Source organism: Symphalangus syndactylus, chromosome 23, assembly GCF_028878055.3.
Source record: "Symphalangus syndactylus isolate Jambi chromosome 23, NHGRI_mSymSyn1-v2.1_pri, whole genome shotgun sequence".
NCBI lineage: Eukaryota > Metazoa > Chordata > Mammalia > Primates > Hylobatidae > Symphalangus > Symphalangus syndactylus.
The window spans coordinates 57,216,833-57,426,741 of record NC_072445.2 but is presented as its reverse complement, the minus strand read 5'-3'; the positions used below and the strand labels follow the sequence as shown (position 1 = coordinate 57,426,741).

At 40.7% G+C, this 209,909-nt stretch overlaps 3 protein-coding genes, 2 long non-coding RNA genes, 1 other non-coding gene and 1 pseudogene across 28 annotated transcripts; 5 read left to right on the top strand and 2 right to left on the bottom strand.

The window, feature by feature from the left end:
- Positions 1 to 4,080: 4,080 nt before the first annotated feature.
- LOC129473216 (small ribosomal subunit protein eS4, X isoform-like) lies at positions 4,081 to 4,811 on the top strand (annotated as a pseudogene).
- A 53,311-nt stretch (positions 4,812 to 58,122) lies between these two features.
- Positions 58,123 to 60,182, bottom strand: LOC134735755 (uncharacterized). Its single transcript, XR_010119186.1, has 2 exons — positions 60,014 to 60,182; positions 58,123 to 58,585 (listed from the first exon to the last, which is right to left on the bottom strand). It is a non-coding gene; the product is annotated as an uncharacterized lncRNA (long non-coding RNA).
- Positions 60,183 to 60,287: 105 nt separating this feature from the next.
- Positions 60,288 to 100,132, top strand: SIRT5 (sirtuin 5). 22 transcript variants are annotated; one of them, XM_063632877.1, is made up of 11 exons: positions 60,679 to 60,706; positions 64,827 to 64,888; positions 65,501 to 65,660; positions 71,018 to 71,171; positions 75,273 to 75,406; positions 78,591 to 78,816; positions 83,199 to 83,286; positions 84,707 to 84,760; positions 86,804 to 86,927; positions 88,604 to 88,719; positions 99,624 to 100,132. In XM_063632877.1, the coding sequence occupies exons 4-11, from the start codon at positions 71,057 to 71,059 to the stop codon at positions 99,697 to 99,699; spliced, it is 933 nt and encodes a 310-aa protein (XP_063488947.1). In that variant the 5' UTR covers positions 60,679 to 60,706; positions 64,827 to 64,888; positions 65,501 to 65,660; positions 71,018 to 71,056; the 3' UTR covers positions 99,700 to 100,132. The 22 variants fall into 22 exon arrangements, with proteins under 22 accessions (XP_055119449.2, XP_063488945.1, XP_055119459.2 ...); XM_063632876.1 differs by having other exon boundaries at positions 60,689 to 60,799; XM_055263474.2 differs by lacking the exons at positions 60,679 to 60,706; positions 64,827 to 64,888 and adding an exon at positions 60,288 to 60,372.
- Positions 100,133 to 102,726: 2,594 nt separating this feature from the next.
- NOL7 (nucleolar protein 7) lies at positions 102,727 to 109,335 on the top strand. Its single transcript, XM_055263486.2, has 8 exons — positions 102,727 to 103,431; positions 103,519 to 103,579; positions 104,280 to 104,338; positions 105,583 to 105,614; positions 105,869 to 105,950; positions 107,653 to 107,774; positions 107,853 to 107,930; positions 108,207 to 109,335. Exons 1-8 carry the CDS (start codon positions 103,166 to 103,168, stop codon positions 108,278 to 108,280), a joined length of 774 nt encoding a protein of 257 aa, XP_055119461.1. The 5' UTR covers positions 102,727 to 103,165; the 3' UTR covers positions 108,281 to 109,335.
- LOC129473220 (uncharacterized) lies at positions 103,586 to 104,143 on the top strand. The gene is made up of 2 exons (XR_008654219.2): positions 103,586 to 103,707; positions 103,957 to 104,143. It is a non-coding gene; the product is annotated as an uncharacterized lncRNA (long non-coding RNA).
- RANBP9 (RAN binding protein 9) lies at positions 108,946 to 198,919 on the bottom strand. 2 transcript variants are annotated; one of them, XM_055263466.2, is made up of 14 exons: positions 198,016 to 198,919; positions 183,919 to 184,030; positions 147,374 to 147,426; positions 145,705 to 145,872; positions 141,277 to 141,299; positions 133,163 to 133,347; positions 131,120 to 131,232; positions 129,843 to 129,951; positions 128,199 to 128,389; positions 126,440 to 126,587; positions 123,081 to 123,202; positions 121,116 to 121,267; positions 113,088 to 113,199; positions 108,946 to 109,940 (listed from the first exon to the last, which is right to left on the bottom strand). In XM_055263466.2, exons 1-14 carry the CDS (start codon positions 198,581 to 198,583, stop codon positions 109,810 to 109,812), a joined length of 2,187 nt encoding a protein of 728 aa, XP_055119441.2. In that variant the 5' UTR covers positions 198,584 to 198,919; the 3' UTR covers positions 108,946 to 109,809. The 2 variants fall into 2 exon arrangements, with proteins under 2 accessions (XP_055119441.2, XP_055119442.2); XM_055263467.2 differs by lacking the exons at positions 108,946 to 109,940; positions 113,088 to 113,199; positions 123,081 to 123,202 and having other exon boundaries at positions 121,138 to 121,267; positions 198,016 to 198,720.
- On the top strand, positions 166,972 to 167,033 carry LOC129473861 (U7 small nuclear RNA). The gene has a single exon (XR_008654389.1). It is a non-coding gene; the product is annotated as a U7 small nuclear RNA (small nuclear RNA).
- Positions 198,920 to 209,909: the final 10,990 nt, after the last annotated feature.

Sequence of the window (209,909 nt, the reverse complement as noted above, 5' to 3'; positions counted from 1 at the left end):
ATTGGAACAAGGGCTACTGGTCAAATAATCCAGCTATGGTCGTTTTGATGCACCATTCTCCACTAGAGAATGTGTATGATTTAGAAATCATATCTGGTGCTAGAGTTGCTCGTTGCTGCTGAATTGTCATTGCTTCTAGGTCTGATGGAAAGTGCTGAGGATTGCAAATATCTTCCATCACCAATGAAACTGTAAATAGCTCTTTGAAACTTAGTAAATTGCTCAAAAACTTTTTTTTTTTTTTTTTTTTTTTTTGAGACGGAGTCTCGCCCTGTTGCCCAGGCTGGAGTGCAGTGGCACAATCTGGGCTCACTGCAAGCTCAGACATATGTCAGCATATGTCTGAACCCCAAATCAGAACACACGGCTTCACAAAGAAATTTAGCCTGATTTATGAGTGTCATTTGTGCATTTAACTGTCATTATCGGGCCTTTACTAACAAGTATAAATAATTAATATTTTGTTATATATTGAATAAACCACATTAGAAAGAGTAAAATAACATGAAAAACACAATGTTCAGCAAAATATATATTTAATATTTGTGCCATCATTTGTATCCAACATTTATCTGTCCAAGTTGATACTTTGATTTTTTCTTTTAGTACTTATTTTCTACCAGTGCTCAGTTTTCTCAATTACTATTTCTTTATTTCTTCTCTCTCTCTCTTTTTTTTTTTTTTAGATGGAGTTTCACTCTTGTTGCCCAGGTTGGAGTGCAATGGTGCAATCTTAGCTCACTGCAACCTCCACCTCCCGGGTTCAAGCAATTCTCTTGCCTCAGCCTCCTGAGTAGCTGGGATTACAGGCATGTGCCTCCACCCAGCTAATTTTGTATTTTTAGTAGAAAGGGGGTTTTTCCATGTTGGTCAGACTGGTCTCGAACTTCTGACCTCAGGTGATCCACCCACCTTGGCCTCCCAAAGTTCTGGGATTGCGGGTGTGAGCCACCATGCCTGGCCCTCTTCTCTTAGTAAAATGAAAAATCTCTTAAGAAGTCTTTGATTGGGTACTGTGGCTCACGCCTGTAATCCTAGCACTTTGGGAGGCAGAGGCAGAAGGATCACTTGAGTCCAGGAATTCGAGGCCAGCCTGGGCAACACATCGAGAGCCTATCTCTACAAAAAATAAAAAAATTAGCCAGGCGTGGTGGCACACTCCTGTATCCCAGCTACTTTGGGAGGCTGAGGCAGAAGGATCACTTGAGCTCCGGAGTTCAAGGCTGCAGTGTGCCATGATCACACCACTGCACTCAGCCTGAGCAACAGAGTAAGACCCTGAGTCAAAACAGAAAAGTTGGCTGGGCGCGGTGGCTCACACCTGTAATCTCAGCACTTTGGGAGGCCGAGATGGGCGGATCATGAGGTCAGGAAATTGAGACCATCCTGGCTAAGACGGTGAAACCCCATTTCCACTAAAAATACAAAAAATTAGCCGGGCGTGGTGGCAGGCGCCTGTAGTCCCAGCTACTTGGGAGGCTGAGGCAGGAGAATGGCGTGAATCTGGGAGGCGGAGCTTGCAGTGAGCCCAGATTGTGCCACTGCACTCCAGCCTGGGCAACAGGGCGAGACTCCGTCTCAAAAAAAAAAAAAAAAAAAAAAAGTTTTTGAGCAATTTACTAAGTTTCAAAGAGCTATTTACAGTTTCATTGGCGATGGAAGACATTTGCAATCCTCAGCACTGTCCATCAGACCTAGAAGCAATGACAATTCAGCAGCGACGAGCAACTCTAGCACCAGATATGATTTCTAAATACTACTTCTTACTAAAAAGACACCAGGAATCCTTGGAAAAACAACTGAGTCATGATCTGGAACAGGAGTTTTTCGATATAAAGCTAGAACGTCTTACTATGCCCCAAAGCAAAGGCACTGTGAAAGAATCCTGGGATGACAGCAAAAGAATGCAGAGGCTAACTTGAAGGGGTTCTCTCTGGCCATAGTTGGGTCAGTTTCGTGGAAAAAGATAATAGAGTGAAACACATCAAATATATAAAAATCCAATAGTTCACATAATGATAATTTAAAAACAAATCTGTGGTCACCTATGGAGATTGGAAGGGCACCACCTCCTGACAGGCTGATAAATAAAAGGAAAGGATCCTATTCTGCCTTTTTCTGTATAAACTGTATTTCAGTATAACGGAGTAGTTGATATGAGAAATTTCTTTTTTATAGAAGGATCACAGCTAAGAAAAAGAAATGACAGAACTAGAAAATTATCATTTTCAAGTCCTTATTGAATTAATGGATTCTGGCAATGAACTGCAATGGCTGCAAAAACCATTAGATGATAGGTTGATGAGGATCTTTATTATGGATGGATCAGGCTGAGAACACCTAGCACTAACCCATCAACTTAAACCTGTAAAGGTAGAAAAATCAGACATCATATTTTTCCTGATATGATACAATCAGAATGCATAACAAACCACCTTTAAGTCTTACCAAAATGAATCTAAATCAAACCAAGGTCTATCTATCTGTTCACAAGAAATACAGGGATAGAGAAACAAGTGACACCGGGAGAATACAACCTGTGAAATCTGGAATGTGGGAATTTCTATAGGACAAGTGGCCCAGTTTCTCTGATGAATGAATGGCATAAAAAGGACATGACAGTGGGGGAATGTAAGAGACTTAAGAAGCATATTGTATTGGTTTGGCTGCCATAATAAAATACAACAGACTGGGTGGCTTAAACAACAAAAATTTATTTCTCATAGTTCTGGAGACTAGAAGTCTGAGCTCAATGTGACAACAGGGTTGGGTTCAGGTGAGGGCTCTCTTTCTGGCTTATAGACGGTTGCCTTCTCATGTGTGCTCACATAGCCTTTCCTCAGCGCATGCTTGTGGACAGAGCAAGATCTCTCTCTCTCTCTTCCTCTTATAAGGCCACCAATCCTATGGGATTAAGACCCTTATGACCTCATTTTAAACTTAATTGTCTTCTAAAAGCCCTGTCTCCAAATATAGTCACGTTAGAGGTTAGGACTTCAACATAATGAATTTAGCATGGACACAATTCATTCCATAGCATGTATCAGCCATGTGCCATGTATGGACCTTGTTTGAATCCTGCTTGTAAGAAACCAACTGTAAAAAGACGTTTATAGGACAATCAGGGAAATTGTTGTTGTTGTTGTTGTTGTTTGAGATAGGCTCTCATCTGTTATCCAGGCTGGAGGGCAGTGGTGTAATCATGGCTCACAGCAGTCTCAAACTCCTGGGCTCAAGTGATCCTCCAACCTCAGCCTCTCAAGTTGCTGGAATTGTAGGTACACACCATCAGTCCTGACTAATTTCTTTCTTTTTTTTTTCTTTGTAGAGAGGGGTTCTCCATGTGTTGCCAAGGCTAGTCTAAAACTCTTGGGCTCAAGTGATTCTCCTGCCTTGGCCTCCCAAAGTGCTGGTATTACAGGTGTGAGCCACTACACCTAGCCTCATCAGGTAAATGGTAACATCACCTATTGGATACTGGATGATAGTAAGGAATCATTAATTTTTTGTAGATGTAACAAAGATGTTGTGGTTGCTTTCTTAAAATTCCTTATCTCTTAGGGATACATACAGAAGTATTTACCTTTGAAATTATATAAAGCCTGGGATTTGTTTTAAAATGACATATTAGGGGTAGGAGTAGAGGTTGGAAAGGAGATATAGATGAAACTAGATCATCCATCTATCAATAACTATTGAAGGCCAGGCACTGTGGCTTATGTCTGTAATCCTAGCACTTTGGGAGGCCAAGGTGGGAGGATCACTTGAGCCCAGGAGTTCTAGACCAGCCTGGTCAACAAAGTGATACCCAGTCTCTAAAAAATATATATATAAAAATTAGTTGGGCGTGGTGGCTCACACTTGTAGAAACAGCTACTTAGGAGGCTGAGCTGGGAGGATTGCTTGAGCCCTGGGAAGTCAAGGCTGCAGTGAGCTGTGATTGTACCACTGCACTCTAGCCTGGGCAACAGAATGAGAACCTGTCTCAAACAAAAAACAAAACAAAACAAAACAAAACAAAACAATGAATTTCTATATGCACTAGAAGACTGAGGCCATCTTTCCTTGCCTAACACAGCCATGGCTTATGGTCCCAGGAAGCATCTAAAGCGGGTAGCAGCTCCAAAGCATTGGATGCTGGATAAATTGACCAGTGTGTTTGCTCTTTGTCCATCCACCAGTCCCCACAAGTTGAGAGAGTGTCTCCCCCTCATCACTCACAGGAAATGAAGACTATTTGCATGCAGCAGTTCATTAAGATTGATGGCAAGTTCTGAACTGATAAAACCTACCCTGCTGGATTCATGGACGCCCTCAGCATTGACAAGACGGGAGAGAATTTTTGTCTGATCTATGACACCAAGGGTCGCTTTGCTGTACATTGTATTACACCTGAGGAAGCCGAGTACAAGTTGTGCAAATTGAGAAAAATCTTTGTGGGCACAAAAGGAATCCCTCATCTGGTGACTCATGTTGCTCACACCATCCGCTACCCTGATCCCTTCATCAAGGTGAATGATACCATTCATATGGATTTGGAGACTGGCAAGATTACTTGATTTCATCAAGTTACACTGGTAACCTGGGTATGGTGACTGAAGGTGCTAACCTGTGAAGAATTCGTGTGATCACCAACAGAGAGAGGCACCCTGGATCTTTTGACATGGTTCACGTGAAAGATGCCAATGGCCACAGCTTTGCCACTCGACTTTCCAATATTTTTGTTATTGGCAAGGGCAACAAACCATGGATTCTCTTCCCTGAGGAAAGGGTATCCACCTCACCATTGCTGAAGAGAGAGACAAAAGACTGGTGGCCAAACAGAGCACTAGGTGAAATGGTCCCTGCGTGACATGTCAGATCTTTGTACGTGATTAAAAATAATGTGGTATGATTAATAGAAAAAAAATTGAAATTGGGTTATGGGCACTTGGGGCTCTACTTCACTATTCTCTCTACATTTGTGTACATTTGAAATTTTTCATTATAATAAAAAATCTTTTTAATGCAAGAAGGAGTGGAAGGAAGAAATAAGAAGTATTTCGACCATACACGATGTGTAGCTCTTGTTAAATCCCGATTAAAACACACCAACTGATAAAAAAACTTTTTGAACAAATGTAACAAATTGACCATGATCTGTGTTAGATGATATTATAAGTTACTATTAATTTTGTTAGGTATAATTGTGCATGGGTCTTTTTTTTTTTTTTCCTGAGGCCTTGTCTGTTAGAGATACATATCAAAGCATTTATATATGCTGGGATTTGCTTTAAAATACTGGAAAAAAAAAAAAACACACCAAAACAAGGAGGGTAGATGAAACATGATTGGCAGAATGTTGATAATTGTTAAAATTGGTCAACAGATTGGTGGAGTTTCATTACATTATCATCTGAAATTTTCTATCATAAACCACTTAAAATAAACATTCATGAGACCATCGTGTTCCAACCCAACAATGACAGGAAGAATTCATACATCCTCTTCCAAGTATCCTTGGAAGATTAATGTTTTCATGATAAAAATTTTAAAGTACTTTTGTACAGCTCTGATTTGTAGCTTCCTTTTTCCTAGTCAGCAAGCAATTTCTCATTAGGATATGACTCAAGGACATACGGTTCATTGCAATGATCATCAAATCACATAGTGGGAAGAACACTGTAAAAAAAAAATTCCCTTCCTATGGCAGAGTGTGTCATTCACAGTTTTCTGCAACTGAAACCGTTTTGAGATTTGCCTTCCAAAGACCTTGACAGTGTACAACATTATCATATACATCCCGTAACAAAAAAAAAACTATATCGGGCCGGGCACGGTGGCTCATGCCTGTAATCCCAACACTTTGGGAGGCCGAGGAGGGTGGATCACCTGAGGTAGGAGGTCAGGAGTTCGAGACCAGTCTGACCAACATGGTGAAATCCCTTCTCTACTAAAAATACAAAAAAATTAGCCAGGCATGGTGGCACATGCCTGTAATCCCAACTACTTGGGAGGCTGAGGCAGGAGAATCACTTGAACCTGGGAGGCAGAGGTTGCAGTGAGCCAAGATTGTGCCATTGCACTCCAGCCTGGGCAATAAGAGTGAAACTCCATTTAAAAAAAAACAAAACAAACAAACAAAAATCTATCTATCTATCTATCTATCTATCAAACAACCAGAACCAAAGTTGTTATTTTGGATCTTTGATTTTTTTTTCCTTGAGAATAACGGGAGCCTTTTTATCTAATAATAAATGCACTCTTGAAGGTTGAAGCATTTTAATTATTTTTAATTATTTATTTTCATTATTTTAAGCATAGGCATTTTCAGGAATCTCATAGTCCATATTGAAATATGCAAGTGAAAAAATCATTTAAAAATTTCACCCCAGCCAGGGCTGGGTCAGAGAACACGTTGAAGTGGACAGAAAGAAAGAGTTGCTCATCTGTCTGGTGCCCCTGATAATTCATAGGTGGTGCCCAGTGGGCTTGAAAGATGGGACTAAGCAGAATTGTTTCTAAGTGGAAGTGGGAATCAGGGTGCGTGAATTTTTTGGTAGAGAACCACTGGGCTCCCTGATTTAACATTTCAGTCCGCTATTCCACTCCTCCCACTGCCTTCTGTTCTGAGAGGTGTGGGCTGAGCCCGGCGAGAGCCCAGGTCCCATGTCAACTCATCTGGGCTGCAGGAAAAGGCCGCCTGCGCTCTGGGCCCTCCAGACTTGACAGCCGTGACCCCGAGCTGGTGTTTGACAAACAGACCAGACAGATACCACACAGTGCCCTGCAGTGTCTCTGCCAAGTGACACAAAAAACCAAACCATTCTGGGAAGGAGGAGCAGGTCAGTCAGTCAGCTTCTAAAAATACCCAAATAGGAGCATAGAAACATCCCATCACCCCATGTCAATCAAGAGAAAGTCACAGAAGAATATGTTTGCCAGAAAAAAAAAAAAAAGGCAGCAAGAGCGGGCAGGAGAGCCCCGAGATGAAGAAAACTTGTATGAGGGTCATTTAAATGCTGGTAGGATGGCCTTTAGGAGGCAGCTGCTTGGAGAGTCTCATAAATGGCCTTTGGGTAGTGGTGGCATTTGCATCAGGCCACCAAGGCCCTGCTGCTAGCTGGCCAGGCTTAGGGAGGGCTGCGGGCTCTGAGCGTGCTATGGGCCTCAGGCCATGCTGTGAAAAGTCAGCAAGATCACAGAGGAGCTGAGCCGGCAGGATTTTCCAGAAATCACCCAGGGCAAGAAGACCAGAGCAAATTATATGTGGGTAGTTGGAGCCCAGAGTGAGAAACTGTAACAGCAACCTTTTTTCTGCACCTCTGTGCTAAAAACAGCTGGAGACGTGGACAAGGACCACTTTTGGGAGTGGGGAGCACGATCTATCTAAGCAGCATCCCATATACTGGCTCCTGTAGAGGGAGGCCCACTTAAGAGGAAATGCAAACACAAACATCCTGGGAGCAGCTTTAGGCGCCCATGCAGTCTAGTGTCGCACTCCCACGCTGGGCCCTTCAAATAAGCAGTGGTGGTCTCTGTAGCCCCTCAACTCGTCGTCCATTCCAGCCCAGCTGCACTGTCTCTATTCTCATGGCTGAATATTCTAGTTTAGCCTGAAGTTGCCTCCTTACATAGTTTATATTCAGCTTAGAGGTGTCTCCATACACAGTGAACTGTAACCCAATAGAGGTATAAACAGACTGTAAATTACTCTAGGAACAAGTAGTGGAGTCTCAGCCAATCACAACAAGCAGCCAGCTGTTCACACCGTGTGCAAATAAGGCAGAAGCCAGGTGGTAACCAATCTGGCTGTTTCAGTAGTCACTGTCCCTCTCATTTTTCTGTCCCTAAATCCTCTCCGACCACGTGGAATTGCCAGTTTCTCCAAACGTTTTCTGATTTCGGAGGCTGCCAGATTTGCAAATCACTCTTTGCTTAATTAAACTCCATTGAATTAACCTTGTCTAAAGTTTTTCTTTCTTTTTTTTTTTTTTTTTTTGAGACGGAGTCTTGCTCTGTTGCCCAGGCTGGAGTGCAGTGGCGCAATCTCTGCTCACTGCAACCTCCGCCTCCCGGGCTCAAGCGATTCTCCTGCCTCAGCCTCCCGAGTAGCTGGGATTACAGGTGCCCACCACCATGCCCGGCTAACATGGTGGCTCACGTCTGTAACCCCAACACTTTGGGAGGCCGAGGCAGGTGGATCATTTAAGGCCAGGAGTTCGAAACCAGCCTGGCCAACATGGCGCCAGTTTTAACATAGGTCTTCCCCTGCCTTATCCTTCCTTGTCACCTAGGTTTCTAGGCACACCTGCCTCCTAGCCAGGGAGTGCTGGCCTCAGGCTTCTGAGGAGCATCACACTTCCAGAAAGCTGAAAAGGAAATTATACCTCCCTGACACATGCTCACTCCTCCTCCATCCCCATTAGAAATTCCCTCCAAAATCACCACACTGCCTTTCTCTTCTCTTCCCCGATTAAACTACATTCCCCATAATGATTAGATGAGAAACAAACACCCATTTTTCCTTCAGAAAACCCTCCTAACTTACGAACCAGAGCAAAGACCCATGCAGGACAAAAAGGAATTTTCTACAATGTGTAGATCAGAGTATCTTCAATTTGTACTTCATATCTGTGCTTTAGAATTTACAAAGACCAGCCGGGCATGGTGGCTCACACCTGTAATTCCAGCACTCTGGGAGGCTGAGGTAGGCAGATCACTTGAGGACAGGGGTTCAACACCAGCCTGTCCAACATGGTGAAAGCCCGTCTCTACTAAAAGCATAAAAATTAGCCAGGCATGGTGGCGGATGCCTGTAATCCTAGCTACTCGGGAGGCTGAGGCAAGAGAATCACTTGAACCCAGTAAGCTGAGATCGTGCTACTGCACTCCAGCCTGGGCGCTGGAGTGAGACCCTGTCTCAAAACAAAACAAAACAAAACAAATATTTACAAAGAACTTTCCCACACATGATCACATTTTAGTCTGACAACCACTAAGTGAGACAAGTATTACTAATCCCATGTAGATGTTTAGGCTCGAAGAGTTTAAGAGTTTAAGCAATAGTTCCAAGGTCACCCAACTACTCAATGGCAGAGCTGGGATTCTAACCTTATCATATAATTCTGCGTAAAATCCTTCCTCCAATAAAATAAGAACTACCTGTTTTGAGCATTTACTATGTGCCATGCCCTATGCTATGTACTTTACACACTTAAATTTAGTTAACCCTCAGGAAAACCCTATAAGATAAGGTTGTGCTACTATGATGCCCATCTTAGGGATGAGGAAAACTGAGGCACAAGGAGGTTAAGCAATTGCTGAGGTAACGCAGCTATACCACTCTATCCTGTAGCTTCCTAAATTTTTGCTATTCCTACTTCACTGCAAACTGCAAACTCAGGCTAGGAAACAAAATAATAAGCACCCCAATAGAAAATTTGGAAAGTACAGAGTCAACAGTTAAGACCCGGGCAAGAGGGGCTCATTTGCAAGCTCAGACCTAAAACAGCAAGCTCCAGGTGTTAGCTACTAAATCCGTGTAAACAGGTGTCACCAACTTATTTTAAGCCTCAGTGAAAAGGTTAGTCACAGTATCAGCCACAGCCGGGCAGGAAACAGATGGCACACTCCAAATTGCTTAACTGAAAAAAAAAAAAAAAAAAAAATGTAATGAGGGGACTATTTATGGAAGTGCAGGCAGGATGAAAGGACTTTACCAGGGGTGGTGTGGCACCAGAGACAACAAACGCTGGGAGTGGTTACCCCCTCTAACTGCAGGGGCAAAGGGGCAGAATGTGGTACCGCAGCCCAGTGACCACCAGAGCTGGGAGAGGGACTGCTTCCCAGGAGCTGTGGGACAAAGCCACTGCCAGGGCGGCCTTCCTCCCTTCCATCCCTGCCAGGTGCCCCCATCAGCCAGGAATGCCCAGAAGCTATCAGGCAAAGAGCTTTGATGAAGCTGTCCCTAGAGATGCATCTCCTAGGCCACAGTCAGGGTGGAGAGAGGTGGAGAATGAATGGGGATGACCCCTCTCATCCTGACCCTGCCCACACAAGGGCTTTAGCCAAAGCCACATGGTGTTTGAGCACTAGTTGCTTCAGTACCAACATGCTCTGGCTCATGTTTTCTCTAAAAATGCAACTGTGGGCCAGGCGTGGTGGCTCACACCTCTAATCCCAGCACTTTGGGAGGCCGAGGTGGGTGGATCACCTGAGGTCAGGAGTACGAGACCAGCCTGACCAACATGTAGAAACACCGTCTCTACTAAAAATACAAAATTAGCCAGGCGTGGTGGCACATGCCTGTAATTCCAGCTACCCGGAAGGCTGAATCGCTTGAACCTGGGAGGCAGAGGTTGCGGTGAGCTGAGATCACACCATTGCACTCCAGCCTGGGCAACAAGAGCGAAACTCCGTCTCAAAAAAAAAAAAAAAAAATTGTGTTAAGCACACCAAACATTAAAAGGAGCACCAATATCTTTTCCCAGAGGCTGTGCCGTCTTCCCTTTCTTGTGGCATTCAACCAGTGACTGCAGGGCCTTACTGCCCGGCCTCATATATTAAACAGGACTTCCTTCTTGGTTCCTCCACCTTGATCAAGAATGGGTTGGTTCCTCAAAAAATAATCATAGGACTGCCATATTGAGAGGTGACAGCATGCTGGCAGTCCTCACAGCCCTTGCTCGCTCCCGGCGCCTCCTCTGCCTGGGCTCCCACTTTGGCGGCACTTGAGGAGCCCTTCAGCCCACCGCTGCACTATGGGAGCCCCTTTCTGCGCTGGCCAAGGCCAGAGCCAGCTCCCTCAGTTTGCAGGGAGGTGTGGAGGGAGAGGCGCAAGCGGGAACCAGGACTGCATACGGCGCTTGTGGGCCAGCTGGAGTTCCGGGTGGGCGTGCGCTTGGTGGGCCCCACACTCGGAGCAGCCAGCCGGCACTGCAGGCCCCGGGCAATGAGAGACTTAGCACCCGGGCCAGCGGCTGCGGAGGGTGTACTGGGTCCCCCAGCAGTGCCAGCCCACCGGCGCTGCGCTCGATTTCTTACCAGGCCTTAGCTCGCGGGGCAGGGCTCGGGACCTGCAGCCCGCCATGCCTGAGCCTCCCACCCCCTCCATGGGCTCCTATGTGGTCCGAACACCCCCTGCTCCACAACGCCCAGTCCCATCGACCACACAAGGGCTGAGGAGTGCGGACGCACGGTGCGGAACTGGCAGGCAGCTCCACCTGCAGCCCTGGTGCAGGATCCACTGGGTGAAGCCAGCTGGGCTCCTGAGTCTGGTGAAGATGTGGAGAACCTTTATGTCTAGCTCAGGGATTGTAAATACACCAATCAGCACTCTGTATCTAGCTCAAGGTTTGTAAACACACCAATCAGCACCCTGTGTCTAGCTCAAGGTTTGTGAATGCACCAATCCACACTCTGTATGTAGCTAATCTGGTAGGGACGTGGAGAACTTTTACGTCTAGCTCAGGGATTGTAAATACACCAATCGGCACTCTGTATCTAGCTCAAGGTTTGTAAACACATCAATCAGCACCCTGTGTCTGGCTCAGGGTTTGGGAATGCACCAATCCACACTCTGTATGTAGCTAATCTGGTAGGGACGTGGAGAACCTTTGTGTCTAGCTCAGGGATTATAAATGCACCGATCAGCACCTGTCAAAACAGACCACTGGGCTCTACCAATTAGCAGGATGTGGGTGGGGCCAGATAAGAGAATAAAAGCAGGCTGCCGGACCTAGCGGGCCAATCCGCCAGGGTCGTCTTCCAGTGTGAAAGCTTTGTTCTTTTGCTCTTTGCAATAAATGTTACTGCTCTCTGGGTCCACCCTGCTTTTATGAGCTGTAGCACTGACTTGTAAGGTTTGCAGTTTCACTTCTAAAGCCTGCAAGACCAGGAGACAACTGGGAGGAATGAAAAACTCCAAATGTACCACCTTAAGAGTTGTAACACTCACCGCGAAGGTCTGTAGCTTCATTCCTGAGCTAGTGAGACCACGAACCCACCAGAAGGAAAAAACTCCGAACATATCTGAACATCATAAGAAATAAACTACAGACACGCCGTCTTTAAGAACTGTAATACCGTGAGGGTCCGCAGCTTCATTCTTGAGGTCAGTGAGACCAAGAACCCACCAATTCTGGACACAATATGATCCAGCATTCCTACTTCTAGGTATATATCCACGAAAAGTGAAATCAGTGCATGGAAGAGATATCTGCACCTTTGTTCATTGCAGCGTTAGTCACACAGTAGCTAAGATATAGAAACAATCTAAGTGCCTATTCACAGGGGGATGGTTAAACAAAATGGGACACACATTTTATGCATATATATGTGTATATATTAGTATTCATAAAAGAAAATGTTTGTAACATAGATGAGAACATTATGCTAAATGAAACAAGGCAGACACAAAGACAAATACTGCATGATCTCACTTATATGTGGAATTTAAAAATGTCAAACTCAGTAGAATGGGGTTGGGGGGCTGGGAAGTGAGGGGAAATGGGGACGCGGTCAAAGGATACAAACCTGCAGTTGTAAGAGGAATCAGTTCTGAGGCTCTGGTGGTTATATTTAATAATCCTGTATTATATACTTGAAATTTGCTAAGAGCAAGTGGAGTGTTTTCATCACAAGGAACGAAACAGTAACTAAGGTGACATTTGTGTTTAATTTGATGCTAGTAGTCATTTTAGAATATGTATTTATGTCAAATTGTGTTGTATGCCTTTATATTTTTGTCAATATTTCAATAAAGCCAAGGGAAAAAAATCCGCTTCCCCAAAAGAAAGATGAGTCGAAGCAAGATCTGAGAGCTGTGTTTCTCTTCTGCATCTGTCTTTTTACTTTCAGCTTCTTTCACTTTTTAAAAAAAAAATGTAATTCAAGAGGAAGGCAGTAACACAGAACAAATCAATTTCCAGACTGGCTGTGCTTACACAGTCCTGGAGCAGACAGCGTCTAGTTGTCAACGTAGGCAGAGGTGACAACTGCACCAACACCTCTGATAGGGAGTTGTGTCTGCCTGCCAAGCATTTAGAGTGGGAAAGGAGGAAAGGAGAGGGCGGGAAACGCACGCACAGCTCAGGCTGTCACCATGGAAGGGGGAGAGGAAGGGCTTTCTCCTGATAATCAGGAAAACAGAGAGAGTAGAGGTAAGCAAGCTTGAAAACAAAAAGCAACTTCCAGGGCCCCAAGGCAATGGAGGGCCTGCTTGTGGCCAAACTGTGAGGCCCACAGCAACCTGGGGTGGCCCTCCCAGCCTGCTGGGCCATTTAGGAGACCGAGAAGCTCAGAAGTCCAAGTGACGACTGTAACGTTTGGGCAGGCGAGGGAGGGGGGCTGACTGGAAGAGGAATTTATATATATAGTTAGCAATAAAAATGGGTTTTATTTAACTTGAATGGGGTTGGGGGGGGGCTTTCCTGCTTCCTGTATCACCTGTCAGTCAGCTTCATCTCCCAAGGCACCTTTAACATCAAAATCCTGATACTGTTTGACAAGAACTGCTCTCAAGTGAAGAACGATTTCACGAAATGCCAAATCAGGCTGAGGCCCATATTTAAAGACTAGCGTGTCCCCAAAACACTGGATTATGAGAAAAGGTGGGATGAGTAATTGTAAATGGCCAAATCCTTGTTTCTTAGACTTGTCTTTGGGGTCCCACATGTTTTTCCTTACTCACTGTTTTCACAAAGCATCCATGGTAACAACCAGGGACTCAGTAGAGAGAGAAGTCAGAAAGATCACCATAAAAATGCCCAGTGGAGTCATAGGTCTGGGCCGTCCCACCTCTAATTTCCCTCTGCTATTGGCACACTCTTCAGCTTGGTTGCTCACTCAGGCCCCAAACCACGAAGTCATCTTGGACTCTTCCCTTTCCTCACCTATTCCGCATCCAAGTCATCAGATTTGTCTTAAAAGTCAAATAAAAAATATTTACAGCCGGGCGTGGTAGCTCACGCCTATAATCCCAGCACTTTGGGAGGCTGAGGCGGGCAGATCACCTGAGGTCTGGAGTACCGAGACCAGCCTGACCAACATGGTGAAATCCCGTCTCTACTAAAAATACAAAAATTAACAGGGTATGGTGGCACACGCCTGTAGTCCCAGCTACTAAGGAGGCTGAGGCAGGAGAATCGCTTGAACCCGGGAGGTGGAGGTTGCAGTGAGCCAAGAACATGCCACTGTACTCCAGCCTGGGTGACAGAGTGAGACTTCATCTCAAAAAAAAAAAAAAAAATTTAATGTGCAGCAAGAATCAAGACACTGGGGGATTGCAGCCGGGTGCAGTGGCTCACGCCTATAATCTCAGCACTTTGGGAGGCCGAGGTAGGCGGATCTCCTGAGGTCAGGAGTTCGAGACCAGCCTGGCCACCATGGTGAAACCCTGTCTCTATTACAAATACAAAAATTAGCCGGGCATGGTGGTACGCACCTGTAATCCCAGGTACTCAGGAGGCTGAGGCAAGAGAATCGCTTGAACCCAGGAGGCGGAGGTTGCAGTGAGCTGAGATTTCGCCATTGCTTTCCAGCCTAGGGGACAAGAGCGACACTTCGTCTCAAAAAAACAAAAAAAAAAAAGAGAGAAAGATACTGGGGGATTGCAGGCATGAGGGCCTCACCGTCAAAGAGTTTCCAATCTTATCAGGGGAGACAATAATAAGCACATAAATAAATAAAATTCACTCCAATTATACATAAGCCTGCTCTTATCTGTTAGGTAAAAGAAACTGGCTTAATTCTAGCTATGGAAAAGACTTACAAGGGGTTATGCGTAGTGGTTCAAAAATGTCATCAAGGACTGGAGTTCTTTCCACCTGTCTTGTTTTGCTGTACCCTAAGATTAGAAGCAAGATGGCTGCAGCAGCTCCAGGCATCCATTCAGGTATAACCACAGCCAGAGGGAGAAGAGGCCTTTTCTTCCTGTGGCTCCCCAAGGAGAGAGGGACTGTTCGCTAGAAGATCTCACAGACTTCTTTTCATGTCTCTTTAACTAGAATTGGGTCACTTGCGCATCCCAGAACCAAAAACTGGCAATGGGAATCGAATTAACTTTTGATCAAACAGGATGGAGTCTCTGCCCCAAGGAGGTATGTAGGAAGATGAAATCTGACGAGAATTAGGGTTCCTTTAAGGAGGAAGAAGAGGGAAACAAATTCTGGGTTGGCAGCCGACGGTATTGACAACACTAAGAGGGCATTTAAAAACCCAACAGTGTAATGAGACAGAGGGCTCAGGAAAGGCTGCCCTAGATCTTGTCCCCATTGCCACTGCCTGGGGCTATGGCAGGAGCGCCCTGACTGGTCTTCCAGCTACTAGCCTGCTCTCTCCTGCTCTCTCTCACCCCCTGCACCCATTTTCCACACCCTCCCATTGGATCTGCCTAAAATGCAAATCTCCTCACCTTATTTTCTTGCTTAAAATGCTCCTGTAGCGTTACTTCATGTGGAATAAAAAGGCAAACTTTTTAGCAAGAGATGATAATTTAGTACTTCCCACATGCACGGCACTATTCTAAGCACTGTCTACTGCGTTATTTAACTTACCTCTCAGAACAGCACTCCCATGGAAATGCTATTCTAGCCCCATTATACGAGAGGCAGTCGGGCACTGGGATGTTCAACTTGTCCGTATGTGAGTTTCCTGTTGCTGCTGTGACCCATTACCACAAACCTAGTGATTTATTTATGTATTATTATTATTTGTTTGTTTGTTTTTGAGACAGAGTCTCACTCTGTAGCCCAGGCTGGAGTGCAGTGGCACGATCCTGGCTTGCTGCAACCTCTGCCTCCCAGGTTCAGGCTATTCTCCTGCCTCAGCCTCTGGAGTGGCTGGGATTACAAGTGTGCACCACTACACCCAGCTAATTTTTGTATTTTTAATAGAGATGGGGTTTCGCCATGTTGGCCAAGCTGGTCTCGAATTCCTTGCCTCAAGTGATCTGTCACCTCAGCCTCCCGAAGTGCTGGGATTACAGGTGTGAGCCACCGCACCCGGCCCAAACCTAGTGCTTTAAAATAACACAAATTTGTTGTCTTGCTATTCTGGAGTCAGAAGTCCACAGTCAGTTTCCCTGAGCTAAAATGAAGGTGCCTGCAGGGCTGCATTCATTCTGGAGACTCTAGAGGCAAATCCATTTTCTTACCGCTCCCATCTTCTAGGGCTGCCTGCATTCTCACCACAAGGCTACAATCACTCGACCTATGAGTCCATCATCCATTTCCTCCTCTCTTTTCTGACTTTCTGCCTCCTTTTTTTAAGGGCCATTGTGATTACATTAGCCTCGCTCAGATAATCCAGGATAATCTTCCCTTCTCAAGATCCTTAACTTAATCACATCTGCAAAATCCCTTTGCTAGGTAAGGTAACATATTCACAAGATACAGAGATTAGGACGGCAGCATCTTTGGAGAGCCGTTATTCTGTCTTCCACTCCTCAGCTCATATGGCAAGAAAGGAGTGGAACCAAGCTTTGAACTCAGCTTCTGCAGGCTCTGCAGCTCCCAGAAGGAGCCATGGGAGTTGGCTTGCTGCACCCTCTCCCAACCTGGTTGTTTTGTCTTCCACCTGAAAAGCCTTTCTTGCATATCCCAGCCCCTCCCAGGGCTAATTCCCACTTGCCCTTAGGACTCAGCTCAAAGTGTGATCTCTTTTAGAAAGCCTGCCATGGTTATGCCTTCACCCTTCAGCTGGACTGTCTGTCTCTCCTCCAGGCTCCCAGGTCACCAGAGCTTCCTAACTTATAACATATCATATATCACTTATACCTAACTTCAAATGGGAATGGGCTTCCCACAGAGTGCCTAGAACTCAGGAAATCCTGGTTAGTTGGTGGGTTGGTGGGTTGGTTGGTTGGTTGAATGAATGAATGATTGAGCTGAGGGTAAGACATTTGAAAGGAGAGACATACGATAACAGCTAATAGACATTAGGGAAGGATTTTTTGGCAATAGTCTTTTGAAAACTGTTCTAGGGTGGAGGTAAACTTCAGGGTATAGAGTGACTTATACTTTCAGGAACCAAAAGGGATCCAGGTGGGGCCCCCAATAAGGAACCAGTAAGTGGACATCTCAGGCTGCTCTAGTTTTTCAATTCAATTACCAGGTGAGAAAGAAAGCGAGTTTCAGGGCAGGAGCTAGGTTTCAGAATAAAGAGTGAGTACCTGGTGGTGGTGTGTCTCTTGGGACAGGTGAGTGAAAGACCAGGCACGATTTCAGAACCCAGAAAGACAAGCCTTTAGCCACTCCCCACCTTGGGAACTTTCAATTCGTTAGAGCTTGAAGCCTACATTACATACACACACATACGCACACACACATGCATGCACACACATTGAAGCAAAAAAAAATTAAGTTCACTGCCACAATCATAGAACTAGTCAGTGGCAGAACCAGGCTGTGAACCCAAACTGGCTGAGTTCAGCTCTGTGTGCTTACCGTTGCCTGTCACTGCCTGTCACGCTGCCTGTCAAATACCAGTTGTATTCTGACCACACTGCCTGTGAAATACCAGTTGTGTTTTATTTTTTTATTTCAGATTCAGGAGGTACATGTGCTTGTTCATTACATGGGTATTACATGCATAGTGGTGGGAGTTGGGCTTCTAGTGTCTTCATCACCCACATATTGGACATTTTACCCAGTAGGTAATTTTTCAACCCAGCCTCCCATCCCGTTAGAGTCCCCAGAGTCTATTTTCTCCATCTTTATGTTCATGTGTATCACCAATTACGTTTTATTTTTAAAATAAAGCAATATCTGGGGATTTTGGAGCCCGATCTAGTGGACATAAAGCCCACAGAGAGAAATAAAGTCAAGGAGAAGACAGAGGAAGAAGGAGTGAGTACTCACTGCAAAGAACATGTCTCAAAACCAGAAGTCAGAAGGCCCAGGGTATCAGGCCAGTCCTTCATGCTCTAAGTGGATTTCCTTCTCAAACTCCGCAATGACCATTCAGTGAGTGTTAGAGTTTTGACCCGATGGAAAGGATTCTTTTATGTAAAAAACACTGGCCAGGAGCAGTGGCTCACGCCTGTAATCCCAGCATTCTGGGAGGCTGAGGTGGGCGGATCACCTGAGGTCAGGAGTTGAGACCAGCCCGGCCAACCCCGTCTCTACTAAAAATACAAAAACTTAGCCGGGAATGCTGGCAGGTGCCTGTAATCCCAGCTACTTGGGAGGCTGAGGCAGAAGAATTGCTTGAACACAGGAGGCGGAGGTTACAGTGAGCCGAAATCATGCCATTGCACTCCAGCCTGGGCAACAAGAGCAAGACTCTGTCTTAAGAAAAAATTACATTATAATTCTATCTTATTAGGTCCGGTAAACAAGAGGCAGGATGAGTTCTCACCCAAAAGAGCATATTTATGTCAACTCTGGAGTTCACCAAAGCATTGAATAAATCAATGCACCAATGCATTGAATAAATCGAAGCTTCCTAAAAGGCTCACCTAATATTCTGAATTATGTTTTTATCAAAATAAATATAAAACACTCCTGTGCTAGGAAAGTTAAAGTGCCGACATATATTGATACATACCAGGGCTCTCTTAAGCAAACCGAGTACACTTCTGTCGGATCATAGAGGGACTAGGGCTTTAATTCTTATTTTCCCCAAAGAGGTATTTCACCACAGGTGGAGAGTGGCAAAGGTGCAGGGGCCAGGAGAGGCCTTGGAGGAGCAGGGAGCAGTCCGACGTGGCTGGCATGGTTGGGTCTGGGCAGGAGAAGAGTCTGATGATCCAACGAGGCCATGCATGCCCAGATAAGGAGCTTGGACATCTCTCACAGGAAATCCGGAGCCCTTGAAGGTCAGGGCAATGCAAGGACCCTTGGCCCTTCCAGCTGCCAACAGTAGATGCAAAGCAGAGTCGTGGAATGATGAGAAAGTGCAGAGAAAGTGAGCTCAGTCTCCACTGCTCAGCTCTGAGAGGCAGGGTTTGTCACCTCACTTCTAGAGTCTCAGGTACCTGATGAAGTGCCATAAAGGCAGGGATGTCAATAAACTATTTAGCTGCCAGTGAAAAATAAGACATTCTCAAGCATGAAACATATAGTAATATGTACAGGTACATCATGTATGTGATACACACTAACCTTGCAGACTTACTTAAAACAATCATGAATCATGTTCTGTATTCTCCATTCCTTCATCTGATAATAGTAATTCTTGGTAATGAGAAAAATACCCAGGCAGGTAATCAATTTAATGGCTGTCAGTTGTGTTTTCAATTTTCACTAGACTATGCCTAGCCTATTTAAGGCACTTCAAAAATTAAATCTTTTCCTGAAAAAGTGAATTTTTAGTAAAGAACCAAATAAACTTTCAAATTGTATTATCTGAACATTATTGTTATGGTAGCTGGAATTCTTGATAAAAATTCCAGGAAACCTAGTTGTGAGGCGAAATGAATACTGCACATTGGGAAATAACCTGGATCACTGAGAATCACTCTGGACTTTAAAAAAAAAAAAAATCCTGATGATCCAGCACACTCCAGGCCATTTATATGCAAGCCAGTTGGCTCAGCATCTCTGGGGGAGGACCTGGGCATCAGTATTTATTTCCTAAAACTCCCAGGTGTCTTCAGTGAGCAGGTGGCAACCAAGCTGAATATAGAATCACCTGGAGATTTTTTACACTACTGACATCTGCCTGCACGCCCCAGCCCACCCCCTACCCCCGCCACCCCCGCTGCCCCCGCACACACCACACCAGAGATTCTGATCCAGTTGATCTGAACAGGGACCTGGCTTTTCGTTGTTTTTTTTTTTTTTTTTTTTTTTTTGTTTTTGTTTTTGTTTTTTTTGAGACAGGGTCTCGCTCTGTCGCCCCAGCTGGAGTACAGTGGCACAATCACAGCTCACTGCAGCCTTGACTTCCCTGGGTTCAGGCGATCCTCCCACCTCAGTCTCCTGAGGAGCTGGGACCACAGGCACGTACCACCACATCCGGCTAATTTTTGTATTTTTTATAGAGATGGAGTTCCATCATGTTGCCCAGGCTGGCCTTGATCTCCTGGGCTCAAGCGATCTGCTCGCCTTGGATGGGCATTGTTTAAGGTGCTGGCTGAGGAGTCTACTGTGCAGTCAGGGTTGAGGTTCTCTGGCCTAAAGCGACCTCTCTAATAAATCAGTCCAGGCCAATGAACCACCTCTGGATCTTGCCTTTCCCACATTCTCCAATCTTTTGGCAGCCAGCAATGACAGGGTGAGGTGAAACTACTTTTTCCCTCTCTAATTTGCAAGTGAATTAAACCCATCACCACCTTGAGCTGTTAACCATTTTTACCTTGATGCAAATTACCTGTGGGGCAGCAGCCCTTTGGGAATTTATCCCAGTTGATTGTTAGCTGGTATCAGAAATGTATCAACCCAATTCCTTCCTCTGAATCATTCCCTCCCTTCTTGGAATCCACAGAACTTTCTCATTGGCTCATATGCAGTTCACTTGTGGTATAGTTAGCTAAGGGTGCAGTGGGAGAGTGGCCTTGAGCAAACCAGGCATGTGGCAATCCCCAAAAGTGGTTGGTTGTAAGGATGAATGAAGGGAAAGATACCTTTGTGAGTGGAGGTGCAAGAATATGAAGTTTGCACCCTGTGCAGTAATAGGAATTGTGTATCAATCACTTGAGGCTTTAGAGAAGTTAAGTAGCTTGCCCAAGGCCACAAGGTAGATGACCACATCTGGATTCAAATCCAGGTATCTATGAATCCAGTGTTTGTTCATTTTTCTCTGAGTCGCATTGGCATCTTGTTGAAATAGGCCCTAAATCAGGTATTTGAAACCCCTGGGGCTAGAGTGGCTTGGAATTTAGAACATTTTGGATTTTAGAAGGGTAAATACATTAATATCTGTACTGCGAAACATATAAATATTTATCCCAAATGGGATTTAAAAAAAAATAAAAGCCTCCCATCAGCCTCCTGTCAATTCAGAACAGATTGTACCAGCAAGTTTGGGGGTTAAAGAGCTTTTTTTGGATTTGGGAAATGCAGATAAGGGACTGTGAACATGAGCATCAAAGAAAACAATTGCACATAGTGGCAAACATCTATTGGACGGTGAATGTTTGCCAGGCTTTCTGCAAAGCTCTGTACATGTGCGGCCCTCGCAACCAGCTTGCAAGGTAAGTGCTATTGATTACTATCCCTATTCTAAAAATCAGGAAACTGAGGCATGGATGGGCTAAATAACTTGTTCGAGGTCATATGACTAATAAATCCACTCATTTGTTCCATCTCCATTGAAGTTGAAAGCTTATAGTTGAAAATTTGTGTAAAATCATCCACTCTAGAGAAAACCTTTTTTTCTTATTGAATGATTAAAATGTATCCAGAATGACTGGCTGGCACTGCACTCTGATTTCAAAGTCTTTGCTTTACAGCTTAAATTTGCCTTCTCTTTTTATTGCCTGTCTTGTATTAACAGCAGCCAATTCACACAAAACAGCTGTAGGTTGTCTCCTTTGCACACTGATAAAAGTCTCAGGAGGTTTCAGGGGGAAACCTTGTGCAAAGTACTGGCTCCATCAAAATGAGATCCACTTCTAATAAAGCAGGATACAATGTGGATTTCTATTAAAACAGTATTATAAAATTAAAGTTAGATGATTGAGGAAGGCTTTTGCTTAGTAATGAGACTCCGTGGGGATGCAGAAGTTGGCCATAAACAGTGTGTTTTGTGGGGATGCAGAATTTGGCCATAAACAGTGTGTTTTGTCTTCTGCGTAACTCAGTTTCCTCTGCTCCGATAACCTGTACCTTCCCAAAGCAATCTAATAAAATTCACAGGAGTGGTTGCCTACTACTGTGCCAAACATTGTTTAGAATGCACTTTAAATACTCTCAAAGATTTAAAAGAAAAGCATCGATGTTCTAATAATTATTAAAACACATCCTCAGAATCCATATAACCATTCAAAAATCAAGGAGAACAATGTCCTTTGTTTAGTTAACCTTTCACCTTTTTTGCCTCATCAGAACTTAAAACTATTAGGCAAAACATATATAACCCTAGTGACATGCATTTATTTTGTGATTAACTGAATTTTTTATTATTTCAGAATAGTAGAATATTGTTGTTTTTTCACAAATATGTTATTTAAAGGTTTGTTGTTATCTTAAGAGTGATTTTATTAAGCCTGTGTAAAGAGAATGTCCAGATACTGAAATCCAATAGGAAGAAAGGTTTGTCTATAGGAATTCAGTGTAAAAGCAGCTTTGAACCAATTTATTCTTAAATAAATAAGTGTCCTTATGCTGGGTTGGCTTGCCCTACAACATGGGCTGCTTTCTTCTTCACAAAGCTCCCCCTGCTGTTTAATAAAGTCTAACTTTCCCCAATTCTTTCTGAACCTGAAGTGCTTCTAATGATCCTACGAAGTTATCTACTGATGCCTCACATTTTATTACCAAAGCTAGAGCATTTGGCCAAATTTTGCGAAACGTTGAGAACACAGTAATTCTTTAACAAATGCTTGTTGAATGAATTAGGATATTACTGTCAACCTCACACCATAAGCCCGGCAACCAAGACAGAAAGAGGTGATGTAGCTCTCAGCTTTCACCTACTGTCCATGTGACCTTGGGCAACTCACGGCACTTCGTTCATTTATTTATTTATTCAACATTTATTGATAGTTAATCTATACCAGGCACTATGCCAGGTGCTAGGGACACAATGGTGGGCAGATAGGTGTGCTTCCTACCCTCACAGACCTTCTGAATCAAGGGGCTCTCAAACCTCGGTGTGTGTCAGATTCACTCAGAGGCCTTGATAAAATATACATGGCTGGGCCCCACCTCCAGAGTATCTGATTCAGTGGGCTGGGGTGGGGTCTGAGAATTTGCATGTCTAACAAGTTCCCAAGTGAGGGTGATACTGCTGGTCTGTGGGCCACACTTTGAGAACCGCTGGCTTTAAGAGGAACAGTCACAATAGTATGATAAATGCTGCGATGAGTCCTGGGTGAAACAGGGGCACAGAGCAAAGGATTAATCTAGTCTATGGGGATAGAGAAAGTGCTCCCAGACACATGCATTTAATCAATCCTAAGACCTTAACATCTCAGGCGTTGGGATACAATAAACACTGATCCTTCCTTTTTACACTTTAACATCTCCAAGATCACAATGCATTTGATGAAATACTGTAACAACATTTAAGCAGAAAGGGTAATCAAGACAATGTGGTGCTGGCACACGGAGACATGTATAAATCAATGGAATAGAATAGAGTCCAGAAGTAAATCCATATACCCATAGTTAATTGATTTTTGACAAGGGTGCTGAGATCGTTCAATGGGAAAAGGGCAGTCTTTTCAACAAATGGTGTGGAGATAACAGGATAGCTACATGCAAAAGAATGGAGTTGGATCCTCTACCCAAACCATATCCAAAAAATTAACTCAAAATGGGTCGAAGACCTAAATGTAAGAGCAAGAGTTATAAAACCCTTGGAAGAAAATAGAGGTAGATCTTCATGACCTTAGATTTGGCAAAAGATTCTTAAATATGACAACAAAATCATGAAAAACAAAAGAAAAAACAGATAAATTTCATCAAAATTAAAAGATTTTGTGTTTCAAAGGACACCACCAGCAAAGTGAAAAGATAACCCACAGAATGGGAGAAAATGTTTGCAAATCATACATCTGATAAGGGACTTGTATCTAGGATATTTAAAGAACTCTTAAGAAGACAATCCAATGAGAAATGTGTAAAATATCTGAATACACTCTTCCTCAAAGAAGATATACAAGTGGCCAAAAAGCACATGACAAAATGCACAGCATCACTAGACACCAAGGAAATGCAAACCAAAACCACGATAATCCTTCACACACACTAGGGTGATTATGATTTTTAAAATGGCAGATAGTAAGTGTTAGCAACATGTAGAGAAATTAGACATTTGCACACTGCTGGTAGGAATGTAAAATGGTGTAGCTGCTTTAGAGAACAGATGGCAGTTCCTCAACCAATTAAACAGAGGTACTATATGACCCAGCAATTCTACTTCGAGATATATATCTAAGAGAAATAAAACCATCTGTCCGCACAGAAACTTGTACAAGAATGTTTACAGGGGCAGGTACAGTGGCTCATGCCTGTAATCCCAGCACTTTGGGAGGCCGAGGCAGGTGGATCACCTGAGGTCAAGGGTTCAAGACCAGCCTGGCCAACATGCTGAAACCCCGTCTCTACTCAAAATACAAAAATTAGCCGGGCATGGTGGCGGGCGACTGTAATTCCAGCTACTCAGGAGGCTGAGGCAGGAGAATTGCCTGAACCTAGGAGGCAGAGGTTGCAGTGAGCCGAGATCATGACACCGCACTCCAGCCTGGGCTACAAGGTGAAATTCCATCTCAAAAAAAGAATGTTTACAGCAGCATTATTTGTAATAGCCAAAAGATGAAAACAACCCAATTGTCCAGGGTTACACATGGACAAATGGAGAACCAAAATGAAGCACGGAAAATCATTCCACTATAAAAAGGAATAAAATATTGATAATGCTTCAACAAGGATGAACCTTAAAAATATTATGCCAAGTGAAAGAAGTGTCACAAAAGACCACATACTGTAAGATTCAGTCTGTATGAATATCCTAAACAGGGAAAGTTATAGAGACAGACAGTAGATTACTGGTTGCTTAGGGTTGGGAGTGGAAAAGGGAGAGGCAGAGAGGTGATAGCTTAAAACTAAGGGTTTTATTTTCAGGGCAGTGAAAATCATCTAAAATGGACGATCATGATAGCTGCACATACCTGTGACTACGAAAACCACTGAACTGTGTACTTTAAATGGGTGAATTGTATGGTATGTGAATTCTATCTCAATAAATTTGCTTTTTAAAAATAGATGCAGATACACCCAAATAGACACCTGCAAGATGAATGATAATTAACCAGGCAGAACACGGGGGTACAGAGATTGGAAGAATGGAGAAATAAGAGTGTTCCCAGCAGACAGAACTTACTAGATGACGGCCTGGGGAACATGAAAAAAAATGGATACGTTGGCAAATATTCTATTTGAGGGACAGAAGGGCAAGAATTAAGACAGTAAGACCAGGCCACAAAGAGCTGTGCTCTCCCTGCTTACATGTAAGGACAATAGTACTCAAAGTGTGGTCCCAGAATGTGAATTGGCCACTACAGAAAATGGTTCGGAGGTTCCTCAAAGGATCAAAACTAGAACTATCATATGATGCAGCAATCCCACTCCTGGATTTATATCCAGAGGAATTGAAATCAGTGCATTGAAAAGCTCTCCACACTCCCATTTTCATTGCAGCACTATTCACAACAGCCAAGAGATAGAATCAACCTAAGTGTCGTTGGATAAATGAAAAAAGAAATTGCCATATGTACATTAATGTTATATTGAGAGGTGACAGCGTGCGCCCTCGCTCGCTCTCGGCGCCTCCTCGGCCTTGGCGCCCACTCTGGCCGCGCCTGAGGAGCCCTTCAGCCCACCGCTGCACTGTGGGAGCCCCTTTCCGGGCTGGCCAAGGCCAGAGCCGGCTCCTTCAGCTTGGAGGGAGGTGTGGAGGGAGAGGCGCGAGCGGGAACGGCGCTGCGCGCGGCACTTGCGGGCCAGCTGGAGTTCCGGGTGGGCGTGGGCTTGGCAGGCCCCGCACTCCGAGCGGCCGGCCGGCCCGGGCAGTGAGGGGCTTAGCACCCGGCCAGCAGCTGCGAAGGGTGTGCTGGGTCCGAGCAGTGCCGGCCCACAGGCACTGCACTCGATTTCTCACCCGGCCTTAGCTGCCTCCCTGCAGGCCAGGGCTCGGGACCTGCAGCCCGCCATACCTGACCCTCCCCCTTCTCCGTGGGCACCTGTGCGGCCCGAGCCTCCCCATCGAGTGCCGCCCCCTGCTCCACGGCGCCCAGTCCCATCGACCACCCAAGGGCTGTGGAGTGCAGGCATACGGCGCGAGACTGGCAGGCAGCTCCACCTGCAGCCCCGGTGCGGGCTCCACTGGGTGAACCCAGCTGGGTTCCTGAGTCTGGTGGGGACTTGGAAAACCTTTATGTCCAGCTAAGGGATTGTTAATACACCAATCGGCACTCTGTATCTAGCTCAAGGTTTGTAAACACGTCAATCAGCACCCTGTGTCTAGCTCAGGGTTTGTGAATGCACCAATCAACACTCTGTATCCAGCTAATCTAGAGGGGACGTGGAGAACCTTTGTGTCTAGCTCAGGGATTGTGAACGCACCAATCAGCGCCCTGTCAAAACAGACCACTGGGCTCTCTGTAAAATGGACCAATCAGCAGGATGTGGGTGGGGCCAGATAAGAATAAAAGCAGGCTCCCCGAGCCAGCAGTGGTAACCAGCTTGGCTTCTTTCTTATGTTGTGGAGGGTTTGATATTATGCCTTTTGCAGTAAGTTGTACTGCTGCTCTCTTTTGGTCCATGCTGCTGTTATGAGTTGTAATGGCTGTGACAAAGCTGTGCAGCTTCATTTCTCAAGTCAGCGGGACTACGAATCCACCCGAAGCAACAAACAACTCCAGATGAACCGATTTAAGAGCTGTAACAGTCACCACGAAGGTCCCCAGCTTCACTCCTGAGCTAACGAGACCATGAACCCACCAGCAGGAAAAAACTCCAAACACATCTGAGCATCAAAACGGACAAGCTCCAAACATGGCACATTGAAGAATTGTAACACTTACTACGAGGGTCCGTGGCTTAATTCTTAAAGTCAGTAAGACCAAGACTCCAGAGATTTTGCACACGCTATTTGGCCTTTGAAAAGAAGGCAGTCATGTCATTTGCAAAAACATGAACGTAAAAGATATTACACTAACTGAAACAAGCTGAGCACAGAAAGGCAAGTACTGCATGATCTCACCACATACGGAATTTTAAAAAGTTAAATATGCCGGGCGCGGTGGCTCACGTTTGTAATGCCAGCACTTTGGGAGGCCGCGGCGGGCGGATCACGAGGTCAGGAGATCGAGACCACGGTGAAACCCAGTCTCTACTAAAAATACAAAAAAATTAGTCGGGCGTGGTAGCGGGCCCCTGTAGTCCCAGCTACTGGGAGAGGCTGAGGCAGGAGAATGGCGTGAACCCGGGAGGCGGAGCTTGCAGTGAGCCGACACTGCGCCACTGCACTCCAGCCTGGGCGACAGAGCGAGACTCCGTCTCAAAAAAAAAAAAAAAGTTAAGTACATAGAAACACAAGAGTAGAAAGGTGGTTACCAGGGGCCCGAAGCTGGGCACGTGCTAATGGGATGTTTGTCTAAGGGCACAAAGTTTCAAGCCAGTCCCGGTCACTCCTCATGTAATCCCAGTTCTTTGGGAGGCTGAGGTGGGCAGATGACTTGAGGTCAGGAGTTCGAGACTAGCCTGACCAACATGGTGAAACCCCGTCTCTACTAAAAATAAAAAAATTAGCTGGGTGTCATGGCAGGCACCTGTAATCCCAGCTGCTCAGGAGGCTGAGGCATGAGAATCACCTGAACCCGGGAGGTAGAGTTTGCAGTAAGCCGAGATCATGCCGCTGCACTCCAGCCTGGGTGACAGAGCAAAACCCTGTCTCAAAAAAAAAAAAAGGTTCAGTTAGGAGGAATGAGTTTTGAAATCTATCGCACACGGGATGATAGTTAATAATGGTGTGTTGTATACTGGAAATTTGCTAACAGATTTTAGGTGTTCTAACCACATGTACACAAAAAAGAACATGTGAGATAATAGATATGTTAATTTGCTTGACTAGTAATCATTTCGCCATGTATGTGTACATCAAAACGTGATACGCCTTAAGTATATACAGTAAAAAAATGAAATAAAAATTTAAAATAAAAAAAAAACCCTGTGGTTCCAGGATCAGAAGCAACTGCATCACCTGAGAGCTCGTTAGAAATGCGCATTTCCAGGCCTCACCCCGGACCTACTGAGTCAGGAACTCTAGGGTTGGGACCTAGAAATCTGGGTCTTAAGCCCTCGAGTTGATGGCACTGAAGTCTGAGAACCACTTCTCTTGGTTTCTTATAAATCTGATGTCCCTACAGGAGCTACAGTTTTTAAAATAGGGTCAATCTAGTCATAGCACTCCTGGCTTGAACCTTCCAGCATTCTGCACTTATTAGGCAGAGGGCTGACACAATCCATTTATGTTTTGAAGGTCCCCTCGGGCTGCTCTGCAGAGAATCAATTAGAAAGGGCAAGAATGAACACAGAAGACAGATGAGGCCACTGTAACAATCTAGGTACAGGCCATGGGAGCTGGACTCACTAGGCCAGTAGCAATGAGAACAGAAAAGAGCACACAGCTCTTTGAGAGATAGGTAAGGCGAGTCAATAGGATTAGACCTTTCTCCCCAGCAGCCTCCCAAATTTTCTTTTTGTTGTTGTTGTTGTTGTGGTAAAATACACATAACATAAAATTTACCATCTTAACCATATTTAAGAGTACAGTTGAGTGGCATTAAGGACATTGACACCATTGTGCTCAGTGCGACTCATCCACAGAAATTTTTCATCTGTCCAAACAGAAATTCTGTACCCATATTCAACAACAACCCCTATTCCTCCCTCCCCAAGCTCCTGGTGACCTCTATTCTACTCTCTGTCTTTATGAATATACTTATTCTAGGTTCCTCATGTAAGTGGAATCATACAATCTTTCTGTGTCTGGCTTCTTAGCATAATGTCTTCAAAGTTCATCCATGTGGCATGTGTCACTGTTAGAGTAGGTTGTTAGGTAGACATGAGCAGGGCAGGAGAGGGCTCCCCTACCCCCATCAGGAATGTCAGGGAGCCAGCAGACAATGGCCAGGCAGTTGTCATACTGTTTCTCTAAAATAATAGTGGGTCACAGCCGGTACCAGGGAAAGGCAGTCTCCCAATAGATAGAAACACCTGAAACTGTGATCAGCAGCTTCCCAGTAGGATCTCAGGAGTTAGGCAAATGGGACTCAAGCATTTGCACTAAGAGGCAAAATAGCAGAGTTTAACCGGTATATGACTTTCCTCTAGGAACATTCAACTGGTAAGGGAAAAACGCCTCAAGTGAGCATGCGTACAACTCCAGTAAACACACTGTGCATGCGGCCCCTCCCAAGTGCTGGCAGGCCACTGCACATGTGGAACGCCAATGTATAAAATCCCAAGTCAAAAGTCACACCATGCACCTGAATCTCTCAAGTCACCTGTTTGGCCCTCTTCCAAGTATACTTTACTTCCTTTCGTTCCGGCTCTAAAACTTTTTAATAAACTTTCACTCCTGCGGTAAAACTTGCCTCGGTTTCTCCCTCTGCTTTATGCCCCTCGGTCAAATTCTTTCTTCTGAGGAGGCAAGCATTGAGGTTGCTGCAGACTGGTATGAATTCACCACTGTTAACATTACAACTCCATTCTTTTTTATGGCTGAAAAATATTTTGTTGTATATATATATACACATGTATATATATTATTATATACATATATACATATTACAATATACATATATACACATACACCGCATGATGTCATATACATATATACATATACCACATGATCATTATTCAATCATCTATTGTTGGACATGCATTGCTTTCACCTTTTGGCTATTGTAAATATTGCTGCTATAAACATGAATGTACAAGTATCTGTTCCAGCCCCTGCTTTCAGTTGCTTTGTGTATACACCTAGGAGTAGAACCGTTAGATCATATGTTAATTCTGTTTAATTCTGTTAAATTTTTTGAACTGCCAAATTATTTTCCAAAGCACTTCACCATTTTCCATTCCCACCAGCAACCCAGGAAGGTTTCTGCTTTTCCACATCCATGCCAACATTTGTTATTTTCTGTTTTTTTTTTTTTTTCTTAATAGCCTTCCTAATGGGTATGATGTGGCATTTCACTGTGGTTTTGATTTGTGTTTCCCTGATGGCTAGTGATGTTAAGCATCTTTTCATGAGCTTATTGACCATTTATGTATCTTCTTTGGAGACATGCCTATTCAAGTCCATTGCCCATTTTATAAATTTAGGTTTTTTGTTTTTTGTAGGAGTTGTTTATATATCCTGGGTATAAATCCCTTATCAGATATGTGATTTGCAAATATTTTCTTTCATTCTGTGGGTTGCTTTTTCACTGTCTTGACAGTATCCTTTGATGCATAACAGGATTAGATTCTGGATATATTCACTGACTTATTCAACTTGTATTAATTGAGTGCCAACTTTGTCCCAGGAGCTCTGGAGGCACTAGGGATTTAGCAGGGAAAAAGGCATGCTTGGTCTCAGGGTGAGAGAAAAGGAGGGTGGATAAAGGCATTTAGAAAATCCCTTTTTAACACTATAGCCTGCCTCCCATGGCTGAAATCTTGCTGCATAATCCTGTTTTCCACGTCAGAAGCAGAGAATTACCTTTCTCTTTGCCTTATTGGTGTTAACAAATTTCACTTCTCCCCAGGCAGAAAGATGGCTTGAGCCACCTGAGGCCCAGATCTTTGGTGATGTGGCAGAAGGCAATAAAGACCTAGCTTTTTTCTCTACGGAATACAGTGAGCCTCTGAAGAGGCCTGCACAATGGAGGAGCTCTAGAATTTAAATTTCATTTGCTTTAAAGTAAATGTACTTCTGGGCTTCTGAGCCACTTTGAGAACTTTTCTGAGGACAAAAATCAATACTGCCTGCCAATATAGCCAACAGCTGCTGCAAAACAGCAGGGCCTGGTTTTGAAGGAAGGTAGGAGCAGGACCTCCCTGATCCACTGTGGTCTTCTCCTCCATGGGGACCAACAGCATTCTTTTGACCATAGATTTAATGGTTATGCCCAACAAGTTATTGGAGCAAAATGCTGGGGAAGGTAATGTAAACCAAAAATAAAATTCTAAGCCCTCCAACCATTTGAATGGATCCTTCTTCTCTGCCAAGGGCATTCTAAAGTTAACCTGAAAAACTAGTTGAGGCCATGATAGGAAGCGGGAGTTGGGCATGCCTCATTATTCCCTCCTCCCTTTTGTAATTCAGACACATCTGATCAACAGTAACATTAAAACACATCTTAAGGGTGATAGAAGAGACTCTGAGTCTGGTAAGAAATGGTTACAATCTATTCTCTCTGAAGCCTCCTACCTGGAGGCTTCATCTGCATGATGAAACCTTGTTCTCCACCACCCCTTATCTTTACCCAGACATTCCTTTCTACTGATTCCAGGCCTTTAGATAATAACTCAACCAATTTCCAATGAGAAAATCTTTGAATCTGCCTATGACTGGAAGCCCCCACTTTCAGTTGTCCTGCCTTTCTGGACTAAACCAATGTACATCTTATATGTATTGATTAATGTCTTATGTCTCCCTAAAATGTATAAAACCAAGTTGTAGGCTGACTCCCTTGGGCACATGTTCTCAGGATTTCCTGAAAGCTATGTCACAGGCCATTGATCACTCATATTTGGCTCATAATAAATCTTATCAAATATTTTACAGAGTTTAATTTTTTTCTTCGACAGTAGGAGAGACAATCCTTTAACTCCATTTTTCTGGTACTGTGAAGAGGGATTTTTTTCCCAAACAGTCTTGCCACACCTTCCTCATTGATTCTCAGGAAAGAGAAGTCATTCAGCAAAGTGGTGAATTTGATACAAGTAATCCCCTTGTGTCTTTTTCTTTGGGAAGATGATTTACACAGAAGTCATCATCCCTTTTATATTTGGTTTAAGATCAAGCTCAAGATCTCCAAGTAAAGTTTTGTTGCTAATGAAAAATGTTGTGCAATTGAGGAAAATTTTATTTAACCATGCTAGAAGACTGAATTGTCTTCTATTCTTTCTACATAAAATGATATTATAAAACCATTGTTTTGTGAAGGGGTAATCAAAGAGTATGCAGCCAAAATAATGTAGAGAGGATGTGAGGGCAATCTGGCTGTGACATCTGTCACCCCACTAATCGCCAGGGTTGATTCGGCTGATCTGGCTGGCTAGGTGGGTGTCCCCTTCCTCCCTCACCACTCTATGTGTGTCCCTCCTGAAGCTGCGCACTCGGTCGAAGAGGACAACCATCCCCGATAAAGGAGGACCGGTCTTCAGTCAAGGGTATACAAGTAGCTGCGCTCCCCTGCTAGAACCTTCAAACAAGCTTTCAAAATAATGTAGAAGATCAACAATATTTATTAATATGTATTTAATAAATATATTTTTGGTTAAAATAATATTAACATGTTAATTTCTAGATGAGCAGTATTTGTGGTCTTTGTCAGTTTTATAAAATCATAACTTGTTGTGATTTCTCTTTTCTTTTTTTTTTTTTTTTTTGAGACGGAGTCTCGCTTTGTTGCCCAGGCTGGAGTGCAGTGGCACCGTCTCAGCTCACTGCAAGCTCTGCCTCCCGGGTTCACACCATTCTCCTGCCTCAGCCTCCTGAGTAGCTGGGACTACAGGCGCCCGCCAACACACCCAGCTAATTTTTTGTATATTTAGTAGAGACAGGGTTTCATCGTGTTAGCCAGGATGGTCTCTATCTCCTGACCTCATGATCCGCCAGCCTCGGCCTCCCAAAGTGCTGAGATTACAGGCATGAGCCACCGTGCCCGGCTGTGATTTCTCTTTTCTTTTTTTTTTTTTTCTGAGACGGAGTCTCGCTCTGTCACCCAGGCTGGAGTGCAGTGGCGCGATCTCGGTTCACTGCAACCTCCGCCTCCCGGGTCCATGCCATTCTCCTGCCTCAGCCTCCCACCTACAGGTGCCTGCCACCACGCCCGGCTAATTTTTTTGTGTTTTTAGTAAAGACGGAGTTTCACCGTGGTCTCGATCTCCTGACCTCGTGATCCGCCCGCCTCGGCCTCCAAAAGTGCTGGGATTACAAGCGTGAGCTACCGCGCCCGGCCCTCTCTTTTCAGTCTAAACAAATATTCACTTTCATATATAATTTGATATTCATAATTTTGTTCTTAAAAGTTTCCCTCATATTGTATACACATCAGGCCTCACAAAACCTAGATCCATCCGCCCACCCCCACATTAATCAAATTAACTCTGAGGTACTAAAAAGCTATAAATCTACTTCCTCTTCTATTTTCCATCTCAAATTAAGTTCATCATGTTGTTCAGTACAGCCTACAAAAGGTTCTGCAGTGAGCTCAAATGGCATCATAATGACAATAAAATGCCAACAACACATGCCTCCTGTCATGAAGTCACCATGGATTCAAAGTTCAAAGATTAAAATCTCAAAGAAGTGAAAGTCCAGGAATTTTATGTTACAGTTCAAAGGAATTAATCCAATATGTTTACCCTTGTGAATTAAAGTGTAAAGTCCAAATCCCTTAGGTTAACTAAAAAAGAAACTACAGGTGGCACACGCATGCTCTCCCAGCTATTTGGGAGGCTGAGAGAGGAGCATCACTAGAGCCCAGGAATTTGAGACCAGCCTGAGCAATAGAGTAAGATTCTTTCTCTAAAAAAAGGAAAGAAAGAAAGAGATATAGTTTGGATTTGTGTTCCCGCCCAAATCTCATGTCGAATTGCAATCCCCAGTGTTGGAGGAGGGGCCTGGTGGGATGTTGGAGGAGGGGCCTAGTGGGAGGTGATTGGATCATGGGGGTGAACTGACCCCTTGCTGCTCTCGTGATAATGAGTGAGTTCTCACTTGATCTGGTTGTTTAAAAGTGTGTAGCAGTACCTCCTCCTTCACTCTCTTCCTCCTGCTCCAGCCATGTCAGATGTGCCTGCTTCCCCTTTGCCTTCCACCACAATTGTAAGTTTCCTGAGGCTTCCCCAGCCTGCTTCCTGTACAGCCTGCAGAACTGTGAGCCAATTAAACCTCTTTTCTTTATAAATTACCCAGTCTTGGGTATTTCTTTATAGCAGTGCAAGAACAAACTAACGCAGAAAGAAAAGAAATTAAAATCTTCCCCAATTTCTTCTACTCATTTCCCACCAGAGGGCTGTGGGTGACTGGGCAGATGGAGGTGCTCATCTAGAAGCCTGGCCTGGGACGATCATGTTCTTTCAGGATGCCCAAAAACATCATTCATCTGATCACTTTTCAGAACATCTGAAGTGTTCACAAGAGGCAAGGCTATGGTGGCACTGGTCCTGTATCTATTAATTGGCAAAACAAAAACAAAAAACTAAGTCAGGCCCTGGCCCTTAGTCATCTAGGCAAAAATTACGCTCTAGAAACCAATACCTTGGTGTTGCCAAAGACACTGATAGCTGAGTGGAGCAGGAGAAGGCGGAGAAAGTCTTGGTGTTGGCCACACCAGGCAAAAGCTAGTTAACCCTAGTTATACAGGATCTATGACTTGTGCCCTTTAGCTTAATTGGGAGACTCTTCCTACCAAGAAATTAATGAGGGCACTCTATTTACCAAGGGAGAGGGTTACTTATGTCCGTTGTTTCTTTTAAAGAATATTAAAGAGTAGCATTCAAGACATCCCTACTTTCTTACAAAGGTTAGAAATTTACAAACTGCCCCCCAATCATTGCATCTTATTCTTATCTTTTTTTTTCTTTTCAGATGGAATCTCGCACTGTCACCTGGGCTGGAGTGCAGTGGCACCATCTTGGCTCACTGCAACCTCTGCCTCCCAGGTTCAAGTGATTTTCCTTGCCTCAGCCTCCCAAATAGCTGGGATTACAGGTGCCCGCCACCACACCCAGCTAATATTTTTGTATTTTTAGTAGAGATGGGGTTTCACTGTGTTGGTCAGGCTGGTCTCAAACTCCTGACCTTGTGATCCGCCCACCTCGGCCTCCCAAAGTTCTGGTATTACAGACATGAGCCACTGCGCCAAGCCTTATCGTTTTTGTTTTTTCTCTGATATATTGAAAAACTCTAGAAACCTGTTGTATTTCCCCTGTGAATATTAACCATTTAAAGCTAGTAGTTAATACATAAATACTCTGTCTCATACATGGAATTCACCTGTGGTTTAAAGTTCTGACCTGCAGATTTGGCTGAAAAACACAATAAAAGCAGCAAATGATTGTTCCATCCATGATGACTAAAAGTCTGTATATAGAAAGATACTTTTCTTCATAATTTGGTGTTTCTCACCTTTGCTGCTCAATAGAATTACCTGGGAAACTTTGAAGAAACACTAACACCTGGGCTCCACTCCAGAGAAATTAAATTTGGAATTTGGAGATGGGGAGGGTGAAGTGGAGGGATATAGTCATATGCTTAATAGGTTTCCCCAGTCAATTTTAATGTACAGCCACATCTAAGAACCATAAGGCCTGCTGAGGCCTGCTGCAGCCACTGACTTCCTTATCTTTCGCTATCCTTGGTTTATTTCCTCATTTTGATAGAGAACATCCTCCACGTAACCCTCTCAGAAAGGTGTGTGCATCAGATATAAATTTTTCTGAGTCCTTAAATGTCTAACTAAAATGTCTTTATTTGATTCTTACTCTTGACTAGTAGTTTGCTTATGCATAGAAGCTTATGTAGAAAATAATTATTCTTCAGAATTTTAAGGCGTTGCTCAAGAATCCTGGGTTGTTCTTAGAGATTCTTCAAGAACCCTGTGGAGCTGTTGAGAAGCCTAATGCCATTGTAATTTTCATTAATTTGATTGTGACCTATTATTTTTTCCGGAAGGTTTTATAATCTTTATCTCTGGTGTTTTCAAATTATTCCTGGGGAGAGGGTGGGAATAAGTAGGGAGAGAGAATATGTGTTTACATATTGTGTTGGGAATATACTGGGCTGTTTTAGTCAGGAAGCTCATGTTAACCATTTAAAAAATTATTTCCTTAATAATTTCCTTTCCTTCATTTTCTCTATGTTCACTTTCTGGAATGCCTACTAGTTGATCATTTGACCTCCTGAATTGAGCTTTCAGATATTTTTTCTCTCTCTCAAATTTTCTTTTTGTCCATTTTTTTCTGAAAGATTTATTTGGTTATTTTCAAACTTCATCGTTAATTTTTTTATTTCAGCCAACATTCTTAATTTGTTTTTAATGCTATTTCAGTAAACATAACCATTTTTTCTGGAAATATTGAAGTTGATTTTGACATTCATATGGGAAAATAAATAAGCAAGAAAAGCCAGAGAAATTCTAAGAGGAAACACATTGAGAGAGGACAAGTCCTATCAGATATTAAAACACACAAAGACTTAGTAATAAAAACAGTGTGGTATTATGCATGAAAGACAGACAGATCCATGGCATAGAATAGAAGGCCCAGAGATAGATTCAACCTTACAGAGAAATTGAATATATGACAAAGGTGTCATCTCCAATTCATGGAATAAAGACCAACTTTTTAGCAAAAGGTATTGGGGTTATTGGTCAGCCATTTGAAATAAGATAGAGCTAGATCTACACTTCACACCATATGGCATGGCCAGGTAGACTCAAAATGGATCAAAGATTTAAAGGTAAGTAATTAAACTGCAAAATGTATGAATAACTAATAAAAGAGAATAGGGTAAACTCCTCTTTAAGGGACAGAGAAGGCATTTTTAATTATGATTTGGAATTCAGAAGTCAGCAAAGAAAAGATTGATAACCACATAAAATAACAAAGACTTTTACGTGGCAAAAACATCAAAAGTGCAATCAAAAGACAGTAGGAAAATATTTGTAAATCGTATCACAAAGGGCTAATCTCCCTTTATAGTGTTCCTAGAAATCAAGACAAAAATAAAAAGCAGAAGCAATGGAGAGTTCGTGGAAGAAAGAACTACAAATGACCCTTAAACATATAAAAATATGAACAATTTCACTTATAATAAGAGAAATATAGATATAAACTATACCAAGCTGCCATTTTTTCCCTAATATGGTGCGGGGGAAAAGAATCCTAAATATTTGACATCACATTTTGTTGGGAAGGCTGAAGAGAAATAGGCAGTCTTGTATTTTCTTTTCCTTCCTTTCTTTCTCTTTCTTTCTTTCTTTCTTTCTTTCTTTCTTTCTTTCTTTCTTTCTTTCTTCTTTCTTCTTCTCCTTCCTTCCTTCCTTCCTTCCTTCCTTCCTTCCTTCCTTCCTTCCTTCCTTCCTTCTCTTTCTTTCTCTTTCTTTCTTTCTTTCTTTCTTTCTTTCTTTCTTTCTTTCTTTCTTTCTTTCTTTCTCTCTCTGTCTCTTTCTTTCTTTCTTTTTTTCTTTTCTTGAGACTGAATCTTGCTCTGTCACCCAGGCTGGAGTTCAGTGGTGCGATCTTGGCGGCTCACTGCAACCTCTGCCTCCCGGGTTCAAGCAATTCTCTTGCCTCAGCCTCCTGAGTAGCTGGGATTACAGGTGCCTGCCACCATGACAGCTACTTTTTGTATTTTTAGTAGAGATGGCATTTCACCATGTTGGCCAGGCTGGTCTTGTATTTTCTTATTGCAAAATCATACAACTCCTTATGGAGGGGAATCTGGCAATAGCTACCAAAAATACAGACATATTTTCTGCTCTGAGAATATATCCTACACAATCTTGTACATAAGTATGAAAGAACATATGTATGAGTCTGTTCACTGTGGCATAATATGTAAAATTTAAAGATTATAAACAACCCAGGCATTGAGCAGTCAAATACTGGCTGAACAAACTAGGGTACACCAATTTGATGGAGCTGTAAAAAGAAATATGGTAGATCTCATGCTGATGCAGAGAGATCACAGACTGTATTGTTAAGTGATGAAAGCGAAATTCAGAACAGTGTACAGAATATTATTTGATTGAATGTATATAGTATGCTACCTTTAGTGTAAAAAGGAGGGAATAAGAATATATATCGTATTTGGGCTGGGTGTGGTGGCTCACGTCTGTATTCCCAGTACTTTGTGAGGCCGAGGTGGGTGGATCACTTGTGGTCAGGAATTCAAGACCAGCCTGGCTAACATGTCCAAACCCCATCTGTACTAAAAATACAAAAAAAAAAAAAAAAAAAAATAGCCAAGCATGGTGGTGCATGCCTGTGGTCCCAGATACTTGGGTGGCTGAGGCAGGAGAACTGCTGAGGCAAAGACTGCAGTGAGCTGAGATTGTGCCACTGCACCCCAGCCTGGATGACAGAGCAAGACTCTGTCTCAAAAAAAAAAAAAAAAAAAAGAATATATATTGTACTTAAAGAAATACTAGAAATGAGAAACTCATAAAAATACTCTCTTTCAGAGGAATGATTAATCAATATTTGATTTCTCTAAGGATGTTACATAGATTTGAATAAGTTGTGGGTTTTTTGTTTTTCTGTGTCCTGAATTATTTACTTTGGTCTTTGTATCAGTTAAGAATGCTTTCAGCTACAAGTTACAAAAAACTTAAACAAAAAGGAGTTTATTTTTCTCTTATCACAAGAAATACAGTAATAGGTAGATGTTGGCATTGGTTAATGCCAACCAGATATTGGCTGGTAGCACTAGAGTTCTTTTGGCTTTTTCCTCATGACCATAAGATTGTTGCCATAGCTCCAAGCATCACATCTGCATTCATAGCAAGAAAAAATAATGGAAAAGGGAATGCCAGCCATTTCTGGCGTGGTCCAATGATGATTCATCATCTAGAACTGGGCACATTACTACCTTGAATACATTTAGGGCTTTGTTAAAAGAAAGAAACGACACCAGCAGGATAGGCTATAGCCTATCTCTGTCATATTGGGAGATTTCCCTCCTAAATCACTGGTTGTCCATTTTTATCCAAGAGTGAGGCATCAAAAATTGCTAGTAGGAAGCAATCTTCCACTGGATGAGGCTTATTACAGGGCAGGCCTCTTGCTAGGATGATCGACCAGAGGGTCTGCCCTCTTTTTTTGCAGAATTCCAAATATCAATGTGCTGAGGTGGTTTCTGTGTCCCCAGTCAGTTTCTCCAGAGAGAAATTCTTCCCTGCAGGTCTGCCTTGGGGCAGGGGTGGCTGGGGAGCATGCAAGATGGAGGGGCTCGGGGATCAGACTATTCCAATCTCCAGCTTTCAGAATCATTAGATTGGGCAGACGATCAATCCCGCTGATGAGAAACCCAAGCCCCAAGACTGTCCCCCCAGTTCCTGGTATCTTTAAGGCAGTGGTTTTCAACTGGGAATGATTTTGTTCCCCAGGTAAGGTTGCCAGATTTAGCACACAAAAATACATGGTGCTCAGTTAAATTTAAATTTCAGAAAACAAGAGAAAATTTGTTTACATAAATACGTTCCAAATATCACATTATTTATCTGAAATACAAATTTAATTGGGCGCCTTGTATTTTATCTGCCTCCCAGAAGACATTTGGCAATGTCTGGGGATGTTTTTGGTGGTTACGGCTTGGGGTGGGGGTTGCTACTGGCATCCGGTGGGTAGAGACCAGGGATGCTGCTAAATATCTCACAACACACAGAACAGCCTCTTAAAACAAATAATTATCTGGCCCTAAATGCCAGTTGTGCCAAGGTTGCGAAACCCCACTCTAAGGCAAAGCTCTTGTGCCTGGGTTGGGGCACATTCATCTATTTTTTAAATCTCAGCATGATCTTTTTTCCATGGTCACAGCAAAGACTGAAATAGTCTTTCTTGTTAGTTTTCCTCTCTATCTAATAGGCACTGCAAGGACGTGCTGGCCAAGAGGGGACAGCATTTATCTCAAGTTCAGGGGCATGAAGGCCAGCCTGCCTATGCTCCTTGAGCCTTTTCCTGGTAAATCCCAGGCTCAGAGCCTGCCTCACCAAGCAGCTGGGAAGAGCTGGGCTGGGGGTGGGGTTGGCGCCAGGCTTGCCCAGCTCCTCCAGGCGGGAGTCCTACCTTCCCAGCCCATGGGAGGGAGGGAAGCCACACGCAGCTGCCTTTCCATGAAGAGCCGCTTTCTTTGCAGGCGCCAGGGTGGAGGGGAGCAGGCAGCGCTAGGTGGGGACAGTATGACATGGCTGTGAATCAAACAACTTTTAAAAAGACTGGAGAGGAAGGAAGCAATGGGTGGAGAAAGTTCTGAATGTTTTCTGGTTATGAGATGTGTATAAATTCATGGGAGGTTATTTGAGGATACTTATCCAAGCCTTATTCACGGTTGTCCTTGAAATGAATACCAGAACATTAGAATTCAGGGAGAATCGTGACTTTTCTGCAATGACTTGCCCCCATTTTCTTCCCTCCCCACAGATCCCTGTATTCCACATCACACCTGTGAGGATATGTGCAAACAGAGTGAGCATGCACCCTTATCCCCAAAATTTGTAGACGATGGCCCTGGGAAAAGTATGACTAGCAGAGTTTTTCCCTATATTTTATTTTTCAGTAAAGAATATGACAACTTAAAAACAAAAACAAAAATACCACTTACCTCTAACTCAAGGATAAAGAAGGGAGTTTTTCTGAGAATGTAAAAATAAAAACCCATTTCGGCGTTCATTAAGTAAAGCAAGATGAATCAGGCTTTTGGTTATATAAAAGCTCGGCTTTTTATGGAAAATCTGTCTTTGCAGTTCTCTGCTTGCGGGAGAAAAGAACGCAAGAAGCACAAGAAGACAGGCCGTGGAGGCAGCTTTATAAACACTAGAAAAGCCCTTTTTAGGCTCAGCTGTGTCCTGGCATGGCCTAGATAGCAGAGTGGGGGAAGAGGAGCTGGGGGCGTGAGGATGGCAACCCCTCCCTTTTCCATGACCAGTGAAGTCACTGAGTTTACTGCCAAATAATGTTTGTAATGTCTACCTGAACTTTAGTGGCGATCTATTTCTGCCACTCATCTTTGGAAACTATTGTTATAAACTTAACTAAATTTTTAAAACAAGAAAGAAAAGAACCTGGCTTTTTTCATCCACTGTAAAAGTAGTGGAGATATAGAAGGGGGGAGAAAACTTGGAAAGTTCAAAAACAGTAAAAAGTAGAGAATATAATAGTTGAAACATATTTGAACCTATAGTTAATCACTTACAGACACCACCCCTGACTTTGACCTGTTTCTTTCTAGGGTTTCCTGCAGGCTTGGTTTTTGAATTTAAATGCTTGTGATGACTCCTTAAACACAAGGTTATATCTAACTCTAAAAAAAAAAAAGCTGGCTGGGCACAGTGGCTCACGCCTGTAATCCCAGCACTTTGGGAGGCCAAGGCAGGTGGATCACGAGGTCAAGAGATCGAGACCATCCTGGCCAACATGGTGAAGCCCCGTCTCTACTAAAAATACAAAAATTAGCTGGGCATGGTGGCGCATGCCTGCAGTCCCAGCTACTCACTCGGGAGGCTGAGGCAGGAGAATCACTTGAACTCAGGAGGTGGAGGTTGCAGTGAGCCGAGATGGTGCCACTGCACTCCAGCCTGGCAACAGAGCGAGACTCCATCTCAAAAAAAAAAAAAAAAAAAAGCTATAATGTATTGAGCATTTGATATTTTCCAGACATTTTGCTAAGCACTTTTTGTACATAATTATATATCCATATAGATATATATTTTAGAGACAGTATCTTGCTCTGTCCCAGGCTGTAGTGGCACAATCATAGCCCCCTGCAGCCTCAAACTGCTGGGCCCAAGTGATCCTCCCAACTCAGCCTCCTGTGTAGCTGGGACTACAGGCGTGCACCACCAATTCTACTAATTTTTTTGTATTTTTGTTTGTTTTTCGTAGAGGGTCTTGCTGTGTTTCCCAGGCTGATCTCTAAATCCTGGCTTCAAACAACCCTCCTACTTCGGCCTCCCAAAGTGCTGGGATAATTTTACCTAATGATCAAAACAAACTGATGGAAAGACAGTTTTGTTACTTCACATTTTACAGATGAGAAATGGAGTCTCTTACTAGCCACAGAACTAGAAAGTGGCACAACCAGGCATATCATGCATTTTTCACTTAATATTAAACATGACCTTTACCATGTTAACTCTATTTAAACATAATTGTAGCTGTTGTCCAATGTTTTGAGTTGCTTTATCACAATTTATGAGATCATTCACCTATTAATGGACATTTGGGTTACTTCCCATTTTTTCTGGTTATAGATAATGTTGAACTTGTGATTGTGGATAATGCAATGAACATCTTTGAGCAAAACTATATTTAGATTTAGATTTTCTTTAGGATAGATGGATTTCCAAAACTGAAAATAGAATTGCTATAAATGTTTCAAGTAGCTTTATATAGAGAGTCATACTAATGTCCAACTAGACCCCTTTCTCTCTATCTTCATCAGCAATAAAAACTATTACTTAAAAATATAGTTAATTTTTAAAATCAAGAATTAGTGAGTTGTTTGGACTTAATTGTATTTTATAAGTAATCAGGTCCAACGATTTTTTTTCATTCGTTTATTGGCCAGACATAAGTCTCCTTTTATGGATTTTTTTTTTCATGCATTTGTTGGCCAGACATAAGTCTCCTTTTATGGATTGTTTTTGTTTTAATCCAGTTATCTATTGGGGAGTTAATATTTTTCTAATCAATTTGAATGAATAATTTGATAGCAAATATTTGTCATTTGTTATAGACTTAGTATTGTCCTCAGGTTGCTATTTCCCTTTAACATTTTTTTTTTTACATATTTGAAAATGTTTACTGAAACCTCTTGCTGTTTTTATTGTGAGATTTCTCACGTAGAGTTCAGATATTCATTTCTCTGTTCTCTGAGTAACATGTTTTTAACACTTCTGAGAGATTACTCAGTAATATTTATAAAAATTATGGTTCAAAATAACACAGAGAGATAAACAACACAACCCCAGCTTTACTTGGACAATTGATTGCTGTGAGCTGTGGGTCTCAACCCACCCAGAACTGATTAGCAAAGCCAGCCCCAGGCCCCCTCCTGGCTGCTCCATTTCCTTGGCAAGCCATTCAGCATTTAATAGCTTTCATTATGTGATGCAGAAAATTCTTCATTACAGCTAATTTGAAACTCTTATTCTGCTATGCAAATCCATTGGCTTTTGTTCCATCCTCAGCAGAGACAGAGTGGCTAGCCATTGTTTTCCAGGTGATGATTCTTCATGTGTAACACCTGCCCAGGACATAGTGAACTCTTAATAAATATTTCTTTATTAAAGTTGATACTTAAAATATCTAATTAGAACTACTCTCGGGCTATCTTTCTCCAAGTTAAGTGAGCTAACAACCATTTATTTATTTATGTATTTTTGAGACAGAGTCTCGCTCTGTTGCCCAGGCTGGAGTACAGTGACACAATCTCCACTCACTGCAACCTCTGCCTCCCGGGTTCAAGCCGTTCTCCTGCTTCAGCTTCCTGAATAGCTGCCACCACGCCCAGCTAATTTTTGTATTTTTAGTAGAGACAGCGTTTCACCATGTTGGCCAGGCTGGTCTCGAACTCCTAACCTCAAGTGACCCGCCTGCCTCGGCCTCCCAAAGTGCTGGGATTACAGGTGTGAGCCACCACGCCTGACCCTACCATTTCTTTTTTTAACCCTTTGATCATCCTTGTATTTCTCTGATTTCCTTCCAGGTGCTGCCAGGTGCTCAAGGTCCTCTTGAAGTATATAGTCTCCAAGCTGAGACAGACAAGAGTTGGTCCTATCACCCCTGCCCCAGAACCCTCCCAGAGGTGGGCTGGTAGCACCCTTGGCAACAGTTTGGCCCACCCAAAAGCAGTGGGAGAAGTGGTGTGGACGACTGTTAGGCATTGCTTTCCTCTGGCAGAGATGCAGGCTGAGATGCAGACAGCAGGCCGCAGGAAACAGGGCTGGGACAGAGCTGGGCTGTCAGGCACAGGAGTGCCAGGCACAGGGAGGAATTAATTTGGCTCACAACCTGACACTGGATTGAAGATTAGCCAATTTCAACAATAACATATTGTTGTTATTAATGAAACGATCATTATCACAAGACAATATATTAAAGCCAACAGACAGTCCTATATGTAAACTCTCGACATGATTAAGGTATTTCCCTTTTTCTCTGAGAACAGCATACATTCCCCAGTCCTTAAAACACTCCCAAGAAAAATCAGACTAATAAAAATAACAGTGCTATAAGCCTGGCTTCTAGGTTACCTTATATCTGAGTAATCTGATGACAGAGGTCATCGTTATTACTTTGGAATAAAAGAGCTACAGTTTGGAAAAGGGGAAAGTCTTGACTGATGTCTATTGTTTTGCTTCAAAACTGAATGTGTGTGGTTTGAATTTTAAATCATCATAAGTGCCTCCTTCCGTGTCTGACAACCTTAGTTGTTACTCAAACTGAATTGAGAATGAGTGAAATGAGGGCTCAGAGGCTGTGCCAAAATCCTCACTCACAGGTGAAAATCGTTACCAACACAAGCCAAACAGAGACCAGAGCTTTGCCCTGGGGTCAGGGCCACTCATCGACAGAATAGGAAGATGCCAGTTTTGTTTTTTTTTTAAAGGTTTAAAAGTGGAATAGGGCAAAAGATAGGTAGTATTTCCACCAGGAAGATGGCCACCAGAAAATAGTAGGAAGGATATAATCAGAATTAATCAAACTTCTAAACTTTATTTTCACTTATGTAGGGTCTTATAACCCTAAAACATCAATTAGTTATACATGTCTAAATTTACTAATAATTCTTGCCAAAATAGACTGATACCTTTAGATAGTTATGGGATTTGAAGCAAGGCCAAAAATAATGAGTTGTTATAATATTAAAATTACTACTGTTAGTATAACTTTATTATAACTACAAGCTTACTATGTGCTGAACAGCATAGCAAATGCTTTATATGTTATTTTATTTAATTCTGTGAAACAGATATTGTAATCACATCAGACCACTCCAGTTCAATTTTTATGTAACAATGTTGTAAATTGCTTTTCAATAGCCATAGACTGCCAGGTTGAAGGTGACATAATCTGAGCATGCCTCAATGAACCAAGTGTGCAACCACCAGGGGAATCTAAGAGATGGGATGGAGGAGCGGGGTCTCAATTAAGAAGCAGACAATGCATGGCAGGATCCAGGATCCAATCAGATCAAGCTCTGGTGTCACCCCATGGCAGGATCCAATCAGATTATGTCACCTCATTGCAAGATCCAATCAGATCACATCTTATTATTTCATGCTTATTAAAACCTGACCCAGCCCCAGCTTGAGGACACAGATTTGAATGTTTCTTCCTGTCTGCTTGCCAGTCAACTCACAATTAAACATTTCTTTTCTCAAAAGTCAGTGCCATGGTATGGGCCTCTACATGCGTTGGAAAAGCAGTCCATTGATTACTAACAGTATTATTATTATTCCCATTTTACAGATAAAGAAACTAAGGCTCAGAGAAACTATTAATAAATAACTTAACCAAGACCATATAGCCAATAAGCAGTGGGAGCAAGATTTAAACTCAAACTTGCCTGATCCCAAAGCTTAGGCTATTAATCTTTACTTAAGTTTGTGTGAAGCCTAGTGAACCACCAGCTATGTGGCCTTAACCATATTACTTAAAAATTCTGAGCCTTCGCGATTCCTCAGGGATCTAGAACTGGAAATACCATTTGACCCAGCCATCCCATTACTGGGTGTATACCCAAAGGACTATAAATCATGCTGCTATAAAGACACATGCACACGTATGTTTATTGCGGCACTATTCACAATAGCAAAGAGTTGGAACCAACCCAAATGTCCAACAACGATAGACTGGATTAAGAAAATGTGGCACATATACACCATGGAATACTATGCAGCCATAAAAAATGGTGAGTTCATGTCCTTTGTAGGGACATGGATGAAACTGGAAAACATCATTCTCAGTAAACTATCGCAAGGACAAAAAACCAAACACTGCATGTTCTCACTCATAGGTGGGAATTGAACAATGAGAACTCATGGACACAGGAAGGGGAACATCACACTCTGGGGACTGTTGTGGGGTGAGGGGAGGGGGGAGGGACAGCATTAGGAGATATACCTAATGCTAAATGACGAGTTAATGGGTGCAGCAAAACAACATGGCACATGGATACATATGTAACAAACCTGCACATTGTGCACATGTACCCTAAAACCTAAAGTATACAAAAAAAAAAAAATTCTGAGCCTTCGTTTATCTGATGTATAAAATAGACTTTTGCAGTGACATCTGTTGTTTTTGGTTGCCCAGAATCTATTTCTTCCTTGACTTCTAATGGCACGTTAATTTTCTCTGGGATGATCACTCTCTTCAATTCTTATTTAGTACACACAGCACAGATGAAGCTGACTGACTTCTCCATGCTGCATGGAAGAGCATGTGACCCAAATCTGGCCAATCAGGATAGTCCAGCCTCCTGGCTTAGTGGTTAGTTTTAGATGGTCGCATGACCTAAGCAAAGTTAATGAGATTCGGCCCCTATTAGGATCCCCAGTGGGAAAGAAGCATTCTCTTCCTGAAAAGGGAATGTAAACCTAGAACTGCTGGTAACCATTTTACCATCACCTAGGGAGAGTCTGCCTGGGAATAAAAAGAGTAAAAGAGCTTAAGTTTCTGCATTTCAGCATTTCTAAAGTTTCTTATACTTCTGGGCTTTTCAACTGTATACGATACATTCTCTCTTTTCCGTAAGCCAGTGTGGAGTAGGTTTCTGCCTCTTGCAACACGAGCTCTGATTAAAGCAATATGTAAAATGCTTAGCGCAGTGGTTGACACCTGTTAAGTCTTCCATAAATGTTTGTTATTATTAAGATATGCTCTCAGCCAGGTGCGGTGGCTCACGCCTGTAATCCCAGCACTTTAGGAGGCCAAGGTGAGCGGATCACCTGAGGTTAGGAATTCGAAACCAGCCTGGCCAACATGGCTAAACCCCGTCTCTACTAAAAACACAAAAATTAGCCAGGCGTGATGGCACGCGCCTGTAATCCTATACTCAGGAGGCTGAGGCAGGAGAATCGCTTGAACCCAGGAGGCAGAGGTTGCAGTGAACCGAGATCGCGCCACTGCACGCCACCCTGGGCAACAAAAGGGAAACTCGGTCTCAAAAAAAAAAAAAAAAAAAAGTTCTCAAAAGTGTATACAAAATTTTTAAAAATCGGAACTGTTTGTTTTTGTTTTGCTTATTTGGCCTGAAGAAAAGCACAATTTCCAACCACCTCCCAGTTTAATATTTTGTCAAAGGGAAAGCGCTTATATGGCCTAATTAAATGAAGCTATGTCAGCTTCATTGCATGCTAAACGTAGCCCCTAAAAGAAGGAATCTTCAACTTGTATTGCTAATGTTGTATGGCTTCTGTTTTGTAATCATTTCTGTTTACATACATCATTAAATCTGGAACATCTTGCCCATCAGATTTGTGTGAAGGGTACATTTGAAGAAAATATTCTGCATCTTAAAAAAAAAAGCTTGAAAATGATATACCCAATCTCCCCCAGTTTAACCAAACAGGAAATGTGCCAGTGAGCTTGGTTCGCTGTGCTCGGCCTGAACTTCCAGCTAAGTGTTCTTTCCAACATTCGCCTCTGCTGACCTTTTGTGACCTGAACACTGACATGTGGCAGGCCCAAAAGTCGCTCGTTTTCTTTTTGAGCTAGCAGCAGGATTACTCAATGGTCGATTTGGAAATGACATTTCAATAGTTTGGCTGGTAGGTTTTGTTACTCCACACTCAACAGACTCCATTCCTACCTGGTCCGGGTCAAATAACTAAATACTTGCCTTCTCTACAATATTGCATTATGCTGCCTCAGAAATAAATAGCTGACAGTGAAGAGCTCAGAAAACTAGTTGATGCTGAGATGATAGAATGCAAGAGTGAACAAAAAAGACCATTTAGGCAGAAGCTTTTTCTACTAGGCTGAAGAATGATCGACTCTCTTGGATTCTCTCATTAGATTACTATTGCTTAATTGTAGGGTTTTCTAGAATGCAAGGAGAACTGAATTTGAATTCCCTTCTAGAGCTTTCCTTCAGCCTTTTTGAGGAAGGTAAAATTAAAAATTGAAAGACAAGCACTCTTCTAGTGCTGAAGCCCAGAGGTAGCAACTATTGATTTTGCATGGCAATGCCCTAGGATTCACTTCAGTGCTTTTAACCTTTCCTTGACTGAGAGTCCTAAAAAAGGTGTAGTCTTGGCCGGGCTCAGTGGCTCACGCCTATAATCCCAGCACTTTGGGAGGCCGAGGCAGGCAGATCATGAGGTCAAGAGATCAAGACCATTCTGGCCAACATGGTGAAACCCCGTCTCTACTAAAAATACAAAAATTAGCTGGACATGATGGCACGCGCCTGTAGTCCCAACTACTTGGAAGGGCTGAAGCAGGAGGATCGCTTGAACCCAGGAGGTGGAGGTTGCAGTGAGCCGAGATCGCACCACTGCACTCCAGCTCCAGCCTGGCGACAGAGCAAGACTCTGTCTCAAAAAGAAAAAGAAAAAAAAAAAGTGTAGTATTTTTGTAAAATATATTTTAAACTGATTATGAAGAAAAGAATAATAAAACATTAGCTAGCAACTGTGAATAACTGATAGCTTGGCTAACAGGCAAGAAATGACTGCTTTATTTAGGTAAATATTTTCTTTGTATCAAGTTTAGTGACTTTGGATCTAAACCACCTCTTCCATTAACCCCTAAGAAGGTCATGTTGGAACATGAGTGTGAATACGTAAAAACCCAGGGAGAGATATCTCTAGTGACAGTTTTAGTGTCTGTGGTTAAGGCGCTGAGCTGGATTGATTTAGAAGCCTTACAGCAGCAAGGTTTAAGACCCTTCTCAAGCCAGCACTTCCCTAAGCCAAGCTTCGAAAAGAATTAGCTCAGCACTTAGTTAATTCTTCTCTTGCTTTTGACTTTTAAAGTAGCCTGGATTTAGTGCAGCCTTCTACCAATGAATGATACAATGTTGAGATCACACAATCCCAGATTTGACAGTGCCTCACTCCCTAACCTTAGGCCCATCACATAACCTCTATGTCCAAGTAGTTGCACTTAAAACAAAAGATGTTAACATTGACCTGAAGATTCAGGGAAGAATATCTTACTAATGATGTGAAAGCACTTAGGACCTATAGTGTGCTATAAAAATCTCTCCTTCAATAATATATGGATAGCCTAAGTGAAGCATGGTAGCCAGCTGCCATGGTGGAAATGAGCTGCATAGGTACAATTTTGGCATTCAGTGAAATTTAAGACAATGAAGGATATCCTTCCTCCACCACAGAACTTTTGCCAAGTGACAAATACATCAAAGTAAAGGACACTTGCAAACTTACCTTTTACCCACTTCCCTCTGGGTGTACTGTAAGGACGTGATGTGTGATTCAAAGCTGTCTTTATAAAGCGTCAAAAAGCCTGAGCTCTCCTCATTGCCTTTGGCCTTTATTGGCCAAGGAGGCAGAAAGAAAAGCTTGTGTTGTGAAGCATGCTGGAGCAGAAAACGCTAACAGGGTTGGAGTGTGTAAGGGTCTGTCTAGAAACTGTAGTGGAGTATGTGAAAGAAGAGACACACAGGGCAAGTGGATACCTGGTTACTCATCCTCATGATTTGGAAAACATGTAAGTCTGCTGCTGTGATATGAAGCATTTCCAGACCCAAAGAGGCCAATATAAGGCAACACTTGTAAGAAGGTTGTACTTGCTATTGCCATGGGCATTGTCCTTCTTTTTGGCTGCTCAGTACCTGTACCTCTTTCCCATGTTTGGGGAATTCTCCCACCTTATGAGCTCTGGTGGGAAGCAGAGTCAGTCTTCCACTCCAGAAGGTGAAAATGCAAGATGCTTGCTTTCCCAGGTAACAGCCACAGGACTGATGTCCTGCAGAGGCATCCACCCTGACTTAGAAAAATGACGAAAAGAAGGGACCAAAACTAACTCACTGACAATGGCAGAGGATTCAGAAATTCAGCTTCTCGGGCAGCAGAGAGAGTGTGCCTGGGGTAACCCCCATATCCACAATGCACAGCATCCATGGTTCAAGCTCAGATCTGATCCTCGTAGTTGCCACTGAGGTGTTCCTTCTGCAGCAGTTCTGCAGTGGAATTTTGAGCATTGCTCCTGGCAGGTGGTCCTAGACCTGTCCTCAGTGACTCTGAGATACCTAGCCTCCTTTTGTTGTTGTCGTTGTTGTTTATTTATTTATTTAGAGACAGAGTCTCACTCTGTCACCCAGGCTGGAGTGCAGTAGCGAGACTAAGGCTCACTGCAGCCTCAACCTTCCAGCTCAAGCGATCCTCCCACCTCAGCCTCCCGTGTGGCTGGGACTACAGGCACATGCCACCGCACCCAGCTAACTTTTAAAATTTTCTGTAGAGACAATATCTCCCTATGTTGTCCAGGCTGGTCTTGAACTCCTGGACTCAAGTGATCCTCCCCATTCAGCCTCCCAAAGTGCCGGGGTTACAGGCAGGAATCACTGCGCCCAGCTGTTAACTGTTTAATATGAACATTTTGAAACATATACAAAAGTAGAAGGAATAGTATAATGAACCCACTTTACCCATTCTCTAGCTCTTCATCCCCTACTCTTCCTGGTATAATTTACTTACCATAACATTCACACATTGTAGTTGAACAACTCAGTGAGTTTCAGTAAATTTAAAAAGTTGTCCAACCATCACAATTAAGTCACATTTTTGTTTTGTTTTAGTGTACAGTTCAGTGGATTTTGGCATATGCATAAATTTGTGTACCATTATGACAAGGATACAGACAATTTTAATCACCCCAAAGAACTCCCTTCTGCTGTCTATAATCACACCCTTCCCCCCTCCTAACTTCTGGCAACTATTGATTTGTTCTCCATCCCTAGAGTTTACCTTTTGTAGAATGTTATATAAATTGAAATATATAGTAGGCAGCCTTTTATGTCTGCATGGTGTCTTTGAGATTCATCCAAATTGTTTCATGTAGTCCATTGCTTTTTTTTGAATAGTATTATGTTGTATGATGTACTACCATTTTCTCATCCATTCCCCTATTGATAGACATTTGGTTGTTTCCATTTTGGGGAGATTATGAATACAGTCGCTAACTAGAATTTTTTTTTTTTTTTTTTTAATGAGACTGGGTCCCATTCTGTCACTCAGGCTTGAGTGCAATGATGTGATCATAGCTCACTGCAGCCTCTAACTCCTGGGCCCGAGCCATCCTCCAGCCTCAGCCTCCTGAATGGCTGGGACTACAGGCCACCACAACTGGCTAATTTTAAAATTGTTTTCTAGAGACAGTCTCATTATATTGCCCAGGCTGGTCTTGATCTTCTGGCCTCAAGGAATTCTCCTACCTTGGCCTCCCAAAATGTTGGGTTACAGGTGTGAGCCACCACACCTGGCCCTAATCTTTTTTAATGAATTCATTTTTTAATAGTTCAGTCAGCCTGTTGGTTTCTGTTGTTTGCAATTAAGAATCAAATGGCTATCCTCTATAACTGGAACATCCGCAGATGTCACTTGCTAAGAGTATAAATAAGCTCATTATCACTTACTTATTTTATTGGTCAAATATTCCATACCTACATCACTACAGTATCCCAGGTATTGTTTTGCTTTGATTTTTGTTGTTAAGGGGCATCTTCAAACCCCTTATGCCAGTGCCCATGTCAGCAGGATGACTCATCCCCCTCCACTGTTCAACAGTCTCCTTGGGCCATTGCCTACAGATCGTTTTTGCTGTGTGATGGGTAATGACTTGTGAATCCTGCTCTTCTTGGTTTATATTCTTAGAGTTCCCAGGAGAGATCCTTAGACCCCAGGCATCACAGAATTTAATGAGCCAAATGCTTTACTTTTACATAAGCTCTTTCCTCTCTAAAGCTCAGGTGGTGTCAAGGGGACTGGCTTGGGCAGGCTTGGGTCATGACCACTATGCTCTGTCTACTTAGACCTGCTGCCCGGCTTCAGACCTTAGACCTATTGTTGAGACCAGCTCAACACGCCTTCCTGTTTCTTCCCTGAGGATGAATTCACTTCCAGCATCCCCGTAGTCCACGCTCTGTCTTCTAGAGAGCCCCTTCCCCATTTCCCTGCCAGTTCACCACATATGCCTTTCTTGGTGGTATCTTGTACCACGCATATCCATCATGGGGGAGGATAAGCAAGTTCAAAGGCCTGTGGACCTGGGTGAGGCCAGGACGTATGGAAAGTCCCAAGAGTTTCCACTGCTTCTTTCTCATCTTATGTCTAATTCTCCTCCTCTGCTTCCAAAAATCATCAGGTGAATGCCCTCTTGAACTTCCACTGGTAGGTAAACAAGGGCAGTAACTCTCAAACTGTAAAGTGCATAGTCACCTTAGATCTGAAAATGCAGATCCTGATGGAGCATTTGAGAGTAGGGATTTATATTCAGCATTTCTAAAAAACTTCCAGGTGTTGCTGATGCTGCTGGTTTCAGAATCACACCTGTTTGACATGACGGAAATTTCAGACTCTGGTTAATATTCATTTTATGCCTTTCCAAGAGGGTTGATATATGGTTTCTTTTTCAAGGAGATTGATGAAGCAGTACAAAGATGAGGGGGTTGATAGTTGCTAATAACTACTCAGATGTTATTTCAAAGTGAAATGTATAAAGTAATTTCATAACCTAGTCCTGGAAAGTAGCAAATGAACAGCAACTGCCTATTGGGTGGTACTGTATGCTAGGCACTATGTTAAATACTCTTCATACCTTATTTCATTTAATCCTTACAACAATGCATTCAGAATAAGCATTATTAGCCCCATCTGAAAGGTGAAAAATCTGAGGTTCAAGATGCTAAGACAGAATTGGTGAAGACTGGATTCTTAAATCCTGTGCTTTTCAATCCCACAGAACATTGCCTACAACACACTTCTACAGGCACTCCACTGTTTATCACACACTCAGTGGAGTAAGTGATCAAATCTGTTTATAAAATAAATACAGATCGAATATGTAATAAAATGGACAAATATCCGCTGAAGTAGACTAAAACCCAAGCTCTCTTCTGTGTGTTTCCTGAGGGTGTTTTTTGTTCCTACCGCCCTAATAAAGTGTCGTGATTAGAGACAATGCCGATGCACTAGTTTTGCTTCAACTTCAATCTTTTGCCTTGATCTCTCACCAGATTATATTAAACTTCTTAAAGACTCTGATGAAAAAAATTTTTTAAATGCTTTATGTGCCTAAGGAAAATGTTAATATTTACAACAGGTACCCTGTAGACCCCTGTATTAGAAAGGAAGGGAGAAAAAGCAAAGACTAAATTTCAGTATTTAAAGTTTTGAGGAGGGGCTAAAGAAAAAAAATTTAAAAAGTATGTTTTATGGTAGAGTTTTATTATTTCATCCATGCACTGCTAATACTATCAGTACTCATACAGAGCTTACATTGAAGGCCTAGCCAGTTTTTGGCACATAAAGGATAAATGAATGAGTATATAAATGGATGGATGCTGTGATGGATGTATAGATGGATGGATGGATGAAATTAAACTAGAGGTGGCCACATCTACCCAGTCAATCTGAAGAATATTGGATTTTATTCTCATGTTTCTTAGCTTTCGACGTACTGTCTTATCTTTTGTTTTGTTCAGTTCTTCATGTAAAGATGACTTTTCAAAATGAACACATCCTTTGGTTAACTTCCACAACTTAATTTTAATTATAAAATATTTAGGAATAAATTAAATAGGAAAATGTGGAAAATTCGTATGAAGAAAGTTGAAAACATTCCTGAGAGATTTACAAGATGACTTGAATAAATGGAAAGGTAAACATTGTTTTTAAATAGGAAAGTTCACTATCATAAATCTGTTAATTCTCCTTAAAGCAATTTATACATTTAACTCGCTCCCTTCAAAAATATCAGTAGGATTCAGTTTCTAGAGCTGCATAGCTTTTAAAAAAATTCTGCTTCCTTTCCCCTCCCTCCCATCTTCTCCTCTCCTTCGCCTCCCACATGCTTATACAAAGCGAAAGTTTTCTTCGTTGGAAAAACTGCACCACTCTTGGGGACAACCTGGGGACAGCAAGCAGAGGAGAGTGAGGGAGAGATGCTGCATTGGAAAAAAAAAAAAAAAAAAAGAGGACTAAGAAAGTCCACATTTTAATAGTAAGGACCTCCCACCCCATCCCAAACCCTCTTCCACAACTCAGTCAGGAAAACTCTGGCAAACAGGCACATACCTTTCACCAACAGGATACTGTATGATGCTTCTTTAAATACCTGAAAGCCTCAAAGACTGACATTTTTTGTGTCCTCCAATGAACTAGCTCTATCCTTGCCCAACAGTGAGGCCATTCCTCAACCCCCACCCCGACCCGGGATCATCCTATCCATTTTTGGTGTCTTGCTATGAACAGACAGTCAAGGATCATCAGATACTTGAGGAAAGCCTCCAACATGAGAGACCAAAACAAACACAAAAGGAAGCAGGAGAAAATAGAGACAATGTAGGGAGCAAAAGAAAAAAATGCACGTTTTATATATTATATATAATGTTCAACATTATATATATATGTTTTCGTGTATCAGGATATTATACGCAACGTCCCTGGTTGCCTCAGAATGTTGCTTAGGTTCAGAAGGCTGAGAAGAAAAGAGGTGACAAGCACCCCACCTTTGAAAGAGAGGTGCTAGACTATTCATAGTTGGCTCAGGAGCCAGAAGGCCGGGTCCAAATTCTGACTCTGTAGTTAGCAACTCCGTGACCAGGGGCAGGTTAGTTCATCTGTCCATATGGTAAAATGAAGAAAATCAAAGCCTCTACCTCACTGGGTCATTGTGAGGATTGAAGAATACAGTAACCCATGGGGAATGTTCAGAACAGTGCTGGTGCTTAGAGCTCAGCAAACATTAGCTATTGTTACCATTATGCCATTATTAGTCCCTCACTCCCCCAGAGACACGTAAAAGGAAAAAAATTCTCTGGCTATCGTTGTTAAAATGCAGGTATGTTTCTTATCTCTCACCAGGGAGGAGAACAGAGCTTTTCCCTACACCTCAAGACAAGTGAGGAGGGTTTCAGAAAGCCACCCAGAGAGCTTGACCTGTGTCCCTGGAGCTGGAGGACCTCAGGGACTAGTAGCCAATATGTACCGTGAAAACCCACAGGAAAGATGTGGCTAGGTGGGCCTGAGGGAACAGACCCAAGAGAGTTTGGGCTGTGTTAGGAATGCCTCTGTTTCCAGGATTCAGCAGTGAAAAGATTCAGGCACGTTTTCCACGGACTTGATGCGGCCCCATGGGAAAGGGAGTTGGCTTTCAGTTTTCTTGGAAAGAATCCTGTTCTACCAGCTTTCTGCCAAGAGAAGGGCCCTCTGCTGGAAAAGATCCAAATCGACCAAGATGCAGAAGCTAAGGAGACGATGTCAAGGGAGCTAAGGTTAAAAGAATCCCCCCAAACTACACAGGTCTCTCATCAGAGAAAGAATCAGCATTTGGAAACTGCTAGGACTTTGATCCTTATCCTTGAACTATTGTAGAGACCAAGGACCAGGGTGGAAAGGTATCAGAGACAAGACATCCTCAAGCATGGACCTTCCCCACTAAACTCCCTCCTACCCCCACCCAATAACTATGGACAACCTTCCATCCAATGGTAAACACTGGGAGAGTAGAGAACTTTGACACCTCATTGGAGATGGACTGGGGTATTGTCTTAGTCCATTTGTGCTGCTGTCACAGAATACCACAGACTGGGTAACTTATGAAGAACAGAAATTTCAGCTGGGTGTGGTGGCTCACGCCTGTAATCCCAGCACTTTGGGAGGCCGAGGCGGGTGGATCACGAGGTCAAGAGGTCGAGACCACCCTGGCCAACATGATGAAACCCCATCTCTGTAAAAATACAAAAATTAGCTGGGTGTGGTGGCACTGTAGTCCTAGCCACTCAGGAGGCTGAGGCAGGAGAATCGCTTGAACCTGGGAGGTGGAGGTTGCAGTGAGCTGAGATCGTGCCACTGCACTCCAGCCTGGTGACAGAGCAAGACTCTGTCTCAAAAAACAAACAAACAAGACAGAAATTTCTTACATTTCTGTGGCTTGGGGAGTCCAAGATCAAGGAGGCACTGACAATGGTGTCTGATGAGGGATGTTCTCTGCTTCCAGGATGGTGCCTTACTGTATCCTCACCGGCAGAAGGCAAAAGGGCAAGAGAAGTGAACTCTCTCTGAAGGCTCTTTTATAAGGGCATTAATCCATTCATAAGGGCAGGGCACTGACAACTTAATCGCCTTCCAAAAGGCTCCACCTCAATGCCACCACAATGGGGATTAAGTTTCAACATAAATTTGGAGGGGACACATTCAAACCACAGCAGATATGAAAGGAGAACCACATCTGCTGATAAAGGTGGAAACAAAAACAACCACTTAAGAAATTCTGTTCCATTGGGGCAGTGGGGGACACATTGTCATTATTCCATTAAATATCTTCAAAAAGATCAACGTTGTTGCCTCCACCAAAACAAACATAAACAACAAACTGGGTGGTATAAATGTGAAAAAGGAAGAACAGAGCTCCTAGATATTAAGAATATGGGGCCAGGCGCGGTGGCTCACGCCAGTAATCTCAGCACTTTGGAAGGCGGAGGCAGGCAGATCACCTGAAGTTGGGAGTTCGAGACCAGCTTGATCAACATGGAGAAACCCCGTCTCTACTAAAAATACAAAAACAATTTAGCTGGGCATGGTGGTACATGCCTATAATCCCAGCTACTAGGGAGACTGAAGCAGGAGAATTGCTTGAACCCAGGAGGCGGAGGTTGCGGTGAGCCAAGATCTTGCCATTGCACTCCAGCCTGGGCAACAAGAGTGACACTCCGTCTCACAAAAAAAAAAAAAAAAAAAAAGAAAGAAAAGAATAAAAGAATACGGGCTCATTGGCTGGGCGTGGTGGCTCACGCCTGTAATCCTATCACTTTGAGAGGCTGAGGCGAGCTGATCACTTGAGGTCAGGTGTTCGAAACCAGACTGGCTGACATGGTGAAACCCTGTCTCCACTAAAAATACAAAAACATTAGCTGGGCATGGTGGCAGGTGCCTGTAGTCCCAGCTACTCGGGAGGCTGAGGCAGAAGAATCGCTTGAACCCAGGAGACAGAGGTTGCAGTGAGCCGAGATTATACCATGGCACTCCAGCCTGGTGACAGAGCAAGACTGTCAAAAAAATATATATATATATATATGGGCTAATTGGCTGGTCAGTGGTGGCTCACGCCTGTAATCCTAGCACTTTGAGAGGCCGAGGCAAGCGGATCACCTGACGTCAGGAGTTCGAAACCAGACTGGCCAACATGGTGAAACCCCATCTCTGGTTCGAAACCAGACTGGCCAACAAGGTGAAACCCCGTCTCTACTAAAAATACAAAAACATTAGTTGGGCATGGTGGCAGGCGCCTGTAGTTCCAGCTACTCGGGAGGCTGAGGCAGGAGAACTGCTTGAACTCGGGAGGCAGAGGTTGCAGTGAACCAAGATTACACCACTGCACTCCAGCCTGGCAACAGAGCAAGACTCTGTCTCAAAAAAAAAAAAAAAAAAAAGAAAAGAATATGGGCTCATCATCCAACCATCCAGCCATCTAAAGACAGTGTGTTGTTCTCATGGCCCCAGACTGCCTTCTGTTGCAGACTTGTCCTGACAACCTAGCTTTCCTCACTGCAGAGCATGCAAACACCTGCAATCCCCATTTTCCTGTCTGCCACCTCTCAGTTATTATGTCAATTTTATTTCTTAAGATGTGCTGTGTGCACTGTTGCTGTGTGTAGCAGGATTGGGACAATGCTGTGGCTACATGTTACACGCAGATGCACTGACCAGCTGATGGAGGTTAGAGTCACAACTCATCGTGTTGTGTGTGACGCTCCATCTCAGGGCAGGGTCATTCTAGGAAATAAATCCCTAGGCATTTATTTCCATATTTGTATTTGCACTAGAAGCTTAAAGAGGACGGTTCACCCCTGAGAGACAGTAGTGATAACCAGTAAAGTGAGAGATCCCAAGAGAATGTAAAACTCAGGATGGAGAGAGATTCTCTTTCCAGAACTAAAGCTTGACATGTCTGAATCTCACCAAAGGAAATAGGCAAAATTATTTTCCAGTGTATGTGCTTCTAAACTCTTCTATCACCTACCCACATGTCCCAGGAAAACCTCTGTAAATAGGATGTGTTATCAATGAACTCTATCTTGCTTGTTTATTTATTTTTAATTTTGTGCTGCTATAGACAGATTCATAAGCAGAAAGAAAAGGTCATTCGCCTCTTAAATTTTAGTAAAGATAGCCCAAGCCATTATCCTCTGAGTTTGAGGCTGCTTTTCCTGTGAGATTGTTCATTCATTTATTTAATATGTATTTACTAATTCAGCATCTACTATAAGGGATCCTGAGGTACTGGGAATACCACGGGGAGCAAAACAAAACAAGAAGCCACCTTCACAGCCTGGTGGAGGAGAGAAACTTTAATCAAATACACAGAAATATATTTAAAATCTCAACTGGGATAAGTGCCATGGTGCTACAGGAGCTTATATTAGAGACAAGGGACCTCACCTAGTTGTGAGGGAGGAGGGTTTAAGAAGGCTTCCCCCCCGCCCCACCCCACCAAGGGACAATTGAATTGAGACTGGAAGGATGAGGGGAGTTACTGTAGAGGGAACAGGAAAAAGTCATCTGGGAAAAGAGAACAGTCTTTGTTTTAGAAGGGCAAGGCCATCGAGACATTAAGCTGGAGTTGCCTGAAAGATGGAAAGGATAGTGGCTGATATATCAAGATGAGGAAGTGGCTCGACACTGGTCAGGGAGAGTTGGCGTTTCCAAGTCTGGGAGAAGGGATGAGTTCCAGGGCTGGTATGTGGATGGCGGATGCTTGCATCTTGATGGAATACAATGCCCCAGAAATGGCAGAACCTGTGGGTGGTGAAGGCTACATATCGGGCCTGTGGACTGTGAAAGTTTGCAATAACTGGCACTGTCTCCCTCTTCTTCCAATTGAAAGGATTAACACACAATGGTCAATATGAAAGCACAAAAGAAATGGAATACACTTTAATGAGAATTGGTATGTGTAGCAGCTTGGAACCTTGTCTTTGAAGTCAAAGCACTTAGTTTCAAATCCCAGCTCTACTGTTACTGGTAAATTGCGTTCTTTTCCTATTCTGTATCAGTTGCAAAGAACACCAACTGGAAAAAAAGGCAAGCGGGTTTCATTCCTGGCCAAGAATAGAGAAGGAGTAAACTTTCACTCTAAAGACCCCCTTCTTCCAGAGCTTTGGGAAGCTGGGGAATTGTAAGGCGTTAGATGTGGAGTGGGGAGGTATGCAAGCATATGCCGGGAGGAACTCCAGACGCACAGGTGCATTTTATAAACATGCCTCTTCATACAATGCACTATCAGAAAATGGCGGCGATCCTCTTCTATGGGTCGGGAGTTGAGCATATAATGATATATTAACGATCTATAAGTAACAAGGGGTGGCTGGTTCTGGTTTTCTCTGGTTCCTAGTAGGCCTTATCTTTCTCTGGTACATGGCAAAGGGCAGTGAAGCTCCAGGGCCAACCGCAGTTGTTTTAAGCTAAGTTCCCTATAGATAAAGAGACTAAGAAAAAACAAACAAACAAACAAAACGGTTGAAGAAACAATGAGCATTTTCAGCCGTCTACTGTTTAGGAAAATAATGAGCTCTCAGTTTTGCCCTTTGAGCGATTTCTCCAGGACTGCCCTAGTAACACTACTACTCAACAGTTTTGTGCTTTGAGCAGTTCCTTGACCTCCCTGGGCCTCAGTTTCCCCACCCATAAAGTGGGGATAACAGTACCAATTTCATCAGATGGTGGGGACAATTTAAACTGGTTGATAATGTGAAGTTCTTAAAAGTGTCTGGCTCAGAATAAGCACCATACACGTTAGGGGAAAAAACAGCAGCCGGATGTGAGGCCCTCCCCCATTTCGTTACTCCATAAACCCCTGAGTTGCTGGTAACACCTGCAGGAGTGAGAAGGGCCTCAATATGGGCTGAATTTCCAGCCAAACTGTGGGAAGTGGCTGAGATTTCAGGTAGGCAAAAAATGTTAATGTAACATTTTTGGCCCCCAAGTTCTGAGACCACTTACTTCCCTTTCCAGTCCACTGACATGCCCGCAAGCAATTCCATTCTGCCAAGTGGTGCTGGTGGCAAGCCGGAATCCAAGAAAAGGAAAGACTCCGATTTTAAGGGAACGGGGACATGCAGAGCCACGTGAGTCACCGGGTCCCAGAGCCACGGATGGCTCTCAGCTCAGCAGAGTGCACTCGCCATTGCGTTCGAGGTTAGGTGGCCTAGCCAGGAACCAGCTCACCGTCATTTGAAATCGTTTCAGGGAAAATGACCCCAACACTTAAAATCCTCTGTCCTGAAGTTGTGTGGTCCAGCCGTTTGCTGAAGGAGGAAGCAAAGCCAGTAGTAACTCACTACATATTTGGGCAGTGGAATGAACCCTGGAAGCTGACAAAGTCGAAGCAAGTCACTCCGCCTCCCCACGCCCGCCGCCCCCCACCCCACTCCCACTCCCACCCCAAATAAAAACAGAGACAATCCTTCAATTATAAAGAAGACCACGGCGCCCGGGTCTCCAGCAGGGGCCGCTGCAGCCGAGCAGAAGGCTGAGCCGCTCCGCCCCACGACCTCCTCTCCAGCCGGCGCGCCCGCCTCCCGCAGGTGCGTTTCTGCCCGCGCCGGGCGCGGGTCTCCACGGCCTCTGCCGCTTGGGCTCCGGCTTCGAGTTCCCGACCAAGCACTGCTCTCGCGGGACTGCGCGCATCGCCCAGGGCCTGCCGCGGGCTCGCGAGCGGAGGTGGTGCCGGTCCGCGGTGCGCATGCGCGGCCCGGCCTCTGCCCTGCGGTCCCGGGCTGGTGACTGGTTAGCGGTTAGAGGAAGGGATGTGGGGGATGGTGGGTGGGTACGGAGAGCAGGGAGGGAGGCACCCCAGGGGGCGGGGCGTGGGAGACTGTTTTCGGGGGCGCGAGCTGCCCCAGGTGAGCCGTGGCTCAGGTCCGGAACACAGCGCCTCTAGGAGAAAGCCTGGAAGGCGCTCCGGGGGGACCCAGAGCTCTTAGCGGGCTGGCAGCACGTGCGGGGCCCAAGGTCTTCCGGGCTCTGCGTGGGGGTCGTTGCGGCTGGAGACCAGGGAGGGGGATGGAAACCGGGTTGGAAAGTAATCCCACCCGAGCAGGCGGGCCTGGGAGGCCGCTGTGCTGGGGAGCCCCGCGAGGGCTCCGAACGGAGTCTCGCTTTTCAGAAAGGTCACCCTGGTCACTGCAGCTGCCAGGGTGACCGAGGAAGGTGGCCGGGGTGGAGGCAGTGGGCGTGGAGAGGGGTAATTCCGGACGTAGTTTGAAGGTGGAGCCGTCAGGTTCTGCTGAGCAGCTTGGCTATGGGGCATGCGAGAAGGGAAGGCTCAGGGCCTAGTCCCTGGGCACGAGTAGCAGCCGGGAGGGTGGTGTCCCAGTGCTTCGGGAGGAGGCGGTTTGAGGACGGCTCTGGAGCTCAGGCTTGCCCGCGTGGAGTGGAAGCTGCCTCTTGGACACGGGGCGGGGAGGCCGCATGCAGTCTGGAGCGCTGGGAGGATGGGAGATCCAGAGGGGCAGGGCTGGAGGGGTAGGAGGAAAACCTGAAGAGGGTGGCGCCCGGAAGCCCGGGAAAGTGATGAACTGGGTCAGAGGCCGGGTATCAACAAAAAGGAGGGTGGTGACGACCTTGAGGAAAGCAGGTGATGGAACGGGAGGGAATGGGGCCCCCTAGTGGAGACACCTGGGAGTGATGTATTGCATTTATTTAGCTCGTAGGCGTTCAAAAAGTATTTATTGGGAGCCTGTACAACTTTTTGCAGTTCATTGCATTATACTTAGCATGTATTTTGTTTTATATAAGTAAATATATATATAATTATTTTTATTGACAAATTTATATATTTATAGGGTACAATGTAATGTTTTGATATACGTATACATTGTAGAAAGATTAAATCAAGCTAATTGATATATCCATCACCTCACCTACTTATTTTTTGTGGTGAAAATCTACTCTGCTGGAAATATACAATACATCATCAACCATGGTCACCATGCTGTTCAGTAGATCACTAAAACTTATTCCTCTTACCTAACTAAAACTTTGTATCCTTTGACCAACATCCCTCCCTTCCCCATCTGCCCTCCGCCAGGCCCCTGGTAACCATCATTCTACTCTGCTATGAGTTCAACTTTTTTAAATCCCAAGTATATAAGTGAGATCATATGATATTTGTCCTTCTGTGCTTGGCTTATTTTACTTGGCCTAATGTCCTCCAGGTTCATCCATGTTGTTGCAAATGACAGAATTGCCTTCTGTTTTAAGAGTGTATAGTATTCCATTGTATATATGTGCCACATTTTCTTTATTTGGTCCTCAGTTGATGGATACTTAGTTGCTTCTATATCTTGGTTATTGCGAATAATACTGAAAAGAACACAGCAATGCAGCTATCTCTTCAACATACTGATTTCAATTCCTTTGTATATATACCCAGAAGTAGGATTTCTGGGTCATATGGTAATTCTATTTTTAGATTTTTGAGGAGCCTCTATAGTGGTTTCCAAAATGGCTGTACTAATTTACATTCCACCAACGGTGTACCAGGGTTTCCTTTTCTGCACATTCTGGACAACACTTGTTGTCTTTCACCTTTTTTATAACAGCCATTCTAAGAAGCGTGAGGTGGTAGCTCAGTCTGATTTAATTTGCATTTCCCGGGTGATTAGCGATGTTGAGCATTTTTCATATATTTGTTGACCATATGTCTTCTTTTGAGGAATACCTGTTCAGGTCCTTTGTCCATTTTTTAACTGGATTATTCGTTTTGTTTTGTTTCGCTATTGAGTTTTTTGAGTTTCTTATATATTTTAGATATGAGCCTCTTATCAGATGCATGGTTTGCAAATATTTTCTCCCAGTTTGTGGGTTGTCTCTTTATTAATTATTTTCTTTGCTGTGCAGAGGCTTTTTAGTTTGATGCAATCCCATGTGTCTATTTTTGCTTTGATTGCTTTTGGGGTCCTATCCAAGAAATCATTGCCCAGACTAATACGGAGTTTTCACCTATGTTGTCTTCTGTTAGTTTTACAGTTTCAGGTCTTATGTTTGAGACTTTAATCTATTTTGAGTTGATTTTTGTATATGGTGTGAGATAAGGACTCAGTTTTGTTATCCAGCATGTGGATATTCAGTTTTCCTGATGCCATTTATTAAAGAGACTTTCCTTTCCCCATTGTGTGTTCTTAGCACCTTTGTCAAAAATCAATTGACTGTAAATACTTGGGCTTATTTCTGGGCTTTCTATCCTGTTCCATTGATTGACGTGCCCATTCTTATGCCAGTGCCATGCAGTTTTGATTACAGTAGCCCTATAATATATTTTGAGATTAGGGAGTGTGATGCCTTTGGCTTTGTTCCTTTTGCTCAAGACTGCTTTGGCTATTTAGGGTCTTTTGCAATTCCATATGAACTTTAGGATTGTTTTTTCTATTTCTGTGAAAAGTGATATTGGAATTTTGATAGAGATTACATTGAATCTGTAGATTGCTTTGGGTAGTATGGACATTTTAACAACCATTAATTTTTCTAATCCATGAACATGGAATACCTTTACATTTATTTGTGTCTCTTTTCTCACATCAATGTTTTATGGTTTTCAGTGTACAGGTCTTATATCTTTGGTTAAATTTACCTGAAGTGGTTTTTTTTTTAATGCTATTATAAATGAAAGTGTTTTCTTAATTTCGTTTTCATATAGTTTGTTGTTAGTGTATAGAAACACCACTGATTTTTATATGTGATTTTGTATCCTGCAACTTCCCTGAATTTGTTTATTAGTTCTAACAGTTTTTTTTGGTTGGGTCTTTAGGGTATTCTGTATACAAAATCATATTATCATCAAACAGGGATCATGCTGATAACATAACCTTATATATAGAAATCTCATATATCTTATATGTCTCTATATATTATATATATTTTATATATCCCTATATATCTCTTTGTATATCTTATATACATAGATATTATATATCTATATTTTATATACATATCTATATTATATATAGATAGAAAACATATATAGAAAAATTCTTCCCTTCCTGTTTGGATGACTTACTTCCTTTCCTTGCATAATTGCTCTGGCTAGAACATCTAGTGCTACACTGAATAGACATTGTGAGAGTGAGCATCATTGTCTTGTTCCTGATCTTAGAGGAAAAGCATTCAACTTTTTAACTGTTGAGTATGATTTAGCTGTGAGTTTGTCATATTTGGTCTTTCTGTGTCATAGTACTTTCTTTCTATACTTACTGAGAGTTTTTATTATGAAAGGATGTTGAATTTTGTCACATGCTTTTACTGCATCTTTTGAGGTGATCATACAGTTTTGTCCTCCATTTTGTTAATATGGTTTATCTCATTTATTGATTTGTGTATGTTGAGCCATCTTTGCATTCCAGGGATAAATTTCAATCATGATGAATGATCCTTTTAACGTGTCAGTGAATTCAGTTTGTTAGTATTTTGTTGAGGATTTTTGCATCTATGTTCATCAGGGATATTCGTCTGTAGTTTTTCTTCTTGTAATGTCCTTCTCTGGCTTTGGTATCAGGGTAATACTGGCCTCCTAAAATGAGTTTAGAAGTATTTCCTCCTCTTTAGTTTTTTAGAAGAGTTTGAAAATAATTGGTATTGGGAGGCCGAGGCGGGCAGATCACGAGGTCAGGAGATCGAGACCATCCTGGCTAACATGGTGAAACCCCGTCTCTACTAAAAATACAAAAAATTAGCTGGGCGTGGTGTCGGGTGCCTGTAGTCCCAGCTACTCCGGAGGCTGAGGCAGGAGAATAGCATGAACCCGGGAGGCAGAGCTTGCAGTGAGTGGAGACAGAGCCACTGCACTCCAGCCTCAGCCTGGGGAACAGAGCGAGACTCCATCTCAAAAAAAAAAAAAAAAAAAAAAAGAAAATAATTGGTATTAGTTCTGCTTTAAATATTTGGTAGAATTCAGGTCATCGGTGAAACCATCAGGTCCTGAGTTTTCTGTAAATTTTTTTCCCTCAAATTTCTGATACAATCTCTCACTTCTATCTTTCAGAATTGATAGGGTGCCCCCCTTTTTCACAGAGAACATACAGGCTTTTAAAAAAAATCTGTTAGGTGAGTTTCAGACTTCATGAAAAGGCATCATTAAATGACATTACTTGGATTAATGTCAGTTTATAAGAACCTGCCTAGCACCCAGAAAGCTCCCAATGACTGATCAATGAGTTTATTTCCTCTCTCAAGGCCTCTTTTCCCACGTGGAAGATAAAATCAAGGCAGGATTCTTCACCCAGGGTAGCTTTTACCGAGTCCTCTTTCCTCTAACTCCCACAATGGTGCCCTGTCACCCTTCTGACATTGCTTCTAAATTTGAACAGGGTTGTAACCTTGTGGAAACTAGAACCACTGCCTGCCCTGACCCCCTAGAAAAGCAGATACATGTTAACACAAAGGATGTTTTCAATAAAGACTTTGTAGTAGTATCTTAAAAGACTATTTAGTAGCAAATACTAAATTGTATTTAGACTTTTAGTCTTAATACTTCATAGCCGCAAATAAAGACTAAGAAAATAGTTTTATGTTATGAACATTTACGATCTTGGGAATAATTCCAGGTGACATTGTTCTTAATTTCTTTTAAATTCTTAATGACTTTTACAATCCTACCTTCATGCCTGATAAAAAAAATGACAGTTTATTCAGTAGTTTTTTTGAATTCTTTTACAGTAAGTGGAAATGTTTTCTAATGTATAAAAACCTACAGAAGAAGAAAATAATTTTCTGGATCAAATTAGAAGTCTGTATTATATTGATGTCTCCAGATTCAAATATATTAGAAAGCAGCAGTGGAGACAACCATATTCATCTTTGGGAGAAATAACTAAAGGTATGTATTAAGCTCAAGATGATAGCCTAAGTAACTTCACGCAGCATATAAGAAGCTTTTAGTTACAGTTAGGCAGTATTCAGAGTTTTAATCTTCACAATTTTCAAGACATGCAAGTTTAATAATTGTCATCTGTAACGATATTTTTAAAACTTCATGCCCCTAATTATTGAAGCTGGGTGATAAGAATATAAGGGTTCCCTATACTGCACTGTTTATTTTTGTACATATTTAAGTTTTTCCAGATTTTAACAAAAAACCCACAAACTATATTAACGCCTCATTTGTTCCTTACCAAGTTTTCCAGGTAAATTGAAGTTTGTCAAAAGTTTATCATGCCCATGCTAGTTGAAGATCATGGCAATCCATTTTCCTCAAGCTTTCTTTAAATCAAGCACTGGGGTGATATTCATGTTGGTTGGATGTCACCATTGTCACTGAGTCTGGGAGCTGCTCACCAGAGTGGCTGCTGGGGCCCATGAGTCTGTTTACTTCCCTCTGGCAGCCAGTCTGCCTGCCTTCTCTGCAGAAGTAACTTTAGGCAGCCAGACAGCCTTGTCCCCTGAGGTTGTTCTGGAGACACTACACCATGTTTCTCTAACCTGTTCTCTTTTTGAGTGTCAGTCTTCTTCTGCAGTCTTTTTGATTGCAGAAGAGACAGGATACATTGAAAACGTGTTGACTTGCTTGCTTATTTTTAGGTGAGGTTTATCATATTACTGCTTATGCACTATAAAATTCACCTTTTTATTATATAGTTCTATGAATGTTGAAAAAAATCACAAAAATAAAGATAATAGAATTTTACATTGCTCTAAAAATTTCTCTGCTCCCCTTCACTCACCCGACCCCTGTCCCTAGAAACCACTGATGTGATTTCTGTACCAACAGTTTTGCCTTTTCAAAATGTCTTATAAGTGGTCTCAAAAACTATGTAGCCTTTTGTATCTGGCTTCTTTCACTTAGCATAATGCTTCTCTCTCTCTCTCTTTCCTTCTGTCTCCCTCTGTTTCTTCCTCTCTTTTTCTCTTTCTCTCCTTCTCCCTCACTCTCGCGCCCGCTCTGGCCTTCTCTCCTTTCTTTGACAGGGTCTCACTCATCCAGGCAGGGAGTGCAGTGGCACGATCATGGCTCACTGCAGCCTCAACCTTCTGGGCTCAAGTGATCCTCCTACCTCAGCCTCCCGAGCATGCACTGCCATGCCCAGCTACTTTTTTGTAGAGATGGGGTCTCACTTTGTTGCCCAGGCTGGTCTTGAACTCCTGGGCTCAAGTGATCCTCCTGCCTCAGCCTCCCAAAGTCTTGGGATTACAAGTGTGAGCCACCATGGCTGGCCCTTTTTTTTCTTGTGGTGAAGCAATTTTATTTTGAAATAATTTTAGGCTTACAGAAATGTTGCAAAAATAGTACACAGAGTTCTCATATACCATTTACCCAATTTCCTCTAATGTTCACATCTTACCTAACTAGAGTGCAATGATCTAAACCAGGACAAGTACTACACCTAGACATTTACATATACAGTACTAGTAGCTGATTTACAGGCTTCATTCAAATTTTGCCATTTGTCCTACTAATGTCCCTTTTCAGGTCTTGAATCCAACCCAGGATCCCATGTAGCATTTACTTGTCATGTCTCATTAGAATCTGGGACAGTTTCTCCAGTTCTTTTCTTTCAAAACTTTTGATACTTTTCTGAAGAGTATTGGCCAGTTTTGCTGTAGAGTGTGTAGAACGCCCTTCAGCCTGAGTTTGGCATTTTCTCATAACTAAATTGCAGTCATGAATGCCACACAAGTGATGCCTTGCCCTTCTCATTGCATTATATAAGGAGGTAGGTGGAGTCACCATGTCTTATTACTGGTGATGTTAACTTTGATCACTTGGTTAAGGTGGTAGCTGCCAGGTTTTCTACTATAGAGTTATTATTGCATAACACTTTTAAAGATTCATTCATGCTGTTGAATGTATAAACCGCAATTTGTTTACCCATTTATAAATTGATGGACATTTGGTTTGCTTCTAGTCTTGGGCCTGGCACTATCTGTTAGGCCTTGGTGTTCTATTGAACATAAACCACGTCACAGAGCACCAATATCAGACAGGGCCACTCTGTGACCACGATGGGTCAGGACAAGAACAAGGCCACTCAGTAATCACGTCTGAACTGGGACCGAAACAGGAACATTGTTGAAGCCACAAAAATGGCCAAACATCCTCCCATGCCGCCAACATGAGAGACTCCTGCTTCTTGGCCACTCACAGCTCTAGCCTCCCTTCATTCCTTCCACCTTTTAGATAAGATCCATTACAGCGTCCAATCCAGAACAAAGCCCCATTTCCATGAACCTCTCCCCAACATGATCTAACACAAGCCCGAATCCTCTAATCAGTCCATTCCAGGTTCCTAACAGATGCTGCAGTTCTTCATGGCACGTTCTATCTCTCGCAGCTTGCTGGAGCACAAGTGTGTTCCTTGGACTGGAAGGCATTGATAATCCAAACAATATATAAACACATATATTGAAAATCCTTGCTCAGCTCTAATCTCCTTACATAGCGTTTCCCACCCTATACTCAATTCTTTTTACTAATTTCTTGTGAATTCTTTTTTTGTTTTTACAGCAAATGCAAGAAAGTTAAGTTAAGGTCTATTCTTTTTTTTTTTTTTTTTTTTTATACTTTAGGGTTTTAGGGTACATGTGCACAATGTGCAGGTTTGTCACATATGTATCCATGTGCCATGTTGATTTCCTGCACCCATTAACTCGTCATTTAGCATTAGGTGTATCTCCTAATGCTGTCCCTCCCCCCTTCCCCCACCCCACAAAAGTCCCCGGAGTGTGATGTTCCCCTTCCTGTGTCCATGAGTTCTCATTGTTCAATTCCCACCTATGAGTGAGAACATGCGGTGTTTGGTTTTTTGTCCTTGCGATAGTTTACTGAGAATGATGTTTTCCAGTTTCATCCATGTCCCTACAAAGGACACGAACTCATCATTTTTTATGGCTGCATAGTATTCCATGGTGTATATGTGCCACATTTTCTTAATCCAGTCTATCATTGTTGGACATTTGGGTTGGTTCCAACTCTTTGCTATTGTGAATAGTGCCGCAATAAACATACGTGTGCATGTGTCTTTATAGCAGCATGATTTATAGTCCTTTGGGTATATACCCAGTAATGGGATGGCTGGGTCAAATGGTATTTCTAGTTCGAGATCCCTGAGGAATCGCCACACTGACTTCCACAATGGTTGAACTAGTTTACAGTCCCAAGGTCTATTCTTTTATCCCCTTGCCTTTCTCTTACAAAATGCAATTGTGGTAAAACACGTGTAACAAAATTTAGCATTCTAACCGTTATTAAGGGTACAGTTCAGTATATTCACATTGTTGTGCAGCTAATCCCCGAACTCATTTCATCTTGTAAAACTGAAGCTCTATACTCATTATTTTTAAGTAAAATATGTGTTTAATAAAATTAACCCTTTGTTAGTATTGAGTTCTATGAGTTTTGACAGATACAATCATGTAACTACCACCGCAATCAAGATATATAACAATACCGTTGCCTCCCACCAAAAAAAAAAAAAAAAAAAAATTCCCGCATGCCCCTTTTTAATCACTCCTCCCCTTTCTGCCAACCACTGTTATATTTTCTGCCCCCACAGTTTTGTTGGACAATCAGTGTCATTGTTCCAAATGTTGTCTCTCTCTGTGTTTGTTTTCCTTTTATAAAATTCCTCAGGTATAGATAAAGATTTACTGAATGTGCCTTAAGATCCACGAGTTTCTTTGATACAATGTTATCTTAATACTATTGTCACAGTATGCTTCTTCCCTTCCGAATTTAGTTCTCAGTTAGAAATTACATTCTTGGCCGGGCGCGGTGGCTCACGCCTGTAATGCCAGCACTTTGGGAGGCCAAGGCAGGCAGATCACGAGTTCAGGAGATCGAGACCATCCTGGGTAATGCAGTGAAACCCCGTCTCTATAAAAAATACAAAAAAAAAAATAGCCTGGCGTGGTGGCGGGTGCCTGTAGTCCCAGCTACTCCAGAGGCTGAGGTAGGAGAATTGCGTGAACCCGGGAGGCAGAGCTTGCAGTGAGCCGAGATTGTGCCACTGCACTCCAGCCTGGGCAACAGAGCAAGACTCCATCTCAAAAAAAAAAAAAAGAAATTACATTCTCATAGAAACTACTTTGGGCTGGGCGTGGTGGCTCATGCTTGCAATCCCAGCACTTTGGGAGGCCTAGGTGGGTGGATGGCTTGAGCTCAGGAGATCAAGACCAGCCTGGCCAACATGGTGAAACCCTGTCTCTACCAAAAATACAAAAATTAGCCGGGTATGGTGGCGTGCGCCTGTAGTCCCAGCTACTGGGGAGGCTGGAGTGGGAGGATCGCTGGAGCCTAGGAAGTCAAGGCTGTAGTGGGCCGTGATCACGCCACTGCGCACCACTACACTCCAGCCTGGGTGACAGTGAGACCCTGTCTGCAATAAAGAAACTGTACTTTGACCACAAGTTGAGAGACTAGTGGTGGTTTTCATACCTTTTTTTTTCTTCTTTTTTTCTTTTTTTTTTTTTTTTTTTTGAGATGGAGTTTTCACTCTTGTTGCCCACGCTGGAGTGCAATGGTACAATCTCGGCTCACTGCAACCTCTGCCTCTGGGGTTCAAGTAGTTCTCCTGCCTCAGTTTCCTGAGTAGCTAGGATTACAGGCATGCACCACCACTCCCAGCTAATTTTTTGTATTTAGTAGAGACAGGGTTTCACCATGTTGGTCAGGCTGGTCTCAAACTCCCGACCTCAGGTGATCCACCCATCTCAGCCTCCCAAAGTGGTGGGATTATAGGTGTGAGCCACTGCACCTGGCTTCATACCTTTTGAAAAGCAGCAAGTTTTCAAATGAAATCTCACATTTAACCCTTTCTCGCGCATTTTAGTGATCCTCAAACTTGAGTAGTTACTAGAATCACCTGGAAATAGATGATGGGGTCCACCCCCAGAGTTTCTGATTCAGCAGGTCTGAGGTGGAACCAGAGGCTACATTTCTAACAAGATTTCAGGTGATGTCGACGCTGCTGGTCTAGGGAACACACTTTGAGAAGCACTGCTCCAAGGCACCTCTGCACCTCTAGGAGCACTTGAGAACACAAATGGAAAACAGCCAGTTTAGAGGATGATCTGTTACTAAAGATTTTTTAAAGGATGTTCGTGTATGTGTGTGTGTGTGTATAATATAATATATACGATGTGTTTCTATAATATATAAAATATAAATATATGTATTTCCATATATAAAAATATTTGCTGATTGTTTCTACAATATTTGTTTTTGTGATTTTTCTAAAGCCTACGTACCTCAAGCATTAGAACTACAAACAAACCCTGATGCGACCTCTCCAGATTGTCCCAAGTCGATTGATTTCCCAGCTATATTGTGGCCTGAAGCCTCCAGCCTCCACACGAAACCAGATTTGCCTGAAAATGGCTCGGCCAAGTTCAAGTAAGTCATTCTTACCCATTGCCTCACCTGCAGCCGAATGTGAAGTACCCGAAAGTCCTACACTTTGAGAGGAATGTCTCTGTCAAATTAGGTATTGGGCAAGGTTTTGGAGAAAGCCACTCTGTCCTCTTCTCTTTTTTTTTTTTTTTTTTTTTTTGAGACGGGGTCTCGCTCTGTTGCCAGGCTGGAGCGCAGTGGTGCGATCTCGGCTCACTGCAACCTCCGCCTCCTGGGTTCAAGCAATTCTTTTGCCTCAGCCTCCCGAGGAGCTGGGACTACAGGCGCATGCCACCACGCCCAGCTAATTTTTGTATTTTTAATAGAGATGGGGTTTTGCCATGCTGGCCAGGATGGTCTCGATCTCTTGACCTCGTAATCTGCCTGCTTCAGCCTCCCAAAGTGCTGGGATTACAGGCATGAGCCACCGCACCTTGCCTGTCCTCTTCTCTCTTAGGTAACCCCTTCTAGGGCATCTTCAGAGCCTATCTCCTTAATACTCAAGTCCATCTAGGACATTTTGTTGCTTCTGCCAGAATATTTGCATTTAAGCTTTTTACACGTTTTATACTTTAAAATCCTTATCTCTCTGCAGGGGAGGAAAACTGGTGATTGTCCTATAGGGCAGTATGAGGTTAAATTTTCTCCTGGACAGAAATACTTTGCAGCTCTACCTGGCAAAAACCTACAAATTAACCTATCTGGGCCCTTAGTCTATAGTGAACTCAGAAGAAGAGTAGGCTTTTTCCTCTCTGGCTCCATTCATGTTTTGGCAGCACAAGGCTGAGAGAAATTAAGATGGTCACAATGGAACAGAACAGAGGCCTCAGAAATAACACCACACATCTACAACCATCTGATCTTTGACAAACCTGACAAAAACAAGCAGCCTATTTCTGGAAGGGATGTGAGTTCAGGTAGAGCTTTAGTGTGATTGGTGGGATAGTTGGGTTGGTTGCAACCTCACGAGAATGGCGTGTTGTGACCGTCTTTTGTTATTTCTTTTACTTTTTTATTTTTTTAATTATTTTTTATTATAATTTAAGTTCTAGGGTACATGTGCACAATGTGCAGGTTTGTTACATAGGTATACATGTGCCATGTTGGTTTGCTGCACCCATCAACTCATCATTTACATTAGGTATTTCTCCTGATGCTATCCCTCCCCAAGCCCACCACCCACTGACAGGCCCCAGTGTGTGATGTTACCTGCCCTGTGTCCACGTGTTCTCATTGTTCAACTCCCACTTATGAGTGAGAACATGCAGTGTTTGGTTTTCTGTCCTTATGATAGTTTGCTGAGAGTGATGGTTTCCAGCGTCATCCATGTCCCTGCAAAGGACATGAACTCATCCTTTTTTATGGCTGCATACTATTCCATGGTGTATATGTGCCACATTTTCTTAATCCAGTCTATCATTGATGGACATTTGGGTTGGTTCCAAGTCTTTGCTACTGTGAATAGTGCTGCAATAAACATACATATGCATATGTCTTTATAGTAGCATGATTTATAATCCTTTGGGTATATACCCAGTAATGGGATGGCTGGGTCAAATGGTATTTCTAGTTCTAGATCCTTGGGGAATCGCCACACTGTCTTCCACAATGGTTGAACTAATTTACGCTCCCACCGTGTAAAAGTGTTCCTATTTCTCCACATCCTCTCCAGCATCTGTTGTTTTCCTGACTTTTTAATGATCACCATTCTAACTGGCGTGAGATGGTATCTCCTTGTGGTTTTGATTTGCATTTCTCTGATGACCAGTGATGATGAGCATTTTTTCATGTGTCTGTTGGCTATATATATGTCTTCTTTTGAGAAGTGTCTGTTCATATCCTTTGCCCACTTTTTGATGGGGTTGTTTGTTTTTTTCTTGTAAATTTGTTTAAGTTATTTGTAGATTCTGGATGTTAGCCCTTTGTCAGATGGGTAGATTGCAAAAATATTCTCCCATTCTGTAGGTTGCCTGTTTACTCCAATGATAGTTTCTTTTGCCATGCAGAAGCTCTTTAGTTTAATTAGATCCCATTTGTCTATTTTGGCTTTTGTTGCCATTGCTTTTGGTGTTTTAGTCATGAAGTCTCTGCCCATGCCTATGTCCTGAATGGTATTGCCTAGGTTTTCTTCTAGTGTTTTTATGGTTTTAGGTCTTTCATTCAAGTCTTTAATCTATCTTGAGTTAATTTTTGTATAAGGTGTAAGGAAGGGATCCAGTTTCAGCTTTCTACATATGGCTAGGCAGTTTTCCCAGCACCATTTATTAAATAGGGAATCTTTTCCCCCTTGTTTTTGTTAGGTTTGCCAAAGATCAGATGGTTATAGATGTGTGGTGTTATTTCTGAGGCCTCTGTTCTGTTCCATTGTGACCATCTTAATTTCTCTCAGCCTTGTGCTGCCAAAACATGAATGGAGCCAGAGAGGAAAAAGCCTACTCTTCTTCTGAGTTCATTTTTACCAGGAGTCCATGGTAGGGAAGAGAGGAAGGGAAGGGGAGGAGGGGTTGAGCCCTTATTGACAGTCTATATCCTAGGTTGGGCATAGTGTGTGGCTCTGGTCTTATGAGGATGAGGAAGTCCCATCCCTGCTTAGAGGGAGTCAACCATACATGAGAAACCAGTCAGATGCCCCTTATGGCTGAGATACAAAATGAGGCCATGTTCCCTTTAATATTTAAGCTCACCATCTCTGAGCCCCCATCCCACTATGTTTCTTCCTTGCCTGCTTCCTGCCTGTCCCTGGTTCCATCTGTCAGGGGAGGGTTAGCCTCCCCTCATTCATTCAGTCCAGGGGTTAGCCTTGGTTGCCATTTCCTCAAGAGAGGAAGGCCAGGAAGCCTGCTTAGTCAGCTGAGGAATTCAGTTCCACATTTGCTGGAATTCTTAGTGCTTTAACACAGGTTGGCCATCCTTGGAAGATCTCCACATCCAGGGTGGGGCATTCCCGGCTTCAGTATCTCAGGCCTGCAGCAGTCAATGACGTACAGCACTCGTTTCTCCAGGGGGAGGGCAGAAAAGGGGCTCTCTTTTCTCCTCCTGGCAGCGTATGTTCAGTGTTGTACCCCTTAATTCTGGCTTTCCAGGGCCATAGCACTTACCTTACAAGGGCCTGCAGAGCTGCAGTGCCTAGGAGAGAAGCGGAGACAAGCTGTGTCCCCAGCCGACCTCCCTTTCCCAGTTTCTGCTACCCAAGAGAAACAGTGGCAGCTCCCCCATCATGAGTTCCAAGTCTGGCTCCTGCTTCTTGTCCTAGGATGAGGACATTTGTTTCAGGGGAAAAAAATCCCACCTTGTGATCCACATAAAGTGCTTGGCATAGCACTTGGGGTGCAGGAAGCCCTCACCACCATAGCTGCTGTCCCTGTGGGTCTGTGTTCAGGCAGGAGAACTGCCTGGAGTTGCAGGACGGGAGGGCGAGCCATGGTCTGTGTCCACAATTACTTCCTCTCGTGTTATTCTCTGTCTTCAGTTCCCTTTGCTACCCCAAGTCTCTGGCAGTGTCCTGTTGAAAAGTTTGGCTCTTATTTGAGTTGTCAAGGAGAAGGCCACGTGTCCTCAAATAAGGCCCTTGCCCTCACCTTCAGTCGCTGTGCTGAGGGAAGCTGAAATTAGCAAGATCCCCAAAGGGAAGGTGAACTTGGGGAGGAAGGGTAGACTTTGGGGTCCAGTGGGACTCAACTCAGCACTCACACAAACATACAGGCTTGTTTTTACTTTTATGAAGGAAGATGGATTCCTTCCCACTAGGCTTTTTTAATCTTCATAACATGCCTGCTCTAGGGAAGGCACTACCGTGCACCTCAAAGAGCCAAGGAAAGTAAGGATGGAGAAAGGTACGTAATTTGCATAAGATCACACATTTGGTTGGGAGGCAGAGCTGTGGTGCAGAGCCAGCTGTGTGTGCCCAAAGCCCCTGCTGCTTTAAAATATTGTACACTCACCCAGCAGGTCACATGGGGATGGTGTTTTCATGGTGCAGGAATGATGTTTGTTTATCTTAAAGTATGACTTCACACTGGGTCAAGTTTCAAGATACAGACAATTGGTACGGGATACAAATGTCCAAATGGTACACTGGATTGATAAAGATTTTACTCTGTTTAGGTATGGCAGATTTTCGGAAGTTTTTTGCAAAAGCAAAGCACATAGTCATCATCTCAGGTGCTGGTGTTAGTGCGGAAAGTGGCGTTCCGACTTTCAGAGGAGCTGGAGGTTATTGGAGAAAATGGCAAGCCCAGGTTCGTAATGTTTCCAGAACATTAAAAGCCTCTGTCGAGTGAAACCATCACAGAGTTTGACTCAAATCCTATACGGATCCCTGAAACCCCGGGGACATGTTTTCAAGTGAACTGTGACCCTATTGTCTCACTGATTTTGGCATAAACACAAAGTTCCTATGATTAAGATCAAAATTTAAGCAAGGCTGCCACTTTCTAGATAGGTATGGATTGCATTTATTCAGGTAACAGTTTCTCCTAATAATTGTGTTAAAGTGAAACCAGAAGACCTTGGTTAGCATCATTCATTACTTTATTCTACAGTTATTGAACTCAAGTATGACACATAAAGTTGCTGTGAACTTTTCATGTTAAAACTAATGCCAATTATTGAAGGGTTAGGATTTGATATTCAAAAATTTATAGGAAGCCCTTCAGAAGAATGTAAGTTCTGTGAAGGTGCGGATTTTTTAAATTCAATTTTTATTGAGATCTAATATACATAAAGTAAAAGTCGCCAGTTTTAAGTGTACAATTTAATGAGTTTCAACAAATGGACATAGTTGTATAGCCAGCACCGTAATCACAATATGGAACAATTCTGTCCCTCCAGAACATTCCTTCATGGCCCTTTGCAGTCCGTGTTCTCCCATCCCACTGGCTCAGGAAATCCCTAGCTTTGGAAGACAAGGAATTGTTTGATTGTTTGAGATGGAGTTTTGCTCTTGTTGCCCAGGCTGGAGTACAATGGCGTGATCTCGGCTCACTGCAACCTCCGCCTCCCAGGTTCACGCGATTCTCCTGCCTCAGCCTCCCGAGTAGCTGTGATTACAGGCATGCATTGCCACACCCGGCTAATTTTTGTATTTTTTAGTAGAGACAGGGTTTCACCATGTTGGCCAGGCTGGTCTCAAACTCCTGACCTCAGGTGATCCACCCATCTTGGCCTCCCAAAGTGCTGGGATTACAGGCATGAGCCACCGTGCCCGGCCTCTGTTTGTTTTATTTGTTGCATTGTCTCCAGTTTCCAGAACTCTGGCACATTATAGGTGCTTAATGGATTTTCGTTGGCTGAACGAAAGCAGTCATAAATAAATACTGCAATACATGTCTTCCATGGTTAGTAGCTCATTTATCATTGGATGCAGAGTTCATGAAGCTGCCCCTTCCTTCTTCTGAACATCTGAGCTGGCAGATGTTTGGGTGTTTTGCCTGCTGCCATCTGGGTGAAGGGTGGGGGTCATTACCTTAAAGGTGAAGTGGGGAGAAAGGAGAGCAGAGAACATTAGGGGCCAGCAAGAAAGGGGCCACTGGGCATTCCCTGGATTAGCAGCAGCAGAGGGTGGGAGGTCAGAGGGTGCGGGAGGAGCTTGGAGGAGGGGCACTTAGTTGTGTCCGAAAAGACTCAGAGTTTGCAGACAAAGCAAAGAAGTCGATAGAATGCATTTGACTCCAACACCCTTCCAGGGACACCTGTGGACATGTTCCTGTGCCGCCTATAAACTGCTCCAGGCCATGTGTTCCAGGTGGAGAGCAGGTCGGTGTGGGTCAACCTCTCACGTGGCAAAGGTTGGCATTGCCACTAAGCAGAGGGGCCTTTACGGTAGAATGAAATGCACATGTATTCAATGTAGGAAGTGTCTCCTTGATAAAGAAGCCATATTTCTTTTTAAAATTAATGTTATTGAGGCAGAATTTCCTTAGAATAAAATGCACCCATGTGCATTGTGTGTACAGTTTGATGAGTTTTAACAGGTGCATGCAACTGCGTAACACCCCCACCTCCACTGTCAAGAAACAGAATGTTTCAGTCATCACTGAAAGTTCCCTGTGCCTTTCCCTGCCAGCTCCCAGCCCCAAACAATTCCTACTCGGCTCCTTTACCAGAAAGGAGATTTGTTTCTCCCAGAACCATATTTAAAGTGTATGTATTTTATCTATTCTGTTTATATATAAAATATAGACTTTTTATGTGTAGCTGTGGGTGTGTTTAGTTGTGTGTGTAGTTGCATGTATGTGTGTAGCTGTGTATGTATGTAGATGTGTGTGTGTGGTTTTGTGTGTAGGTGTGTGTATGTAGATGTAATTGTGTGTATATGTTTAGTTGTGTGTGTATTAACAGATATGTGTAGTTATGTGTATGTTTAGTTGTGTGTATGTATGTTGTGTAATTGTGTATGTTTAGTTGTGTATGCAGTTGTGTGTATGTAGATGTGTGTAGTTGTGTATGTAGATATGTGTGTATGTTTACTTGTGGGTGTAGTTGTGTATGTAGTTTGTGTGTATAGTTGTGTGTATGTAGATGTGTGTATATGTTTAGTTGTGTATATATAGTTGTGTGTATGTGTGTAGTGTGTTTAGCTGTTTGTAGTGCGTGTGTGCAGTTGTGTGTGTATGTAGATATGTGTAGTTTGTGTAGTAGTGTATGTGTGTTTAGCAGTGTGTGTGCAGTTTATAGGTAGATGTGTGTAGTTGTGTGTGTTTAGTTTGTGTGTGTAGTTGTGTGTATAGTTGTGTGGATGTAGATGTGTGTAGTTGTGTGTGTATCTTTAGTGTGTGTAGTTATATGTATGTAGTTGTGTATGTCTAGTTGTGTGTATGTGTGTGCAGTTGTGTGTGTGTAGATGTGTGTAGTGTGTATGTATGTTGAGTTGTGTGTGTGGTTGTATGTGTTTAGTTGTGTGTAGATGTGCGTGTATGTAGATGTGTACTTGTGTGTGTGTGTGTATAGCCATAGCTATAGTTATAAAAACTGAATTTCTCAACCATGGTCATTAGACCTCAATGGGCATTTTGCGTTTCATGTTTTCCCTGGGTGTAGGTCAAAATGAGATCCACGTAAAATGAGATCCACTTAGGGCTCCATGAAAAAGGGGATTCGACCCAAAATACCTTCCTGCATGTTACTTTACTTCATCTTCACAACTTACTTGGGAGGTAAATGGGACAGGTTGCGTCATCCCTGTTTTGTCACTAAGGAAATTGATTTCTCCAAGGTCCCTGGGCAGTCCCAGGATAGGGACGTAGGCTGGTACCCAGGCCCTGCCTGGCATCTGCCATGTTGTTTGAACCTAGCGCTGCCATCTCCAGCCTGCACCTTCCCGACGCTGCCTGTCTCTGCCTTACGGAGGAAGGGCCTGTGCCCCAGGGTTCAGAATCCTGGCTGTCTCTGCCTCCCTCACTCCTGCCTCCTTTCCCACCCCAGGACCTGGCAACTCCCCTGGCCTTTGCCCAAAACCCGTCCCGGGTGTGGGAGTTCTACCACTACCGGCGGGAGGTCATGGGGAGCAAGGAGCCCAACGCCGGGCACCGCGCCATAGCCGAGTGTGAGACCAGGCTGGGCAAGCAGGGCCGGCGAGTCGTGGTCATCACCCAGAACATCGATGAGCTGCACCGCAAGGCTGGCACCAAGAACCTTCTGGAGATCCATGGTGAGAGACCCCCAGCCTCACATTCAGGGAACCAGCTTTAAAACACCTGTCCTGCCGTTTCAGCATCACCTCTGGTGCCTTCCCTCCCTCCCTGCTGGACACCCGTCCCATCCCGTAGGATGCTGTGGCATTTCCTTTGGGGACATGTTAGTGTCCCGTGGCACCTGGGCAGCTCCCTTTGGCCATGGGAGGAGCCCCTGACCCACTAACATTATTCACTTAGCAGTTCCTACATCCTGGCTGCTCAGGGTGGTCTGAGAGCCAGCAACATTCGGCATCCCCCAAGAGCTTGTTAGAAATGCAGAATCTCAGGCCCCATAGGCCCCACCGAATCAGAATCTGCATTTTCCCGTGAGCCCGGGTGGCTGGTGTGCTTTTTATATGGGGGGAACGCTGGGATGCGCAGCTGCGTGGCCCCTTCCTCTGTGGAGGGGCATGGTGCTGTGAGACAGTGGCCTCAATGAGCTGAGGAATAAGAGGCCTGGTCCATTGGACAGCTGGGGCTTGAGCAGGGGCAGACTGCAGCATCTTGGGGTCTCCTGTCACTCCCCCTTCATCCTGGTGGGCACTCCCCACTGAGGCTGTGCTTCTGCCCCGCCCTGGAGCCTCAGGGAGCTGCCAGCTCAGTGCTGGACACTGCACCAAACCCACCAAGCCTATGATGTCGGTGGAGTTTGTCTTGGGTCCCTCTGGGCTACTTCCTCTGTCCTGGGTGACCCCTCACCCCTTCACTCTTGTCTTCTGGCTCCTCCCTTCTTTGCTGTCACCACAAATCTAATACATCCAGTTGTCCACAGTCATAATGGGCAAACTAGGGTTTCCCCCAAGGCCATTTGCATTTAAAGAGTCTGCATTCAAATCCAAGGAATGCATTTCTTATTTTTTAAGCATTTATTTCTCTTAATTTAATTTAATTTAATTTTTTTTTTCTTTTTTTTTTTTTTAGCGATGGGGGTTTCACTCTTGCCCAGGCTGGGATGCAGTAGCCCGATCATAGCTCATTGCAGCCTTGAACTCCTGGCCTCAAGGGATCCTCCCACCTCAGCCTCCAGAGTAGCTGGGACTACAGGCACATGCCACCATGCCCAGCTAATTTTTTAAATTTTTGTGGAGACAGTGTCTCACCATGTTGTCCAGGCTGGTCTCAAACTCTTGGCTTCAAGCAATCCTCCCTCCTCAGCCTCCCAAAGTTTTGGGATTACAGGCATGAGCCACTGTGCCAGCCAAGAATGCATTTCTAAGTGTAGCATTTCCAGAGGCAGTTCACCAGTGGGAGGTGTTTGTTTTTGCGTGTGTGTGGTGAAGCTGCCTGCTTTTACTTAGATCACCCTGATAAGGAAAGCGAGGCACTACTCATTTTGACTCTGTCTCTCTTTTGTTCGTCAGGAACAGCCAGCCACCTATTAACCGAGCATCTTTTTGGTACCTACATCTGCTGGGTCTGAGCCACTTTCCACGTACCTCTGCTTATTTCCCTGCAGTGTCAGAATGTGGGCTATGTCATCTGCATAAAACCGAGATGACAATGCCTATCTTACAGAATTGTTGTCGGGATTAAATAAGATCATATATTTGTGTTAGTCAGGACTTTTTAAAATTTCAAATGATGAGAACTCTCTTCTAACTTAGGTTAAAAAAAATCAGTGGCACCTTCAGTCCGATGAAGGGTTTTTTTTTTTTTTTTTTTTTTTTTCAAGTTCAAAGCGAATATTTATTAAAATATGATCGGGCAAAATAAAGGCAGCGGCAGGCAGGACGGCGGATGAGGAGTCTCTCCGTGGGCAGCTGTGGGGCACCCGAGGCAGAGGCACCGTGCCGCTTGGCGGGTGGCCGGGCTCCTCCATGGCCAGTGCTGACCTTGGGCAGCCACTCTGACCGCCTAGCCTCGGGCCACCACTAACCACCCATGGATGAGAGCAAGACGTGCCTCCAGGGCTCCTCTCGTGAAGATGACTGAGGCCAGCTGTGGCCAGCATCTGGCACAGGGCTACCAGCTGCTATCATCCCCTCTCATGTCCTGTCCCAGCCTGCCATCTGGACCGTCCAGGGCCCCGGTCAGTCACCGCAGCCTCCATGGTCCACAGTGGCTCAGAGCTCCCTCCCAGGGGTTTAGGCACATAAGGGAAAGAACTCTCAGCTCGTGGCCCCACTGACCGTGGGTCGGGAGAAGAACGCCTCCAGCTGTAATCAGCCAGTCCTTGCACTTCAGAAGGGAGTGTTACCTAGCTTATGTTTATGTTCACAAACCTGAAGGGTTTTTTTTAAGATGCATTATGTTTTTAATGTGGCATTTAGAATATAATCTGCCTAAACCATGATATACTATTTTATTATCCCTTAGAATTATTTTATACTGAGAGAAAGAGCTTGTTAAAACTTAGACACGTTCTTTAGAAATTATATCTTTCCGGCCGGGCGCGGTGGCTCACGCTTGTAATCCTAGCACTTTGGGAGGCCGAGGCGGGCGGATCACAAGGTCAGGAGATCCAGACCACGGTGAAACCCCGTCTCTACTAAAAATACAAAAAACTTAGCCGGGCGTGGTGGCGGGTGCCTGTAGTCCCAGCTACTCAGAGAGGCTGAGGCAGGAGAATGGCGTGAACCCGGAAGGCAGAGCTTGCAGTGAGCCGAGATCGCACCACTGCACTCCAGTTTGGGCGACAGAGCGAGACTCCGTCTCAAAAAAAAAAAAAAAAAAAAAAAAAATTATATCTTTCCAGGCATACATAAAGTATGAGTATGATAAACTGGTCCGAATATTTCTTATTATCTAGCTCTTCTAGATGATTCCGAGTGACTCAGAGCATGCATATCTGTGTTTTCCATGCAGTTTCATGCTCTGTGTCTCGGGAGATGGATGATGCAGCCTCTCCTGAGGGAATGCCCCTCTGTTATAGCTGGGATTCTCATCCAAGCTCCTGACACACCTTCCGCAAGTTCGCTATTGGGCCTGACATGCTCTTACCAAAAGGCATCAGTGGAAAGGCTGTAGACAATAGCCAAAACTTGCTTTCCTTCCTGGAGTGGCCCTTGAAGGGTTTGTTGGCGGAAGGATCCAGGGGCTGAATCTGCCCGGTCAGGCCACGGAGAATAACAACCAAGTCACCCCACTTTTCAGTGTTCTCCTTCAACAAGTCTGTGCAAGCATGATGGTGATGTCACACTCTCATCTGGCCAGTAGCAACTGTAGGACACATCTGAGTTTCAGAGATGTGAAAATGGGGAAAAATGTCTATGCTAAAACTGACAAAGTAGGTTTATTGGCTCACAAAACTGAGGAGCCTAGGGGTGCAGCTTATGTCATCTTTCCTCCCGGCCCCTGTCCCCCTCCTTCTCTCAGCTTTGCTCACTCTTTGAGGTGGCCTCCCTTCTCCCTCTGCAATTGATCTGCCTCCATGCGCCAAGGGAGAGTGCCTCCGACAACTCCAGGCTCTCCAGCTCAGCCACCTGCTGAGGACCAAGGCTTGCTTGGTCCACACGCCACGCCCACCCTTCTGACCAAACACGACTGCAGAGGGATGGGCACCACAGGGGGCCATGTGCAGCATGTGGCCGAGCTTGTATTTGGGATGTGACCCACAGCTCTATTGGCTCAGCATGTGAGAGAGCAGGGATGGTGCTCCCCAAGGAAGGACTGGTGGGCAGAACGGAGCAGTGCATGTCCACTGTGGTTGAAAGGGCTCTACATGGCACCAGGTGCCTGGTACCCATTTCATAAACTGTGGCCACCATGATTGCTTCAGCTCAATAAGTGGTGGTTAGTATTAACAATTACTTTTTTCACTTATTAGTTGATTACTTATTTATTGAGGTGCTTTTGTATAAAAGATTCAAGCTTTCTGAAATCAAAGTTCAAATTTTGTAAACATATCCCACACCACTGAACCTTTATCAGTCATATCAATAAATCATGCCCTTAGATTTAGATTGAGCTCCCCATACCCTATTGGCCACTTCTGCCCACTTGAACACCGCTCCAAGGTCATCTGATGGCACATTAGTCATGGAGTTATTTATTTTTCCTCCAGATTATAAAGTCCTTGAGGGCATATGCTCTTGACTGGCTTAAGAGTACTGCATGCCTCTGTTTCCCATGAAAGCTAGGGTAGGCCCATTTGCTAAAATGAAGTATGGCTCAGTGTGGCGGTGCACACCTACAGTCCCAGCTGCTCCAAAGGCAAAGGTGGGAGGATCGCTTAAGTCCAGGAGTTGGAAGCCACAGTGAGCTATGATCATACTCGTACACTCCAGCTTGGGTAACTGGGTGAGACCAAAAAATGAAATGAAGTGTGAAAAGTGAAGTATCTTACACCCTTTTAGACATGGAGACAATTGCTCTTGATTATACTAAATTCTGGATTTGCTTCATATGTATTTTTCAGGTAGCTTATTTAAAACTCGATGTACCTCTTGTGGAGTTGTGGCTGAGAATTACAAGAGTCCAATTTGTCCAGCTTTATCAGGAAAAGGGTAATTATACCACACTACAGAATAAGTATGTGTTGTTTTCTCCTTTAGGTTGAACATAAATGTGAGGAAATTGAACATTCATCAAAGATTCCCATGGATATTTATGAGAAATAAGACTACAAGGCTGGGTGCAGTGGCTCATGCCTGTAATCCCAAAGTGTTGTCATCTTTCCACTTTTGTAATCCCAAAGTGTTGGGATTACAGGGTGGGAAGACTGCATGAGTTCAGGTGTTCAAGATGGGCCTGGGCAACATAGTGAGAAACCTGTCTCTACAAAAAAAACAAAAAACAAAAAAACAAAATTAGCTGGGTGTGGTGGCACATGCTTGTATTCCCAGCTACTAGGGAGGCTGAGGTGGGAGGGTTATTTGAGCCTGGGAAGTTGAGGCTGCAGTGAGCTGAGATCATGCCACTGCACTACAGCCTGGGTGACAGGGAGAACCTGTCTGAAAAACAAAAACAAAACAAAACAAAACCCTAAATATAGCCATGTGATAAAAGAAATATTTGGCTCACAACTTACAATGTTAAGTGAAAACCACAGGGTCCTGAATTTGTGCACACAATGAGTTTGTTTATCTGCATATATTTAAAAGACCAGAAGAAAATACAACAAAATGTTAACAAGGAATATCAGGAGTGGAGGGATTATGGGTAATTTTTAATTTCTTCTTTATATCTTTCTGAATTTCCCTACATTTCTATGATGAACATGTACTACTATTACAATGACGAAAAAATTTGAGGGTAGACACAATATGGAGAAAAATTCCACTGAGCCATTTTAAAACAGTATAAATTGTATAAGGAATATATAACATCATTGCAGAGGATACAGATGATGATGATGTATAAAGGTAAACATGAAGTTCCCCCTTAGCACACCCAGCTACTCCAGCCCTCCCCACACACGAATTCCCTCACTGACAGTACAACCACTGATGATTTTTTTTTTTTTCTGAGACAGGGTCTTGTTCTGTTTCCCAGGCTGGAGTACAGTGGCACAGTCACACCTTACTGCAGCCTCCGACTCCTGAGCTCAGGCAATCCTCCTGCCTTAGCCTCCCAAGTAGCTAGGACTATAGGCATGCACCACCACACTGAGCTAATTTTTGTATTTCTGGTAGAAATGCAGTCTCACTATACTGCCGAGGCTGGTCTTGAACTTCTGGCCTCAAGCAGTCCTCCCATTTTGGCCTCACCAAATGCTGGGATTACAGGCATGAGCCACTATGCCCAGCACCACTGGTAATTAATGGCTTGGGGTCCTTCCTTCTAATGCCCTTCCAAGTGAGCATGTATTAATTAGGAGTTTTACACCACATACTGCCAGGCAAATATACAAACTGAGTTATGTTGTTTCTTTATTTTTTATTATGCCAATAACAATCTTTTCTTTTCTGATATTATTTATTTCAGTGCTCCAGAACCTGGAACTCAAGATGCCAGCATCCCAATTGAGAAACTTCCCCGGTGGGTAAAAAACTCTCATTTGTACTAGTGTTCCGGGTTGCCAAAAAAAAAAAAAAAAAAAATAGACATCAAAACCTAAACATGTATTTGGCAAGATGCCTCTTAAATCAAATGCACAAATGTAAGAACCAGGCTTGACCTCTGAGACCAAAAGTGAAAGGACAAAGGATGAACCAAATTAGGATGAAAAGAATGATTTCTTTCCAACTGCTTTTTGCTTTGTGTTCTGGCGAGATCATTTGAGGTCGGGAAAGTTTCTGAAACTGTCGTGCGACAGGTGGTTACCCAGTGTACAGAAAGCATAGGGGCTGACCTGTAACTGGTCAAATAACATCACTGGCATTATTAATCCAGGGTTAGGGAGGCAATGAAAGGACCTGAATAGGAGAGGTTACAGGACCAAACAGAATGTTCATAGATTTAAAAAAAAAAAAAAACATAGGAAGATTTTTATGCCAATTTTTCAAAACCAGACATTAAAACAGCACTTCTATAACCTGTAATTGGATTAGAGGTTTTTTTGTTGTGTTTATTTTATTTTATTTTATTTTATTTTATTTATTTATTTTTTGAGATGGAATCTCACTCTGTCACCCAGGTTGGAGTGCAGTGGTGCGATCTTGGCTCACTGCAACCTCTGCCTCCTGAGTTGAAGTGATTCTCCTGCCTCAGCCTCCCGAGTAGCTGGGATTATAGGCGCCCGCCACCACACCCGGCTATTTTTTGTGTTTTTAGCAGAGAGGAAGTTTTGCCATGTTGGCCAGGCTAGTCTCGAGCTCTTGACCTCAGGTGATCCACCCGCCTCAGCCTCCCAACATGCTGGGATTACAGGCGTGAACCACTGCACCCAGCTGGATTAGAGTGTTTTTAAGGTAAAATAAAACAGCACTTCTAAAAGTGTTTCATAGAACATTAATTTAATGTTACGTTGAGACATTACTTGAAAAAAACATGTTAGCCACTCAAATACGGAAATGTTACACTAAACAAAGTTAAAATGTTTGCTTTACTGCAGGACTTTTTAGAGCATTTAATCCACATTGCTGCCTTCTAAAAAGTGGTTATAATACACATGTTAATGCTTTACTGGCTTATTTAACCACAGAACCTTTTAAATTTTCCTCGTGAGGGTTTTAATTGCTAGATATTAAAAGTTTTCTTCTGAAGGAATAGGTAGACCTGGAGAACTCCTGTGATGCAGGAGATTACTATGACGAAAATGGTGTTTGGGGGATGATTTTAGGAGGTGTATAGAAGGTGACCCTGAGGTAGGAGGAAGTGAAAGAAGAGAGATTTTTAGTAATGGACACAGGAAAGCTGGCTACATACTGGACCAGAGAGACATGAACCTGAGAGAACATGAAAGGAGGTCGTTGATGAAATTAGGGGATGCTTGGGGTGGGAGGCAAATCTGAGTCCAGTATGACTCCCAGGTCTGGGTGGCTGTGAGCACAAGTGTGAGCATAATGAATGAACTGGGAAAGCTTAGCTGAAACAACGTGTCAGCACATCAAGTACATACAGACAAGATAAAAAATAAGGACAGTTCAGCAGGGCACAGTGGCTCATGCCTGTAATCCCAGCACTTTGGGAGGCCGAGGCAGGCAGATCACCTGAGATCAGGAGTTTGAGACCAGCCTGGCCAACATGGTGAAACATGTCTCTACTAAGAATACAAAAATTAGCAGGGTGTGGTCACACACGATTGTAGTCCCAGCTACTCGGGAGGCTGAGGCAGGAGAATTGCTTGAACCCGGGAGGCAGAGGTTGCAGTGAGCCGAGACCATGCCATTGCACTCCAGCCTGGGCAGCAGAGTGAGACTCCATCTCAAAAAAAAAAAAAAAAAAAAAAAAAAAAGACCATTAAACCTGATGCTTCATATGCAAGGCAAGTTTATGTAGGCTGGGAGGGAGGGTGTAGGGAATAAGAGGCATCAGAGGTGACCCATCTGGATGTACTGGGTTTGGGGCAGCCCCTGGCCTCCCTCCGATCCAGCTGGGCAGACTTGGCTCGGGGTTGGCTTAAGGATCCCATTCTTCCAGGTGTGAAGAGGCAGGCTGCGGGGGCTTGCTGCGACCTCACGTCGTGTGGTTTGGAGAAAACCTGGATCCTGCCATTCTGGAGGAGGTTGATAGAGAGCTCGCCCACTGTGATTTATGTCTAGTGGTGGGTCACGCCCTTCCCTAACCCCAAGACAGGACTGGAGTTTGTTATTTTTTCCTTCCCCCTCTCCTCTTTTCCTTCCTCCCTCCCTTGCTTCTTTCCTTCCCGCCTTCTCTCCTCCCTCCCTTTCTTCCTTTCCTTAAAATGTATGTTGAGAGGTCTTTGTGGTATCCTATAGAAAAACTGAGAAACAATGAATAAGAATTTGTATTAAAATAGGAAACCATGCATGTCTTGGGCATCTCAAAGCCTTCTCCCCCAGCCCCACCAAAAACAAAGAAAAGAACATGCTATTGGTTTTTAAAATAATACGTGCTTATGATTAAATTTAATTGAGAACATGCAAAAATTATCACATTATAAAGAGGAAATTAGAAATAGCCCATAGTTCTACTATCCAGAAATAGTTACTGTTAGCAGTTTAGTATGTTTTCTTCTAGACCAGGAGTGAGCAAACTAGCAGCCTTTGGGCCAAATTAGGCCTGCTACCTGTTTTTGGAAATAAAGTTTTATTGGAACTCAGCCACACTCATTCTTCCACACACTGTCTATGACTACTTTCAAACTACAGTGGCAGAGTTGAGTACTTGTGACAGAGATTGAATGGCCTGCAAGGCCTGAAAAATTTACTCTATGGTCCTTTTCAGAATAAGTTTGCCCACCTGTGGTCTAAACCTTTTCTTAGGCAGATGAACATGTATTAATTAAAATTCAAAACTGAGTTCATGACATATGTTCTGTTTTGAAACTACTTTATTCACACAGCAGTTCACTTAGCATATTCCAGATCAGTATGTCTAAATCAGTATCATCTTTCAATTGACTGTATGGTGTTTTATACAGATAAGGAATGATATATTTAGCTAATTCTCTACTGTAAGACATCTGGGCTATTTCAAATTTTGATATTCTAATCAATGATATCGTGAATATCCTTAGATAGAAATCTTAGCATGCTCTTCAAATGATTTCCTTAGGACACATTTCCTAAGAGTGGGATTCATTGGACAGATTGTATGCATATTTCAAATTTTTCTTGACAAGTCTTTAAAAGCGGAGGCACTTTCTTGTGGTGTGTATTCATTCAGCCAGTATTTAAAGAATGCTTCCCAATGTTGAGTATAGCATCACTGTTGATGATGGATTGTTAAATGAGAAAAGCCGGTTTACAAAACAGGTCATGCTCTTCCCATCCCTGTAAAGAATGTTTATAAGCAAATATTTATAAGAGAAAAGCTAAGAGGACATACATGAAAATGTTAACAGTGGTTATCTTGGGGTAAGATTATGGATGATATGTATGTTTTTTTCTTCATATTTTCTACCTTTAACAAAAAGATAGAAAATATGTTTTAAAAAGTTATGGATCATTTGTTTAACTTTAAAAAGCAGAAACAAAAGCAGAATTACCCCCAAACCTTTTGATTGAGTCACTTCTATGTCACTCTTTTCATAACTCTCCTTTTCATGTCACATATTCTTCTCGATTCTAGTGATTGATCAAAGGACACCTCTTCACTTTCCCTTGTCCCTTGGACACCCTGTTTTATCCCATCCTGTTTGGCTTTTCTCACACCTGCAACCACAGACCTGCCTGAGTTTGTGTAAGGTTTTCTGTAAAAATGTTCCTTCTCCTCGTCGTGTGGCCATTTGTCCATCTCTGTGTGCTTGCCTTGTAGGTGGGCACTTCCTCTGTGGTGTACCCAGCAGCCATGTTTGCCCCCCAGGTGGCTGCCAGGGGCATGCCAGTGGCTGAATTTAACACGGAGACCACCCCAGCTACGAACAGATTCAGGTACTGGGATACCCTGATGGGAGAGGGAGATGTGGGAGGCTGGTACAGACATGGTCATCTAAACATAGTTGACCTACTCCTCTGATTTTTAAAAAAGACACAGGGTTTGTGTTTTTTGTTGTTGTTGTTGTTTGATCTGCAGTTGCTTTTATGGAAGAACAAAATCATTCACTGTAGACTAAGGTAGGGTAGCTCTGTCATTGTACACGAAATTTGCCGTGGGACTTTTGTTTGTTCACATTTTGAAAGCTCTTCTTTGATTCCTTAGGCTTTGCTTTCCCTTACATTTTTAAGCTAGACTTAGTGATGGCCTTTAGTTGTAGGTTACCCAAATGCTCCACAAGTAAACCTGGGAGATGCCCTTGCAGAACCTTATCACCTGTTGTTCTCACTGGGAGGCCACCTGGCAGATTCCCCTTTGGTCTAATCGCCAAGGTTATTTGTATCTGTGGCCATATTATGACACTGATCCTGCTTCCCAAGTTTGGGTGGGAAGTGTAGATTGTCATGGTATGCATTTTTAGTCTTATTCCTGGGTCTGTTTTGTGTCTTCACCCTTGTTCTGTCTTTTTTCTCACCCCAACTTTATTTTGCCTTTACTTCTAATTCTTGTCCATCTAGTTAATTCCTTTTGAATAAGTTAGAATATAAATAAGTAGTAAATTAATATAAATGAATAAAATAGAAAACTTCATTGAAGCATCTTGTCATGACTTTAATCAACAGTTTCCAACCTTGGCGGCATATTTTAAAAATACTGATGCCTGGGTGCCGCCTCATGAAACTTCATTGCTCTGAGCTGCAGCTCAGACGCCATCATTTTGATAAGCTTCCTAGGTGATTCCAGTGTGCAGTCAGGATAGGAGCCACTCTTCAAAGTCTTTGCTGGGATTTAAAAAAAAAAAGAAAAAAGAAAAAAAAGGGGCCACAGACACTTCAGTAGGCCCCTCCTCAGGTGAGTGAACTGGCTCTGGGCCTCTTTCTCTTCCATGTGTCTTTTTGATCAGCTACAGCCTGTGTTCTTCATCCATAGTTCTTCATTTGTGTGTGAGTAGTAGGAACTAAGAAGATAGCCTTAAAAAAAATTGCCTCCTATGCAAAACTTATACTCTGAAAACTACAGAACATTATTGAAAGAAATAAAGAAGGCCTAAATGAATGGAAACATATCCAATGTTCATGGATTGGACAACTTAATATGATTAAGATGGCAATGCTCCCCAAATTGATCTATGGGCTCAATCAACTCAGTCTCTATCAAAATCACAACTGGCTTTTTACAGCAACTAATTGAAAAGATTAATCTACAATTCATATGAAAATGCAAGGGACCCAAAATAGCCAAAACAAAATGAAAAATGGAGTTGGAGAACTCATACTTCCCAATTTCCAAACTTACTATGTATTAGCTAGGCATGGTGGCACATGCCCGTAATCCCAGCTACTTGGGAGGCTGAGGCAGGAGAATCGCTTGAACCTGGGAGGGGGAGGTTGCAGTGAGCGGAGATTGCGCCATTGCACTCCAGCCTGGGCAACAAGAGCAAAACTCCGTCTCAACAACAACAACAAAAAACTTTCTGCAAAGTTGCAGTAATCAAGACAGTGTGGCACTGGCATAGGATAGGTATATAGAATCAGTGGAATAGAATTGAGAGTCCAGTAAAAAACAAAACAAAACAGAACAATAAAACAAACCTCACATTCATGGTCAATTGATTTTTGAAAAGAGTGGCAAGACAATTTGATGAAATACAGTCTTTTTCAAGAAATAGTGCTGGATATCCACATGCAAAAGAATGAGCTTGGACCCCTCTGTCACACCATACACAAAAAATAACCCAAAATGGATCATAGACCTAAATGTAAGAGCTGAAAGTATAAAATGTCAAAAGAAAATGTAGGAGTAAATCTTGTAACCTTGGGTTAAAGCTTTCTTAGATATAACACCAAAAGAGCAAGTAACATAAGAAAAATGGATAAATTGGACTTTATCAAAATTTAAAACTTCTATACTCCAATGGGTACCATCGATTAAGTAAAAAGACAACCCATACAATGGGAGAAAATATTTGTAAGTCTAATATTTGATATTTGATAAGGGATTTGTATCCAGGATATATAAAGAACTCTTACAACTATAAATAATAAAAAGAAATCCAATTAAAAACCAGGTCAAAATATTTGAAAAGACGTTTCTCCAAATATATACACATGGCCGATAAGCATATTGAAATGATGTTCAATATCATAAAACCACAATGAGATACCACTTCACAGCCACAAGCGTGGCTATAATTTTTAAGATAAAGGAAAATCACAAGTGTTGGTGAAGAAATTGGAACCCTTATACATGGCTGATGGGAATGTACAATGGCGCAGTCATTTTAGAAAACAATGTGGCATTTAAATATAGGGTTACTATATGATCTAGCAATTCTACTCCTTGGTATATAGTCCTAGAAATGAAATCATACATCTACACAAAAATTTGTACACAAATGTTCATAGCAACTTGTTCACGGAAAAAGTAGAAACAACCCAAACATCCATCGACTGAAGGATGAATAAATAAAATTTGGTATGTTTGTACAATGGACTATATTTTAGCCATAAAAAGAATGAGGTATCCATATATGCTGCTACATGGATGACCCTTGAAAACGTTATGCTAACTGAAAGAAGCCAGTCATAAAAGACCACATATGGTATGACTTCATTTATACAAAATATCTAGAATAGGCAGATCAATAGAGAGAAGGGAGATGAGTGGTTGTTTTGGCTGGGAGTAGGGAGGAATGGGGAGTGGGTGCTAATGAGAACAAGTTTCTTTGAGGTTGTTAAAAATGCTCTAAAGTTGATTGTGGTGATGGTTGTATAATTCTGTGAATACACTAAAAGCCACTGAATTATATATTTGAAATAGGTGGATTGTATGTGTATCGAATCTCAATAAAGCTGTTAGATAAAAAGTTAAATGATCTTCTAACTTATCTCCTGAAAAATGCACATTGAGCCTCCATCTGATTTGTGTTGTGGCACCTATGTGGAGCAGCTGGGCCACTTAGCATGACGAAGAGTAGTAATACCAGAGCTAGGCAGCTCAAGCCTCCAGTCTGTTTGAAAGACCATCAGAAAACTCGAAGAGTGGGACAGGATAAACTTTGTGAAGCAGGACATGAGCTATGTCCCCAGTTTGGTTCTTCTAATATGGTTTCTTTTCAGTCAGTTGATCTCCATCTCATCTCTAATTATTATAAAGAATTAAAACAAATCATCATTGTAGGAAAGCAAGAAAATGCAGATAAAGAAAAAGAAGAAAATAAAACTGGAGTATTTCCACAACCCAAGTTTAGAGTTGGCCCCCACCTCCCGTGCCACGGACTGAGCAGCAGGGGCCCAGCATCCCTTGCATATGGTGGCCGTGTCTTCATGTGAAAGAAACTGAACTTGGTGGTTTTTCCTGCCAGTTCAGGAGAGATTCTTGCCATGTAATATATATCATTGCACAAGTCAAGCCTCCTAAAACCACAGGCCTGTTTCGGCTGCTACTTCAGCCAAAATTCTTCAGCTTCATATTGTCTTGAAAACCTATGATTGTCTCTAACAAACAGGCTACTTGCTAGTTAGAAATTCTTATCAATTTGACAAGCTACTTATCAACCAGACTGATCACAAGAACTGTCATCTCATCAATGAAAGAGTAACTGATCAATGAAGCCAGCAATGCTTTTTTCTTGGCATCATCAAAGCTGACATTTAGAAGAGATGCTGGTGATAGTCATCTCATCCTACTCAATTTTTCAAAGGCAGAAACCAACCCTGGAGCAATTGAGAGGACTGTTTAAACACGGAGCTTAACAATGGCAGAATTGTATATCTCATGCTTAACAGATTTTGGTTGAACTTTACCCTAGGTCAGGGGTCAGCAAACTACTGCCTGTGGGCCAAATTTGCCCACCACCTGTATCTGTAAATAAGGTTTCATTGGAACACAGCTGTGGCCATATGTTTGTATATTGTGTGTGGCTGCTTTTGCACTAGGATGACAGAGGTGAATAGTTACAACAGAGACTGGCTGGTCTGCAAAGCCTGAAATATGTCCTGTGTGGCCCTTTACAGAAAAAGTTTTCTAACCCCTGCTCTAGGTTAAGGAGAAAAAAAAAATGGAATAATGTTCTCTGCTACTTTTAACCTGATTTTCTTTGTTACCTAAATAGGCAGCTAGAATGCTGCCTATATTTTAATAAGGATTTGGATCTCACAAGACACCTTAGGCCTTACACAAGTTGTTCAGATTCTTTGCCCCAGTTCTAATCTAGAGACAAAGGCATAGAATTCTCCTCCCACAGGAATGTATTTATATTTTCAAGGTGTTAATTAGTTCCAGTTTTGGTTTTGTCGTTTTCCCCATGTCCGATGCTTATATTGGATGATTTCTGATAAACCCTGACTATTCCAGTAAACCCTAGGTATTTTTTAATTTAAACCTCAGTGTTTTGACTGTTACTCAACCCCAGGGGGCCTTGGCTTGTAGGATTTGTACATTCGCTGAGGCAAAAATGGGACTGTCGCTGCAGGGAGCTGGTGGCCAGGGCCTTCAAAGCACCTTTGGCCCACCGTGCCCTGCAGCCACTATGTTGTGCCCTGTTGATCTTTGAATTTCTCTAAATGTTGAGATTTAATTAAAGTCCACAAATATTTATAAGTATCCACTATGTATCAGACACTGTTCTAAGTGCTTAGGATAGGATATATCAGTAAACAAAACAAATATCTACCAAGGGAAGATTATATTCTAGTGGTGGAGGCAGACAGGTAAGCAGGGAACTTAAGGTACACATTCTACAGCACGTGAGCTTTGCACAAAGCAAAGATGCACAAACCTCATTAAGAAGAGACTGGAGCAAAGACTTGAAGGAGGTGAGGGAGGCAGCCGAAGACGTGATCTGGGATAAGAGATTTCTAGACACTGGGACCACCTGGAGCAGAGTCCCCTCAGTGTGGCTGGAGTGGACAGAGGAAGTCCCAGAAGAGGCGAGCAGTAAAGTAATGGAGTTGGAGGCTCTGGGGAGGGAAGACACCCCAGCTATCTGCTGGTGGAATTTAGAAGTCTAAGGAATTGTTAGGTAGAAGAGTTTTATAGATTGTTGTGGTTATATAGTTACCTATCTAGGGTGTGAAGAGGTCACTGCTTTGAAGCGATAGTTGACTGTGTGTGCTAGGGAAGTCCAGCACTCTCCCTGGCTGTGCTGTCAAGGGCGGGTAGGGAAGCCCTCCTAGTCCATGCAGTCAGGGCTTAGTTGGTCTGTTCATTCAAAAAGCCACTGAAAACAAGACTAATAGAAAAGGACACATGCATGCTTTAAACATTTTGATATAAAGCATAAATCTACTTTCATTTGCTTTTTGTTTGTTTGGTTGGTTTTTTTGTTTTGTTTTAAGACAGAGTCTTGCTCTGTTGCCCAGGCTGGAGTGCAGTGGCGCAATCTCGGTTTACTGGAAACTTTGCCTCCTGGGCTCAAGCAATCCTCCCACCTAAGCCTTTCAAGTAGCTGGGATTACAGGCGTGCACCACCACACCTGGCTAATTTTTGTATTTTTAGTAGAGATAGGATTTCACCATGTTGGTCAGACAGGTCTCAGACTCCTGGCCTCAAGAGATCCACCTGCCTCGGCCTCCTGAAGTGCTGGGATTACAGGCGTGAGCCACCACACTTGGCCTGCTTTTTTTCTTTTTGGAATAGAGCTAAAGGCCTTTTGTTTTGAATAGGGATCTGCTGATTGGAGCTCACCTTTCTTGCATAAATCGTATCCATAATCTTCCTCGTGTTCCCCAAATATCCCTGAAGATAGGAATGACTCCAGCCCTTATTTTATAAAACAAAACAGACAACCAGGAAAATCAGATCCCAAGGCCCCCACCTAGACTTCCTGAGTCAGAATTTCTAGGGGGAGATGCCTGTTTATCTGTGTAGTTAGCAAATGACCCAGGTGATTCTTTTTTTTTTTTTTTTTTTTTTTTTTTTTTGAGACGGAGTCTTGCTCTGTCGCCCAGGCTGGAGTGCAGTGGCGCAATCTCGGCTCACTGCAAGCTCCGCCTCCCAGGTTCACGCCATTCTCCTGCCTCAGCCTCTCCGAGTAGCTGGGACTACAGGCGCCCGCCACCACGCCCGGCTAATTTTTTGTATTTTTAGTAGAGAGGGGGTTTCACCGTGGTCTCGATCTCCTGACCTCGTGATCCGCCTGCCTCGGCCTCCCAAAGTGCTGGGATTACAAGCGTGAGCCACCGTGCCCGGCCGACCCAGGTGATTCTTATCAAGAAACCTTGGCAAACACTGGATTACAACTTCTGGTTTTTGATATATTTTTTTCTTCTTTTAAAGGAGAGCAAGAACTTAGGAAAAGAAACATGTGAAGCAGTCTTCACCCATCTTTTACACCTACACCTAATTTAACCAAATTATATTTAGTGACTCAGTATGTCTTTCCCAAGCATTCAACTAGTTTTCCTAGAAACAACTCCCTTAACAGCTCTATTTTTGCAGTTTATTACATAATTTTAAATTCAGTGAGATGATTACATTAACCAATACAAGTGGCATGAGCAGATGTGGAACTAACACCGTGGTCTTGGTTGTCCTACAACTGGTGGGGGCAGGCAGAGTGCACAGATGCGCTAGAAAAGAGGCTTTCAAACATTGTTCATGTATGCCTTTCACATTAAAAGTTGACATCTAACATTTTTTAAATCAAATATAGTTGGAGATGTGATTCCAAGTGCATTGGAAACACTGCCATTTTATTATTTATTTATTTATTTATTTATTTATTTTTGAGACAGAGTCTGGCTCTGTTGCCCAGGCTGGACTGCAGTGGCACGATCTCGACTCACTGCAACCTCCGCCTCCCTGGTTCAAGTGATTCTCCTGCCTCAGCCTCCCAAGTAGCTAGGACTACAGGCATGCGCCACCACACCCAGCTAACTTTTTGTATTTTTTTTTAGTAGAGATGGGTTTTCACCACATTGCCTGGGCTGGTCCCAAACTACTGACATCAGGCAATCTGCCTAGCTCACGCTCCCAAAAGTGCTGGGATTACAGGCGTGAGCCACTGTGCCTGGCCGAAACACTGACATTTTAAAATAAAAACTACCATATCATGGTTTAAAATGTATCCAGTCCAATCTGAATGTTGTAACTATCTGGTAGACACCACCGTCCATTTACAAAATAAATATACAAGCCCTTCCTTAACAATTGGAAACTTCGCATTTTTTTCTCTTTGAACTTGTATTTCCATTCTATCACTACTACAGAATTTATACTAATGTAATATATTTTTATGCATGAAAATCTTTTACTGGCCAGGTACAATGGCTCATGCCTGTAATCCCAGCACTTTGGGAGGCTGAGGCTGGAGGATCACTTGAGGCCAGGAGTTCAGGACCAGCCTGGCCAACATGGCGAAACCCCATCTCTACTAAAAATACAAAAATTAGCCAGGCATGGTGGTCCACACCTGTAATCTCAGCTACTCAGGAGGCTGAGGTGCGTGAATCCCTTGAGCCTGGGAGGCAGAAGTTGCCGTGAGCTGAGATCGTGCCACTGCACTCCAGCTTGGATGACAACACAGTGAGACTCTGTCTTAAAAAAAAAGAGAAAGAAAATCTTTTACTGACTACCTATTATAGTTCTACAGCAAAATATCATATGAATTATTTAATTTTTTCAATTTCCTTAAAATGTTAAAAAATGCTTTACTAAGAAATCTTCTAGATAGAATTATCACTATAGTAATCTGCAGTGCATAATTGTAAAAACAAAAAATATATATAAGTGTAGATTAATAATTCCAAACAAGTAAAATTTTATTGGAATTTTTTTTTTCTTTGAGATGGAGTTTTGCTCTTGTTGCCCAGGCTGGAGTGCAGGGTGCAGTCTCAGCTCACTGCAACCTCTGCCTCCTGGATTCAAGCGATTCTTCTGCCTCAGCCTCCTGAGTAGCTGGGATCACAGGTGCCTGCCACCGCGCCCAGCTAATTTTTGTATTTTTAGTAGAGACGGGGTTTCACCATGTTGGCCAGGCTGGTCTCAAACTCCTGACCTCAAGTGATTCGCCCACCTCGGCCTCCCAAAGTGCTGGGATTATAGGCATGAGCCACGGCTCCGGGCCTGGAAATACATCCTTAATAGATGAATGGGACATAAACTTTGAATTGGTCCATGTTTCTATGGCTGAATCTTACCTATTGTTGGAAGGAGACAGTTGCTCCTGTTCTAGCCCAATCCTCCTGTAGTCCCCATAAACAAACCAGTATTCTGTCAAGATCAGGTTTATTGATTTAATGCAATGAGGGAGACCGGACCCCTGTAGAACTGAGAAGTGTTTCCCAACAAGGGAAAGGTGGAGTTATTGAAGCAATTGGGCGGAGGGTGGAGTTTAAGTGAAATTTGAATGCAGTAGTTTTTGATAGACTCAAGCAACTAGCAGGGCTGTACAGTGTAAAGGGGTCAACATCATGTCTGGCTGGCAGAGTAGGCCAGGGTCCCACTTCCCCAGAAACTATAATACAAAGTTCAGATCAATGTGGAATATTGTGTCCAGAAATCCCTTATCTGAAGCTCTGCACCTGGGTTGGAAATCCAGGCTGCTTCTCAGTATCAAAGTGACTTAGATCCTCAAGGCTAGAGGAACATTTCATTCTTTACTGCTATAATTTCAAATAGCAAAGTTTCCAATAGTTTATAATATTAAGGAACAAAATCCAAAAGCAGTAGTCAGTCTAAGAATGGAATTAAGACACTTTGCAGCTTATCCTAGGGGAAAATATATTGTTTCCTATTAACGTTGCAGCTGGCTTTACCCGTGTCTTTTATTCCGATCCAAAGAATCGCTGGGCAGATTTTGACCAGCCAAGCTAAATTTTACTTTTTCAATGTCATTTGTAATCCTCAGTGTTTGTTTTTTATAGATGTAAGTACTGAAAGACCTGGGCCACCTAAACTCTGGGCACGAGGGAATTTTTTTTTTTTTTAAGAGATGGGGGCTCCCTCTGTCACCCAGGCTGGAGTCTGTACAGTGATATAATCATAGCTCACTGCAGCTTCAAACTCCTGGCTCAAGTGATCCTCTCGCCTCAGCTTCCTGAGTCGCTGGGACTACAACCTCTTGTCACCATGCATGGTTGTTTTTACTATTACCTTTTTGTAGAGACGGGGTCTTGCCATGTTGCCCAGGCTGGTCTCGAACTCCTAGCCTCAAGCGATCCTCCTGCCTCAGCCTCCCAAAGTGCTGGGATTCTAGGCATGAGTCACTGTGCCCAGCCATGAAAGAAATTTTGGTATAGCCTTGCCACTCCAATTTTGGACCACCTTCCAAGTTATATGCCAAAATACACAGAGTAATTTTGTATCATACTTAGCGGTCTGTTCACTGAAAATCCTTTCCGACCCTCTTTCAACTTTATTGAAAGCAAGAATGAAACCATCCTACTTACATATGAAGGTGTCAGATCTACACCAGTATTCCAGACGTCCCTCTGTTTGGCACTCCATATGTTTCACACTCCCTGTATTTCACACTCGGGGATGAGGTATCATTGTAAAATTCGGGATGGGTGAGGGGTCCAGCTTGCTTTTGTAAGGCGGAAGAAGGGTGAATGTGGAAAGGGGCACTTGAAATCACTTAAGAAAGAGAAGAGGTGGAAATTGAGGATCTGGGAATTCCCTAAATGCCCCCCATGCCTGGCAGTAATTCCTGGATAACCACATACATACTGGCCTGGAGCTTTCTGGAAGTCAGTGCTCAGCATGTGGCAGGGGGCAGACAGACTGGAGATGCCATGTAGTCTGGGCTGTCCATTAAGTGGCATTCAGTTGATAGAACACGGCATTTGAGGGCTAAGGCAGTCACGATTTGTATTGTATCAAGAATAAATAATATAAATGGGTTGCATTGAGGAAATGCCTTTTCCATTTTTAATTGTGCTCAACTGGTTTTCTTATTAATAATGCATGAGGAAGTCCTGCTTTTGCTTCTTATTCATAGTTTTTTTTCCCTGTCCGAAGTGTTTTTCCTTGGAGGAAACAAAAGTCCATGATTTTTCTTCTTTTTTCTCCTTCCTCTTTCTCTTTTTTCTAACTACAGCTCAGAGGCTAGTCAGAAAGTTCAACAGATAGTTTGAGAGGCTCATTGACTTAGCTGAAATCCTGGTGGTCAAATAGTGCACGAGTATTTTTTTCTCTTGTCCTCAGTACTACCTGTGAATGCTGCTGTAATGTTTTATGTATATATATATATATATATATATATACACACGTGTGTATATATATGTGTATATATATACACACGTGTGTATATATATGTGTATATATATACACACACACATATATACACACATATACACACACAAAACATATGTATTGTGTATACATATAACATGCCAAACACATACGTGTTATATATATAGATACACATAAAACATATATGTATAAGACACACACGTATATTTTATACTTACAATTTCAGTGAGTTTGGCAGTACAGTCCCAAAATATACTTTACTTGCACAGGTTCTCAGGATTTGAAAAAAAAAAACAAACAAAATACACTTTATAATCATGTCTCTTACGCCTTGAAATAAAATTCTTCTTTATGGCACATAAATTCTAGACATTTGCTTCTCAAAATTCCCACAGTCACAGAGGCCAGCCCATAGTGAAGTGTTATAACTAGAGTTGTTAGAAACTAAATGGAAGAAGTGGGCATAAAAATTCATAATACCATCTTTATGAGAATTTGGGTTTTACTTCGGGTATTACTTCAGAAATAAGTGCTTGTTGAAGTAGGGCATTCATTTTGCTAACCTGTAGTTCAAAACTGCTGTATTTGCTTCTTGTCTTTCAGGTTTCATTTCCAGGGACCCTGTGGAACAACTCTTCCTGAAGCCCTTGCCCGTCATGAAAATGAAACTGTTTCTTAAGTGTCCTGGGGAAGAAAGAAATTACAGTATATCTGAGAACTAGGCCACACGCAGAGGAGAAATGGTCTTATGGGTGGTGAGCTGAATATTGAACAATCTAAAAATAGCCTCTGATTCCCTCGCTGGAATCCAACCTGTTGATAAGTGATGGGGGTTTACAAGTAGCAAAGAGCACCCACATTCAAAAGTCACGGAACTGGAAAGTTAATTCATATTACTTGGTTTGAACTGAAACGTAAGATATCTTTGATGTGTATGGTTGGTTAATGGGAGGGAAAAATTTTGTAAATTATTGTCTAAAAAAATATAGTTATCCCGATTATATTTTTGTTATTTGGGCAAAGTAGAAGTCGAAGGGTAAAAACCCTACTATTTAATTCTGATTTTTGCACAAGTTTTAGTGGAAAATAAAATCACACTCTACAGTAGGTAATTCATTGTATAAAGACGTTACACGGGATATGGCTTTATTGGGGACTTTTTTTTTTGAGACAGAGTTTCACTCTTGTTGCCCAGGCTGGAGTGCAATGGGGTGATCTCGGCTCACAGCAACCTCCGCTTCCCGGGTTCAAGAGATTCTCCTGCCTCAGCCTCCTGAGTAGCTGGGATTATAGGCATGTGCCACCACACCCAGCTAATTTTGTATTTTTAGTAGAGACGGGGTTTCTCCATGTTGGTCAGGCTGGTCTTAAACTCCCGACCTCAGGTGATCCGCCCACCTCGGCCTCCCAAAGTGCTGAGATTACAGGCATGAGCCACCGCGCCCGGCTTACTGGGGGCTTTTTAACCTTGTCTGGCTACATTACCTCAGTGAACAAGGGGCAGCTCACAACAGGAACTCATGCAAAGAAGGAAGAGAACAGTACCAACAAGGTAAAACATCACGATGAGAATATGCAAATATGCGGACCCCCAGGATAAATGCAGCTGCCTAAAATTTAACTCTGGCTCCCGTAGACGGGGGAAGCCTCAACAGTGAAGCGCTTCTCAACATCATAAATGCAGAAGCATATCGTTCCTGTGGGGCCTGCCAACCGTTCCCAGATGCTGAACTCTGCCGGGAGTTTTTTCCATGGGACTTTAAAAAATGATGCCCTTATGTTGGGCCAGACCTCTGTTAACTTCAGTAGGGATGGCACCAGGTTCAAGAGGCCAAAGAAGAGACCTGGAGCTAGTGAAGGAAACATAGGGTTTATTTGGGGAAACTTACAGGGTGGTCCAGTGGCCGCGGACTAGACAGAACGGCAACCACTTATAAAAAGCATGGAGTTTATATAGCACTTTCACTCAGCACCCTCCCCCCAGCAACCTCCACGTGGCAACCCTCATTTCTTAAGTTATTGCTGTCAGATGCATCTACCATACAGGGTCATTCTCAGGGGATGCTTAAGTTATTTCTGTCAGGTACCTCTTCCATACACTTTACTACCTTGGAGTAAAGTAGTAAGCATACAGCTTTTTCCTTAACCTTTACCAGCTAACTCAGTGCTTAGGGGCCTTGGAATGCCTGCTGTCCAGCGAGTGTCAGAGGCCTGACTGGGAGGCATGGCCATTATCAACACTGTATGAAGGTCACATGGCTCCCTGAAGTGATTATATACCTGGACCACATCACCTCAGCCCCTTGCAAAATTGCATTTAATGTTACAGCCTTGGCTTTTATAGAAACAGGCAACAAGACACTGTCATGTAAAACATTGTACTGCATTGCAAGGCATAACCTTTAATAAATCCCAGTGGCCCTTTGTGTGGGGAGGAGGGATGCTTATAGCCTATGGGGTGGCTGGAGAACCAGTCAGGGACCCTGAGGGCTCGATTTACACTTTCCATGGGTGGGCCAAGGAGTTGACACTGAGGGCACTGGTAATACCTGTGATAGTCTTATAGTACTTATAAAGCAGTTTTGCGCATAAAATACCATCATGCACTTATAAGAAGTTTGTTCCTGGGCTGCTCCAAGTTAACTTTATTCATTTTCCTAGTGTTAGCACAGTGTCTCAGGGAGTCTGATTATATTTTTGATTTGTAATTTCTATTTGACTAAGGCCTAGGATTTCAAAACTGTTCTTTGCGATTCCTCTCATACTGAACTTCAGGTTCGGCAGCTTTTTTTTTTTTTCTTAAGTTTTATCATTTTTGTTCCTATTTGGTTTTGTTGTTTTTAAATTGGGAACTGCTTCTAAAACAGAAGACATGAAAGGAGAATTAAAAATACAATATATGTGTGAGATAGAATTATTCAACTTAGCATTTATTAAACATCTACCATATGATAGACATTAGAAATAAAATGACTAGCAAGACCTGGCCCTTCCCCTCAGGAGTTCACAGAGTGGCTGGAGCAACTGTCATATAAGCTGTTACGCAGTGCAGAAACTGCATAGACATTTGTGCGGGTTCAGACCAGCGCAATTAGAGATAGGTAGAGTGGGATGAGGTAGGAGGTAAGGTGCTTGAAATTTGCCTGGGTAGGAATTTTTGAAGTATAAAAAGGCTTCTGCCTGGGGGGCTGCGGCAGTAGAGGGAAGAGCAGGGTCGGTACAAACGCATGGCAGGTGTGAAGCAGTTTGATTTGTTCAAAGAATGATGAATCATTTAGTACTGTATAATAGATGGGAGGAGAGAAACACGGCGATCACAAAAAAAATATGCTTGGAAAAGAAGAGTACGTATGTGTATATACCACAAAACTCGGGTGCATTCTCTAGGGACCTGCGAAGCCATTCTTTCAGGAGATTTGCTCAGCATTTGCCACGGGCCAGCTGCTGTTCCAGGTCGTGGGTTAGGGCCCGGCACCAGGAAGGGCGCCGCTCCCACAGGGCCGACATCCTAACCGGCGTCGCTGCGGCCGCGGAGCTGGGCAGGCCAAGAGCGCCGGTCACGTCTGTGCAGATTTCTTTAGAGTCCAGGTCTGTGGCCCGCGTCTTCGTCGGTGACGGCAGGGCTGACTGGCCACGGCGGCCATCTGCTAGAGCGCATTTCTTCCCATGAAACGCCACCTCCTCCGAAGTGCGGAGCGAACGCGGCCAAATCTACACAAACACTGACATGCTGGATCCACTCGACGGAACCCAGGGCCAAAAAACGGCGGCGAGCAGCTCCTCGGGCCCGCGGTTACCGGTTTTCTGAGCACCGGACAGCGTGAGTCCTGCCAGCCCTGTCTCGCCATCCCAGCCGAGGAGGGCAGCGCGATGGCTCTTCCCTGCCTTGAAACCAACCCCATTGCCAGCTGCTTTCGCCGGCAGAGCATTTTCCGTGGGGTCCATCCGGCTCCACGGCGGCCTCCGCGGGCCACGTGGAAAGAAACACGCCCACTGCCCGCAGGGCACGCCCTTCCTCACTTCGCGCATGCACCCCAACCGTCCCTGAGGACCTCCGAACCTGCAGGGGGCGATGAAAGGCCGCTTGCGCTTCATTTGTAGCTGCTTCCGGGTCAGAGGTCAGACGGTCTAGCGCTGCGTGGGCCATGGTGCAGCTCCGACCGCGCGCGTCTCGCACCCCGGCGTCGGCGGAGGCGATGGTGGACGAGGGCCAGCCGGCCTCGGAGGAGGAGGAGGCGGAGCACCGGCTGTTGCTCGGGCAGCCCAGCAGCGGCGCGGCCGCCGAGCCGCTGGAGGAAGACGAGGAAGGGGACGATGAGTTTGACGATGAGGCCCCGGAGGAGCTGACTTTCGCCAGCGCCCAGGCGGAAGCGAGAGAAGAGGAGCGGCGAGTGCGGGAGACCGTGCGCAGGTTCGGAGCCCGCGGCCGGGCGGGGAGAACCGCCCCTTCTCGTCCCGCTTGTCCTTCCCTTTGCTGACTTGTCACCCTTCCTCCCAGGGATAAAACGCTCCTGAAGGAGAAGAGGAAGCGACGCGAGGAGCTGTTCATCGAACAGAAGGTTAGAGGATAGGGAGGAGGTGTCTTATTAAAACAACCCGACTCAGGGAGAATTCCCATGGTGGATATAATTTGGGTTAGTAGGATATTGGAGTGGGGAAATAGTCACCAAGATTTCCTCTGACAGTGGTGGAAAGATGCTTGGGCCGGGCGCGGCAGTACTGAAGGGGGATGAGGTGGGCGGAGCCCGGGATGTGGAGGCTGCCAGGAGCCGAGATCACACCACTGCGCTCCAGCCTGGGCGACAGAGCGAGACCCTGTCTCAGAAAAAAAAAAAAGAAAAGAAAAAGTTCTTCTCCTTTAGTGTCCACCAACTGAAAAAAAGAGGTTGCTGTGAGAATTAAGTGAGGTGATTTGGAAACTGTAAGGGCTGTACAGATTTAGTGTATGGTTGCTTTGCTGTCTGATACTCCACACAGAGAACTGGCTCCAGGTGGACATTACTTAACTGCTTTCAATTTATAACAGTGACCTGAGGGTTGGAATACCGTGGGCACCCTTTTCCAGCTTTCAAGTCTTTTCAGAGAATGGAGTTTTGTGGACCCAGTCTTCCCATAGCCTAGAGGTATGGGGGCAGTTTCCAGCCTAATTAATTTCTTTGCCTAGATGTAGGGCATTCTTAAAAGTGGTAACTTCAGAAGCGACTCCGGACATACTATGTACATGACTTTTATTAATTTTAAACGTTTTCATTCCAAAAGAAAAGAAAACTCCTTCCAGACACTATTATAGAGAAGTTAACCACAGCTTCACAGACTAGGTAAATAATGGATCTTTTTCTATTACTTGCTTATATACACCCATCTTTGAATTATGTACTGGTACATTTATTTGAATCCATATAACTGAAGGAATTGTAGAACCCAAATTTAAAAGCTACCTATGTATATGAATTTGGTGGGAAAGACGGAGGTAACGTTCCACTTCTTATTTTACGATTTTTGTTCATTCCCATAGCTAGCTTTTGAATTCCTGATCCCATTGTGTTCATTCAGTACATTTTGTTCACTGCCTGTCATTGTACTAGGGCAGAGTAGGTGGTGGTGAATAAAAAGTGTTTTGAATCATTTAGTGAGGTAGCAGGCGCTTAATCCACAGGCTCTGAAAACTCGATTTGTCCTATACTTGCCTTATCTGCCACCAACCTGTCCTTCCTCCCTGTTCCCCACTTCATTTAGCATCTTTGGTGTTTTATGGTTTAAAGCGAAAAGCTATAGTCGTCCTTAGGAATCGGTCAAACCCTACTAAATTTAGCCTTCTAAATATTTTTTTTTTCCTCTTTCTCTCCCCTTAAGGCTTTAAATTCAGAAATTCAGCCCCCTTTTGCTTAGGCCAGTGGCTCTCAAATTTTCAGTAAAAAAAACTTTACCAAAGAGTTACTCAGATCCTGAATACGTTAAAGATAAGAGCAAATCTATTTGGTGGCAAATTCCCTTTCATCTTTTAAAACCGAGCTCAAGTGTCACCTTTACCTTCTCATTTGGCCCCCCCACCTCCCATCACTTCCGCTTTTGTGTGGCCTTTCTCCTGTGCAAATGCTTCTGTATTGTATTGTGTCCATTTACATTTCTCTCTCCATTGGGCCACAGCCCCCTTGAGGCTGTTCCCTGTCTCCTGTGCCTAAACTATTAAATTAATCCTTTGTGATTTCTCCAAATGAAATGAAGCGGGCCTACTCCCATTCACTTCATATTTCAAATACTTTATAACTTGTTCTTAAGTGTTTCACTTGAACTCCATTGCCCATAGCATTTTGCTGCTTTGGAAGCCTGCTAATAGGCTTTCAGATTTTAACTGTGAGGATCTTCCAATGATTGAGAGTTGGTGGCAGTGTACTGGGGAGTGACTGTTGCTTTCCAAACTGAGAGCTCCTGAGTAGAAACTGAGGGTGTTGGTAACGAAAGGGGGTGTCTTACTTGTAAAGCCAGATGAAATAATATAACATGTTTTGAGTAACCTTTGCTATCTGCCATTCCACTCAGTGGTTTTGTTTTTTTCCCTTAGCATCAAGAAATCGCCAGGAAAGTTGAAAGAAGGTATGACTATTCTAATTTAAATAACTTCTCATGTAAGTGTCAAGTGCACTTGCAGATGTTTCCAGTCAAATATGAATGGCCCTTAGAAAGCCAGCATGGGCCTGGCCAAGGTTAGCTGGGGCCTATTCCCTGTATTTCATACAAATAAAAACTGCATCCACATTAGTGTGTAGTGGATGCTTAAAGTGAACTCCAGTAAATTTCCTGATTTATTTTTATGTGATTGCTAATTAGAAAATGTAACTATTTTTTAGTTAATTTGCAAAAGAAAAATGAAGACTGTGAAAAAGGAAATGACTCCAGGAAAGTTAAAGTACAAAAAGTACAGTCTGTCAGGTAATGAGTCTTTTGTTTCATTTGGGATGTAAAGGATACCTTTAAGAGAGTTAAAGTATTGGCTAACATGGGAAAATATTTTAATTAGTAGTAATTTCAGATTGGAGTCTCTGTGGAAAAACCACTTTTGGGCCGGGCACGTGGCTTACGCTTGTTAATCCCAGCATTTTGGGAGGCTGAAGCAGGTGGATTGCTTGAGTCCAGGATTTCAAGACCAGCCTAGGCAACATGGTAAAACCGTCTCTACACAAAATAAAAAAAGTAAGCTGGGCGTGCTGGTGTGCTACTCCAGAGGCCAAGGTGGGAGGATCACTTGAGCCCAGGAGGTCGAGGCTGCAGTGAGCCAAGATCGTGCCACTGCACTACAGCTTGAGCGACAGTGAGACCCTGTCTCAAAAAAAAATCGGTTTTCATAAAAAAATAAAGATCAGTTGAACACTTTGTTTTTGCAGGTCCTGCAGGTTAAGTTCAAAAACTTTTTTTTAGTGGTTTTATTGAGAAAATTTCATTTCACCTTTCCCAATAGATAGATGTTTATTTCAAGATACACTGCAGCCTACTGTCAGCACTTCAAACTTGCCAGCCTACACGTATTCAGGCAGTGTAATTTTTCTGGCTGCTGAATGTTCCTCCAGTCACCAACCCTTATGGTGCATGGTGCCAATGCAAAGACAGCTATTCCAATGGAAAGGTGTTCACCCCTATTGCCAATCATGACAATTCTTCAAAAGGAGCCATTTTTCACAAAATTCAACCTTTCCCTGACAATATGGCCTTATCTTCTATTCTTACGGTCTACAGAAGTCACAGAGAAAGTGGCTATTGCTGTTACTGGAATTTTGGCCAATACTGTGGACGATGTCTGTAGTATCTGTCTTGAAGTCCACAGGCATTCGTTTGAGTTGCATTCAGTACAGCTTGGTGGTCCAAATTATCACTTGCATATTGGTGTTTTAGCCACAAGATCAAATATAGAAACAAATTTAAAGCAAAGTGCAAGACCATGAGAGGAATTCATCACAGTATGTTGGACTTTTCATTTGGCAAAATTTATTTGGCACAGTCGATTTGGAAATCATGCTGTCAATTCTCTTTTACTACATGTATCAGAACAATTTCCTGTTAACTAATGTTATGTTTTGACTTTTGGTTTTAGTATATTTTAGTACAAAAGTCCAGGGACAAGTTCTTCAGTTGAATACATCTGAGATGCTGATTGTTCAATTGATCAAAAAAAAAAACCACCATGTGCTCTACTAAAATATGTTAGTCTGTTTCTTGTAGTCCTGTAATTTAGTTTTATTCTATCTGTGCATATACAAAATTAGTTTATCACTATGAGACAAATGATAAAAATATTTTAAAGCAAGCATGTAGCCCGGGCACAGTGTCTCACACCTGTAATCCCAGCACTTTCGGAAGCTGAGGCTGGTGGATCACGAGGTCAGGAGTTCCAGACCAGCTTGGCCAACATGGTGAAACCCCGTCTCTACTGAAAATACAAAAATTAGCTGGGCATGGTGGCAGGCGCCTGTAATCCGACTATTTGGGAGGCTGAGGCAGGCAAGTTGCTTGAACCTGGGAGGCAGAGGTTGCAGTGAGCTGAGATCGCGCAACCTGGGTGGCAGTGAGACTCCATCTCAGGAAGAAAAAAAAAAAACGCACGTATAATTCTTATTTAACCTTTTATACTGATCAACAGCCAGAATAAAAGCTACGTGGCCGTAAGGCTAAAAGACCAAGATCTGAGAGATTCAAGGCAACAAGCAGCACAAGCCTTCATACATAATTCATTATATGGGCCAGGAACCAACAGGACTACTGGTAATTTTTTTATGGACTATTTTTCTCACTTTTTACTGCAAATAAAACTATGAAATGATAAATACTTTTCTTTTCTAGTAAATAAGTTCCTGTCTCTTGCCAACAAGAGGTTACCAGTGAAAAGAGCTGCTGTCCAGTTTTTGAATAATGCTTGGGGTAAGATCCAGCTTTATTCTCCTGCCTCTAATAGCTTTATATATGTTGAATAATGTTCTTTTGAAGGAGATAGTTCATAACGTTACTTTTCCCCCTTATAATGGCTTATATATTAAGTAAGTTACTTGTGAAAAACAGGTCAATGTAGTATGTGTATACATCTAATGTATAAAAAGCCCACCCAGTTTTAGTAATTACATTCATATAGAGAATTATAAAAAAAAATTTGAATTATGTTTCTCTAATATACTTACTGCACAAAACTTTGTATTCTAGGAATCCAGAAAAAACAAAATGCCAAGAGATTTAAAAGACGGTGGATGGTCAGAAAGATGACAACTAAGAAGTAAATCAATGCTAAATGAAGAATCTGTACTTTGTATGTATAGAATTTATCTAATAAATCATAGATCATTTTAAAGGGTCATTATAAAAACCATAAACCTATTTGAGGAAGTACTCAACCACTTTTCATTCTTCTGGAGTAGAATTGTGCCTTGCAATCCTAGAGGAAAAAGTGGTTTAAGAAGGAATTGTTTTCTTTTTTTCATATATTTAACTGAATTCAAGCCATACCCACACCAGCACCTCTTCTACTCTCCCCGGGTTGGAGGGGTGGCAAAAATGGCACGGACAAAAAGGAGAAATGGACATTCCAGGAAAGTCTCTAACTGCAGCCCGTAGACAATTTGCTATTAAAGATTCAGTGCACAAAATATAGCTGACAGCTTTTAAATTTTTACTTTTAACCAGTCGGGATTTGCTTGCCTGGTGAGTCTCATATGCCATATTATGAATATGAAAATAATGAAGTTAATTTCCTGTTGCCTTTCTGTGTCACCTACAATATCAGGTCTAACCCTAATCCAGGGATGCCAGTAAACTGAAGGCAGTAATTTTAGGTTGTAGAACTCAGATTAATTGTAGAAACCATTAATTTTAATTGCTCTAATTTTCATATTAATCATAAAAAGTATGCAAGTACCTAATATATAAACTCAATTGACACTGTATCTGTAGAAGTAAATTTTTAATGGCTGGTTAATTATATCACTACATTTTATTGCAATATAGTACTCATTTAAGCACTTAAAAATGGAAGGTGTACAAAGATTAAATTAAGACACGGTAAATTGACTAAATATTTGGTTTTTATATAAATAAAGGTCATAACCACACCGTTGACATGTAATACTGTTATAATACAACAGTTAAACTTGTGAGTCTACAACAGAAGTCATCTGTAGTTAAACAGGAAACAAAGTTGAAAAAGACCATGTTAAAACAAAACTACTGGGACTAACAGGTCGGGATTGTAAGTAGCAACAACATATTCACTCAGCTCCTGAGTATTTCAAGTTTTACAGTACACATTAAAAATGATTTCTTCCATCAACACTATAAATTCAAACTGTCGGATGTTTTTTATGCATTTTGCAAGTTACACTGATTGAATGCTTATATGGGAGTGGGGGTCGGAACATCTCCCAATTTGAAGTTTACATCACCCACATGCTAACACAAACACAACTTGTTCCATTTCCTTCCCCTCTCTCCCCCCTCCCCCACAAAGAAGGCAGGATTTTTGGTTTCTTTTAGGTAATTGTTTTAAAGGATTTGTGATGATCAATTTGAACGTCTGAAATTCAGTAATATTTAACTCTTAGACAACTAAGAGGTTAAAGATGGAAAATAATTTCTCCTAACACTAAGTTAGAAAATCATTTGCATCATGCTGTAAACTAGGAAGCAATGTAAAGCGACAAAAACCTGTCCCCAGTACATAATTTAAAAAATCTAAATTTCAAATCAGCAGAGCTGGTCTACTTCCATGTTGACTATATGCCACAATATAAGTGTGAGCTCTTCAAATGCATAGCTAATGTAGGTAGTCTTCCACTGTGGCAAATGCGCAGGATCCAATTCCTGATCGAGCCATCAGTCCTAGACATTGTGTGGCCTGTCCCATTGCTAGGGCCAGTGGAGGTTGCTTTGGCAGATTGTGGGTTTCTGAGGAAGAATAAAAATGAAAACAGCAATTAGCAAGACATTTTAAAAAACATTTCAATCAGGAGAATACTGCATGACTTTAAAAACTACCACTCCCATACCACTCTGAAATATCAAGCAAATGAAGGTTTCTACGCAAAAGATAGACACCTTGGACATAATATTCTGACAAGGTAGTGTGGGTATTGTGTATTCAACTATAAGAGAAACTCTTGCAGAATCAGACTTTTAAAGTATCAGATACTTAAATACTTATTTCCATATTAACTATGATGGGAAAGGTACAACTTTTTATCTGATATTTGGAGTGGAGAGTAAGGCATTATTTCCCTTCTGGTTGATCAAAATCAGTTGATACTAACTAAAACTAAAAAAGGCACCAGGTTTTCATTACAAGTTTCTACTGATGGGTTCTTCCACCTCTGTGGATAGGACCAAACTGAGGCTGCCTAGCCATCTCCAAGGCATATATAGGTAATGTTATTTGGGCTGGTGGGGAGCAGGTGTTAGCGGTGACAGTGAGAGAACATACAGCAGAGCCACCCCGCAGTTTTGGAGGTGCCAATTTAAAATGGACAGTTCAGACATTTTTTAAAAATGCCAATAAGTTTTCAGGGTCCTGCATATTATAAGTTTCTTTGTCAGACATTTGTAGTACAAATGCAATAATTACCAAAATTTGTTTCTTGCCAGAGATGAAAAAAAATGAACTAATGGTAAAAGCGGCCAGACTCAGAAGCTGGTAATTTCTCTTTATGAGAAGGCAATGCCCAAACTAATCAATAAAATTACTAATCAGTTCTTTATAGGCACAGTTGACAACAAAGGGCAAAAACAATGACACATGGCTAGAAAGGCTTCATATGGTTTAACTCCATTCTTGGTTCAGAGGATGCAATTTGATGGTGGGAGAAAGAAGAGGAAATTTCCAAAAGGGAAAAAGCACAATATCAAAAAGAAGCAAATTCAGGACTTAAAGGTAGAAAACAAAAACAGGATTAAGAATAAAAGTGTGCAAAAAAGCCACGTAGATTGATGAGAAAGTATGGTGTCTTGACGGTTCACAGGGAAGACCGTGCTCAAAGGCAAGCATCTACAGGGAATTTTTTTTAAATTTTATTTTGGCCAAAGGAAGCATCTGGTGATGCATCTAACTTTTTTGGATATATGAAATTTTCATAACACTATATATAGATGTACCTATATAATATAGCATGGTATTTATAAACACATACATGCCCATCTATAGCAATTTAGTAATTGTGTCATTAATTTTACAGGAATTGCATCTATTTGTATTAATAAGATTAAGCACTATTTATGGCTGAATCTACATAATATAGCACAATATGTAAGAGTACATATGTCTATAGATAATGGTGCTCAACAAATTCCCTTGAACTCAAGAAATTCAATTGTTATAAGAAAACTGGTCACTTTAAAGATTAGTATCATCTAGTAATTAGGTTTTAATGATTACCTACAATATAACTTCAAAAAGACAATTATAGTAAACCATAATTTTCCTTACAATTCCAGCATTGTTACTAAGTTACTTTTACCAATGGAGCTAAATGAATTTTGTAGAACCAATGAAAATGTAACACATTAGCCAAAGAAAATTCATATTTATGTACAAATCCTAAATTTTGGAGAACTACAACACTAAGGACACTACTCCTATTCCCAAACTTCAGTATTGGTCCTTAACAAATTAATAAATTTTCTAAGAGCAAAGAAACAGACTGAGCGCTCAAATACAAATGCTTTTCATTGCTTCCTTTACATTCTTGCCGTAAAAGTCCTGGCCCTCATTGCAAGTCTCCCTATCTAAACTACTCTTTAATCTACTTTTTGTGGCACTGCCCTCTCATCTTCCTAAAATAGTCTGAAATATGTGACTAAAAGTCCCTGAACCTTGCAGGGCCACACAGCACAGTACAGACTTCTAAACTAGACTGGAGTCCCAATTACCTGGGAATTAGACTCTAAAGTCAAATGAAAACTCACTCTTTATATAAATTACCTTTGATGAGAATTGCCCACAACTCAAACTTGTTTTATGTAAACAATCGACCCTACCACATTTACATAGAAATGCACAATATGTGCAGTTACACAATTCATATAAAAAGTACTTGTTCAGTATATAAATACTATAATCATACACGCTACAGTGAGTTGCTCATAGGAATGGCAACCAAACGAACATCGAATGAGAGTTTCGCACTTCATGCTCACCCCTGGCTAAGCCTCACCTTTTAAATTGTTTTTCTCTTCCTCACCCACCCTTTATATTGGGTAAGGACATGTAGTTGAATCTGGCTAATATAAATGCAAATAGAATTTGACATCAAGGCTTGGTCCTGCAGGGTACTCACAAGTCACCAGGAAGCCCCTTGTGCCCATATTCATAAGCATGGTGGGAGCTGTGATACCGGTGGCTTAGGCTGCCGCTACCCATTGCAAATAGCTCAAGCAAAATGGTGGGGAGCAAGGTAACAGTGGAGCACCAGCTAGGAATCCTGCCCTCTACTGGATCAGTTTGAGCTTCTCCGATATTCAGGCTCTTCACTCCCTTATTTCCATTCTTATTCTGTCCATCAAAACCTTCCTTGACCTCTTGATTTTCTTCAAATGTACCCTGTTCCCTTCTAGCCTAACTCTTGTGACAATTATTAATCTATGTTCTTAACATTCTCCGATTCCTTCTACAGCAGCCGAACTAGAGAATGCCACCCAATTCCTAGCCTAGAAATCAGTAGCAGAAAATGCCTTTCACTAAAGAGGGCTGTAAAGAATGTCTCTGATAGGGTTGTATTTTGAATTATACACAAGGACCACCAAATCTCTCATTCTAATGAAAGAAGTAGACATTCGTGGCTACCAGAAATGCTTACATACATGCACACAAAAACTTCTATTTCCCAAACATCCCAAGCTGTACCCCATCTTACTGTTTTTATTCTATTTAAATCCATTTGAATCTGGAATTAAAGGAGAGGGTTTCTATATTTTAGGTACTTTAATATTTTAAAAATATAGAGGACATTTTGCTGATGATTTTACCGAAGTGCAAATGCCAGTACAAACACCCTCAAATTTTCAGAGTCTAGTTGAAATTGTGCCTTATTCGGCTTTACTTACCTAATATTGCACTGTTAAGAGCTGAGCACACAGGTTCTCTCTGAATCGGGTCAAGCTGATTTCCAACTGGGCTGTTCCAGGGATCTGAATATGCTAGTAAACTGAATGCATCCTGTTGAAAACACACCGATTTGGTTTTAATTCAAATAGTTCAACTATTATGCTCACAAATGTTTCCAAGTTGAGAGGTAAAATATGGCTTCCAGGCACTAGACTAATGTAAACTTTAAACCCATTTACTCCTAGCACTGGGACGCTGTACATTTTTGAACAATTAAATTATGCAGCAAAGCCTATTTTCATTTTTCCTGTGGACAGCCATTCTCATTCATCTTCCTCCCATCCCTAAACACAAAACAGGAAAAAAAAAAAGAAAAAGAATTTCAAAGGAATGAACTAGTATTGGTGTAGGGAGAGTGGAAGGCAAAACATTCAGATGTTTTACTTCACAATTTATTACTACTGATATGAATGTGACAGAGGACAGGGCCTGCCTGCATTTCCTTTTTTCAACAGATTTAGGAACTGGACACATCTCACTGGATGTCTTCTTCTCAAATTCAGTTATGAAAAAAACAGGCTGCCCTTCAGGACCTGTTTTATGCATTCAGTATTTCCAACTACTCTCAAGCCACACCTCTTCAAAACTTAAAATGACTGACAGTCTTCTTTTCAAACAACTACTTTATATTTTTTGTCTTCTTTCTATGGGAGGCACATACTAATGGTGGTTTCAGATACTGGCTTCAAGTCCAAGCTCCACCACTAACTGGCCGTGTAGCCTTTGGCAAGTGACAATCTAAGTGCCAGTTTCCTTATCTGCATAATGGGGACTATAAGAGGCCCTATTACCTAGATTTGTATGAGGACTAAATGAAATTAGCAGTATCAGTTCATTCTAATCTTTCAATAAATGACGTCTTACTATTATGCCAAGTCAATACCCTAATCCAGGGCAATATTATACAAATATAAAAAGAGAAATTCAGAACACTCTTCCCAATTTGGAAGGCAGACATGGAGAGTTGCTGCAGAAACTGTTAATTTAATTTGTGAGTTCAGGAACATAACACTTTCAAAATACTGACTACTGAAATTCCTAAAGAGCACCATCTCCTAGGTTCAGCTGCTCAAAAAATCAGATTCCACACCCATTTTCCATCATTTCTCTAGATATCTTACTAGTGTTATGAAAGCAGAGGTGGGGGAGAGGCTTCTGATCAACTGTACTCTTGCCCTTTCTCATCCAAATGAGCCTCTAATATTGTGGATTTAGAGAAGAATAACCCATGAAGAAATGCTGTGAAGTCAGTCTGAGACCACAAGGCATGGAATACACGTGCCTCTACGCAAACACAGATGGCTCCTCCATTGTTTTATATTGCTGAATATTTCATCTGGGTAGTTTTCTGCTCCAATTACAATAAAAGTTCTTTGAAGATAAAAATTACTTATTTTTTTGAATCCCCTGAAGCTACTCAGGTGCTTCGTACAGGAAGATAATTCATATGCCTGTTGAGAGCAAGACCTGCTTCTTCCAGCACTGAAGATGTTTTATGCATCCCACAAAGCTACTTGGTTCTACTTCCCGCCCCTAACCCAACCCACACTTCCCAACCCATGGAAAGAATATATGACCCTTTATCTTGTAAAGCTAACTCAAATCAAACATATTATTTTGTTTTTGGCCAGGTGTGGTGGCTCAGACTTGTAATCCCAGCACTTTGGGAAGCAGAGGCGGGCGGATCATTTGAGGCCAGGAGTTCAAGACCAACCTGGCCAACATGGTGAAACCCCATCTCTACTAAAAATACAAAAATACAAAAATTAGTCGGGCATGGTGGCGAATGCCTCTAATCCCAGCTACTCGGGAGGCTGAGGCAGGAGAATCGTCTGAACCCAGGAGGCGGAGGTTGCAGTGAGCCAAGATCACACCACTGCACTCTAGCCTGGACGACAGAGAGAGACTCCATCTCCAAAAAAAAAGAAAGAAAAAAAAAATCACGTTATTTTTAAGGACTGAGCTTTGCTCAAGACTTAATTTACCCCACAACCATCTGATGAGGGTACCATACCCATAGTACAGATAAATTTAAAAAGAAATACTGAAGAATTTTTCCAAGGAATACTTGGTAAACAAAAACTTCAAGTACAAAACTATATTCATAGCCTACATCCTAACATACCACCGAAAATGTGAAATGTCACAGTCCCAAATCTTAAATTAAGACTACACTGTCTAGTGCAGCAAACCACCATGGCACACGTTTACCTATGTAACAAACCTGAACATCCTGCACATGTACCCTGGAACTTAAAGGAAAAAAAAAAATACTACACTGTAGTGTTTTAAAACTCAGAGAAAAAGTTCTTTAAAATGACAACAATGTATTGTGCACTAACATTGTGTGAAGAAGTGTTTTAAGCACGAATATGGATCATCTATTTAATCCTTACAATAATCATCTAAGGTTGATATCATGTCTATCATCTAGAGAAGCAAACGGAGGCAGTGAATAGTAAGATGCAGATTCTTTTAGTTACCCATCTAAATGTTAAGAAAAAACGTCTAAAATTTTTCTCTGGTATTTCATTTTCAGTACAATTCAACATATGTTTACTGAATACAGCTGCCAGATATAGAGGATACAGTGATGACCAGGACCTAGTCACTGCTTCAAGGGAAGGCTTACATATAAATAAATAACACACAGTACATTACTATTGACTTAATACATGCAAACTGAGGCTGAGGGGAGAAAAAAGCATGGCTGGAAACACGGGTAGGAGTTAGATGCTAAAATACCCCAAAAACCATACTAAAAAGCTTGAAGTTTTTCCAATAAGGAAATAAGGTTTTAAATGAAGGAAACCAACATGGATTAGACTTAATTTTAGGAGGATCACACAACAACACTATAAAACATGGCTTGGAAGTAGAGTGAAGCTGTAAGCAACAAAACTAACAGAGCCTTAAAAATAAAAAATGGTTTATACCATCAAACTCCCAGTCGTAAACATCTAGGACTTTATTCTTTCTTCACAAAGGAAAATGAATGAAACTGGCAAAACAATACTAATGGTTTAAAGCCTGCTGTAAAAGTTAACTGGTGGTGATAACCAAAGAAATGCAAATACGCAATTTTAAGATACTAACATATGTTAAACCCACTAAACTAGCATTAATATACTAGTGCCATGGTACATTCTTTCTTTACTGCTGGTAGAAGTTGGTAAAGGGTTTGTGAAAACCAGTATAGCAATATGTAGTGAGAACCACAATAATGTTCATATTCTTTGACTCAATTCTACTTCTAGAACTTTATCTCAGTGGAGTAATTTTAAGAAACAAAGATACATGTATAAAGATGTCACTAAAGCATCTGACATAAAAGCAAATGGAAAAATCCAACAACAGAGCAATGTTGAAATAAACCTATACAGCAACAATAAAATATCATGGAGCTTTTTTGTTTTTTTGAGACGGGGTCTTGTGCTATGTCACCCAGGCTGGAGTGCAGTGGTGCAATCACAGCTCACTGCAGCCTCGAACTTCTGGGCTCAAGCAATCCTCCTGCCGCAGCCTCCTGAGTAGCTGGGACCACAGGCACAAGCCACCACGCCCAGCTAATTTTTAAATTTTTTGTAGAGATCGGATCTCACTTTGTTGCCCAGGCTGGTCTCGAACTCCTCGTCTCAAGCAATCCTCCTGCCTCAGCCTCCCAAAGTGTTCGGATTACAGGTGTGGGCCAACACACCCAGCCTCGTGTAGCCATTTAAAAATAATTGGAAATAATGCATAGAAACTGGGAGGAAATAAATTCTTATGACAATTAAAACAGAATACAAAATAGTGTCACCATGGTTATTAGCTAGTTAAGATACATGCACATGGGAGTTAAGGCACAAAACTGAAAATACCTGAAATATGTAGAATTATGGGTTATTTTAAAGCAAAAAACATTACCTCAGTGGAATAACTTCTGAGGGAAATGTGACACTCACCCACCCTTTTTATTGGGTAAGGGCATGTAGCTGAATCTGGCTAATATAAATGCAAATAGAATTTGACACCAAGGCTTGGTCCTGCAGGGTACTCACAAGTCACCAGGAAGCCCCTTGTGCCCATATTCATAAGCATGGTGGGAGCTGTGATACCGGTGGATTTTCAAACTGTACTCCTATTTGGTTTAGAATCTGGAGCAGTTTCTAAATAGGATGACTCTAAATGGTTCTATTGCTACTTCGGTTACTAAAGGTTCCTTGCAGGCTGGGGCTGTTCATTCATACTGGACTTTCCACAGTCCCTACAACAACGCCTCTCCACACTGCAAAAATTCAATAAACAGCTGCTCAACAAACAATTCAAGAGTTCTTTTGGGAGCCACTGGAAGACGTAGGCAGATAAGGACAAAGACAACAGGAAAAGAGGAGAGAAGACTGAAAAAACTAAAAGGAAAAAGGTCAAGAGAAACAGTGTGCCACCTGACTTTCAACATTAATCACATCTCTCAATCTCTCTCTCTCTCTCATGTCTGTCTCTGTCTCTCTCTCTCTCTCTCGTGTGTGTGTGTGTGTGTGTGTGTGTGTGTGTGTTTGGATTTGCATGAACTTCTGAGTCACATGACTCAACGTTTATGCAAACCTAAAAACAAGATTTTTTAAAAATGCTACAATTACAAGTGAACTGAAGTAACAAAAAGAAGTGGAATGATTTCTAAACCTGTTTTCTCTTCATGTTGCCCTCAAATCATCCGGCCTTGTTCTTTGGCTACTTATAAGTTGGGTCAGTTACTCACCTTATCCCTATCTAGATCAAGATAAGTTTCGGAAATGAGATGGAAGCAGCTCAGAGTATTAAGAAAGTCTCTGAAAGTAGCTGGCATTTGCTTAGAAGTTAGAGGTGCAAAATCAAAGACATTTATACTCTTTAGATGAAGATGATACATCTTCACACAATTCAGTATATAACAAAGGAATATCTTTGAGAATTGGCCATATAATGCCATCTTCTGAGCTTCATGTAAATAAGAATCAAACACAAAGTAAGCTAATGGAGTATAATCTTAAATTTTCAAAGGTACTTCATCCTGTTCAATTAGCATATGCCCTAAAACAACAGTACTCAAAGTATGATTCAGGGACACCTGGGTCCAAGAAACTTTCAGGGGGTCTGTGAAGGCAAAATTATTTTTATAATAGTACTAAGATGTTCCTTGCCCTTTTCTCTTTCACTTCCTCATGACTATACAGTGGAATTTTCCAGAGGCACATGACGTGTGATATCACAACAGACTAAAGATAGTCTGGTCTGTATGTGAATACAGCTCACCTATTAAACCAAGCATTAAAGAGACTTACAAAAAATATAAAGCAATGCCACTCTTCTCATTTTTCTTTTTTTTAAGAGACTAGGTCTCACTATGTTGCACAGGCTGAACCTGAACTCCTGAGTTCAAGTGATTCTCCTGCCTCAGCCTCCCAAGGAGCTGGGATTACAAGCATGCGCCATCATGCCTGGCTAATTTTTTGTATTTTTAGTAGAGAAGGGGTTTCTCCATGTTGGTCAGGCTGGTCTCAAACTCCCGACCTCAGGTGATCCGCCAGCCTCGGCCTCCCAAAGTGCTGGGATTACAGGCGTGAGCCACCGTGCCCGGCCCCTTAATAATTTTTAAAGGATTCAGACACCAAGTATGTTGAAAACAACTGCCCTAAAACATCCTCAGTACCTACCAAAGAAGTACTCAGTTTCCAAAAGGATAATTTTAGACACCTAAAATAACTTAATAAAGAGCCTAAATGTTAAGTTTCTTCTTGACACTCCTAGTACCAGAAAAATTTCTACAAAGTTGCATAGTAATGAAAATCCCCAATGAGGAAAAATCTATTATACTTTTCAAATGAATTCTACTTCAATTTAATAAACATAGATTGACTACCTTAGTGCTACACACTGGAGGCACAGTCATTAAGATAAATATTTAAAAGGGGAAGAGTTAAGCTGGGCATGATGGCTCATGCCTATAATCCCAGCACTTTCAGAGGCCAAGGCAGGAGGATTGCTTGAGTCCCGGAGTTCAAGACCAGCCTTGGCAACACAGTGAGACCTCATCTCTACAAAGTTTAAAAATAAAAATGAAAAAGAGGAGTTAAAAGACAGTCTGACTTCATGGTAATCTTAATCTTCTAAGGCAAATGTGGACAGTCATTTTCCAGATATATTAATGTCTGATTTGACTTTTTTTTTTTTTTTTTTTTTGAGATGGAGTCTTGCTCTGTTATGCAGGCTGGAGTGCAGTGGCGCAATCCTGGCTTACTGCAAGCTCCGCCTCCTGGGTTCACGCCATTCTCCTGCCTCAGCCTACTGAGTAGCTGGGACTACAGGCGCCCGTCACCATGCCCAGCTGCTTGTTTGTATTTTTAGTAGAGATGGGGTTTCACCATGTTAGCCAGGATGGTCTCAATCTCGTAACCTCGTGATACGCCCGCCTCGGCCTCCCAAAGCACTGGGATTACAGGTTTGAGCCACCGTGCCTGGCCTGATTTGACATTTTAAATTAAACTTGTTTCAATTACCAATTATTTTTTATCTAGCATAAAAATAATTTAACTTTTTTGATAGCTCAGGGTAACCACTAGAAATAGCAGTTTTTATACGATCGAGTAGATGAAGTACAAAGTTTGATAAATACACCTGTCTTCCCATCTCAGCTAGGGAAAATACAAGATTGCATGCCTTTAACTTGAGATGCTCTGTAACCCATCCTAGGCCAGGCAAGCATGTTATGTCCTACACTTGTGCTATGTTTCAGATTTCAGATTTTTTCAAATTTTAAAACATTTACTAATTGAGCATCTCTCATCTAAAAGTCCAAAATGTTCCACTGAGCATACCCTTGTGCATCATGTCAGCCATCATGCCCAGCTTAACTCTTCCCCTTTTAAATATTTATCTTAATGACTGTGCCTCCAGTGTGTAGCACTAAGGTAGTCAATCTATGTTTATTAAATTGAAGTAGAATTCATTTGAAAAGTATAATAGATTTTTCCTCATTGGGGATTTTCATTACTATGCAACTTTGTAGAAATTTTTCTGGTACTAGGAGTGCCAAGAAGAAACTTAACATTCAGGCTCTTTATTAAGTTATTTTAGGTGTCTAAAATTATCCTTTTGGAAACTGAGTACTTCTTTGGTAGGTACTGATTTTGGAGCATTTCAGATTTTCAGATTAGGGATACTCAACCTGTACTAACTTTCAGTCCAGGTCAAGAAGAGAGAGCGGCAGGAATCTTTTGCTTGCCCTTTCCTACCATACCCAAACATCAGTCTCAAGGCCACTGCATTCATCTCATCTTTTTCAGTCTTCTTCCAAAATATTCAGAAGAAAATGTTCACAATGAACCAACTGTTAAAGAGCTGCACATCTCTACAACTGCAATGCTGACTTGTTAGGAGACAGCCCCTCCACCTTCAACTGGTACACAAAACTGGTTACTTTAGTGAATTAGATTGTATCCATCCTACTAGCTCATGGACAACAATCCAGAAGAGACTTTAAAATGTATTTTAACTATTCTTGCCACGAAAAGTGACCCAACTCTTCACTAATTCCCATCAAAATGAGAACCATGTGTTATACGTCCAAATTGCTAAACCCTGAACAACAGTTACTAAAATAAAATCTCAGACTTATAGTTTTATCTGCTCACCCACATTTCTCCTAGTAACTGCTGATTTTACAGCTGAGAAAATAAAACTAAGGAACTAAGTTAACGAGGACAACAATGTTGATAAGCACTAGTACTGGGATTTAATCCTTTTTTTTGCTTTAGTCCAATGCTCTTTCCAGTAGATCAGAACTGCCTAACTTCATCAAACATTTCCACTCCCAAATGGGCAAGGAGCCACGGGGAAGGTCAGGTCCAAGTTCCCTAACAAGAATTTCTGGCACACTGCTCAGTGTTTCACAAAACTACATTTTAGTTCCTCTGACATATTTATAATTTTTCAAGAAAAAATATATTCACCTTCAACATTTTTTTATTTGCAGTATTCTTGCCACAGTCTCTCCTTAGCTGTTCACTCATCGCTTGCAGCTCTCGTCCGAAGTGGATCATTCTTTCTATGGCGGCCTGACTTCCTCCACACAACTGGCGTCTCAACTGACTTGAATCAACTTCTGTAAGAAAAGCAGACAAGTATTTTACTACCTTATGGAATGGAGTATAATGAGGACACGAATATACATTTCTTATAACATTTTGTACATTTAGTAACTATTCCCTAATATTTCATCTAAATATGTAAATTGTTAGAAATTCATTTTTAATAGGAAACTGCAGCTAAAAGATATACTTTATTTAGCTCTCAAGAGTCTAGGATCAGCATGCAGTTAAGAGGGGACAACCTTTCAGTGTTAGAGGGTAACTCTTAATAATACCACTCAGGCTGCCTTAACTGACGTAGTAGAGATGTAATAAAATGTTCCTGAAAGCTAAGAAAAGCTAAACGACTACAATAAAAATACAGAAGACAGCATATTATACTAATTGAAAAGATTAAATGCACTACTTTTAGAAAAATACCACTTTGAGAAAATAATATATAGATTTTTTTTTTGGATGGAGTCTCACTCTGTCACCCAAGCTGGAGTGCAGTGGTGTGATCTCAGCTCACTGGAACCTCCGCCTCCCAGGTTCAAGCAATTCTCCTGCCTCAGCCTCCTGAGTAGCTGGGATTACAGGCACGTGCCACCATGCCTGGCTAATTTTTGTATTTTTAGTAGAGATGGGGTTTTACCATACTGGTCAGGCTGGTCTCAAACTCCTGACCTTGTGATCCGCCCGCCTCGGCCTCCCAAAGTGCTGGGATTACAGGCGTGAGCCACCGTGCCCAGCCAAGAAAATAATTTTATATATCTTGATTGATAAAATAATTTCACTGTAAAAAGTACTTATAAATCATTAATAATAAAGAAGGTAACGATGATGATGATGGTTAGTATTTCCCAAGCACTTTGTGCTATTAGCTTTTTGGATTATTCATTTACTTTCACAATAACTTATAAGGTCATTATACCCATTTTACAGATGAAGAAACTGAGACACAGAGCAGTTAAGTAAATTTTCCAAGGTCACACAGCTAGTAAGTGGCAGTTGCAGAAATCAAATCTATGTAATCTGGCTCTAGAACTCCTGCTCTTTATCACTGTACTTAAATTACTCTTCAGAAACTGAGGTGGCTGATATTGAGGAGTAAAACAAAGCTGCATTTCTTTTTAAAAAACAATTTTAGTAATACCACTCAATCTCAAAATAATAAGAAATCTAACATCGCCATGGAATTCCAACAAATAAATGAAAAAATTTATTCCAACAAATAAATTTTCACCCTCCATTTGATGGGATAGTTTGCTGATGGGACAGGCAATTTACTACGTAAGTTGTCTACAAAATAAAATCATGCATGCTAATGTGTCTTGGAGCCACATAATTTTGTTGTTGCTGATGGGGGTTTTTTTTGGTGAGGGAGGTCATACTTAAGTACTTACTATATACCAGGGATAGTACTATGCATAGTCACACACGTTTACATTAAACCCATTTAAGAAACACTGATTAGAATTTGTAAAATCATCTACCCATTTGGCCTTACTGACTATACTGACATAAATATAAGAAGTTTTATCATCTCCAACCCAAAATAGCCTAGAGGCTCAACACCAGTAAGTCAGGACTGCCGCATCAGTGACAGCGCTAAACCTGAGCCTAAGCAATTCAGCAAGAAACACTGCCTGTAGCTGAAAGGTAACTCTACTTTCTCTAGCAGCCCACTCAAACAAGAGTTTAAGTTGCTATGCATTACTGTCAAGTCCTATGGCACATACATCTTTAAATCTGGTTTATGCTCATCAGCTGTGAATCAGTACAAGTAAAAACATAACCTTGTAGCCATCATTTTTTATTAAAAATGTAAGAAATATCACTGCAGACCCATTTCGGTGTCACAATCTTCCATTTCGTGGTCATGTTTAGAGCTACCATTTAGGAAACCATTGGATGAAGTTTCTCCAACTCCATTGGAGTAGTGATCTGTTTCCATGTCTACATCATTACTGAAAACGAAAAAACAAACCTAATTTTAGAAATATCATACTTGTAGCTTAGTTTAAAATAAATCACTACTGAACTACATAGCCTACGAATAAACTAACTTCATAAGGCAATAGAAATCTGCAAAAAAAGGTATTTAATTAAATCTTGAATGTATTCAAAGCCAAACATGTCGCTGACTTTTAACAAATTTGTACCCCTGGAGATCAGGGAGGAAAAAAAGTACATATGCTAAAATGTAGTGGTTTTATGACTTTACATCAATATGGAGAAATCACACTTCCATACAATCCTATTATTTTTCAAACTCAGATCTGTACGTCTTCGTTAATCAACTGCTGCCCCACCAACTCCCCAGCCAGCCCTCTCCCCCTACCCCCAGCATTGATTTCCAGTATGTAAGGGGAAAACCTCACTCTCAAAACAAATACATCTCACTCCCGGAACCCACTTCACCTCGTTCCGGACCTCATACTCAATCCACTCCTAGACTGTTTTTAAATAGTCGGCATTCTGGCATTTGCCCTCACTACTTAAAAATATACATCTTTCAAGGGTAACTGATAACTTAAAAAACAACTGAGCTTCATTCTCTCATCCCTTTTCACCACATGACACTGTTTCTCTCTCACAGGCTATCTTACTGGCTAAAGTATTGCTGAATCTTAATTTTTAAACTGATGTCCTGGATAGTTTCCAGTTTTCACTCATTCCACTCAATGAATATCTATCTGCCAATAACTATATTTGCACATATTTAAGCTGTCAATGTATGTCCTTCAGAACCATCCGCACTCTTACAAGCAACAATAAGTATCTAATCTTTAGGATTTATCCTATGAAGGTCTAGGTAATAATTATACAATCTAGAAGTAAACACTCAATGAAATTTTAGGTAATGCTTAGATAAAAATGACATTTCTCATTACAAAAGCAATATATATTCATTTGTAGAAAAAAAAATACAGATGAGCAAAAACCACTATGCGTAATACCACCAGAGGTAACAAATTCTAACACCTTGGGGGTGTGTGTGCATGCATACACTCCTGTTAGTAAAATTGTTAAGGTAAAAAAACACAAGAGATCTAGGGGGAAAGGGGGATATGGCCCTAGGACTCCAGAGCAGACTCAACCAGGAAAGCTTCTTTATAATCTTAACAGACTTCAAAAATTGATAAGAAAAAGCAAACTTTAAAAATAAGAAAATCCTTACCATCACAGCTTTCAGTGGCCTTTTAAAAAGTACTAAACTTTTTTTTTGATAACTCAGTTTAGTATTTGAAAGGAACTCATTCATTTAACACACATTTAAGAGCCTCTGAGGTATGATCCCAGTTAGGTGCTAAGGATATTATGAAACAGCCTCTGCCTTCCTGTGGCAAACAACCTATAAAAAGCTAATTAAGTTATTATATTACAGAGTAATTATGATCAATACTATGATGAAAGTTAATCACAAAACATGACACATTTGATTGGATGTAAATCAAGGAAAACGTCCCGGAAGAACTGACATCTGTACTTGAATTTTCTCAGCCTGGACAGAAGTTATACTGGAGGTGAGGGAGGGTAGGAAGAAGAGCATTTCAAATGGTGGGCGGTATCAGGGAAAAAGCACAAGTTTGCAAGTCAAATCCTGAAAAGCAGCCTCAGCTCTGCAACTTACTAGCTACTAATAATTGACCTTAAGAAAAAAAAAAGTCATTTACTTTTCTGATATTCCGCTCTACATCTGTAAAATGGTTTAAATAGTTAATAACATCTTTGCTTACTTCACAGTAAGGAAAGCCATTACCAACTACAAAATAACTTAAAGTTTAAGACAGTTCAAAAGTTTACTTTCTTTCCCTTTTATACTGCAGACAAAGGAGGATGTTGCGTCATCAGACTCTTCCGTAGCTTGCTTCCCTGAACTCAGGTAATAATAGATCTGTTTAGCAACTTCCTGCTGGGGGGATAGTATTTAAGAGAAAAACTCACAAATTGACTGCAATCTTACCCTCAAACATTGGCAGAAGCCTTGATCAATGATAAAGTCCCAATGCATTTATTATAAAGCATGATGAAGTACTTAACTTTTTAAATTTCCATCTATTTTTAAACTGTAACATTTTGATTTTATATTTTCCAATATATCATCTCTGCTGTGAAAGACGATTTTTCTGCTGTTCTCATACACTTTTGTGGTTCTCCATTTTAACTTGTATCAATCACACTCACTATTACTTCAGTAAATTTTTGTCATGTGTGACAGACAACCCAGAAATTGAGATTAATCTCCAAATTTTCAAATACAGATTTTTTTGTACATACACTCCTTTCTGCAAAATCGTATTTCCATTAAGATTCCATGCTAAAAGTTAGGCTGTCTCTACTTTAATAAGAAAATGTTGCACTGATGACCATTTCCTGAAAATGCAATGTAACCAACTGGTTTGTTATAGACCAAACCAATATTAAATTGACCCAGTCCTGGATGATTGGGCAGGTTGAATTCACAATAATTTGCTACTGCACAGTAGTATTTAATTCAAATAATTTCACTTCACGAACTTTTAGGTTTCATAAATATTAAACCTGAGTATGTCAAGGGTCATAATAGTATACTATCACCTTTCAAACCTCTTTAAAGTCAGACACCCTATCTAGCAGAATGTTTGGTGCCCCACAAATCCTCAAAACTATCCTCACACCAATGTTTACTAAATGACTTAACCATCTGCTATATGCAAGCTGCTTAAAGGCAGGCTTTCAAAAAAGATTCTTTGTAACGTTAGTTTTGAACTTGGAAAACATTCTACACATTTACACCAAAAAAACTCACACACTGAGAAAAAATTAGTTGTAAATTTATCTTATGTCACCGTTCAAGGTTAAATATGCTACTGTGTCTTAACTACTGTGAAAATGTAACAAATGGCATTTATGTGATCATTTGTATAGCTCTGTGGCTGGCAGGAAGACAATGCATGAAGCCCTGAATTTGTCCTTATAACTTTACTAGAGGGAAGAGGGTAGTAGAGAAGAGGAAGAAACTAAGGAAAGAGCTCATGTGCATAGTAGGAGACTAAAAACCTTTGGGGAACTGACTCCCTATCCTTTTATTCCCTGGGGGCTTAGGAACTCCGAGAGCCCCTCTGTGGGTCACATAATTCAAGTTCTTTCAAAATTATTACAATGATTACACCTATAACGAGGTTGCTTATATTAATGCAAAAGTTAGAGAAATTACTTACCTGGTGAAGTTATTAACTTGCTGTGATCTTGACATATTTATACTGTTCAGTTCTGGTACATTCAAATTGGATGACTGGTGTTTATTACTATGGCAATATGATTGATGTGCTTTATTTGATATTACACCATTACTACAACTTTCAAAACCTGAAGAAAAAGATACCACATAGAAATAGAAACAAACACTAATTTATAAATACGGTTGTAAACAAGTCTCCATATGTTGATTTTGTACTAAGACTTCTAGAAAGTAGGAGAGTCAATGGATGATGTAAACAGGAAACTTCTTTGAAAGGATACTAAGAATACTTAATTGCGAGATCCTAATTATTATCTCATCTAACATTTATTGTAGGCTTAATTACACATCTCAATTAATCCTCAAAATCCCCCCAAAATGGCAATATTATGATCATCCCCATTTTACATATGAATACACTGAGGCTCAGAATTTATCCAAGCCTGAAGTGACTGTATGATATTCAAGAGGAGTAGTGGCTAAGAACAGACATGGGAATCACACTTGTTGTACAGAGTGGTGATGTAAATAAACTGAGAGGAAGTAATGCAGAAAAGAGTACAAATTGAAATAAGAAAAAGCAATGGTGTTACTTCATGAAAGGAAAGGAGACACTATCTGACTTGTTTAAGAATGTTAAATGTACAAAGCTAACATCTTGGGAAATGCAGAATTAAAGAGATGGGCAAACAGAAGACTGAGAAGCATCAGAAACAAATCTGTGGCTGGGCACGGTAGCTCACACCTGTAAGCCCAGCACTTTGGGAGGCTGAGGCAGGAGGAGCGCTTGGGGCCAGGAGTTTCAGACTAGCATCAGAAACATTACGAGACTCCAACTCTTTAAAAAGAAACAAAAACAAAACCAAAAAAACCTGTAGAAGTGATGTCACAAAAGCCAAGAAAGGAGAGAATTTTTATTAAGAGAAGGCCCAAAGTCACAGAGAGCAAGACTGGTGAGCCGAAAAGCGGATGGGAGAAAATGAACGAGGCAGAGCTGACTTTTGCAAGAGGCTTGGTTGGGAAAGGTTGGGGGTGGGGGGAGGGGAGGGAGGCAGGGGCAGCCCAGCTAGATGTGGTAACCAGTGGCATAAGATATCACAGCCGGATCACCTTTAAATTTATATTTTATTAAAACACACAATTACCTTTTCACTATTAAAAATCAGTAATTTAATTCCAGTGACTACTCATTTTGAATGCTGACTTTCATTTAGGAAGGTCTGCTAATAACCTACTCTCAGAAACAGCTGTTCTTCAAGTGACTTCCTGGTACTGAGAACATGTCAATCTGAACCTACAATTTTTCACCCAGAAAAATCTTAAGTATACACATTTGAAAACAGCTACAAACGAAATATACAGATTTTCTGAGACAGATGGAGTGTCGCTCTGTCACCCAGGCTGGAGTGCAGTGGCGTGATCTCAGCTCACTGCAACCTCTGCCTCCAGGGTTCAAGCAATTCTCCTGCCTCAGCCTCCCGAGTAGCTGGGACTACAGGCACTTGCCACCATGCCCAGCTGATTTTTGTATTTTTAGTAGAGATGGGGTTATCACCATGTTGGCCAGGCTGGTCTCGAACTCCTGCCCTCATAATCCGCCCATCTTGGCTTGCCAAAGTGCTGGGATTACAAGTGTGAGCCACTGCACCCAGCTGGAAATATACAGATTTTCAAAAGGAAAAAGGTTTAAGATTATAAAGAGGAAAAATCTAAAAGTAATGTCATAAGTTAAATCTCACCTGAAAAATGTGCGGTGCTTCCTTTGCCTGATGCTAAATTATGGATATTCATTCCATGGCTGGGGCTCATACTTGGACTACTAAAAGGTCGAGGACTAACAGGATAACTGTCTTGAGACTTTGGACTTCGGCCTCCCAAACATCGTACTTCACTATCTGTACCATTCACCATTTCTATAAACTGACGCACTCTAAAGGAGAAAAGAAAAATTTACTTTGACATTATCTTCAGATGGCCTTTTGTTTATTTAATAGCAACAGATTTCTAAAAATATTTTTAAAACTTTGATTTATCAGTAGGATTGGTCTTTAGATAGTAAGCTAAAAATATTAAATATGGTATCCTATACTTCATTGCTTAGAATTTTAGAATTTCCAGAAAAATGAGAGTACAATGTGATAGACACTATAATAATATTACCCACTTTAATCAAGATTTACTAAATGGAAATTTACCTATAAGAAGATATGAACCCCATTTTTTTGGCTAAAGTAATTTAATCAAAACAACATTTGCGCTTGGTAGCAAATCAAACTGTGCCTAAGGACATGATTTTATGTATATATGATACATATAAAGCGTAGCCTTTCTCCCCACTCGTCCCATTCCCAACCTCTTAACCAAAATGGGCCTCATTTAAAATTCTACTTACTCTAAAGCAAAACAATTCTGTCATTTGACTTACAAAGGATACCTGCTGCTTAACAAGTTGAAATCTGAAGCTCAGTAACATCTCATTTTTTAAGTAACAAAGATTCATAAAACCAATTAAAATTGTCAAATCAGCATGGCTATTATTTAAAAAAATAGTTAAACACAGAATTACCATATGATCCAGAAAGTCCACTTCTGGGTATATAACCAAAAAAATCTAATGCAGGGACTCAGATATTTGTACACCTATGTTCACAGCAGCATTATTCATAATAGCCAAGAGGTAGAAGCAAACTAAGTGTCCATCAGTGGATGAATGGATAAACAAAATGCAGTATTATCCAAACAATGGAGTACAATTCAGCCTTTAAAAGGAAGAAAATTCTGATACATGCTACAATAAAGATGAACCTTAAGGCTACTACACTAACTAAAATAAGCCAGTAATGAAGAATAAATACTCTGATTCTACTTATATGAGTAGTCAAATTCATAGAGGCAAAATGTAGAATGGTGGTTTCCAGAGGCTAGGGTGATGAATGGATGGTTAGTGTTTAATAGAGAGTTTCAGTCTGGGAAGATGGAGAAGTTCTGGAGTCAGATGGTAGTGATGATTGCACAATGATGTGAATGTAAAAAATGGTAAATTTTATGTATATTTTACCACAATTTTTTAAAATGCCAGAGAGATTAAATGCAAGGTACTTTTGAGAAGGAAAAATAGACACCCATCTTCTAAATAAGATTTTCACATTTTTAAACACATAAATAGAATGATAAAAGCAAATACATAGCAAAAGACACCTTCTGCTTATGGTCCTTAACACAAAAGTATTTTTCATAACATGTTACTTAAATGACATTACAAAATTATATATATTTGAAAAAGGAAAAAAACTAAAATTACAAAAGCATGAAAATGTCTTTATTACATAATATATGACAAATATTTATAATATATAATATAGCATTTTATTATGCAAACTCACTTTAATGTGAAAAGGAGATTAGGATTTCTTTCAAGTAAACTTGGGTATAACTGTTGTGTTGTTTCAATGGCTTCTCCCATTCTTCCTGCTAATACCAATTTCTGAATTCCTATTCAGTAAAAGAAAGCAAACGATTAACTTTTACAAAAGTAAGTAAAACATAAACTTAGTGGACCTCAGAAAAGAAAGAGAGTTAGTAAGAAATCTTTAAATAAATTATGATTAATTTCAATTTCTTTCTCTAACATCATAGTTTCCATTAGGCAATCCAGGAAACATTTCAGACATAGAAAAACAAGTACTGTCACAAATTTTTTTTTAAAAATCACAAACATACAAGTAATATAGTTAAAATACCTATTATGCAATATTGAAGTTTCAAACACTGAGATTAAAAAGACTGTTTTAAAGGGATACTAAAATGCCTTATCAAACATAACCTTCTGAACAAAGGACTAAAAAATGCTAGCTTTTGAGTAAGATTCCAATTTAACAGAGACTCATTGAGCATTCACTTGATCTGGTATTTGTTAAATTAGATGATCAGGATACAAAATGAGTAAGTGATCTCTGTTCAACAGAGCTTATTAAAATAGTAGAAAAGGACAGCACACAATTAACTACAACACAATGTAATCAGTGCTATTACAGCAATTTGACCTGTGAAACAGTTGTTTTCATCCATTAATTTCACCCATCTGTTTTGTTTTCATCTCTATACTCTTGTCAAGTCATACCCACCCTGATGGACAAACAGCACCAATTTTAGGATGGCTAACTATGGACCAGTTATGTTGACTTGCCATTGTTATATAGGACCTGTTTTATCTCTGGCCATACAGGCCAGCACTAGGATCTAAATAATAAATACTTATGATCAATACTGTATTAGACAGCCATTTAAATTCAAAGATATTTACATTTCTTTCACATATTATCTCCTCCAACTAATCAGGACTACTTTATTATTATTTTTAAATCTTTTTATTAAATGTTTATTTCCTGAAAGCTTAAGAAAAGATTTAAGAAAAAAATGGTAAAGACATTCCTTCCAAAAATTTCTGTAAAATCTCTCTAGAATTAGAATTCTGACATAGTCCTATGTGAATTTTTAAACTGATCTTCAAAAATGTCAGTAAAAATAAAATTCAGAGGCATCCATTTTAAATTAATATATTTGAAATTCTTTTAATTAAAAAAATAAAATTTCTAAAAATTAAAGTAACCAAATCTATAATCTGAAAACAAATGTTAGCCATGCACCACAGTGTCCTTACTTTGTCTATTCTTAATGGAAGCTAATTCTTCTAGAACGGTCTGGTCTGTAGATCTGGCAAAGGCCTCTGCTGTGGCACAGTACCCATGGTGGACTAAATAAGATGAAACCATTCTTAAAATAAAAAGAAGAAACATACATCTTTTAGTGAAGAGAATACATGCTTCATACTACAATTTATATAAACAAAATCTACTCTGGTGTTATAAAAACGAACCTATTTCCTTGAAACAAGGCGTTAAGAACCTCACCTTTAAAGTAAGCTTTTGAAAAACAGCATTTTGTTCTGTTCACGTATTATTTTCGAAAAGATAACTGCAAATGCTATGTTGAGACTACTTTCCCTAAAATAAATATTACTTGAGAATCTAGGACATTAAGTGACCTTTTCTTTGATTCTTGGACTCTCATTACCCCCAGGTCCCTTCCTATCTTATTATTCAGCCCTACTAACCATAATTTCTGTTTTGACTTTATCATATGACTTATTCCAGTATTGCTGGCATTCTGTAAAATAACCAACTTTAAAATAAAAGATTAAATCTTAATGTTCCAGAGTTCAACCATCTTCTTTACAAACCAGTTAAATGAAATGGGATCACAAAGTATGTACAGAATACTAAGGTGAATCCAGAGAGACGATCTTCCAGAACATGTCTATAAATGTACTACTAATTAAAGGAGGAATCAGCCTTCTAGTCTGAATCAATTACTATGGTTTTACCCAAAAGATTTATCAAATATGATTTACATGTAAGTGACACATTTCCAAGACAATAATCTTTTAAAAAGGTACCAGGTAGTCAAAACATATACTTACATCTACCCACAAGATGTGGTTAGAAAAACTGGTGATGCAACAATATTAACCCAAGTATCTGTTATCTCCAAACATTCAATTTTTAAACCTGCCTCCACCTGACACTACTAAGGGCCAGTTAGAAAATGGTGGGAAGCAGTGGTTCACCAGGAGGAGACTGAGGCAAAGTGCGGACGGAGGAAAGGGGAAAAAATGTCTAAGAAACAGATCTGCATCTTATTTTACCCAATTGTTCAAATTAATTTAAGGGGGAGAGGACCTTTTAGAATGGACTTCTCAAGAGTTCATGGTGAACATCAATTCAGTGAAGAAGTGGGTGGAAGGATCCTGGTTATAAGGTTAAATGTTTTCTACTATCTTGCCATGATGCCCAGTGGTAACCATTTTCAGAGCATTAAAACAGTGTGGCCCCAGAACAACCCATTCTAGCTTCAGTTCATGGTGACTACAGGATTCTGCATTAGGGTTGTCTATTCTCAACTGGGCTGGACAAAAAAACTAGTGTCCAATCTCTGTAATACAGATAGTAATAGCTCCAGGGACGAAGTGTGCTTTCAGAGTCATCATCACGTCTCCCAATCACTTCCTTTTCTAAAAAATACCCCCAACATTTTATTACAATTTTAAAGTTAAGAATATTCAAAGCAATTATAAGGACATGAAAGATGAAATGTGTGGGACCAACTGTATCTGAAAGTCTGCTATTTTCTTGACCTGGATTATAATAGTGAAGAGGACTTTTTAAATTTAATGGTATTTATTTAAATTTTAAGCCTATACTTTTGATAGTTCAGATATTAAGAGCTTGGACATAGCCAAGTTCATGTCCAAAAACCACAGATCCTGATTATAAAATCTAGATTATCTCTCAACTTTATCTTTTGCATTAACATTATTAAAAGTTAAATTGTATAACCTACAGAAATTATTAAATCCTATTACTAAGAACAGCAAATGAATTAACCTAGCCTAGGTGACCTAACATCATTTTATTTCATCAAATTCAGACTGAAATACAATTCTGTATGTGTGTTAAACAATTGTTTTTAATTTGTTTAAATAGTGGAGTAAATTACTTTTTGTTGAGAGATTAAAATCAATAATATAATAGATACGTCAGTATATAAGTTATTGGATTAAAAAGTTTCCATGGATACCAACAGAATAAATGTCTTACAAAAAATAGATTCTGAATAGCATCAATTCAAATTTCTTCACTCTTACTTTTGTATCATGGTCTGCCATTCTCCTTCTCGATCTCCGATAGGAAATCGATCTATCTGTGCCTGGATTTTGGTTCTCCACTCCCGCATATAGTCTTCTATATCAAACACAAAAGGATGTTGCCCAAAATTGGCATCGACCACTTCTCCTGGTGTTTGAAGCCCCACAGTAGGATACAAATTTGGCTGTAAGATAACATATTTCATTAAACATCTATCCATTTTATGTTAGATTTAATAATTCTTTTAATGTTATATTTAAAAGAATAGAACTATAAATTTACTTCCTATTTTAAAATCCCAATTAAAATATTAGAAGGCTAAAACGAAAGATCTAAAATACATTATATGTTAGATGAAAAAATATCACCTCCTGCAATTTAATCATCAAGAAAAAACAAAGCAACCCAAGATTTCTATTTTATTTATTCAGGGACAACGTTGTATTATACCATGTGGTATTATGCTACTAATATATGTGGGTGTAATTCTTGTTCTAAGACTATGCCATATAGTAGTTACAGAAATTCAAATATAAACACATAACTTAGGTTTATCCCAGATTTTATATATGATATATTTCTATCAACTGCATGTTAAAGCTAGTTATCATAAAAGTATAATCTCAGCTAGTCTGGCATTTAATAGCTTAAATGTACTATTTTCATTCTATACATTTGGGATGCCTAACTTTACAAAGGGAAGGGGATAAGACCTTAACTATAAGCAAACCACAGTGCCATGAAGAGTGGAGATTCTCTATATTAAAAAAAAAAAAAAAAAACAACCCTCAAATATACGTATTTCAAGGGAGGAAAAGGATGAATCTGAATATACCCAAACTCAAACTCAGAAATGCATTCAGGTACACTCCATGGTTTCAAGGTTAATCAAGACGAAAAGGTGATAACTTCAAGTAAACAAAAAATAGAGGAGTCATTCTTTTGGCTATGTCACTAATTGGTTGTTACATCTAAAGGGAGAATGAGTTTCTGAGTGGCTACTAAATGCCAGGGTTTAATCATAATTCTGTGAGGCCACTATTATTATTTCTACTACAAAGACAAAGAAAATGAGGATTCAAGGTTAAATAACTTGCTCATGGTCATTCTGCTAACAAATGGCAGAGATGGAATTGGAACACAAGTTTGTCTGATACCACATCCAAAACTGATTTTTCCTCTTGCAACTCCAAATCCTACCATATTTTCGTTTTCTGTATTTATGTCTTATATCTTTAATAGTTATAACAAGTATTTTTCGGTACCAAACAAGGTAAAGATCAAGAGCGGATAATTTCTGTGTGAATATAAGATGTTAAATAGATTTCACAGTAAAATGCAAAGAGGGTGTGTTTAAAAACAACCGTTCAATCAAGCAGAACAAATCAGAAACAAAATATTATGTCAAAATATCAAAAATATAAAGTACTACTGGATTATGGAAATAAATGGTTAAAGCAAAGTATGCAAATGTACTGATTCTTAATAGTCAACAGAGCTAACAAGTTTATAAACTTTTAAGCCAAAAACAGGTGAGATAGTACAGCCTTCCCATTTCACCAATGAGAAAACTGGGACCTAAAGACTTTATAGAAACAGGCCAGGCGCGGTGGCTCACGCCTGCAATCCCAGCACTTTGGGAGGCTGAGGTGGGTAGATCACCTCAGGTCAGGAGTACAAGACCAGCCTGACCAACATGGTGAAACCCCGCCTCTACTAAAAATACAAAATTAGCTGGGTGTGGTGGCACATGCCTGTAATCCCAGCTACTCGGGAGGCTGAGGAAGGACAATCGCTTGAACCCGGAATGGGGAGGTTCTGGTGAGCCGCGATTGTGCCATTGCATTCCAGCCTGGGCAACAAGAGTGAAACTCTGTCTTAAAAACACAAAAACAGAAACAAAACAAACAAACAAAAAACAGGACAACCACTACAGAGTTATGAGATACTTTGACACAAAAGCATATAAGCCAAAAACAATTGAGTGAAAGACAATTCTGTTCATTAAGCAGTTTTATATAATGATGATATTCAGTATTGTCTAAATAAAGACACTTTTAAAATGATCTGCTCATCTAAATTTTCTTACAAATTCAGAAAACATAATTCTATCAACACTATCAAAGACAATCAACATTCATGAATTCTCTGATAAAACTATTTCATAAAAATTTAAAACTTCCCTATGACAAAACATGCCACAAATGGCAAAGACAAATGACTTTCTAGAAAAAAAAATCTGCCACACATACGGCAAAATGTGTTTTATAAATATAGAAAAAATTCAGGAGGACAAAGACTACCAGTTCAAATTCTTAAAAATGGCAATGAATATGTAGGCAATTTGTAGAGGAAATAAAAATGACAACACATAAAGAGAAGCTTAATCACACTCAACTTTTTTAGATGAACATTTTTAATGTGCACTTAAAATCAATTAAAAGTTCAAGATTTAAAAACTTTCGCACATCAGATTAAGACTTGAAAGGCTGAGAATACCCAATGTTGATAAGGATTGGGGAAATAACCCTCTCATCTACTGTACACAGAAATGTAAGCTGACATAATCTTTTAATAAAGAAATCTGGAAAAATCTATTAAAATTGACCAAGTAATTTCACCTGGAAGAGTGTATTCCTACAGAAAAATAAGTATGTGCAAAGATATGTCCTGTAGCATTATCTATAACGCAAACAAAATTTTAAAATATTCAGATATGTGATATTATACCACATTCATCAAATCTCAAAATCTAATAGTAATAAATATCACTATTTTGTGTCTAGGAAAACAATGCAAATTAAACTCTGACCAGCCATTGATTCTACAGTGCATTCTCATTTCAGAAATACTAAAATATGAAAAAAAATGTTCATTTTATAATTGATCAATTGTGGTAGTAAGTTAATACAGTAAGATAACATAAAGCAGGCAAAAAGAACAGAATGAAAAACGTATATATGGACACAGAAAGATGTCCTATACACACTAGAGCAAGGTATAACATATTGCATATGGTATGACCCTATCTTTCATATAAACATTTAAAAAATGAACATACTGGCTTATATGTGTTTAGAAAGAAGTCTAAAAGGATACATATTCAAGTTAAAACAAACATTACAGCCAAAGAGACTGGGATTATGAAGAACTTCTCTTTTGTACATTTCTGTATATATAAACATTTCTCATTTAAGTATTTAATACTATACATTACTTCTGTAATCTGATATAGATTAAAAAAACTTTTAGTAATATTAAGTCAGTTTTGGCTCACTGAAAAGTAAGTATAATTGTTATATCATTTACTCAACCTTAAAACTGGAGAATTGGGAGAAGATGATTAAGGACATAGTCCTTAACTTGCTATATTACAGATTTTAAAAAACAACGGCCTTCAATGTTTTTTAGTATGTTCACAGAACTGTGCAACTATTGTAATTAAATTGTATAACAATCCCATCACCCCAGAGAGAAACCTAGTACCCATCAGCAGCCACTTCCCATTTCCCCGTTACACCTGGCAACCACTAATCTACTTTCTAACTCTATGGATTTGCCCATTCTGGACATTTTGCATAAATGGAACAACAAACAAAATATGTGATCTTTTATGACTGGTTTTTTTTTTTTTTTTTTTTTTTGAGACGGAGTCTCACTCTGTCGCCCAGGCTGAAGTGCAGTGGCGCGATCTCGGCTCACTGCAACCTCTGCCTCCCGAGTTCAAGCGATTCTCCTGCCTCAGCCTCCCGAGTATGGGACTACAGCCAAATGCCACCATGCCTGGCTAATTTTTGTATTTTTAGTAGAGATGGGGTTTCACCATGTTGGCCAGGATGGTCTTGATCTCTTGATCTCGTGATCCACCCGCCTCGGCCTCCCAAAGTGCTAGAATTATAGGCATGAGCCACCGCGCCCAGATGACTGGCTTCTTTTATTTAGCATGTTTTCAAGGTTCATCCATGCAGCAGGTGCATTGTCACTGTAGATTTATATGTAATAATGTCTTCCAGAAAAATACTCCCACCCATGTAGAATAGTACATAGACAGAATAGGTTCTTTATGAAAAGAATAGGAAAACATTTCTATTAACTTGCAAAACATACTTTCAATCCAGAAATTGCTTAAAAGCTAAATGTACACAATATAAATTTATATTCTCAATAGCACAAGCTTTGGTCTACATTAGATCTCTTCTAATAAAAATGACTATATAAATAATGTATCCACAAAAAGTAGATTTCAAGTCAGTGCCCAGAATTTGAAAACAGCATCATTTAAAATGAGAACAGCTACTATAACAAAAACCTTTAAAAAGCAACAGCCTTCAGTGTTTTTTAGTATGTTCACAGAACTGTGCAACTACCATAATTTAATTGTATAATTAAATCCCAAACTGAATTAGTTATACTTAATGTCATTTCTCAAACTGGTGAGGTAAGCTGAGGAAAAAAGACTATTTTGAAAAAAATCTAAGGTTTTCAAAGCTGTATAAACACTCGTGTTCCATAACAGGTGCAGAACAATCTAGGTAAACTGGTTTTTCTGCAAATATACTTTCTCTCAGGATTCAATGGTAAGGGTAGCTTGTGAGAGACCACAGGTATAGAAGATATAAATACTTCCTTGATGCTTCCTTTGAAAGAAAGAACTGATATGTGAAGCCTATGGAAGTCCCAGAAGATTTACAGTATTAAAAATGAAAAATACTATACTAAAAGGAAACCTAAAACCACCACCATACCCACTGTTAAAACGAAGTTGCACATGATCATTGGCTACCTGAGGGAAAAAACATAACTGGTGATTCAAAAGTGGGAGAGAAAATAATCAACATGTCTACAACCAACCAAGCTTTTTCCAAATGACCACCTCTATCTATGAACAAGAAAATGAAAGCTAACAACAACAAAAGCTCACGCTGACTAGTTGGTTTTACATGCTTAGTGCCACAAAAGAAAAAAAAAAAGTCACTAAACCCTTTAACCAACTCCAAATGAAACTTACAGCATTCTCACCAGAGTCTCTTAACTGTTAAAGACCAAATCAACCCACCAACCAGAATCTGCACCTACACACTCTGCCTGTCCCCACAATGCTCTTCTCAAAAGCCCATTCCCTCAATTACACATCTGTCTACCTCTTTCTATGCTACACCGACATTTTCATCAGCATGCTCAATCTCCTAACTTAATTTTTTTTTCTACTGCCCCCACTTCCACCACACTGGCTACTACTCCATTTCTTTACTCCTCACTGTGGCCAAAGTCCTCCAGAGTTATCACTGTCTATAACTCACCTCTTCCTAAAATCCATTCCAATCAGGATGTCTCCATCCCACGGCTGAAACTTTCTTGTCCAGGTCACCAATGACCTCTAGTCTGCTAAGTACAATCGTCAATTCTCAGACCTTATGTAATTTTCAGATCCAATCCATTAGCCAATTCTCTTGGTTTTCAGTTGGATTTTTAAAAGAATCATATTTTGTTACTATTATTTTGAGATTTTTAAAAATTTAACTCTTTAATCCATCTAGAACTTACTTTACACTTAGTCCTAACAATATGTATTTTTTTTTAAATAATAAAGACTTATTCCATCACTATTTACTAAATAATGTGGCAGGGTTTTTTTGTTGTTGTTATTTGTTTTTTTGTGGTTTTTTTTTGGTAGAGGTGAGATCTCATTATATTGCCCAAAGTGGTGTTGAACTCCTGGCCTCAAGCAGTCCTCCCACCTCAGACACCCAGAGCCAAATAATGCTTCTTGAAGAGTACTTTTGATTGGTAGGGTTCAAATATTCCTTGGCTTAAAATTATTTTCTATTGTAAGTTTGATTTGTTTTTTCCTAGGATTTTATTAAGGGATACAAATAATCTATAGATTTGGTATCTATTCTCTACCCCTGAATCTTCCATCATCTCTCTCAAAACATCTCTGAAAATTGGAATGCATTTTATAATTGACGACACCTTACTATGGTCAGGCAGCTGTCATGACACAGCTGTCAATGCTTGCACAGGAGCGATTTGTTAAAGAATGAGCTCACTGAAAAACTCTTGGGACTGAATTGCTTTTCCTGATGAAATTTTTATTTTCGTGATATCGGTTAATATCATGAAAGTGACAGTATCAAATGTGCACGATGTAATCGGCAGCTTGGAGATTAATCCCAGAGACATAATAGAGTAATCTTAAAAAATGTTCTTGATGACAGAGAAGATAGTATCACATAGAAAATCATGGACATCAGCCTGGGCAACCTGGCAAAACCCCATCTCTACCAAAAATACAAAAAATCAGTCGGGCATACTGGCGTGCACCTGTGGTCCCAGCTACTTGGCAGTCTGAGGTAGGAGGATCCCTTGAGCCTGGGAGGCAGAGGTTGCAGTGAGCCAAGATCACACCACTGCACTCCAACCTGGGTGACAGAGTGAGATCAAAGAAAATCATGGCATCCACTCTTAAAAAAACTGATTTAAAAGGTTAGACTCTGAACATGAAATTTTAGGAATACCTTAATCAATTTATATTGCTTATCTCATCCTTTTTAGGTGTGCAACACCTACAAAGAGACACAGATTAAAAATCTAAGTTTAAATAACCCTAAGAGATCATTCGGTGAGTATAAAATAAAAATGCTAAGTGATAACGGAAGCATTATGTCACAGTTTGTTAGTTTTTTTCCCCCTTGGTGTCACAGATGATGGAGACTACAACTGACAGTGCCTTGGGTTTGGTAAATAAGATACGTGGAATCAAACCTCTACTGAAGAGAGTTACTGTCACCCCTTGCTTGAATTTCTGCAACAGTCTTCTCATAGGTCCCCTTGCTTCTACCCTTACTCCCACACGGTTTTTTTTTTTTAGACAGAGGCTTGCTCTGTCACCCAGGCCGGAGTGCAGTGGCACAATCTTGGCTCACTGCAAGCTCCGCCTCCTGGGTTTGTGTCATTCTCCTGCCTCAGCCTCCTGAGTAGCTGGGACTGCAGGCACCCATCACCACGCCCAGCTAATTTTTGGTATTTTTATTTTTTTTAGTAGAGACAGGGGTTCACCGTGTTGGCCAGGATGGCCTTGATCTCTTGACCTCGTGATCCGCCCACCTCGGCCTCCCAAAGTGCTGGGATTACAGATGTGAGCCACCATGCCCGGCCTAGTCTATTTTTCAACTAAGCAATCACAGTGATCCCATAAAAACTGAAGTCCTATCATGACAAATAAAAGTCCGCAATGTCTTTGTATTTCACTCAGAGTAAATTTCCAAGCCCTCCCAATGGCTTGCCCAGGTCTAGATGATCTATTAATAGCTTACCCCCAACCCCATCATTATCTCTGATCATCTACGACTACATATGCTCTGCCCTCCTCACTCCTCTCTACCACACTTCACACTCTTCTTCAAACAAGCCATGTGTGCTCCTGTCTGAGCACCTTTTCCCTAACTTCCCTCTGCCTGGAAAACTCTTGCTCTACACATCCACTTGGCAGACTCCCTCACTCCTCCAAAAGCCTCAGCTCAAGTCTCACCTTGAGCAAAGGGGAGCAACTTGTACAACCTTTTGTCCTACCGTTGATATTCCCATTCTCTGTTTTTTCCCTTTCTTTCCAAAGTATACTTAACACCCTTAAAATAGGTTCTGCTTTACTTGTTTTTCAAGTACTGCTTATTCTCTTTCACAGCTTGAATACTATAAAGTCCAAGAGGGCAGAGATCTTTACTACCTGTTGAATAATATATTCCAAGCACTTAACCTGCCACATGGTAGGCCTATATAGCTTGGATGAATAAACCATTAGAACTGCTATACAGCCTTCTGCTGAAAAGTCCAAGGAAATACATTTCAAATGAATGAATGGTGACATTTAAAGACACTTGAGAATCAATTCTGATTTATTTTCCTTTATACAATCAATCCAGTGCAAGTTGGAGCTTAATTTCTGAGGGTCTACACCCAAGGTGATTAGAGAAAAGATCTCTTCTTTGCATGTCATATAAACCTAATAAATATCAATAAGACTGTATTTTAAACTTTCTAAATATGCCCAGTATCAGTTTCTTTATACTTCCTTTAATTAAAAATGGAAAATTGCTTTTAAAAAAAGTCTTACCGGTAGGTCAGTGAAAGCAATACCTAAAAAGAAAAAAAAAGGTGGCATTAGAAGCTGTTTTTCAAAGCAGACTATACTGACAAGCTGAATTTCTAACTAAAAGGAGGAAACAAATGGCAAAAGAAAAAACATTAAAGCCTAAATAAAAAATAACAAGACTGATTTTTTATCAGTAATACTAACATATGTCTGAGTGAACAAATGCTGTCCCCTTTCAAGATAATCAGCCTTGCTAGTCATACACAAATTTTATTTCTGAGATGCTGCCACTGTCTCCAGGATTTTTGAAATACTTTTAGATATATCTTCAAAGCTACATTAGAAAACACATTAAGAGAGTTGGTTGCAAAATAGTCACAGTTTATTTTTTACCCCCAAGTTGCAATTTGTAGCCTCACCGTTTAATAATCATCGTCTAGATTTAGCTTTTAAATAATTTTAGGTGGAAAGAAAAGAGTTTTTCTGTTATAAAAGGCAAACAAGGGAAAATACAGTATATTTTTGCTTCTTTAAAAAATGTTTCTTATGAAAGTAAATTCTTTAACTTATGATTTACTCGTGGGAAAAATCAATTCCTCCCTCAAAGGATAAACGATTTTGCACAGTTGAGAATTTCTCTTGAATACCTTTTGACAGTAATTACAACAGTCATGTTCTAGATACAACTTGAGCAATGGCAATATCATTGGAATAAGTCTACTGTCAACCAACGTGACAATTTAACGACCTCCTTTCAAATATTCAAATATACAACTTAGCTGAAAATAATAAAGTATTTCTGTAGATATATTTTTAAAGATTTAGCTCTAGAATAACGGGAGAGCAGTACTGGTGAGTCAGTCAGCTGATCTCAACTCTTCCAGTCTAAAACCAACATTAAAACCAAGCCAGCACCACTGCTTCTACAGTTTTGATCACTATCTTAAAACTGAGGGAATTTCCATTAAATTGTTTTTAAGGTCTCTTCCTACTTGACATTTTATTCCTCTATGACTGTGCTGCAATAACAGAAAACATCTAACTCTATTTATTAATAAGGTTAAAAGACAATCTGAAAATAAATTTTACACTTTTAAAATAATGTGTAAAAAATAATGCTTTGTAGTTAGTAAAGCCCTGTTTTTATGATTTTTAAAAACTAGTAAATTCATGGTGGCTTGTTAAAAGGAAAGCAAAGTTAGGGTTCCTGTTTTCCCCATGTAAAACATTATCATTACATTTAACTTCATTAATAACACAGAAAGCAGGTACTATCAGCCCAAATAAAAAATTTTCCCAAAAATTTCACAAAAGTAAAAAGAATACAGAAAGCAAGAGAATATTTTAATATACTATAAACTATACATATTTCTAATATTTTTCATAAAATAATCAATTATTTTTCTCAAAGATGTCTAGTTATAATGAAGACTGTATATTCCACCTTTAGCAAAAATCCTTTGTGTCTGTAATTACTGAAATCTTCACTTTACCAAAAACTCTTAACAAAAAATTCAAAATTAATTCCAAAGGTTAACATTTTTTAACACGGCCAAATATAGTTACCACAACATGTTTTTGCTCAATCAGACCACGAAAAGATGCCACTTTAACAAGATGGCATAACTATTTGAATTTTACACAGAAAGCAATTTTCTATATTCATAATTTCCTGATTTGTCAGGGTTTTTGAAAAGTGATCTTCAATTGGTGAACGATATTCAATAAAACAAATAAAAAATTATCACATTACATTAACCTATATACTGCAATGTTTCTCTTATTTTCTCAAATAAAACCTATTTTTCTGTATATAGTAAACAAATATATATTCTGAAAATCTTCCATGAGACAGAAACTAAAGATGTATCAGGTTTTGGGTACAGATTATCCATTTAGGAAGTATAAGGGAATAGTAACTACATATTTAATAGTATTTTATCTTAGAAGATGCCAGAATCTAGACCAGAGGTAGGCAAAGCTTTCCTATGAAGGGCTGCTAATATGTTCTGCTTTCCAGGCCATATGGTCTTTATCACAAATATCCAACTCTGCCATTGTAACAGGAAAGCAACCATAAATAATATGTTAAGTAGGTGTGGCTGGTTGCTAATGAAATTTTATTTTAAAATAAACAGGAGGCTAACTTGGCCATAGCTTGTAGACTCCTGTTCTACAGAAGTAATTTCTGCTCATCAATGGTTTACCAGTGGATCCCAGGAACCTAGCTCAGGGGCTGACAAACAATGATACTAAATAACATTTAATGGTTATTCACTAGATGTCAGAACTGTGCACATACTATTGCAGTTTACTCTAACCACCTTAGTGAGATAGGTATTACAGTGATCCTACTTGACAAACTGAGAAAACTGAGGCACAGAAATGTTAAGTAATTTACATATGGTTACCTGGCATAAGCCGGGAGTCAATCCCAGGCAAGTCTGACTAAAGAACTCTTATTAACCACTGTTATACCATCTCTCTATGTGCTTAATATTTATTAAATTTAAGAATGAATAATGCCATTCAGGTTTACTTAAAATTAAAATGCGGGCTGGGCACAGTGGCTCATGCCTGTAATGCCAGCACTTTGGAAGGCTGAGGCGGGTGTATCACTTGAGGTCAGAAGTTCAAGACCAGCCTAGACAACATGGTGAAACCCCATCTCTACTAAAAATACAAAAATTAGCTAGGGGTGACAGCGCACCTATAATCCCAGCTATTCAGGAGGCTGGGGAAGGAGAATCGCTTGAAACTAGGAGGTGGAGGTTCTCAGCTGAGATCACATCACTGTACTCCTGCCTTGGCTACAGAAGGAGACTCCGTCTCAAAAATTAACAAAAAATAAAAATTTATGATGTGACTCCATCATTAGGTGCACCTTTTTAAAGACACATCTTACATTTTAAAAATAGCTTTCTTAGCCAAGAGAAAAATTTAATTTAAATATTTGTGAAAATAGGGAAAAAATAAAATCATTATCACCTGTGATTGTCTTATCTCCCAAAATGAAATTTCTTCTCTGGAAAGTTTAAAAAGTTTATGTTAAAGAGATTGTGGTTTTTTAAAAATGTATTTTTTGGTTTTTGAACCAAAGTACCTAAAAGCAGATTTCTCCGGATTCAAAAATTCAAACATCATAAGCAGTCAAGCCAACTAAGATTATATGATCAGTCAGAATAGTAACAACAAATAAATTCAAGAGGCCTGTATTGTTCTTGGAAACCAGGTGGCCACAACAATGAAACCACACATAAATATACATAATTTGCATGGGGTCCTTAACATTATTGTACTAGTGAGAAAAGGATCTCTTGTGGCCTTGAGAAAAACTTTTAAGTCAGATAATACAGAAGGACTTCAGAATTAAAAATCAGTAATCAGAAGTAGAAATGCTAAGCTGAATATGAAAAAAGTTAACTTTATTGAAACACTTTTAAAAGAGTATTGCCAATGCAGCCAGAAATTCAGAATTTTCTTTTATACTATGAAATAACAGAAAAAACAGCTTTTGTGTTAAAGAACATCTATTATGTCTAAGCATACTACTTTAAGTCTAATTTTTAAATACTATTTATAAGCAGTTTCTGCCTTCTAGGGTTACTTAGTTTTTGCTTCCTTTCATTTTACCTCAATAAAAATAATTTGCTTTGAATCAAAGATTTTTCCAGCAGTAAAATGTGAAATCTTTTTTTATAAAACAAAAAGCATCAGTGTTACTATCCTTTATATTTTCTATAGTTTAAAAAAAAACTTCTAAGAAAAAGGAATATAACGACCACACATAACTTTAAATTTGAAGTGCTATGGGTACATGAATATTCCACTGTAAATCTTAACTTACTATTAGTCTTACAATGTATGGGTTTCAAGTTTTCCATAACCTATTTTATTTTCAGAAGTTTTTTTATTCTCAGTTTTGTCACTGTTTGCTTAATTCTGCTTCCTTCCATACAGCAAACTTGTAGTTACCAACTTAGCCATCTTTGTTAGCAGATCTGACCTTTGAGTGTGTTGATGCCCTTCATATGCTTGTGGCATCAAGCTTTCCCTTCCTTTGTTACTATTCCCCACACTATCCTAACAACTGACTGCCCCTTTTTCTTAGCACCTGTTACCCAGAGAATTAGATTATACTGTGTAGCATTTTATTTAAAGCAGAAAACTCTTGGCATTTCTATTTCTAGAATAAGTATCTCAGTGTGGGGATTATTTCTACAGTAACTCCTATACATATATGTATTATATAGATGGCCTTCACAGAATATAAAGATGGTGAATATAAATATTCACCATTTCCTTAGCTTCTGCCTGGGAAAAAGGAAGAAACCATTTCCAGAGGCATCTATCTATAAAGGAGAATCACATAATAAATACAACCACCATCCTGGAAGTGTAATAATCTCAATATTTGGTTATTTTGCATGCAATATATTATCTCAGTACCTAAACTATGTCCATTCTTGGTGTAAAAGCAGGTATTGTTGATAAGATTAACACAACAGCCAATGACATCACCAGTAGTGAAAGTTGGTCCATAAGGTTGTCCAGTTCCAGAAGAACAAAACGAATGTCCATCATCCCCATGGTAACCATACGAATGCTTATCCCAACCTAAGGAGAAAGTTCCGGCATATTTACAATGAAAAGTAAGGTTCCTCTGTACTAGGTTTATTCACTAATAACCTAGTGATAAATCAGAACAGCACAAGATAATATAAAGATAAAATTCCTAATGTACATTTAAATTCTCAAAAATTACACTACATAATTTATTCTCTATTAAAATACGGCTTACAAATTTAAGAAAAATAGCTACACAGAACACTAAAACAAATATTAAACAGAGAGAACCCCCTACCAGAAAAAACAAACATAAATGCAACAACCACAGGAGGACACATTTTCTGTGCATATTCCGTTTGCTAATACACCAAAATAATTTTGCTTTGATTTAAAGAAACACATAACACATTTTATATAACATAAGAGATTACATCCTATTCAATCACTGCAAGTTTCTCAAGACTGGGATCCAAATATAAAAGCCAAACAGGGTGTGGTCTTACCAAACTACAGATATGTTTATATCATCATTAAGAGATTTTTACCTTATCAGTTACTTCTATAAGGAGTTTTCAAATAATAAAAACCTCAATTAAACCCTCTTTCAAGTATCATTTTAAGCAAAAGGGTACAAAAGAAAGTATGTCAAGGTAACATACGTGATTACAATCAGATGCAACTACATTGTCTTGGTTTGTTTCTTTAAGGCACTTCACGTAGTTTTACATTGACAGTTTTGCCTTGTACCTCAAAAAGTGTCGCCAAAATTAATTTTTAACTTTAGCAAAGAGAGTATTAGAAGACATAATCCAAGAATCACTTCCTTCTGATATGTGGTATTGGGAAACAGGTCTGCCATCTCAATTTATCTCTTCCTTAGTTTAAGTATTAGTCGATATTCCCTGAACATTAAGATGGGTTAAAAGTCAAAAATATGATGGGTAGCCAATATAACCAGCCACATTAAAATATTTAAAGTAGCTGATATTACTATGTACTAAAACTTAAAAATATCAAAATACAAAAAAAGCATGAGATATATACTATATGTTTTACTAAATAGTGTGAAATTTAAATTTATTAAAAACCGCTCAGCAGGCCGGGCATGGTGACTCACGCCTGTAATCCTAACAGTTTGGGAGGCCGAGGCAGGTGGATCACCTGAGGTCAGGGGCTCGAGACCAGCCTGGCCAAAACGGCAAAACCCCATCTCTACTAAAAATAAAAAAATTAGCCGGGTCTGGTGGTGCACGCCTGTGATCCCAGCTACTCGGGAGGCTGAGGCAGGAAAACTGCTTGATCCCAGAAGGCATAGGTTGCAGTGGGCCAAAACTGCGCCACTGCACTCCAACCTGGGTGACACAGTGAGACTCTGTCTCAAAAACAAAACAAAACAAAAAAACCCCACTCAGCTTTCACTTAAAATTCATAATGATGATTAAAAACACAGAAAATCAGTATCCTTAAATATTACAATTTCTTACTTGAAAATTTTAACCAGAAAGAGCTACTCATAAGACATAATACTGTAATTCAATTACAAGTGTACCTGGTAGTCTATTCATGTTCACACCTTGAGCAGAAAGACCAATTCCCATGTAACTGTTGGAGGGGGTGGGGGGAGAGAAGAAAAGGACATTATTATAGTCATATATGTATAAATTACCAAACAGTCTCAAACAATATCAGAACCAAGCCCAAGCTGGAACTCCTAAGGTAGCAACAAAAATTTTATTACAATTTATTATGTAACAACAATGGGCAATATTAAGTACCAATAAAAGACTTCACAGCAAACTCATATGGTAATAATTCATAAATACACACAAAGCATTAATATACAGCTACGCACTCTACTGACACCTATAAAAAATCTCTCCAACTTATTTACAGATAAATGTTTGGGATTAAGATTTCTCACAAAAAAGCAGAGGGATTGTAGAAGGAAAAAAAAAATGTTAAGGAAACAAATGTGTTTCCCAAGGGGCACAGTACAAATTTAGACCACACACACACACACACACACGGAAATATGGATTCACATTTGGAAAAAATTTCAAACTCACATAAAAATATCTTAATAAAATTACCCCAAGTATGTATTTTCTATACTAGCTTTCTAAAACTGAGCAAATTGACAAAATCTACCTAAACAGAGGGCTCTTTATTATCAATTTATAAAATTAGAACAAAACAATCTCCACACAATACACAAGGAAAGATTATTCAGGTATTCAGTTATTTTTCAAGTGCTTATAAAACATTAACAACAAAACCTGATAAAGATAGTTCAAAGGAAGAAAACATAACACAATACACTTGTGAGTATGAACACAAAAAGAAAAACAAAATAAAAAGCAAACTGAATTCAGTTTGTTAAAAGGCTAATCGCCCATTATTTTTATCAAGGTTTTAAATGGCATTTGATAAAATTTGGCCACCATTCCTAATAAGAACTCCAATAAAATAAGAATAAAAGGAAATTATTTAACTATGAGACTTTTCCCCCAAATATAGCAAGCAAGATATTCAACAGTAAAATGCACTGAAGGCATTTCCACTAAAATCAAGAACAAAGAGATACTTACAATTGTTAAATACTGTTTTAGGGGCTTTAGAAAGCTTAATAAAATAAGAAAACTAAATGACTAGTATAAATGTTAAAAGACATAAAAGTACCTTTATTTGTACTTGGTATGATTATATACATAGAAAACCACAGAATCTACCAAAACCTTTTACAATTATTTAGGCATTCTGGCAAACTGACTATATATAAGAGGAACATTTTAATATTTCTTCTAGTATAGCCAGCTGGACAGCCACAATAACTACAGAAAACATAAAACAGGAGTAAGGTTCTCAAGGAAGGCTCAGAATTACATATTAAAAGCTGTATATAAGTGGATATAGTAAACATCTGGATAACTTGAGAGCATAAAAATGGCAATCTTTCAGATAGGCACAGAGGCTCACACCTGGAATCCCAGCACTTTCAGAGACTGAAGCAGGAGGATCTTCTGAGCCCAAGAATTCAAGACCAGCCTGGGCAACATTGGGAGACCTTGTCTCAAAAAAAACCAAAACCATCAGTTGTGTGTGGTGGTGCACACCTGTGGTCCTAGCTATGTGGGAGGCTGAGGTGGGAGGATTGCTTGACCCCAGGAGGTTGAGGCTGCAGTGAGCCATGAATGATCACACCACTGCACTCCACCCTGAGTGATAGACCAGGACTCTGCCACTCAGGCTGGAAGGCAAAAACAAAAAAAGGAGGACAACCTTTCTAAAATGATGTAGACATACATTTTATACATTTCAAGACATATTCCAACAGAAATTTTAAAACTGAGCAAAATTATTTCAAAGTTCATATGTAAAAATGTATAATTTTGATCAAAAGACAAAATTTTAAAAAAGAAAACTCAGTTTTCCCTACTAGAAATTAAAACTCATAGTTAGATTCACAAGAGCAATATTACTACTATGAGCATACGCCAAGTGAGACAAGAGTGACAAAACATTAAGAAACAACACATAGATGTCTAGTCAAGAAGGCTCATTAAGTTTGTATTTTGATTCAGCCCCTTTGCTAGAAGTACAATATAAAATGTAAGTATTACATTTTATTTAAAAAGGCTAAGTCACAAGAAGATGAGAAGAAACACAGGCTGTGAATGGGGATATAAGCTGTGGACCTGCAAAGCTCTGAGTCTATGAGCACTCAACAGTGGCTCAAAGTTCCCCCTCCTCTGGGTAAACAAGGACTAAAAATGTTCCATAAGAGGAGTATTAGCTATGCTTACTGCTTAAAGCCAAAGGCTGGAATAGGCTTCTCCTCTTGAAAGGAGGCTAAGAATATACTGATATCACCTGTTGCCTAAGCTAGAGCTTATTTGACATTGTGGTGTAGTTAAGGGGAAAGAGAGGAGAAACCTCTTAACCAGGATCTAAACCAGCTAGTTACTGAATGGATCCATGACAGAATCTGCAATACTCTCAATATCATGCTGAAGCAAGGACCCGGAAACTCTAATACAAACCTAGTTTTGGATTAGGAGGAATGAATTGAAAAGCAAGTACAAACTGTAAGAAAGAAAATAAGCATAGAAAAAGCCAGATGAGCAAAACGAAGAAAAATGTTAAACTTCCCAATCAAAATAAGGCTGCAAGGACAAAATTCTAAAATATAAGATCAACAAATGTGACACAACAGGCATGTGGGAAAAAAAAATGAGAAAAAAGAAAAACACCAATAAAATAAATGACTGGAATATGAATTCATTCTAGATATCACCTAATGGATAGTATGATTTTAAAAAAACATAAAAATAATTATATTTAGGAATATACTAAAAGAAAAAAATAATCACTAAGATATAAGGACAGTGGTGTACCAATATTTGCTGAGATAATTTAGATAGTAATTTTCCAGAATTGAAAAACATGTTGTTGAATTGAAAATACACACTACATACTGAGGAAGATAAAAATTAAGTCACACATAAGACACACTGTAGAATATCAATCACGGGCATAATCTTAAAAGCTAGCAGAAAGAAAAGTAGATTATCTAGCAAGGAATGGCAATTAGACTGACTTCAGACTTCTCCCCAGCAACAACTGATGACGAAAAACAATGGCACAATATGTTCAAAGTATTTAAAGTAACTGTCTACCTAGAACTTAGGTGCCAGGTAATGCAGCAAGAATGAGGGAAAAAATAAGATATTTTAAGACACATAAAAGCTAATGGTTTACTATACACAGACTGTCACAAAAGAACTATCTGAGGACATGCTTTAGCAGCAGGGAGACAAGTGAAAATAGAATAAAGGCATGGACAAGGAAACAATCGGCACAGAAGCTGACAAAATATATCACTAAAAGTCATTATTGATTTAAACAATACTATTCAGAGTTTTAAAATCTATCATCCATACATAATGTGCTAGGACACAATTACCTGACATAGAAAGGAACAAAAAATATCCATGTTCAAAAGAAAGCACAAAGAGGGAATGGCCCTGAGACAATCCAGATGTGAGAATTAGCAGACAAAAAAATTTAAACCAGGTACTGTTAACAATGCACAAGATGTAGGGAGAAGAAATACTCTTGCTTTGAATGAAAAGAAATTCCAGAAAAGAAAAAGAATCAATAAAAAGGGAACTACTATGGTCTGAATGTGTGTGTCCCCCAAAATTCTTATGTTGAAACCCAGTCTCTAATATGGTGGTATTATGAGGTCGGCCTCTGGGAGGTCATGAGGGCTCCATCCTCAGGAATGGGATTTTTGCCCTTATAAAAGAGGCGTGAGAAGGCTTGTTTGCCATGTAAGGACACACAGGTGTTTTCTATGAAGCAGAGAGTTCTCACCAGAAACTGAATCTGCTGGAGCCTTTTAATCTTGGGCTTTCAAGTCTCCAGAACTGTGAGCAATGAATGTACGCTGTTTATTATAATAAATTACCCGGCCTAAGGTGTTTTGTTACAGCAGCCCAAACAAAAACAAGAACCAAATAGAAATTCTGGAGCTGAAAATTGTATGAAATAAATCTTTACTGATGTGCTTAATGGCAGACTGAAGATGGCAAAATAAATAGTAACATGAAAACAGACCTTATCTGAAGGACAGAGAAAAAAAGATAGGGGTATGGGGGGAAAGAGTCCTTGGAATAATATCAAAATACATGTAACCAATCCCAAGGAAAAAGAGAATAGGGCAGAAAAAAAATTGAAAATAATTCCCCAAATTTGGTAAAAGACAAAAACGTACAGATTCAAGAAGCTCAGCAAACATTAATTAAATAAAAAGAAAACCACACCTAGGCACAAATCACAGCTGAACTGCTGAAAACTAACAAAAAAGAAAAAAAATGCAGAAAACAGCTAGAGAAAAACGACATATTACTTTCACAGGAATACTGAGTTGAATTTCCACTGACTTATTAGAAAATACGAAGGCCAGAAGACAGTGAAATGAAATCTTTAAAAGTGCTAAAAAGAAAAACCCAAAAGCCTGCCAACACAAAATGTTATTTTCAAGAGAAATATTCTTAAGAATAAAAGTGAAACAAAAACATTTTCAGATAAAAGAAAAACATAATGTGTTGCCAGCAAACCTACACTTAAAAAAATGCTCTTAATTTTCCTAAAACATGACCCTTTAAAGCAAAGATGGTAACATGTATTGTGTCGTTTATAACATACCATAGATGTAATACATATGACAATTACAGCAAGAAGGACAGGAGGAAGTGATAAATGTAGAAATGCAAGTTTCTATATTTTACTTAAAATGGTTCAATATTAATTCTCAACAGGTTATGAAAAAAGATATATATTAAAATCTAGAATAATCGCTAAAAATAGCAGAGACATAAAGGTCAGTAAATAAAAAGAAATTCTAATAATGTATCATATGATGACTAGACAGTGTTTAACCCAAGAACAAAAGATTGGCTTAACATTCAAAACCAATCAATGTATTTTACTATACTCGGAGAAAACTATCATGAAATAGCTGCAGTAAAAACACCCGATACAATTTAACACCATCCAAAATAAATACTCTTGGCAAACTAACAAGGGAACTTCCTCAACCTGTACCTACAAAAACTGTACAAATTAACATGCTTAATAGCAAAATACTGAACACTATTCTCCGAGATCAACAAAAAAGCAAGAAGCCCAGTGCTCACCACTCCTATTCAACACTATACTACAAATCCTAGCCATTTCGACAAGGCAAAAAAGAGAAATAAAATGCATAAAAATTAAAAAGAAAGCTGGCTCTATGTACAGATATATGACTGCTTACAAAGAAAATCCTAAGGAATCTACAAAATAACTGGAATAAGTGAATTTAAGAAGGTTGCAGGATACAAAGTTAATACACAAAGTCCACTGTATTTGGCAGCAAATACTAGAAAAACAAAATTTAAAAACCAATTCTATCTACAACAGCATCAGAAAACACAAAACATCAAACGAAAGACATGCAGCCCTCTCTACTCAAAATTACCAATTATCACTTTGGGAAATTTTAAAAGATGTAAATAAATGGCAAAACATATCATGCCTATGAATTGGGCACCTCAACTGCAATTCTCTTCAAACTGATCACAGAGTCAATGCAATCCAAAGCATAACCACAATAGGCTTTTCTTTTTTTTTTAATCTGAAAAGCTGATTCGAAAGTGTATATAGAAGCTGATAATGAATGTAAATATACAGCTTAATAGAAGAAATAAGACCTAGTGTTAGATAGATCCGTAAGATGAATATAGTTCACAATGTTCTATTGCACATTTCAAAATAGCTAGAAGAGAATAATTCAAATGTTTCCAGCATAAAGACAAATATTTAAGGTAATAGATACCCCCAATACACTGATTTGATCTTTACAATCATATGAATGTATCATCACTGTACCCCCAAAACATGGACACTTACTATGCAGCTATAAAAAATTAAAATTAAATAAGTAAAATTTATATGGAAACATGAAGGATCTAAAACATCCCAAAAAAGATTGGAAAACTGTAGAATTTACACAATCTGACTTCAAAACATGGCATGGGCTGAGTAATCTAAACAGTATGGTACTGGCTTAAGGATCAACAAATAGATCAATGCAACAGATTAAGGAGTCTAGAAAGAGACCCACATTTATAGTCATTTAATATTTTACAAAAGTGCCTAGACAGTCCAAAAGAGGATGGAAGTCTTTTGAACAAATAGTAATAAGATAACTGACATCCATGTAGAAAAAAGTGAGCCTTAATCTCTATCTCACACGATACACAAAAATCCAATGAAGATGAATCACAGTCCTAAATATAAATGTTAAAAACTACAAAGCTTCTACAAGAAAACATGTAAAACTATCTTAACGACTTAGGGATAAAGCAAAGATTTATTAGGACACAAAAAGGAAGACTCATAAAAGAGTAAACTCATAAAATAAAACTTCAGCAAAATTTAAAACTTAACTAAAGACATAGATGATCCAATTTTCAAAAATGAACAAAAGATCTGAATAGATATTTTACAAAATAAGACACTGCAAATAGCCAAGGAGTACATGAAAATGTGCTCCAAATTGTCAGTCATCAGGAAAATGCAAATTAAAACGACACTGAGATACAACTGCATACCTGCCAGAATAATTACAATTTATAAAACCAACAACATCAGTGTTGCCAAGCATATGGCACAACAGGAACTTCATATATTTTTGATGGGAATTTAAAACAATAAAACCGCCGGGCGCGGTGGCTCAAGCCTGTAATCCCAGCACTTTGGGAGGCCGAGGCGGGCGGATCACGAGGTCAGGAGATCGAGACTATCCTGGCTAACACGGTGAAACCCCGTCTCTACTAAAAATACAAAAAATTAGCTGGGCGTGGTGGCGGGCACCTGTAATCCCAGCTACTCAGGAGGCTGAGGAAGGAGAATGGCGTGAACCCGAGAGGTGGAGCTTGCAGTGAGCCGAGATCGTGCCAGTGCACTCCAGCCTGGGGGACAGAGAAAGACTCCGTCTCAAAAAAAAAAAAATAAAATAAAATAAAACAATAAAACCTCTTTGAAACAAAGGCTGGCAGTTGCTCATAGGACTGAACACCTGCCTACCCCATGACCCAGCAATACCACTCATAAGAAAAATGAAGATGTGTCTACCAAAATAATTTGTACAAATAGGCTCATGGCAGATTTCTTCACAATAGTGGAAAAACTTGAAACAGCCTGGGTATCCATCAACAAGCGAACAGATATACAAATTGTGGTATATTCTACTCAGCAACAAAAACAAAAATAGAATTACTGATAAACACAAATGGATCAATCTCAAAAATGTCATGTTCACTCAAGGAAGCTTTACATACAAGAAGTGCATATGCCATATAATTCCTTTTATATGAAATTTTCAACAAGAAAAACCACTCTACGGTAGTAAACAAGTCAAAACAGTGTCTGCCTCTGAAAGGGTGGGTCAAGGGCCTAAGTAGGAAGGAGCATGAGGGAACATTTCTGAGAATGATGATGTTCTATACTTTGATAGAGGTTTGCATTTCATGGGCATACGCATCTGCAAAACTTATCAAAGAGTACACTTAAGATGTGTGCATTTCACCAAATGTAAACTGTACCACACACACACACACACACACACAAAGAGAAGTAAACTGACATCAAACTCTAGTTAATGATATACATGCTGTAGTGATTAGGGGGGAAGTATACCTACACCGAAATGTATCAAAGATTAAGATGGATCAACTGATGAAAAGAGGAATAGAAGAGATACCGTATAAAACAATTACAGTCAGGTCTGCTATATCATGACATACAAGTTTCAAAAAAATCACATTATACAAAATCATGCAATAAAAGCTACACGGTTTACGAAGGAAATGGGGTTGGGAGCACAGCATGCAAAAACGTAACACATTTTTGAAAAGATAAGAACACAATAAAAACAATTTTACACCTATTAAATTATTAAGGAATAGGCCAGGCACAATGCCTCATGCCTGTAATCCCAAAGGAAAAAAAAACTGGGAGGCCATGGTGAGAGAAGCGCTTGAGTCCAGGAGTTCAAGACCAGCTGGGCAATATAGTGGGACCCCATCTCTCCAAAAAAAAAAAAGATTGGCACGGTGGTGCATTGCCTGTAGTCCCAGCTACTCGGGAGGATCACTTGAGCCTGAGAGGTCGAGGCTGCAGTAAGACGTGATGGCACTACTGCACTCCAGCCTGGGTGACAGAGACCTTGTCTCAAAACAACAACAACAAAAAATTGTTACGGAATAAATACTACAAGAAAGTGAGTATTTTACCTTGAAAAACACCTAAGTTTATACCTGGGAAATGGGTGTCATAAGAGTTACCGCTTGTGAGTTACTGTGAAGTGATGAAAGGAGGGTTATCTGACAAAGGGAAATTTGTAACACCAGTTGTGGCTGGGTGTGGCTCATAACTCACAGTAAACTGAATAGCTGGTAGATATATGAAGGCTATCTGACGTATAAAAACAAACTCAACCCAATAGTGAGGGACAGGCAAAATTTATGTGAACAAGAAATTTATTGTTGTGGTACTATGTGTTTACCAAGAGCAATGAATACGAAGATTTTTCAGATCAATATGTCAACGTAGATCATCACAAATTATGCATTTATTAAGTTATGTAAATAACGTTTGTGCCTAACATACAATGGAGACTAACAGCATTCTAGTTTAATTCCTATTATTGATAGGCTTAAGCCTACTATCTTGCTATTTGTCCATCTGTTCTCTCCATCTTTTTCTGTGTTCTTTTTAATTCTTACTTTTGTTTTATGGCCATTATTAGTTTTCTGCTATGCCTTTTGGCAGTATATTAATGACTACCTTATTAAGATTTTAATGCATCTTTGATCTATTACATTCTTAAGTTAGTATATGCATCACATGCTGGCAATGCAAGAAACACCTTTAAAAACCTATTTACAGTGATGTTCCACATAACAAATGTTTCGGTCAACAACCAACCGTATGTACAGCAATGGTCCTATAAGATTATAATGGAGCTGTTCTATACAAGTGTGCCATTTTAAATCTTTTATACCACACATTTTTACTGTATCTTTTCTATGTGATGTATTTAGATACACAAAACCATTGTGTTACAATTCCCTATAGTATTCAGTACAATAACAAGCTATTCAGTTTTGTAGCCTAGGAGCAGAGCAATAGACCACACCACATGGCCTAGGTGTTTAATAGGCCATGTGGTATGGTCTATACCATTTAGGTTTGTGTAAGTACATTCTATGATATTCCTACAATGACAAAATCACCTAACAACACATTCTTCAGAACGTATCCCCATTCTTACGCAACACATTTTTTGTTACTGTTGTCAAAAATTAAAATTAAAATTAAATAAAAAAGAAAGATCTCTAATTAGTAATCCAATTTCTACCATTAAGAATGAACTAAACCCAAAGCAGGTAGCAAAAAAGGAATTATAAAGATTAGGGGAGAAATAAGGGAAGAGACTAGAAAAACAATAGAATCAACGAATTCAAAAGTAGGTTCTACTAAGCAAGAAAAATAAAAGACTCAAATTACTAAACATCAGGAATTAAAGGAGTATTACTACTAAACTAAAAAGGATCATAAGAAAACAATTATTAAATACTATCAACAATGAATTACATAACCTCCTTTAAATGGACAAATTCTAGTAAGACACAAACTACTAAAACTGCATAGTAATTTTAAAACACAAAGACAAGCCCGTGCTCAGATGGCTTCACTGGGGAAATCTACCAAACATAAAAATTAACATTAATGTTTCTCAGACTCTTCCAAAAAAGCTAGAAATACTTCCTAACTCATTCTGCAAAGCCAGCACTACCTTGTTATCAAAACTAGATAAAGGCATCACAAAAAAACTACAGAAAAAATATCCTTCATCAACACAAATGCAAAAATCCTCAACAAATTACTAGGAAATCAAATCTAGCAACACATATAAAAGATTATAAATCATGACCAAATGAGATTTATCCCAAAAACATGAAGTTTGTTTAACAAACAAAAATCAATCAATGTAATATATTAAGAAAATAAAGAACAAAACCCATATAATCATCTCAACAGGCATAGAAAAAGAATTTCACAAAACTCATCACCCTTTCATGATTTAAAAAAAAATCATGAAAAATCATGACTCAGCAAGCTTGAAACAGAAGGAAACTTCCTCAAACTGATAAAGAACATCTATGAAAAATCCCCAGCTAATAGCATACTTAGTGGTAAAAGACTGAATACTTTGACCTTAAGATTAGGGACAAAAAAAAGGATGTCTTCTCTCACCACTTCTATTCAACATAGTACTGAAATTTCTACCCTAGGCAAGAGGGCAAGAAAAAGACGTAAAAGCCATCAGATCAGAAAGCAAGAAATAAACATCCTCTATTGACAGATGGCACAATCTTGTATATAGAAAATCCTAAAGAATCTCCTCCCCCAAAATTATTAAAGGTAATCAAGTTCAACAAGACTACAAGATACAAGATTAATATGCAAAAATCAGTTGTATTTCTACACACTAGAAATAATTTGAAAATGAATTTAAGAAAACACTTTCATTTGGAACAGAACGAAAACAAAAGAATACTTAGGAATAAATACAGCAAAAGAAGCACGAAACCTGAACACTAAAAACGACATTGTTGAAAAAAATGAAAGAACTCCTAAGTAAATGGAAAGACTCCCCACGCCATATTCTTGGATTTGAAGACTAAATGTTGTTAAAATAGCAATACTCCCCAAATTAATCTAGAGATCCAACACAAACCCTATCAAAATCTTAACTTGCTTTGCTGCAGAAATTGACAAACTGATCCCGAAATCATATACAAATTCAAGGGCCCAGTAGAGCCAAAATAATCTTGAAAAAGAAGAACAAAGTTGGAAGACTCACACATTCCAATTTTAAAACTCAATAAAAAGCTACAGTAACCAAAAGAGTGTGTTGCTGGCTTAAAAACAGACACAGAGATTAATGCCATAGAATTGAGAGTTCAGAAACTCTTATATTTATGATCAATTAATTTTGTTGTTGTTGTCATTTTGCAACAAGTAAGGTCTCACTTTGTTACCCAGGCTGGAGTGCAGTGGCATGATCACAGCTTACTGCAGCCTTTTTTCTCCCCTGATTAGGTGATCCTCACACCTCAGCCCCCGAGTAGCTGGGACTACAGTTGCATGCCACCATGCCTGGCTAACTTTTTTTTTGTATTTTTTGTACAGACAGGGTTTCTCCATGTTGCCCAGGCTAGTCTCAAAGTCCTGGGCTCAAGCAATACTGCCCACCTTGTCCTCCCAAAGTGTTGGGATTACAGGCGTGAGCCACAGCATCTGGTAGATGAATTGAGTTTTGACAACTGGGAAAAAACAATCCAGTGGGGAAAGAACTGGTTTTTTTTTTCAACAAATGGTACTGGGAAAACATACACATGCAAATGAACGTAGCTGAGGTTGGGCATGGTGGCTCAAGCCTATAATCCCCACACTTTGAAAGGCCAAGGTGGTAGGTGGATCACTTGAGGTCAGGAGTTCAAGACCAGCCTAGTCGACATAGCAAAAGCCCATCTCTACTAAAAATACAAAAATCAGCCAGGTGCAGTGGCACATGCCTGTAGTCCCAGCTTCCAGGAGGCTGAGGCATTAGAATTGCTTGAGCCTGGGAGGCGGAGGTTGCAGTGAACTAAGATTGTGCCACTGCACTCTGGCCTGGGCGACAGAGCAAGATTGTCTCAAAAATAAAAAAAAAATTTTAAAAAAGAATGCAGCTGGATCCCTATCTCACACCATATCTAAAAATTAACACAAAATGGATTAGAGAGCTAACTGAAGAGCTAAAAACTCTTAGATGAAAACAATGATGTAAGTCTTTGTGATAGTGGCTTAAGACAATGGTCTCTTAGATACGACATCAGAAGCAGAAGAAACATAAGAAAAAATAGACAAACTAGGCCGGGCGTGGTGGCTCACACCTGTAATCCCAGCACTTTCGGAGGCCGAGGCAGGCAGATCACAAGGTCAGAAGATCGAGACCATCCTGGCTAGCACAGTGAAATCCCGTCTCTACTAAAAATACAAAAAAAAAAATTAGCCAGGCATGGTGGCGGGCGCCTGTAGTCCCAGCTACAAACTCAGATAAGGTAGATTTTGAATGATCAAACTGGATATTTTTAAATAACTCATTAAAATGCTAAGGGCTATAAGAAAGAATCAAAACAAAATGCTAGAAATAAAAAACATTAACACAAATAAAGAATGCCTTTGACGAGCAATCAGCAGACTAAAAAAAAAAACAATAATCAGTGAGCTTGAAATAAAACTGGAACATGGTACTTGAGAATGTAGGACAACTATAAAAGGTGAAAAATATTCATAATAGTAATGCTAGAAGGAGAAGAAACAAAGAAAATGAAGTATTTGAAGTAATGATGGTTGATAATTTCCCAAAATTAAGGACAGATACCCCAAACTGCAAATCCAGAAAGCTCAGAGAACACTAAACAGGATAAACATCAAAACATCAACACCTCATCTTCAAACCTAGGTCAAAGACAAAGAGCAAGTCTTGAAAGAAATCAGGAAAAAAAACCAACCAAAAAAAACACTTACCCTATATGAAAGAAGGATAAGAATTATATCAGATTTCTCTTCAGAAATCATGTAAGCAAGAAGAGAGTGGAATGAAATATTTAAGTGTTGGGAAAAAACCCCACCAAGCTAGGATTTAGCATCCAGAGAAATTATCCCTCAGAAGTGAAAGAAAAATAAAGACTTTCTCAGACAAACAAAAATAGAGGGAACTTGTGTCCAACAAACTTGCCTTGCAAGAAATGTTACAAGTTCTTCAGAGAAAAGGAAAATGATATAGGTGAGAAAATAGAATCCTTATGAAGAAAGGGAGAGTCCAAGAAGGAATAAATGAAGATACACTCTTTTATTTTTCTTAATCTTAATCGATCACATAGATAAGTATTCAAAATAGTAACAATATCTTGGGTAACTGCTGTTTATGGATAAGTGAAATGAATAACAGCAATGCTCTAAGGGACAGGAGGGAGGAGTTGGTTATATTCTGTTATAAGATACCTGTACTATGTGTGAAGCAGTATAAGTGGTATTTAAAAATGAACTTAGATGAGCTCTAAGGGAAACTACTAAAAAATCTTTTTAAAGAAGTACAATTGGTATTTTAAATAGAAAAGAAAAATGGAATAATATACAATGCTCAATTAAAATCAGACAATGGGCTAGGCATGTAGCTCATGCCTGTAATCCCTTTGGAAGGCCGAGGCAGGAGGATCACTTGAGCCCAGGAGTTCGAGACTAGCCTGGCCTACATGGCAAAATCTCATCTCTATAAAGAATACAAAAAATTAGCCAGGTATGGTGGTGTGCCCTTGTAGTTCTAGCCACTTGGGAACCTGAAGTGGGAGAATCACTTGAGTCCAGGAAGTCAAGTCTTCAGTGAGCCGAGATCACGCCATTGCACTCCAGCCTGGGTGACAGAGGGAGACCTTGTCTCAAAAAAAAAAAAAAATACATTTTAAAATAAGCAACAGGGAACAAGTATAATGAGTAAGAAACAAATATGGTAGACACTAAAATCCAATTTTAACAATACTTTGAATGTGAATGGTCTAAATATACCAATTAAAAAGACAGAACTGACAAGAGAGAACAAAAAGACCCAAATGTATGTTGTCTACAAGAAACTCACTCTAAATATAAAGACACAGATAGGTTAAAGGGATGGAGAAATACAATGCCAACACGGATCAAAAGGCAGCTAGACTAGTTATATTAATTTCTAACAAAGCAGAATTCAGAACAAGGAAAATTATCAGAGAAAAACAGAAAATAGTACATAATGATCAAGGATCAATTATCAAACAAGATACAACAATCCTTAATTGTTGAGGGTCGTGATCAACTCAGTATACTACTGGAGGCTGTATGTGTAAACAGCAAACTGTTTCTCATAAAAGCAGGATGTTGGCAAATTGACAAACTGTGTCTGCTGCCCAGAAGCAATGATGAGGGCAGCCACCACCCAGGCATAAGTGTTTCTTGTGATTAGGAAAAACTGAAGCCTGTTAGCAATAATGTGAACCTGTGATCAATCAAGCAGCTGACCAATCATTACCTCCTCCTCCCTGCTCTTTCTACCCAATAAATACTAAGGGCTGTAGAGTCTCAGGCGGCTGCCTTTGCTCACTAAAAGCAGGGAGCCCTTTTCTTCTTCTCTTCTTCTCTCTTCTCCTTCCCCATGTTACCCTTACTTTAAAATAGTTACCTTTGTCTTAAGTTTTCATTTCTATGTCTGTCCCCCTTGATTCAGTCTCATAATGATGGTCTCAAGTAGTAACAGTAGTACCTGTCTCAGTGCCAGTCTCAAGTAGTAACTGTGGCAGTCAGCCACACTTAGTGTGTCTGAGCCTAACAACAAAGTGTCAAAAGATGTGAGACAAAAACTGATAGAGCTACAAGAAGCAGCAGTTAACTCCACAGCTATAACTGAAGACATCAACACCCCTATATCAATAATTGGCAGACACAGCAGGCAGAAAACCATTAAACATATAGTCAAACTGAAAAGTACCATCCATCAACTGGATTTCATTGACATTTATAGTATACTTTATCCAATAACCGCAGAATACATATTCTTCTTAAGCTCACAAAAACATTTACCAAAACAGAATACATTCTGGGACATAAGAAAGACACGCCTTAACTAAAGTCATACAAACTATGCTCTCAGGACTTTAATGGAATTACACTAGAAATCAATAAAAGAAAGATAGCTGGAAAATCCCCAAATATCTGGAGATTAAACAACACATTTTAAAATAACACATCAAAGAAGTCTAAAGAGAAATTTAAAAATATTTTGAACTAAATGAAAACAACTTATCGAAATTTGTGGGATGCAGTGAAAGCAGTGCCTACAGAGAAATTTATAGCACTGAATGTAATGGTGATCTAAAATCAATGATTTAATTTTCCGCCTTAGGAAACTGGAGCAATAAATACAAACCTAGAGAAAGAAGAAGAAATGAGAAATAGAGATAGCAATGAAATTTAAAAAATAAAATAAAATAAAAATCAACAAAATTAAAAGCCAGTTCTTTGAAAAGATCAGTAAAATTGATAAACCTCTAGCCAGGATAACCAAGAAAAAAAACACAAATTATTAATACCAAAATCAAAGACATAAGAAACTATTATTATCAGTAATAGTATCAATACTGATCCCAGACATTAAAAAAGTATTAAAGAAACATTTATAACTAACTTTATGCCCACAAATTTGATTATCTAGATGAAATGGATTTCAAGGCAATTCCTTGAAAGATATAATTTTATCAAAACTCATACAAGGAGAAAATGAAAATCTGAATATGCCTCTATAGATTAAAAAATTAAATCAATAATTAATAACCTTTACAGAAATGAGAAAGAAGAGGAAGAACTCTGGTAACTAGATCGAATTGTAGTGTCAAAATAAACTCCATCCACTGAAAGAGCCCAGAAGCAATGATACCCAATAGTAGCAAGCACACCCATAATAAATCTATTAAATAAAATTCAAGAATATTTGTTGCATAATGTTTGTCTTCAGAATATATCCAATAAGGGTGTACGATATACTGTGTTCAAAAGTTATCTGCATTCATTCTTTTCTTTTATTGTGGTTATTGTTTGTAAAAGCTAAATAAAAACATATACTCAGAAAAAAATAATAGTAACAATAAATAACCTTCCAAAAAAAAAAAAAAAACAAACCCTGGGCCCAGATGGCTTCAGGGTAATTCCAACCAAACATGTAAGGAAGAAATAACACAACTGTCTCCAATCTTTTCCAGAAAATACACTCAGAGGGTACACTTTTTAAGTCATTCTGAGTCTAGCATTACCCTGCCAAAACCAAATAAAGACATTACAAGAAGGGAAAACTACAGACAAATACCTCTTATGAACACAGATGCAAATATCCTCAATAAAGTATTAGCAAATCAAATCCAACAAGGTATAAAAGAACTATACCTCCTTAAAGTCTGGATATTAAAATAAATAAATTAAATTAAAATTTTAAAAAAAGAACTATACAACAAGACTAAGTGGGATTTATCCCAGGTATGCAAGGCTGGCTCAACATTAAAAAAAAACAATGTAATCAATCACATCAAGAAGCTAAAGAAGAAAAATCACATGATCAGACCAATAGATGCAGAAAATGTATCTGACAAAATCCAACACCATTCTTGATAAAAACTCTCAGTAAACTAGGAATAGAGGGGGAGCTTCCTCAACTTAATAAAGAACATCTACAAAAAACCTACAATTAGTATCATACTTAATGGCTAGAAACTAGATGCTTTCTCTTTAAGACGAGGAAAAAGGCAAAGATGTTTCCTTTTATGGCTCTTATTCAACATCATGGGGAAGTCCTAGCTAATGCAATCAGACAAGAAAAGGAAATAAAAGGTATATAGATTGAGAAAGAAAAAATAAACCTCCTTTTGTAGCTGAAAAGATGTTTATGCAGACAATATCAAAGAACTGACAGAAAAAACCTCTTGGAAAAAATAAGCAATCATAGCAAAGTGGCAGGATACAAGGTTAATATGCAGAAGTCAATTTCCTACGCACCAGCAATGAACTGGAATTTTAAACACACAATACCACTTATATTAGCACCAACAAAAAGGAAATACTTAGGCATAAATCTAACAAATATTAACAAAATTGATACCATGAGAACTATAAAACTGCTGAAATAATCAAAGAAAAGCTAAATAAATAGAAAAACAGCCTATGTTCATGGACAGGAAGACTCAAATTTTAAAATTTCGAATTCTGAATAGTTCATTCATGTATATAAGTTACTGACACAATAAGAGGGATCTTTTTTTAATCTTACAAGACCTAAAAATTACTTAATACCTTTGAAATAAAATGCTTTATTTCTGCCAAATGGCATTATGAATATAATAAGACTTAAGAGCACCAAAAGTTAGTTACTACAGCAAGATACACTAGTATACATATATCTATTTATATTAAGAAACTCAGGGCATTGTCTATAACTCACAAGTTACCAATCTTAAACATTTAAGCTTATGAACATATACCCATTTTTTTCTCATGTAAAAGAACAAACTTTAACATCTTTCAACTATCGTAAGTGAAATAATATTAAAAGTGATATATACCAACTGGTGATTCACATAGTAGTGCTATAAAATCAAACCAAAAACATTCCATCAACAACTGCAGGCCAGGTGTGGTGGCTCAAGCCTATAATCCCAGCACTTTAGGAGGCTGAGGTGGGTGGATCACTTGAGCCCAGCAGTTCGAAACTAGCCTGGGCAACAAGGCAAAACCCCGTCTCTACATAAAATATAAAAAATTAGCCAGGCATAGTGGTATGTGCCCGTAGCGCCAGCTACTCAAGAAGCTGAGGTGGGAGGATCAGCTAAGTCCAGGAGTTCAAGGCTGCAGTGAACAGTGATCATGTCACTGTACTCCAGCCTGGGCAAAAGAGTGAGACCTTATCTCAAAAAAACAAACAAAAAACAATTACAGATGCTCCTGTGAAAATATTTCAATCAGGTTACATACTTGAGACATATTTCAGGGTTTAAAAAAGGCAACCACTATCTAAAAGAAATGAGAACTTATAAGAAATAATAAAGAACCAAAAGGAAAGCAATTGTTGAGAAAGCTATGGTTCTCAAAGATTATTAACACAGAAATTATTTGACAAGGTAAACAGAACTTCAGCTGGCCACTGTATTTAAAACATGTTTCTTATTTACTATATTATGTTTTGGCTTCTTAAAAAGCTTGCTGGCCAGGGCTAGTGCTTTCTTAGAGATAAGAGGGCTCACAGGAGCATGTCTTCCATATACAAACCAACCAATCCTGAGTCTACAGCCAAATCCACTTCCTTATCTAACGCTCACATACGAAGCCAGTATTTCCTGCCCTAAATCATTCCAGAGTCAGGTACCAGGCAATTAGAGACCACCTCTACAGCTCGAAGCCTGCAGGAATCATCCAAACTCATCAATCCTCAACTGCTTACTCTGCCCTCCCTTGCCTTTCCCAGGAAATCCCAATACTCTGGCCTGGACTTTTCCATGGCTCCTGTCTTCTGCTTTCCGACTAAAACCTGGTGCTTCCCCTGTGTGGCATGCAGTGACCCTCCCTGAGACCTGTGAGTATAATAAAATTCCTCCTTCTAAGCCTTATTCTCATATCCCCCTGCAGCTGCCCAGACTTTACCACACCGTATCCAACACTACATTCTTAGAATAGCCACTATTAATATACAAAATAAATTTAAGTATATGCATGCTCAAAATATTGCAAAGTGAAATATTAATCACCAGATGATTATCTGCACCAATGGAACTGAGGTAAGAAACTTAAAACTAAAGTAACAGAAAACAGAAATCCTTTTTCAATATTACAATTCAAACCTAGAACATTTTGCTTTCTCATCTGTGATTAAAAAAAAAATTTGTTCCAATTCTAATTCTATGCTGACAGTAAAGCAGCTACTTATCTCTCTCTCTACACTGCAACTTCTCTACCACATTCTTCCCAAAGCATAAAGAATCATGGAAAACAGAAATTCTTTCTTGCCTTCGGAAAGTTCACAATAATATACATCAAGTTGCATCTTTCTTCAGCTGCATCTTTCTCCCATTACCTCTCGAAGAGCTATAAAAATATAAATATACAATACCTTAAATTAAGGCCTGGCTATATTTACTAAGATGGCCTTCAAAGTACCTATTCATTTATCCTGCCTTTTAATAATTAAGACAATAAGGCTCTAAAAACAAGAAAAGCCTATTAGTTTGAGAGTTCCTCTGACAATCCTTTGTCAAATAATTCCATCTGTAGTTAACTACTACAACAACAACAAAACACAAAATAACTTGGTTTCCTGATTTGTTAAACTGTTAAGGTGTTAAATGTTAAGGAAAATGATCTATCATATGTATAAAACAACATATTCTACTTTTCACCCAATAGACACAAAATTGTTTGTTTCTAATAAACTGACATTTTTGGTTAATAAAATTATTTATATTTTAATCCATATTTAAAATCTTGTTTTTCAACATATCCCTATAAGATTAATAAACAATAAAAAGTAGCAACTTTAAATCACACAAATAAGTTCAGAAGAAACTGATTTACATTTCAATTCTATAAACATTACAGGTTCTACTTGTACCAAATGAGGTGTACCTATAAAACTATGGAAACTGAGATGCATTTTACTGTTTTGTTTTTCAACAATATTTCTCTTCACAAGTGCTATAACTTAAAATTTACACTGGATGTTCAAGACTTTTTCATAGGAAGTCTCCAATTTTTAATATAAATCGGTCAAAAAATAGTGTTCTTATTTACATAACAATTAGAAGAAAAAAAAGGAAAATTATTTCAGAAATAAAGACAAGCTAAATGGAACACAAAATAACAGACCCCCCCAAGAAAAGAGGAAAGAGAATGGAGGAAATTTTCAAAATAACGTAGTCAGTCAAGTGTTACAGCTCTTTTAAAATTTCTCTGGCAGGCTTTCCAGTTTTTACCAAAAAACCCTTCAAAAAAATAAGTAAAATAATAAAAAGTTAGTCAAAGAAGATCCAACATACATTCATAATTAGAATCCCTAAAAAACAAACCCATGTAATGGAACAGAACAAATATTGAAAACCATCATATGAAAAAACTTTTCTGAAATAAAACACTTGAATCTACTACTTAAGACCATACCAAGATCAACACCAAGACATATTCAAGTAATGATTCTTTAAAGAAAAAGAAAAATCTTTCAGGTATCCAGGCAAATGACCCAATTTCTTGTAAGAAAAAAATGTCTGAAGACTTTGAAAATGTCCATGGAGCTCATAAAAAAACACAGCTGGGTGCTGTGGCTCATGCGTGTGATCCCAGCACTTTGGGAAGCTGAGGTGGGAAGATCATCACTTGAGCCCAGGAGTTCAAGACCAGCCTGAGCAACACAATGGGACCCTGTCCCAACAAATATAAAAATAAAAAATAAAGTTAGCTGAGCATAGTGGTGCACACCTGTAGTCCCAGCTACTCAGGAGGCTGAGGCTGGAGGATCGCTTGGCCCCAGGAGGTTGAGGCTGCAGTGAGCCACGATTGTGCCACAGCCCTCCAACCTGGGCAACTGAGAGTCTGTCTCGGAAAAAAAAAAAAGAAAAGAAAGAAAGAAAACATGAGCCAGGGATTTTACATCCAATCAAAGCTTCAAATATAATGAGTATAATGGTCACAAGCAAATAGTTTGAACCGAAAGGACTTAAAAGAATATCGTTCCCATGAGCTCACTTGTAGAATGTGAGCTTCAGATAACCAAAAAATCCTCAAAGTATCTTTGGGATAAGGTCTGATGATGAGTATTGAATATAATTTAAAATTAACACTAAGTGATCAAAATAAAGATAACAGCATAGTGCATGCAAATGTTATATGCTGGTAAAATACAGATATAAAACAATTAACAAAAAAGAGAGTTTACAGAAAAAGCAATGACCTACTGATACACTCAACTACCTGGATGAGTATCACATGCATCATGCTAAGTGATTACAAAATAGCCATTCTCAAAAGGTTACATTTATATAACATTCTGGCTTCAAAAGGCAAAACTATAGGGACAGAAGACAGATCAGTGGTTGTGAGGAGTTAGGGGTGGGAGGAGGGTTTGAGATAAAGGGGCAACAAGACAAAGTTTGGGGTGGTTGTTATGTAATTCTAGTTGTGGTGGTTGTTATGTAATTCTATTTGTCAAAACTCATAACTATACACTGAAAAAAATGTATTTTACTGCACATTAATCAATAATACATTTTAAGTGCAAAAAAACCCACAGACACTGGGGAAAGGGAAGAAAAGGTACTGAAGAGGTTACTAGCTAATTTCATTATTGCTCACAATACAAGAGTACCTTAAAAGGAGGGGACTATAGGTATTAGTATAAACGTACCTCTCTCAATGTAAAAATACACTAAACCTCTCAAAAAAAAAAGAGCAAACAAAATAGATAAAATAAAAAACTTCAAAAGCAACAAAAATGTTTCAAGTTTCCTTTCACTCCCATCCCCATTTAACCACTTCCTCTACTTACAGCCAACTAGTGTCATCAGCTATTTGTGATACCTCTTCAAAGTTTTCGATGGCATTATTTGCTTCCATTTTCAAAAGGAAATGATAAAAGAATAAACCAAGAACTAATGAAAATGGTTACCTGAGGGGGGAAGAAAAAAAGGATGACGTGAACCTTCTGTGAAGTGCCTTCTTTCCTTTTTTTTTTTTTTTTTTTTTGAGAGAGAGTCGCGCTGTCACCCAGGCCAGAGTGCAGTGGAGCAATCTTGGCTCACTGCAACCTCCACCTCCCGAGCTCAAGCGATTCTCCTGCCTCAGCCTCCTGAGTAGTAGCTGGGATTACAGGCATGTGCCACCACACCTGGTTAATTTTTGTATTTTTAGTAGAGATGGGGTTTCGCCACATTGGCCAGGCTGGTCTCAAACTCCTGACCTCAGGTGATCCTCCCACCTCGGCCTCCCAAAGTGCTGGGATTACAGGCGTGAGCAACCGCACCTGGGCCAAGTGCCTTCTTAAACAGTCTTACTTTGAAACAATGTGAATGTTTTACGTAATTAAAACAAAAATTTAAAAATCAGTCCCTAAGAATGGAAGATAATTTTAAATAAGTGAAACTAGTATATACCAAGTTGGTGGCAGAAATACAGAAAAAAGAATTACTTCAAGTGACTTTAAAACACAGTATTTTGAATATCCATCCCTAATGGGATATATTCTAAAGACTGAAGCAAAATTAAAAAAAAAAAAGACTGCAAAAAAAATACAGTATTCAATGTTCTTAATACTGATTTTTTTTTTTTTAATTGATGGAGTTTTGCTCTTGTTGCCCAGTCTGCAGTGCAATGGCGTGATCTTGGCTCAATGCAACCTCTGCCTCCTGGGTTCAAGTGATTCTCCAGCCTCAGCCTCCCGAGTCACTGAGATTACAGGCTCCCGCCACCAGGCCCAGCTAATTTTTGTTACTAGTAGAGACAGGGTTTCGCCACGTTGGCCAGGCTGGTCTCAAAACTCCTGACCTCAGGTGACCCACCTACCTCTGCCTCCCAAATTACTGGTATTTTAATTTGGAAACGTATCAAGATATTCTAGGCTAAAGCAAATAAATATGTTAGTATCACTAGAATCAAAGATTCTCAGAATAAGAAAAAAGAAGTATAAAATGAGAGACTTTAAAACTGATTTGGAAACTCTGCAACTCACTTTGAAATGCATTTTTAAAAGATGGGGTGTGGATGAACAGATCTGTAATAAAGTATATATAGCAAAATCTTAATTCTAAAATCTAAGTGCTGTGTACAAGGGTATTCACTGTATTAACTCTGTCTTCTGTATGTCTGTAAATGTTCGGGAGGAAAACTCCTTAGATTCTGTACTATACAAATCACAAAGAATCACTGGGATGAATCTCAACTCTTAACCAATCTGTTTTTCCATCTGACAACAATTACTTGTCAGCAACCATTTTAAAACATTTCAACTACTCCTCCAAAAAACTATCCAGACTACCAAATCATCCACAAAGCCAAAAGGTCTAGGACCAAAAGATCATTTCTCCTTATCTTGGAATGTTAATCAACCTAAGTGATTCCAGCAATAGGCAAAGAGCAAGAACTCAATATATCTGAGATAAACATAAATAGCATGGTTATAAACTGTTTTCCTGGTTCTGAGAAACTGAAATATGATTTCAAGTAATATATTCATCAGGACAAAACTATACAATCTCAAAGTTATATGACATGGGTGTCTTTAAGACATTAAAATGAAATTTTCTCCCTGAATTTTCAATTAAATTTATATTAAAGTAAAAGTATAAGAACTGGTACCCATGAGAATATTTTTTTAATCTCTCATGTGATTCAAATACATCTTAAACCAATTTTTCTTTCTTAGACTAATGTTGAAAGCAGTTTTAATAGAGAAAAAAAGCTGGAGAGAATATACTCCAAAATGTCAACTGCCATTAATCCGGGTGGTAGGATTGTATATGCTTTTAAAAATATGTATGTTTTTTTCTATTTCACAGGATTTATTTGATTTTCCCTTTTGCATTAAGAATGCATTACCGTGTAACTGGAAAAAAAATTTCTTGAAAAAAAAAAACAAAAAACTACCTATACTTGTTAAGTATAAAATAACTGACAGAATAAGAGGTAAGGGTGACTTGGGATGTAAACTGCACTAAAGATAACCAACTCAAGAATAATTTGAGAAACATGATGGTTATATATCTCTAGGTCACTTTTCCCATATTTCATACCTTCTTAAATAACCAATTTTTCTCTCCACCAAAAATGTGACTCCTACCATTCTTGATGGTTTCAAAATGTAGGTAAAGAACATACCCAAAATCCAAGACTCACATTCTGTTCATTCCATAAATATTGAATATCTGTACTCTGTACTATGCACAGCAAGTGCTAGGGGATTACAAAAGAAAAGATGTTATTATCCCTACCCACCTCTACTCAGTTAACATATTGATGCAGCACCTATTTTGTGTCTGGCATTGTTCTACACACCATGGATATAGCAGTAAACAAAACAAACCAAAAAAGCCTCTCTGATAAAGATTCCCTTCTCTTGTCTTTCATTGTTATGCCCTACACTTAGCCAAATGCAGCAAATCCACCTCAGAAATCCCTCTGCGTCTCCTTAAAACTCACTAAAAACAGCAATATATAAATCTCTCATTTTGTCTGAGTATGTCAGCTCCATGCTGATTTCATTTTTTCCCTACCCAGCCTGAACTAAAATGGTCCATTTAGATATTCCCTCACCAGTAGCCTCAATTAATACAATTGTTCTTCCAACTTACCTAACCTATAGTTTCCCATTTTGTATCAATCATACAACTCAACTTTCCTCTCTAACCAGCTGGGTATATAGTAAAAAATTACAAGTATGTAAATCGCTGTCACAAATTCGTGGTTTTAAATCTCATAGTTCCTCAATACCTTCACTTCTCTGATCAATGAACATTTACTAAATATCTATGTGTAGGATGACACAGATAAAGCTGTGGCAAAGACAAAAGTCTGTGCCCTCCCTAAAGGGACACTCTAACAGGCAGGACAGATCTTAAATAAATAATTATGAAGGTGATTAAATGCTATGAAGGGGAAGTACAAGATGCTGTGAAAGGGCGTTAACAGAGGAGCCTAATCTCATTTGGAGGTGAAAAGGCTGTCAAGACAGGCTTCCAGAAGTAGTGGTAAGTGCCAATAAATTCCACACAGCATCCCACGTTCCTAATTTATACTTAAATCCCCATATCCCACCTGCTGGGCAAAGGAACTTGCCTCATTCACCTCCTCAGCCTTCTCCTGGACTCACTAGTGATTCCTTCTCCTCAGCATATACATACAACAAGGTCTCCCACCCAAACATAAATTGGAATAATTTTTCTGGAGAGTAATTTGGCCATGTGTATCATAAGCCTTAAAAATGTGCATACCCCTTCTTGTGATCCATAATTCCACTTCAAGAAATCTTTCCTAAGGAAATAAAGACAAATTTCATGTAAAAAAGATTATTTAGAATAGTGAAAGAATTAAAACAATCTAAATAACTGGCAACAGGAGAACAGCTATGGATGTGCCTTAATAAACTTATAACAGACTATGCCACAGCCAAAAATAAAAAGATATTCAGAGCTTTTAATCTCATAGAAAAATGCTTATAATTATGAAAGAAATACACTGTAACTGTTACATAGAAATAAATCAATAATAATCCTCTACAAAAAAATTTAAAAATAAGCCAGGCATGGTGACACATCTCTGTAGTCCTAGCTACTTGAGTGGCTGAGGCAGGAGGATCACTTGAACCCAACAGTTTGAGGTTACAGTGAGCTATGACTGCGCCACTGCACTACAGCCTGGGCAACAGAGAAATACCCTGTCTCCCCAAAAATACTAAATAAATCAATGATAAACACAGGATGTAAAAACCTGTATAAAGAAGATACCAGGCCAGGCACGGTGGCTCACACCTGTAATCCCAACACTTTGGGAGGCCTAGGTGGGAGGATCACGAGGTCAAGAGATCAAGACCATCCTGGCCAACATGGTGAAACCCTGGTCTCTACTGAAAATACAAAAAGTAGCTGGGCGTGGTGGCGTGCGCCTGTAGTCCCAGCTACTGGGAGGGGGGCTGAGGTGGGAGAACTGCTTGAACCTGGGAAGCAGAGATTGCAATTGCAGTGAGCCGAAATTGCACCACTGCACTCCAGCCTGGCAACAGAGCGAGACTCTGTCTCAAAAAGAAAAAAAAAAAAGAGTATAACTAAGCTTAAAATATAAGTGTATATATAATCCGAAAGAAATGAGCAGAAGTATTGATAGCAATTAATTATACAAAATTATGGTTTAGTTTTCTCCCTTACATTTTTCTGTACTTTTTTTTCTTTCCTGAATTTCCAAAATTTCTTTTTTTTTTTTCCCCTGAAATAGTCTCACTCTGTAGCCTAGGCTGGAATGTAGTGGCAGAAACACAGTTCACTGCAGCCTTAACTTCCTGGGCTCAAGCGATCTTCCTGGCTCAGCCTCTCATATAGCTGGGACCACAGGTGCATGCCACTACACCCGGCTAATTTTATTATTTTTATTTATTTATTTATTTTTTGAGATGGAGTCTGGCTCTCTTGCCCAAGCTGGAGTGCAGTGGCACGATCTTGACTCACTGCAGCCTCCGCCTCCCAGGTTCAAGGGATTCTCCTGCCTCAGCCTCCCGAGTAACTGGGTACAGGCATGTGCCACCACGCCCAGCTATGTTTTTGTATTTTTGGTAGAGACAGGGTTTCACCATGTTGGCCAGGCTGGTCTCAAACTCCTGACCTCAGATGATCCACCCACCTCGGCCTCCCTAAGTGCTGGGATTACAGGCATGAGCCACCATGCCCGGCCTAATAAACAGGGTCTCACTTTCTGCCCAAGCTGGTCTCAAACTACTGAGCTCAGGCAATCCTTCCACCTCAGCCACCAAAAGTGCTGGGATTACAAGCATGAGCCACCACGCCTGGCCTTGAATTATCAAATTGGCAGTGTATTACTTTTCTAAATGGGTTGTGAATTATTGTTTCTCACAACAGCAACACAGCTACTAAGTCCACTGGCACATTATCTCCATTCCTTACCTCTAACTCTTTGACACACTGCACCTACTATCACCCCAATTTTAAGGAAACTGCTATCACAAGGATTAATTAATCCCCCAAATGACAAACCAGTGGAGACTTAGCAGTCCTTCTTTGAACTGACTTCTTTGGCTTCTAAAAACACCTAGGATCTGCCTTCTAATTCTCTGACCATTCTTTTATAGAATCTTAGATGATTATGTAACAAGAAAAAAATTTTTTTAAAAATTCATAAGTACATGAAAAGAATCTCAGATGAATTCCCTCCTTCTATATGTCCTTTACATTCGGTTTTTCAGGTGTCCACCCTAGGCCCTCTTTTTTTTTTTTTTTTACACTACATACTTGGGTGATCCTATCAATTCCCATGGCTTTAACAACTTACCTTCTGACAACTCCAAAATCTACCTTCAGCCCTACTCTCCTAAATCTCATTTATTTTTAGTCAAAGCCTTTGCTATTAATTTTCTGGGAGTCCCCTAGCAGCTCAAACACTGTTATCATCATCATCTTCTTTAAAAATCCACTTCCTGGCCAGGTATGATGGCTCACAACTGTAATCCCAGTACTTTGGGAGGCTGAGGCAGGAGGATCCCTTGAGCCCAGGAATTAGAGGCTGCAGTGAGCTATGATCACACAACTGTACTCCAGCCTGGGCAACAAAGTGAGGCCCTATCTCTTAAAAAAAAAAAAAAAAAAAATCCCCTTCTGGTATTTTCTGATGTGTTTGGTCACATCACTATCCATTTAATCTTCTAAGCCAAAAGCTAGGGAGTCATTCTTAACACTCTCTCAACAACTATCTTTACGTACTTACTACTCTTACTTTCTAATCAAGGAAATAAAGACAGATTTCATGTAAAAAAATTAAGTCCTAATTAGTTAACAAATCTGTCTACTTTCCTCTCCAACCCCACCACACAGATTAAACCCTCAATTTATTATTACAATAACCCAACTGATCTCTGGAGGTCAGTCTCAAATCTATTTTCCCTGTTACCCTCAGATAACCTACCTAAAAAGCAAATCCAACCATATAATTCCCTGCTTAAAACTAGCACCTGAAAGATAAAAGGTAACACCCACTAGCATTAGAAGTCCCTTCATGATCATCTCCAGACACATTCCTCCCACAAAACTTTATGCTGAGCTTCCTCCAGCAGGAGCAGCAGCAGCAGCAGCAGCAGCAAGCAGGGGCAAGAAGACATGAGTTTGCTGTGCACCAGGCATCTTTTTTCAGAGCAGCATCAAGCTATCTTGAGTTTGCTTCACACCAGGTACTCTAATAAGTGCTTTAAGTGAGTTACGTAATTTAGTCTTATGAGGTTGGCACTATTATTTCCTTTTCACAGACTGAGAGAATCTGTCAAAAAATACAAAATCACAGAACTAGTTAAGTAGCAGAGCCAAGATTTCTATCTCCACTATATTTCTCAACAAAAGTAACTAGTCAGCTTCTAAAACAGCTACTAATATTTAAAATCTCTGTTCATATCCTATCTTGTGAAGGATACCTGAGCAACTGAAGGACAGAGAAGCTTATGTTTAACTGTATTCCTCTTCTGTAATTTTATGTAAGCTTCCTAGATAGACTTCCCTGACCACCACCCTGTCTTCCAACAGAGTTGGTTACTTCCTCCAACATACTTCTCTAATTTGTTTATATGTCTACTACTGTGTATCTCATACTGGATTTTATTATTTATTTACATGTTCATTTCCCTTCTTACCTGCAAACTTCTGGAAAGTAGGTACCCTTTCTCAGCCATGTTTACAGCCCTGTCTCCATCTTTGTCAATCCTAGGTTCTTAGCACAGTATCTGGCACATAACAGGTACTTGACAAATTAAATCTCCTCCTCTGTTATTTTCCTCCTGTTATTTTTTTTTTAATCTCTATCAAACTCTATCCTCAGGCAACCACCTCACAACCTAACTCCTAGCCCTAGCCCGTACACTCTATAGCAGTTTTGCAGACCGCCATCACACACTTCATCCTCTCCCGACTTTGTACTACCTTTCTAAAGCAGGTATCATATATCTTCCCTACTCAAAAAGATTGAAGGCAGTCTGGGTGCAGTGACTCATGTGCCTGTAATCCGAACACTTAGGGAGGCAGGAGGATAGCTTGAGGCCAGGAGTTCAAGACCAAGACCAGCCTGTGCAACATACCGAGACCCATCTCTACCAAAAAAAAAAAAAAAAATCTGGGCATGGTGATGCACACCCGTAGTCCCAGCTACCTGGGAGTCTAAGCTGAAGCAGGAGGATCACTTAAGTAAGGGAGGTCAAGGCCACAGACAGCCATGATTGTGCCACTGTACTACAGCCTGGATGACAGAGCAAGACTCTGCCACAAACAAAAACAAAACAAAAAACTGAAAGCTCCCTTCTACCTATAGAGTATATTTCACCCTACAACTATCATCAAGGCTCTATAACATCTGATTCCATTCTTACTTTTTTTCCTTTTTTTGTTTTTTGAGAGATGAAGTCTCACTCTGTTGCCAGGCTGGAGTGCAGTGGTGTGATCTCGGCTCACTGCAACCTTCGCATCCTGGGTTCAAGCGATTCTTCTGCCTTGGCTACCCAAGTAGATGGGACTACAGGCGTGTGCCACCACACCCAGCTAATTTTTGTACTTTTTAGTAGAGATGGGGTTTCACTATATGTTGGTCAGGCTAGTCTTGAACTCTTTATCTCAGGTGATCCATCCGCTTTGGGCTCCCTAAGTGTTGGGATTACAGGCATGAGCCACCACGCTCAGCCTATTCTTACTTTTGTAACTCTTCCTTATAATCCAAGTCCCCAACAATACTGAACCATGTATCTCTGCCAAAGACCACAAAGTTGCACTCTTCCTGTGAGAGTATTCTGGCCATTTACCATAGTCTGGAATGTTCTTTCCCAAAAAGGCCTCTCAAATTCTTACTCATTTTGTAAGGTCTACCAACTACTACTTCCTGTATAAATCTGTTTCCTTGAGCCAAAATTAATTACTCTCTCCTCAGTTTTCCCATATATGGTCTCATTCTGAAGTACTTAGTATATTACGTCTTAGAGTTGCATATTTCTGCTTCCTGCCTTGTCCCACCATATCTTCCAAACACCATATACCAACAGTTTGGTCAACAAAGGACTATATATATATAGTCCTTTATATATATATATATATAGTCCTTTATATATATATATATACATACATATACATATATAGTCCTTTATATACATACATACATATATAGTCCTTTATATATATATAGTCCTTTATATACATATATCTATATATAGTCCTTTATATGTATATATATATAGTCCTTTATATATATATGTATATGTGTGTATATATATATATATATATATATATATATATATACACATATATAGTCCTTTGTTGGACAGCCCAGGTATGTAGTAGGTACAGCCCAGGTATGTAGTAGGTACAGCCCAGGTATGTAGAAGGCTATACCATCTAGGTTTACGTAAGCACCCTTTATGATGTTCATAAAAAAACATCGCCCAATGACTCATGTCTTAGAACATGTTCCATAGTTCAGCGACATATGACTACACTAAATTTGATCTTCCTCAAGGGCAGGGACCACATTCAGTTCACTCACTGTATTAATTGAGTTTGTACTAAATGTCAGGTCCTCTAGTAAGAACTATGAATAAGACAAATCAATAAAATAATTTCCTATCCCCACTCAGCTGCTGACAATGTGATATATCATAGGTGTTCAACATGTATTTGTTAAATAAATATATTGCTTATAATAAATATATTGTTTACTCTTTGTTCACATTTACCCTGTGCTTCCATTTGCTGCTTACAACCAATCAAACCTAGAAGGCAAGATCCTTCTAGTTTTCAAAGCCTTTTAAGGCCAGACAGGAAGAAAGACCTTTGTTCTCCTCCTCCCCCTAAGAAATAATCTAGAAAGTCAGCAAGCATAAAAGGAACATTCTGAAAGAGTGCAATTTATTATCAGCAGAAGAATTTAGGAACAGAACAGAGACTGAATTACTTGCCAGTTCTCACTGAAACACTGTCAAAGAGTGGCATCAATATTTTGTTTGAAGAGCTAAAAATACCATTCATAATAAATAATAATTCTAAAAACTTTCAAATAAAAATTTTATTATTTCTCACATTTAGAATTAACTGTATCTCCACTGCCTCTATTAATATGCACAATTTAAAATTTGAATGAAATCCCTGAACTGAAAGTACCTAAGATACAGACTCCTTAAAGAAATTCATCTCAATGGTCAATGATCACTAAAATAAGGGAAAGTAAACACACACTCATTAAATATATGCCCTAAAGGAGTTATGCAGGGCCAGGCATGGTGGCTCACAACTGTAATCCCAGCACTTTGGGAGGCCGAGGTGGGTGGATCATTTTGAGGTGAGGAGTTCAAGACCGGCCTGGCCAACATGGTGAAACCCCATCTCTACTGAAAATACAAAAATTAGCTGGGTGTAGCGGGGCATACCTGTAATCCCAGCTACTAGGACAGACTAAGACAAGAGAATTCCGTGAGCCCAGGAGCCAGAGGTTGCAGTGAGCCAAGATTGCGCCACTGAACTCCAGACTGGGTGACAGAGACTCCGTCTCAAAAAAAAAAAAAAAAAAAAAAAAAAAAAAGTCATGTAGATAAAGTGATTTAGTGAAATGCATTAGAATTTATTTTTAAATTAATAATATTTAAACAGACTATTTTGTCCTAAAAAATTTATTTAGCTGCACATATATAAAACTTAGGTTCAGTTTAAATGAAAACTATGGCAGAAAATGAAATATATTCTTTCACTCAATAAAAGGAACTTTCTTCAGGTCTCATTTACTAGGCAATAAAGGAATACAAGTAACAATCATGACAGTCATATTCCTAATTTTCCAGGGTAAACCTAGAAATAACATACACCATAGGAGAAATTAAAAGTCTTTACAAGCACATAATACATTAACACCAGTTCTTTCTACCCTATTGAAAGAGGCAATTCACACCCAACTCTTGCCATTTCATGAGAAAATTTGTTGCCAAGGACAATTTATTTTAAAAACTGAGATCTGGGATAAACACTTTGTTTAAAAGAAAACTCAGTGTTTTTTTGTTTGTTTGTTTGTTTTTGAGACTGAGTCTCGCACAGTCACCTGGGATGGAGTGCAGTGGCATGATGTCGGCTCACTGTAACCTCTGCCTCCTGTGTTCAAGCGATTCTCCTGCCCCAGCCCCCCAAGTAGCTGGCATTACAGGTGCCTGCCACCACGGCCGGCTAATTTTTTGTATTTTTAGTAGAGACGGGGTTTCACTATGTTGGCCAGGCTGGTCTAGAACTCCTGACCTCATGATCCACCGGCATGAGCCTCCCAAAGTGCTAAAGGCTAGAACCACCGTGCCCGGCGAAAATTCAGTTTTAAATTAAGCACAATAAACTCTCAGATGGGCATACGTGATTGCAAACAAAAGGTGCCTAACAGCTACTCTTTCTGGTCCATGCTTTACAAAGATGTTGAGATTTTTAGGAAAGAATCTTTTTTCCAGAAAAACATCACTTGGCCAAAATTAGCAATATGAGTTGCTTTTTTTCATAAATGAATTGTTCTTTGCTTCCAAAAACAATGGGTTGGGCCTAGAACTTTGTTCGACACGTTTACCAGAGAGATAAATGAATGTGACCAAAGAAATACAAGTTTGGCCAGGTGCAGTGGCTCACACCTATAATCTCAGTACTTTGGGAGGCCGAGGTGGGTGGATCACCTGAGGTCAGGGGTTCGAAACCAGCCTGGCCAACATCGCAGAACACCGTCTCTACTAAAAGCACAAAATAAGCTGGGCGTGGTGGCGCATGCCTGTAATCCAACTGCTTGGAAGGCTGAGGCAGGAGAATCACTTGAACCTGGGAGGCAGAGGTTACAGTGAGCTGAAATCACGCCATCGCACTCCAGCCTGGGCAACAAGAGCGAAACTCCATCTCAAAAAAAAAAAAAAAAAGGCGGGGGGGGCGAGGCACAGTGGCTCACACCTGTAATCCCAGCACTTTGGGTGGCGGAGGCAGGTGGATCGCCTGAGGTCAGGAGTTTGACACCAGCCTGGGCAACAGGGTGAAACCCCATCTCTACCAAAAACACAAAAATTAGCCAGGCATGGTGGTATACGCCTGTAATCCCAGCTACTTGGAAGGCTGAGACAGGCAGAATTGCTTGAACCCAGGAGGTGGAGGTTACAGTGAGCCAAGATCGTGCCACTGCACTCTGGCCTGGGCAACAGAGCAAGACTCTGTCTCAAAGCAAAACAAAACAAAAAAAACAATACTTTTCTCCAAGAACATACAAGAAATAGTACTTCTAATCCATTCATTTATTCATACCTTTAAAAGCTGGATATAAATTAAGTACTGGAGTTATAGAAATTAAAATAGTCCCTTACTCTTAAATCTATAGGGTCATGTTGGCAGTAGGCAGACAATTGAAACAATATAAATATCATAATTACAGTCTGGCCAAAATGTAAAGGAGGCATAGAAAAGGCATATTCCTACTTTAGGGAGAAAATGCCATAAGAAAGGTATTCCTAAACTAGGACTTGAAGACTAATTAATTAGCTAGGCAAATAGAGAAAGGTTTAAGAGAAGGTGAAGGAAGGGCATGCATAAGGAACTAGAAATATAAGCCAGCATGCGTAGTCAGAGAACTCCAAATGGTACCTCATAGATGAAGAGCAGGTGAGAATTAGGGATTCTTCAACATAGTTAGTCATCAGGGAAATATAAATTAAAACCACAGCAAGAAATCACTAGAAACCTATTATAATGGCTAAAAATTTAAAAAAAAATGACAATACCTAGTGCTAAGATCAACAGGAACTCTCATACATTGCTGGTAGAAATGCAAACTAGTGGGCCAGGCACAGTGGCTCACACCTGCAATCCCAGAACTTTTGGAGGCCAGGGCGGGGAGATCGCCTGAGCTCAGGAGTTCGACACCAGGCTGGGCAACATGGTGAAACCCCGTCTCTACTAAAAACACAAAAGATTAGCCGGGGGTGGCGGCGGATATCCTCTCTCTCCACAGCATGGCTGGTTTCTGTCACTCAACAAGCACATGAAACACACGAAGTATATCTGTAAGGAACTTACTATCTGGCTCAGGAGAAAAAAATGTATATATGAAAAATGCATATATGAAAAAGCTAGAGGCTGGGTGTTGTGGCTCATGCCTGCAATCCCAGCACTTTGGGAGGCAGAGGCAGGCGGATCATTTGAGGTCAGGCGCTCGAGACCAGCCTGGCCAACAGAGTGAAACCCCGTCTCTACCAAAAATACAAAAATTAGCCAGGCATGGTGGTGGGTGCCTGTAATCCCAGCTACTTGGGAGGCTGAGGCAGGAGAATTGCTTGAACCCGGGAGGCGGAGGTTGCAGTGAGCCAAGATCGCACCACTGTACTCCAGCCTGGGCGACAGAGCGAGACTCTGGCTCAGGAAAAAAAAAAAAAAAAAGAACTGCAAACTAGTATAGCCACTTTGTGAAACAATTTGGCAGTTTCTTATAAAGTTAAAAATACACTTAACCACAATCCAGCAATCCCACTCCTAGATACTTACTCGTGAAAAGAAAACTTATGTTTACACAAAAACCTGTATATACATGTTTATAGTTCCAGTCAAAAAACTGGAAACAACTGAGAAGTTCTTCAACTGGGGAGTGGGAAAGCAAACTTTGGTTCACTCATCTACACAATTAGATTAAAAAGGACTGTTCTATGAATATATACAACAGGGAGGAATCTTAAATGTGTTATGCTAAGTGAAAGATACCAGACTTAAAAGGCTACAACTATATGATTCCATTTACATGCCATTCTTGAAATGGCCAAACTATAGAGACAGAAAACCAGTCAATAGTTACCAGGAGCTAGAGATGGGGAAGGGTTGTCTACAAAAGGGTATGGCAGAATTTTGGGGGATGATAGAGCTGTTCTATATAAAGCAGTCTGCACTTATCTGTGGTTTTGCTTTCCTCAGTGTTTCAGTTACCCACAGTCAACTGAGGCCCGAAAATATTAACTGGAAAATTCCAGAAATAAGCAATTTGTAAGTTTTAAATTGCATGCCATTCTGAGTAACATGATAAAATCTCATGCCATTGGATTCAGTCCCACCCTGTCCCCACCTGGGAATCATTCCTTTGTCTAGCACATCCATGCTGTATATACCACATGCCCTTTAGTCACTGAGTAGCCCTCTCAATTATGAGACTGAAAAAAACATAATATATATAGAGTTCAGTACTACCTGCAGTTTCAAGCATCCACAAAGGGTCTTGGAATGTATCCCCCACAGATAAGGGGAGTCTCCCGTATCGACTGCGATGGTGGTTATATGACTATACAATGTTTGTCAAAACTCACAGAACTGTACACTAAAAAGAATAAAGTTTACGATATGTAAATATACCTAATTTTAAAAGGATAAGGGATCCTGGCTACAAAGAGACTGAAAAATGACACAAGAGCTAGTCAGATCCAAGGGGTCCTGTTAAGAAGCTCTACATTTTATCCTTGAAGCAACAGATGTCCCAAACGATCTCAAAAAATGGGTAAAGGCAATTCAGTTTTGTATTACTAAGAACACTGACTTAACAGTTATAGACTAGAATAAGAGCAAAACAGGGAGCAACTGGAGACCCATCAACCAACTATCTCAGAGTAATTCAGCAGATAAATAATTGAGATCTGACAAAGGGAGAGGCAGTAGAGATGAACAGAAAAGTCAAAAGCAGGAAATTCTCAAGTTTCTAGCAATAGTGAAACCACCAACCAAATGTTTTTGTTTTTTTTTTTCCTTCTCAGAAAAAGATTTTAAACAAGCTAAATTTAAATGCCTGCGGGACATTCAAATGCAAACATTTGGTTAGACACGTTGTCTGGAGCTCAAGGGAATAAGGTAAGATGCAGCATCAGATTCGAGAATCATCAGGGTATTTGCAGCCAAATATGAGGTCAAGTTCATATAATTTGAAGTATAAAAAGAATCAGCTTACTGATCATAGAGCTTGTAAAGTGAGAAATGGTGACAATTGTGTGCCTATTTCAATATGGGGCCTCTCTCAACCACTCTATCCTTGGCATCTCTGATTTTCTCTTCGGCTTGATTACCCTGAGAAAACTGAGGCAGTTACATAAAAAGCTGTCACTGAATGCCAAGTTTTTATTTTCTGTTGCTCATACTGTTGACATCGAGAATATCCAGCCAATAAAGGAGTAATCTACTGAATACACTTATTTGGTTAATTAAACACAGGAGGACCACTAAGAGGGGTTTGATTTGAGGTCCATCTGACTGACCTCACAGGGCAACTTATCCACACAGCCCAATAGCTTTGTCTTGGTAACTCAACTAATGACCCTATGACTGCTTTAAGAGACCTCTGATATGCAATCAAGTTATCAGGAAATACTATAGGATAGATCCAATGATTCTAGGTAATTAGTGCTTAACCACGGATAGGCACCAAAATTCAGTGTGGAGCTTTCTCAAAATGCCTATCTTGCCCAAAGTTCTACTTCTAAAAATCCTAACTTAGGAACTTTTGGGGTAAGGCCCAAAAAACTACTATATTTTTAATAGTCTCATAAGTGATTCTGATACCCATACAAACCACACACCAATCCCAAGCTGAAAAGCAATGACACAAAATTTGGTTCCAGGCCCTACCATTGAATTCTCATTTGGAAATTTCTAAACCACATCCTAAACCTTGAAAATCTCCTCTAGTTGACAGCATACAAATACACATTTCCCAGGTGAAACCTAAAATTCTGAGCCCAACATCTGTAAAATACCTATGAATCACCAACTGACTATGATTACTAGCTTTGAGAGGATTTAACTTCTTAGCAGAATTCAGGAAAAAGAAGTGTAAGAAAAGTCATGGAAAATGAGTCACCATCCCTTCATTCCTTAATTCCAATTCTCCATTTTAATAATAAACCTACCAGAAAAGCTTAGTTAATATCACCACCTCAAGCTTTAACTTCAGCTAGTATTTAAGCTTAACCAGATCCAATCTGTTATACTGAAATATTCAGATTCCACTTTTCCAATTACCAAAATTTCCAGGATTCCAACTTTCCAATTACATCATAAACATTATGAATCAAAACAAAAAAACTAGCAAACGATTTTTCTCATCAAAATTTACACTTACCCATCTCTTCCCTTACTGACAATTTTTACTTCAAAATAATAAATCCCACAGGCTGCTGGTATTGGATGCGTGGCTCGAACTGACGCTGCATCTTTTGGGGTTTTGCCATGACCTGCATATGAAACAGGAAGGAAAAAAGAAGTCACATGAGATACTCACTGAAAAATGAAAACCTTAAACAATTCAGGAACATATAGGTTTTTGGAATGACGTGTAATTTCTGCTTCTATCAGTTCAAATACTCAATAAAACGTTTATCATCACCATGAACCCAATATGCAAAATAGCCCAAGTTAACCACAGAACTCTTCACACTATTACTAGTTTTATTAAGATTGCAGAATCCAAATATGTAAATTGAACCTAGCAGCCTTTTATGCAAATTAAATAAAAGACATTATAGAGTACACTATATTTTTAAGAGGAAAAAGGCTGTATGAAGAACATGAGGGAAAGATCTTAATTTTATCAGGTCTAAATTTGCATATAACTTATATAATTTCTGTACACTCTTGCCAAAGGCCTGCTCTTTAAACCAGAAGCATCTGTATTGTATATTTCTAAGTGAAATCTTACACAATTAGATTGAATTGGCAAAACAGCTTTCTTAAGAATTTACAATTTTGTTCTTTGATATAGTCTTATTAATTAAAGCTGACTCATAAAATCTCTTGGGCCAATGATAGCCTATTGAGAAATACATCTAATTTCTAAATGTATTTTTTCTTTTTAAACAACAGAAATAACACCATGCCACTGCTGACATTTTAGAAAACCTGTTAGATAATCGCTTTCAAACTTTTAAAACCAGCTATTCCTCAATTCCAATCCCATAGGGTTTGCTAAACTCACAATCACTTCCCTACCTCTCGCCCAAGACACAAATTACTTTGAAAGCTAGCATGTGGACAATATTAAGAGAAAATATGTCCACAAAACCATGGGAGAATAAAGAAAGAAGTTGAAGTAGCATGTCAGAAAGTACTCAAAGAGTATGAGTGAGACAAGTCTCCATAATCCCCAAAAGGACTGCATGAGAAACAATACTCTAAATCATTATTTGGGTGTTCTAGTTAAATATGCTCCACACAATACAAACTTCGCATTAATCTTTCAGTCATACTATAAAATTATCTTCATGGGTAGCAGAATTCTCCTCAAATTTATCATGATTGTTTTGAAACTAAATACCTCCTTGTAAGTCAAAAATTGTATCTTAAGATATACAATCATCACACATGAATGAGATCATATCCTCCCTTACCACACACTTGACCAAATTTACCAAATTTCCAACACATGCCTTATTATTATTGAACACTTAAGTTTACACTTGCAATGCAAATTAGTACATGTTCACACCCCCCACTCCCCCCACAAAAAATGGAATGAATTCTGCCACTCCTTCCATTACCATGAAAACTTGGGTTATGGGCAGAAGTTCTTTTAGCCTGGTGACCATAAGGAGTCAACAAGCTTGGCTAGGAAGACAAAAATGGAAGCAACAATATTTACACGCGTCAAAACTACTTTAACATATGATGCAGGTAAAAGATTAATATACTGAGCTAAGCAGCGGAAGATAATTGCACAAATCTGCACACTAGTCACTTTGCAATAATATTTAATTATGGTGGCAGTAATACACATTTTTCAGTCAAAATATGTTCAAATAATTAAGTTACCTGAGAAAAGGCCATGGAAACTACATATTTAAAAATTAGATTGTTACAAATAAATCTACAGAAAATTATCTAAACAAAATCTAACTGCAGTCCTAAATCCACTGATTTTTTTTTAAGGGGAGTGACCCAAACTTTTAGGGATAAAGTAATCCCGAAGTATTCTTAATAACAAGTAATAGTTACATATATTTAATACTGTGTGAAAGGCACTGTTCTAAGAGCATTAAGTTTATTAACTCATTTAATATCCAAAACAACCCCATGAGGTAGGTACTATTTATTATCATTTCACAGTTGAGGAATCTAAGGGAAGATAATGAAACTCGCCCAAAGTCACACTGCTAAAACAGAATTCTAAACCAGGACTTGTGCTGGGATTTTTCAAGAAACCTGATCTAGTGTGAGCTCTGAACCCACATGAAGGATTTAGTTACAATGAACATTCGGGGATCACTTCACATATCCCCATGTCCTATTCTGGCTACTTCTATGGGAAAAGAGAAAGAAACTAATATTTGAAAGTACACAGTCTCTCAAAGAGTTAGGTGCTTTTGTATGGATTTTTCTCTTTCAACATTTATGAAATAGGTATTATTTAACCTCACTTTTTGAAATGAAGAAATCTGTAATCTGTCATGAGCCTACAGAAAAAATAAATAAAATTTTTACACATTATATACCCTGCCCCAAATTGGTAGAAACAAATATTAAATCCATGCATGAATTAAAATCCCATACATTTTTCCATTATGCAAAAATTACTATAAAGTACCAATTATAAATCTTCAAGTATCCATTATATTTGTTATGATTCACTAATTGCAGATAAATTCTGTAAATGTTAAAACTAAAAAGGTTGCATGTTTAAATTAAAATTTAAATTAGATGTAAAAGGTATAAGGAAAAGTTTAAATGCAAGATTATAAGGTTTCATACTATTTCTTAAATGAGACTAGTTCAAGTTGAATATCCCTTATCTGACATGCTTGGGACCAGAAGTGTTTTAGATTTTTTTCAGATTTTACAATATTTGCACATACTTACCAGTTGAGCATCCTAAATCCAAAAATCTAAAATGTTTCAATGGGCATTTCCTTTGAGCCTGGAGTGGTGGCTCATGCCTGTAATTCCAGCACTTTGGGAGGCTGAGGTGGGCGGATCACTTGAGGTCAGGAGTTCAAGACCAGCTTGGCCATCATGGTGAAACCCTGCCTGTACTAAAAATACAAAAATTAGCCTGGCATGATAGTGTGCGCCTGTAATCCCAGCTACTCGGGAGGATGAGGCACAAGAATCGCTTGAACTTGGGAGGCAGAAGTTGCAGGGACCTGACAGCGCCACTGCACTCCAGCCTGGGCAACAGAGTGAGACTCTGTCCCAAAAGTAAAAAAAATACAAAATCAAGTTTTGAATTCTGAAAGCATTTTGAATTTCAAATTTGGGATGCTCAAACTTGTAATATCAGCAGCAAAGGGCCTATTTCTAACAACGCTCATCACCTGAAAGTTTATTATTACCTCAAATTCTGTGGTAACCAAAAAACAACCTCATACTACCAAAGTTTAAACTTTTAAAACTACAAAGTCATCAGTATTGTTTTCTATGTGGCTTTAGAAGAAAACATATGTAATACTTCCTAATTCTAAGGCTAACAAGTTTAGCTCTTTTTATTCAAACAATCTGATGGAAAGAGTTTGAATAAACCATTCTACCCCATATTCCCACTCCCTTCCACTCGCCAACATGCAGCCAGCCAGTGCCTTTCTGGAAATATAAATCAGCTGTCCTTGTATCACCAGCCCTCAATACAACTAAGATTCCTTCCAAAGCCTCCTCTTTGGCCTAGGAAAAAGACACGCTTCCTGAACACCTTGTCTGGCCTTGCTCTCCACCTGCACTTTCCACCTTTCTGCTTCAGCCACATCAGCACTATTTCAATTCTTCGCATTGATCAGGCCAGTCTGTACACATGCTATTCCCTCCACCTTTCCTTCTTAGCCTGAGTAGGTCCTACTCACACTTTTAATCTTAGCTCAAGCTTTACTTCCTCAAATATTCTTTCTCTAATCTCTCCAACTTGGTTGAAGCTCCTTTTTACAAGCCCCCATAGCAACATGTATCTCTCCTGTACATTTACAAACTTAACACTCACGTGTAATTATTTTTTCCCTGCGTTTTAATTCCTGAACCTCTTTATTCCCACTAACTTCCACTCTAACTTCAATCATTCCTTCTTGAAGAAGCAAAAGCCCAAGACCCAGAGTCTAAAGCTGCAACGGACCAAGCCACCTGTAATACTGGGCACAGTGAAAATTCAACTGGGCTCTTATTTTATTAGGACTATAATTTTTGTAGTGTTCTGATTAATGCTTATGAAGTTCCCAAGGTTTTAAGTGGTTGCTCCAGCTAGTTCACATAAGTCCTACTACTTTTGGCACACTGATTTTGTGGAAAACATGGTTTTCCAGCCACGCATTCATGACATTATTGCAGAAACACCAGTATCTTCCTCCAGAACACACCATCCTGTTCTATCCCCTTTCTAAAGCCTTCACATCTATACTTCCTCTTCAACATCATGGGAACTCTAATTCCTCAAACTCTTTGTGTTTTTTTCTCCCTTTTTCCTCTTCCAGGACAGGCTACATGGTAATCACTTAAAGCTCTCAAATATCCTTGATTTCCCTCATATGCCCATCCTTCTATCATATCCAACCAGAAAACGACACTCTCAGTATTATAATCTACCTTCCATACTCCCACACTGGACAGTTGACTTCCACCGAATAAAGTCCAAAATCTTACGAACAGCCATTGCTATGAACCAATGATGTCAACTAAGCACTCTCAATGCTACCAACAATATTTTTAGAAATGTTCTGTCAGCTTATTCCCTATTACTCTCAATGGCTAGTCCACATTTTCATCATTTACTTTAAGCTTTACATCCTCTACTCAAATTCATGAGCAAAGTACCTCGCCTCTTATCAAGAAAACAGGAGGCCAGCTGGGTGCGGTGGCTCACACCTGTAATCCCAGCACTTTGGGGGCCAAGGCAGGCAGATCACCTGAGGTCAGGAGTTTGAGACCAGCCTGGCCAATGTAAAACCCCATCTCCACTAAAAATACAAAAAGTAGCCAGGCATGGTGGTGCACACCTGTATTCCCAGATACTCGGGAGGCTGAGACAGAAGAATGGCTTGAACCCTGGAGGCAGAGGTTGCAGTGAGTCGAGATTGTACCACTGCACTCCAGCCTGGGCGACAAGAGCAAGGCTCCATCTCAAAAAACAAAACAAAACAAAACAAAACGGGAGGCCATTAGCTATGGTCATATTCAACTCTCCACTCTTTTATTACAAAGTGATCTATGTCCCTAGTAGTCTTCACCTCTTCCACTATTATCAGAGGGACAGTCTGTACTCTCCTCTCCAAGACCAACCATTCTGGACTCTGGAACCGGTTTCCTCCCTAGAAGCCTCTCTGTCAGCCTCTCGAGCTTGTATTTCATTATCTTCCTCTCTACTCTCTCCTCCTCAATCTGTAAAGGGACAATGTCCCCAAAATGTACACTTTTCACAAATTCTATGCCTCTGTGCTACATATAATCATCGTCAGTAATGTACCAGAGTTGGTGGTATATAATTTTTTACCTTAAAAGGCCGGGCACAGTGGCTCATGCCTGTAATCCCAGCACTTTGGGAGGCCAAGGTGGGTGGATCACTTGAGGTCAGGAGTTCGAGACCAGCCTGGCCAACACAGCGAAATCCCATCTCTACTAAAAACATAAAACTTAGCCAGGCATGGTGGCGGGTGTGTGTAATCTCAGCTATTCGGGAAGTTGAGGGAGAATTGCTTAAACCTAGGATCTGGCCTGACAAAGCGAGACTCTGTCTCAAGAAAAAAACAGTAATAACCACCAGGTAGGCTAATCAATTTTATTTGTTAAAATGTTAAATTTTGTATACATTTACTGGAACACCGTACGTTGGACTAATATAATATAGTATTTTCATTTAATTTATGTTGCTTCAGTTTTACCTACACAACCAAATTAAAACAAGATTGACTAAGAAATGACACAGTGGTCTCCAACACAATACTTTCCAATGGAATTTTTAAGGATAGTTTTGTATATGTAGGATTTTCATCTTCTATGCTGACGTTAGAAGCTAAACCCCAGGTAAAACCTAACTCCACTATCAGCCATTAAAAATTAGAGGAAAAAAAAAATCCTACCTTAACCTCCATCCTCCTCTAGGAAATGTCTAATCTCTTCCTTCATGTATCTTTCTCAAGGATAATCTCTATTCACTATCCTCTCTACTTGGTCCTTTCATTTACTCTTTCAACCCACTGAAATCTGGTTTTTGCCCCATCACTCAATTCAAACTGCTCTCCTAAAGTCACAATGATCTAATTTCCAAATGTAGTGGAAAACTATCTGTGCCTATCCTACTAAACCTATCTGTTGCAATAGACACTAAATATCCCTTCCTCATTTCTAGGGAGGGTGGGGAGGCTGTTTGAGACAGTGTCCCATTCTGTTGCCCAGGCTAAAATGCAGTGGCATGATCACCGCTGGCTACAGCCTCAACTTCCTGGGTTCAAGCAGTCCTCCCACCTCGACTTCCCAAAGTGTCGGGATTACAGGTGTGAGTCATTGCACCCTCCCGTGCTCAGCTTCTGTGACACCAATCTCCTTGATGTCTGGGGACCTACCATTTCTTTTGTGCTCCCTCCAGTCTTTCAATGTTGGTGTTTTTCAGGGTCCCCATCTTTGGCCCACTGCTTTTTCTCACTCTACTACATATTCTCCCCCTCTCTCTCAAATACTCTGAGTTTCAACTACCACCTACAAGTGACTCCTAAGTCAGTCACGACCTAGACCTCTCTCCCAAGCTTCAGGTCTATTACGGTTAACTGCCAACCCTTCCTAGGAGAAACTGCCTCACACATTGTCCCTACTGAAAGAAGTGAGACCCAGACTATCCTTGTACCAGCAGGGTATTTTGCATTTTATAATTACCACCACTCCTACAGCTGATTCAACACAGGTTAGCACCTGACTTGAAGGCCACCAATTCACAACATAGTCTGTAACAAAAAGCTCTGCCCAACTAAGAATCATAGCAATTAGCCAGGCCAATCTGTTAAGTCTCTCAGGAATTTGACATAGGAAGGAAAGGATAAGCCAGTCAGTAGGGAAAAAGAAATAAGAAAACAACCAGAAACTAGTGATTGGAGCTGAGTCATTTTAATAGAATAGAATGAAGTCATGACTGTTAAGACCATTTAGAGTCCCCTTAACTCCAGGAACAGCCTGTTCTTTCTGTAAGGCTTGTTTCTTTGGCTTCTTCTGGTTTCCATGAAGTCAGATCACAGGGCTGAGATTCCCATTTTTACTTATCTCCAACTATACTGCAATACAGTCTTCCTCACAATCATTATTTTACTCATGGTTCACTGCAAGAGCCTAACAGCTAAAGACCCAAACATCATCCTAACAGAGTTGGAAACCCAAACATTTTCCTTGATTTCTCTCACCATCATTCCTAACACCCTCTCAGTATTACTTATAAATATCTCACAAATATATCTGCCTTTCTCTGTCCCTACCACTGACCCAGCTGAGGTCAATTCTAACATGGTCTACTGCGACAGTCTTCTAAATGAATTTGCTATTCCCACTCTTGTAACCTCTTGAGTCTATCTTCCAATCAGCTGCGTAATCTGACAAAAATGAAGATATGAGCCAGTCACTTCCTATTTAAAATCCTTTGATGATTCTCCATCTCCTACAGACGAAGATCTAAACTCAACAAAATATTCCACAGGGCTCCTAACTGGGCCAGGTACAGTGGCTCCTGCCTGTAATCCTAGCACTTTGGGAGGCTACGGCAGGCAGATGGCTTGAGTTCAGGAATTCGAGACCAGCCTGGGCAACATGGCAAAACCCCCTTCACTACAAAAAAAATACAAAAAATTAGCTGGGTGTGGTGGCGCGTGCCTGTAGTTGCAGCTATTCAGGATGCTGAGGTGAGAGGATCACTTGAGCCCAGGAGGCAGAGGTTGCAGTGAGCCTAGATCGCACCACTGCATTCTAGCCTGGACAATGGAGTCAGACTCTGCCTCAAAAAAGAAAGAAAAAAAAAAAGCCTCCTACTTGATCTTTTCCCAGATATTCCTTGTCACATACTTCAAATGCCAACCTAAAATTGCTTGTAAAACCAGACACATAAAGTAATTCTCTGTTTTTGCTTTTCCTTCATTTGCAACCTAGCCCCTCCCTTTCTCCTATATCCTACTCATCTTTTAAGACTGACCACTAGCCTCGCGACTCCTCCAAGAAGCTATCCCTGATACCTACACTTCCTTCATTCTTTCCAATGTCAGCCTGGGTTAGACGCTCCTCCTATCTTCCACAGTACTCTTTATAATATTTCCCTTAGTACTCTATTTTATGTCCTCTGAGCTCTCTGAATTCAATGACAGTATCTTCTCCACCTTTGAGTGTCCAGAACCTAGCACAAAGTAAACATTCACTAAAAGCTTATTAAATAAATGAAGAAATGAACAGTGAGAAACACATATAAATTGTCTAGTCTAGCAGAATATATAACATTAGGCTAGGTGCAGTGGCTCACGCCTATAATCCCAGCACTTGAGAAGCCAAGGCAGGCGGATCACTTGAGGTCAGGAGTTCCAGACCAGCCTGGCCAACATGGCAAAACCCCATCTCTACTAAATATACAAAACTTAGCCAGGCATGGTAGCAGGCGCTTGTAATCCCGGGTACTTGGGAGGCTGAGGCTGGAAAGTCACTTGAATCCAGATGGAGGTTGCAGTAAGCTGACATAGTGCCACCAATGTACTTCGGCCTGGGCAACAGAGCAAGATTCCGTCTCAAAAAAAAATATATACATCATTATTGTCTATTGTTCTGCAGGATTATTAGATTTACTTGATTCTTGCAGTTACCAACTGGCATTTTTAAACCTAATTTCCCAAAATCTTGGCAAGTAATTCTTCAATTCCTTCATTTTAAGGAACATTTTTAGGCCGGGCGCGGTGGCTCACGCCTGTAATCCCAACACTTTGGGAGGCCAAGGAGGGCATATCACAAGGTCAGGAGATCAAGACCATCCTGACTAACTCCATGAAACCGCATCTCTACTAAAACTACAAAAGAAATTAGCCGGGCATGGTGGCAGGCGCCTGTAGTCCCAGCTACTCGGGAGGCTGAGGCAGGAGAATGGCGTGAACCCAGGATGCGGAGCTTGCAGTGAGCAGAGATTGCGCCACTGCCCTCCAGCCTGGGCGACAGAGCAAGACTCCATCTCAAAAAAGAAAAAAAAAAAAAGAAACATTTTTATATCACCCCCATAATGCTTGACATTTGTACTTGTAAGCAAGCATGCTGAAATTTTTGTTCATCCTTAAAAAGTACAAGAAATTAGATAAGCAATTATATTTAGGAAGTGTTCAAGGGCTAATGACTGACTGGGGGTACAGGTGGGAAAGACAGAGTAAGTATAACACACGTTCAACCTATCATGCCTGTAATCCCAGCACTTTAGGAGGCCAAGGCGGGTGGATCACTAGGTCAGGCGATTGAGACCACCCTGGCTAACACGGTGAAACCCTATCTCTACTAAAAATACAAAAAATTGGCCGGGCGTCGAGGTGGGCACCTGTAGTCCCAGCTACTTGGAAGGCTAAGGCAGGAGAATGGCGTGAACCCGGGAGGCGGAGCTTGCAGTGAGCCAAGATCGCGCCACTGCACTCCAGCCTGGGCAACAGAGCAAGAGTCGGTCTCAAAAAAAAAAAAAAAAAGTTCAACCTATTTGGTTAGATATTGTTCATAACATTTCAATTAAAAAGTGCAATTCTGGCTGGGCACAGTGGCTCACACCTGTAATCCCAGCACTTTGGGAGGGCGAGAGGCGGGCGGATCAAGAGGTCAAGAGATTGAGACCATCCTGGCCAACATGTTGAAACCTCCTCTCTACTAAAAATACAAAAATTAGCCAGGCGTGGTGGCACACGCCTGTAGTCCCAGCTACTCAGGAGGCTGAGGCAGAAGAATTGCTTGAACCCGGGAGGCAGAGGTTGCAGTGAGCCAAGATGGCGCCACTGTACTCCAGCCTGGCAACAGCAGAGCGAGACTCCATCTTAAAAAAAAAAAAAAAAAAAAAAAAAGTACAATTCAGGCCAGGCGCAGTGGCTCATGCCTGTAATCCCGGCACTTTGGGAGGCCGAGGCGGGTGGATTATCTGAGGTCTGGAGTTCAAGACCAGCCTGGCCAACATGGTGAAACCCCGTTTCTACTAGAAATACAAGAATTAGCTGGACGTGGTGCTAAGTGCCTGTAATCCGAGCTACTCAGGAGGCTGAGGCATGAGAACTGCATGAACCCAGGAGAGGCTGCAATGAGTAGAGATTGTGCCACTGCACTCCAGCCTGGACGATAGAGCAAGACTCTGTCTCAAAAAAAAAAAAGGCAATTCACTATTTCTTTTTTTTTTTTTTTAGATAGGGTCTTGCTCTGTCACCCAGGCCATCATGGCTCACTGAAGCCTCAACCTCCTTGGCTCAACCAATCCTCCTCCCTCAGCCTTCTAAGTGGCTGGGATTTCAGGTGTGTGCCACTTAGCCCGGTTAATTTTTAGGGGTAGAGATGGGGTCCCACTATGTTGCCCGGGCTGGTCTAGAACCCTTGGGCTCAAGCGATCCTTCTACTTTGGCCTCCCAAAGTGCTGGGATTACAGGCATAAGCCACCACACCCACTGAAATTCACTATTTCATTGCTTTCTATAATTCCCAACTTTCATTTATCTTGCATTTCTTCTAAACTGTCCTAAATCAGTAAAATCAAGGTGTCTCGACTTTTCTGAAGCACTGTGTTCCAGTTACCTTTTTCCCCCAGAGTAAGTATTTTCAATCTCAACTATTCTTTAAAAGTTCTAAATGTGATCACGGGATTTTATCTACTTGAGATAATTAAGTCTCATATGAACTAAAAGAGGCAATACTATGGTATTGTGAAAAGAACACTAAATCTGGAGTTAGTGAAAATTTTCAATCCTGACTTACTTATGACTGGGAAGATCTAACCTCCAGGTTCTACCACTCTCTAAAATTTAAAATGAAAATTCCAGGATCTTGTCCAGATCCACTAGTGTGTGTATATATAAAACACTCTATAAAATATCCAAATAGTGGTAATAACTAGAAATATATAAAAATGCAATCTGTTGTTGAAACATTTAGACTAAATCCATTGTCATATCATTAAAATTATTTTCCCGTTATCATTATAACTAAGTCTAAACTTGTCACATTTGTACTTATTCAATACTGACAACAATTTCAAAAATAAGAGGGACTATCCCTGGATTTTTCAATAGTTGTTGTGTGACTGCTAAGCAAAAGGCCTTTCAAAAATTTCACATATACTATACATACCCTGTTATTCTTCTGCAATCCAATCAACCTTATCTGCATGTCTAGTATTATTTAACATTAATCTCTTCAAATCATTTAAGGAACAATACTACTTCCAAAAGCAGTCATTTCAATTTAGAAGAACATCTTAAAAACAGAATAGAGACTGGACACAGTGGCTCAGGCTTATAATTCCAGTACTTTGGGAAGCCAAGGTGGGAGGATCACTTGAGCCCAGACGTTCAACACCAGCCTAGGCAACACAGTAAGACCCCATCTCCACACAAAAAAATTACAACTTAGCCCAGCACAGTGACAGGAGCCTGTGGTCCCAGCTACTTGGGCGATCGAGGCAGGGGGATCCCTTGAGCCTAGGAGGTCTAGACGGCAGTGAGCCATGATCGCACCACTGCACTCCATCAAGGCAACAGAGTTGAAACCCTATCATCAAAAAAAAAAACAAAACACCAGAACAACAACAACAACAAAAAAACAGAATACCTTTGGAGCAAAAGAAAGCAAAACACTTCTACTTCAAAGATAAGGAAAATTCTCGTCACTCTGGAAAATAATTATAATCACCCTTTTGAAATTCTGTAATACATGAATATATGAATAGTAGTTTTTAACGTTAAAAGTGTCTCATAATACTTAAGTAAAATCAATGCAGCACAATGATAGGTTAAATAAAAATTCACTCTTCTTATTCTGTGACTTTAAAGTATTATCCACTCTCTATGATACTTCTCCTTTGCTACTGCTACTGCTACTGGGACAGAGTTGCCCACTACAATCGGCGTGGTCCTCTCAGAACACACACAGAAAATCAACAGTAACAACAGAAAACTCACACACACACACACACACACACACACACAGTCTACAGTAACAGGACAAGAGGAAGAGGCAGTAGAAAGAGAAAAAGACTATTTCTGACAAGGGGTAAGAGACAAAGGGAAGATAGAAGAGAGGAAAAGAAAATAAAAAAGATAACAGACAACATAATCTCTTTCTCCAGAAATAATGATTTATGTTTATAAAACAGTTATGTTCCCAAAAACTGAGTCTTAGTGTTACACAACAGAAATAAAGAGGCCAAGAATAAAAACAATTGAGACAGCAGTGTCAGAAACATTCCAAACTCCAACTAATTTCACATAAACATGTATTTTTCTCTGACCTAACCATCAATTTTATGTAAAAGACTAAAACTAATCAAGACACCTTACAGTACTAAATAAACTGTAATCACGAATCTTAGACATCACGGAAATTCAGAGCTGGAAATTTCCTTACCAATCGTCCAGCTCAACTTACACACCACTCAGAGGAAGAAACTGAGGCCCAGTCTTGTAAAATATCTACAACCACAAACGACTGCAGAACTCAGGAAATCTAGGATTCTTTGTTCATCTACACTGGCTCTGATTTTATGAGCAAATTATTTACTGTCGACCATAAATTTAAAATTATAAAATTCTGTCACATCTAACAACGGCTTTCTGGCAGCCAGATCAGAAGTAAACACCTCATAACATAGCACCGTTCATACAAATTAAAACATAAAAGTAGAATACTTCACAAGGAAATTAACAAAAGGTCCTAACTTGAGAAAAAACAAAGATTTGATATTGTGAATGAAATGTTCAGACGTTTAGATTAAGGAAGATAACACTTAGAAGTACTTCTTTGGATGTATGGCAAGAATAAAAAGAATGTTCAACAAGGCCTATGTTTGTGCGTGATTCTTTGCAGCCAAATCATTTGGTAGATTTCTATTGCCACTCGCCTTTCTGATTAAATAGTAACTTACTTATCAAGCTTCTTCTCAAATTTCAGTCCCGTATAAGTTAAGAATTCAACCACAAGGTTGTTTATCCCCTCGACATACATTTCACTAAGATCTGAGTAGACCCCTTTATAGCCAATCAAAGTGAGGCTGCCGTGAATGTAAAAGCTCCTGCTTTAGGTTTGGGGCCTAAAACCCTGGATTTGTTTTCAGACAGACTGACACGTTAGGTTGATTTTATTTTCTTCCACAAAAGGAAAATTGATACATGCTATTAAATTGGGCTACATTTCAATAGTTCCCATAGCAATTCATAATTTTATATACAACTGATTTGCTTCAAGCTTTGTTTTAACCTAGGAGAGGTAGGTGAGGGAGGAAGGGGGCAAGCACAAGCCTAAGGTTGTTGTTTTTAACTGCAGGTGTAAAACATAAGCCAATTTTCTTCAAAATACTAAGCCGCATTTTGTTCCATCTTCGTTTCAACAAGACTTCATGTAATATCAACACCTAAGGACCTGTATAGGGTACTTCCAATCGGGAGGGGTAGGTTTCTGCCCCCCCTAAGGAAAGGGTGCTCCTGGGGTTCCCTTCTCTTACCCTCCCGGTTGCTTTTACTAAGATATATTGATGGCAAACTTGGGCCCCTTGTCCTTTTGTCCCCCTAGACAATCTCTGGCCTAATTTTGATTACTCCTCCCCCTGTGTATCCCTGCTCTCTCTCAACTAGAAATCATACCTCAGAATCGTGCCTCTCTTCCCCCCTTGTAAGAAGAGAACGCCTGACCTACCACCTGGAGAACAATGTAACCCAACTCCGAGTCCATGGATTCCTCTACCCAAGCCCCAAGATTTATCTCCCAGGGAAATCAGAAAGCCAGTTCTGTCCTGTCATCCCAGATTCCCTCAAGGTGTCCTGCTCCTGGCCTAGGATTACCAGTTCCTTTCTACCCTGGGGCATTCTACTCACCTTCCTCTTCCAAGAATCTCGCCCCTCACCCTCGGACCCTTCACCGCGACCCCCGCGCCCACCCGGAGCAGCACAACAGGCGGCGAGTGGCCTCCGAGGGCAGAGCCCGCGAGGGCGGGGGTCGGGGGCGGGTCGAGAGCGGCGCAGCGGCGGCCGGCCACGTCGGGTCAGTGCCCCACTCCCACCGCAGGACACACGCCCAGTACCTTTGTAGTGCACCCGCAGGTTGTTTTGAGAGAGGCCGATGTAGCTGAACTTGTCCTTCGGGCTCCAGGACCGAGGCAGCGGCGTCTCCTGCTCGTCCACGGCCGGGTAGAGGCGCTTCAGCCGCCGCTGCAGCTCCTTCTCCTGCTCGTTCAGGGCCGAGTCCCCGTGCGGGAAGGGGGCCGCGGCGCTGCTGCCCGCCACCAGAGCTGGGGCCGGGGCTCCTCCGGCCGGGCCGGGGCCCGCAGCAAGGCCCGGGGGAGCAGCAGGCCCGCTGGCGGGGGCGGCCGCTGAGGCAGGGGGCGGTGGGGGCGGCGGCGGGGGCGGCGGGGCAGCGGTGGCCGGGGGCGGCGGCGGCGGGGGGTGGAGGAGCAGGGCGGCCGCCGCGGCCCCTAAGCCGTCGCCGCCCGCTCCGCCGCCGGGCGAGCCGGCCGGAGAGGAGCCGGCGCTGACGGCTGGGGGCGCCGGCAGGACGACTCCGGAGACTGGGGCCAAGGCCGCCGGCGGTGGCGGCGACAGCTGCTGCTGCTGTTGCTGCTGCTGCGGCGGCGGCGGCGGCTGCCCGGACATCCCGGCCGCGACTCAGCCTGCGGCCACCTCCACCTCTTCTCTTCCTCCTCTGCTTCCCGGGGGCGCTGTCGCTGCGGCCGCCGGCACCAGGCGCCCAGTCCGCCCGCCCCGGAAGCAGGCGGCGGGCCGCGCGCCCAGGGAGACCGCGGCGGTTGAGGAGCTCGGAGACGCGGGAGTGGGCGGCGGGCCGGGGAGGCCGGGAGAGAACGTTGGCCAGAGCGCGGGCGCGCGGCCCGGGGACGAGGCGCCGAAGGCGGGGGCGACACGGGAACGCGGGAGGGGAAGGCGCGCTGGCGGCCGCCGCGGCCGCTGCTCTCGCTGCTCTCGCGGCTGTTTCCCGGCGGGCGGGCCGGGCCGGCGCGAGACGCTGCGCGCGGGCGGCGCTAGGCGAGGGGGCGGGACGGAGGCGCGAGAGAGGCGCGAGCGGCGCGAGGGGGCGGGCCGCGGGGCTCCCGGCTGCGGGCCGCGAGGCGCCCTGCTGGGCCCGCCAGTCGCTCGTGGGCAGGATCGCTGGGCTCCCGGCGCCGCAGATCCCTTCGGAGGTGTCCGCCTCCTCCCCCTTGGCGGCAGCCGTCGCCCCCCTCGCCGGCGAATCCCCTCCCACTTGACTTCTTTTTGTTGTCGTCGCCCCACCTCCCCACCGTAGGGCTACCCCGAGCCGAGGCGCCGCTTCTCGCCCAGACGAGAGTAATCGAGCCCCGCTGGGGCTGCCGCGAGCCCAGGCCCCGGGACGCTCTAGGACCCGTCGGCCCGGGGCGTGCGGAGCGGCTCAGGCTCCCGGCGCAGTGCTGCCAGCTCTCGCCTTAGTCCCGTTCCCGTTTGCCGCCTCCCTCCAAAGAGGAACGCATTGCCTTTGGTACTTCACAGTGTTTAATTCCGTAACATTGACCATATGGGCAGTAGAAACCACTTCTGAAAGCAGTCTCCCACTTACAATAGTGACTATTTTATTAATTAATTTTACGAGGACTCACAGTGAACTTAACAGTGGTAGAAGGTGTCATTAATAAAGACCGGCATATCTTCAAAAAGCAGGAGCAGGCACTGTATGAATACAAAATTATAGTGTGTGTTTAGGAAGGGCTTCTAGAGACGTCAGAAAATTTTATAGACTCGTTAATTTTCATAACAGCGTTCTTAGGTAACAAAGTTATGCCCATTTTTAAAACAAGGAAATATTTACTGAGGTCAGCAGAGTCAAAAATAGGACTTCCTACTTTGCAATTCCCAATAGAGTGCTTCGTCGACTAATTTGGCATAACTTGCCAAGTGTTGCTCTCTGACCCATCATAACAGTACTACTTTGTTTTCACCACTTCCTTTTGTTTAGCTTATCCCTCCCTAGCTGGCAAAATCGGGCTTTGCATGTGTAAATTATATGATGTAAATTCTGATATTTTGTTTGCTTCCAAAGATATGATGGTAATCATTTGGTCAAATAAGAAAAGTTTTGCCGAAGAGAAAATAATTTCCTTTTGAAGAAGGTAGGCCAAAGGTGATTTAATTTAAGGCCAAGATTATCTGGCCAGAACAAGTAACAGAGTCATTCGGCCTAATTTCTCCCTCAGTTACCCAGACAACTAGATGTTCTGCTGTACTTTATTATTATTATTAGTAGTAGTAGTAGTAGTATTGTTTTGTCACCCAGGCTGGAGTGCAGTGGTGTGGTGTCAGCTCACTACAACCTCCGCCTCCCGGGTTCAAGCGATTCTCCTGCTTTAGCCTCCCAAGTAGCTGGGACTACAGGCATGTGCTCACACCCGGCTAATTTTTGTACTTGTAGTGGAGACGGGGTTTCACCATGTTGGCCAGGCTGGTCTCGAACTCCTGACCTCGTGATCTACCCTCCTCAGCCTCCCAAAGTGCTGGGATTGCAGGCGTGAGCCACCACGCCCAGCCTCTGTTATACTTTGATAGAAGTATCCGTTAATTTTAACTTATTGTTTGATGACTTTTTTTAAACCACTGCACTTTAAATCACATGATGTCACTGTATTTACAGTGTTCTAACACTTTAATTTACATTACAGTAACAATGTAAATTTAATGTAGGCCAAGCTCTATTTAAATGTATGATAGCCATGGTAGAATAAATGGGCTCCAGGCCTCATGAAACTTTCTTGAAACACTTATGAAGATGTACTTTTTTTCTGTCAGCACACTTAGGAATTATCTAGAGCTTTCCATATCTTAGGAACAGCTGAATGAATGGAATTGTCTAACATTTTGTTGGAAGCATTTTATAAGGGGGACTGGTGGTTCTCCATCAAGAAATTAATTATTTCAGTTGTGGGGGAGGATGCTGTGAAATGGGTACTTTCTCATATAGAAGGAGATAGAGAACATTGATAACGTCCTTTTGGAAAGCTACATACTTGGTTATATTTATAAGGAGACATAAAGGAGTTCATACCTTTTGACTTATCTATCAAAAAAAAGCCAAAAACACAATCTAAATATGAAAATACTTTAGGCTGAAAAATGTTCAACAAGAAGTATTGATGATAGATTAAATATAGAAGCAAATCAAATGCCCAACCTGAAGGGACTGGAAGAAGTTATCACATACCCCATTCAGTGGAGTTATGCTACAGGCGCACATATAGCACATTCGTGCCAGTTTTTTTTTTTTTAAGGTATCCCTTCTGGGCAGTGGAAGTGCCAAAAGAGGCCAACCAATTAGAAAAAGGCACCCCTTCCTCTTGACTTAGTGGATCTCAGGCCCAATTTCAGATCCACTCTCTCCAGGCTTCTTGCACAGGCACAACCTGAAACAAATATTTTATGGCCTCTGAAAAATATGTTATTGAAGACATAGAAAAATGATTATGATATGATAAATGAAAAGAGGCAATACGATAATTATAGCACTGCCAAAATCATTACCAAAAAGACATGAAGGAAAAATTGTAAAATGTTTCCATAATGGACAATTATAATGCATTATTAAAAGTAATGTACTTTTATTATAATGCATAATAAAAGTAAATTTTATTATGAAAATAATAGAATTGTACATAGATATATAAATAGTAAAAATGCATTAGCCATGAACATATCCACGCCTTTCTTGAACCTATGTTTTCAGTCTTTACCATGTATTGCTCTACTATTACTCACTATCTGTATCTGCTGGGTTTCTCAGTATCGAACAATAGGAACCAATTCTGGCTCTCTTAAGCAAAAAAAGGAACTTACTGGAAAGATATTAGATGGTTCTCAGAATTGACCAGAGGGCTGGACAAGCAGGCCTGAAAACCAACAAAGGCCAAAGGAGGAGAGGCTGCATAAATAGACTGGCCTGGACCCCAGCACTGATCATAGAAATCACTGCCAGATGTCGCCTTTACCGCCTGGACTCTCATCTCTCTGACCTCCGGCCTTTACACCACTCACTCAAGTTTCAAAGTCACCAAGCCTAGATTGTGTGCCCATGCCAGAGTACACCAGCAAGCAGAGATCCTTCCCAGCTTATCCAGTGACTGGGTTACAGAGATGCTACGTTATTGAAAACTTCAGCTCAGGGTGGGCCTTGAGTGGTTACAGCCTCCAGAACTGGTCCCTTCCAACAGTGAGCAGTCTTGTGCATTCACAGAGTACCATACGTATCTTATTTTCTGTGCATGGCATAACATGAAAATGTTTAGGACACATTGCCCTAGTGGAAAAGGGCCACTGGTGCCCAGAGTAGAGGATTTTCCATACTAGGAAAGAGGTAAGATGCTGGCCAGCCTGTTTCAGTCAATGCTCATGACAATATCCTTCTGGGTACTGGAAAATGTTATGGCAATGTGTGCCAAGATCTATAGTATGGTTTTAGGGTCTGGATTAGTTATCTATGGCTGCAGAATAAATAATCCTCAAATTTAGTGGCTTAAAATAAAGTTTATTATCACACATTTTCTGTGGGTCAGGAATCTGGCACAACTTCACTGGATCCTCTGCTTCAGGGTCTCTCATGAGCATTCAAGGTGTCAGTTGGGGTTGCAGTCATCTCAAGACTTGACTGGGGAAGAATCCACTTTTGCACTCACTGATGTGGTTATTGCACTCATTGATGCAGTTCCTTGAGGGCTGCTGGACTAAGGGATTCAGTTTCTTGTTGGCTATTGGCCAGAAGTGGCCCATGATGCCTTCCCACATGGGCCTCTTCAACATGGCAGCTAGCTTCATGAAAGCATGGAAACCAAGAAGGCAATCATGGCAAGACAAAAGTTACAGTGTTTTGTAACCCAACCATGAAAGTGACATCCCATCACTTTTGCCATATGTTTGTTAGAAGTGAGTCATTAGTTTCATCCCAAATTCAAGGGGAGGGGATTACACAAGGCCATGAACACGAGAAGGTGAGGATCACTGAAAGCCGTCTTTGGAAACTGACTGAACAGGGTCCTTATAACTTCCAGTGACCCTGGGGAACTGTACTTGCCACATTCACATCAAATATGGATTCTAGACCAGGGATCAGCAAACTTTTTCTGTAACAGGTTAGATAGTGAAATTTTACACTCTGCGGAACATTTACCTGTCACAACTACTCAATTTTGCCATTGTAGCTGAAAGTAACCATAGATGATACATAAACAAATAGGCATGGCTGTGATCCAGCAAAACTTTATTTACAAACATAGGGAGCAGCCTGGATTTGGCCTACAGGCTTCAGTTTGTGATCCCTGTTCCAGACTATTACATCAACATTCCTTATAAACCATTCTCAACACTAAAAAGGAAGGCCAAGTCACTAGCAATGAAATCCTAGGAGTCAACAAATTCATTTTATTACCCACAATACGTGCTGCACTCCAGTGTCCTGGGCAGCCTGATGCCACACTAGTGGAGTCAGGATATTTCTGCACGTAGATTGTGGCAAATTCAAATGGATGGCAAGTGGCTGAACAATGTTAGGAAACCATAGCAGTGAAGGGTCCAAGTTTGGGAAAGTTCTCAGTCAGCATTTATTAAGCACCCGTTATGTTGGAACCCTGGGTCCTGTCTTCCCTGGGCAGAGAATGAGAAAAAGAGACAAGAAGGATTACAAAGAAAAACAGCAGTATGGAATCTACTTCTTCAGTGAAGAGTCTATAGTTGGAGGGTGATACGGTTTTGAGAAGCGACGGCATGCTGGGAGCCCTCGCTCGCTCCCGGCGCCTCCTCGGCCTCAGTGCCCACACTGGCCGCGCTTGAGGAGCCCTTCAGCCCGCGGCTGCACTGTGGGAGCCCCTCTCTGGACTGGCCGAGGCCGGAGCCGGCTCCCTTTGCTTGTGGGGAGGTGTGGAAGAAGCACAGGCGAAAACCGGGCCTGCCTGCCGCGCCTGCAGGCCAGTGCGAGTCCCGGGTGGGCGTGGGCTCAGCGTGGCCACGCTTGGAGCGGCCGGCCGGCACCGCCGGCCCTGGGCACTGAGGAGCTTAGCACACGGGCCTGCAGCTGCGGAGAGTACACCGGGTCCCACAGCAGTGCCAGCCTGCGGGCGCTACGCTGGGATTCTCGCCCGGCCTCAGCTGCCTCCCCACAAGGCAAGGCTCCGGACCTGCAGCCCCCCATGCCCGAGCCTCCCCACCGCCATAGGCTTCTGCACTGCCCAAGTCTCCCCGATAAGCACCGCCCCCTGCTCCATGGCACCCGGTCCCCTCGACTGCCCAAGGGCTGAGAAGTGCGGGTGCACGACACGGGACTGGCAGGCAGCTCTGCCTGTGGTGCCTGTGCGGAATCTACTAGGTGAAGTCAGCTGGGTTCCTGAGTCTAGCGGGGACTTGGAGAACTTTTATGTCTAGCTGGAGGATTGTATACACACCAATCAGCACCCTGTGTCTAGCTCAAGGTTTGTGAATGCACCAATCAGTGCTCTGTGTCTAGCTAATCTAGTGGGGACTTGGAGAACTTTTATGTCTGGCTAAAGGATTGTAAATACGCCAGTCAGCACTCCGTGTCTAGCTAAAGGTTTGTAAACACACCAATCAGCACCCTGTGTCTAGCTCAAGGTTTGTAAATGCACCAATCAGTGCTTTGTGTCTAGCTAATCTAGTGGGGACTTGGAGAACTTTTGTGTCTAGCTCAGGGATTGTAAATGCACCAATTAGCACCTGTCAAAAGGGACCAATCAGCAGGATGTGGGTGGGGCCAGATAAGGGAATAAAAGCAGGCTGCCCCAGCCAGTTGTAGCAACACACTTGAGTCTTTTTCTGCACTGTAAAAGGTTTCTTCTTTTGCTGTTTGTAATAAGTCTTGGTGTTGGCTCTTTGGGTTTTTACTACATCTGTGAGTTGTAACACTCACTGTAAAGGTCTGTGTTTTCATTTTCGAGGCTGGAGTGGTCACTAACTTACTGCAAGAAATAAATGATTCTGGAGGGGAGGAAAGAATAACTCCAGATGTGCCACCTCTAAGAGCTATAACACTCACCACGAAGGTTTGCAGCTTCACTCCTGAAGTTAGTGTAGACCACAAATCCACCAGAAAAGAGAGACTGAACACCTGACCATCAGAAACAAGAAATTCTAGACACATTGCCTTTAAGAACTAACACTGTGAGGGTCTGTGGCTCTTGAAGTCAGTGGAACCAAAAACCCACCAGCTTTGGACAGTTAGATGGTGTCCCCGCCCAAACCTCATTTTGAATTACAGTTCTGAATCCCCACGTGTCATGGGAGAGACCCAGTGGGAGGTAATTGAGTCATGGGGTTAGCTACCTTCATGCTGTTCTCATGGTAGTGAGATCTCACCAGATCTGGTGGTTTTATGAAGGTCTTTCTCTGTCCATTTGTTCTGCACTTTTCTTTGGTGTTGCTATGTGAGGAAGGATGTGCTTGTGTCCATTTCCACCATGATTGTAGGTTTCCTGAGACTGCCTCAGCCATGCTGAACTGAGTCAAACCTCTTTCCTTTATAAATTACCCAGTCTCAGAACTGTCTTTATTAGCAATATGAGACTGGACTAATACAGACTGGTGAGATTAATAACGTCCTGTTAGTATCCATAGGTCATTGGTTTCAAGAACTGTAGATAACGAAATCCACAGATGCCCGTCTCTTATATAACATGATGTTACATAAAAATTTGGATAATAAAATGAATTTGCATGTAACTTACATCGTCTCGTGTATACTGAAATCACCTCTAAATTACTTACAATATTGAATATAATGTGGTCCTGTGTAGTTGTGATACTGTATTGTTTAGGGAATCATGGCAAGGACAAAAAGTCTGTTCAGGACAGACAGAACAATCATAGGTCTAACTACATCTTTGGTCTTCGGTTGATTTCAAGGTTGTAAACCTTCGGACGCAGGAGGGCCGACTGCACACATGAATTAGAGAGCAGTGCTTTTCAGACTTGAATGTGGGGTTTTGCCAAATGGGACCTGAGAGTCTATATTTCTAACAAGCTTCCAGGGGCTGCTGCCACTCCTGATCCATGGATTAGCCCCTGAATAGCAAGGATTGGGAGTACAGGTCTTGCTCTGTCCCACAGGCTGGAGTGGCCCGTTTATAGCTCACTGCAGTCTCCAAAGCCTGGGTTCAAGGGATCCTCCCACGTCAGCCGCTGAAGTAGCTAGGACTACAGGCACATGCTACAGTACTCAGCCAATTTTTTTTTTAATTTGTAGAGACAGGGGTCTTGCAATGTTGCCCAGGCTGGTCTCGAACTCCTGGACTCAAGGGAGCCTCCTGCCTTGGCCTCCCAAAGTGCTGGGATTACGGACAGGAACCACCACACCCAGCCTCAGTTGATGCTCTTTAGAAACAAGTGTTCCAGAGTCCATGAGCAGAAAGACAAAGGTCTAGTGAGGGAGGACTCGGCATCAGAATTTGCGTGCTGTCTTGAAGAGAACATGAAGGGGTTGCTGGCTGTTTTACCACAGACCAAGAGACTGCATCCCTGGGGTTTGGGGTTTGGGGTGAAAAGGGTCTGCAAGACCACATGGAGTAACATAAATATACTATTTCATATTCATGTGTGAATAAAAGTGGTTACAATTCAGTGTTCATGAAGTAAAATCTATGTGAAAAACCAAAAGTTAAATTTAGAGGAAAGTTTTATCATCTGTTCTAGAAGAATTTGTACAAAAATTACAATTTGGGCTGAAATAACCTAAGTTAATGACATTTTGACAAATTAATAGGCTCTCAATCTCCTTCTGATTTTCCTCCTAATTTTTCCTTCTGCTTGTTCTAGTCCACTGTAGCCCTTCCTCATTTGCCAGAACTCACATCCTTCCATCCATACTGATCTCTATGTCTCCTCTTTCTTGTTTCCTTGAGATAGGGTCTCACTTTGTCACCCAGGCTGGAGTGTAGTGTCACAATCATGGCTCACTGCAGCCTTGGCCTCTTGGGCTCAAGTGATCCTCTCACCTCAGCCTCCCGAGTAGCTGCGACTACAGGCATGCACCACCACACCCAGCTGACTTTTTTTGTAATTTTTTTGAAGAGACATGGTCTCCCTATGATGCCCAGGCTGCTGTCAAACTCCTAGCCTCAAGTGATCCTCCGGCCTCGGCCTCCCAAAGTGCTGAGATTACAGGCATGAGCCACCTGCCTGACCCTCTTTCTTGTTTCTTGATGGTTGACATTAAAAGTGCATTCAAAATGCAGTAATGGCAGGGCATGGTGGCTCACACCTGTAATCCTGGTACTTTGGGAGGCTGAGGTGGGAGGATTGTTTGAGGCCAGGAGTTTGAGACCAGCCTGGGCAACATAGGAAGACCTCATCTCTACTATAAATAAATAAACAAATAGTAAAAATAGAGGCCGGGTGCGGTGGCTCACGCCTGTAATCCCAGCACTTTGGGAGGCTGAGGTGGGCAAATCACGAGGTCAGGAGTTCGAGACCAGCCTGACCAACATGGTGAAACCCCGTCTCTACTAAAAATAGAAAAATTAGCCGGGCGTGGTGGCATGCACCTGTAATCCCAGTTACTCAGGAGGCTGAAGCAGGAGAATTGCTTGAACCTGGGAGGCAGGGGTTGCAGTGAGCCGAAATGGTGCCACTGCACTCTAGCCTGGGCTACAGAGCAAAACTCCGTCTAAAAAAAAAAAGTAAAAATAAAGTAACTATAGGGAACAGATAGCAGGAATTCATTTCCTCCCTTGGTGCTATAGTGATCAAGTTCTTGATGGAATCATGGGATGGGAAGCCTACCCCAGAAAGTCTCTGAACTCCAAGGAATGCCTCCTGCAGGTCTAGGAAATGCCTACGGGTGCAGCGGCTGGAATATCATGCAGGCAGCCAAAGGCATAGTTTGGAAGGAAGAAACAGGAAGAAAAGAAGATGAAAGACAAAAATAGAAAGCATAGAAAAAATAAAAAAGAAGAAAATGATCATTCTTTAAGAAAATGATAAATAGCTCCCCAGGGTGCCAGATATCATTGAGGAGAATAACTTGCCAACCCACTGTGGGTTAGCCTCCTAGTTCCCCAAGATGCAGGCTGCATTTCATTCATTATCTACTGAGTGCCTGTTATGTGCCTATTGTGTGTACACAGTGCTAGGAAGCATAGGAGAAAACATTTTTATAGGACACTAACATCTTTACCCTCAACTGGTTTATAGTTTTGTAGGAAATTGACTTACACAACCAGTTTTTCAAGGTAGAATGTGAATAATGTTGTAAGAGAGACAAAAAGTGCCATAGGTTTTTCTTCTTTTTTTGAGGCAGTCTCACTCTTGTCGCCCAGGCTGGAGTGCAATGGCATGATCTCGGCTCACTACAACCTCCACCTCCTGGGTTCAAGTGATTCTCCTGCCTCAGCCTCCTGGGTAGCTGGGACTACAGGCGCCCGCCAGACACCTGTCTAATTTTTGTATTTTTAGTAGAGATGGGGTTTCACCATGTTGGCCAGGCTGGTCTATAATTCCTGACTTCAGGTGATCTGCCCGCCTCGGCCTCCCAAAGTGCTGGCATGAGCCACAACACCTGGCCAGGTTTTTTTCTAATATCCTAGGAAAAGTAATTGTCTAGCCTATTGCAAGAATGTAACCCATTCTTACAAGTAAAATGAATTCTTCAATCTAAGTTTCTTTATATCTAGATTACAGCATGGAGATAATTAACACAAATATTTTCTAATTATCATGGTCCTCAAAGAAAGTACAAGGTCTAATTTGCAATCTAAGTAAACATAAAAAGAAAGTTGTTTAGTAAAGCAATTTACTTCGTAAGTCACTATTTCTTTCACCATGGCCATATATTATCTTATGCTTGGTAATTAATTTTTAAAAAACATTTTCATTTGTTTTCCTTAAGTGCCTTGAAAGATACGCCGGGAAAAATATGCTCAGCAATATGTGAGACTTTCCAAAACTGCAATATTCCAAAGATGTCAGAACATCTGTATCTTAAAAAGCAGCATAGGCCGGGTGCAGTGGCTCACACCTGTAATCCCAGCCCTTTGGGAAGCCAAGGCAGGCAGATCACAAGGTCAGGAGTTCAAGACCAGCCTGGCCAACATGGTGAAACCTCATCTCTACTAAAAATACAAAAAATAGCTGAGTATGGTGGTGGGTGCCTGTAATCCCAGTTACTCGGGAGGCTGAGGCAGGAGAACCGTTTGAAACCAGGAGGCAGAGTTTCCAGTGAGCCAAGATCCCACCATTGCACTCCAGCCTGGGTGACAGGGTGAGACTCCATCTCAAAAAAATAAAAATAAATAAATAAAGGCAGCATAAGGAATAAAATGGCTTCAAAAGACTTTTTTAGTATTTTTCTGCTTCAGCTGCAATTAGTTTATTTTGCAAATATTTAACTTTGAAACAGGCATCAATTATTTAAAGAGAGGTAGCATTGTCTGTGGAACTACCAGTCTGGCTCCTAATATCACCAACAGTCTCTCATATGTGCCTTATGCCATTGTCTATATGAAAAGTTCTCATAGATAATAGATCTTTGACATTCTTAAGAGGCCCAGATCTTTCTGAATCCTTAAGCTCCAAATCTCATGAAACAATAGTATATCATCCCATAAAATTCAATAAGTATAATTTGAATAGTCCACATGACTGAAGAACAACAAAGCCACACTGATATGTGGCTGTTGAGTGGTTGGCTAGGCTACATGTTTCCATGCAGTGCACTAACCTCAACACACGTCGGATGCTATTAGTGCTTGGTAAAATTACGGCAAAACGGCCTTCTGCATTGCTTCCAAAGAGTCAAGACTGGCCAGGCGCGGTGGCTCATGCCTGTAATCCCAGCACTTAGGGAGGCTGAGGTGGGCAGATCACTTGAGGTCAGGAGTTTGTAACCAGCCTGGCCAACATGGTGAAAACCCATCTCTACTAAAAATACAAAAAATTAGCTGGGCGTGGTGCCAGGCGCCTATAATCC

What these genes read in the sequence shown, in the direction of transcription:
- SIRT5 (XM_055263474.2), top strand. Translation starts at nt 71,057, where the DNA reads ATGCGACCTCTCCAGATTGTCCCAAGTCGATTGATTTCCCAGCTATAT. An exon ending in AATGGCTCGGCCAAGTTCAA is followed by an intron (nt 71,172 to 75,272) that starts GTAAGTCATTCT and finishes TACTCTGTTTAG; the next exon opens with GTATGGCAGATTTTCGGAAG. An exon ending in GGAGAAAATGGCAAGCCCAG is followed by an intron (nt 75,407 to 78,590) that starts GTTCGTAATGTT and finishes TTCCCACCCCAG; the next exon opens with GACCTGGCAACTCCCCTGGC.
- RANBP9 (XM_055263466.2), bottom strand. Translation starts at nt 198,583, where the DNA reads ATGTCCGGGCAGCCGCCGCCGCCGCCGCAGCAGCAGCAACAGCAGCAG. An exon ending in CAAGAATGGACATAGTTTAG is followed by an intron (nt 141,300 to 145,704) that starts GTACTGAGATAA and finishes TTTTCTTTTTAG; the next exon opens with GTATTGCTTTCACTGACCTA. An exon ending in AGATTGTGACACCGAAATGG is followed by an intron (nt 121,268 to 123,080) that starts GTCTGCAGTGAT and finishes CTTTTCTTACAG; the next exon opens with AAGTTGATTCAAGTCAGTTG.
- NOL7 (XM_055263486.2), top strand. Translation starts at nt 103,166, where the DNA reads ATGGTGCAGCTCCGACCGCGCGCGTCTCGCACCCCGGCGTCGGCGGAG. An exon ending in AGGAACCAACAGGACTACTG is followed by an intron (nt 107,775 to 107,852) that starts GTAATTTTTTTA and finishes TTTCTTTTCTAG; the next exon opens with TAAATAAGTTCCTGTCTCTT. An exon ending in GTTTTTGAATAATGCTTGGG is followed by an intron (nt 107,931 to 108,206) that starts GTAAGATCCAGC and finishes TTTGTATTCTAG; the next exon opens with GAATCCAGAAAAAACAAAAT.